The following is a 288358-nucleotide window of genomic DNA, read 5'->3' on the forward strand; positions in this document are numbered from 1 at the left end:
AGTGAGTGGATTGAGAGTAGTAGTGCGTATTCCTCGCAAGTCACACTGCTGGTCCATGTGTAATCCGTATTTTTCTGGCTTCCATAGACTTTCATTGACGTTTTATTTGCGCAATACGGTGACAAACGCAACATGCTGCGATTTTCTACGGCCGTAGAAAGCCGTATAATACTGATCAGTTTAATACGGCAGATAGGAGCAGGGGCATAGAGAATAATTGTGCCGTATGTTTTGCGAGTTTTACGGACGTAGTTTCTGCGCTCTTACGTCCGCAAAACTCGCAAGTGTGACGCCGGCCTAATGGAGGCTCTCTGTAAGAGAATGCAGGTGAAGCATCAGGTATTGAGTGAGTATCACCCACAGACCAATGACTTGTGTGAGCGCTTCAACGGTACCCTCAAACAGATGCTACGCATGCTGGTTGAGACCCAAGGACGCGACTGGGAGCGGTACCTTCCACACCTGCTGTTCGCTTACCGAGAGGTTCCACAGGCCTCAACGGGGTTCTACCCCTTCGAGCTCCTGTACGGCAGGCGAGTCTGGGGACTCCTTGGGTTGGTCAGGGAATCCTGGGAAGAGGAGCCGAACCCTTCTGAAGTGTTCATAGTGGAGTATGTCATGCGCTTCCGTGACAAGATGCAGACCTTGACGCAGTTAGTTGGTGCATGACAACATGATGCAGGCTCAGGCTAACCAGAAGCACTGGCATGACCAGAACGCCCGGGAGCGGACCTACCATGTGGGTCAAAAGGTGTGGGTGCTGGTCCCCGTACCAAAAGATAAACTTCAGGCAGCCTGGGAAGGCCCATACGTCGTCTACTAACAGCTCAACCCGGTCACTACGTGGTCACGCTTGACCACGCACAGGGTAGGCGAAAGACCTTTCACGTCAACATGATGAAGGCCCATCACGAACGTGAACCTTTCCTCCTACCGGTCTGCAACCTGCCCGAAGATGGGGAGGGAGACCCCCTCCTGGATATTATGGCCCAAGCCAAGGCTGGTGGGTCCATTGAGGACGTGGAAGTAAGCGCCTCGCTAACCGAACCCCAGTGGTTGCAGTTGCGGACCAAAGTGGAACCCTTCCGGGCCGTGTTCTCCAACTGACCTGGGAGGACCGAGTTAGCGGTCCACTAGGTGGACACCGGGAATCATGCCCCACTACGGCAACACCCTATCGGATCTCCAACGAGGTGCAGCAGGTTATGCGCCAGGAGATCGATGAGATGTTACAGCTGGGGGTGATTCAACGGTCAAAGAGCGTGTGGGCCTCACCTGTAGTTCTTGTGCCAAAGAAGGATCGGACCACCCGATTCTGCGTAGACTACATGGGGGCTCAACGCCATCACAGCCTCTTACGCGCACCCAATGCCGCTTGCTGCTTGAGAAGTTAGCTGGCGCAAAATACCTGACCATAATGGATCTGAGTCGAGGGTACTGGTAGATTTCCCTGAGCCCTGAGACGCAGGAGAAGTCCGCCTTTATCACACCTTTCGGAGTGTACGAGTCCACGGTCATGCCCTTCGGCATGACAAATGCCCCTGCCACTTTCCAGCAGATGGTCAACCACCTGCTTCAGGGACTGGAGAAGTACGCGGTGGCGTACCTGGATATTGCCATTTTCAGTTCCTTCTGGGACGAACACCTGCAGCATCTCAAGGAGGTGCTGAGGCGACTTCACAGAGCTGGTCTGACCATCAAGCCAGGAACGTGCCAGATGGGCATGAGAGAGGTCCACTACCTGGGGCACCGGGTAGGTGGGAAGTCGATAAAGCCAGAACCTGGGAAAATGGGCGTGATCCTGTCCTGGCTCACCCCCAGGATCAAGAAGCAGGTGATGTCCTTCCTGGCCACTGCAGGGTACTATAGGCGCTTCGTACAGAACTATACTAGCCTGGCAAAACCCTTGATGGACCTCACCAGGAGGGAGCTACCCCACATTGTCAACTGGACCGACGGCTGTGAGGGGGCCTTCCAGGCGTTGAAAACAGCACTGTGCAAAGCCCCTGTGTTGAAAGCAGTCAACAGCAGTTGACCGTTCTTTGTGCAGACCGACGCCAGCAAGTTTGGCCTCGGCGCTGTGCTCAGCCAGGTTGACTCGGAGAACCAAAGCACCCGGTGTTGTACCTGAGCCGGAAGCTTCTGCCGAGGGAAGTAGCCTATTCCACCATTGAGAAGGAGTGCCTGGCCATAGTGTGGGCCCTACAACGGTTGCAACCCTACTTGTATGGTCGCACCTTCACTGTGGTGACTGACCACAACCCTCTGTGCTGGCTACAAGCCACGAGTGGAACAAATGGAAGGTTGCTATGCTGGAGCCTTGCCCTCCAGTAGTACGATTTTACCATCGAGCACAAAAAGGGCAGGGAACATGGCAATGCAGATGGGTTGTCCTGCCAGGGTGAACCTGCTGAGGTGCGCATGGAGGAGTACCGTGAGGTTCTGCCTCCGTAGCGCAGTCCAAAAGGGGAGGAGTCACAATAATGCCATATTATATTGAGTTTAGTTTAAGAAGGACATGGCTTCCTACACCCACACTCACAATGCAGTTGCGACCCCCTTTGTTCTTTCCCCCCTCTGCATTCCTCCATCCACAGGCAAAGCCAAGATCAGAGACACTGTGTAACTTGAAGCTAGTGTGTGAGCAGGGTGTGGCTTTAAACTGCAGTAGACCATTCTGGTAAAGTCACTCGTTATCCCTCCTGTTATGAACAGGTAATTCAGAACCACAATGGACCTTGAAGTTCAGAGCACACAAAGTGACCTGACATTTACCAAAAACATATGACGAGCTCTGAGACGTGGAAACTCTGCTGACCGCAATCCCTAATCCTATCACACCACACTAGAGGTAGCCGTGGATTGCGCCTAACGCTCCCTATGCAACTCGGCACAGCCTGAGAAACTAACTAGCCCTGAAGATAGAAAAATAAGCCTACCTTGCCTCAGAGAAATTCCCCAAAGGAAAAGGCAGCCCCCCACATATAATGACTGTGAGTAAAGAGGAAATACAAACACAGAGATGAAATAGATTTAGCAAAGTGAGGCCCGACTTACTGAATAGACCGAGGATAGGAAAGATAGCTTTGCGGTCAACACAAAAACCTACAAACAACCACGCAGAGGGGCAAAAAGACCCTCCGCACCGACTAACGGTACGGAGGTGCTCCCTCTGCGTCTCAGAGCTTCTAGCAAGCAAGAAAAACCAATATAGCAAGCTGGACAGAAAATATAGCAAACAAAAATAACATAAGCAGAACTTAGCTTATGCAGGAAGACAGGCCACAGGAACGATCCAGGAGGAAGCAAGACCAATACTAGAACATTGACTGGAGGCCAGGATCAAAGCACCAGGTGGAGTTAAATAGAGCAGCACCTAACGACTTAACCTCATCACCTGAGGAAGGAAACTCAGAAGCCGCAGTACCACTCTCATCCACCAAAGGAAGCTTATAGACAGAACCAGCCGCAATACCACTCACGACCACAGGAGGGAGCTTGGCCACAGAATTCACAACAGTACCCCCCCTTGAGGAGGGGTCACCGAACCCTCACCAGAGCCCCCAGGCCGACCAGGATGAGCCACATGAAAGGCACGAACCAGATCGGCAGCATGGACATCAGAGGCAAAGACCCAGGAATTATCTTCCTGACCATAACCCTTCCACTTAACCAAATACTGGAGTTTCCGTCTCGAAACACGAGAATCCAAAATCTTCTCCACAATATACTCCAATTCCCCTTCAACCAAAACCGGAGCAGGAGGATCAATAGATGGAACCACAGGTGCCACGTATCTCCGCAACAATGACCTATGGAACACGTTATGGATGGAAAAAGAAGCTGGAAGAGTCAAACGAAAAGACACAGGATTAAGAACCTCAGAAATCCTATATGGACCAATGAAACGAGGCTTAAATTTAGGAGAGGAAACCTTCATAGGAATATAACGAGATGACAACCAAACCAAATCCCCAACACGAAGTCGGGGACCCACACAGCGCCTGCGGTTAGCGAAACGTTGAGCCTTCTCCTGGGACAAAGTCAGATTGTCCACTACATGAGTCCAAATCTGCTGCAACCTATCCACCACAGTATCCACACCAGGACAGTCCGAAGACTCAACCTGCCCTGAAGAGAAACGAGGGTGGAACCCAGAATTGCAGAAAAACGGCGAAACCAAAGTAGCCGAGCTGGCCCGATTATTAAGGGCGAACTCAGCCAAAGGCAAAAAGGACACCCAATCATCCTGATCAGCAGAAACAAAACATCTCAGATATGTTTCCAAGGTCTGATTGGTTCGTTCAGTCTGGCCATTTGTCTGAGGATGGAAAGCCGATGAAAAAGACAAATCAATGCCCATCCTAGCACAAAAAGCTCGCCAAAACCTCGAAACAAACTGGGAACCTCTGTCAGAAACGATGTTCTCTGGAATGCCATGTAAACGAACCACATGCTGGAAAAACAACGGCACCAAATCAGAGGAGGAAGGCAATTTAGACAAGGGCACCAAATGGACCATCTTAGAGAAGCGATCACAAACCACCCAAATGACCGACATTCTTTGAGAGACGGGGAGATCCGAAATAAAATCCATAGAGATATGTGTCCAAGGCCTCTTCGGGACCGGCAAGGGCAAAAGCAACCCACTGGCACGAGAACAGCAGGGCTTAGCCCGAGCACAAATCCCACAGGACTGCACAAAAGAACGCACATCCCGCGACAGAGACGGCCACCAAAAGGATCTAGCCACCAAATCTCTGGTACCAAAGATTCCAGGATGACCAGCCAACACCGAACAATGAACCTCAGAGATAACTTTATTCGTCCACCTATCAGGGACAAACAGTTTCTCCGCTGGGCAACGGTCAGGTCTATTAGCCTGAAATTTTTGCAGCACCCGCCGCAAATCAGGGGAGATGGCAGACAAAATTACCCCCTCTTTGAGAATACCCGCCGGCTCAGACAAACCCGGAGAATCGGGCACAAAACTCCTAGACAGGGCATCCGCCTTCACATTTTTAGAGCCCGGAAGGTACGAAACCACAAAGTCAAAACGGGAGAAAAACAGCGACCAACGAGCCTGTCTAGGATTCAACCGTTTGGCAGACTCGAGATAAGTCAAGTTTTTGTGATCAGTCAAGACCACCACGCGATGCTTAGCTCCTTCAAGCCAATGACGCCACTCCTCGAATGCCCACTTCATGGCTAGCAACTCTCGATTGCCAACATCATAATTTCGCTCAGCAGGCGAAAATTTCCTGGAAAAGAAGGCGCATGGTTTCATCACCGAGCAATCAGAACTTCTCTGCGACAAAACAGCCCCAGCTCCAATTTCGGAAGAATCAATATTACATAATGCAGGATCTCCTGGCGCAAGGGAAAATGCCAAGTCTTGAGGGTCGCCACGTAATAAAGAAATAATGATTTTAACTTGTTGAACTGGGTCACCAGAGGAGCGGGGTTTCAAAGCCAGAAATAGTTTACAATTATTTTTAAAATTCAAAAACTTAGCTCTATCTCCAGAAAATAACTCAGGAATAGGAATTTTATGTTCTAACATAGGATTCTGAACCACTAAATCTTGAATGTTCTGTACTCTTATAGTGAGATTATCCATCAAAGAGGACAGACCCTGAATGTCCATGTCCACACCTGTGTTCTGAACCACCCTGATGTAAAGGGGAAAAGAAAGACAGAACACAGTGCAAAGAAAAAAAAATGGTCTCAGAACTTCTCTTTTCCCTCTATTGAGAAGCATTAGTACTTTGGGCCTCCAGTACTGTTATGAACAGGTAATTCAGAACCACAATGGACCTTGATGTTCAGAGCACACAAAGTGACCTGACATTTACCAAAAACATATGACGAGCTCTGAGACGTGGAAACTCTGCTGACCGCAATCCCTAATCCTATCACACCACACTAGAGGTAGCCGTGGATTGCGCCTAACGCTCCCTATGCAACTCGGCACAGCCTGAGAAACTAACTAGCCCTGAAGATAGAAAAATAAGCCTACCTTGCCTCAGAGAAATTCCCCAAAGGAAAAGGCAGCCCCCCACATATAATGACTGTGAGTAAAGATGAAATACAAACACAGAGATGAAATAGATTTAGCAAAGTGAGGCCCGACTTACTGAATAGACCGAGGATAGGAAAGATAGCTTTGCGGTCAACACAAAAACCTACAAACAACCACGCAGAGGGGCAAAAAGACCCTCCGCACCGACTAACGGTACGGAGGTGCTCCCTCTGCGTCTCAGAGCTTCTAGCAAGCAAGAAAAACCAATATAGCAAGCTGGACAGAAAATATAGCAAACAAAAATAACATAAGCAGAACTTAGCTTATGCAGGAAGACAGGCCACAGGAACGATCCAGGAGGAAGCAAGACCAATACTAGAACATTGACTGGAGGCCAGGATCAAAGCACCAGGTGGAGTTAAATAGAGCAGCACCTAACGACTTAACCTCATCAGCTGAGGAAGGAAACTCAGAAGCCGCAGTACCACTCTCATCCACCAAAGGAAGCTTATAGACAGAACCAGCCGCAATACCACTCACGACCACAGGAGGGAGCTTGGCCACAGAATTCACAACACCCTCCCTTCTTACTCCGTAATTTCCTTGTCATCTCCAGACTCTAGAAACGTAAATATCTCTCAGATCACAGCATATCATTAACCAGTGCTTTAGTGATGTCACAAGCAGAGAAGTATAAGACCCTATACTCTTAGCCCAGCCTTCAGTCTTGGTCCAGGAAGCCAGCTAGCAACAGCTTTTCAAACTGTTTCCATGCATCTGGATGTATTTATCCTCCTAATCCACAGACCAGCCAAGATGAAACAATTACATAACCTGTAAGTGTTTTCTTTCGTTAATCTTATTTTATTTTGTAAGCTGTAATGTATATACGAATCGTCTCCTTTCCAATATCTTTTTATACTTTGTAAACACTGCCTAATTTTTAATGGCGTAAAATATTTAATTGCTAGCTTGTCCCTTCTGCTCTATACGACTGTGCGTCCTCTGAAGTGAATTACGCTACTGATTTGGGTTGGCTCCGGCCCCGTTAAACCTTTGGTTGAATCGGAGCTGGTGGCAGCATACTTTTTTCGGTGCGTTTGGGAAACTGCATAGCGATGGCGGCGTTGTTATTATTCCCGCCTGAGTGGGAGTAGTTAATCGCCCTCGCTGCAGTGAGCCCAATAGCCAGTACATAGCAGGCAGCCTTTCTGGCGCTAATTACCCTAGGTGCAGTACCTAGTCTGACCTGAGGGTAAGGGGGCGCCAGAGAGCTGCAAGTTCCAAACCGGAACTGGGAAGTGGGATATAGATAAATCCCCTTCAGAAGGAACCAGGGGCAATCAAACAACCCCGGTTCATGACAAATTGGTGTGAGTAGTGGGGACGATAAAGATATCCTCCCCAGGATCCCTGACATAGTGTTGGCAGCACGGTGTGAACCGTGACAACTTCTTTCAACTTTTTTCACCCATTTGGTGGAAAACAAAAACGCTGAAAAAAAGCAGGTAGATGAAGCAGAATCAGATTTATTTTTAGCAATAAACTTTATCAGCTTACAGGAGAGACAAATGTACTCTGAAAAAAAGCAGGAAAAATGCACAAACAACAAACAAAACAGGCTTTTTTCCAGCAAGTTTTTTTTTACTGCCAATAGAGGTTTTGCTGCGAAAAAAAAGCAGAAAAAAAAACCATTGCATGATCATAGCCTTAGGGGGCACTGATTGGGACACTAAGCTGCCTGTTATTGGACAGTTATAATTTCAGTATACATTAGGACAGTATAGACAAGGAGGAGGCTCTTGTATCCTCCAGCAAGCAGTACTCATCAGATAGAAGCTGTACCCAGTCAGCACAGAGACCCCGGAGTTGCCAGCTGTACCCAGTCAGTACAGAGACCCCGGAGCCGCCAGCTGTGCCCAGTCAGTACAGAGACCCTGGAGCCGCCAGCTGTGCTCAGTCAGTACAGAGACCCCGGAGCCGCCAGCTGTTCCCAGGGACGCTTCTTCCATTAGGCGACTTGAGCCCTTTGGCTCAGGCGGCAGAAGAGAGGGGGGGTGGCAGATTCCGTAGTAACTGGATTTGCGCTGCTAGGTTTTTTTTTTATAAAACTCCGCGGTCAAGTGCCCGCCCCCCCCTCCTCCCTGAAGACGTAATACTCACCTTCCTCCAGCGGTGGGTGCAACTGTGTCTCAGCGCCGGCAGCGCATCCTGTCTTCAGCGGTCACATGGTACCGCTCATTTAAGGTCATGAATATGCGCATATTCATTACCTTAATTAGCGCTATCATGTGCGCGCTGAAGACAGGAAGGAAGACGCTGCAGAAGAGATGCCAGGAAGTTCTGTTCTGTGCCGCGCGGTGAGAGGTGAGTATGACAGGGAAAAAGGATGGGGAGCCATGCACGCTGGGTGGGAGGATAGGGGAGGCATGCACGCAGGGGAGAAGGATAGGGGAGCCAAGCACGCAGGGGAGAAGGATGGGGGAGCAATGAACGCAGGGAAGGATGGGGAGCCGTGAACGCAGGGGAGAAGGATGGGGGAGCCGTGAACGCAGGGGAGAAGGATGGGGGAGCCGTGAACGCAGGGGAGAAGGATGGGGGAGCCTTGAACGCAGGAAAGGATGGGGGAGCCGTGAACTCAGGGGAGAAGGATGGGGGAGCCGTGAACTCAGGGGAGAAGGATGGGGGAGCCGTGAACTCAGGGGAGAAGGATGGGGGACCCATGCACGCAGGGGAGAAGGATGGGGAAGCTGTGAACGCAGGGGAGAAGGATGGGGGAGCCGTGAACGCAGGGGAGAAGGATGGGGGAGCCGTAACGCAGGGGAGAAGGATGGGGGAGCCGTAACGCAGGGGAGAAGGATGGGGGAGCCATGAACGCAGGGGAGAAGGATGGGGGAGCCGTAACACAGGGCAGAAGGATGGGGGAGCCGTGAACGCAGGGGAGAAGGATGGGGGAGCCGTGAACGCAGGGGAGGATGGGGGAGCCGCGAACGCAGGGGAGAAGGATGGGGGAGCCATGCACACAGGGTGGGAGGATGGAGTATAAATATGGAGTATAAATACTAGGCCCTATAGGGGGGACACAGTGTGAGAGGACAGTGTGAAGAGGGGGCCGGTATAGAAAGGAGAGGTCAGTGTGAAGAGCATGTACCATAAGAGGGACAGTGTGGGGGTCATATTTTGTGCAGACAATATAGCGAGGGGCAATTTTTTATTCCGGAGCATTATAATGACACTTGTATCTTTAAGGGCGTCTTGTGGAGATTTTCTGCAAAAGAGCGGAAAAGATGGAAGTCTGCAGAGACGGCTGTGGCTGAGAAAACTCATCATGGGGTCTGGACAAGATGAAGAAAAGAAGAACGGCTCCAGAGTCAACGCCATCTATAAGGTACCTGGATGTAAATGTTATTTGTGATACTAATTCTCATGTTTTTATTTATGTTAGGAGCTTTAAAGGGGTTGTCCAGGTTTGTAATGAGTCTGCAGTCATTCTTTGTGACTGCAGACTTCTCACAGTGCGAACTGCACGCTGTCAGGATTCTCTCGTGCTGGTGATTTACATACACGCGGTCACGTGCTGACATGCGTGGCCTCCGTCAATGAAAATGAACTAAGCGAGGCCGGGCACGTCTAGTCGGAATGTGGTCAGAAGTATACAAATCACATGCTTGTGCTGACATGACCGTCCACCGGCAAGGGAGAATCCTAGTAGTGTGCAGTGCATGCGTTGTGAGAATTCAGAAGCTGCGATGTCAGGATTCAGCTCTGCAGGTTCCAGTAGTCGTCACATGGACACTTCACTCATATGCGATTTTCATACTTATGGTCTGGTGACAACGAGCTTCTCTTCTGTTTCTCACTGAACATTGAGGGCATTAGGGAGAGGAGCTCGTGGGTACATGACTAAGTGTACAAACCGCATATGTCCTTGGTGGAGGGGGGGCACCAAAATGAATTCTTGTCCCTGGTGCCAGAAACCCTAGATACACCTCTGCCGGTATGCCACTGCGAGCGGCGATTACCGGGTCCGGTGGAGGGATGTGTGTGCACAGGCAGTGAGGCAGGGACTGTTGGGGGGGCGCCATTTTTCCGTTCGCCTCAGGCAGCAGAGAGGCTAGGTTCACCCCTGGCTGTACCCAGTCAGTACAGAGACCCCGGAGCCGCCAGCTGTGCCCAGTCGGCACAGAGACCCCGGAGCCGCCAGCTGTGCCCAGTCAGTACAGAGACCCAGGAGCCGCAAGCTGTGCCCAGTCAGTACAGAGACCCCAGGGCCGCCAGCTGTACCCAGTCAGTACAGAGACCCCGGAGCCGCCAGCTGTGCCCAGTCAGTACAGAGACCCAGGAGCCGCAAGCTGTGCCCAGTCAGTACAGAGACCCCAGGGCCGCCAGCTGTACCCAGTCAGTACAGAAACCCCGGAGCCGCCAGCTATACCCAGTCAGTACAGAGACCCCGGAGCCGCCAGCTGTACCCAGTCAGTACACAGTCCCCGGAGCCGCCAGCTGTGCCCAGTCAGTACAGAGACCCCGGAGCTGCCAGCTGTGCCCAGTCAGTACACAGTCCCCGAAGCCGCCAGCTGTACCCAGTCAGTACAGAGACCCCGGAGCCGCCAGCTGTGCCCAGTCAGTACACAGTCCCCGGAGCCGCCAGCTGTGCCCAGTCAGTAGAGACCCCGGAGCCGCCAGCTGTGCCCAGTCAGTACAGAGACCCCGGAGCCACCAGCTGTGCCCAGTCAGTACAGAGACCCCGGAGCCGCCAGCTGTGCCCAGTCAGTACAGAGACCCCGGAGCCGCCAGCTGTACCCAGTCAGTACACAGTCCCCGGAGCCGCCAGCTGTGCCCAGTCAGTACAGAGACCCCGGAGCCGCCAGCTGTGCCCAGTCAGTACACAGTCCCCGAAGCCGCCAGCTGTGCCCAGTCAGTACAGAGACCCCGGAGCCGCCAGCTGTGCCCAGTCAGTACAGAGACCCCGGAGCCGCCAGCTGTACCCAGTCAGTACACAGTCCCCGGAGCCGCCAGCTGTGCCCAGTCAGTACACAGTCCCCGGAGCCGCCAGCTGTGCCCAGTCAGTACAGAGACCCCGGAGCCGCCAGCTGTACCCAGTCAGTACACAGTCCCCGGAGCCGCCAGCTGTGCCCAGTCAGTACACAGTCCCCGGAGCCGCCAGCTGTGCCCAGTCAGTACAGAGACCCCGGAGCCGCCAGCTGTACCCAGTCAGTACACAGTCCCCGGAGCCGCCAGCTGTACCCAGTCAGTACACAGTCCCCGGAGCCGCCAGCTGTACCCAGTCAGTACACAGTCCCCGGAGCCGCCAGCTGTGCCCAGTCAGTACAGAGACCCCGGAGCCGCCAGCTGTACCCAGTCAGTACACAGTCCCCGGAGCCGCCAGCTGTACCCAGTCAGTACACAGTCCCCGGAGCCGCCAGCTGTACCCAGTCAGTACAGAGACCCCGGAGCCGCCAGCTGTGCCCAGTCAGTACACAGTCCCCGGAGCCGCCAGCTGTGCCCAGTCAGTACAGAGACGCCGGAGCCGCCAGCTGTACCCAGTCAGTACACAGTCCCCGGAGCCGCCAGCTGTACCCAGTCAGTACACAGTCCCCGGAGCCGCCAGCTGTGCCCAGTCAGTACACAGTCCCCGGAGCCGCCAGCTGTACCCAGTCAGTACACAGTCCCCGGAGCCGCCAGCTGTACCCAGTCAGTACACAGTCCCCGGAGCCGCCAGCTGTGCCCAGTCAGTACACAGTCCCCGGAGCCGCCAGCTGTACCCAGTCAGTACACAGTCCCCGGAGCCGCCAGCTGTACCCAGTCAGTACACAGTCCCCGGAGCCGCCAGCTGTACCCAGTCAGTACAGAGACCCCGGAGCCGCCAGCTGTACCCAGTCAGTACACAGTCCCCGGAGCCGCCAGCTGTGCCCAGTCAGTACACAGTCCCCGGAGCCGCCAGCTGTGCCCAGTCAGTACAGAGACCCCGGAGCCGCCAGCTGTACCCAGTCAGTACACAGTCCCCAGAGCCGCCAGCTGTACCCAGTCAGTACACAGTCCCCGGAGCCGCCAGCTGTACCCAGTCAGTACAGAGACCCCGGAGCCGCCAGCTGTACCCAGTCAGTACAGAGACCCCGGAGCCGCCAGCTGTGCCCAGTCAGTACACAGTCCCCGGAGCCGCCAGCTGTGCCCAGTCAGTACAGAGACCCCGAAGCCGCCAGCTGTACCCAGTCAGTACACAGTCCCCGGAGCCGCCAGCTGTACCCAGTCAGTACACAGTCCCCGGAGCCGCCAGCTGTGCCCAGTCAGTACACAGTCCCCGGAGCCGCCAGCTGTACCCAGTCAGTACACAGTCCCCGGAGCCGCCAGCTGTACCCAGTCAGTACACAGTCCCCGGAGCCGCCAGCTGTGCCCAGTCAGTACACAGTCCCCGGAGCCGCCAGCTGTACCCAGTCAGTACACAGTCCCCGGAGCCGCCAGCTGTACCCAGTCAGTACACAGTCCCCGGAGCCGCCAGCTGTACCCAGTCAGTACAGAGACCCCGGAGCCGCCAGCTGTACCCAGTCAGTACACAGTCCCCGGAGCCGCCAGCTGTACCCAGTCAGTACACAGTCCCCGGAGCCGCCAGCTGTACCCAGTCAGTACACAGTCCCCGGAGCCGCCAGCTGTGCCCAATCAGTACAGAGACCCCGGAGCCGCCAGCTGTACCCAGTCAGTACACAGTCCCCGGAGCCGCCAGCTGTACCCAGTCAGTACACAGTCCCCGGAGCCGCCAGCTGTACCCAGTCAGTACACAGTCCCCGGAGCCGCCAGCTGTACCCAGTCAGTACACAGTCCCCGGAGCCGCCAGCTGTGCCCAGTCAGTACACAGTCCCCGGAGCCGCCAGCTGTACCCAGTCAGTACAGAGACCCCGGAGCCGCCAGCTGTACCCAGTCAGTACACAGTCCCCGGAGCCGCCAGCTGTACCCAGTCAGTACAGAGACCCCGGAGCCGCCAGCTGTGCCCAGTCAGTACAGAGACCCCGGAGCCGCCAGCTGTGCCCAGTCAGTGCAGAGACCCCGGAGCCGCCAGCTGTGCCCAGTCAGTACACAGACCCCGGAGCCGCCAGCTGTACCCAGTCAGTACACAGTCCCCGGAGCCGCCAGCTGTACCCAGTCAGTACACAGTCCCCGGAGCCGCCAGCTGTACCCAGTCAGTACACAGTCCCCGGAGCCGCCAGCTGTGCCCAGTCAGTACACAGTCCCCGGAGCCGCCAGCTGTACCCAGTCAGTACACAGTCCCCGGAGCCGCCAGCTGTGCCCAGTCAGTACACAGTCCCCGGAGCCGCCAGCTGTACCCAGTCAGTACACAGTCCCCGGAGCCGCCAGCTGTACCCAGTCAGTACAGAGACCCCGGAGCCGCCAGCTGTGCCCAGTCAGTACAGAGACCCCGGAGCCGCCAGCTGTGCCCAGTCAGTACAGAGACCCCGGAGCCGCCAGCTGTACCCAGTCAGTGCAGAGACCCCGGAGCCGCCAGCTGTACCCAGTCAGTACACAGTCCCCGGAGCCGCCAGCTGTGCCCAGTCAGTACACAGTCCCCGGAGCCGCCAGCTGTACCCAGTCAGTACACAGTCCCCGGAGCCGCCAGCTGTACCCAGTCAGTACAGAGACCCCGGAGCCGCCAGCTGTGCCCAGTCAGTACAGAGACCCCGGAGCCGCCAGCTGTGCCCAGTCAGTACAGAGACCCCGGAGCCGCCAGCTGTGCCCAGTCAGTGCAGAGACCCCGGACCCGCCAGCTGTACCCAGTCAGTGCAGAGACCCCAGAGCCGCCAGCTGTGCCCAGTCAGTGCAGAGACCCCGGAGCCGCCAGCTGTGCCCAGTCAGTACAGAGACCCCGGAGCCGCCAGCTGTACCCAGTCAGTACACAGTCCCCGGAGCCGCCAGCTGTACCCAGTCAGTACACAGTCCCCGGAGCCGCCAGCTGTGCCCAGTCAGTACACAGTCCCCGGAGCCGCCAGCTGTACCCAGTCAGTACACAGTCCCCGGAGCCGCCAGCTGTACCCAGTCAGTACAGAGACCCCGGAGCCGCCAGCTGTGCCCAGTCAGTACAGAGACCCCGGAGCCGCCAGCTGTACCCAGTCAGTGCAGAGACCCCGGAGCCGCCAGCTGTACCCAGTCAGTACACAGTCCCCGGAGCCGCCAGCTGTGCCCAGTCAGTACACAGTCCCCGGAGCCGCCAGCTGTACCCAGTCAGTACACAGTCCCCGGAGCCGCCAGCTGTACCCAGTCAGTACAGAGACCCCGGAGCCGCCAGCTGTGCCCAGTCAGTACAGAGACCCCGGAGCCGCCAGCTGTGCCCAGTCAGTACAGAGACCCCGGAGCCGCCAGCTGTGCCCAGTCAGTGCAGAGACCCCGGAGCCGCCAGCTGTACCCAGTCAGTGCAGAGACCCCAGAGCCGCCAGCTGTGCCCAGTCAGTGCAGAGACCCCGGAGCCGCCAGCTGTGCCCAGTCAGTACAGAGACCCCGGAGCCGCCAGCTGTGCCCAGTCAGTGCAGAGACCCCGGAGCCGCCAGCTGTACCCAGTCAGTGCAGAGACCCCAGAGCCGCCAGCTGTGCCCAGTCAGTACACAGTCCCCGGAGCCGCCAGCTGTGCCCAGTCAGTACAGAGACCCCGGAGCCGCCAGCTGTGCCCAGTCAGTGCAGAGACCCCGGAGCCGCCAGCTGTACCCAGTCAGTACACAGTCCCCGGAGCCGCCAGCTGTACCCAGTCAGTACACAGTCCCCGGAGCCGCCAGCTGTGCCCAGTCAGTGCAGAGACCCCGGAGCCGCCAGCTGTGCCCAGTCAGTACAGAGACCCCGGAGCCGCCAGCTGTGCCCAGTCAGTACACAGTCCCCGGAGCCGCCAGCTGTGCCCAGTCAGTACACAGTCCCCGGAGCCGCCAGCTGTACCCAGTCAGTACAGAGACCCCGGAGCCGCCAGCTGTGCCCAGTCAGTACAGAGACCCCGGAGCCGCCAGCTGTGCCCAGTCAGTACAGAGACCCCGGAGCCGCCAGCTGTGCCCAGTCAGTACACAGTCCCCGGAGCCGTCAGCTGTGCCCAGTCAGTACAGAGACCCCGGAGCCGCCAGCTGTGCCCAGTCAGTACACAGTCCCCGGAGCCGCCAGCTGTGCCCAGTCAGTACAGAGACCCTGGAGCCGCCAGCTGTGCCCAGTCAGTACACAGTCCCCGGAGCCGCCAGCTGTACCCAGTCAGTACAGAGACCCCGGAGCCGTCAGCTGTGCCCAGTCAGTACAGAGACCCCGGAGCCGCCAGCTGTGCCCAGTCAGTACAGAGACCCCGGAGCCGCCAGCTGTGCCCAGTCAGTACACAGTCCCCGGAGCCGCCAGCTGTGCCCAGTCAGTACAGAGACCCCGGAGCCGCCAGCTGTGCCCAGTCAGTACAGAGACCCCGGAGCCGCCAGCTGTACCCAGTCAGTACACAGTCCCCGGAGCCGCCAGCTGTACCCAGTCAGTACAGAGACCCCGGAGCCGCCAGCTGTGCCCAGTCAGTACAGAGACCCCTGAGCCGCCAGCTGTGCCCAGTCAGTACAGAGACCCCGGAGCCGCCAGCTGTGCCCAGTCAGTGCAGAGACCCCGGAGCCGCCAGCTGTACCCAGTCAGTGCAGAGACCCCGGAGCCGCCAGCTGTGCCCAGTCAGTGCAGAGACCCCGGAGCCGCCAGCTGTGCCCAGTCAGTACAGAGACCCCGGAGCCGCCAGCTGTGCCCAGTCAGTACACAGTCCCCGGAGCCGCCAGCTGTGCCCAGTCAGTACACAGTCCCCGGAGCCGCCAGCTGTACCCAGTCAGTACAGAGACCCCGGAGCCGCCAGCTGTGCCCAGTCAGTACAGAGACCCCGGAGCCGCCAGCTGTGCCCAGTCAGTACAGAGACCCCGGAGCCGCCAGCTGTGCCCAGTCAGTACACAGTCCCCGGAGCCGTCAGCTGTGCCCAGTCAGTACAGAGACCCCGGAGCCGCCAGCTGTGCCCAGTCAGTACACAGTCCCCGGAGCCGCCAGCTGTGCCCAGTCAGTACAGAGACCCTGGAGCCGCCAGCTGTGCCCAGTCAGTACACAGTCCCCGGAGCCGCCAGCTGTACCCAGTCAGTACAGAGACCCCGGAGCCGTCAGCTGTGCCCAGTCAGTACAGAGACCCCGGAGCCGCCAGCTGTGCCCAGTCAGTACAGAGACCCCGGAGCCGCCAGCTGTGCCCAGTCAGTACACAGTCCCCGGAGCCGTCAGCTGTGCCCAGTCAGTACAGAGACCCCGGAGCCGCCAGCTGTGCCCAGTCAGTACAGAGACCCCGGAGCCGCCAGCTGTACCCAGTCAGTACACAGTCCCCGGAGCCGCCAGCTGTACCCAGTCAGTACAGAGACCCCGGAGCCGCCAGCTGTGCCCAGTCAGTACAGAGACCCCTGAGCCGCCAGCTGTGCCCAGTCAGTACAGAGACCCCGGAGCCGCCAGCTGTGCCCAGTCAGTGCAGAGACCCCGGAGCCGCCAGCTGTACCCAGTCAGTGCAGAGACCCCGGAGCCGCCAGCTGTGCCCAGTCAGTGCAGAGACCCCGGAGCCGCCAGCTGTGCCCAGTCAGTACACAGTCCCCGGAGCCGTCAGCTGTGCCCAGTCAGTACAGAGACCCCGGAGCCGCCAGCTGTGCCCAGTCAGTACAGAGACCCCGGAGCCGCCAGCTGTACCCAGTCAGTACACAGTCCCCGGAGCCGCCAGCTGTACCCAGTCAGTACAGAGACCCCGGAGCCGCCAGCTGTGCCCAGTCAGTACAGAGACCCCTGAGCCGCCAGCTGTGCCCAGTCAGTACAGAGACCCCGGAGCCGCCAGCTGTGCCCAGTCAGTGCAGAGACCCCGGAGCCGCCAGCTGTACCCAGTCAGTACAGAGACCCCGAAGCCGCCAGCTGTGCCCAGTCAGTACACAGTCCCCGGAGCCGCCAGCTGTGCCCAGTCAGTACACAGTCCCCGGAGCCGCCAGCTGTGCCCAGTCAGTACAGAGACCCCGGAGCCGCCAGCTGTACCCAGTCAGTACAGAGACCCCTGAGCCGCCAGCTGTGCCCAGTCAGTGCAGAGACCCCGGAGCCGCCAGCTGTGCCCAGTTAGTACACAGTCCCCGGAGCCGCCAGCTGTGCCCAGTCAGTACACAGTCCCCGGAGCCGCCAGCTGTACCCAGTCAGTACAGAGACCCCGGAGCCGCCAGCTGTACCCAGTCAGTACAGAGACCCCTGAGCCGCCAGCTGTGCCCAGTCAGTACAGAGACCCCGGAGCCGCCAGCTATACCCAGTCAGTGCAGAGACCCCGGAGCCGCCAGCTGTACCCAGTCAGTACAGAGACCCCTGAGCCGCCAGCTGTGCCCAGTCAGTACAGAGACCCCAGGGCCGCCAGCTATACCCAGTCAGTACAGAGACCCCGGAGCCGCCAGCTGTGTCAGCACGTCTCCCTCTCCGCTGCTCTAGTGTCTGCCATCCTGCAGCTCCTCCCAGACGCGGTTGATTTGCATACGTGTTGACGCGAGGGGCGGGGCCTCGGAAGCTCTTGGTGCAGACAATGGAAGTCCCGGACCGCTAGCTGGGAAGAATCCATGTGATCGGGCAGCGGGGGCGCCGCGGGTGCTGCCAGTGTGTACGGGCACCTGAAGCAGACGTCATGGAGCCCGTGCAGCCGCCCTCTCCCCCGGTGTTGTGCTCTGTGCTGTCCGTGAAGAGTCACAGCTGTGAGGTGACCCTGGACCCTGGCCGGTGGCTGCTGTCCTGGACAGAAGTCAGGCCCCGGCTGGAAGGACGCAGTGGCCGAGCTGGTGAGTGGCAGGTGCCCGGACTGGGGGGAGGGCTGTTACTGCACCACAGACAGCTGGTATCATATGGGCAATGTGTGCTGCAGAGTCTTCTGGTGTGTGCCAGGCTGGGCTGTGGGCAGAACGGGTAGCCTGTGCCCTCACCGCCCTGTATATGGGTGTAATTACAGACAACACATTGTGAAACCCGCCTGGCACCTGTGGCACCGATGTGCTGCTGCTATACACAACTTGCCAGAACTTTCTGTACTTTTCCATTTGTTTGTGATACCGGACCATTACCTCCTGGGAATGCTGGGCAGAAGTGGCCACAGCACTGTAGTGCGGCCTGACATATGGGTCTTGTGTGCATCAGCCTTTACCCTGCGTGCGACCCCTGTGGGTTCCCTCATCTCACCCCCCCTGCGTGCGACCCCTGTGGGTTCCCTCTTCTCACCCCCCCTGCATGCGACCCCTGTGGGTTCCCTCTCCCCCCCCGACAGCGTGCGACCCCTGTGTGTTCCCTCTTCTCACCCCCCCTGCGTGCGACCCCTGTGGGTTCCCTCTTCTCACCCCCCCTGCGTGCGACCCCTGTGGGTTCCCTCTCCCCCCCCCCCCCGACAGCGTGCGACCCATGTGGGTTCCCTCTTTCCCCCCCTCTGCATGCGACCCCTGTGGGTCCCCTCTTCTCTCCCCCCCTGCGTGCAGCCCCTGTGGGTTCTCTCTTTCCCCTGCGCGCGACCCCCTGTGGGTTCTTCTCCCCCCCATCGTGCGACCCATGTGGGTTCCCTTTTCCCCCCCCTCTAAATGCGACCCCTGTGGGTCCTCTCTTCTCTACCCCCGCATGCGACCCTTGTGGGTTCCCTCTTCTTCTCCCTGCGTGCGACCTCTGTGGATTCCCTCTTCTCCCCGCCGCGTGCGACCTCTGTGGGTTCCCTCTTGCCCCCCCGCATGCTACCCCTTTGAGTTCCCTCTTCTCTCCCGAAGCGTGTGACCCCTGTGGGTTCCCTCTTCTCCCCCCCCTGTGTGCGACCCCTGTGGGTTCCTTTTTCTCCCCCCTTGTGTGCGACCCCTATGGGTTCACTCTTCTCACCCCCCCCCGCGTGCGACTCCTATGGGTTCCTTACTCTTCTGCTTGCGACCCCTGTGGGTTACCTCCTCTTGCCCTTGTGCGTGCGACCCCCTGTGAGTTCTCTACCTCTCCCCACCCTGTATGCGACCCCTGTGGGTTCCCTCTTCTCACCCCCCTTGCATGCAATCCCTGTGGGTTCCCTCTTCCCCCCCTGCGTGCGACCCCCTGTGGGTTCTTCTCCCCCCCCTGTGTGCGACCCATGTGGGTTCCCTCTTTCCCCCCCCCTCTAAATGCGACCCCTGTGGATTCCCTCTTCTCACCCCCCCTGCGTGCGACTCCTATGGGTTCCTTACTCTTCTGCGTGCGACCCCTGTGGGTTACCTCCTCTTGCCCTTGTGCGTGTGACCCCCTGTGAGTTCTCCACCTCTCCCCACCCTGTATGCGACCCCTGTGGGTTCCCCCTTCTCCCGCCCTCCCCGCGTGCGACCCCTGTGGGTTCCCTCTTCTCACCCCCCTTGCATGCGACCCCTGTGGGTTCCCTCTCCCCCCCCCCTGCGTGCGACCCCCTGTGGGTTCCCTCTTTTCCCCCTCTGCATTCGACCTCTGTGGGTCCTCTCTTCTCTACCCCCGCGTGCGACCCTTGTGGGTTCCCTCTTCCCCCTCTGCATGCTACCTCTGTGGATTCCCTCTTCTCCCCGCCGCGTGCGACCTCTGCGGGTGCCCTCTTGCCCCCCCGCATGCTACCCCTTTGAGTTCCCTCTTCTCTCCCGAAGCGTGTGACCCCTGTGGGTTCCCTCTTCTCCCCCCCCCCGTGTGCGACCCCTGTGGGTTCCTTTTTCTCCCCCCCTGTGTGCGACCCCTATGGGTTCCCTCTCCTCACCCCCCCCCCCCCCCCCCGCTGCGTGCGACTCCTATGGGTTCCTTACTCTTCTGCGTGCGACCCCTGTGGGTTACCTCCTCTTGCCCTTGTGCGTGCGACCTTCTGTGAGTTCTTCTCCCCCCCAGCGTACGACCCATGTGGGTTCCCTCTTTCCCCCCCTCTGCATGCGACCCCTGTGGGTCCTCTCTTCTCTACCCCCGCGTGCGACCCTTGTGGGTTCCCTCTTCTTCCCCCTCTGCGTGCGACCTATCTGGATTCCCTCTTCTTCCCGCCGTGTGCGACCTCTGTGGGTTCCCTCTTCCCCCGCCCTCCCCGCGTGCGACCCGTGTGGGTTCCCTCTTCTCACCCCCCTTGCATGCAATCCCTGTGGGTTCACTCTTCCCCCCTGCGTGCGACCCCCTGTGGGTTCTTCTCCCCCCCAGCGTACGACCCATGTGGGTTCCCTCTTTCCCCCCTCTGCATGCTACCCCTTTGAGTTCCCTCTTCTCTCCCCCATCGTGTGACCCCTGTAGGTTCCCTCTTGTCCCCCCCCTGTGTGCGACCCCTGTGGGTTCCTTCTTCTCCCCCCAGTGTGCGACCCCTGTCTGTTCCCTCTTCTCACCCCCCCCGGCGTGCGACTCCAATGGATTCCTTACCCTTCTGCGTGCGACCCCTGTGGGTTACCTCTTCTTACCCTTGTGCTTGCGACCCCCTGTGAGTTCTCTCCCTCTCCCCACCCTGTATGCGACACCTGTGGGTTCCCTCTTCTCCCCCCTGTGTGTTCCCTCTTCTCACCCTCCTGCGTGCGTCCTCTGTGGATTCCCTCTTCTCACCCTTCCTGCATACGACCCCGTGTGTTCCCTCTTCTCCCCCCCCCCCCCACGTGCGACCCCTGTGTGTTCCCTCTTCACCCCCCGCGAGTAACTTCTAGGATTTCCTTCCCCTTCTGGGTGCGACCCCTGTAGGTTACCTCTTGTCCTTGTCCCCTTTGCGGGCGACTCATGCAGCCTCCTCCTTTTCTCCCCTGTGCATGACCAATGTGGCCCCCACCCCTCCGCCCACGTGCGAACCCTGTGGCCCCCTCTCTCCTCTTCCTCTCCTGCTTGTGGACACCTGGGATGTCTGATCAGTACAGGAGTCAGCCGTATAACTGGCCTGTTAATAACCATAATGCTGTCACTGCTTCTGGCTACGGCTCATAACACTGGCAGATGACTTCCATTATATCACACTGACATGTGTTTGGGGATTTTATTTGTTCCTATTAGTAGTTGGTTGGTTGTATATTGCTAATACTGTAAATACAGGTCCTTCTCAAAAAATTAGCATATAGTGTTAAATTTCATTATTTACCATAATGTAATGATTACAATTAAACTTTCATATATTATAGATTCATTATCCACCAACTGAAATTTGTCAGGTCTTTTATTGTTTTAATACTGATGATTTTGGCATACAACTCCTGATAACCCAAAAAACCTGTCTCAATAAATTAGCATATCAAGAAAAGGTTCTCTAAACGACCTATTACCCTAATCTTCTGAATCAACTAATTAACTCTAAACACATGCAAAAGATACCTGAGGCTTTTATGAACTCCCTGCCTGGTTCATTACTCAAAACCCCCATCATGGGTAAGACTAGCGACCTGACAGATGTCAAGAAGGCCATCATTGACACCCTCAAGCAAGAGGGTAAGACCCAGAAAGAAATTTCTCAACAAATAGGCTGTTCCCAGAGTGCTGCATCAAGGCACCTCAATGGTAAGTCTGTTGGAAGGAAACAATGTGGCAGAAAACGCTGTACAACGAGAAGAGGAGACCGGACCCTGAGGAAGATTGTGGAGAAGGACCGATTCCAGACCTTGGGGAACCTGAGGAAGCAGTGGACTGAGTCTGGTGTGGAAACATCCAGAGCCACCGTGCACAGGCGTGTGCAGGAAATGGGCTACAGGTGCCGCATTCCCCAGGTAAAGCCACTTTTGAACCATAAACAGCGGCAGAGGCGCCTGACCTGGGCTACAGAGAAGCAGCACTGGACTGTTGCTAAGTGGTCCCAAGTACTTTTTTCTGATGAAAGCAAATTTTGCATGTCATTCGGAAATCAAGGTGCCAGAGTCTGGAGGAAGACTGGGGAGAAGGAAATGCCAAAATGCCTGAAGTCCAGTGTCAAGTACCCACAGTCAGTGATGGTGTGGGGTGCCATGTCAGCTGCTGGTGTTGGTCCACTGTGTTTCATCAAGGGCAGGGTCAATGCAGCTAGCTATCAGGAGATTTTGGAGCACTTCATGCTTCCATCGGCTGAAATGCTTTATGGAGATGAAGATTTCATTTTTCAGCACGACCTGGCACCTGCTCACAGTGCCAAAACCACTGGTAAATGGTTTACTGACCATGGTATTACTGTGCTCAATTGGCCTGCCAACTCTCCTGACCTGAACCCCATAGAGAATCTGTGGGATATTGTGAAGAGAAAGTTGAGAGACGCAAGACCCAACACTCTGGATGAGCTTAAGGCCACTATTGAAGCATCCTGGGCCTCCATAACATCTCAGCAGTGTCACAGGCTGATTGCCTCCATGCCACGCCGCATTGAAGCAGTCATTTCTGCCAAAGGATTCCCGACCAAGTATTGAGTGCATAACTGAACATTATTATTTGTTGGTTTTTTTGTTTGTTATTAAAAAACACTTTTATTTGATTGGATGGGTGAAATATGCTAATTTATTGAGACAGGTTTTTTGGGTTATCAGGAGTTGTATGCCAAAATCATCAGTATTAAAACAATAAAAGACCTGACAAATTTCAGTTGGTGGATAATGAATCTATAATATATGAAAGTTTAATTGTAATCATTACATTATGGTAAATAATGAAATTTAACACTATATGCTAATTTTTTGAGAAGGACCTGTATGTCATAGCTTTGCCTTCTGCTCTAAGGGTATGTTTCCACGTGCAGTAAACACTGCGTGTTTGACGCTGCATATAGATGCAGCATCAAACACGCAGCGTCCAGATGTTACAGCATAGTGGAGGGGATTTAATGAAATCCCGTCTCCACTATGCGTGGTAACACGCATCCGGCGTCCCTGCGATTCTGTACATGCGGCGCGTCTTTTTAGATCGCAGCATGTCCGTTTACCTTGTGGCGACGCTGCGCCGCCGCAAGGTACAACACAGGGCCCTATGTGTGGGGTGCGATGATTCCAGATGTGTGCAATGAACACATCCGGCATTATCACGTCTCCAGAAGGGGGCGGAGCGAGTTCGCCGCTCCATCAAAAGCGCCAGCCATCCTGAACGTGGACACGTACTCCAAAGGGGTGGCCCGGGACATGGACGTTTCCTATTTTTACACTACTTTTATATGGAGCTATACATAAGGTCAGGTCATGTGACACCCCACAGATCAGCTGTTACTAGTGCTGCCACCAGCCAAGGTGTAAACAGCCTGCAAAGCCGACTCCAACCTGTCACTCTTTACAGTGGCTTTCCTGCTGATCGGTAGTACCGAGTGGCGGTGTTCCAATCTGTTCAGTGTTTGCATTGCATTTCTGTTTGGGACTGTCCTGTAGAATTGAAAAATATTTAGAATTGAGAGTCCTCAGTGGTTGATACCTTAGGCTATGTGCACACGTTGCGGTTTTTACCGCGGAACCGCAGCGATTTTGCAGTTTCCATTGCGTTTACAGTAAACATGTAAACCTATGGAAACCGCAATCCGCTGTGCACATGCTGCGGGAAAAACCGCGCAGAAACGCAGCGGTTTACAATCCGCAGCATGTCACTTCTTTTGTGCAGAATCGCAGCGATTCTGCACACATAGAAATGCATTGATCCGCTTACTTCCCGCATGGCGCTATGCCCACCATGCGGGAAGTAAGCGGATCATGTGCGATTGCTACCCGGGGTGGAGGAGAGGACTCTCCTCCAGGCCCTGGGAACCATATTTGTGTAAAAAAAAAAAAAAGAATTAACCCCTTTACCCCCAAGGGTGGTTTGCACGTTAATGACCGGGCCAATTTTTACAATTCTGACCATTGTCCCTTTATGAGGTTATAACTCTGGAACGCTTCAACGGATCCCAGTGATTCTGACATTGTTTTCTCGTGACATATTGTACTTCTTGATAGTGGTAAAAATTCTTTGATAGTACCTGTGTTTATTTGTGAAAAAAACGGAAATTTGGCGAAAATTATGAAAATTTCACAATTTTTCAACTTTCCCACATGTCTACTTGACATCAGCACAATTTTGGAACCAAATTTTTTTTTTGTTAGGGAGTTATAAGGGTTAAAATTGACCAGCAATTTCTCATTTTTTTTTAGGGACCACATCTCATTTGAAGTCATTTTGAGGGGTCTATATGATAGAAAATACTCAAGTGTGACACCATTCTAAAAACTGCACCCCTCAAGGTGCTCAAAACCATATTAAAGAAGTTTATTAACCCTTCTGGTGCTTCACATGAATTTTTGGAATGTTTAAATAAAAATGAACATTTAACTTTTTTTCACAAAAAATTTACTTCAGCTCCAATTTGTTTTATTTTACCAAGGGTAACAGGAGAAAATGGACCCCAAATGTTGTTGTACAATTTGTCCTGAGTACAACGATGCCCCATATGTGGGGGTAAACCACTGTTTGGGCGCATGGGAGAGCTCGGAAGGGAAGGAGCGCCGTTTGACTTTTCAATGCAAAATTGACAGCAATCGAGATGGGACGCCATGTTGCGTTTGGAGAGCCCCTGATGTGCCTAAACATTGAAACCCCCCACAAGTGACACCATTTTGGAAAGTAGACCCCCTACGGAACTTATCTAGAGGTGTGGTGAGCACTTTGACCCACCAAGTGCTTCACAGAAGTTTATAATGCAGAGCCGTAAAAATAAAACAATTTTTTCCCACAAAAATTATTTTTTAGCCCCCAGTTTTGTATTTTCCCGAGGGTAACAAGAGAAATTGGACCCCAAAATTTGTTGTCCAATTTGTCCTGAGTGCGCTGATACCACATATGTGGGGGGGAACCACTGTTTGGGCGCATGGGAGGGCTCGGAAGGGAAGGAGCTCCATTTGGAATGCAGACTTAGATGGAATGGTCTGCAGGTGTCACATTGCGTTTGCAGAGTCCCTAATGTACCTAAACAGTAGAAACCCCCCACAAGTGACACCATTTTGGAAACTAGACCCCCTAAGGAACTAATCTAGATGTGTTGTGAGAACTTTGAACCCCCAAGTGTTTCACTACAGTTTATAACGCAGAGCCGTGAAAATAAAAAATTTTTTTGTTTTCCCACAAAAATTATTTTTTAGCCCCCAGTTTTGTATTTTCCCAAGGGTAACAGGAGAAATTGGACCCCAAAAGTTGTTGTCCTATTTGTCCTGAGTACGCTGATACTGCATATGTTGGGGTAAACCCCTGTTTGGGCACACGGGAGAGCTCGGAAGGGAAGAAGCACTGTTTTACTTTTTCAACGCAGAATTGGCTGGAATTGAGATCGGACGCCATGTCGCGTTTGGAGAGCCCCTGATGTGCCTAAACAGTGGAAACCCCCCAATTATAACTGAAACCCTAATTCAAACACACCCCTAACCCTAATCCCAACAGTAACCCTAACCACACCTCTAACCCTGACACACCCCTAACCCTAATCCCAACCCTATTCCCAACTGTAAATGTAGTCTAAACCCTAACCGTAACTTTAGCCCTAACTGTAGCCTTAGCCCTAGCCCTAACCCTAGCGCTAACCCTAGTGCTAACCCTAGCCCTAATGGGAAAATTGAAATAAATATATTTTTTAAATTTTTCCCTAACTAAGGGGTTGATGACGGGGGTTCGATTTACTTTTATAGCGGGTTTTTGAGCGGATTTTTATGATTGGCAGCCGTCACACACTGAGAGACGCTTTTTATTGCAAAAAATATTTTTTGCGTTACCACATTTTGAGAGCTATAATTTTTCCATATTTTGGTCCACAGAGTCATGTGAGGTCTTGTTTTTTGCGGGATGAGTTGACGTTTTTATTGGTAACATTTTCGGGCACGTGACATTTTTTGATCGCTTTTTATTCCGATTTTTGTGAGGCAGAATGACTAAAAACCAGCTATTCATGAATTTCTTTTGGGGGAGGCGTTTATACCGTTCCGCGTTTGGTAAAATAGATGAAGCAGTTTTATTCTTCGGGTCAGTACGATTACAGCGATACCTCATTTATATCATTTTTTTTTGTTTTGGCGCTTTTATACGATAAAAACTATTTTATAGAAAAAATAATTATTTTTGCATCACTTTATTCTCAGGACTATAACTTTTTTATTTTTTTGCTGATGATGCTGAATGGCGGCTCGCTTTTTGCACGACAAGATGACGCTTTCAGCGGTACCATGGTTATTTCTATCTGTCTTTTTGATCGCGTGTTATTCCACTTTTTGTTCGGCGGTATGATAATAAAGCGTTGTTTTATGCCTCGTTTTTTTTTTTTTTTTTCTTACGGTGTTTACTGAAGGGGTTAACTAGTGGGCCAGTTTTATAGGGGCCGTTACGGACGCGGCGATACTAAATATGTGTACTTTTATTGTTTTTTTTAATTTAGATAAAGAAATGTATTTATGGGAATAATATATATATATTTTTTCATTATTTAGGAATATATAAATATTTTTTTTACACATTACGTGTGCACATAGCCTTAATGGCTAACTGAAAAGATGGTAACAAATTGCAAGCTTTCGAGACTACACAGGTCTCTTCAACCACTGAGGACTTTCAATTCTAAATATTTTTCTATCTACTGGCTAATACGGTACCAAGATATATTTCTTTCCTGTATCCTGTAGAATTGGTAAGATTTTGTCACTAACTGGCATCATTTCAATGTTTTTGATGTCACGGTCTATGGAGTAGTTATAAATATTAAGGTGATATATATGAACAGTAGATAAATAGAAAGACATTCCCCCTCCCCCCTCTTGCTTTGTATTGTTACTTGTTTGTTCGTCTTTCTATGAGTCATCTGACTATTTTTATATATTTTTCGTATTAATAAAGGACATTTTTAGTCTTAAAGGGAACCTGTCACTCCCAAATTCGGAGATGAGCTAAGCCCACCGGCATCAGGGGCTTATCTACAGCATTCTGTAATGCTGTAGATTAGCCTCGGATGTAACCTGAAAGATGAGAAAAAGAGGTTAGATTATACTCACCCAGGGGGGGTCCCGCTGCGGTTTGGTCCAATGGGTGTCGCGGTCCGGTCCTGGGCCTTACCTTCCTCCCTCCCTGCTCCAGGCCCGGATCCAAGATGGCCGCGGATCCGGGTCCTGCAGGGAGGGAGGTGTCTTCACAGAGCCTGCTCAGAGCAGGCACTGTGAAGCCTTCAGTACTGCATGTCAGATCAGTGATCTGACAGAGTGCTGTGCAAACTGTCAGATCACTGATCTGTGATGTTCCCCTGGGACAAAGTAAAAAAGTAAAAAAAAAAATTTCCAAATGTGTAAAAAAAAAAAATAAAAAAAAATATTCCTAAATAATGAAAAAAAAAAAAAATATTATTCCCATAAATACATTTCTTCATCTAAATAAAAAAACAAAAACAAAAGTACACATATTTAGTATCGTCGCGTCCGTAACGACCCGACCTATAAAACTGGCCCACTAGTTAACCCCTTCAGTAAACACCGTAAGAAAAAAAAAAAAAAAACACGAGGCAAAAAACAACGCTTTATTATCATACCGCCGAACAAAAAGTAGAATAACACGCGATCAAAAAGACAGATATAACTAACCATGGTATCGCTGAAAACGTCATCTTGTCCCACAAAAAACGAGCCGCCATACAGCATCATCAGCAAAAAAATAAAAAAGTTATAGTCCTCAGAATAAAGCGATGCAAAAATAGTTATTTTTTCTGTAAAATAGTTTTTATCGTATAAAAGCGCCAAAACATAAAAAAATGATATAAATGAGGTGTCGCTGTAATCGTACTGACCCGAAAAATAAAACTGATTTATCAATTTTCCCAAACGCGGAACGGTATGAACGCCTCCCCCAAAAGAAATTCATGAATAGCTGGTTTTTGGTCATTCTTCCTCACAAAAATCGGAATAAAAAGCGATCAAAAAATGTCATGTGCCCAAAAATGTTACCAATAAAAACGTCAACTCGTCTTGCAAAAAACAAGACCTCACATGACTCTGTGGACCAAAATATGAAAAAAATTATAGCTCTCAAAATGTGGCAACGCAAAAAATATTTTTTGCAATAAAAAGCGTCTTTCAGTGTGTGACGGCTGCCAATCATAAAAATCCGCTAAAAAACTCGCTATAAAAGTAAATCAAACCCCCCTTCATCACCCCCTTAGTTATGGAAAAATAAAAAAATGTATTTATTTCCATTTTCCCATTAGGGTTAGGATTAGGGCTAGGGTTAGGGATGGGGCTACAGTTAGGGTTGGGGCTAAACTTAGGGTTAGGGTTTAGATTACATTTACAGTTGGGAATAGGGCTAGGGCTAGGGTTAGGGCTAGGGTTAGGGCTAGGGTTAGGGCTAGGGTTAGGGCTAGGTTTAGGGCTAGGGTTATGGTTAGGGCTAGGGTTAGGGTTGGGGCTAAAGTTAGGGTTGGGGCTAAAGTTAGGGTTAGGGTTTAGATTACATTTACAGTTGGGAATAGGGTTGGGATTAGGGTTAGGGGTGTGTCAGGGTTAGAGGTGTGGTTAGGGTTACCGTTGGAATTAGGGTTAGGGGTGTGTTTGGATTAGGGTTTCAGTTATAATTGGAGGGTTTCCAAACATGACATGGCGTCCGATCTCAATTCCAGCCAATTCTGCGTTGAAAAAGTAAAACAGTGCTCCTTCCCCTCCGAGCTCTCCCGTGTGCCCAAACAGGGGTTTACCCCAACATATGCAGTATCAGCGTACTCAGGACAAATAGGACAACAACTTTTGTGGTCCAATTTCTCCTGTTACCCTTGGGAAAATACAAAACTGGGGGCTAAAAAATAATTTTTGTGGGAAAACAAAAAGATTTTTTATTTTCACGGCTCTGCGTTATAAACTGTAGTGAAACACTTGGGGGTTCAAAGTTCTCACAACACATCTAGATTAGTTCCTTAGGGGCTCTAGTTTCCAAAATGGTGTCACTTGTGGGGGGTTTCTACTGTTTAGGTACATTAGGGGCTCTGCAAACGCAATGTGACGCCTGCAGACCATTCCATCTAAGCCTGCATTCCAAATGGCGCTCCTTCCCTTCTGAGCCCTCCCATGCGCCCAAATGGTGGTTCCCCTGCCACATATGGGGTATCAGCGTACTCAGGACAAATTGGACAACAACTTTTGGGGTCCAATTTCTCCTGTTACCCTAGGGAAAATACAAAACTGGGGGCTAAAAAATAATTTTTGTGGGAAAAAACTTTTGTTTTATTTTTATGGCTCTGCATTATAAACTTCTGTGAAGCCCTTGGTGGGTCAAAGTGCTCACCACACCTCTAGATAAGTTCCTTAGGGGGTCTACTTTCCAAAATGGTGTCACTTGTGGGGGGTTTCAATGTTTAGGCACATCAGTGGCTCTCCAAACGCAACATGGCGTCCCATCTCAATTCCTGTCAATTTTGCATTGAAAAGTCAAACGGCGCTCCTTCCTTTCCGAGCTCTCCCATGCGCCCAAACAGTGGTTTACTGCCACATATGGGGTAACAGCGTACTCAGGACAAATTGCACGACAACTTTTGAGGTCCAATTTCTTCTCTTACCCTTGGAAAAATAAAAAATTGGGGGCAAAAATATAATTTTTGTGAAAAAATATGATTTTTTATTTTTACGGTTCTGCATTATAAACTTCTGTGGAGCACTTGGTGGGTCAAAGTGCTCACCACACCTCTAGATAAGTTCCTTAGGGGGTCTACTTTCCAAAATGGTGTCACTTGTGGGGGGTTTCAATGTTTAGGCACATCAGTGGCTCTCCAAACGCAAAATGGCGTCCCATCTCAATTCCTGTCAATTTTGCATTGAAAAGTCAAACGGCGCTCCTTCCCTTCCGAGCTCTCCCATGTGCCCAAACAGTGGTTTACTGTCACATATGGGGTATCAGCGTACTCAGGACAAATTGGACAACAACTTTTGGGGTTCATTTTCTCCTGTTACCCTTGGTAAAATAAAACAAATTGGAGCTGAAGTAAATTTTTTGTGAAAAAAAGTTAAATGTTCATTTTTATTTAAACATTCCAAAAATTCCTATTAAACACCTGAAGGGTTAATAAACTTCTTGAATGTGGTTTTGAGCACCTTGAGGGGTGCAGTTTTTAGAATGGTGTCGCACTTGGGTATTTTCTATCATTTAAACCCCTCAAAATGAGTTCAAATGAGATGTGGTCCCTAAAAAAGAAATGGTGTTGTAAAAATGAGAAATTGCTGGTCAACTTTTAACCCTTATAACTCCCTAACAAAAAAAAAAATTTTGTAACAAAATTATGCTGATGTAAAGTAGACATGTGGGAAATGTTATTTATTAAGTATTTTGTGTGACATATCTCTGTGATTTAATTGCATAAAAATTCAAAGTTTGAAAATTGCGAAATTTTCATAATTTTTGCCAAATTTCCGTTTTTTTCACAAATAAACGCAGGTACTATCAAATAAATTTTACCACTATCATGAAGTACAATATGTCACGAGAAAACAATGTCAGAATCACTGGGATCCGTTGAAGCGTTCCAGAGTTATAACCTCATAAAGGGACAGTGGTCAGAATTGTAAAAATTGGCCTGGTCATTGACGTGCAAACCACCCTTGGGGTTAAGGGGATAATACACTCCTCAGTCCTCCATATAGTATAATACACTCCTCAGTCCTCCATATAGTATAATACACTCCTCAGTCCTCCATATAGTATAATACACTCCTCAGTCCTCCATATAGTATATTACACTCCTCAGTCCTCCATATAGTATAATACACTCCTCAGTCCTCCATATAGTATAATACACTCCTCAGTCCTCCATATACAGGTCCTTCTCAAAAAATTAGCATATAGTGTTAAATTTCATTATTTACCATAATGTAATGATTACAATTAAACTTTCATATATTATAGATTCAATATCCACCAACTGAAATTTGTCAGGTCTTTTGTTGTTTTAATACTGATGATTTTGGCATACAACTCCTGATAACCCAAAAAACCTGTCTCAATAAATTAGCATATCAAGAAAAGGTTCTCTAAACGACCTATTACCCTAATCTTCTGAATCAACTAATTAACTCTAAACACATGCAAAAGATACCTGAGGCTTTTATAAACTCCCTGCCTGGTTCATTACTCAAAACCCCCATCATGGGTAAGACTAGCGACCTGACAGATGTCAAGAAGGCCATCATTGACACCCTCAAGCAAGAGGGTAAGACCCAGAAAGAAATTTCTCAACAAATAGGCTGTTCCCAGAGTGCTGTATCAAGGCACCTCAATGGTAAGTCTGTTGGAAGGAAACAATGTGGCAGAAAACGCTGTACAACGAGAAGAGGAGACCGGACCCTGAGGAAGATTGTGGAGAAGGACCGATTCCAGACCTTGGGGAACCTGAGGAAGCAGTGGACTGAGTCTGGTGTGGAAACATCCAGAGCCACTGTGCACAGGCGTGTGCAGGAAATGGGCTACAGGTGCCGCATTCCCCAGGTAAAGCCACTTTTGAGCTACAGAGAAGCAGCACTGGACTGTTGCTAAGTGGTCCCAAGTACTTTTTTCTGATGAAAGCAAATTTTGCATGTCATTCGGAAATCAAGGTGCCAGAGTCTGGAGGAAGACTGGGGAGAAGGAAATGCCAAAATGCCTGAAGTCCAGTGTCAAGTACCCACAGTCAGTGATGGTGTGGGGTGCCATGTCAGCTGCTGGTGTTGGTCCACTGTGTTTCATCAAGGGCAGGGTCAATGCAGCTAGCTATCAGGAGATTTTGGAGCACTTCATGCTTCCATCGGCTGAAATGCTTTATGGAGATGAAGATTTCATTTTTCAGCACGACCTGGCACCTGCTCACAGTGCCAAAACCACTGGTAAATGGTTTACTGACCATGGTATTACTGTGCTCAATTGGCCTGCCAACTCTCCTGACCTGAACCCCATAGAGAATCTGTGGGATATTGTGAAGAGAAAGTTGAGAGACGCAAGACCCAACACTCTGGATGAGCTTAAGGCCGCTATTGAAGCATCCTGGGCCTCCATAACATCTCAGCAGTGTCACAGGCTGATTGCCTCCATGCCACGCCGCATTGAAGCAGTCATTTCTGCCAAAGGATTCCCGACCAAGTATTGAGTGCATAACTGAACATTATTATTTGTTGGTTTTTTTGTTTGTTATTAAAAAACACTTTTATTTGATTGGATGGGTGAAATATGCTAATTTATTGAGACAGGTTTTTTGGGTTATCAGGAGTTGTATGCCAAAATCATCAGTATTAAAACAATAAAAGACCTGACAAATTTCAGTTGGTGGATAATGAATCTATAATATATGAAAGTTTAATTGTAATCATTACATTATGGTAAATAATGAAATTTAACACTATATGCTAATTTTTTGAGAAGGACCTGTAGTATAATACACTCCTCAGTCCTCCATATAGTATAATACACTCCTCAGTCCTCCATATAGTATAATACACTCCTCAGTCCTCCATATAGTATAATACACTCCTCAGTCCTCCATATAGTATAATACACTCCTCAGTCCTCCATATAGTATAATACACTCCTCAGTCCTCCATATAGTATAATACACTCCTCAGTCCTCCATATAGTATAATACACTCCTCAGTCCTCCATATAGTATAATATACTCCTCAGTCCTCCATATAGTACAATACACTCCTCAGTCCTCCATATAGTATAATACACTCCTCAGTCCTCCATATAGTATAATACACTCCTCAGTCCTCCATATAGTATAATACACTCCTCAGTCCTCCATATAGTATAATACACTCCTCAGTCCTCCATATAGTATAATACACTCCTCAGTCCTCCATATAGTATAATACACTCCTCAGTCCTCCATATAGTATAATACACTCCTCAGTCCTCCATATAGTATAATACACTCCTCAGTCCTCCATATAGTATAATACACTCCTCAGTCCTCCATATAGTATAATACACTCCTCAGTCCTCCATATAGTATAATGCACTCCTCATAGTGCTCCATATAGTATAATGCACCAACATAGTCATCCATATAGTATAATGCACCAACATAGTCATCCATGTAGTACAGTTCACTTCCCATAGTATAATGCACCCCATAGTTCTTCATATAGTATAATGTATTCCCCATAGTCCTCCATACAGTATAATGCAGCCCACATATAGTATAATGCAGCCACCCCACAGTATATATTGTAGCCGCTAGTACAATGTAACCCCCCAGAGAATATAATGCAGCCCCCTCATATAGTATAATGCAGCCCCTGCATATATAATATATGGTAGCCCCCTCATAAAGCATAATGCAGCCCCCCATAGAATATAATGTAGTCTCTCCATAGAATACAATGCAGCCCTCCTCATATAGTATAATACAGTTCCCCATAGAATATAATGTAGCCCCCTCATAGAGTATGATGCAATCACCCCTCATAGAATATAATAAATTTAATACATAGACTACTTTTAATATAGAATATAATACAGCCTACCTCCCCATAGAATATAATGTAGCCCCATAAGAGTATGATGCAATCCTACCTCATAGAATGTAATACAGCCCCCCATAGAATGTAATACAGCCCACCATAGAATGTAATACAGCCTCCCATAGAATGTAATACAGCCCCCACAGAATATAATACAACCCACAATAGAATGTAATACAGCCCCCCATAGAATGTAATACAGCTCCCCATAGAATATAATACAGCCCCCCATAGAATATAATACAGCCCCCATAAAATGTAATAAAGCCCCCCATAGATTATAATACAACCCCCATAAAATGTAATACAGCCCCCATTGATTATAATAGAGCCCCCATAGAATGTAATACAGCCCCATAGAATGTAATACAGCCCCTATAGAATATAATACAGCCCTCCATAGAATGTAATACAGCCCCCATAGAATGTAATACAGCCCCCCATACAATGTAATGCAGCCTCCCCATACAATGTAATGCAGCCTCCCCTTAGAATGTAATACAGCCCCCCTTAGAATGTAATACAGCCCCCCATAGAATGTAATACAGCCCCCCAAAGAATATAATACAGCCCCCCATAGAATGTAATACAGCCCCCATAGAATGTAATACAGCCCCCCCATAGAATGTAATACAGCCTCCCCATAGATTGTAATACAGCCCCCCATAGATTGTAATACAGCCCCCCCATAGAATGTAATACAGCCCCCCATAGATTATAATACAACCCCCATAGAATGTAATACAGCCCCCCCCATAGAATGTAATACAGCCCCCATCTATATACTTAATTGTCTAAGGGGTACTTCCGTCTGTCCTTCTGTCACGGTTATTCGTTCGCTGATTGGTCTCGGCAGGTGCCTGTCATGGCTGTCGCGACCAATCAGCGATGGCCACAGTCCGATTAGTCACTCCCCTACTCCCCTGCACTCACTGCCCGGCACCAGCTCCAGAATCCCCTCCACTCACCGCTCACACAGGGTTAATGGCAGCGGTAACGGCCCGCGGTGTAACGCCCTCCGTTACCGCTGCTATTAACCCTGTGTGTCCCCAACTATTTACTATTGATGCTGCCTATGCAGCATCAATAGTAAAAATATGTCATGTTAAAAATACTAAAAAAATCAAAAAACCTGCTATACTCACCCTCCGCCGCCTTTCTCGCTCCTCTCCACGCTCCCGGGACCGCTCCACTGCCAGCGGCAGCTTCCGCTCCCGTCCCAGGGCTGGTGTGCGACAAGGACCTGCCGTGACGTCACGGTCATGTGACCGCGACGTCATCATAGGTCCTACTCACACCAGCTCTGGGACGGGACCGCAAGCTGTCGCTGGCAATGGAGCGGTCCCGGGAGCGTGGAGAGGAGCGAGAAAGGCGGCGGAGGGTAAGTATAGCAGGACTTCAACGGGCTATAGGTGAGTATATGTTTTTTTTTGTTTTAAGTCAATATACTACGTGGCTCTGTGCAGGGCAATATACTACGTGACTGGGCAATATACTACTTGGCTCTGCTATATACTATGTGGCTGGGCAATATACCGTACTACGTGGGCTGTGCTATATACTGTACTATGTGGCTGGGCAATACGTGACTGGGCAATATACTACGTAGCTGGGCAATATACTACGTGGCTGGGCAATATACTACGTGGCTGGGCAATATACTACGTGGCTGGGCAATATACTACGTGGCTGGGCAATATACTACGTGGCTGGGCAATATACTACGTGGCTGGGCAATATACTACGTGGCTGGGCAATATACTACGTGGCTGGGCAATATACTATGTGGCTGGGCAATATGCTATGTGGCTGGGCAATATACTACGTGGACACGCATATTCTAGAATACCCGATGCGTTAGAATCGGGCCACCATCTAATATATATATAGTCTAAGGGGTACTTCCGTCTGTCTGTCTGCAACTTCCGTAACGGAAATCCTGCATCGCTGATTGGTCTCGCCAGCTGCCTGTCATGGCTGCCGCGACCAATCCGCGACGGGCACTGTCCGATTAGTCCCTCCCTACTCCCGTGCAGTCAGGGCCCGGCGCCCGCATACTCCCCTCCGGTCACCGCTCAAACAGGGTTAATGCCAGCGGTGACGGACCGTGTTATGCCGCGGGTAACGCACTCCGCTACTGCTGCTATTAACCCTGTGTGTCCCCAACTTTTTACTATTGCTGCTTCCTATGCAGCATCAAGAGTAAAAACATGTAATGTTAAAAATAATAAAAAAAACAAAAAACCTGCTATACTCACCATCCGTAGTCCGCCGAGCCGCGCGCGGCCTGCCGCCATCTTCCGTTCCCGGCGATGCATTGCGGAATTACCCAGAAGACTTAGCGGTCTGGCGAGACCGCTAAGTCATCTGGATAATTTCGCAATGCATCCTGGGAACGGAAGATGGCAGCAGCCGCGCGCATCGCCAGCGTTCGCTGGATTGGATCCCGGCGGGTGAGTATATACCGGTAACTATTTTTTTTTTTTAATTATTTTTTTTAACAGGGATATGGTGCCCACACTGCTATATACTACGTGGGCTGTGTAATATACCGTGTGGCTGCTATATACTACCTGGCCAGTGTTAGATGCTATGTGGGCTGTGTTATATACTGCATGGGTTGTGTTATATATTACGTGGCCAGTGTCCTATACTGCGTGGGCTGTGTAATATACCACGTGGCTGCTATATACGACCTGGCCAGTGTTATATACTGCGTGGGCTGTGCTATATATTACATGGGCAGTGTTATATACTGCGTGGTCTGTGTTATATATTATGTGCCCAGTGTTATATACTGCGTGGCTGCTATATTCTGCGTGGCCTGTGTTATATAGTACGTGGGCTGTGTTATATACTAAAGAGAGGAAAAAAAAGGTAAAACCAGCTCACCTGCTAGGCATGTGCTGTGGGGAAGCTCGGATACCGTGCAGTCATCACGTAAATAGTAGAACAGAACAGGAAAAAGAACACACTGTTCGAAACGCGTAGCCTGCTGCTACTCACTCTCTTGTTCACCATGTTTTTGGACTTTGCATTTTACTCTCAATAAATTGGACTATTTTTGGAAGCTGGATTTTTTTCCTGTTTGTGTTATATACTGTTTGGGCTGTGTTATATACTGCGTGGCCACTGTTATATATTGCGTGGCCTGTATTAACGCATCGGGTATTCTACAATATGTATGTATGTTTATATATATAGCAGCCACATAGTATATAGCACAGGCCACGTAGCATTTGTCTGCTATATACTACATGGCTCCTATATACTATGTGGCCTGAGCTATATACTATGTGGCTGCTATATACACATACATACATACATACATACATACATATTCTAGAATACCCGATGCGTTAGAATCGGGCCACCATCTAGTAGATTATAATACAGCCCCCCATATAATGTAATACAGTCCACCATAGAATTTAATACAGCCCCCCCAATAGCCCCACAGTCCAGTTATCACTCATTGATATATAAAAAAAAAAAACCATACAATCCTCACCTACTCAAGACTCGCGCTGCTCCTTGCTCCGGTCTCAGCGGCCGCAGTCCGGCACACAGCAGGTACGCGGTGATATGACGTCATCGCGCACCCGCAGAGTCAGATCGCAGAATGATGGGTGAGGGAGCGTCAGCAGACGCTCTCTCCTCCATCATTGCATTCAACTGTACCGGCGTCTGTGACTGAATGCGGCGGCGCTGGCAGGGGGGGAGGAGCCGGTGCTGGCGGGGGGTGGGGGGAGGGAGCCGGTGCTGGCGGGGGGGGGAGGGGGAGTCGGCCCAGTGGCAGAGCGTGCAACCCATCAACCAACCCACAACTGGCATCGGCTCTTCTGGCATTAGCCAGAAGTGCCTAATGGCCGGTCCGGCCCTGGTTGTGTTTAATCCAGTATAGACTAATGCTAATCGTATCTGACTGGTGGGCGGAGAGGTAATAATCATGATCTTAGTAGTGGAAACCCCCTTTAAGTCCTCTTTCAGTACAGCTGCATCAATGACATCCATTATTTCTTGCCTGTTTTAGCATCTTGTGCAGTAAATACAGCTGTCAGTGGTTGGCTGTAGCAGTAATGTGAATGATGGATGTGATGACATTACTGCAGGAGTGTGGGGCACTTGAGCCCCAGGGTTGTTTAATAAGTGAGTAATGTTTTTATTTTTATTTTCTAATTTTATATCATTTCCTGTTTTTAAAGGGAATCTGACAGCTGATACATACTGCCCATGGATCCCGGGCAGTATGTATCATGCATTGATTGTTTGATTTCAGTCATATCTGTTTATCTCTGAATTGCGCTGGTGTGTCAGAGAAAGGCATAGTTTAAGGCCATGTGCACACGATGCGGATTTGCTGCGGATCCGCAGTGGATTTTTCCGCACAGAAACACTGCAGATCCGCACTGTGATGTACAGTACAGTGTAAATCAATGGGATAAAAAAATAGCTGTGCAGATGGTCAGGAAAAATCAGTGCGGAATTGCTGCGGATTTCAAAGAAGTGCATGTTACTACTTTTGTGCGGATCTGCAGCGGATCTGCACCGCTCCATGTTAAAAATCCGCAGTGGCAAAAACCGCATCAATTCCGCATAAAAACCGCGGCAAATCCGCTGCTGCGGATTCTGCCAGGAGATGCAGATTTTGTGCAGAAAATTCTGCACCTCTTTTCCTACGTGTGCACATAGCTTAAGGACTTATACTTATTTGCGAGAAAAATGGACGAGTTCAATCTGATAAAAAATCTGATTGCACTCGACCCAATGTTATTCAATAGGTGACATCTCATTTGCGATTTTTTTCTCAGCCGAAATCGGACTGAGAACAAAGTCGCAGCATGCTGAGATTTGCTGCGAGTCTGGGACGAGACTCGCCAATGCAAGTCAATGGGTGCGAGAAAAAAAACGCACGGAATACGGACCATCCGTATTCCGTCCGTTTTTTTTACAGGTACCTTACCATTCTGTGGCATAGAACACTGTAAATGGTCCAGTAAATGATTGTAGAAAAATAGTTGCAGAGAAAAAAAACGCATTGCATATGGATGTCATACGGATTTAAAACGGATGGTGCGATTGAAAATCGCATTGAACTCGCATGACAGTCGCATAGTTTGCATCCAATTTTTTCGGTCCAGATTACGGACCGTTTTTTTCCTCGCAAATGAGTAGGAGCCCTTATAGCCAGGCATTGAGCCGCATGAAAGACTAGTCGGACAGGTGGGTCCCTGGCAACTTCTTCTCGCCTGCTCCCCTTCATTGATAGGCCTCCCTCTATGCTCCCATGCTGTATGTAGACCTCTCGATAAAGGCCAGAGGGTGGGGAGAAGCTGCCAGGAAACCGCATTTCAGACTAGTATCTTGTGTGGTTCGGTCACCGGAGGCTATTATATTATGTTTCTCTCTGAAACACCGCAGCATTTCGGGTGGCGCCATCTTGGAGGAGGAAATACCGTATATACTCCAGTAACATAGTAACATAGTAACATAGTAACATAGTTAGTAAGGCCGAAAAAAGACATTTGTCCATCCAGTTCAGCCTATATTCCATCATAATAAATACCCAGATCTACGTCCTTCTACAGAACCTAATAATTGTATGATACAATATTGTTCTGCTCCAGGAAGACATCCAGGCCTCTCTTGAACCCCTCGACTGAGTTCGCCATCACCACCTCCTCAGGCAAGCAATTCCAGATTCTCACTGCCCTAACAGTAAAGAATCCTCTTCTATGTTGGTGGAAAAACCTTCTCTCCTCCAGACGCAAAGAATGCCCCCTTGTGCCCGTCACCTTCCTTGGTATAAACAGATCCTCAGCGAGATATTTGTATTGTCCCCTTATATACTTATACATGGTTATTAGATCGCCCCTCAGTCGTCTTTTTTCTAGACTAAATAATCCTAATTTCGCTAATCTATCTGGGTATTGTAGTTCTCCCATCCCCTTTATTAATTTTGTTGCCCTCCTTTGTACTCTCTCTAGTTCCATTATATCCTTCCTGAGCACCGGTGCCCAAAACTGGACACAGTACTCCATGTGCGGTCTAACTAGGGATTTGTACAGAGGCAGTATAATGCTCTCATCATGTGTATCCAGACCTCTTTTAATGCACCCCATGATCCTGTTTGCCTTGGCAGCTGCTGCCTGGCACTGGCTGCTCCAGGTAAGTTTATCATTAACTAGGATCCCCAAGTCCTTCTCCCTGTCAGATTTACCCAGTGGTTTCCCGTTCAGTGTGTAATGGTGATATTGATTCCCTCTTCCCATGTGTATAACCTTACATTTATCATTGTTAAACCTCATCTGCCACCTTTTAGCCCAAGTTTCCAACTTATCCAGATCCATCTGTAGCAGAATACTATCTTCTCTTGTATTAACTGCTTTACATAGTTTTGTATCATCTGCAAATATCGATATTTTACTGTGTAAACCTTCTACCAGATCATTAATGAATATGTTGAAGAGAACAGGTCCCAATACTGACCCCTGCGGTACCCCACTGGTCACAGCGACCCAGTTAGAGACTATACCATTTATAACCACCCTCTGCTTTCTATCACTAAGCCAGTTACTAACCCATTTACACACATTTTCCCCCAGACCAAGCATTCTCATTTTGTGTACCAACCTCTTGTGCGGCACGGTATCAAACGCTTTGGAAAAATCGAGATATACCACGTCCAATGACTCACCGTGGTCCAGTCTATAGCTTACCTCTTCATAAAAACTGATTAGATTGGTTTGACAGGAGCGATTTCTCATAAACCCATGCTGATATGGAGTTAAACAGTTATTCTCATTGAGATAATCCAGAATAACATCCCTCAGAAACCCTTCAAATATTTTACCAACAATAGAGGTTAGACTTACTGGCCTATAATTTCCAGGTTCACTTTTAGAGCCCTTTTTGAATATTGGCACCACATTTGCTATGCGCCAGTCCTGCGGAACAGACCCTGTCGCTATAGAGTCACTAAAAATAAGAAATAATGGTTTATCTATTACATTACTTAGTTCTCTTAGTACTCGTGGGTGTATGCCATCCGGACCCGGAGATTTATCTATTTTAATCTTATTTAGCCGGTTTCGCACCTCTTCTTGGGTTAGATTGGTGACCCTTAATATAGGGTTTTCATTGTTTCTTGGGATTTCACCTAGCATTTCATTTTCCACCGTGAATACCGTGGAGAAGAAGGTGTTTAATATGTTAGCTTTTTCCTCGTCATTTACAACCATTCTTTCCTCACTATTTTTTAAGGGGCCTACATTTTCAGTTTTTATTCTTTTACTATTGATATAGTTGAAGAACAGTTTGGGATTAGTTTTACTCTCCTTAGCAATGTGCTTCTCTGTTTCCTTTTTGGCAGCTTTAATTAGTTTTTTAGATAAAGTATTTTTCTCCCTATAGTTTTTTAGAGCTTCAATGATGCCATCCTGCTTTAGTAGTGCAAATGCTTTCTTTTTACTGTTAATTGCCTGTCTTACTTCTTTGTTTAGCCACATTGGGTTTTTCCTATTTCTAGTCCTTTTATTCCCACAAGGTATAAACCGCTTACACTGCCTATTTAGGATGTTCTTAAACATTTCCCATTTATTATCTGTATTCTCATTTCTGAGGATATTGTCCCAGTCTACCAGATTAAGGGCATCTCTAAGCTGGTCAAACTTTGCCTTCCTAAAGTTCAGTGTTTTTGTGACTCCCTGACAAGTCCCCCTAGTGAAAGACAGGTGAAACTGTACAATATTGTGGTCGCTATTTCCTAGATGCCCAACCACCTGCAGATTTGTTATTCTGTCAGGTCTATTAGATAGTATTAGGTCTAAAAGTGCTGCTCCTCTGGTTGGATTCTGCACCAATTGTGAAAGATAATTTTTCTTGGTTATTAGCAGAAACCTGTTGCCTTTATGGGTTTCACAGGTTTCTGTTTCCCAGTTAATATCCGAGTATAAGCCGAGATTTTCAGCCCACTTTTTTGGGCTGAAATTAACCCTCTTGGCTTATACTCGAGTCATACCCTGGGGTCTGCAGTGTAGGAGGAGCGGAGCTGTGTAATAATTCTCACCTGCTCCTGGCGCGGTCCCTGCACGTCTGTTCCCCGGCAGCTTCTTCCTGTAGTGAGCGGTCACGTGGTACCGCTCATTACAGTAATGAATATGGACCCGACTCCACTCCCATAGGGGTGTAGCCGCATATTCATTACAGTGATGAGCGGTACCATGTGACCGCTCACAACAAGAAGAAGCTGCCAGCGTCGGGGAACAGACGTGCAGGGACCGCGCCAGGAGCAGGTGAGTATAACGCAGTGTGCGATATTCACCTGGTCCCCGCTCCACCGTCAGCGCCGCTGCGTCTTCCGCGTCCTTTACAGTGACTCTCTGGTCAGAGGGTGCAATGACGCGATTAGTGCGCACCTCCCTCTTCCTGAACGTCGGTGCAGAAGATGGGGACAACACAGCGGTGGATCGGGAAAGGTGAGTATAGCAAGTGCCGGGGGACTGAGAGGTGAGTATGTCATTTTTTATTTTTTTTAATCGCGGCAACAGCATATGGGGCATCTTATGGGGCCATGTGCAGCATTATATGGGGCAAATGTCTGTATGGAGCATCCTATGGGACCATGTGTAGCATTATATGGGGCAATTATCTGTATGGAGCATCTTATGGGGCCATGTGCAGCATTATATGGGGCAAATATTTGTATGGGACCATGTGCAGCATTATATGGTTCAAATATCTGTATGGAGCATTATATGGGGCACATATCTGTATGGGCCATGTGCAGCATTATATGGGGCAAATATCTGTATGGAGCATCATATGGGGTCATAATCCGCATTTGTGCAGCATTGTATGGGGTATATTTTAATATGGAGCATCTTAAGGAGCCCATCATAAACTGTATGGAGCATTATATGGGGCGTATTTTGTATGGAGCATCTTATTGGGACATCATAAACTTTATGGAGCATTATATGGGGCTCCTGATTCAATATGGATATTCAAAAACACTTAAACTACTGATGTCTCAATTAATTTAACTTTTATTGGTATCTATTTTTATTTTTGAAATTTACCAATAGCTGCTGCATTTTCCACCCTAGGCTTATACTCGAGTCATTAAAGGGAACCTGTCACCCCCATAATCGATGGTGAGGTAAGCTCACCGTCATCAGTATCTATCTATCTATCTATCTATCTATCTATCTATCTATCTATCTATCTATCTATCTATCTGTAGAATGTAAGTCCGCAAGGACAGGGTCCTCTCCCTCCCCTCTGTACCGGTCTGTCATTGTAAATTTGTTTACTGTTAGGCTATGTGCACACGTTGCAGATTATTTGCGTTTTTTTAGCGTTTTTGCGCTATAAAAACGCTATAAAACCGCAAATAATCTGCATACATTAAGCATCCTATCATTTTTAATGAAATCCGCAACTTCTGTGCACATGATGTGCGTTTTTCCGCATGAAAAACGCATTGCGGAAAAATATTGAACCTGCTCATTAATTTTGCGTTTTTTTTGCGGTTTTCCCACTGTCTAATGCATAGGGAAATGTCCCCAAAAAACGCGCAAAAAACCTGCAAAAAACGCGCAAAAAAAACGCATGCGGATTTCATGCGGAAATCTGGCAGAAATGTCCGGATTTTCACAGGAATTTTCTGCATGAATTCCTGAACGTGTGCACATAGCCTAAACGTTATCTATAAGGCTATGTGCACAAGTAGAGAATAGGGTGCAGAATTTTCAGCACAAAATCCGCATCTCCTGGCAGAATCCGCAGCTGCAAATTTGCTGCGGATTTTATGCGGATTTGCCGCAGATTTCTATTATGGAGGGGTGCAGAAATGCTGCAGATCCACATAAAAGAAGTGACATGCTCCTTCTTTTAAATCCGCAGCATTTCCGCACTGATTTTTCCACACCGTCTGCACAGCTTTTTTTTTACCCATTGATTTACATTGTACTGTACATCACAGTGCGGATCTGCAGCGTTTCTGCGTGGAAAAATCCGCTGCGGATCCACACTAAATCCGCATCGTGTGCACATAGCCTTACTCTGTACGTAACCCCTTTCTCATATACAGCACCATGGAATTAATGGTGCTATATAAATAAATAATAATATCTATAAGCTTTTTATCTATCTATCTATCTATCTATCTATCTATCTATCTATCTATCTATCTATCTATCAATCCAAAAAATGGAGGCAGCACACCATTCTCAGTGAAAAAGCAGGCGCTACTTTTATTAGCCCATCTCAGCAACGTTTCGGTTCAAATAGATGTCAACCTTTTTCAAGCCTTTTTCACATCTATTTGAACCGAAACGTTGCTCAGATGGGCTAATAAGGCAATTGTGCATACGTTGCGGAGTCGTGTGCGGATTTTTCCGCACAGTTTTTGAAAAATCCTCAGGTAAAACGCACTGCATTTTACCTGCAGATTTTACAGCGGATTTACCGCTGATTTCCTGTGTTTTTTGTGCGGATTCCACCTGCGGTTTTACTCCTACATTTTACATTCCTGTTGAGGAGCAGGTGTAAACCACTGCGGAATCCGCACAAAGAATTGACATGCTGTGGAAAATACAACGCAGCGTTTCCGCGCGATATTTTCCGCACTATGGGCACAGCGAATTTGGTTTTCCATAGGTTTACATGGCACTGTAACCCTGACAGAAAACTGCGAATCTGCAGCAGCCAATCCGCTGAGGATCTGCAGGCAAATCCGCACCGTGTGCACATAGCCTAAAAGTAGCTCCTGCTTTTTCACTGAGAATGGTGTGCTGCCTCCATTTTTTGGATTCCTATAATTGAGGTTCGGTCTATACCTGGGGGGCTCTGCACCCAATTTTTCTTTTGTATTTTTTTGTGCTGCTCTAATTTTTCTCTTTTTTATCTATCTTTCTATCTATCTCTGTTTGTTAGTTAGGGGCACATCTTTAGGGCCACTTTCTACTGTACACTCATTAGCAAGTATGGGGCAGCACAATAATAATAATAATAATCTTTATATAGCGCCAACATATTCCGCAGCGCTTTACAGTTTAACAGTTTCAAACACAAAAGTCATAAGTAACAACGTTAACAATACAATAATTAAAGCAAAATAAGACGACCCTGCTCGTGAGAGCTTACAATCTACAATGGAGATGATGCATTTATTTATATAATTTTCTACAAACTAAGTAGCCTAAAATATACAGGAATGTGTAGCCAATCAGAGATACTCTAGGGCCAACTTTAGATATCCTTTTATATATTAAACTAGATGGCAGCCCGATTCTAAAGAATCGGGAGTCTAGAATCCATATATACTTTATTTATTCAAATGTAAGAATAATACAATTAATAAATAATAGTAAGAAATAACAAAAATAATAGGCAGTATATGGAGAAAACACCAAACAAAAGTTCAAAATTGGTGTGAAAATGTCACTGAACCACTTCACAACTAAATATATATAGTTTTGGTAAATGGTAAGGTATTATCATTTTTTTGACGAAATTCGGCAGGAGCTTGAAGAGCAACGTCACTGGGCCCGCCTCCACGCAGTAGAAACTTGCTGTGAGGTAAAAATTCAAAAATCACACCAAAATGGCGGGCGGAGTGTGTCACAGTACGGCACGTTTCTGATTGGTCGCTCGCAGCAGGCGGCAACCAATCAGACACTGGACACTGTTGACGTCACTTATCTCCGGACATTATCTCCGGACATTAGCTCCGGACAAAGCCACGGAAGTTGGCACAAATTGCAGGAAGTAGTATTCTAGGCAATTAATCTCCGGACATTAGCTCCGGACATTAGCTCCGGACATTAGCTCTGGACATTAGCTCCGGACATTAGCTCCGGACATTAGCTCCGGACATTAGCTCCGCACATTAGCTCCGGACATTAGCTCCGGACATTAGCTCCGGACAAAGCCACGGAAGTTGGCACAAATTGCAGGAAGTAGTATTCTAGGCAATTAATCTCCGGACATTAGCTCCGGACATTAGCTCCGGACATTAGCTCCGGACAAAGCCACGGAAGTTGGCACAAATTGCAGGAAGTAGTATTCTAGGCAATTATATATTAGATAAAAAATTAAAGGGGTTCTTCACTACAATGGATAGGTTATCAATACTATTTTAGTGGAGCACACCGTTAAATTACATATTACCTAGCATTAGTAAATCCATGACTTATGTTGTACTGATTATAAGCAGCGGCCTGTACTCATGAATATTCAATTTACAGCAGATTTGTTTCTGAAGCTGGATGAAGGTTCCATTCACATCTCTGCAGGCCTCAGAGAATAAATCTCCCAGCATTCTTTGCTGAATATCCACACAAACTTGCTCTTGTTTCTTACTTTTTAAGGCTATGTTCATATGTTGCGTTTTTGCTGGTTTTTTTTTTTGCAAGCCAAACCTGCCCTCTTCGCAGTAAAGAAGCTGCTTATAAAAGCAGATTTTACTGGGTTTTTTCCATGATGATACAGTTTACATGCTCTGCCAGGCCTTCACTGCGGTGGTTTTCAGTTGCTGTTTGTTTGTGGGCCTTTCTGTCTGAAGTTTAGTCTTTAAGGCTAGGTTCACATTGCGTTAAGTGCAGTCCGTTCAGCGCATACGCTAACGGACTGCGTTAACGCAAGTGCCGAAAAAGATCGCGTTTATGCGATCGCGCTCAAATGAAAGCTGAAATTCTGAACTTCAACTGCATCTGATTTGTTTTGTTTAAAATTAATTGTGGTAATGTCTATAACCAAAATTAGAAAAATGTCTCTGTCCATATATATATATGGACGTAACTGTAATTTGTCAGCAACATTTGTACTAGGCCATCATAGGTACCGCATGATAGGGCAGTGTAAAACCGTTCCACAGATACCTATATCTTGCCTCTATGGTGCCAGATTGTGCAAAAATACTTTTTTTCACGTGCAAATTAGCATTGCAAGTGCATTGTTGTTGTGCCGATGCACTTTCAGTCCTCGGCTCCTGTAAGTGTCTCCCCATCAGTGCTACCAGTGTCGAACTGGGGTACCAAGGGCCCACCAGTAAGCAACTCCGGGGCCCCACTTTTCAGCTACATGCAAATGTAACATTATCCTCAATCACAAATGTATATAACAGTGCGTGGCGTTCTCATGTGGTGTATGGCTGAGGGTTGTACTCCAGACAGGGTATGATGTATCTTATGGTGGCCAAGCTTTCTGTCAGTAGAAGAGTCTTTCCTTCTCAAATTACACACAGGAAACTTCACAATACAATGTTTGCACAGTAACTGCCTTAAGGGTACCGTCACACAGTGCAATTTTCATCGCTACGACGGTACGATCCGTGACGCTCCAGCATCGTAACAATATCGCTCCAGCGTCGTAGACTGCTGTCACACTTTGCAATCTACGACGCTGGAGCGATAATTTCATGACGTATGTGCGATGTAGAAGCCGTTGGTTACTATGCGCACATCGTATACGATATATGTTACACCATGCGATCATGCCGCCACAGCGGGACACTAGACGACGAAAGAAAGTTTCAAACGATCTGCTACGACGTACGATTCTCAGCGGGGTCCCTGATCGCAGGAGCGTGTCAGACACTGCGATGTCGTAACTATATCGCTCGAACGTCACGAATCGTGCCGTTGTAGCGATGAAAATTGCACTGTGTGACGGTACCCTTAGGCAGAAGATGATGATGGTGGTAGTAGTTGGTGCATTTGAGCCCCAGTCATGAAGCAGCCGTAAGAATTTAAAACAGAAATATATTTCCTGAAGGTAATGGGGCAAATTATTTACAAACAGCCGGAAACTGAGGTACAGGATTACACTCACAGCTGATGATTGCTGTGTACCTGCAGACATGCAGATCTTAGTAACCTCTGGTTTTATTAAGTCTGAATATTTCTTCTTCAGCACTGTGCTCTGTTTCTGCCCTGAGGTAATTCTTTCTTGTGGGTGCAATGGTAGTCTTCCTCATGAAGACTATTAACTCCCCTTACCGTGTCAGTCCCCTTTTTAAGCAAAGCAGGCAGGGAGAAGGTACTGTAGGTACTGTAATTCCTTCACCTACAAAATGGCTTCCTCTTCTCAAAACCGACCACTGCCACTTCAAATTTAAACTGTCTCACAGGACTTGGCTCCTCCCCCTTCTATATGACTGTAGAGCTACAGTCATTGGCTGACTGCCCTGAGGTGTTTTTCCAGAACCTTCTGCATCTTAAAACAGTGCTGGGTCACCTGATCAAGCCTGTGAGGAGAAGATTAAGCCTTTTTGGTGCTGATTCCACCTATACCTATCTTTACATCCCCATTTGCTTCCGCACCGCCTGTCCTGGAGTTTCCTGCTGATCTTTGTTTATCAATGCAGCAATCATGTCCCGTACCAAGAGATGAGCGCTGGATCAATGATCCCCGTATGTATGGAACGGCAATGCTGTGGCCGGTTTCTGCATTGGGGACATCTAGGTGCAGGATATGGTGCTTCACTGTAAATAGAGACTGGCAGGGGACCATAGAAATTTGGGTGCTTTGACTTGCCAGAGAATTAAATAAGGAGACTGTGCTTATTTATTTCCCACCTTGTAATAAAAGACAAAATTCATAATTTTGTATAATAGTTAATTCTGCCACTCAAAAGCGGTAATAAAAAGTGGTAAAAAAAAGTTGTATGTACCTTTTGAAATGAAAGCAATGGAAAAAAAAAAGTGCTTGAAAAGCTATGTTGGCAGAAAAAGAAAATAGATTTTAAAATACGTCAATGTAAAGGGGTTGTCCGGTCCAAATCGATACGTCTGCTGTCACTCTGTGTGACTGCAGATTTATGAATCCCCCAGCGCAAAGAATGTACACTACGGGGATTTGCCAGTTTCAGAGCCGGGACCGGAGGATGTGCATAAGTTATACATAATCCTGGGCAGTGGGCGTGACCTTGCTCCATACACTTCTATGGAGCGAGACTGTGCCCCCTAGGCGGGTTCTGGCTGGAGTATGTATAACTCATACATGCCCTTTGGTCCCGGGTCTAAATCCGCTGCATCCTCACAGCGCACAGTGCGCTGGGGGGATTCATAAGTCTGCAGTCACACAGAGTGACTGCAGACTTATTGATTTGGACTGGACAACCCCTTTAAAAAAAATATACTTTTAAATAATTACGGTAGTTTTATTTTGAAAAAATAGTAAAACATAAAGCTATAAATTAAATTTTCAGGTTTGATGTTATTGATACTGCACGGTGAGTGGCGTGAGAACAAAACTCATATTGCATTAGTGGCAGAGTCCCACAAAAAAAACAGCTGCAATGTGACTGTACCATTTTTTAGGAATTGTAAAATGAAGAGACAAAAAAGGTATCACCCAGGAATTTTATTTTAACCTTCGTCTGGCTGAGTAGGTACAATTGTAACTATTCCGTTTTAAAATTGCAATAATTTTTTTTTCTTTTTCGAAAAGCCGTAAAGGGCTGAAATTTCGTGACATCTCTGCAGTTTTGGTCCTGAGTATATTGGCCAAATTTCAATAATATATATATGAAGGTACAATTGTACCTCTGCAGCCTGTTAACGTTGTAAAATTATGCAGCCTGACGAAGGTTAAAGGAACTTTATGCCCCCCTGAGGAAGGAGTCTTTGCCACTCCGAAGCGCGCGTCGGGATCGGGCTCTTGGCCTCCCACTCCTGCATTTCAGAGGTATGTACCATGAGTCGGTATCCCGCCACCTGTACTGCTATTGCCCTTAATATGTATCGGTACTACTATTTATGAATGCTACTATGTGCCATAATTTGGTGTAGTTCTCTGATTGTGCGGAAGTGTGCGGCCAATGTTGCCCTGTTGTTCTGCCCATGACCACTTTGGGCACTAATCATCTTCCCTATCATGTCATTGTACCTGTTTTATACATTGTTTTAATTGGAATTTAATAAAGTTTATAAGTTTTGTGGGACCTTTTGACTGTTTCTTCTGGAGGTTGTTTGGTATATTTATATTTGCAGTTGGGCCCTATTTGGTCTGTATTTACATGTAGATTAATAATTATATGATATGGAAACCTGCTATTGTGCTAGTTAACCCCTTGTGGGGAATTCTACATATAGTATGCTTGCTACAACTAATTTTTGTTGTTTTAAAGGAACTTGTAGTCCTCCTCATTGGACTATTCTGACACCTTTTATTGATTTTTTTTTTTTTTATGAATGAATAATAATATTTTCAGTGCTTTTTCAAATTTAAGAAAAGTGAACCCCAAATATATCACCACTGCAGCCAATCACTGAGCTCAGCGGCATAGCTGACTTGGATAGTACAATCCGCTCAGCTCAATGATTGGCTGCAGTCATGTTAGGAGCTGTTGACATGTTACCTTCTGCATAAACACTGTGACCCAAGTAGTTGTTGGAAGCTAGCGGTGGAAACGGGGAGGGGCGAGTACCTAATTTGTTATTTTAGGTATGTAAGACTTTGTGGTCCACTTTCAAGGGAAAACTCTTTTTCTTTTAAGAACTTTGTTAAATGTTTAGTTAAGTGGCAACATTTGTGAAAAGGAAACCTTTTTCTTTGGCCATGAATATGCTTTTCAGATTTGAGTATAACCAGGGTATCCAACCACTGAAGACTGAAAAGTGAAAGGGCATATTATTTTGCTGTGTGGACATTGGGGTTTAAAGGTTGTGCTTCCATTTTTCTGGACAAATTACGGGTTGAGCTCTTTATTCTCTGCATTTAGGCTACGTTCACATTAGCGTTGTGCGGGGCATCGTCGGGCGCAGCTGCGGCGACGCATGCGTCATGCGCCCCTATATTTAACATGGGGGGCGCATGGACATGCGTTGTCTTGCGTTTTGTGATGCATGCGTCATTTTGGCGCAACTGTCAGGGCGCAGAGAACGCTGCATGATGCAGTTTTTTCTGCGCCAAAAATCATGCGAAAATGAACGCATGCGTTACAAAAAGCTGCGTTTTGCATGCGTTTTTGTATGCGTTGTCGCCGACGCAGCACCGCACAACGCAAATGTGAACGTAGCCTTACATAGTCTTTATTGTGGAGTAATGAGGCTTCCATATCAGCGTAAAAAATGTTAATGTTTTAGTAGTATGCAGTGTGTACTAATATGCCTATTGAAGACTCTGGAGCGTGTTCACTATTCACATTAATCTAAATTTATGTGCATTTCGATTAGGCTGATTTATGTGTTTCTTGGTTCTCCCTAGAAGATAGTCCATCAGTGTTATGGATCCATAATACGGATAGAACATTGATGTAATAAGTGTATACGATATGTAATGATAAGGGTAATGATGACCTGTATTTAATGTAAAGAGTTATCACGCTGATGAGAAACTTGCTTAACCTTGGGTTTTATGTTGAGAAATTAATAGAGGAGAATTCTGTATGTTCCTATGTATGGGAAGGAAGACCGCTATAAAGACTGATACATCATTTCATGATTGAACAATCCAATTTTTGGTGTAGCAGGCATGCTGTTATGCAGACAAAGACTGTACTTAAAGGGGATCTCCTTATGTCCTGAGTTGTGACGTTTTTTGGAACACATTCTTGGGCTATTTTTATTCAGAGAGCCCCTAAGCTTCTGTACAGGTGTCAGTCATCCACAGTTTCAGTGCCCTTACTGCACTGGCCGATAAGATGTAAACTTTAAAGGGGTTGTCAGGACCAGATCGATAATTCTGCAGTCACTCTGTAACTGCAGACTTATGAATCCCCCATAGCACGCACTGTGCACTGCGGGGATTCGCTGGTTTCCAACCTGGGACTGGAGAGTTTGTATGAGCCTTCAAATTGGACACGACGACTGGCCAACCCCACCAATAGTATTGAGCGAGTCCATGCCCCGACAAGTGTATGGAGCAATGCCACAGCCACTGGTTGGGAGTATGTATAAGGCCAAAGTCATACTAGTGTATAGCATCCGATGCGATATGCTGATGACCCTCGGCTACTGCTCTGCTGTGTGCGAGAACTGAGTCATGCCACTGTGCTCCAACCGTCTCACATGACTGGATCGGAGCACAGCGGTGGAGACGGAGAAAGTAATTTCTTCATCTCCTCTGCTGCCAGTGTCCGCCGGGAATCGCACTGCATTTGGGTGATATCTGAGTGCTGTGTGAGTCCATAAAAAACAAGAAAAAAGCTGAATGGCACTAAGAAAAAGGTAAGTACTCACTGTTTGAGCAGTCTAGCAGAGTCCAGTAGGATGAGCTGAGTCGACAGCCCCACCAAACGGTAATCCACTGGAATAAGGCGTGCTTGCTTGAAAAAACATGAGTGGAAATTCAAACAGGAAGAAAATAGCAGCACCACACAAGTCTTCCAGTAAAAAAAAAAAACCTTTGTCCTTTTTTCTCTTCGCCACGACAGCACCCACTGAGAGAGGGGATCCGCCCCTAGGAACAGGAAAGCCTACGGAGAGATAAAAGGGGCGGTCCCCCTCGCTCCCACAGTTTGGTTTCCTGTTCCTAAGGGAACCCAATGGAGAAGAGGATACCTAGCCTGGATGCCGCCTGTGCGGTTTACCTGAGAGGACGGCAGGGGCTCCAGTGCTGGAAGCAGCGTCGGGGGTCCTGGCTTCAGTTTCCCCCCTCCGCTGGCAGGCTCCGTGAGGCCAGGGCTCCAGGTCGCATGGGTCACGGGCAGGAGGACGCATCGGGCGAGCCTGCGGCAGAAGATTATACCCGAACTGCGGCGCCGCTGCTGGCGGTAATTGCGGGGGTATTGCTGCCATTTTTTCGCTCCCCTGGACGCCGGATACATGCATCCAGTGTGGGAGCAGAGGAGAGATGACGTCGGGCAGTGCGGCACGAGATCCAAGATGGCCGCGACCCGGAAGTGGTGAGTACTTCCGGGTTCAACAGGAAGAACATGGCGGCCCCCATGTAAAAAGGACGCCGGCGCTGCATTCCGGCGTCCAAGATGGATTCACCTAGAGAGCCTGCGGTACCTTCGCTAGAGGTTACCACTGTCGCCCCTCGTAGCCATGCCAGCAGCAGCAGCAGCCGCTCTAGGCAGAGCGGATCGTCCAAAAGAAAGCCACCTGCGCCTGTGTCTCCTCCTCAGCCGGTACCTGATCGGTCAGCTTCTGGGTGAGTGTGCATCTACCCCACTAGCCTGATTATTGTCCCTCTCCCTTTATATAGGCAAAAAGGAAGGAAAAAGCGAAACACAAGCAGTGTGCGTTATGTATCCAGCCCCTTCCGGATAGTTACACTAAAAGGCTATGTGATTCATGTATAAAATCAACGTTACATGAGGAAGCCTCAGTTAAATCAGAGGATATAAGGGCCATGATTAGGGAAGAATTACGAGCCCTACAAAGCATTGACAGAGAGCCACGTATTAAGGAGAAAAGAGGATACGTTTCACCTGTATCCAATCAGGCCTCTGAGTTAGAGGATACAAACTCAGATAGATCGCAGCAGGAGGTATCCTCAGATGAGGATCAGGATACGTGCTTCCCCACAGACAGCATTGACAATCTGGTGAGATCAGTTTGCAATACCATGGGCATAGAAGATCTTAAAGTCCCTAAAACACAGCAAGACATTATGTTTGCTGGCCTATCCGAAAAGAAGAGACCCTCTTTTCCGGTAATAACGGCAGTAAAAAGTTTGATCAAAAAAGAGTGGGAAAGCCAGGGGCAGAGGGGGTTGCCACCATCCTCAAAGAGACGCTACCCCTTTAATGATGAAGAATTCACAACATGGTCAAAAGCCCCAAAAGTAGACGCAGCTGTGGCGTCTACATCAAAGAAATCCTTACTGCCTGTAGAGGATTCAGGCTCGTTACAAGATCCTCTAGATCGCCGATTCGCTCCTTAAAAGAGCATGGGAGACTTCTGCAGGGGCCTTTAAACCGGCAATCTCAGCCACATGCACCGCAAGATCCATGCTTGTTTGGCTGAGTGACTTGGAAGAAGGGCTGAAAGGAGGTCTCTATCTCTCTCGAGAGAAATTATTGTCCTCTATACCCCTGATTAGAGGTGCCACAGCCTTTCTAGCGGACTCATCTGCAGACTCTATACGCCTGGCAGCCAAGTCGGCAGGATTAACCAATGCAGCACGTAGGGCCCTATAGCTTAAGGGCTGGAAAGGTGACCCTCAGACTAAGTCTAAGTTATGCAGCCTCCCATGTCAGGGTGAGTACCTGTTTGGTACCAAACTGGATGAGATCTTAACTAAAGCAGGGGAAAGGAAGAAAGGCTTTCCAAATAGTAATAATTACGTTCCATTTTATAGGAGAGCGTTCCGAAAGGCCGCATTTAATAAAAGGAAGGAGTTTAAGAACCAGGATCGCTGGGCCACAAGAGACACAAAACAAAAGGGTGCGTTCTTTGGGAAGCGCCCTTTCAAGTTTGAAGAAAAACCCCGTTAGGACAGATCTACCTGTGGGAGGCAGATTGTCCTCCTTTGCTAATGAATGGCGGGCCATAACAGCAAATATTTGGGCAAATAACCTTATTGCCTCTGGGTTACAATTAAAATTTTCCCGAGTCCCTCCGGACTCATTTCTATTGACTTCATTAAAATCTCAGTTACAACAAGAGGCATTGGAGCAGGAGGTAATAAATCTCCTAGCTAAGGGAGTCTTGGTGGAGGTTCCATTCCTACAGGAGGGAAAGAAATTCTATTCCCCGTTATTTTTGATTCCAAAACCAGATGGAACATTCCGAACTATTATTAATCTTAAAAAATTAAACATCTACCTAGAAAATCAAGATGGAATCTATCCGGTCCACCATTAAACTCCTGTTTCCCTATTGCTTTATGACAGTTCTCGACCTTAAAGATGCGTATTACCATCTACCTATTTATGCAGAGCATCAACAATATCTACGGGTAGCGATTGTATTGAATGGGTGTGTCCGACACTTTCAGTATACTGTCATATCTAAGACTAAAAGACACTCTCGTAATTCCCTACTTAGATGACATCTTAGTAGTAGGAAATTCTCCTTCGCAATGTCAACAACGGTTGTGTGATATGATAGCATCTCTGCAAAGATTGGGTTGGATAATAAACTGGGAAAAATCTAGACTTATCCCAACAACTCAGCAAATTTTCCTAGGGATTATATTAGATTCTACAAGCCAGAAATGTTTCCTTCCGGAAAATAAACAGATAACGGTCAGGAATAAAGTTCAGTCGGTAATAGATAAACCCCTAATTTCTTTGAGAGAAGGCATGTCCCTTCTTGGCTCCTTCACGTCATGTATCCCAGCGGTTCCATGGGCCCAATTTCACTCGAGGCATTTACAGTATGCAATTTTACATGAAGAAGAAAAATCTCATGGTCATTTAAATATTAAAATTTCCCTTTCTAATAATGTAATCCAATCTCTGATATGGTGGCTAGATCCAAAAAACCTGGTCAGTGGAGTTCCCTGGGTAGTTAAACCCTCAAATATAATATATACTGATGCCAGTTCTACTGGCTGGGGCGCACATTTAAAAGACCATTTAGTCCAAGGATTATGGTCAGTCACGGAGTCAGACGACTCTTCTAATATAAGAGAGCTAAAAGCTATCTATCATGCTCTATGTGAATTCCTTCCGCAGCTACACGGGACACATACCAGAATTCTGTCTGACATCATGACATCAGTCGCCTATATCAATCATCAAGGAGGAACAAGATCAGGAACGCTCATGTCTATAACCGAAGACATTCTAACCATAGCCGAAGAACATCTTCTGTCCCTGTCAGCGCTACATGTCAGAGGAGTGGACAACTCAAGAGCAGACTTCCTCAGTCGTCATACCCTCCACCAAGGAGAGTGGGTCCTAAATCATCAAATTTTCAAAATGATAACCATGAAATGGGGTACACCCGAGATAGATCTCTTCGCCACAAGACAAAACCGACAACTAAAAAGATTCGCTTCAATGTTCCGGGCCGACAATCCCGACATTCTCGATGCCCTTCAGACTCCTTGGACATTTCAGAAAGCATACGCTTTTCCTCCTCTGATTCTTCTACCAACAGTAATCAGGAAGATAAGGGAGGACCGGGCAAATATAATCCTGATTGCCCCATTTTGGCCAAAAAGACCATGGTTTTCCCTGCTCAGAGCCATGTCCATCTCGGATCCGTGGATCCTCCCGGAGGATCAGGATCTTCTTTCCCAGGGGCCCTTCAACCACCCTCATGTGAAGGGACTAAGGTTGACAGCCTGGAATTTGAGAGGCAGCTGTTAAAACTAAGAGGCTTCTCCGATAGTGTAATTAATACCTTGTTGAAAAAGATCCACTACTGACATATGTGAGAGTGTGGAGGAAATTTCTAGATCTCTATCCATCAGCGTTGTCTAGTGAAATTCCCGTCTCCACTATTCTAGAATTTCTTCAAAAAGGACGTGACCTAGGCCTTTCAGTTAATACTCTGAAGGTACAAGTTTCTGCTCTAGGGGCCTTGTATAGTCACAATGTTGCGGGTAATAGATGGATAGCTAGATTTATTTCAGCTTGCCAGAGATCAGAGCCAGTTCAGATTCCCCAGATGCCTCCTTGGGATATTAATTTGGTCCTGGAAGCCTTAACAGATCATCCATTTGAGCCTCTAGACTTAGCTCACATTAAATATATTTCACTTAAGACTGTTCTTCTTGTCGCGCTAGTATCGGCAAGAAGGGTAAGTGACATACAGGCACTATCTGTAGATCCTCCCTTTATGTCAATTTTTCCAGATAGAATTGTCCTGAAGACAGACCCTTCCTACCTTCCTAAAATGTGTACAAAATTTCATAGATCTCAAGAGATCCTTCTTCCTTCTTTCTATAATAATCCTACAAACCAGGAGGAAGAGAAATACCATACTTTAGATGTGAGAAGGGCTATAATAGCTTATCTGGATAGGACTAGCGCCTGGAGGAAGAGCAGGGCTCTCTTTGTTTCCTTCCAGGGTCAAAGGAAAGGATCGGGTATAACAAAAGGCACACTATCCCGATGGATTCGGGAGGCGATATACCTGGCCTATTCATCTAAAGGGGAGAATCCACCTGAGACTGTGAAGGCACATTCCACCCGGGCGATAGCATCATCCTGGGCTGAACGAGCAGAGGTTCCTATAGAACTCATATGTAAGGCCGCAACCTGGTCTTCTCCTTCTACCTTCTATAGTCACTATAGATTAGATTTATCTGCCTCCACTGACTTGTGTTTCGGTAGATCCGTTCTTAATACGATAATCCCCCCCAAATAACTATCTCTGAAAGTCTCTCAGTGGGTGCTGTCGTGGCGAAGAGAAAACACCGGATTACGTACCGGTAATGCTCTTTTATAGAGCCACGACAGCACCCCTTCACTTCCCTCCCATTTATATATATTAGTGTACATATGAGCACTGTTAAGGGTGGTGGATTCTTGTAGTTATACGTAGTTAAATTATAATAAATAATGATAAAGAATTGTCTACTAAAACTGGTGGGCGGTTCCTCGCAATCTCTGTAACCCAAACTGTGGGAGCGAGGGGGACCGCCCCTTTTATCTCTCCGTAGGGTTTCCTGTTCCTAGGGGCGGATCCCCTCTCTGTGGGTGCTGTCGTGGCTCTATAAAAGAGCATTACCGGTATGTAATCCGGTGTTTATTTCAACAACGTGCTGTGGACATGGTTACAGAGGGCAGGATAGTTGCAAGACGAACTGGTTAGGTTAATGGACTACGAACGTTTCGCGTGGTATACTCTTCTGGACCCGTTGAAGCGTATACTACGCAAAACGGCTGTAGTCCATTAACCTAACCAGTTCGTCTTGCAACTATCCTGCCCTCTGTAACCATGTCCACAGCACGCTGTTGAAATAAGGCTACGTTCACATTAGCGTTGCGCGCCGGTGCGTCGGCGACGCAACGCACGACACACAAAAAACGCGCGCAAAACGCACGCAAAAATGCTGCGTTTTGCGACGCGTGCGTCGTTTTTTGACGAAAATCGGACGCACGAAAAATGCAACTTGTTGCATTTTCTTGCGTCCGACGCTAGCGTCGGAAACGACGCACGTGTCGAAAAACGCCACCCAAAAAACGCACGCGTCCCCTATGTTAAACATAGGGGCGCGTCGCCGCTGCGTCGCCGACGCAACAGCGACGCACATTAGCGGAACGCTAATGTGAACGTAGCCTAAAGGACAAAGGTTTTTTTTTTTTTACTGGAAGACTTGTGTGGTGCTGCTATTTTCTTCCTGTTCTGAGTGCTGTGTGATGTTTCCCACACACCCATAGACTTGTATGGGTGTAAGTGAGCCGAGTCTTGCTGCCAATCGCATTATGCTGCGATTGTTCTCTTACTTAATCGGCATGAGAAAATAATCACAGACCTGAGCTTCCCCATAGTAGAACACTGGGCAGAGTGCTGTGACATTTTATCTCCTAGTGCTCGGCTGTGTTATACAGTATTGTGACTCCAACCTAGCTCATACACCCCCTCCGGTCCCGGGGACAGAAACCAGTGAATCCCCACAATATGCTGCGATTGTTCGCTCATACTTAATTGGCTTGAGAAAATACAGTAATTAAAGATCTGAGCTGCCCCATAGTATAACACTGGGCAGAGTGCTATGTGATGATTTATTGCATAGAGCTTGACTGTATTATACAGTAGTGTTACTCTAACTTAATTCATACATACCCTCCAGTACTGGGTCTGAAACCAGTGAATCCCCACAGTGTGTGCTCTCAGTGGATTCATAAGTCTGCAGTCACACAGGGTGACTGCAGACTTACTTACTGATTTGGTCTGACAACTCCCTTAAAGGGACTCTGCCAGGACAGAAAAACTTTTCATACCAAGTACAAGTGCTTGGTGCACAATGGCGTAGCCAAATGTTTAAATGCACCTTCCCACCTGCTTGTTTTCTCTCCATTTCTGCCCTTCTCTGGCTTTGTGAAGCCCGAGCTGTCAATCAAAAGAAGAGGATGGGTGGAGATTGAGAAAATGCAGGCAAGTGAGAAGGAGCACTTGAATGTTTGGCCACACCATGGTTCAGCGTGTGCCTGTACTTGGTTAGAACAATTATTCTTTGCTGACATTATCACTTTAAGAGAACCCGCTCAGCTGTGTATTCTTGTGTGAGCTGTTTCAGACTGATACATGAAGCTGACACATAGGATGCAGAGAATGGAGATATGGAGGTGAGTGGAAGCATAGTGGGGAGAGGAGATGAAGATGACAGCAAAATTGGTGGAAGACAGTAGAGATCGAGGTCACAGCATAGTGGGGAAACGGCAGCATAAATGCTTATAATTGGTGTGCCCCAGTCATGATGGTGCAGGTGAGCTGACTTGCAGAAGTGGAAGACTGCTACTATTACTGTGTGTGGCTAAGGAGAGGAAAGGAGGAGAGAAGTACTGTGCATAGGCCGTGCATGAAGGGAGATCTTCAGCTCTATCCCTCTGTATACAGCAGCTCACAACTAGCAGACGCCAAGTCCTGTCCAACTTACTGTTGTCCATCTGGGAGACACCTAGCAGCCACCACTTTTGGCCATTTTTACAGGGGTAAAGCAACCTTTTCTGTAGCTAATTTACAGATGTTCTATTTGGTTCACTGACTGCCAAATCAAGTTAAAGGGCCACTGTCACCCCCTCCAGCCGTTATAAACTAAAAGAGCCACCTTGTGCAGCAGTAATGCTGCATTCTAACAAGGTGGCTCTTTTAGTTTTAGGTTCAAGTATACCCCAAATAAAGCGTTTTTATACTTCGCCACAATTCCTGTCTCTAGCCAGGGAGGCGGGTCCTCACTCCCCAGCTCTAACGGCTCCTCTGCCGTCACTCCAATCTTCCTGCGCCGCCCCCTCAGCGCTGTGTACGTTTCAAAACCGGCGCCTGCGCAGTGTACTGCAGTGCTGCGCAGACGCAGTAAGCTCTGGCCGTCTGACGTCCCAGCCAGGCTTGCAGACTGCGCCTGCGCGGGCATTGCGGCCAGCCACCTTTGGAATCCCCGCCCCGCACTGTGTTATGCATTATGCATAGTGCGGGGCGGGGATTCCAAAGGTGGCTGGCCGCAATGCCCGCGCAGGCGCAGTCTGCAAGCCTGGCTGGGACGTCAGACGGCCAGAGCTTACTGCGTCTGCGCAGCACAGCAGTACACTGCGCAGGCGCCGGTTTTGAAACGTACACAGCGCTGAGGGAGCGGCGCCGAAAGCGCAGGAAGATTGGAGTGACGGCAGAGGAGCGGTTAGAGCTGGGGAGTGAGGACCCGCCTCCCTGGCTAGAGACAGGAATTGTGGCTAACTATAAAAACACTTTATTTGGGGTATACTTGAACCTAAAACTAAAAGAGCCACCTTGTTAGAATGCAGCATTACTGCTGCACAAGGTGGCTCTTTTAGTTTATAACGGCTGGAGGGGGGCGACAGTGGCCCTTTAAGGTTATTGAAAAGACAGTTGCCATTTCAGATAAGCTATTCTAACATATGTTCAGACATTCAGCTCCTAGATCCTGACAGAATCCGCTAACCTACTGTAGGTAGTGTAACTGAGTAGGGTATTTTATGTAATTGAAAGGATTCTTTGATGTGTGTCTTTAGGCTGACCTTTTTATTACTCTGAGCCATGGTGCGTTCTAAATGCCATAAAAATGATCACAAAAATGTCCATATCTCTGAAACCAACAGTATAAGGCTACGTTCACATTTGCGTTGTGCGCCGCTGCGACGGCGACGCAACGCACAACGCAAACAAAAACGCAACAGAACGCACGCAAAAACGCTGCGTTTTGCGACGCATGTGTCGTTTTTTGCCGAAATTTGGACGCAAGAAAAATGCAACTTGTTGTGTTTTCTTGGCCCGACGCTTGCGGCAAAAGAAAACGCATGCGTTGCACAACGCAGCACAAAAAGACGCATGCGTCCCCCATGTTAAATATAGGGGCGCATGACGCATGTGTCGCCGCTGCGTCGCCCGACACAAACCCGACGCAAACATGCATAACGCTAATGTGAACGTAGCCTAATAGATTAAAAAGCAACAAAACAAAACCTACCTAAATAGCGGAACAGTGACACTAAAATTAGAGCAAAAACTTGCCATTTTTGTCCTGACAGAGCTTCTTTAATCTCTTTCTTTAATTGCATTTTATTTGATAATTTAAGCAAAGAATTAAATACAAATCTTCTATGTGTCTCAGGATCTCAACCATATTTCCCCCTCCTCAATGTCTGGCTACAAGACCACTTGCTGCAGCAGAAGCCTCCATGTCTGCAAAAAGACAAAATATTACTAAGACCAACCGCCATTAGCAATGACGTGTGGGTTAAGTCAGTCATCACCTGATCATGGAACTAATCAGTGGGAGATTAATGATCGTGTTCTCTGCAGGATTTCTACAAAACAGTTGCCATGCAGAAAAATCTGCAGACTTAGGGCTCCTTTCCACTTGCGAGATAAACGTCCATGTCTCGCATTTGAAAACCAAGCTCTGGGGCCGGCACTTGGGAACAGAGCGTGCGGCTCCATGTATTACTATGCAGCCACACTCTCCGCTCCCAAGTGCCTGCGCCAGAGCTTGGTTTTCACATGTGAGACACGGACGTGTTTCTCGCAAATGGAAAGGAGCCCTAAGTCTATATGCACACGTCCAGAATTGCCGTGGAAATTTCCGCGGCAATTCCACAACTGTGCTGCTGGTAAAACGCATGCGGAATTGGCATGCTTTTTCCCTCTAAACACTAGCGTTTTACAAGCAGAATGCAAGCCATCTGTAGCGTCGCTTGGAAAACTGATTGACAGGTTGGTCACACTTGTCAAACATAGTGTTTGACAAGTGTGACCAACTTTTTACTATTGATGCTGCCTATGCAGCATCAATAGTAAACCGATAGAATATTAAAAATAATAAAAATCGTGATATTCTCACTTTCCGATAGCCCTCGCAGCCTTCCCTACTCCTCGCGATGCTCCCAGCAGCTTCTGTTCCCAGTAATGCCTCGCGGCAATGACCCCAGATGACGTAGCGGTCTCCTGAGACCGCTACGTCATCACAGGTCACTGCCGCAAAGCATCCCTGGGAACGGGACATCGCGAGGAGCTGGAAGGCTGCTGGGGACGCCAGAAGGTGAGAATATCACTATTTTTTTATTTTAATTCTTTTTTTTTTTTTACAGGTACAGTGGGGCAAAAAAGTATTTAGTCAGTCAGCAATAGTGCAAGTTCCACCACTTAAAAAGATGAGAGGCGTCTGTAATTTACATCATAGGTAGACCTCAACTATGGGAGACAAACTGAGAAAAAAAAATCCAGAAAATCACATTGTCTGTTTTTTTAACATTTTATTTGCATATTATGGTGGAAAATAAGTATTTGGTCAGAAACAAACAATCAAGATTTCTGGCTCTCACAGACCTGTAACTTCTTCTTTAAGAGTCTCCTCTTTCCTCCACTCATTACCTGTAGTAATGGCACCTGTTTAAACTTGTTATCAGTATAAAAAGACACCTGTGCACACCCTCAAACAGTCTGACTCCAAACTCCACTATGGTGAAGACCAAAGAGCTGTCAAAGGACACCAGAAACAAAATTGTAGCCCTGCACCAGGCTGGGAAGACTGAATCTGCAATAGCCAACCAGCTTAGAGTGAAGAAATCAACAGTGGGAGCAATAATTAGAAAATGGAAGACATACAAGACCACTGATAATCTCCCTCGATCTGGGGCTCCACGCAAAATCCCACCCCGTGGGGTCAGAATGATCACAAGAACGGTGAGCAAAAATCCCAGAACCACGCGGGGGGACCTAGTGAATGAACTGCAGAGAGCTGGGACCAATGTAACAAGGCCTACCATAAGTAACACACTACGCCACCATGGACTCAGATCCTGCAGTGCCAGACGTGTCCCACTGCTTAAGCCAGTACATGTCCGGGCCCATCTGAAGTTTGCTAGAGAGCATTTGGATGATCCAGAGGAGTTTTGGGAGAATGTCCTATGGTCTGAAGAAACCAAACTGGAACTGTTTGGTAGAAACACAACTTGTCGTGTTTGGAGGAAAAAGAATACTGAGTTGCATCCATCAAACACCATACCTACTGTAAAGCATGGTGGTGGAAACATCATGCTTTGGGGCTGTTTCTCTGCAAAGGGGCCAGAACGACTGATCCGGGTACATGAAAGAATGAATGGGGCCATGTATCGTGAGATTTTGAGTGCAAACCTCCTTCCATCAGCAAGGGCATTGAAGATGAAACGTGGCTGGGTCTTTCAACATGACAATGATCCAAAGCACACCGCCAGGGCAACGAAGGAGTGGCTTCGTAAGAAGCATTTCAAGGTCCTGGAGTGGCCTAGCCAGTCTCCAGATCTCAACCCTATAGAAAACCTTTGGAGGGAGTTGAAAGTCCGTGTTGCCAAGCGAAAAGCCAAAATCATCACTGCTCTAGAGGAGATCTGCATGGAGGAATGGGCCAACATACCAACAACAGTGTGTGGCAACCTTGTGAAGACTTACAGAAAACGTTTGACCTCTGTCATTGCCAGCAAAGGATATATTACAAAGTATTGAGATGAAATTTTGTTTCTGACCAAATACTTATTTTCCACCATAATATGCAAATAAAATGTTAAAAAAACAGACAATGTGATTTTCTGGATTTTTTTTTCTCAGTTTGTCTCCCATAGTTGAGGTTTACCTATGATCTAAATTACAGACGCCTCTCATCTTTTTAAGTGGTGGAACTTGACTATTGCTGACTGACTAAATACTTTTTTGCCCCACTGTATATGGTTCCCAGGGCCTGGAGGAGAGTCTCCTCTCCTCCACCCTGGGTACCATCCGCACAGATCCGCTTACTTTGCGCATGGTGGGCATAGCCACATCTGGGAAGTAAGCGGATCAATGCATTCATATGTGTGCGGAATTCCCGCGATTCCGCACAAAGAATGAACATGCTGTGTTTTTTTTCTGGAATGCGATTCTGCCGCATTGCAACAAAAATGCAACATGTGCACAAAAATTGCGGATTGCATTCTAATAATAGGATGCTTAATGTATGCGTTTTTTTCGCGGTTTTATATTGTTTTTATAGCTAAAAACCACAAAAAAATTGGAAAAATCCTGAACGTGTGCACATAGCCTAACAGTGAGGGAAGCTATATTTCTTATTTCACTTATAGGGTTACTATACTTTTACATACATTTTCAGAATAAGCTGTAATGTGTATTTAAGAAATGGCATTATCTCTGGCTTCATCTTACTTGTGTCCTTAATTTTCACCAGTTTTCCTCTTTGCAAGATCTAAAGTTTAATTTTCAGTTGACTCTGAGCTGGTGAAAGGCAAGTAGCTGCTATATTTCCCATGCATAGCACACACAGATAAATTCCTTCTCTTAATTTCTTAGTTAGCAGATGGAGAGAAGCAGCAGATGGAGGAAAATGATACCGCCGTACTGAGCTGTGTAGATGTGAATCCAGCTTTGGGGTGAAACTTGTTAGGATCTCACTGTGTCTCCTTAGTCCGTCCCCTCTCGTTAGAGTATACTATGCTTTGTAACCTGACACCTCATTGTGCTGGCGGTCGATCTGGTGTTGAGCAAGATGGAATTGAATTTGTTTTTTCAGTAGCTTCTGATTTTTTGTAGGGAAGATGGGAGAAGTGGCTGCTAAGTGGGGAAAGAAGCAGAATTATTTGATAAGCTATATGATATTTGCCTCTACAATTGCTACACATGCTTTCTAGGTTTAATATTTGTTAAAAGTACAGTTCCCTTTTTAAATATTGATTTCTAGGTTTATTGTTCCTTTAAACGCATTTAATAAAAGAAACTGACAAAAATATCTAATGTGTTTGCCAGTCTGTTAAAGATGCATGTGGTTTCTGTAGCAGCACAGGCAAATATGTCTCCGGACTAATGTTGTCCTAAATTATGTATATGTCCTCCTGTCTATTCTTGTTTAGAGGAAATCGCTGTTCTCTACACTTGTGCATATAGCGGTGGCGTGATTTCTTCTTCCTGGAAACTCTGAACTTAGCTTGAACCTATATTGATTAGACTGATAGCAGATCGGATGTCTAATTTCCTTACAAGTATTCTGTTAAATCAACTGACTGTCTAGAAAATTCTCAGTAAAATGTCTCCAGTGTCATATGAGCATAAAGGTTCTTGGAGGTCCTTGAGTAATCAATATCCCAGAGGTTGAGCAGAGCTCCATTAATGACAAACCTATTAGCATTTTTTCCCCATTCTATCATATCTCTGAAAAAACAACAAAATGTAGATTTCTGGCATGAGGCCGGCATGGCGGATCTGCTGTGCAGCAGGACAGGACTTGGCCATAATGATTGCAGATGTGAGATTGTTCCATTAGCACATCGTTCATCAGTCCATTCAGACAGGTCCCTGCTAAGTATCTAAATGCTGAATGTTTAGAGTTTTAATTCTTCCTATGCGTTTTGCTTGTTCCCATAGCAACTGCAGTCTCTGAAGATGCTGTAGCACTCTTTGCATGAGCTGCTTTTGGGCCTCCTAGGGTGTCCAAATGTCTATAAATTAGCATTCATGTAGTTCATTGCATTCATTTCTTGAGGAAGTTTGTGGGGGAAAAAAAGACTTGGTTTCTATGAGCTGGGATCAAGAATGAAAGCGTGTGCTGGATTATTCTGCAGCGTAATAAGAATTCCATCTGGTGAAATTCTGCTGATGTCTGTTTAGTGTGAGTCTTTATACTGCTAACTCAGGTGCTACATCATTCCATTTAAAGGGGCTGTTTTGTCAATGAATCCCTTGTGAAAAACACACAATGACCTGCAAATGTGAAATGGAATCAACACATGGAGAACAATGCAGCTCTTGTCATTCTGTTACTCTAACCAGCCAGGCTCATGAGGATGAATTATCTGGAGTTTTCTAGTTAATCTATGCTGCAAATACAAGGCAGTAATCTGTGCCTTCTCACCTTATGTCACCTCCACCACTAAGGTCAGCAGCTCATAGGACTGTTCTCTAAGTCTTTTTGGGCATTCCTTTGGAAACAACAAGTTTTCAAGCAGAAGTAACCCCAGGAAACACTCTTTTTTTGGGGGTGGCTGTGAGCTGTGAGCGTAGTTTTGGGAGGAGATGTTATTTATGTTTAGATCACCATTGCTACCATGGTGCTGTGCATGAGAGAAGGGGTTACATACAAAATACAAATATACATGTCAATGAACAATGACAGACTGGTAGACAGAGGAGGGGACCCTGTTTTTATAGTCTACAGGGTAATGGGGAAAGAGGCAGTAGGGTGGGAAGTTGTGGCAGCTTCGGTGGTGAGGTTGGTTATTGGAGGCTGTAAGCATTCTTGAAGAGATGCATTTTCAAGTTCCTTCTGAAAATTCCAAAACTGGCGGAAAATAGGACGTGCTGGGGCACAGAATTCCAAAGCACGGGGGGATGCTCGGGAGAAATCCTACAGGTGATTGGGTGAGGAACATATAAGTGTGGAGGAGAGGAGAAGGTCTTGATATTACAAGAGATTACCTGTTAGAAGGTAACAGGAGATTAGTTTGGAGATATATAGAGGAGGCAGATTATGGATGACTTTGTAGGTCAATGTTAATAGTCTGAACTGGATATGTTGGGGAATTGGGAGCCAATGAAGGGATTTGCAGAGGGGAGAAGCAGAGGAATGGCAAGGCGAGAGATGGTTTGGTTGTGCAGCAGAGTTAAGGACAGACTGGAGAGGTGCGCGAGTTTTAGCAGTTAGGCCACAAAGGAGTCTATTGCAGTAGTCGAGGCGAGAGATGATGAGGGCATGCACTAACATTTTTGTAGATTCAGGGCTTAGGAAAGGACAGATTGTCCAAATGTTTTTGAGTTGGAAGTGACAGGAGGTTGTAAGAGCTTGGATGTGTGGTTTGAAGGACAGCAGTGTTGAGCATTACTCCGAGGCAGTGGATTGATTTTAAGAGTTTTTTCCTGAATTATTTTTCTAGCTTTTTGATTTGACTGTGCATAGTTTTGAGCAGATTCCAAATAAGTGACTTGCACACTTTTCTTCCACCAGCCATTTTTCAAAACCTCTTAAAGGTGTTGTCCGGATTAAACTGCAAGTCTGCTGTCTCTCTGTGTTAGGATTGTCTCTTGTGTTCCCGTGCGGTCACCGCACACCTCACATCGCCGCATGTGGATGCATCCGCATACATCCGCATGTCCTGCGTACCCAATGTTAAAGATAGGTACGCAGGATGCATGCAGATGTAGGCGGACCTAAACGGCAGAAGTGGGTGGAGCTTCATGGAGGACGTTTGCAGCCACCCGCAAAGCCCCTGTATGCAAGTGTGAACCCGGCCTTAGAGATGATCTGCAAAGAGGAGTGGACCAAAGTTCCTCCTGAGATGTGCACAAACCTCATCATCAACTACAAAAAACACCTGACTGCTGTGCTTGCCAACAAGGGTTTTGCCACCAAGTAAGTCTTGATTGCCAGAGGGATCAATACTTATTTCTCACAGCTATATGCAAATACATTTATATAATTTATACAATGTGATTTTTTGGATTTTATAATTGATATTCTATCTCTCAATGGTAAAATCAACCTACCCTTAAAATTATAGACTGTTCATGTCTTTGTCAGTGGGAACGCTTACAAAATCAGTGAGGGATCAAATGCTAATTTCCCGCACTGTATCATCTCGCGTTGGCTTCTTCAGGGGGCAATATTTTATCATTTATGTGCCTTTATATTCAATAAACCTATACATGTTTGCACTAATTTGTTTGGACTCCCTTCTGGCTCAATGCACTTGGATTGAGCGAGGCCGTGGAAGGAGGAGTGCTTCTTTATAAAATTGATTTTTCTCCAACTACAGATAAAGCGATTATTAGAGGGGTTGATATTTTTTCTGAACTTCTTGCCAGTAATATCAGAACATGGCAGGAAGCCTTTCACCAGCCAGAAATGGTTTATTGTTAAAGTAAATTAATTCATTATACTACCTTATTAGCTGCCTTTTTAAAGGATTTTCAAGGATTATAAAAAAAATAGTCCAAGGCAGGTAATGGCATCAAATAGAAAAGGGAACCATGACTCCCACACTGCTGGCGTGCCACTGGTCTTTTACTTATCCTGAAATGATGTCATGATCACTAGCCTCAGTGGTATAGAATGCATGTATTGCACTAGATCACACAAAAGCCCCATTACATCAGGAGATCCCAGTATTCTAAATGGTACCTAGCTATTTTTTTGCATTAAGCATAGGTATGTCACGTGGAAATTACTTTCTCAGGCTTTTGCTGGAGCCCATCTTCTCTAAACACTCCTTCGTGATTCGATCACCTACTGGTTGCACAAGTGACTCTGATACGACTGTAAAGAGATTCTCCGTTTCTCAAGACTCACTCATCTCGATAGGCTAATGATGAGCCAAGTGCACCCTAAATTCATACCACACTTCTTGCTGCCACCAGATTTGATAGGCCAACAAGACGCTGAGGGTACATAAATTGGCAGATTCATGTATACCCAACAGTCATGACAAGGCGTACCTTTCTCTGGTGGGAGGCTAAAGCTAATATTCATCAGACGTGTTTCTCCTTGGGCTAAAAGCCAACAATTTTAAAGGGGCAGGTACGATTCAGCACTAATGAAAAACAGCTGATGATTGTGATTGGAGTACTCAGTTACGTAAGGCTACAAAAATCAAAATCTGCACCTTCTGCGAGTGTGAATAGGTGCCCACTGCTTTGACTGCACAATATATAAATGTAGAAATATAGCAGCAACCTGTATATGCCGAGATAATTGCAAATTATAAATTTGAGTGGACATATTCTTTCACCAGGGGAGATTAGGGTCCTTCAAAAAGTACTACTGTTTGTTCCTACAACACGTCATAACACTTTCTCATGGGTAAAAGACATTCATTTATTTTGACGTAAACTCAAGTGGAAAAAATTCTTCTCTCAAAATAACAGAGATCGGTGCCTAAAATTGGGGATCAATGAGGAAGATTTGGAAGGGGTTAACAACTTGATAGACTTGTTGGAGGAAAATGAAAGGGACTGTGATTTTAGTCCGCATACAGATGTTAAATTGAATAGCAAGATAGTGCCTCCCCCTGGTGATTATACAAACATTGATATCTTTTTGAAAGTGGTCTAGGATGACCTTAAAAAATTGAGCAGCTATAACTCCAACTTTCCCCCTAACTTAAGTAGGGAAGAACTGGAAGCACAGGAGAGCTTGGAAAATAACCCTGACATTATTAAACCATCTGCAATTTGGTCATCCTCGACCACAAAGGATACACAGAAATGTGTAACTCAATACTTAGTGATGGTGATACATATGGAAGACTAAAGAGTAACCCCACCCATGAATTTGTAAGGTCCCTGATGGCCACCTTGAGTAAATGAGTTAAGTTTATGTCCCCAACCTGTTCCATGATCCCCACTTTCTATACCATCCCTAAAATCCATAAGGGAACCACCCCCCTGAAGAGACACCCTATTGTGTCTGGGTCTCTAAGCCAAAATGCAGGTATATATCTCGACAAGGTTTTACGTCCCTTTGTCACTGCACTACCTTTTTATGTGTGGGACACTTCAGACCTATTGCTTGACCCCTTTACCCCCAAGGGTGGTTTGCACGTTAATGACCGGGCCAATTTTTACAATTCTGACCACTGTCCCTTTATGAGGTTATAACTCTGGAACGCTTCAACGGATCCCAGTGATTCTGACATTGTTTTCTCGTGACATGTTGTACTTCATGATAGTGGTAAAAATTCTTTGATAGTACCTGCGTTTATTTGTGAAAAAAACGGAAATGTGGCGAAAATTATGAAAATTTCGCAATTTTCCAACTTTGAATTTTTATGCAATTAAATCACAGAGATATGTCACACAAAATACTTAAAAAGTAACATTTCCCACATGTCTACTTTACATCAGCACAATTTTGGAACCAACATTTTTTTTTGTTAGGGAGTTATAAGGGTTAAAAGTTGACCAGCAATTTCTCGTTTTTACAACACCATTTTTTTTTTAGGGACCACATCTCATTTGAAGTCATTTTGAGGGGTCTATATGATAGAAAATACCCAAGTGTGACACCATTCTAAAAACTGCACCCCTCAAGGTGCTCAAAACCATATTCAAGAAGTTTATTAACCCTTCTGGTTCTTCACAGGAATTTTTGGAACGTTTAAATAAAAATGAACATTTACCGTATATACTCGAGTATAAGCCGAGATTTTCAGCCGAAATTTTTGGGCTGAAAGTGCCCCTCTCGGCTTATACTCGAGTCAAGGTGGGTGGCAGGGTCGGCGGGTGAGGGCGCTGAGGTATACTTACCTAGTCCCAGCGATCCTCGCGCTGTCCCTGCCGTCCCACGGGCTTCTGTGCTGCAGCTTTCTCCCCTCTTCAGCAGTCATGTGGGACCGCTCATTAAAAAAATGAATAGGCGGCTCCACCTCCCATAGGGGCGGAGCCGCCTATTCATTCCTCTAATCAGCGGTGCCGGTGACCGCTGATAGAGAAAGAAGCTGCGGCACCGAAGACCAGGCAGAGGGACAGCGCGAGGATCGCCAGGACTAGGTAAGTATAGCATATTCACCTGTCCGCGTTCCATCCGCCGGGCGTCGCTCCATCTTCCCGGCCGGCGCCTCCATCTTCCCGGCGTCTGCGCTCTGACTGTTCAGGTCAGAGGGCGCGATGACGCATATAGTGTGCGCGGCGCCCTCTGCCTGATCAGTCAGAGCAGAGACGCCGGGAAGATGGAGGCGCCGGAACGAGACGCCGGGAGCTGCAATCAAGGGAGGTGAGTATGTGTTTTTTTTTTTTTATTGCAGCAGCAGCAGCGGCGGCAGAGATTTATGTGGAGCATCTATGGGGCACAATGAACGGTGCAGAGCACCGTATATGGGCACAGCTATGGGGCACAATGAACGGTGCAGAGCACTGTATATGGGGCACAGCTATGGGGCACAATGAACGGTGCAGAGCACCGTATATGGGCACAGCTATAGGGCACAATGAACGGTGCAGAGCACCGTATATGGGCACAGCTCTGGGGCACAATGAACGGTGCAGAGCACCGTATATGGGCACAGCTATGGGGCACAATGAACGGTGCAGAGCACCGTATATGGGCACAGCTCTGGGACACAATGAACGGTGCAGAGCACCGTATATGGGCACAGCTCTGGGGCACAATGAACGGTGCAGAGCACCGTATATTGGCACAGCTATGGGGCACAATGAACGGTGCAGAGCACCGTATATGGGCACAGCTATGGGGCACAATGAACGGTGCAGAGCACCGTATATGGGCACAGCTATGGGGCACAATGAACGGTGCAGAGCACTGTATATGGGGCACAATGAACGGTGCAGAGCACTATATGGCACAGCTATGGGACAAAATGAACGGTGCAGAGCACAGTATGGGGCACAGATATGGGGCAAAATGAACGGTGCAGAGCACTATATGGCACAGCTATGGGGAAATAATGATCTATTTTTATTTTTGAAATTCACCGGTAAATGCTGCATTTCCACCCTAGGCTTATACTCGAGTCAATAAGTTTTCCCAGTTTTTTGTGGCAAAATTAGGGGGGTCGGCTTATACTCGGGTCGGCTTATACTCGAGTATATACGGTAACTTTTTTTCACCAAAAATTTACTTCAGCTCCAATTTGTTTTATTTTACCAAGGGTAACAGGAGAAAATGGACCCCAAAAGTTGTTGTACAATTTGTCCTGAGTACACCGATACCCCATATGTGGGGGTAAACCACTGTTTGGGCACATGACAGAGCTCGGAAGCGAAGGAGCGCCATTTGACTTTTCAATACAAAATTGACTGGAATTGAGATGGGACACCATGTTGCGTTTGGAGAGCCCCTGATGTGCCTAAACATTGAAACCCCCCACAAGTGACACCATTTTGGAAAGTAGACCCCCTAAGGAACTTATCTAGATGTGTTTTGAGCGCTTTGACCCACCAAGGGCTTCACAGAAGTTTATAATGCAGAACAGTAAAAATAAAAAATCATATTTTTTCACAAAAATTATCTTTTCGCCCCCAATTTTTTATTTTCCCAAGGGTAAGAGAAGAAATTGGATCCCAAAAGTTGTTGTATAATTTGTCCTGAGTACGCTGATACCCCATATTTGGGGGTAAACCACTGTTTGGGCGCATGGGAGAGCTCGGAAGGGAAGGAGCGTCGTTTGACTTTTCAATGCAAAATTGACAGGAATTGAGATGGGACGCCATGTTGCGTTTGGAGAGCCACTGATGTGCCTAAACATTGAAACCCCCCACAAGTGACACCATTTTGGAAAGTAGACCCCCTAAGGAACTTATCTAGATGTGTTTTGAGCGCTTTGACCCACCAAGTGCTTCACAGAAGTTTATAATGCAGAGCCGTAAAAATAAAACAAAAATTTTTTCCCACAAAAATTATATTTTTAGCCCCCAGTTTTGCATTTTCCCGAGGGTAACAGGAGAAATTGGACCCCAAAATTTGTTGCCCAATTTGTCCTGAGTGCGATTATACACAATATGTGGGGGGAACCACTGTTTGGGCGCATGGGAGGGCTCGGAAGGGAAGGAGCGCCATTTGGAATGCAGACTTAGATGGAATGGTCTGCAGGTGTCACATTGCGTTTGCAGAGCCCCTAATGTGCCTAAACAGTAGAAACCCCCACAAGAGACACCATTTTGGAAACTAGACTCCCTAAGGAACTTATCTAGATGTGTTGTGAGAGCTCTGAACCCTCAAGTGTTTCACTACAGTTTGTAACGCAGAGCCGTGAAAATAAAAAAAATAACTTTCCCCCCAAAATTGTTTTTTAGCCCCCAGTTTTGTATTTTCCCGTAGGTAAGAGGAGAAATTCGACAACAAAAGTTGTTGTCCTATTTGTCCTGAGTACGCTGATACTGCATATGTTGGGGTAAACCCCTGTTTGGGCGCACGGGAGAGCTCGGAAGGGAAGAAGCACTGTTTTACTTTTTCAACGCAGAATTGGCTGGAATTGAGATCGGACGCCATGTCGCGTTTGGAGAGCCCCTGATGTGCCTAAACAGTGGAAAACCCCCAATTATAACTGAAACCCTAATCCAAACACACCCCTAACCCTAATCCCAACAGTAACCCTAACCACACCCCTAACCCTAATCCCAACCCTATTCCCAACTGTAAATGTAATCTAAACCCTAACCGTAACTTTAGCCCCAACCCTAATCCTAACTTTAGCCCCAACCCTAACTGTAGCCCTAACCCAAACCCTAGCCCTAACCCTAGCCCTAACCCTAGCCCTAGCCCTAACCCTAACCCTAATGGGAGAATGGAAATAAATACATTTTTTAAATTTTGTAATTTTTCCCTAACTAAGGGGGTGATGAAGGGGGGTTTGATTTACTTTTATAGCAGGTTTTTTAGCGGATTTTTATGATTGGCAGCCGTCACACTCTGAAAGACGCTTTTTATTACAAAAAATATTTTTTGCGTTACCACATTTTGAGAGCTATAATTTTTCCACATTTTGGTCCACAGAGTCATGGTAACATTTTCGGGCACGTGACATTTTTTGATCGCTTTTTATTCCAATTTTTGTGAGGCAGAATGACCAAAAACCAGCTATTCATGAATTTCTTTTGGGGGAGGCGTTTATACCGTTCCGCGTTTGGTAAAATTGATAAAGCAGTTTTATTCCTCGGATCAGTACGATTATAGCGATACCTCATTTATATAATTTTTTTATGTTTTGGCGCTTTTATACAATAAAAACTATTTTATAGAAAAAATAATTATTTTTGCATCGCTTTATTCTCAGGACTATAACTTTTTTTATTTTTTTGCTGATGATGCTGTATGGCGGCTCGTTTTTTTGCGGGACAAGATGACGTTTTCAGCGGTACCATGGTTATTTATATCTGTCTTTTTGATCGCGTGTTATTCCACTTTTTGTTCGGCGGTATGATAATAAAGCGTTGTTTTTTTGCCTCGTTTTTTTTTTTTTTCTTACGGTGTTTACTGAAGGGGTTAACTAGTGGGCCAGTTTTATAGGTCGGGCCGTTACGGACGCGGCTATACTAAATGTGTACTTTTATTGTTTTGTTTTTTTTATTTAGATAAAGAAATGTATTTATGGGAATAATATTTTTTTTTTTCATTATTTAGGAATATTTTTTTTTATACATTTGGAAATTTTTTTAAACTTTTTTACTTTGTCCCAGGTGGGGACATCACAGATCGGTGATCTGACAGTTTGCACAGCACTCTGTCAGATCACCGATCTGTCTCAGAGCCCTGCAGGCTTCACAGTGCCTGCTCTGAGCAGGCTCTGTGACGCCACCTCCCTCCCTGCATGACCCGGATGCCGCGGCCATCTTGGATCCGGGCCTGGAGCAGGGAGGGAGGTACGGAGACCCTCGCAGCAACGCGATCACATCACGTTGCTGCGGGGGGCTCAGGGAAGCCCGCAGGGAGCCCTCTCCCTGTGCGATGCTTCCCTGTACCGCCGGCACCTCGCGATCATGTTTGATCGCGGTGTGCCGGGGGTTAATGTGCCGATAGCGGTCGGTGACCGCTCCTGGCATATAGTGCCGGATGTCAGCTGCGATAGGCAGCTGACACCTGGCCGTGATCGGCCGCGCTCCCCCCGTGAGTGCGGCCGATCGCGTATGACGTACTATCCCGTCGGTGGTCATAGGGGCCCACCCCACCTCAACGGGATAGTACGTCTGATGTCAGAAAGGGGTTAAAATTGATGGTGTCACTGTGGAAAAGGAGGCACTGCTGGGTTCAATAGATGTGGAAGCCCTATACAGCAGTATCCCACATGAAATTAGCCTCAAAGCATTAGATTTCTACCTTAGCTCAAGGGCCACTTATTATCATGGTCACAATGAATTGGTACATGAACTGATGGATTTCATCCTGACCCATAATTATTTTGTTTTTGATGGGAAGTACTTCCATCAGCTCAGGGGGACTGTGATGGGTTGCTCATGTGCGCCCTCGTATGCAAATCTCCTCCTAGGCTGGTGGGAGGAAGCTATGGTTTTCTCCGACTCTGATGATTGGTGGTCAAGCAAGATAGCTGCCTGGTATCGTTATATAGATGACATGTTTGTCATATGGTCGGGGTCAAAAGAGGAATTTGAGAAATTTGTGTAAGAACTTAATGTGATCCCTGTTGGTCTGAGCTTTACATCTGAGAGCAATGAGAATGAACTGGCTTTTCTGGATGTTAGAATAATAAAAAATGCAGAAGATACACTGGGAACCAGGGTCTATCGAAAGCTAACCGCAACAAATTCCCTTTTGAGATGGGACAGTCACCATCCTGGCCTTCTAAAGAGGGGAATCCCATGTGGCCAATACCTTGGCGTATTCAGGACCCGAGCATTTGAATTAAGGGAAAGATTTAGGGAACGTGGCTACCCTGATATGTGTTGGACCCAGCTTTTGAAAATGCACTTGGGTAGGATAGACAGAGTCTGTTGCGGCCTAATACTAAAAAGGAGGATTCAGATGTTGTAAGGATCATAGGTACATATGATAGTCAAACAGATCAGATTTTTAGAATCCTTAATAAACATTGGAGTATCTTACAGGCGGATAAGTCATTATCTGATGGGGTCCCGAAAAAAACATCAGTGACCTTTCGCAAGGGTCGGTCTCTTAAAGACCGATTAGTACACAGTCATTATAAAAGACCAAGACAGGAGGGTACATGGCTGGATAGAAGAGTGTTTGGCATATTTAGATGTGGCAATTGTTCATTTTGCAAATGGGTATCACCGGTAAAGAATTTTAAGAGTGCCTCCAATGGTAGAAAATTCTTCATAAGAGATTTTGCAAACTAAAACCACAGGAGTAGTATATATGGCTACATGTTCATGCCCTAAGAACTATGTTGGCAAGACAAGGAGGGAATTTAGGAAAAGAATAAGTGAACACCTATGTGATGTTAGAAATGAGACACCCGTGTCCTGCCATATATGGGAGGAACACCAGGGCAATGGTGAAGTTCTTTCTTTTTGTGTATTGGAAGTAATAAGGGAAAGTGGAAGACAGGGCGACTGGGATAGACTCATCTTGCAGAAGGAGACTCAGTGGATCTTTAAAATGGAATTGATCACCCCAAGGGGACTTAATGATCGGTTGACGTATGGTTGTTTCATATGAATTTACCTGTTTCTTAAGTTTTTGATTTTATGGATTAATGTGAATCTGTGCCTCTACCCATACACTGCGGAAAAGCTTTGTAGGCCTTACTTAGACCTAGGAGAAGGTTTATGCCATTAATGTGATCTGTTTATAAGTCCATCATTATAGAGACTTACGGTATTTATTCAGCATTTTTTTTTATCTCGCCACAGATATATACAGTAATTATAGGGGTGTCAGTTGGATTAAGGATATGTTCTTAATGAACATCATATATGACTCTATTGAATATCTATACTTTCACCAGTAACAAATTATAGGACATAGTGTTAATGATTAAGCCATAATGATTCTACCATATTTGCGAACACCCATGAAGCAATATACCTAAGCACATGCAAGCATAGGGTTATACCAATATCAAAATATGATTGTTTTGAAGCGATGCATCTATGTATATATAATTTTATTACCATGGCAGTACTAAGGTGCATTGTGCCTGCTCCGGAATATGTACGGGAAGCAGAGTCCCTTCTGGAAGGGGCTTGCGCCACTTAAAATATATGTGGATCATTATCTAGATATGTATATAAACTTATTGCTATGGCAGTACCAAGATATATCATGCTTGCTCCGCAATATGTGGGGCGGGCAGAGCCAAGTGCGTAGGAGCTTGCGCTACTTGAAATATATGTGGACTGTCATTGCATAGTCATTCCCGGGCATGCGCTGTTGGAGACTTTCACAGGCACTCTGGGATCATGGTGCACAGGCACGGCTGCATCTGATTGGTATTGGCAGAGTGTAGGGTGCGGCGCACGTGCTGATGGATGGAGTATTCCAGGACATGCGCTGGTGGAAGGTCCCTTAGACGCTCTGTGAGCGTTGACGCGCAGGTGCAGCTGTGTCTGGGTGACGTGGACAGAGCATTGCCTAGCCGACAAACGGCGCAGTCTATTTGGTGCCTTATTGATATGCGAGGTGGCGCGTCGGTGGATGTTGACCTGGAAATGGTGAGAGACTTGGGTCAAGTCCTCTACTGTCTGCAATAGAACCGCGACATGCGCAGTTCTGTGAATGGAGACAATTCCGCAGCATAGCGCTATGAGAGGTGTCACCCTGTAATTTGGCTTAATATATTGGATGTCCATATAAGGACACCGGGCATCTATTTTCACTTACACCTGCAACCAGGCGTCATCCATGATGATCTGAATGAACACTAAAATTACCATGGGCCTCCTGAGGAACTCTTATCATGGGAGGGAAATGCGTCGAAGCGATGCTGATCTAACATTCAAGCTACCGTAAGTTTTATATTGAAAATTATCAGTTTGCTGATCTGTTTGGGCATAGTGCAATAGGTGCCATTGGTTAACTACGATTTGAGTGGCAATGAAGGAGTAATGAACATTGTATTACTGTATAGCTTGTTTATATTCTATTTAGCCTAACTGCACTTGACCCTATCCTATGTAAAAGATGAATTTATAATGTCATATGAGATTAAGGGGGTTATTGTCTAAACAGCCCAGAAAGAGATATATATTTTGAGCAAACTCTCTTTAACCCCTCTTTTTCCCCTCCTCCTTATTCCATCATTATGGGAAGTATGTAAAGGGAGAGTAATAGGGTAAAAAGGGTGAGTCTTCGGTGAGCGGGGGCGCCACATTTCGTATTATATATGGTGCCAACTTCCGCGGCAAGGTAGTGACTCTGTATATTGGGAATGTGGAGGGTTAATAATCAACCCCCCCTCGCCCTTAAATATTCATCACTAATAAGATATTTGTTTTGGCCTCCAATTTTGGTATCCTTTGGCTTTTTGTACGGTGGCTAATTGGTGTTTAGGCCCATGTTTATATTCCCTGTATTATACAATCAATGATACAAAGGCACAGACATGTTTTTGTGGTTAAGATTTGTATTACGATGTTTGACCTATTGTGAATCTCTCTATTATAGGGATTTCTAGGGAATTTAGGGCGAACCGTTGTTGAGTGGGGGCGCCACTTGCGTTTCAAGAGGGTGCCAACCTCCGCTAACAGGCAGGGGTTCAGTTAGGGTGAATTAGGGTCAAATAGACCTATTAGTACCCCGGCTGGTACTCCAACTGGAGGTTACAGATCAGCAACTAATCTCTGATTGTTTTGATTTTTGTTTGCTCGTTTTTTTTTCACATTTTGTGTTTTTTTTTTTTTTTTAAATATCAAATAAAGAAGTTTTAAAGGTATTAGTCTTTTTTGATGAGCCAATTTTGTAACTAATCCAAACAATTTTGAATTGCTTTTTCTGGGTTTATGAGAAATCGCTCCTCTCAAACCAATCTAATCAGTTTTTATGAAGAGGTAAGCTATAGGCTGGACCACGGTGAGTCATTGGACGTGGTATATCTCGATTTTTCCAAAGCGTTTGATACCGTGCCGCACAAGAGGTTGGTACACAAAATGAGAATGCTTGGTCTGGGGGAAAATGTGTGTAAATGGGTTAGTAACTGGCTTAGTGATAGAAAGCAGAGGGTGGTTATAAATGGTATAGTCTCTAACTGGGTCGCTGTGACCAGTGGGGTACCGCAGGGGTCAGTATTGGGACCTGTTCTCTTCAACATATTCATTAATGATCTGGTAGAAGGTTTACACAGTAAAATATCGATATTTGCAGATGATACAAAACTATGTAAAGCAGTTAATACAAGAGAAGATGGTATTCTGCTACAGATGGATCTGGATAAGTTGGAAACTTGGGCTGAAAGGTGGCAGATGAGGTTTAACAATGATAAATGTAAGGTTATACACATGGGAAGAAGGAATCAATATCACCATTACACACTGAATGGGAAACCACTGGGTAAATCTGACAGGGAGAAGGACTTGGGGATCCTAGTTAATGATAAACTTACCTGGAGCAGCCAGTGCCAGGCAGCAGCTGCCAAGGCAAACAGGATCATGGGGTGCATTAAAAGAGGTCTGGATACACATGATGAGAGCATTATACTGCCTCTGTACAAATCCCTAGTTGGACCGCACATGGAGTACTGTGTCCAGTTTTGGGCACCGGTGCTCAGGAAGGATATAATGGAACTAGAAAGAGTACAAAGGAGGGCAACAAAATTAATAAAGGGGATGGGAGAACTACAATACCCAGATAGATTAGCGAAATTAGGATTATTTAGTCTAGAAAAAAGACGACTGAGGGGCGATCTAATAACCATGTATAAGTATATAAGGGGACAATACAAATATCTCGCTGAGGATCTGTTTATACCAAGGAAGGTGACGGGCACAAGGGGGCATTCTTTGCGTCTGGAGGAGAGAAGGTTTTTCCACCAACATAGAAGAGGATTCTTTACTGTTAGGGCAGTGAGAATCTGGAATTGCTTGCCTGAGGAGGTGGTGATGGCGAACTCAGTCGAGGGGTTCAAGAGAGGCCTGGATGTCTTCCTGGAGCAGAACAATATTGTATCATACAATTATTAGGTTCTGTAGAAGGACGTAGATCTGGGGATTTATTATGATGGAATATAGGCTGAACTGGATGGACAAATGTCTTTTTTCGGCCTTACTAACTATGTTACTATGTTACTATGAATTATAAATTTTTCTCGAGATCTATGCAAACACTGACAGGTCGGCGCTGTTGTACTGATTAAAATGATACTTTGGTTGATGAAATCAGTCCTGTGATTGTTGGTTAATCTTTATTTTCAGATTTGAGTTAATGATATGCTTGTGCTTTGGGGCTCGCCTGTGGGGGCTGTCTTCCTGTGGTGCTCTGCTTAGGTATTCATGTGTATTGCTTCTGACAGGTCACTGATCCCTCAGTTTACCTCTTAGTTTACATAATGAATATTATATATATCTTGGGGGGAAAAAACCCTTCTGCAGGCACGCACCAGCGATGGCACCTGCTCTGCAGCTTAATCGCGTAAGTAATGTGTTTATATTTAAAGGGAACCTGTCACCCCCGTTTTTTGAGATTGAGCTATAAATACTGTTAAATAGGGCCTGCGCTGTGTGTTCCTATAGTGTATGTAGTGTACCCCGATTCCCCATGTATGCTGAGAAATAACTTACCAAAGTCGCCGTTTTCGCCTGTCAATCAGGCTGGTCAGGTTGGGAGGGCGTGGTGACATCGGTGGTTCTTCCTCAGCTTTACGTTGGTGGCGTAGTGGTGAAGACACAGCGCGCGATCTGCGCTGTCATCCCTTTCGTCGGTGGGGGCGGCCATCTTCCTGGGGCCGCGCGTGCGCAGATCGAGTGCTCTGCTGCACGGGGCTTCAGGAAAATGGCCGCGGGATGCCGCGCGTGCGCATTAGAGATCGCGGCGGCCATTTTCCCAAAGCCGAGATGCAAACTCGGCTTTGGGAAAATGGCCGCCGCGATCTCTAATGCGCACGCGCGGCATCCCGCGGCCATTTTCCTGAAGCCCCGTGCAGCAGAGCACTCGATCTGCGCACGCGCGGCCCCAGGAAGATGGCCGCCCCCACCGACGAAAGGGATGACAGCGCAGATCGCGCGCTGTGTCTTCGCCACTACGCCACCAACGTAAAGCTGAGGAAGAACCACCGATGTCACCACGCCCTCCCGACCTGACCAGCCTGATTGACAGGCGAAAACGGCGACTTTGGTAAGTTATTTCTCAGCATACATGGGGAATCGGGGTACACTACATACACTATAGGAACACACAGCGCAGGCCCTATTTAACAGTATTTATAGCTCAATCTCAAAAAACGGGGTGACAGGTTCCCTTTAATTTCTTTGCTGTTCTCCTGATATTCCTAAAACAATAAAAATAAAAAAAAATTTTGTTTGAAAATGCCACCAGCCGCACCTGTGCAGAAGCAGCCATCAGTGATCCGATAGCTTCTAATGCGCTGGCTGCTCCACCTTGCAACAAAAAAAAAAAATCCTCCTCCAAGATGGTGACGCCGGAAAAATAGCCGCTATCAAGAGAACAGCAAAGAAATTAATTACAAACACATTACATATGTGATTATGCTGTAGCGCAGGTGCCATCACTGGTGCCTGCAGAATTTTTTTTTTCCCACCAAGATATATATAATATTCACTAGATGGTGGCCCGATTCTAACGCATCGGGTATTCTAGAATATGTATGTAGTTTATTTATGAAGATTTCAGAATAATGCAATGAATATACAGGATTCGTCCGGCCGTGTGCGATTAATTAGCGAAGCGTAGGTCAAATCCCGCGCCAATTCTCAGCCGGACTGCGTCTGTCGCTGATTGGTCGTGCCCGGCCGCGACCAATCAGTGAAGCCAGGGCGAGCTCCAGGTTTTTGAGGGCCCCGGGCGAAAGAGTCTCACAGCCCTTGTACCATATAACACAGCCCACGTACTATATAGCACCGCCAGGTAGTATATAGCACAACCACGTAGTATATTGCACAGCCACGTAGTATATTGCACAGCCACGTAGTATATAGCACAGCCCACGTAGTATATAGCACAGCCATGTAGTATATAGCACAGCCCGCATAGTACATAGCACAGCCCGTGTAGTACATGGCACAGCCCATGCAATATATAACACAGCCAATGTAGTATATAGCACCTCCCACGCAATATATAACACAGCCTACGTAGTACATAACACAGCCACGTAGTATATTGCACAACCACGTAGTATATAACACAGCCCACGCAGTATATAACACAGCTCACAAAGTATATAGCAATGTGGGCACCATATCCTTGTTTAAAAAAGAATTAAAATAAAAAATAGTTATATACTCACCTTCCGGTGGCCCCCGGGTCCAGCCCAGGCCTTTAGCGATGCTCCTCGTGACGCTCTGTTCCCAATAATGCCTTGTGGCAATAACTTGTTGTCTCAGGAGTGTCGCGAGGAGCTGGAAAGGCTGCCGCGGACGCCGGAAGGTGAGAATATAATGATTTTTTTTTTAATTATTTTTAACATTATATATTTTTACTATTGATGCTGCATATGCAGCATCAATAGTAAAAAGTTGGTCACACTTGCAGGGTTAATGGCAGCGTTAACGGACTGCGTTACACCGCGTTATGCCGCGGTGTAACGCAGTTCGTTTAACGGACTGCTAAAACGCTATGTGGGCGCTGACTGGAGGGGAGTATGGAGAGGCACTAACTGGAGGGGAGTAGGGAGGGGCAAATTCGTGGCCTGACTGTGCCAGCCGGTCGCGACCATTCAGCGACCCGGAATTTCCGTTACAGACCAACAAACAGACGGAAGTAGACCTTAGACAATTATATATATTTACTAGATGGTGGCCCGATTCTAACGCATCGGGTATTCTAGAATATGTATGTATATAGCAGCCACATAGTATATAGCACAGGCCACGTAGTATATAGGAGTACTACGTGGCCTGTGGTATATACCATGTGGTTGCTATATACATACATACCTATTGTAGAATACCCTATGCGTTAATATAGGCCACGCAGTAAATAACACAGCCCACGTAGTATATAACACAGCCCACACAGTATATAGCAGCCACGCAGTATATAACACAGCCCACGTAGTATGTAACACTGGCCACGTAATATATAGCACAGCCCACACAGTATCTAACAGTGGCCACGTAGTATATAGCATGCAGTATAGAACACAGCCACGTTGTATGTAACACTGCCCACGTAGTATATAGCAGCCATGTAGTATATAACGCAGCCCACGCAGTATAGATCACAGCCCACATAGTATCTAACACTGGCCAGGTAGTATATAGCAGCCACGCGGTATCTAACGCAGCCCACGTAGTATTTAGCAGTGTGGGCACCATATCCCTGTTAAAAAAAATAAGTAAAATAAAAAATAGTTATATACTCACCCGCCGGCGGGATCCAGCGAAGATCCAGCGAAACTCTGGCGATGCACGCGCGGCTGCCGCCATCTTGCGTTCCCAGGATGCATTGTGAAATTACCCAGATCACTTAGCGGTCTCGTGAGACCGCGAAGTCTTCTGGGTAATTTCGCAATGCATCTCTGGGAACGGAAGCTGGCGGCAGGCGCGAGCACATCATCGGACTACGGAAGGTGAGAATAGCAGGTTTTTTGTTTTTTTTATTATTTTTATCAATAGTAAAAACTTGGCCACACAGGGTTACTAGCGGCGGTAACAGAGTTACCCGCGGCATAACGTAGTCCGTTACCGCTGGCATTAACCCTGTGTGAGCGGTGACTGGAGGGGAGTATGGAGCGGGCACTGACTGCGGGGAGTATGGAGCGGGCACCGGGCACTGACTGCAGGGGAGTAGGGAGGGATTAATCGGACTGTGGCCGTCGCTGATTGGTCGCGGCAGCCATGACAGGCAGCTGGCGAGACCAATCAGCGACTTGGATTTCCATGACAGACAGAGGCCGCGACCAATGAATATCCGTGACAGACAGAAAGACAGAAGGACAGACGGAAGTGACCCTTAGACAATTATATAGTAGACTAGCTATTGAACCCGTTCTACTCCCGGGTGGCGAGCATTTATATTGGTATATGGTCCCCATCCTGTCATGTGCTGCTCCCATCCTGCGCCCCTGTTTTAATCAGTGATGGCAACAGACGCTGTGGCGGTAATGAGTCGAAAGTGGCTGCCTTGCTCCACAGGCGTCTGTTATATATCTTTTAGAAAGTTACTTGGTAGCTTTGCTGACGTATTGTATAGTGTAGATATTCTTACACATGCTCCTGATATCTGTATCAAAATCATTAATGTGGGCGGAAATGCCACGACATCATGAGAGGGCGGGATTGTCTCTTCAGATGTATGTAAGTAACGTCATGAGGGCGGGATCATGTCCACCGTGTCCTCACGGCCCCTGATTCCAGCTCATAAATGTCCCCCTGCTCCCTGAATCGGCTCCTGCGCAGTCCGCGCTTTCTGGCGCCATTTTCTTGAAGACACACTGCAGTATCCAAGAAAATGGCGCCAGAAAGCATGGACTGCGCAAGCGCCGATATCGGGAGCAGGGGGACATTCATGCCCTGGAATCAGAGGGCCTAAGTAAGTAATTGCTGTGGCATGAACTGCCACAACGTCATGAGGGAGGGATCGTGTCCCCACGCCCCCTGATTCCGGCTCATAAATGTCCCCCTGCTCCCGGAATCGGCACATGCGCAGTCCGCGCTTTCCGGCGCCATTTTCTGAAAGACACACTGTAGTATGTATTCAAGAAAATGGTGCCGGAAAGTGCGGACTGCGCAGGCGCTGATTCCGGGAGCAGGGGACATTCATGCGCCGGAATCAGGGGGCGTAAGTAATTGCTGTTGCATGATCTGCTGCAACGTCATGAAGGCGGGATCGTGTCCACCGTGTCCCCACGCCCCCTGATTCCAGGAGCAGGGGAACATTTATGGGCCGGAATCAGGGGGCGTGGGGACACTGTGGGGGTGTAAAGTAAGTGATATGGGTGGGATTGTGACACAGATTTCGGCGCCATTTCGATGCCATTTTTTCTTGAATACGGACACTGTGTCTATAATCTAATGCTAGGAGCGTCGCGTTTGCGCAGTCTATAAAGGCTTCGGACTAAGTGACGCTCCTACCGTTATATTATAGATAGATTTTGTAAACCAAGGGGCAGGTCAGTGAGGGATCAGTGACCTGTCAGAAGCCATACACATGAATACATAATCAGACCACCCCATGAAGGCCCTCCCCCTCATGGGAAAATCCATGGATATCGTCCCCTACCCAAGCTAATAAGACTAGCCATCAGATGCCCCAGAATCTTTATTTTATTTTTATATAGCGCTAACATATTTCGCAGCGCTTTACAGTTTGCACACATTATCATCGCTGTCCCCGATGGGGCTCACAATCTAAATTCCCTAACAGTATGTTTTTTCGAATGAGGGAGGAAACCGGAGTGCCCAGAGGAAAACCCGGCAAACACGGGGAGAACATACAAACTCCTTGCAGATGTTGTCCTTGGTAGGATTTAAACCCAGGACCCCAGCGCTGCAGTGCTATCCACTGAGCCACCGTGCTGCCCATTTTGGTGCTTAGCCTCTGTTCTTTCCGATTTGCCCTGATGCGTTGGCAATCAAGTTAATGATTTCTGGGTTGATGACAGCGGGTTAGTAATGGAGAGGTGTCTATCAGACACCCCAATTACTTACACCGTAGTCAAAAGAAAGAAACACAAAAGTCCTTTATTTGTAAAAAGCACTCCCTGACAAATGTACCATGAAAAAAAAAGGCAGGAAAAAAAGCGTCAAAAACGAAACAAAAACTAAGCAAATCCTTATTTTTGCAGCAAGTTTCTTACTGCCAGGAGAGTAGGTTTTGCCTGCGGGAAAAAAAAAACGCATCAAAATCGCAACATATGAACATAGTTTTACAATATTTATTCTGTAGACTGCCATAAACTCACAGCAACTTTTCAGATTTAGGGTATGTGCACATGTTGCGGATTTACTGCGGATCAGCAACGTTTTTTTTCCACGCAGAAACGATGCAGATCCGCAAGTGATTTACAGTACATTGTAAATCAATGGAAAAAAAATGGTGTGCTAATGGTGTGGAAAATTCCTCACCATCTGCAGCGTTTATGTACCCATTCCATTATAGAAATCCACAGGGGTAAAAGCGCATGAAATCCACACAAAATCTGCAGTAGATCCGCACAAAATCCACGTAAAAAACGCATCAAATCCGCACCTGTGTTTTCTGCTGAGAGATGCAGAATCCGCACAAAAAATTCCAGAGGCAAATCCGCAACGTGTGCTCATAGCCTTATACATTTCCCTCCTTCTCTGCTCTATTTCTGTAATTTTTCTCTTGGGAGCGGTTTCCTCAATGCATGAAATGAGTTAATTGCAATTGAGCACTTTCTGAATCGTAGCTCCTAGAATTGAGTCGCTAGTTAAGCTCACGGTGATATAGAAGGGTTAGAAGGTGATCCACATATTAAGTGAAAACAATGTCTGGGTTATTTCTGTATGTGCATTTTTTACCTTCATTTTTAAAATAGATTGGAGGGGGAGGAACGGACTCATTAACTATATCTGTCTCTGGAGGACTCTATTGTTATGCAGTATTCATACATTATGGTAATGATTAATGAATAATTTACAGCAGAGACAGTGATAAATCTTACGTTGCATAGCAATTAAAACTTCAGCTTTTACTGTGTGTCAAATATTACCGTACAGTAGTAGTTTTTAATATCCTGTGGGTGTATTATGATCTGTAAAGACAAAAATGCTGTAAATATGTCACATTTGCTAAGTTTAATGCATGCTGTGAATTTTTCCTGGTAAGGGTATGTATACAAAGATGATGGTGCACTACAGGCATTTCACAATATTTTGTAATATTATTTCAGGAAATTGTCATGTTCATGATCTTACAGAAACCCTCAAATTTCATTGCTAAAAAGAAATTTACGGTATCCTCAGTTTTCCTGCGATTGCTAGACGAAGGGGTGCAGTAGCAGCATTTCTACTTCATTTTATGAAAGTGAAGACGACGGTTTTCTCTCCATCCAAGACAATCGATCCGATTATGTTGATCAGATTCTGATCGAACTGGGATCAGATTTTCTCAGAGGTGGAGAGAGAAAAAAAGATTCTCCACCTTTTCCATGTCCATGAAAATTGGACTGCACTCGGATGTCATCCAAGTGCCGTCCAATTTTTATTTTGTTTTCACAGAACCACCAGTGGGCGAGTGCCATCTAATTCTTGAAGGCAAATCGTGCATGCAGCCATTTTTTCCCCCCCTCTGACCACTTGACCCATTTATACAAGCCCTTAGGCCACGTTCACACTAGCAGTATTTGGTCAGTTTTTTTATCTCAGTATGTGTAAGCCAAAACCAGGAGTGGAACAATCAGAGGAACCGTATAATAGAAGCACGTCACGTGTGAACGTGCTCTGAGACTACATGCTATGAGAGGGGTGGATAAGATGCTGAGGGGAGATAGCCAGCTGTCCTGCTCCTAGATACATTCACAGTTCACGATTTTGCCATGGAAAACGCAGTATATTATTGTCCCAGCAAACTAAATGAGAGTTCTGAATACATTTCAATAACCTGACCGGCACATCCAAACATAGACTCAGTGTGAACAGGTGCTGAACCTAGAGTCGCCAACTCGTATATAGTTAAGTAAATAAGGCAGCACACTGCAGCGCTAGAACATAGAAACTTGAAATCCGAAAGTTGAACTGCATTACTGCACTAGAAATATGAAAAATGAGAGCGTTTAGCGCATAAAAATGGCCAATTTTATGTGTACCTGGTAGCCCCTTTACGGCATCTCTCTTATACCAGGTCCTACGCTTGCCTTACCTCGCTGAGAATAAACGCTCTAATTTTTCATATTTCTAGTGCAGTAATGCAGTTCAAACTTCGTATTTCAAGTTTGTATGTTCTAGCGCTGCAGTGTGCTGCCTTATTTACTTAACCATATACGAGTTGGCGACTCTAGGTTCAGCACCTGTTCGCACTGAGTCTATGTTTGGATGTGCAGGTCAGGTTTTTGAAATGTATTCTCTAGCCTTCTGATCGTGCACTCCGCCTCCTAGCCACAGGTGTTTTAATTACAGCAGGTCCAATACCCCTCCATAGAGAGAGAGAATTTTAGCCTAAGAAGAGGTTTCACATGTACCCATTCAGATGGAGACGTTTATTCTCAGCGAGGTACGGCAAGCGTAGGACCTGGTATAAGAGAGATGCCCTAAAGGGGCTACCAGGTACACATAAAATTGGCCATTTTTATGCGCTAAACGCTCTCATTTTTCATATTTCTAGTGCAGTAATGCAGTTCAAATTTCGTATTTCAAGTTTGTATGTTCTAGCGCTGCAGTGTGCTGCCTTATTTACTTAACTAAATGAGAGTTCTGTACATGCTGCTTATTTTGTCCTTACAGATTTGAAGAATGTTCAGATCTGCAGCATGTCTCTTCTTTCAGCGTCTTTGCTGCGTTTATCACCCGTTGTAACGACGGGGAAAAATTCATCAAAAACGCACATTTTATATGTAGCGGTTATCCTGCCATGAGACATGTTTTTGATGCAATGTGCACGTACCCTTACACTCAGCAAGCATGAATAGCATACTGTAAATTAAATGTACAAATACCAGCACAGGGAAGGAAATGATCCAAAATATGCACTTATTTCTAATATACAATGGTTTGCCCCCATTGGTATTTTTCCTGTTTTGCTACCTCCCAACCTGGAATTTCACTTTTTTTTTTTTTTTTTTTGAAGGTTTGCATCCGCTTCTGTTAAGAACATGCCTACAACTGTGAATAGTTGGTTTTCTTTTTATTGTAAAGCAAACAACAAATAGGACAAAATAACTAAAAACTGCAGTGTGCATAACGATTTACCCCCTAATATCAGTACTTTGTAGAGCCTCCTTTTGCAGCAATTAATTTGTAAGCCGCTTTGGATAAGTCTCAATGAGATTTCCATATCTGGCCACTGGGATTTTTGCCCATTCCTCCAGGCAAAACTGTTCCAGCTCTTTCAAGTTAGATGGTTTCCTCTGGTGAACAGCAATCTTCAAGTCTGACCACAGATTGTATTAAGGTCTGGGCTGTGACAGGGCCACTTGAAGACATTTACACATTTCCCCTTAAACCTCTCGGCCGTTGTTTAGCAGTATGCTTTGGGCCATTGCCTTGTTGGAAGGTGAACCTCCATCCCAGACTCAAATCAAGATTATCGCTGTATTTTGCACCATTCAACTCCCCACTCACCTTGCACCATTTCCCTGTCCCTGCTGCCAAAAAACATCCCCACAGCATGATGCTGCCAGCACCATATTTAATTTTGGAGATTGTGTAGTTGGGGTGATGAGCTGTGTTGGTTGGTCGCCAGACATAGTGTTTACCTTGGTGGCCAAAAAATTAAATTTTGGTCTGACCACAGCACCTTATTCAATACACTTTTTGAGTCTCCCACATCTTTTGGCAAACTCAATATGAGCTTTACAGTTTTTGTGTGTAATTAAAGGCTTTTTTCTGCCCACGCTTTCATAAAGGCAACCTTTTTAGAGTGTATGGCTTTTTGTAGTCGTATGGACAGATACTCCAGTCTCTACATAGGAACTCTGCAGCTCATTCAGGGTTACCTTTGGTCTCTGTGCTGCCTCTCTGACCAGTGCCCTCCTTGCCTAGGCTGAGAGTTTTGGCACCATGGTTTCGTGGTACCATGTTCTTTCCATTTGATGATAATTAATTTGATGGTGCTCCTTTGGATCATGAGAGATTGGAATAATTTTTTTATACCCCAACCGTGACTTGTACTTCTTAACAACTTTATCCGTGTCTTGTTTGGAGATCTCCTTGGTCTCTATGGTTTTGTTTGATTAGCGGTGACTCTTGATTAACCCCTTATTGACGGAGCTAATTTTGACCTTTTACAACTCTGGGTAGATGGTCAAAATACATTGCCCCCAGTCCACGAAATCCCCTCCCAGGAGTCCCACTGCCCCTGTACTCCGCGATACTCACGGTCTCCCAACTTTGGTTGGCAACAGATTTCGTATTTCGTATCTCCCATCAGTATAGTCTGTAGTCACAGTCAACGCTCCTTCAGATGACTGATAACACGATCGAAGCCCATATATCCAGCAGGAACAGTTCTTAAGAAAGTTACTTAAATCCAGATGACCGATCCCTCCACTGTATCAGGGGAAACCAGCCCAGCTGGCAACCGATCTCCAAACTTCATAGTCCATCCATCAATGGGCTCCAAGAGCTCAGCCTAGATTCTCGCCCCTCATCATCAATCCAACAACTCTTTGACTACACAGGTGACTTCTTGTTCTCGCTCTTAAGCATTCGCTTTTAGCTCAAACATTGAAGTATGTTCCAGAAGCCCATCACCTTGGACTGTGTGTGTGAGGCCCCCTGTGGTGATGGTTCCATTGGATCTACTATCCCCATCCACACAATGGGACTAGTGCATGGGAGGACAGTGAAATGATTGCATTCCTTGATTACTGTTCTTGGGTCTTGCTTTATTTAAAAATAAGATCCTGCCTGCATGTCTTCCTCTGCTTACTTTCACTGAATGAAAACATTGATTCTTAAGGATGAACTGATGAGCAAGCAAATCTCCTCTAATAAAACACTGCAAGCAAATATCTTGCCGTAAGATTGACTGATGCTCCGTGCTGGAACAACACTGCATCTCTTAGATCTGTGGATTTTGCTCTACATCCCTTGGTCCCATAGTTTTAGAGCAAGGTCAGTTCTTCACAGAAGAGTTCAAAGTTGAACAGCAATTTTCGCAGTTTTCCAACAAAATTTACAAAAACTTTTTGTAAAGGGACACTGTCGCCTGAATTTGGAGGGAACAATCTTCAGCCATGGAGGCGGGGTTTTTGGGTGTTTGATTCACCCTTTCCTTTACCCGCTGGCTGCATGCTGGCTGCAATATTGGATTGAAGTTCATTCTCTGTCCTCCGTAGTACATGCCTGCACAAGGCAATCTTGCCTTGCGCAGGTGTGTACTATGGAGGACAGAGAATGAACTTCAATCCAATATTGCAGCCAGCGGGTAAGGAAAGGGTGAATCAAACACCTGAAAACCCCGCCTCCATGGCTGAAGATTGTTCCCTCCAAATTCAGGTGACAGTGTCCCTTTAATGCAGGATTATATGGGGCATATTTTAATATGGAGCATCTTATGGGGCCAACATAAACTTTATGGAGCATTATATGGGGCTCCTGATTCAATATGGATATTCAAAAACACTTAACCTACTGATGTCTCAATTAATTTTACTTTTATTGGTATCTATTTTTACTTTTGACATTTACCGGGAGCTGCTGTATTTCCCACCCTAGGCTTATACTCGAGTCAATAAGTTTTCCCAGTTTTTTGTGGCAAAATTAGGGGGGTCAGCATATACTCCGGTCGGCTTATACTCTAGTATATACGGTATATGTATGCTTTAACCCCTTAGTGACAGAGCAAATTTACAGCTTAATGTCCAGGCCAATTTTTACAATTCTGACCACTGTCACTTTGAGGTTATAACTCTGGAACGCTTTAACGGATCCCGGGGATTCTGAGACTGTTTTTTCGTGACATACGGTACTGCATGTTACTGGTAAAATTTCTTCGATATGACTTGAGTTTATTTATAAAAAATGGAAATATGGCGAAAATTTTCAGAATTTCACAACTTTCAAACCTTTAATTTTTATGAACTTAAATCAGAGAGATATGTCACACAAAATAGTAATAAAGAACATTTCCACTTTACATCACCACAATTTTAGAAACAACATTTTTATTTGTTAGGAAGTTTTAAGGGTTAAAAGTTGACCAGCAATTTCTCATTTTTACAACAAAATTTACAAAACCATTTTTTTAGGGACAACATCACATTTGAAGTCACTTTGAGGGGTGTACATGACAGAAAGTACCCATGTGTGACACCATTCTAAAAACTGCACCGTCAAGGTGCTCAAAACCACATTCAAGAAGTTAATTAACCCTTTACGCACTTCACAGGAACTGAAGCAATGTGGAAGGAAAAAATGAACATTTAACTTTTTTTCACAAACATTTTATTTCAGAACCATTTTTTTTATTTTCACAAATGTAAAAAGAGAAAATGAACAAAAAAATTTGTTGTACAATTTCTCCTGAACACGCCGATACTACATATGTGGGGGTAAACCACTATTTGGGTGCACTGCAGAGCTCGGAAGGGAAGAAGCATCGTTTGACTTTTTCAATGGAGAATTGACTGGAAATGAGATCGGATACCATGTCGCGTTTGGAGAGCCCCTGATATGCCTAAACAGTGGAAACCCCCAATTCTAACTTCAGCCCTAACCCCAACACACCCCTAATCTCAACCATAACTTTAACCACACCCCTAACCCCAACAAACCTTTAACCCTAATTCCAACCCTAACCACAGACCTAACCCTGACACACCCCACATTGTTTCCCGAACGCCATTTTAAAACCTTCAGCTTGCACCTTTTGAAGTAGTCTATTATGGTTTTTGACGTGTGTTTAGGATCATTCTCCATTTGTTGAAACTATCTTTAATTCAACTGTAGCTTTTTTACAGATGGTGTTATGTTTGCATCAAGAATTTGTTGAAATTTGAATTGAATTTGCTCTACTCGTGAAATGTTCCCGTGCCATTGGCTACAGCACAACCCTAAAGCCTGATTGATCCACCCCCGTGCTTAATCGTTGTCTAGATGTTCTTTTCCTGAAATTCTGTCTCCATTTTTCTCCACACATACCTTTGATTACTGTGACCAAAAAGTTCTATTTTATTCTGTCTACTGGACTTGTTTCCAAAATGCATCAGTCTTGTTTAGATTTTTTTTTGCATACTTCTGACGCTGAATTTTGTGATAAGAATGCAGGAAAGGTTTTCGTCTGATGACTCTTCCATGAAGGCGACATGTATCCAGGTGACTCTGAACAGTAGAACAATGTACAGAGTCTGTTAAATCTTTCTGAAGGTCTTTTCCAGTCAAGCAGGAGTTCTGATTTTTCTCTAGCAATTCTAAGAGCAACTCTCACTGAAGTTTTCCTTGCTGTTCCTGTTAACTGCCATTTATTAATTACATTTAGAACTGATGAAAGGGCAACTTGAAAATGCTTTGCTATCTTCTTACCGTCTTCTCCTGGTTTGTTGACCTCCACCATTTTCAGAGTTCTAGGCAGCTGGTTAGAGGAACCCATTGCTGCTGCTTTTTGGCACAAGGTCATAGGATGCTGGGTTTTTATAAGGCCTGGAAATTTGCAACACCTGGCCTTTCCTAATGATAATAAACAAGCCATAACCGTAAGGGTACCGTCTCACAGTGGCACTTTGGTCGCTACGACGGCACGATCCGTGACGCTCTAGCGTCGGTCCATTATTGCTCCAGCGTTGTAGACTGCGGTCACACTTCGCAATGCATGGCGCTGGAACGATAATTTCATGACTTTTTTCCGATGTAGAATCAGCACACAAGAGGTGGAGAATATCGTGCACACCTTTGTTACACGATGCGATCATGCCGCCACAGCGGGACACTTGACGAAATAAAGTTTCAAACGATCTGCTACGACGTACGATTCTCAGCGGGGTCCCTGATCGCAGTAGCGTGTCAGACACAGCGAGATCGTAAGTATGTCGCTGGAACGTCATGGAACGTGCCGTCGTAGCGACCAAAGTGCCACTGTGAGACGGTACCCTAACACAGGCTAATTAAGGTTATCGGAGTACACAAATCTCCAAGGGTGCCCAAACATTTTCACTAGCCCATTTTCCTAATATTTCTAAAATGCAAAGGAAATGTGTCATCTTTAACCTTAGCCATTTTAGAGAGAATTCCATCTTTGCAATAACTGTTCACAATAACGGTTATTTTGACCAGGGTGCCCAAAATTTTACATACCTCTCTAATAGGCAAGTCATCAATAACAGATCAGTGGAGGTCCGATACCCAGCTGCCCCAATGTTCAGGTGTTTGTACATCCCACGACTGCAATGTAGGAAGCTGAATTGGCACAGCATTTTACACCGTAAAAATCTAAGTACAGCTTTTAGCAAGCATTGGTGCTATCATGGACTGAAGTTTCTGCAAGTTTTCAGAACTGGAGATATGTAATGAATAGCAGTGAACATTGTCATCACACTAGTAAAATCTCTACTCGGCCTAATGCGCATCCTTTCAGGCACCGATAACCTTCAGGACAGTAAATAAAAATAAGATTGAAGAATCTCTCTAAAAGAATTCTGTTGTTTAGCCTAGTGGGGGTCCTATGGGATTTATCTGTGAGGGACTAATATGGCCTGTGCTCTCCCTAATAGACATTCACTTCACACAGAGGAAAGTGGCTCCCTGGGATCACGCAAAATCGATAGGTGCTCATATCTAGACAGAATCTGGTGCTGAAAACTAACTTATAGTGCCTTGCTTTCAAGAGATTTGAAAGGATTTTGCCATGGAATAAATTGATCTATTATTTGTTGTTAATCATTATAAAAAATAAATTTGTAATTTACATTCAATAAGATTCCGTAATCTTTTATCTTTTTATTCCCATATCTGAAGACCAGAATTTTTTTTCCACCATGACACAGGAAACTGATGTGTGTTGGACAGTCGGTACATTACAGCATGTGATTTGACTGATCCGACCCTATAGTTCTCTGTCCACCCTATTTGGCAGCCTTTGCTCTGGGTAGGCAGTTGATTTTTTTTAAACCCTCCTTAGAATTTATAGACCATTTTAAAACCCTTTTAAAGGCAACTTGTTGCTCCCCCCACCTATTAGCAAATAGCTTTGTGTCTGCAGAGATTATTGCAATATTCTTAGTTTTCTGTATCTTCTGCTATTTCCAGTGCCTCTCTGGCATCATGGTAATGCATTTGCGACCTGCCGAATTACGTATTGTGTATGGGGAGTCTTGTTCTGAGTCTCATAAACTTGCATTGATAAAATTCAAAAAGTGACATCCGCTCCTCACAGAAGACAGTGCGAGATTCGTTACAAATGCGATTGTGTTACGACAGAGCACTAGGATGGAGCAGGAGAGGTCAAACAGTGGGAACTGCAATACACTTTCTGCATACTCCTTACTATTTTCCAATGGATAAGAAAACAAAAAAAGTCACCTGCGTGCTCCTTTAATAATAGTTCACTAAATGACTTAACAGGAATATCACTGCCACCTTATTTCTCTTTTGGGCTTAAGGTACCGTCACACTGAGCAACTTTTGAACGATAACGATAGCGATCCGTGACGTTGCAGCGTCCTGGATAGCGATCTCGTTGTGTTTGACACGCAGCAGCGATCAGGATCCTGCTGTGACATCGCTGGTCCGAGCTAGAAGGCCAGAACTTTATTTTGTCGTCAGGTCACCCGCTGTCATCTCTGGATCGGCGTGTGTGACGCCGATCCAGCGATGAGTCCCCGGGTAACCAGGGTAAACATCGGGTTACTAAGCGCAGGGCCGCGCTTAGTAACCCGATGTTTACCCTGGTTACCATTGTAAAAGTAAAAAAAAAACAGTACATATTCACATTCTGGTGTCTGTCACGTCCATCGCCGTCAGCTTCCCGCACTGACTGTGAGCGCCGGCCGTAAAGCACAGCGGTGACGTCACCGCTGTGCTCTGCTTTACGGCCGACGCTCACACATTCAGTGCGAGAAGCTGACGCCGGGGGACGTGACAGACACCAGAATGTGAATATGTACTGTTTTTTTTTTTACTTTTACAATGGTAACCAGGGTAAACATCGGGTTACTAAGCGCGGCCATGCGCTTAGTAACCCGATGTTTACCCTGGTTACCTGGGGACTTCGGCATCGTTGGTCGCTGGAGAGCTGTCTGTGTGACAGCTCCCCAGCGACCACACAAGCACTTTCCAACGATCACGGCCAGGTCGTATCGCTGGTCGTGATCGTTGGAAAGTTGATCAGTGTGAAGGTACCTTTAGCCTTTACATTTGTTTTTTGGTGTGAACTTGTACTCCGCAAGTTGACTGTTGTTTGCACACAGGCTGATGAGGTGTTATTTAGCAGAAAAAAGCAAGGGATTTAGTACCGGTAACTTTTCTTGCCTTCCGGTTCTATTCCTTTATGTTTTTACCTTGTGGAATTTAATATGGAGATGGTGCCCTGCACTAGGCATAATATTCCCCTTTTGCAAAAAAACGTATCAACTAAATACCCTGTTTTTTTTCCATCTTTTGACTAGCACTTGTTTATTACTGTGATTTTTTTTTTCACAACAGAGTATTTTTGACCTCACTGTGCTCTTTTGTGTCTTCAAGTTTCTTGGTGGTGTGTGAACATGTTCCTACAGACTTGTTCAATGTGCAAGTAGCCCATGTGTTCTGGTTCTATAATATTCCCCTTGTATTATTTTTCTTACAGAAATGGCACCATATCTGTTCATGGGATTGGTCCTGTATTTTATCTCTTTTTAAGGCCAGCGGTAGACATGTGTATGAGAAATTGTTTCAATCAGAAATCTCTGAACAATTTTTTTCAAGTTTTCACCCGTGTGCCATCCGTGCGTCTGTTGTTTACGTCTGTGTGATGTCACGTGTGTGCAATCTGTTTTCTTTACTTCTACACTAAAAAATGTACACAATCAAATACAGTTTTTAGGTTTATGATAAAAATGTATATGAAAAAATTGGATGCGATTCAGATGTGCCATGTGGATTCCTTTTTTTATTATTCACCAATTGACTTGAATAGATGAACATCATCCAAGACTCGCAAGAAAGTACTGCAAGCTGCCATTTTTTTTTTCATGGACAGTCAGTTGAGAAAAAAATCGTTCGTCTAAACAGCCATATGGAATAACCTGGGTCCGTGTGCTATCTGATGAGAAATCATACGTCATACATCCAATTTATACGGTCATCTTCATGAGCCGTAGGGCAATATGAATAAGCCAGAAAGAGGCCATGAACAGATGAGGTGTTGTGCAAAAAACAGTCTATATCCATTCTTGTAGAACCCGTCTATTGGATGTTTTGACTTGAAATTAAGCAATGGATGGTTTCTGACTTTGACTCTGTACTTTATATAAGTTGGGCATGTTCTCTCTTAAAGAAAACACATTTTTTTTGCAATTTCTTTAGGCGGAGGCATTTAGTAATCAGGCCATCACTTTATCATGACCATGGCCAAAATGACTTGATCTTTCATCCTTGACTAGCACTTGAAATGTCTGGAAGAAGCAAAAATGCTCTGCGGATGAGTATGCCCTAGTGCAGATGACTAGACCAGAAAAATGAAGCGTAATTAGTGTTCCATACATTAATTTGACAGCCCCGTAATTAGAGTGAGACCAATAATGAACAGTAATTGAGCAGTGTAGCATAAATGTGCCGCGCTCTGGGTGACATATCCAGCATTTCCCGAAACGAAGAGTCCACATTTTTGTTTCTGTGCTATTTATATTCTTCACATTTGCACATTCCATGCTCATTGGGCGACTTTGTCTTTTCAATTAAAATGACAATCTCAATCGGGAAGCGGCTTTACTATAAAATGACTTGTGACCTTTTCAAATGTCTTGTTTTTCTTGTGCTCTTTCACTTTGCATGTAGTCTGTGAGTATTGTGCAGTTTGCTTCCTCTGTACGCTTTTCATGGAATTTGCCTGGCAGTTGAAGAAATTCAGACACTCACATCTCACCGTTTTTGGGATGCCAAGGTTTCAGGGTGGAGTCACAGTGGGTAGACTTCTCAATCTAATGATATGGGAGCAAGCACAATGTATTGTCACGGCTTTGCCTGGATTTTTATTATTATTATTTATATAGCACCATTAATTCCATGGTGCTGTACATGAGAAAGTGGTTACAGACAGGGTTATAGATATCTTTTTACAGTAAACAGGTTTACAGTGACAGACTGGTACAGAGGGGAGAGGACCCTGTCCTTGCGGACTTACATTCTATGGGATAATGGGGAAGAGACAGAAGTTAGGGGTGAGGTGGCGGCTCTGTTGGCGGCGGCTTGGTTATTGTAGGCTGTAGACTTTCCTGAAGAGATGGGTTTTCAGGTTCCGTCTGAAGGATCCGAGGGTGGTGGATAATCGGACGTGTTGAGGCATGGAATTCCAGAGGATGGGGGATATTCAGAAGAAATCTTGGAGGCGGTTCATGGTGCATGTTCTTTAGGTTGTGTTGGAGTTGCCAAAAAACAGATTTAGATGTGCCAACAAAGGAGCTATTGGCAAACAGTCCAAAACTAGAAACTTTGGACTTGATGTGGCCTGCTCTCCAGTGGTGTAATTTTTTTTTTATTATTAGCTTGACAAAATAGTTTAGTAGATTTTGAAATGTGTTTGTCTGAATTAAGTCAATGATTGCATCTTAGGCTCGTCTGACTTAAAGGGACTCTGTCACCTGAATTTGGAGGGAACAATCTTCAGCCATGGAGGCGGGGTTTTCGGGTGTTTGATTCACCCTTTCCTTACCCGCTGGCTGCATGCTGGCTGCAATATTGGATTGAAGTTCATTCTCTGTCCTCCATATTACATGCCTGCACAAGGCAATCTTGCCTTGCCCAGGCGTGTACTATGAAGTGTTGTCAGTCTGCCTAAAGGGTATGTGCCCACGCTGCAGATTTTGCTGCGGATTTTTCCGCAGCGGATTTTGAAAATCCGCAGTGCAAAACCACTGCGGTTTTCACTGCGGATTTTATTGCGGTTTCTTTTGCGGATTCCACTGCGGATTTTCAACTGCAGTTTCCTATTGGTGCAGTTGTAAACCCACTGCGGAATCCGCACAAAGAATGGACATGCTGCGGAAAATAATCCGCAGCGTTTTCCGCGCGGATTTTTTCGCAGCATGTGCACAGCGTTTTTTCCCCATAGGTTTACATGGTACTGTAAACTTAGGGAAAACTGCTGCGGATCCGCAGCGTCAAATCCGCTGCGGATCCACAGCAAAATCCGCAGCGTGTGCACATGCCCAAATAGGCTGTAAGATGAATGACAATCAACTTACATGTGGCCGTTTGGCAATTGTGTATAGCCACAGATCTAAATGCAGCCTTACACCTTATGTTATCAGAGTATATATTTGTATGCCATTGGTAAAATATTATAAGCTTTAACGGGAAACTGTCACTAGGTTTTTGCTACCCCATCTGAGAGCAGCATGATGCTGAGGCAGAGATCCTGATTCCAGCGATATAGCTCTTACTGGTCTGCTTTCTGGCAGCTTTCTGCTTATGCATAGTGGGGGATATACATGGCATATAGAGTAAATGGAAGAATACATGACAGTACGTTTACTGGCACGCTAATGATTATCTCCTGCTGATTATAATGATGATTTTATCAAAACTATGGCAAGCAGCCCAGTAAGTGACACATCGCTGGAATCATGGTCTCTCTGTCTCCACAATTTGCTGCTCTCAGATTAGGTGGTAAAAACATGGTGACAGACTCCATTGAATAGGATTGTTTAAATACATTAAACCTTTAAACTGTGTTCCCACAATGAGTTTTTGATCAGTTTTTGACTGCGTATTATCGCTGCATCAAAATGCAACATTTCACTTAAAATATCATTTTTGGGTGCGAGTCCTGGGAAGCGCTGTTGTGCATGGGCTGAATGTGTTCATTTTGATTTACTTGTCCTGTGTGAGCCTGTGTTTGGCTCTTTCACTTGGATCCACCCGATGCAAGCTGCAAGCCCTGTCCATTGAAAAGTATCCCAGAGTAATTTTTTGAGGCTACTCGATCTAAAGCCATATCAGTCTTCCACCGGGTGAGTGCATGAAGTTGTGCACCCATCAAAGATTTTAACATTGTGTTTTACGCCCTAAGGCTATGTGCACACGTTTCTGCACAAAATCTGCATCTCCTGGCAGAAAATGCAGGTGCAGATTTGATGCGTTTTTCTTGCGGATTTTGTGCATTTTTGTTGCTGATTTTATGCGTTTTTTCACCCCTGCGGATTTCTATAATGGAGGGGTGCAGAAACGCTGCAGATCCGCACAAAAGAAGTGACATGCTTCTTCTTTCAATCCACTGCGTTTCCATTGTGGAACTTTCCGCACCATTAGCACAGCATTTTTATCTCCTATTGATTTACATTGTACTGTAAATCACTTGCGGATCTGCAGCGTTTCTGCGTGAAAGAAAACGCTGCGGATCCGCAGTAAATCCGCATCGTGTGCACATAGCCTTAGGGCTCCGCGATTTGTCTGTTCTTCTCCCAAACAGGGTTCCCGTGAAAGCTCAGTGTGGGAACATAGCCTTAGAAGTGCATAAGATACAATTATTGGCATGTAGAGGCAGAATTCCATCCCGGCATTGGCTTCTTCCCTTCCATCATCTGCGGTGTTTCTGTGTGATCGTTTTTTTCCATCCGCTTATGGAGGAAGTGTGGTACCAATTCCTGACCTTAGAATTACATTGTAAACTGTGTCCATCTTGTAAAACACCTTTATGGTTCTTGCCTGCTAATCTCACGTGTTCCTGAAGCAATCGGCCACATTTAGCGAGACTTGCGTGGCTCATTCCTTTCAGGGTTTTTGGAATATTTATTAGGATTACTTTTAGCAGATTTCTGGATTGGATTTATGTTCCATGGAGCTCTGATTCTTAAGATTGCTATCAAGGGTGCAATTTGGTTTCAGTATATTGGCAAACTATTAAATGGAGTCTATCAGTAAAACAAACCACGCATTCCCCTCCCCCCCAAAAAAGGCATGTGTGGGCACGCAGGTAAATGTATGTCCATGGATACCTTTATTGCTGTATCTCGAGTAATTACTGTTTTTATTTATATGCAAATGAGGCTTTAAGTGCTCTGGGCATGCTATAGCACTTAAAGACCCTCTGCCTCCTGAGGTTCTTTTCCCGCCTAGTACCAGTCTCTTTAGCTTGAATGATAGCTCACTGAATTACGCCATGCGTTAGCCAAGGAAATCAGACAGTGAGCTATTTATCACTCAAGTTAAAGAGGCAGAGCATCATTAAGTGCTCTGACATGCCCAGAGCACTTAACTCATCTTTGCAAACGAATGAAACCACTAATTGCTCGTGAAGGCAACAATAGATAGAAGAAATAAAGGTGTCCATTAATGTCAGTTTCATTGCATGCCCGTATATGTGGTTTACGTGGTGTTTGAGCTCAGTGACAGATTTGCCTTTAAGACCAAATTATTATTGCCAAACATACAGTATTTCTCCGAGGCCTTTGAAAAGCACAACAGGAAGCAACCCAGCCACCTAAGATTTATGGGATTTGACAGAGGGGTTATCATAGTTTGGCAGTGGGTTGACCAAGATTTGTTGGACGGTTGACAGATCTGAAGGAGGGATGAGCAAGATATATAGCAGTGAGCAAGGTTTGTATGAGAAATGACAAGCATTTGGTGAAAACACGACCGGAGGATATTTAGGAATGACATCTGACTGTCAGTGAGGATACATTTTCTATGGCAGAGTACTAGTTTGCAGATGGAGGACGGAGCTGATAAGGTGAATGAGATCTGTGCATGTGACCTCTGTGGAAGGGGAATATATAAGCGGAGTGCGGAGACTGTCCTGGACACATCACTATGCTGCTGGAAATGGCGAAGAAACTTGTGCTAGCGGCTGTGTGCTATTACATGACTGTATGTACTGGGCCAAGTTTACAGTGTATCTCAGAAAAGAATCAATATGGTTGATGTGGTGTCTAATACAATCTGCCTGTTCTGATCATGTTGAGGCTCCTTTTTATGTTATACGTGGTTTTCCTTTTATTATGCCTTATGATATTTTGCTCCTGTCTTGTGTACACATGTACGGAGACTACACACGCTGACCCTACCTGTGTTGTAAGGGCCATAGTGCTTATTACAGGTCAGTGCTGCTGTCTGCATGCCAAGCCGGAAAACGCCTTTCACTTGTCACTCTTTTTCAAAAATATATCTCCTTTCATTTAGCGTCTTTCATCGTCTGGCCCTCACAGAATCTCTGTCACCGCCTGTGCTGCTTCTTAATTCCGATTACATTGTTGATGCTGATTTTCTGCTTCTGGGTGGCATTTATGTTTTTTTCTACATTGGTAGTTTGAATACTTCTGTTACTCTGGAAAAGCAAACATTCATTTTAAAACCATTTATCGGAAAGTTTTGGATGTGTTACGCATTTACTGGACAAAGACCCTCCCTTAATAGGGTATTCCCAAAACGAAATGTTAGCTCCTATCCACAGGATACAGGATACCGTATTTTTCGCTTTACAAGACGTACCTGATTATAAGACGCACCCCCAAATTTGGTGAAAAAAATAATTCTATGTTAAATGGGGGTCTGTCTTAGAATGCCAGTGTCCGCCTTACAAATCATATATATGTCCCTAATCCTGGTTTCTATATAACCCCCATCCTGGCACATGGCCTCCCCCGTGCTAACACATTGCACCCCTGTACTACTGGCACATTGCCCCCTTGTGCTGGCTCCGTGCTCCCAGCTCATCGGTTGCGCTTCCTGCTTCCCAGGCTTCGGATCATGTGACCTGGGCACACAGTGATGACATCACTGTGCTGTGCCGATCACATGGCCGGATGTCGGCACAGACACAGGAAGAGCCACAGGGGGACTGGGAGCACGGAGCCATCATCAGAAGGTGAGTTACGTGTTTATTTTATCATGTGCGTGCCAGCAGGGGGACATATAGTAACTGGGGGGCGATGTGCGTGCCAGCAGGGGGGCATATAAAGAGAGGGGGGCCATGTGCGTGCCAGCAGGGAGGCATATAAAGAGAGGGGGGCCATGTGCGTGCCAGCAGGGGGGATATAGTAACCGGGGGGCCATGTGCGTGCCAGCAGGGGGGGCATATAGTAACTGGGGGGCGATGTGCGTGCCAGCAGGGGGGCATATAAAGAGAGGGGGGCCATGTGCGTGCCAGCAAGGAGGCATATAGTGATGGGGAGGTTCATTTGCGTGCCAGCAGGGGGCATATAGTGACCGAGGGGGCCATGTGCGTGCCAGCAGGGGACATATAGAGTGACCGGGGGGCATATCCATGATGGGAGGGGAGTACAGGCACATGCAATATGCGCCGCTCCCCTGCCAACCAACTCGGCGCGGCTTCAGCACTGAGGTGATGGACAGCGAGTGCAGTGAATATTAGATGAGGCTAATGAGCCTGAGCATGTGACCTCCTGCTGTCTCTGCAGACCGCAGCCAGCCCACCCCAGCCCCCTGACACCACTCCAGAGCCGCCCCCTCCTCTACAGCACAGCACACAGATTTGGATTATAAGACGCACCCCCCCCACACTTTCCCCCAAAATTTGGCGAACAAAAGTGCGTCTAAGTGCCGTATTCTGTTTATTTCCGGCAATGAATAGATCAGATTTTGATCTTGTGTGGTCTTTGCAGATCCCCGCTCCTCAGGTTCCCAACAGTTGAACCCCAGTAATCTGTAAATGATTCCCTATCCCATGGGTAGAGGATAACTTTACGTTCCAGGGTTACCCTTTTAAAAGGTTTTAAATTATCCTGATCATGGGTTGTGCTTGGTTTTCCAGCTCGGCTTCAACCACTTTAACGCTAGAGCTCCATGGCATCATGTGTTTCACAGTGTGGATATCCCTGTGTCGCATTGCGACAATGCATCTAATAATTTCCTACCGCGATTGAAACAAAGTTGCAAGTGTTCCCAAATGTTTTTCAATACGTCTCGTTTTGTCATGGACTTTAATGCCAGTTGCACGTGACTGGTCTTGTATGCAGTTTGTTTGCAATTGTCTGAGTATTGCTGTTGCAGAATACATGTCGACATTTGGCGCCAATGTAAGGGGGCAAAATCCATGGTCAGGGTTGACATGTTTTCTGAAAAGATGCAGCCATGGTCTTGTAATCCTGGTTCCTAATTTTTTACCGAAGATGAGACACCTGCAACGTTTTGGAGCTGGATGAAGCAGTTTCTCTTTTCTTGGCTACTCCTCAATTCGAGCCAGTGACGTTTCGCTTGGGAATCAATCTAATAACACATTAAGCTATTGGGGAATGTGAGAACAGGTTCTAATTTGTAGTATACAGGAAGAAAAATATTTTTTTTCACCACCAGGAGCAAAACCGTAACAATGCAGTGACATGACAAGAATCTGCATAACTAATAGTGAGAGAGCCAAGATGATTGTCTATAAAGTGATGGTAGTGGATGGTGAGATATGGAGCCTGAAAGTCAAAAGTTCAAAACATTGTTACCCTTTTGCTTGTCAGTGTATTTTAACAGAATCCTAATCTTTTTTTTTTTTAAATGTCTCTGAATGCCATTTTCTGCTAGCCTTATTATACTATTCCGAATCACAATGTGAGTCCCTCATTTGGCATCTTCATCAGTAAGGATAGAAGAGCATCTCTTGCTCTGGAGGACTTGGCAGGCTTGCTCACAATATGGGCAGGCCATTGAATTGAATTGGCACCCTGTAATGCTTTATTTTACCGTAGATGGCAGCACTTATAAGCACTAAAGCACTTATTGCCAAGTGCTGTTTTTTTGATGACAGATGATATATACAGTTGAAATGCACCCGCAACAGCCGCAGGTGGTATCGCGATCCACCCACGGAAGTTAACTAGTTACATGCTGCTGTCAATCTCTGATCCAGCTGCATTTAACTTGCGCTTCCGGCAAGCGCGACGGAAATCCCGCACATCGGTGACCCCGTCACCTGATCGCGGGTCACTGATGGGTTTGCATGACAGAGATTTTTCAGCAGACTTCTATGGTTGTCATAGCCAGATTGTATGAGTGCAGCCTGGTGGTCGGCGCTCATAGCAAGTGAGCATTTCTGCTACATACAGGCAATCTGATCATCACATGTATGTAGCAGAACCGATCGGACAAGTGCAATTTCTAGTCTCCCATGAAGACTAATAAAGCATGCAAAATGTAAAAAAAAAAAAAAAAAAGTTTTAAAAATATTAAATTCAAGTCACCCCCCTTTCGCCTCTTTCAAAGTAAAAAATAAATCAAACATGCACATATTTGGTATAGCCGTCTTCAGAATTGCCCGATCTATCAATATAAAAAAAATTATTAACCCGATCTTTAAACTGCATAGCAAGAAAAAGTCAAAACGCCAAAATTACGTTTTTTTTTGTCAACGCAACATTGCATTAAAATGTAATAACGGGCGATCAAAAGATTTTAGCTGCATCAAAATGGTATAATTAAAAACGGCAGCTCGGCACGCAAAAAATAAGCCCTCACCCAACCTGAGATCACGAAAAATGGAGACGCTACGGGTATCAGAAAATGGCACAATGTTTTTTTTTTTTTTTACAAAGTTTGGATTTTGTTTTACCACTTAACCCCTTCCCGACCCATGACGCCACGTAGGCGTCATGAAAGTCGGTGCCAATCCGACCCATGACGCCTATGTGGCGTCATGGAAAGATCGCGTCCCTGCAGGCCGGGTGAAAGGGTTAACTCCCATTTCACCCGATCTGCAGGGACAGGGGGAGTGGTAGTTTAGCCCGGGGGGGTGGCTTCACCCCCTCGTGGCTACGATCGCTCTGATTGGCTGTTGAAAGTGAAACTGCCAATCAGAGCGATTTGTAATATTTCACCTATTATAACGGGTGAAATATTACAATCCAGCCATGGCCGATGCTGAAATATCATCGGCCATGGCTGGAAATACTAATGTGCCCCCACCCCACCGATCGCCCCCCCAGCCACCGATCTGGCCGGTACACTGCTCCGGCTCCCCTCCATCCAGTGCTCCGCTCCCCCCCGTGCTCTTGTCCGCTCCCCCCGTGATCCAATCACCCCCCCGTGCTCCAATCACCCCCCCTGCACTCCGATCCACCCCCCCCCTGTGCTCCGTTCCACCCCCCTGTGCTCCGTTCCAGCCCCCCGTGCTCCGTTCCACGCCCCCGTGCTCCGTTCCACCCCTCCCGCGCTCCGATTCCCCCCCCCTGTGCTCCGATCCCCCCCCCCTTGCCCCCCCCCCACCCCATCATACTTACCGATCCAGCCGGGGTCCCGTCCGTCTTCTCCCTGGGCGCCGCCATCTTCCAAAATGGCGGGCGCATGCGCAGTGCGCCCGCCGAATCTGCCGGCCGGCAGATTCGTTCCAAAGTGCATTTTGATCACTGAGATAGATTATATCTCAGTGATCAAAATAAAAAAAATAATAAATGACCCCCCCCCCTTGTCACCCCCATAGGTAGGGACAATAAAAAAATAAAGAAATTTTTTTTTTTCCCACTAATGTTAGAATAGGGTTAGGGGTAGGGTTAGGGGTAGGGGTAGGGTTAGGGGTAGGGTTAGGGCTAGGGTTAGGGTTAGGGCTAGGGTTAAGGTTTCGGTATGTGCACACGTATTCTGGTCCTCTGCGGATTTTTCCGCTGCGGATTTGATAAATCCGCAGTGCTAAACCGCTGCGGATTTATGGCGCATTTACCGCGTTTTTTTCTGCGCATTTCACTGCGGTTTTACAACTGCGATTTTCTATTGGAGCAGTTGTAAAACCGCTGCGGAATCCGCACAAAGAAGTGACATGCTGCGGAATGTAAACCGCTGCGTTTCCGTGCAGTTTTTCCGCAGCATGTGTACAGCGATTTTTGTTTCCCGTAGGTTTACATTGAACTGTAAACTCATGGGAAACTGCTGCGGATCCGCAGCGTTTTCCGCAGCGTGTGCACATACCTTTAGAATTAGGCTATGTGCACACTGTGCGGATTTGGCTGCGGATTGGCCGCTGCGGATTCGCAGCAGTGTTCCATCAGGTTTACAGTACCATGTAAACATATGAAAAACCAAATCCGCTGTGCCCATGGTGTGGAAAATACCGCACGCAAACGCTGCGTTGTATTTTCCGCAGCATGTCAATTCTTTGTGCGGATTCCACAGCGTTTTACACCTGTTCCTCAATAGGAATCCGCAGGTGAAATCCGCACAAAAAACACTGGAAATCCGCGGAAAATCCGCAGGTAAAATGCAGTGCCTTTTACCCGCGGATTTTTCAAAAATGGTGCGGAAATATCTCACACGAATCCGCAACGTGGGCACATAGCCTTAGGCTATGTTCACACATTGCAGATTTCCCAGCTTTTTTTTCTGCACTAAAATCCGCAGCTCATGGCAGAAAACGCAGGTGCGTTTTTGGTGCGTTTTTGAGTGCGTTTTTTTGTGCGTTTTTCTATGCAGATTGTCTGCGTTTTTTACCTAAATAAAGCTCTGGAAACTTGACAAACTTCAGCTACAAAAAAAAAAAAAATAATGATGTCATTTCCTTGTCCATCCCCTTCTTCTTTCATCCTCCATTTTGTGCAAACATGAGTGGAAGTTACCAAAATATGCCGCAGGTACACGTCCGCAGGCCGCACCGGATACTTATGCTGGGGTTGCTGCTGCAAATCTTGAATATGCATAGACAGCAGGTAAGCTGAAGTGCATTTTTTTTTTTTTTTTCGCTAAACATATTCTACAGCGCTTTACCGACATCTTGATTTTTCTTAATTTTCACAGTGTTGTGTTGTAAAAAAAATGTATTTTTTTTTATTTTAGAGGCAGCAGCAGGAGAGAAGACCGAAAAGACTGTGGGTGCACCCGCTTGTTGCAGAACGTACACAAAAAGGCCACTTTTATGTGCTTTATAATGATTTGCGGAAGTAAGTAGAAATTCATGAAAATACAAAGTAATGTTTTTCCACAAATGTTATGATATGTTATGTAACAATTTTATTATTTTTTTTTTTTTTCATTTTCAGATACCCGGAAAAGTTCGTTTCATTTTGCCGTCTGCCAATCCTGGCGTTCGACCGACTTCTGGCAATAGTTTCCCCCCATCTCACACTGCAAGACACTTTTATGAGGAAGGCCATCTCTGCTGAGGAAAGGCTGCTCATCACCTTGCGGTAAGTAAATAATTTTTGGGTTGAATGTTATTAGGGCTCTTTCACATGTCCGTGTGTCCGGTATGTGTGATGAAAGTTTTCACATGTCTCGGAGACACTGACAAACTAATAAAGGTACCGTCACATTTAGCAACGCTGCATCGATCTAGACAACGATGTCCATCGCTGCAGCGTCGCTGTGTGGTCGTTGGAGAGCTGTCACACAGACAGCTCTCCAGTGACCAATGATGCCGAAGTCCCCGAGTAACCAGGGTAAACATCGGGTTACTAAGCGCAGGGCCATGCTTAGTAACCCGATGTTTACCCTAGTTACCATTGTATAATTGTAAAAAAAAAAAAACAAAACATACTTCCATTCCTGTCGCGTCCCGCAGCGTCAGCTTCCCTGCAGTAAGTGCGCTGGACGGAAAGCAGAGCGGTGACATCACCACTGTGCTCTGCTTTACGGGCAAATACTTTACGGGCAAATGCTTTACCGGAAATATCATGTTTATAACACGCCAGGAAACTGTAAACATTTTTGTGTGCTACCAGATGTGCCCACTGTATTTTATGCCTTATCTACAGAATTCTATAATTTGGGCCCTGGGTCAGTGGAGATACATCATACCCGTGTGTGTGTTTTGTAATGTTATCCCATCTTGCTGTGTCCAGTTTGTGCGCCTCCCTTCTTGCGATACCTCTCTTCTGCGCAGATGTACTTTCTGGTCCTGATGAGGATAGAGCAAAGTGCGCAGATGTGCATGCGCTGGGCCTGTCTCCTTTTCTTGCCTTCGCTCACTGTAGGACTTACTTCTGCCCTCAACAGGCCGGATTAGTGCGTTGAAGGAAGTAGGAGGGTGGTGTCGTTGGCTAAACATTGGAGTGGCTGGACACGGACCTGCAAGTCCCTTCTGATGTGACTGGTGGTTTATTTATTGATACCCTTGTGTTGTGCCGTGTTACTAAGGGCAGCATTATAGAATACTTTAGATAAAACATGAAAGGGGCTGAACACATATAATAGCGCCCATAACTGCTGACATGTTTTATTGTATTTTTGTGTGACATTTCTAATATTCATTTTTGTTTCTTTGCAGATTTTTGGCCACAGGAGAGAGCTATACATCCCTGCACCTCCAATTTAGGGTTGGTAAATCCACCATCTCTAACACTGTGAGGTGCACATGTACCGTCATCTGGCAGAAGTTGCAGCCTGTAGTGATGCCTTCCCCAACCGAGGAGACTTGGCTGCAGGTTGCAGCAGGCTTTCAGTCTGTGGCCAATTTCCCAAACTGCATAGGTGCAGTCGATGGTAAACATGTAAGGGTTCAGCAGCCACCACGATCAGGATCACGCTTCTTTAATTATAAGAAGTATTTTTCAGTGGTCCTGATGGCGGTGGCTGATGCACATTACAAATTTGTTGCCATTGACGTTGGTGCCTATGGTAGTACTGGGGATTCTCGGGTGTTGCGAACGTCACAGATTGGGATGCAAATTCTTCAAGAAGGCGGAACGCTCCCAGCCCCAAGACCTTTGTCGGGTTCCACACATCCAGTACCCTTTGTGATGGTATCGGATGAGGCGTTTCCCTTAACGACAACCCTGCTGCGCCCATACCCACGAAGGGGACTGAATGCCTGGCGAAGGATTTTTAATTATCGGCTGAGTCGTGCACGCAGATATGTGGAATGCACCTTTGGGATCATGACTAGTCAGTGGAGGATCTTTCACACACCCATCCAGTTGGACACAGACACCGTTGACACTGTGATTAAGGCTTGCTGTGTACTCCACAACTATGCTCGTGAGTACAACACTGACGTAGATGTGGAGTACCAGCAGCCAATATTTAATCCAGTGGTCAACGTGGGTCTGGGAAGGCCGTCCAACTCGGGTGTGCGTGTGAGAGAATCCTTCACTGACTACTTCATGAGTCCAGAAGGTGCCGTGCACTGGCAATACTCCTGTGCTGGTGTTGGGCAGCCTGAGCAGCAGAGAAGGATGGAAGAACATTGACTGACCAAGATGGGAAGATCTATACCAAAAGATAGAAGATGTCAAGATCCCTATTACCGTATATACTCGAGTATAAGCCGACCCGAGTATAAGCCGACCCCCCTAATTTTGCCACAAAAAACTGGGAAAACTTATTGACTCGAGTATAAGCCTAGGGTGGAAATGCAGCATTTACCGGTGAATTTCAAAAATAAAAATAGATCATTATTTCCCCATAGCTGTGCCATATAGTGCTCTGCACCGTTCATATTTCCCCATAGGTGTGAACCATATAGTGCTCTGCACCGTTCATTGTGCCCCCTAGCTGTGCCATATACGGTGCTCTGCACCGTTCATTGTGCCCCATAGATGTGCCATATACGGTGCTCTGCACCGTTCACTGTGCCCCATAGCTGTGCCATATACGGTGCTCTGCACCGTTCACTGTGCCCCATAGCTGTGCTGTGCCATATACGGTGCTCTGCACCGTTCACTGTGCCCCATAGCTGTGCCATATACGGTGCTCTGCACCGTTCACTGTGCCCCATAGCTGTGCTGTGCCATATACGGTGCTCTGCACCGTTCACTGTGCCCCATACATAGCTGTGCTGTGCCATATACGGTGCTCTGCACCGTTCACTGTGCCCTATAGCTGTGCTGTGCCATATACGGTGCTCTGCACCGTTCACTGTGCCCCATAGCTGTGCTGTGCCATATACGGTGCTCTGCACCGTTCACTGTGCCCCATAGCTGTGCTGTGCCATATACGGTGCTCTGCACCGTTCACTGTGCCCCATAGCTGTGCTGTGCCATATACGGTGCTCTGCACCGTTCACTGTGCCCCATAGCTGTGCTGTGCCATATACGGTGCTCTGCACCGTTCATTGTGCCCCCTAGCTGTGCCATATACGGTGCTCTGCACCGTTCACTGTACCCCATAGCTGTGCTGTGCCATATACGGTGCTCTGCACCGTTCACTGTGCCCCATAGATGTTCCACATAAATTTGTGCCGCCGCTGCCGCAATAAAGAAAAAAGAACACATACTCACCTCCCTTGATTGCAGCTCCCGGCGTCTCGTTCCGGCGCCTCCATCTTCCCGGCGTCTCTGCTCTGACTGATCAGGCAGAGGGCGCCGCGCACACTGTATGCGTCATCGCGCCCTCTGCCTGAACAGTCAGAGAGCAGAGACGCCGGGAAGATGGAGGCGCCGGCCGGGAAGATGGATCGGCGCCCGGCGGCTGGAACGAGGACAGGTGAATATGCTATACTCACCTAGTCCTGGCGATCCTCGCGCTGTCCCCTCCTGTCTTCGGTGCCGCAGCTTCTTTCTCTATCAGCGGTCACCGGCACCGCTGATTAGAGAAATGAATAAGCGGCTCCGCCCCTATGGGAGGTGGAGCCGCTTATTCATTTCTGTAATGAGCGGTCCCACGTGACCGCTGAAGAGAGGAAGAAACTGCAGCGCCGAAGCCCGTGGGACGGCAGGGACAGCGCGAGGATCGCTGGGACTAGGTTAGTATACCTCAGCGCCCTCACCCCCTCACCCGCCGACCCCACCGCTACCGTGACTCGAGTATAAGCCGAGAGGGGCACTTTCAGCCCAAAAATTTGGGCTGAAAATCTCGGCTTATACTCGAGTATATACGGTAATCAAAATCAACATCGATATTCAAATTTGGTTGTTGTATTTTTTTGGGGAACAAAATAATTTTTATTTATGGTTAATAAAAAATTTTTTATTTTAATTTGGTTGTTTTTGGATTGAATAAGTATTGTATATATAAAATTCTTAACTAATGATTATTCTCCATCCCATTGTCCAGTGCGCATACAGCCATCACACTATGTCCATCCCATAGTCCAGCCCCCATATAGCCATGACACCGTACACCTGTCAGCTAAGTATGTAAAGTATCTAAAAATCAGAGATGACATTTGATCAACATTAATTTATTTAACAAACAACTAAATTTTTCCAAACAGTTTAGAAAAATTTTTTCAATATGAAAAACTGAACTAACTTTTTCAAAAACAATTGCATCTTAATGCAAGTAGGTGTATTCCTGGGAACACCCATATGAGCTACTTGTGTCAGTCATGAAAGATTGACTTGCTGATGGTCCCAGGCTTGTGTTTCCTCCTCCCGAAAAATTCTGTGCCGGTTGGGTGTAGGAAGACGCTCTATAGTGCGGTTCACAGGGTTTCGGTCGTGGGCGAAAGAGTCCGAAAACCCCCGTCAAAACATTCTCATATGACTCAATTGGAGCAGGGTCCTCCAGAGCGGTGAGGGATGTTTGGCACAGAGACATGAAGAGAGACTGCCTATCCGGTGGCAGTGAGCGTGCCTTTCGGGCAATGGTCAATGCAAAAAAGTCACACTGGTCCTCACTTGAGGATTGTTTCAGTAAATCAAGTGTGTCACTGGCCATCTTCTCAGTTTTATCCTCATTTTTTTTTTTAATGGACTCTCCTGCTACCGGATAGGGAGCTCTCTTCTCTGTTACCACAGCTTCTGACGAACCAGATGATCCAACAGCTGCTGCAGTTGATGTGCCTGCAGCAGCTGCTGGACATGCGGCTTCAGCAGAAGCTGTGGTAAGAGATGGAGAAATTGTCCCTCCCGCTCCCGAGGAAGTGCCTGCTCCATCAGTGCCTGCTCCATCTTCGGAGTGGTCATCCACAGGAGGCGGGTTGGAAAGGTTTCCCTCAGTCCTGTGTGACAAAAGGAAAAAAATTATTAATCATGACCGCTGCGGAGGAGCAACATTTTAGGAACAGCATAAAGGCCGATTACTCCTAAACGCAGTTTATTTTTTTGCATGTGTGCTGATAATGCATGTTTTGATTTAACACATGCGTTATCACAACATACTAGCCAAACAATGTGCTAGTTATCTTGCGCAGTCAAAGTGCCAACACAAGATAAATAGACACGGTGTAGTGCCATACCTCTCACAACTCCATCTTTGGAATGATAGCGCAGACAGGATTTTGGAAAATGCTCTCTTCACTATGGTATAAATTCTGGATGCTGTGTATTGAACGCTGCGGCAGGACACAGGGTTCAATACGCAGTCAACTGTGCTACACCACATGGCAACATTGATGAGGCTACATATATATTAGTGGTTTATAACCTACCTCTGCAAAGTCCGGCTTGTGAGCAGGAACTGCAGTTCATCGTAAAAAGGAAACGTTATTCGACTTGGAGAAGATCCACTACGGTCACATGTATTGATGAATTTATTGTACCGGTCACGAACTGACCTCCATCTCTGCTTGACATTTTTTTCTAAGAAAAAAAAAAATATATATATATATTTTCAAAGTAAATGTATCATAAACTCTAATAATAATAATATTAATAATAATCGGTAACAATATAATTACCAATTTCCAATTGGTTTGCAATGGACAGGGAATCCCACTCCGGATAGAGGTCCCTCACAATCTTGGTCCAGCAATGGTCTCGGAAATATTTGTCCTTGTAGGACACATCAGCGGCATCCCATATACAAGGTATATCGCGAACCTACAATGAATAGAATAGTGTCATTACATACTATATCCAAATGATAAGTAATCTAAAAGGGAACCTGTCACCCCCAAAATGGGAACTGTAGATAAGCCCTCGATGTTTCCTCTAAGATGATCAAAAGAGGTTAGATTATAGTGACACAGGGGCGGTAACAGACCGATGGGCGTTGCTGTCCGGTACATCCTCTCCCATCTTGTTGTTATGACGTCCTCTTGTATTCACACTGCGGCTCCTGCGCAGGCGTACTTTGTCTGCCCTGTTGAGGGCATTACGTTGCATTACTGCAGTACGTTGCTGTGCCCTCACCAGGGAGATGAGCCACAGCGTGAATACAAGAGGACGTCATCATAAGAAGATGGGAGGGGCTATACCAGACCGCCACGCTCATTGGACCGGTACCGACCCTGGGTGAGTATAATCTAACCTCTTTTAATCATCTTTGAGGATACATCGGGGGCTTATCTACAGTATACCAGAATGGGTAGATAAGCCCCTGATGACGGTGGGCTTAGCTCAACTTCCATGTTGGAGTTAAGAGATTTCCTTACAGCACAAATGTTTAAAAATTTGACATTGCATTTCACACGTCAGTGGCTCCGGTACGTGAGGTGACAGTTTTATCACGTACCTGAGACACTGACTCACGTAGACACTTTAAAATCAATGTATCTCTACAGATGTCAGCGTGTTTTCAAGGACCGTGTGTCCGTTTTCAAAACCCCTAACCACTAACCCTAAAGGGATCCTAACCCTAACCCTACCCCTACCCCTAACCCTAAAGGGATCCTAACCCTAACCCTAAAGGGATCCTAACCCTACCCCTAACCCTAAAGGGATCCTAACCCTAACCCTACCCCTAACCCTAAAGGGATCCTAACCCTAACCCTAACCCTAAAGGGATCCTAACCCTACCCCTAACCCTAAAGGGATCCTAACCCTAACCCTAAAGGGATCCTAACCCTAACCCTAAAGGGATCCTAACCCTAACCCTACCCCTAAAGGGATCCTAACCCTAACCCTACCCCTAACCCTAAAGGGATCCTAACCCTAAAGGGATCCTAACCCTACCCCTACCCCTAAAGGGATCCTAACCCTAACCCTAAAGGGATCCTAACCCTAACCCTACCCCTAACCCTAAAGGGATCCTAACCCTAACCCTAAAGGGATCCTAGGGTTAATGATAGGGTTGCTATTGTAAGGTGGCATTAAGCACGGTTAATAATGGAGAGGCGTCAATAAGACGCCTATCCATTATTAATCCTATTAAAGGGTTACTATAATATATGTGGACCCCCTAAAAAAAATACATAGGGTCCCCCTATATTTTTAGGCCAGAAAGGCTAGGCAGACAGCCGTGGGCCAATATTTGAGGCCCGGGAAGGGGTTAAAATACCCATGGCTGTTCCCAGGCTATGAATATTAACCCACAGCTGTCTGCGTAGCCTTTCTGGCCCTAAAATATAGGGGGCCCCAAAAAAAAAAAAGTGTTGGGGTCCCCCTATATTTTTAGGCCAGAAAGGCTAGGCAGACAGCCGTGGGCTTATATTCATAGCCTAGGAAAGGGGCCATAGATATTTGCCCCCCCCTGGCTACAAATATAAGCCCGCAGCCGCCCCGGAAAAGGCGCATCAAAAAGATGTGCCAATTCCGGCACTTAGCCCCTCTCTTCCCACTCCCGTGTAGCGGTGGGATATGGGGTAATAAGGGGTAATGCCACCTTGCTATTGTAAGGTGGCATTAAGCCCGGTTAATAATGGAGAGGCGTCAATAAGACGCCTATCCATTATTAAGCCAATGAAAGGGTTAAAAAAAAGACACACACTTTTTGACCATAATTTATTGCACGCTTAAATCCGTCCTGAAGACCCTCGACCTGAAAAAAAGGCAAAACAAAAAAACAAATTCATACTCCCTGGCCCTGTCCGCAGAAATCCATCGAGGGTCCCACGAAGATCTTCCATGGAGAACAGACACATCCAGAGATGTGTCTGCTCTCCATGGCTGCAGCAACACACTGACAGGAGCCATAGTTCCTGTCGGTGTGTTACTGCGCATGCGCGAGCGAGTTTACCGGCGGTCATTGACCCCGGCACTCTCGCTTACCGGCAGTGCTGCGTGGGAAAGTTCAACGCAGCTGTACTGCCGGTAACCGAGACGCCGGCGCCATTGAGCTCCGGGACAGTACGCGATACACTGCTAGGAGCTTCGCTCCTGGCAGTGTATCGCCGGAGAGCAGCCGATCGTCGTGGGACAATCGTTTTATGGATTCTGCGGACAGGGAGTATGGATTTGGTTTATTATTTTTGGATTTTTTTCTATGGACGAGGGCTTCGCCTACAAGTGTGGTGTTGGTGAGTATATACTCTATGTTTTATGTACTGTGTGTCATGTATGTCACGTTTATTGTGTGTGTATTGTGTGTGATGTGTGATGTGTTTTGTTTTACCGTACAATTGTGCTAAAGTCGCCGGACACAGGGACAACTCTCCCATCCTAATATCGGATGGGAGTAGTAGTCCCATACGGTGATTTAACACAATTGGGTGGCACTATCGTCGCATGGGGACACACACACACACACACACACACACACACACACACACTTTACACACATATACACATACATACCAAATCGATCAAGCGACCGACATCGATCCCCATGCGACGATATGCCTCCATCATGACAGCCACACTCCGCCCACGCACTTCCTCCTGCTTCCCCGCACTTCCGGCTGTAGCGGTTTCTGCACCACAAAACCGCAGAAAACCCGCAGATATTTTTTCATCTGCGGGTTTTACTGCGGGTTTGACCCTCACAATGGAGGTCAATGGGTGCAGAACCGCTGCAGTTCCGCAAAAAGAAGTGACATGCTGCGGAATGAAAACCGCTGCGTTTCTGCGCGGTTTTTCCCGCAGCATGTGCACAGCGGTTTGCGGTTTCCATAGGTTTACATGTAAATGTAAACGCTGTGGAAACTGCAGCGGACCCGCAGCGGCAAAATCGCTGCGGTTCCGCGGTAAAAACCGCAACGTGTGAATATAGCCTTAGGGTTAGGGTTGGAATTAGGGTTGTGATTAGGGTTATGGCTACAGTTGGGATTAGGGTTAGGGGTGTGTTGGGGTTAGTGTTGGAGTTAGAATTGAGGGGTTACCACTGTTTAGGCACATCAGGGGTCTCCAAACGCAACATGGCGCCACCATTGATTCCAGCCAATCTCGTATTCAAAAAGTCAAATGGTGCTCCCTCACTTCCGAGCCCTGACGTGTGTCCAAACAGTGGTTTACCCCCACATATGGGGTACCAGCATACTCAGGACAAACTGCGCAACAATTACTGGGGTCCAATTTCTCCTGTTACCCTTGTGAATCTAAAAAAATGCTTGCTAAAACATTATTTTTGAGGAAAGAAAAATGATTTTTTATTTTCACGGCTCTGCGTTGTAAACGTCTGTGAAGCACTTGGGGGTTCAAAGTGCTCACCACATATCTAGATAAGTTCCTTGGGGGGTCTAGTTTCTAAAATGGGGTCACTTGTGGGGGTTTCTACTGTTTAGGCACACCAGGGGCTCTGCAAACGCAACGTGACACCCGCAGACCATTCCATCAAAGTCTGCATTTAAAAAGTCACTACTTCCCTTCTGAGCCCCGACGTGTGCCCAAACAGTGGTTTACCCCCACTCATGGGGTATCAGTGTACTCAGGAGAAACTGGACAACAACTTTTGCGGTCCAATTTCTCCTGTAACCCTTGGGAAAATAAAAAATTCTGGGCTAAATAATTATTTTTGAGGAAAGAAAACGTATTTATTATTTTCACGGCTCTGCATTATAAACTTCTATGAAGCACTTGGGGGTTCAAAGTGCTCACCACACATCTAGATAAGTTCCTTTCGGGGTCTAGTTTCCAAAATGGGGTCACTTGTGGGGGGTTTCTACTGTTTAGGCACATCAGGGGCTCTGCAAACGCAACGTGACGCCCGCAGAGCATTCCATCAAAGTCTGCATTTCAAAACGTCACTACTTCAATTCCGAGCCCCGACATGTGCCCAAACAGTAGTTTACCCCCACATATGGGGTATCACCGTACTCAGGAGAAACTGGACAACAAATATTGGGGTCAAATTTCTCCTGTTACCCTTGGGAAAATTAAAAAATTCTGGGCTAAATACCGTATATACTCGAGTATAAGCCGAGATTTTCAGCCCATTTTTTTGGGCTGAAAGTCCCCCTCTCGGCTTATACTCGAGTCATATACCCGGGTGTCGGCAGGGGAGGGGGAGCGGGGGCTGTGTAATCATACTTACCTGCTCCCAGCGCGGTCCCTGCAGTCCCTGGCTTCTCCGGCGCTGCAGATTCTTCCTGCACTGAGCGGTCACATGGCACCACTCATTACAGAAATGAATAGGCAGCTCCACCCCCATAGGGGAGGAGCCGCATATTCATTGCTGTAAATGATCGGTGCCATGTGACCGCTCAATTACAGGAAGAAGCTGCAGCGCCGGAGAAGCCAGAGACTGCAGGGACCGCGCCGCAGCAGGTAAGGGGAGCGCAGCGCTATAATTACCTGCTCCTCGCTCCGGCTCCGTCTGCAGCGTCCTCTAGCAGTGACGCTCAGGTTAGAGGGCGCTGTGACGTAGTCAGTGCGCGCCCTCTGCTGAGCGTCAGTGCTGGAGACGGAGCCGCAGAGGAGCAGGTAATTATTGAAAGCGCCGGCGTCCTGAGAAGAGAGGTGAGTATGTGATTTTTTTTTTTTTTTATGGCCGCACCAGCAGCATTCTAAGGAGCACCTATGGGGCCATAAAGGTGCAGAGCATATAAGGGGCACAGCATTATAAGGAGCACCTATGGGGCCATAAAGGTGCAGAGTATATATGGGGCACAGCATTTATAAGGAGCACCTATGGGGTCATAAAGGTGCAGAGCATATATGGGGCACAGCATTATAAGGAGCACCTATGGGGCCATAAAGGTGCAGAGCATAAATGGGGCACAGCATTATAAGGAGCACCTATGGGGCCATAAAGGTGCAGAGCATATAAGGGGCACAGCATTATAAGGAGCACCTATGGGGCCATAAAGGTGCAGAGCATATAAGGGGCACAGCATTATAAGGAGCACCTATGGGGCCATAAAGGTGCAGAGCATATAAGGGGCACAGCATTATAAGGAGCATCTATGGGGCCATAAAGGTGCAGAGCATATATGGGGCACAGCATTATAAGGATCATCTATGGGGCCATAAAGGTGCAGAGCATATAAGGGGCACAGCATTATAAGGAGCACCTATGGGGCCATAAAGGTGCAGAGCATATATGGGGCACAGCATTATAAGGAGCACCTATGGGGCCATAAAGGTGCAGAGCATATAAGGGGCACAGCATTATAAGGAGCATCTATGGGGCCATAAAGGTGCAGAGCATATATGGGGCACAGCATTATAAGGAGCATCTATGGGGCCATAAAGGTGCAGAGCATATAAGGGGCACAGCATTATAAGGAGCACCTATGGGGCCATAAAGGTGCAGAGCATATATGGGGCACAGCATTATAAGGAGCACCTATGGGGCCATAAAGGTGCAGAGCATATAAGGGGCACAGCATTATAAGGAGCATCTATGGGGCCATAAAGGTGCAGAGCATATATGGGGCACAGCATTATAAGGAGCACCTATGGGGCCATAAAGGTGCAGAGCATATATGGGGCACAGCATTATAAGGAGCACCTATGGGGCCATAAAGGTGCAGAGCATATATGGGGCACAGCATTATAAGGAGCACCTATGGGGCCATAAAGGTGCAGAGCATATAAGGAGCACCTATGGGGCCATAAAGGTGCAGAGCATATATGGGGCACAGCATTATAAGGAGCACCTATGGGGCCATAAAGGTGCAGAGCATATATGGGGCACAGCATTATAAGGAGCACCTATGGGGCCATAATCAAAGGTGCAGAGCATATATGGCACAGCATTATAAGGAGCATCTATGGGGCCATAATCAACGGTGCAGAGCATTCTATATAGCACAGTTGTATATGGAGCATCTATGGGGCAATAATGAACGGTATGGAGCATCTATTTTTATTTTTGAAATTCACCGGTAAATGCTACCCTAGGCTTATACTCGAGTCAATAAGTTTTCCCAGTTTTTTGTGGCAAAATTAGGGGGGTCGGCTTATACTCGGGTCGGCTTATACTCGAGTATATACGGTAATTATTTTTCAGGAAAGAAAACGTATTTATTATTTTCACGGCTCTACATTATAAACTTCTATGAAGCGCTTGGGGGTTCAAAGTGCTCACCACACATCTAGATAAGTTCCTTTCAGGGTCTAGTTTCCAAAATGGGGTCACTTGTGGGGGGTTTCTACTGTTAAGCCACATCAGGGGCTCTGCAAACGCAACGTGACGCCCACAGAGCATTCCATCAAAGTCTGCATTTCAAAACGTCACTACTTCACTTCCGAGCCCCGGCATGTGCCCAAACAGTGATTTACCCCCACATATGGGGTATCAGCGTACTCAGGACAAACTGGACAACAATATTTGGGGTCCAATTTCTCCTATTATCCTTGGCAAAATAGGAAATTCCAGGCTAAAAAATCATTTTTGAGGAAAGAAAAATTATTTTTTATTTTCATGGCTCTGCGTTATAAACTTCTGTGAAGCACCTGGGGGTTTAAAGTGCTCAATATGCATCTAGATAAGTTTCTTGGGGGGTCTAGTTTCGAAAATGGGGTCACTTGTGGGGGAGCTCCAATGCATAGGCACACAGGGGCTCTCCAAACGCGACATGGTGTCCGCTAACAATTGGAGCTAATTTTCCATTCAAAAAGTCAAATGGCGCTCCTTCCCTTCCGAGCCTTACCATGTGCCCAAACAGTGGTTTACCCCCACATGTGATGTATTGGTGTACTCAGGAGAAATTGCCCAACACATTTTAGGATCCATTTTATCCTGTTGCCCATGTGAAAATGAAAAAATTGAGGCTAAAAGAATTTTTTTGTGAAAAAAAAGTACTTTTTCATTTTTACGGATCAATTTGTGAAGCACCTGGGGGTTCAAAGTGCTCACTATGCATCTAGATAAGTTCCTTGGGGCGTCTAGTTTCCAAAATGGGGTCACTTGTGGGGGAGCTCCAATTTTTAGGCACACGGGGGCTCTCCAAACGTGACATGGTGTCCGCTAAAGAGTGGAGCCAATTTTTGATTCAAAAAGTCAAATGGCGCTCCTTCCCTTCCAAGCCCTGCCGTGCGCCCAAACAGTGGTTTACCCCCACATATGAGGTATCAGCGTACTCAGGACAAATTGCACAACAACTTTCGTGGTTCAGTTTCTCCTTTTACCATTGGGAAAATAAAAAAATTGTTGCTAAAAGATAATTTTTGTGACTAAAAAGTTAAATGTTCATTTTTTCCTTCCATGTTGCTTCTGCTGCTGTGAAGCACCTGAAGGGTTAATAAACTTCTTGAATGTGGTTTTGTGCACCTTGAGGGGTGCAGTTTTTAGAATGGTGTCACTTTTGGGTATTTTCAGCCATATATACCCCTCAAACTGACTTCAAATGTGAGGTGGTCCCTAAAAAAAATGGTTTTGTAAATTTCGTTGTAAAAATGACAAATCGCTGGTCAAATTTTAACCCTTATAACTTCCTAACAAAAAAAAATTTTGTTTCAAAAATTGTGCTGATGTAAAGTAAACATGTGGGAAATGTTATTTATTAACTATTTTGTGTCACATATCTCTCTGGTTTAACAGAATAAAAATTCAAAATGTGAAAATTGCGAAATTTTCAAAATTTTCGCAAAATTTCCATTTTTATCACAAATAAACGCAGAATTTATTGACCTAAATTTACCACTAACATGAAGCCCAATATGTCACGAAAAAACAATCTCAGAACCTCTAGGATCCGTTGAAGCGTTCCTGAGTTATTACCTCATAAAGGGACACTGGTCAGAATTGCAAAAAACGGCAAGGTCTTTAAGGTCAAAATAGGCTGGGTCATGAAGGGGTTAAATAAAAAAGAACCTAGACATGTTTGGTGTCTATGAACTCGTAATGACCTGGAGAATCATAATGGCCGGTCAGTTTTAGCATTTAATGAACATGGTAAAATAAAAACTGTGGGATTTCACATTTTTGAAATTTCACAGCTTTTGGAATTTTCTTTCCAGTTTTCAGTACACTATATGTTAAAACCAATGGTGTTGTTCAAAAGTGCAACTTGTCCTGCAAAAAACAAGCCCTCACATGGCCATTTTGACCAAAAAATAAAAATGTAATGGCTCTGGGAAGAAGGGGAGCAAGAAATTAAAATGCAGTTGGTTTAATATATTAACCCCTTCCCGACCTCCGCCATACTATTACTGCAGAGGTCGGATCCCCTGCTTTGATGTGGGCTCCGGCGCTGAGCCCACATAAAAGCCGGGGCATGTCAGCTGTTTTGAACAGCTGACATGTGCCCGCAATAGCGGTGGATGAAATCGTGATTCAGCCGCCTCTATTAACCAGTTAAATGCCGCTGTCAAACGCTGACAGCGGCATTTAACCGGCGCTTTCAGCCGTGCGGTCGGAAATGATCGCATCGCCGACCCCGTCACATGATCAGTGGTCGGCGATGCGTTAGGAAGGTAACCGTAGAGTCCTTGAGACCTCTATGGTTATTGATCCCCGCTAGCTGTAAGCGCCACCCTGTGGTTGGTGCTCATAGCACACCTGCATTTCTGCTGCATAGCAGCGATCTGATGATCGCTGCTATATAGCTGAGCCGATCCAGTTGTGCCAGCTTCAAGCCTCCCATGGAGGCTATTGAAGCATGGCAAAAGTAAAAAAAAAAATGTTTTAAAAAATATAAAAAATATATAAAAGTTTAACCCCTTAATCCCATATGACGTACAATCCCGTCCAGGTGACCTGGGACTTAATTCCCAGTGACGGGATAGTACGTCATATGCGATCGGCCGCGCTCACGGGGGGAGCGCGGCCGATCGCGGCCGGGTGTCAGCTGCCTATCGCAGCTGACATCTGGCACTATGTGCCAGGAGCGGTCACGGACCACTCCCGGCACATTAACCCCCGGCACACCGCGATCAAAGATGATCGCGGTGTGCCGGCGGTGCAGGGAAGCATCGCGCAGGGAGGGGGCTCCCTGCGGGCTTCCCTGAGACGATCGGTACACGGTGATGTACTCACCGTGTACCGAGCGTCTTCTCCCTGCAGTCCCCGGATCCAAAATGGCCGCGGGGCTGCATCCGGGTCCTGCAGGGAGCACTTCCGGGTCAGGATCAGGCTGCAGCTGCAGCTCTAATCCTGCCCGGCTGTATGTCAGATCACCGATCTGACAGAGTGCTGTGCACACTGTCAGATCGGTGATCTGTGATGTCCCCCCCTGGGACAAAGTGAAAAAGTAAAAAAAAAAATTTCCACACGTGTAAAAAAAAAAAAATCCTAAATAAATAAAGAAGAAAAAAAAAATATATTATTCCCATAAATACATTTCTTTATCTAAAAAAAAAAACAATAAAGGTACACATATTTAGTATCGCCGCGTCCGTAACGACCCGACCTATAAAACTGGCCCACTAGTTAACCCCTTCAGTGAACACCGTAAGAAAAAAAAAACGAGCCAAAAAACAACGCTTTATTATCATAACGCTGAACAAAAAGTGGAATAACACGCGATCAAAAAGACGGATATAAATAACCATGGTACCGCTGAAAACGTCATCTTTTCCCGCAAAAAACGAGCCGCAATATAGCATCATAACCAAAAAAATAAAAAAGTTATAGTCCTCAGAATAAAGCGATGCCAAAATAATTATTTTTTCTATAAAATAGCTTTTATCGTATAAAAGCGCCAAAACATAAAAAAAATGATATAAATGAGGTATCGCTGTAATCGTACTGACCCGAAGAATAAAACTGCTTCATCAATTTTACCAAACGCGGAACGGTATAAACGCCTCCCCCAAAAGAAATTCATGAATAGCTGGTTTTTGGTCATTCTGCCTCACAAAAAATCGTAATAAAAAGCGATCAAAAACTGTCACGTGTCCGAAAATGTTACCGATAAAAACGTCAACTCGTCCCGCAAAAAACAAGACCTCACATGACTCGGTGGACCAAAATATGGAAAAATTATAGGTCTCAAAATGTGGAGACGCAAAAACTTTTTTGCTATAAAAAGCATCTTTTAGTGTGTGACGGCTGCCAATCATAAAAATCCGATATAAAAAACGGCTCTGCGTTATAAACTGTAGTGAAACACTTGGGGGTTCAAAGCTCTCAAAACACATCTAGATAAGTTCCTTAGGGGGTCTAGTTTCCAAAATGGTGTCACTTGTGGGGGGTTTTAATGTTTAGGCACATCAGGGGCTCTCCAAACCAACATGGCGTCCCATCTTAATTCCAGTCAATTTTGCATTGAAAAGTCAAATGGCGCTCCTTCCCTTCCGAGCTCTGCTATGCGCCCAAAAAGTGGTTTACCCCCACATATGGGGTATCGTCGCACTCAGGACAAATTGCACAACAACTTTTGTGGTCTAATTTCTTCTCTTACCCTTGGGAAAATAAAAAATTGGTGGCGAAAAGATCATTTTTGTGAAAAAATATGATTTTTTATTTTTACGGCTCTGCATTATAAACTTCTGTGAAGCAATTGGTGGGTCAAAGTGGTCACCACACATCTAGATAAGTTCCTTAGGGTGTCTACTTTCCAAAATGGTGTCACTTGTGGGGGGTTTCAATGTTTAGGCACATGAGGGGCTCTCCAAACGCAACATGGCGTCCCATCTCAATTCCTGTCAATTTTGCATTGAAAAGTCAAATGGCGCTCCTTTCCTTCCGAGCTCTGCCATGCGCCCAAACAGTGGTTTACCCCCAAATATGGGGTATCAGCGTACTCAGTACAGATTGTACAACAACGTTTGGCATCCATTTTATCCTGTTACCCTTGGTAAAATAAAACAAATTGGAGCTGAAATAAATTTTGTGTGAAAAAAAGTTAAATATTCATCTTTATTTAAACATTCCAAAAATTCCTGTGAAACCCCTGAAGGGTTAATAAACTTCTTGAATGTGGTTTTGAGCACCTTGAGGGGTGCAGTTTTTAGAATGGTGTCACACTTGGGTATTTTCTATCATATAGACCCCTCAAAATGACTTCAAATGAGATGTGGTCCCTAAAAAAAAATGGTGTTGTAAAAATGAGAAATTGCTTGTCAACTTTTAACCCTTATAACTCCCTAACAAAAAAAAATTTTGGTTCCAAAATTGTGCTGATGTAAAGTAGACATGTGGGAAATGTTACTTATTAAGTATTTTGCGTGACATATCTCTGTGATTTAAGGGCATAAAAATTTAAAGTTGGAAAATTGCGAAATTTTCTAAATTTTCGCCAAATTTGCGTTTTTTTCACAAATAAACGCAAGTTATATCGAATAAATGTTACCACTAAAATGAAGTACAATATGTCACGAGAAAACAATGTCAGAATCGCCAAGATCCGTTGAAGCGTTCCAGAGTTATAACCTCATAAAGGGACAGTGGTCAGAATTGTAAAAATTGGCCCGGTCATTAACGTGCAAACCACCCTCGGGGCTTAAAGGGACACTGTCACCTGAATTTGGAGGGAACAATCTTTAGCCATGGAGGCGGGGTTTGGGGTTTTTTGATTCACCCTTTCCTTACCCGCTGGCTGCATGCTGGCTGCAATATTGGATTGAAGTTCATTCTCTGTCCTCCGAAGTACATGCCTGCACAAGGCAATCTTGCCTTGCCGAGGCGTGTACTATGAAGGACAGAGAATGAACTTCAATCCAATATTGCAGCCAGCATGCAGCCAGCGGGTTAGGAAAGGGTGAATCAAAAAACCCCAAACCCCGCCTCCATGGCTGAAGATTGTTCCCTCCAAATTCAGGTGACAGTGTCCCTTTAAGGGGTTAAATCACCCCCCTTTCGCCCCATTCAAAATAAAACAATAAAAAGAATTCAAACCAACACATATTTGGTATCGCCGCGTTCAGAATCTCCCGATCTATCAATAAAAAAAGAATTAACCTGATCGCTAAATGGCGTAGCGACAAAAAAAATTCAAAACACCAGAATTGCGTTTTTTTGGTCGCCGCGACATTGCATTAAAATGTAATAACAGGCGATCAAAAGAACGTATCTGCACCAAAATGGTGCAGTTAAAAACGCCAGCTCGGCACACAAAAAATAAGCCCTCACCCAACCCCAGATCACGAAAAATGGAGACGCTACAGGTAACGGAAAATTGTGCAATTTTTCTTTTTTTTTTAGCAAAGTTTGGAAATTTTTTTTACCACTTAGATAAAACGTAGCCTAGACATGTTTGTTGTCTCTGAACTCGTAATAACCAGGAGAATCAAAATGGCAGGTCAGTTTTAGCATTTAGTGAAGCTAGAAAAAAAGCCAAACAAAAAACAAGTGTGGGATTTCCCCTTTTTTTTTTTTTTTTTTTTTTTGCAATTTCACCACGCTTGGAATTTTTTTCCCGATTTTCCCATGACATACTAAAACCAATGATGTCGTTGAAAAGTGCAACTTGTCCCGCAAAAAAACAAGCCCTCACATGGCCATATTGACAGAAAAATAAAAATGTTATGGCTCTGGGAAGGAGGGGAGCGAAAAACGAGAACGCAAAAACGGAAAAGGGCAAGGTCGTGAAGGGGTTATTAAAGGTGTTTCCCAGCACAGAAGTCAATGACATAGGACTAGGATATGTAGGATATACCATCACTTTCTATTTCTATTCTATTCTGATAGACGGCTAACTGCAGGACCTTCCATAAGTGTAAGGCCGGCTTCACACTTGCGAGTTTTACGGACGTAAGAGCGCAGAAACTACGTCCGTAAAACTCGCAAAAAATACGGCACAATTATTCTCTATGCCCCTGCTCCTATCTGCCGTATTTTACTGATCAGTATTATACGGCTTTCTACGGCCGTACAAAATCGCAGCATGCTGCGTTTGTCACCGTACTGCGCAAGAAATACGCCAATGAAAGTCTATGGAAGCGTGAAAAATACGGATTAGACACGGACAAGCAGTGTGACTTGCGAGAAATACGCAGCGCTGTTAGAGAGAAAAGCCGGTAATTCAGTGCGGTGTACAGTAAAATCACACTGACAGCTTACAATAGAATAGGTAGAATAAATATGTACACATAGAATAGGTATATATATATATATATTTGCGGTGAGGCGCCCTCTGCTGGCTGTTCATAGATCGTGTGAACTTACCTAGAAAGCCTGGGAGCTTTCTAGGAAAGTTCCCACGATCTAGGAACAGCCAGCAGAGGGCGCCTCACCGCAAATGAAGCTAAATATAGATCATTGATCTATATTTAGCCTCATTCCCCGGGGTTTTGCAGCGAGGAGCAGCCTGCATTAGCGGAACTCCTTGCTGCAAAATGTTTTAACCCCTTCAGAAGGATTTACATCGTTGGACGTTACAGATCTGCGGAGGGTAAGGATATTGTTGGTTTATTATGTTTTTTTTGGTACAGAACGAGGGTCTTCAGTGACTGGATTGGGCGTAGAATAAAATACTCCAACAACCATTGTTTTTATTTCATTAAAATAATTTTAAATAATGTGTTTGTGTTTTATTTAACCCTTTACTACAATTGGATTAATAATGGATAGGTGTCATAATTGACGCCTCTCCATTATTAATCTGGCTTAATGTCACCTTACAATAGCAAGGTGACATTAACCCTTCATTACCCCATATCCCACCGCTACACGGGAATGGGAAGAGAGTGGCCAAGTGCCAGAATAGGCGCATCTTCCAGATGTGCCTGTTCTGGGGTGGCTGGGGGCAGGTGTTTTTAGCCAGGGGGGGCCAATAACCATGGACCCTCTCCAGGCTATTAATATCTGCCCTCAGTCACTGGCTTTACTACTCTGGTGGAGAAAATTGCGCGGGAGCCCACGCCAATTTTTTCCGCCATTTAACCCTTTATTTTAAGAGCTAGAACGGCCAAATTTTGCAGATACACACTACTGACAGTAGTGTGGAATCTGCAAAAAAAAAGGAGAAAAAACATGGTTTACTGTATGTAAACCATGTCTCAAATCATGTCGGGTTTTAGGAAGGAGAAAGAAAAAGCCGGTAATTGAATTACCGGCTTTCAAGCTGTATAGCGCTGGAATAAATATTAATATATATACATATATGTGTCTAATGACATATATATATATATATATATATATATATATATATATATATATAGACAGTATATATATATTTTTTTTTCTTTTTGGGACACATGGATCACTTCTATAGCGGTATGTTGGTTTTGCAAGCCTGCGAGAAAACCACGCAGTACGAATGCCATACGGATTACATACGGAGGATGCCATGCGCAAAAAACGCTGACACACCCTGCCTACGGAGGAGCTACGGACCACTATTTTCGGGACTTTTCAGCGTATTACGGCCGTAATATACGGACCGTATTGTTTTACGCTGTGTGTGACGCCGGCCTAAGAGTGCAGGCCCTGGAGTGCTAGTTTAGCAGGACGTGCCATTCAAAGATTCTCCCTTTCCAGTGGCTCTCCTGCCATCAGCTGCACAGAGGAACTGCAGCAGAGCATCATTCACTTAAAGGGAAGGTACCGTGTTTGTAGGTCATTAATAAATCACTGAAATGTAGCATAACATGCTGCTATAAGCAAGTTTGAAATGCATGTGAAACAGATTTCATGTGTTATATGAGTTTAAAGAATGCACTGGGGGCTGACATCTTGGTTTTGCAGCAGTAGCAGGGCACTATCAGTGTCAGATTACGGCACCCCATGGACATAGGGTCAGCGCCGGTCTATTATCTCCTATCTGTAACATTGCAGCAACATTAGCAGTGAGCTGGGCACGCCTCTGTGGGCTGCAGAACTCACTGCTGTAGGTGTGACTAGCTGCCATTTTATTATAGCCCTGTGCTGTCTGCCGAGCTCCACTTACTCTCTATCGCAGGACAGAAGAAGCGCTCACTGGAGCCGGAGGATGGAGAGTGGGGAGTGCAGGTGATTTACCTCCCTGCTCCTCTGTACTCCAGGCAGGCACATCCTGGGCAGACATCCTCTGCTCCTCACACGCTTCTCCTGCTGTCTCCCCCTCCCCCTCACACACAGTCCCTGTGATCTCCAGTAAGCTGCACTCACAGCCTGCAGAGAGGGAGGTGACACCTGGAGAGAGAGAGCAGGGCAGCTGACAGGACAGGGATTAAGGTGGGGGAAGAAGGATGGCAAGAATGTTATTCACAAAAAATGCTGCTGAGCCCACTGTGTTCTGCTCCTCTGTAAACAAGCTGTGCCTCTGATGCAGTAACTGCTGGTGATGGCAGATCACAGGGCAGTCACACACAAAATGGTGCTGCCCTGTGATGCTGCTCTTCATTCTGCCCCAGGGATATTAGACCACCCAAAAGGGGAGGGAAATGGTGATGTCAGCAGTTACTGCCCCAATTTTGCTGCTAACAGTAAAGCTGCTAAATCTTACTATAGCTGCTTGAGGTCTAAAACGGAAAATGCTCCCCCTAGTGGTAAATATGTATATTTGTAGAAAAATATATAATATTTTTCATATAGAAATGTTTGCAAACAGTGCAAACATTGCATTAATACATTTTAATTACTATTTTAAGCTTAATTTCACAAAAAAACAAAATACAAGAAAACTGGTGGCACCTTCCCTTTAAAAAATAACTTACCCTACGGAATGTTATAGAGCAGTGAGGATTTGTGCATATAATGCACAATTTTGTTGGAAAACATTTTATATCATTAGTATTTATTGCTTTAACCCTCCACTCGTTTTGTGCTTAGTAGTCCAGTGAGCGATGCTCTTCAGTGCTTGATAACTAACTGTACATTCATAGAAGGAAAGCTGTCCTGAATGGCATAGTCAATGGTGCTTTTCAGCTCAAAGGTTTATTTAAAAAAACATGTTTTGTTACAGGAGCCAATAGGTCAAATAAATATGCAGCTTTATGCTGGAAACATGCAAAGGCTCTTAACTAGAATTTGCATGTATGCATCAAGAGACTTTTTGATTGATGCTTAATTTTGTATTAATGATTTGTATTTTGTAGTATTCCACATTAATAAATTAATATTCTGTCCTGACATATGAACGTGTATGAGCTATGCAGATTGGCTTCCATGAAGCTTTCCTATAGTACCATGAACATAGTTATCCCTCTGTAAGTGAAAAATTACCCAATGGTTTGTCTTTTTATGCCCTCAATTTGTCTCTTGAACAGCTCACAGCTCTGCAGTCTACTTACATCCTGTTTGCTGGGAGGGCGCTACAGTTCTGGTCTGGTTCCTTCTGCTACTCTAATAATAATTATTATTATAATATTAATATTTATGAAGTCTACATTGTTATCACTATAGTTACATATAGAGATATCAGTGCATTTGAATACTCACACAGCTTAGGAAAGTGAGAGCATTGGTTGAGAACAGCTCGGGAAACTTCCATGTTGCTATTGGTTGTGATTATGCAGGATTGATAAGAGCAGCTCAGTGAGGAACTGAGGGGGAGAGAGAGGAGGTGCTAACTGCTGTAAAGAAATGAAGGGCTGGATACAGCTGACTGGAATGCTAGGGGTTAACTCTCTTGGAACATTCTTGTCCAGGATCTGCTGGCCAATTTAATTGGCAAAAAAAGTACACTATATGAAATAAAACCTCTCACTACAGGATAATGATGACAGATAGAAAAAGTAAGACAATTACAAACCTGCATTTTCATGTAGTTGAGCAAACTAAAGAAATGCAATAACATGAGAATACCGCTTTAGGTAAGATTTTGCCTCAACCCCCCATATACATATTACTGTGGTCATTTGATAACTTGTTTAATAAGTTTATATATATATTTTTTTAGGTGCTTGTTTTACTCGAGTCCTCCACAGAGCACAAGGTCTGACAGGCAGTTTAACGCATCGATTGTATACAGGTAGGAAACTAACAAAATTATATAGGCTCTTAGCACTTTCAATCCCAAGAACTAATTTTCAAATTTGTAATGCATGCCATTTATGTAATAAAGCATTCATATTTTTACTATATTGTGATTCTACACGTACAGGGAAAAGTCTTAACAATTTGAAACCTAATTACCCGCAGAGACCTAATGTTAAACATTCTGTTTTGTGGAGCTTTGTAACCATCTACATGCAAATGGATCTTAGGGTATGTGCACATGATCAGGAATTGGCAACGCTTTGGATGCAGCACATTCTGCGGTCTGGAAAGACGTGCTGCATGTCCATCTCCTCGGGTAAGCTGCGGGCGTCTGGACGCATAGTGGACATGGGATTTCTTGAAAATCCCATCCGCTATGCTGTAACATCTGGATGCTGCACAAGTATGCAGTGTCCAACCCTCAGCGTTTACTGATCATGTACACGTATCCTAATACAATTACTGCCCATGAATATTTGGATGTGATGGGCAGTGTTGAGCAGCCAAAAGAACAAGTACAGGTTGCTTATTCACAAATGTGTTTTGTAAGTGGAAGTTAAAGCACTAAAACACTCTGTAATCCCCTTGTGTCAATGGAGTGCTAGTGAGGATGTGCGACCACCAATCCTATGGCTTTGCCACACATGCTCACTACAACTTTTTATGATTTTGGGATTCCCATTCTATTAAATAGAGGGTATTTATTAATGGGGGTGGGGTGAGGCTTTAAATGAGCTTAAGTAACACACCTAATATACTTTAAGTTACTAAAAATGCCCCAATCTACAAATAGTGTTATTGTCCTGACGGGATCCCCTTTTTGATTTTGTATGACTAAAGGACAGTGTTCCATTTGTTAGGATATCTTCGTTGCTGTGTATGAAGACTGCCGATTGGTAGACTTTTACCGAGTGGTGGTCTTTTGAATGCCTGTTTACAGCGGCAGACCAAACTGAACAATGCCCGCTGAGCTGTCAATACTAGATCAGGAAGTACGCCTAGACTGCCATTGTTCTCAGCAGTGCAAGTTCTTTTTGCACAGGATGATGCAAAGCAGAGAACAATGATCTTTTGTGTGGCATTAAAGAACATTTCACTGGATGAGCAGTTTATCAGGTGATCAGCAGCCTGTTTACATGGCTAGATAATTGTTAAGCAAGAATTTTTAAGAACTTTCGTTCATGACTATGGTGCAGTGTAAATTCCCCTTAAAGGGAATCTGTCACCCCCAAAATCGAAGGTGAACTAAGCTCACCGGCATCAGGGGCTTATCTACAGCATTCTGGAATGCTGTAGATAAGCCCCCAATGTATCCTGAAAGATGAGAAAAAAAGGGTAGATTATACTCACCCAGGGGTGGTCCCGCTGCGGTCCGGTCCGATGGGTGTCGCGGTCCGGTCCAGCGCCTCCCATCTTCTTACGATGACGTCCTCTTGTCTTCACGCTGCGGCTCCGGCGCAGGCGTACTTTGTCTGCCCTTTTGAGGGCAGAGCAAAGTACTGCAGTGCGCAGGCGCCTGGCCTCTCTGACCTTTCTAGGCGCCTGCGCACTGCAGTACTTTGCTCTGCCCTCAACAGGACAGACAAAGTACGCCTGCGCTGGAGCTGCAGCGTGAAGACAAGAAGAGGACGTCATCGTAAGAAGATGGGAGGGACCGGACCGCGATGCTCATCGAATCAGAAAGCCCGCCCTGGTGAGTATAATCTAACCTCTTTTTCTCATCTTTCAGGCTACATCAGGGACTTATCTACAGCATTCCAGAATGCTGTAGATAAGCCCCTGATGCCGGTGGGCTTAGCTCAACTTCGATTTTAGGGGGGACAGGTTCCTTTTATGCCAGCCTCCTTATCTGTCTTTGATAATCCCATGAGAAGGGCTAGATTAGCCCATAAAGAAGCCAGTTAGCCATCCCCATTCACACACAGCAATGATAACGTGATTATGCAAGAAACGCTGAACTCTGTTGAACACAAGCAAGAAATGGAGTAGCTGGGTTACAGAACCATGTTAATATCTTCAGAACATGCAAATTACCTAATCAGAGAGAAGGACTAGAACTCTAGTTCCCCCTATTGGAAGTAGAAATGCTAAAAGTCAATATAGACCCTTTAACCCCTTTCCGACCTGTGACACAGCATATGCGTCATGAAAGTCGGTGCCCATCGGTGTCAGAATGATCGCATCCCTGCAGGTCGGGTGAAAGGATAACACCAATCTCACCCGACCTACAGGGACAGGGGGAGTGGTACTTTAGCCCGGGGGGGGGGGTGGCTTCGCCTCAAACAACACCCCCCCCCCCATGGCTGCGATCGCTCTGGATGGCTGTTTCACTTTCAACAGCCAATCAGAGCAATTTGTAATATTTTACCTATAAAAAGTGCTGAAATATTACAATTCAGCCATGGCCGATGCTGCAATATCATCGGCCATGGCTGGAAACCCTGATCTGCCACCGCCACCGATCTCCTCCCCAGTCCTCTGTCCTGTCCTGTACACTGCTCTACTCCCCTCCGTTCTCCTGTCCGCTCCCCCTGTCCTCCTGTACGCTCCCGCATGCTCTGATCCACCCCCTGTGCTCCGATCCCACCCCCTCATACTTACCGGGCCTCCCGGTGTCCGTCCGTCTTGTCCATGGGTGCCGCTATCTTCCAAAATGGCGGGCACATGTGATCAAAATAAAAAAATTGTAAATTACAATCACTTGTGGGGGGTTTCTACTATTTAAGCACATCAGGGTTTCTGCAAACGTATCATGATGCCCACAGACCATTCCATCTAAGTGTGCATTCCAAAACGTCACTGCTTCCCTTCTGAGCCCCGACGTGTGCCCAAACAGTGGTTCACACCCACATATGGGGTATCAGCGTACTCAGGACAAACTGGACAATAACTTTTGGGGTCCAATTTCTCCTGATACTCTTGTGAAAATAAAAAATTGCTTGCTAAAAAATAATTTTTGAGGAAAGAAAAATGATTTTTTATTTGCATGGCTCTGCGTTATAAACTTCTGTGAAGCACTTGGGGGTTTAAAGTGCTCACCACACATCTAGATTAGTTCCATGAGAGGTCTAGTTTCAAAAATGGGGTCACTTGTGGGGGAGCTCCAATGTTTAGACACACTGGCTCTCCAAACGCGGCATGGTGTCGGCTAACGATTTGAGCTAATTTTTCATTCAAAAAGTCAAATGGTGCTCCTTCCCTTCCAAGCCCTGCCGTGTGCCCAAACAGTGGTTTACCCCCACATGTGAGGTATCAGTGTACTCAGGAGAAATTGCCCAATAAATTTTAGGATCCATTTTATCCTGTTGCCCATGTAGAAATTAACAAATTGAGGCTAAAAGAATTTTTTTGTGAAAAAAAAAAGTACTTTTTCATTTTTACGGATCAATTTGTGAAGCATCTGGGGGTTCAAAGTGCTCACTATGCATCTAGATAAGTTCCTTGAGGGGTCTAGTTTCTAAAATGGGGTCACTTGTGGGGGATCTCCATTGTTTAGGCACACAGGGGCTCTCCAAACGGTACATGGTGTCCGCTAACGATTGGAGCTAATTTTTCAGTCAATTGGCGCTCCTTCCCTTCCGAGCCTTACCATGAGCACAAACAGTGGTTTGTGACCACATATGAGGTATCGGTGTACTCAGGAGAAATTGCCCAACACATTTTAGGATCAATTTTATCCTGTTGCCCATATGAAAATGAAAAAATTGACGCTAAAAGAAATTTGTTGTGAAAAAAATGTACTTTTTCATTTTTACGGATCAATTTGTGAAGCACCTGGGGGTTCAAAGTGCTCACTATGCATCTAGATAAGCTCCTTGGGGGGTCTACTTTCCAATATGGAGTCACTTGTGGGGGAGCTCCAATGTTTAGGCACACAGGGGCTCTCCAAACGCGACATGGTGTCCGCTAAAGATTGGAGACAATTTTTCATTGAAAAATTCAAATGGCGCTCCTCCCTTCCGAGCCCTGTCGTGCGCCCAAACAGTGGTTCCCCCCCACATATGGGGTATCAGTGTACTCAGGACAAATTGTACAATAACGTTTGGGGTCCAGTGTCTCCTTTTACCCTTGGGAAAATAAAAAAAAATGTTGCTAAAGTATAATTTTTGTGACTAAAAAGTTAAATGTTCCTTTTTTCCTTCCATGTTGCTTCTGCTGCTGTGAAGCACCTGAAGGGTTAATAAACTTCTTGAATTTGGTTTTGAGCACCTTGAGAGGTGTCACTTTTGGGTATTTTCAGCCATATAGACCCCTCAAACTGACTTCAAACGTGAGCTGGACCCTATAAAATATGGTTTTGTAAATTTCGTTGTAAAAATGAGTAATCGCTGGTCAAATTTTAGCCCTTATAACTTCCTAGCAAAAAAAAAAAAATTTTGTTTCCAAAATTGTGCTGATGTAAAGTAGACATGTGGGGAATGTTATTTATTAACTATTTTGTGTCACATAACTCTCTCTTGTTTAACAGAATAAAAATTCAAAATTTGAAAATTGCTAAATATTCTACATCTTCGCCAAATTTCCATTTTTTTCACAAATAAACGCAAAAATTATCGACCTAAATTTACCACTAACATGAAGCCCAATATGTCACGAAAAAACTATCTCCGAACCACTAGGATACTTTGAAGCGTTCCTGAGTTTTTACCATATAAAGGGACACTGGTCAGAATTGCAAAAAACTGCCAGGTCATTAAGGTCAAAATAGGCTGGGTCATGAAGGGGTTAATGAGCCTTGTCATATGACTTAAGGCCCCTTCACATTAAGCGACGCTGCAGCGATACCGACAACGATCCGGATCGCTGCAGCGTCGCTGTTTGGTCGCTGGAGAGCTGTCACACAGACCGCTCTCCAGCGACCAACGATGCTGGTAACCAGGGTAAACATCGGGTAACTAAGCGCAGGGCCGCGCTTAGTAACCCGATGTTTACCCTGGTTACCTTCCTAAAAGTAAAAAAAAAAAACAGTACATACTTACCTACCGCTGTCTGTCCTCCAGCGCTGTGCTCTGCACTCCTCCTGTACTGTCTGTGTGAGCACAGCGGCCGGAAAGCAGAGCGGTGACGTCACCGCTCTGCTTTCCGGCTGACCGACGCTCACACAGACAGTACAGGAGGAGTGCAGAGCACAGCGCTGGAGGACAGACAGCGGTAGGTAAGTATGTACTGTTTTTTTTTTTTACTTTTAGGATGGTAACCAGGGTAAACATCGGGTTACTAAGCGCGGCCCTGCGCTTAGTTACCCGATGTTTACCCTGGTTACCAGTGAAGACATCGCTGGATCGGTGTCACACACGCCGATCCAGCGATGTCATCAGGAGTCCAGCGACGAAATAAAGTTCTGGACTTTATTCAGCGACCAATGATCTCCCAGCAGGGGCCTGATCGTTGGTCGCTGTCACACATAACGATTTCATTAACGATATCGTTGCTACATCACAAATAGCAACGATATCGTTAACAATATCGTTATGTGTGAAGGTACCTTTAGGATTAATGCCAAACCAGATGCTCAGTGTGCAGACCTGGTGTTTTGGAGTGATGACCCTTATCAGTACAAAGTGTCAGATCTGATTTAGCTGAGTGAGAGGCGTCTGATCAGGATCTACGGGGTAACGTTTCTCCTAGTAGAGAGTGGCATGCTGATGTGAGGAGACTTTTAAGCCTTGCAGTGCTCCTCTGGCAAATTAAATATGCAGACTGGCTTTTCAGACAGGAAAAGGACTAGAACTCACTTGCCACATTTTGGAAGTAGCAATCCTAAAAGTCAATATTGACCCTTTAGCATTCTTCAGAACTGCTTACTTTTTGCTAACTGAAGTATTCTGGTAGACTGTTCATGGAACTTGCTGATATTTTATTGTGGATAGCTGCTCATAACTTCTGCAGTGGCTGCTACAGATAAAAAATATTACAAATATGCTACATGGATGAGGACTATCAGAGCGTCTTGTTAGCGTCTCTCAATTTGAGTCATGGGGTTTGGTTATATGTGTGTCCCAATTGGACAACCCCTTTTAATTTAACATTTATGATAATAATTTTTTTGACCCAACACTAGGACATGTAGACTGGCTCATTATCACACTGCCTCTTTTTTTAATATGTTCTGTCTTCACTACAACTCAACTGTTGTACTAAAGAATGCAAGAAACAGATATTCTATTTTGATGTTAGCAGGCTATTGGTGAGAGTTTTTTTGTGCATTTTAAGTACCGTAGTCAGCTGCGGCAGTGTACTACTTGGAAGCTTTAATATTTTTTCCCATAATTTGCTCTTTATGTTTGGAATAACCCTAGGACGTTTTCTGCCCAGTGCTTGAAAATTTAGATTTACTTAGCAAACTTAATCACATTGTATGATTTAATTATGAATGCTTATTTCATTTTGTTCTCACAATGGGTGGACTTTTGTCATCCCCAGTAAGAGTAATTGAAATAAGCGTTTTACAGTTAATACATTTTGTTAATAGTGTAAATGGCTAAAAATGAATTAATAGTACTGCTTGGTTATATTCTGGATTCTGTTTGAAACCACGCTGCATGGGGCTCCATACTTTCCATTTATTAGATTTATTTAACTCTGCACTAAAAGTGCTGCCATTTTATATTATTTTCCTAAAGCTGCAATCTCATGGACATTATATTTTCATATGAATTTTTATATTATTACATGTGGGGGATATTGGCATATCTCCTGAGACCGATATGAAAAGTTCTTTATTTTTCACAGTTTTGATTGCACTATGAAAATTGATCGTATCAAAGGAGTAGAACATATTAAGGAATTGCTAAAAACTGTATATTCTGTACTTAAAGAGGACCTGTCACCAGGTCAAAAGTGTCCAGTTTTTGATCTTATTTTATTCCCGCCGTTCCCCTGAGAAATCTGCTTTTCTTTTCTTTTTTATTTCCGGCATATAGTTCCAGAGATATGGACCTTTTAATTCAGCACAAATTTTATGGTCTCTACCTATGGAATAGCGCTTACAAGGTAATACAGCAACCTAAAGATGCGCCCCAATGCTTCCCGCGAGCCACGCCCTCTTGTAAAGACTAGAATTCAGCAAATTTGTTTGGGTTCCCTCTGATAAGCTGCAGAGGTAACCTGGCTTCCTGATTCGTGCTGGCTGATAGCTGATCGGCGCCGCAACTGCATGTGTCGCGGCTGTGTCACAGTCTCCTGTATGTTGGGCTCTCCAGACATGTGTTGTGACTGTCACACAGCCGCGACACATGCAGTTGCAGCGCTGATCGGCTGGGGCGATCCAGGAAGCCAGGTTCCCTCTGCAGCTTATTCGGCGAGCACTATAGCTTGCCGAATAAGAGGGAACCTGAACAAATTCGCTCAACTTCAGTAAAGACCATAAAAATTAGCACCAAATGGAATGACCATATCTCTATGACCATATGGCGGATTTTACAAAAGTAAAAAGCAGGATACTAAAGGGAGCAGATAAAATAAAATAAGATAAAAAAAAACTGCACGCGTTTGACCTTATGACAGATTCTCTTTAATGTTACTGTAACTATAATATTAATTTGTATAGAAAAGAATAGTTGAAGAAAAACTTGTCAGTATGTGTTTTGTTTTCATTGTGAATTTAGTAAAAAAAAAAAAAAAAAAAAGCTATTTTGACTATCATAAGATTTCAGTCGTATTAAGGTATACAGCATCAATTAAAGAAAATCTTTCACATCCAAAAGCACTCTTCACCTGCAGATATAATGCTAACCAGAAGGTAAAGAAAGTTAATGCATGCCTGGCAGGCTTCCTGGAGCAGCGGTTACAGGAGGAAAATTGCATTTTTTTCTCCCTGTAGCCACTCACTCCGAGTCATGGGGGTGTTGCAGGGAGCTGTTACTGTGGCTCCCTGCATTACCCTAAGAACTGGAGGTGAGTGCAGCAGGGAGAATACATAACTCAATTTTCTACTGCTAATCAATGCTCTCTTGAAACAGAACCTGTCACTTCATGGGAGACGTCATAAGGTAAAATAATATTAACCCCTTCACCCCAAAGCCTGTTTTCACCTAAGTGACAGGGCCAATTTTTACAATTCTGACCACTGTCACTTTATGAGGTTATAACTCTGAAACGCTTCAACGGATCCTGGTGATTCTGACACTCTTTTCTCGTGACATATTGTACTTCATGATAGTGGTAAAACTTCTTCGATATGACTTGCATTTATTTGTGAAAAAAACAAAAATTTGTCGGAAATTATGAAAATTTAGCAATTTTCAAACTCTTAGTTTTTATGCCCTTAAATTAGAGAGTTATATCACATAATATAGTTAATAAACAACATTTCCCACATGTCTGCTTTACATCAGCACAATTTTGGAAACATAATTTTTTTTTGTTAGGACGTTATAAGGGTTAAAAGTTGACCAGCGATTTCTCATTTTTGCAACAAAATTTGCAAAACCATTTTTTTACGGACCACCTCACACTTGAAGTGACTTTGAGGGGTCTATATGACAGAAAATGCCCAAAAGTGACACCATTCTAAAAACTGCACCCCTCAAGGTACTCAAAACCACATTCAAAAAGTTTATTAACCCTTCAGGTGCTTCACATGAATTTTTTGAATGTTTAAAAAAATTGAACATTTAACTTTTTTTTCACAAAATTTTTACTTCAGGTCCAATTTGTTTCATTTTACCAAGGGTAACAGGAGAAATTGGACCACAAAAGTCGTTGTACAATTTGTCCTGAGTACGCCGATACCCCATATGTGGGGGTAAACCACTGTTTGGGCACATGGCAGAGCTCGGAAGGGAAGGAGCGCTATTTGACTTTTCAATGCAAGATTTGCTGGAATTGAGATCGGAGCCCATGTCACGATTGGAGAGCCCCTGATGTGCCTAAACAGTGGAAACCCCCACAGGTGACACCATTTTGGAAAGTAGACCCCCTAAGGAACTAATCTAGATGTGTGGTGAGCACTTTGAACCTCCAAGTGCTTCACAGAAGTTTATAATGTAGAGCCGTAAAAAAATTTTTTTTATTAATTTTCACAAAAAATGATCTTTTTGCCCCAAATTTTTTATTTTCCCAAGGGTAAAAGGATAAATTGTACCCCAAAAGTTGTTGTGCAATTTGTCCTGAGTACGTCGATACTTCATATATGGGGATAAACCACTGTTTGAGCGCATGGCAGAGCTCGGAAGGGAAGGAGTGCCATTTGACTTTTCAATGCAAAATTGGCTGGAATTGAGATCGGACGCCATGTCGCATTTGGAGAGCCCCTGACGTGCCTTAACAGTGGAAACCCCCCACAAGTGACCCCATTTTGGAAAGAAGACCCCCTAATGAACTTATCTAGATGTGTGGTGAGCACTTTTAACCCCCAATTGTTTCACTAAAGTTTAGAATGTAGCATTGTGAAAATTAAAAAATCATTTTTTCTTTCCACAAAATGATGTTTTAGCCCGCAATTTTTTTTTTCCCAAGGGTAACAGGAGAAATTGGACCACAAATGTTATTGTCCAATTTGTCCTGAGTACGATGATACCCCACATGTGGGGGGGAACCACCGTTTGAGTGCATGGCAGAGCTCGGAAGGGAAGGAGCACCGTTTGAAATGCAGACTTAGATGGAATGGACTGCAGGTGTCATGTTGCATTTGCAGAGCCCCTGATGTACCTAAACAGTAGAAACCCACCACAAGTAACCCCATATTGGAAACTAGACCCCCCAAGGAACTTATCTAGATGTGTTGTGAGAGCTTTGAACCAACAAGTGCTTCACTACAGTTTATAACGCAGAGCCGTGAAAATAAAAAATATTTTTTTTTCCACGAAAATGATATTTTATCCCCTATGTTTTTATTTTCCCAAGGGTAACAGGACAAATTGGACCCCAAAAGTTGTTGTCCAACTTGTCCTGAGAACGCTGATACCCCATATGTTGGGGGGAACCACTGTTTGGGTGCACGGCAGAGCTCGAAAGGGAAGGAGCGCCATTTGAAATGCAGACTTAGATGGATTGGTCTGCAGGCGTCATGTTGCATTTGCAGAGCCCCTGATGTACCTAAACAGTAGAAACCCCCCACAAGTGACCCCATATTGGAAACTAGACCCCCAAAGGAACTTATCTAGATGTGTTGTGAGAGCTTCGAACCAACAAGTGTTTCACTACAGTTTATAACGCAGAGCCGTGAAAATAAAAAATATATTTTTTTTTCCACGAAAATGATATTTTATCCCCTATGTTTTTATTTTCCCAAGGGTAACAGGACAAATTGGACCCCAAAAGTTGTTGTCCAACTTGTCCTGAGAACGCTGATACCCCATATGTTGGGGGGAACCACTGTTTGGGCACACAGGAGAACTCGGAAGGGAAGGAGCCCTGTTTTACTTTTTCAAAGCAGAATTGGCTGGAATTGAGATCGGACGCCATGTCGCGTTTGGAGAGCCCCTGATGTGCCTAAACAGTGGAAACCCCCAATTATAACTGAAACCCTAACCCCAACCCTAACCCTAACCCTAGCCCTAACCCTAGCCCTAACCCTAGCCCTAACCCTAGCCCTAACCCTAGCACTAACCCTAGCACTAATGGGAAAATGGAAATAAATACATTTTTTTACATTTTATTATTTTTCCCTAACTAAGGGGGTGATGAAGGGGGGTTTGATTTACTTTTATAGCGTTTTTTTGGCGGATTTTTATGATTGGCAGCCGTCACACACTAAAAGACGCTTTTTATTGCAAAAAATAGTTTTTGCATCACCACATTTTGAGAGCTATAATTTATCCATATTTTGGCCCACAGAGTCATGTGAGATCTTGTTTTTTGCGGGATGAGTTGACGTTTTTATTGGTAACATTTTCAGGCAGATGACATTTTTTGATCGCTTTTTATTCCGATTTTTGGGAGGCGGAATGAACAAAAACCAGCAATTCCTGAATTTCTTTTAGGGGGGGCGTTTATACCGTTCCACGTGTGGTAAAATGGATAAAGCAGTTTTATTCTTCGGGTCAGTACGATTACAGCGATACCTCATTTATGTAATTTTTTTTATGTTTTGGCGCTTTTACACAATAAAAACTATTTTATATAAAAAAATAATTGTTTTTTGCATCGCATTATTCTGAGAGCTATAACTTTTTTATTTTTCTGCTGATGATGCTGTATGGCGGCTTTTTTTTTGCGGGACAAGATGACGTTTTCAGCGGTACCATGGTTATTTATATCCGTCGTTTTGATCGCGTGTTATTCCACTTTTTGTTCGCCTGTATGATAATAAAGCGTTGTTTTTTGCCTTGTTTTTTTTTTTTTTTTTTTTTGCGGTGTTCACTGAAGGGGTTAACTAGTGGGATAGTTTTATAGAGCGGGTCGTTACGGACGCGGCGATACCAAATATGTGTACATTTATTGTTTTTTTTTTTTTTTACATAAATAAATGGATTTATTGGGAAATGTTTTTTTTTTTTTATTTGGGGATTTTTTTTTATTTTTTTTTACACATTCTATTTTTTTTTTTTTTTACTTTCTAACATTGTCCCAGGGTGGGACATCTCTGTATTAGATCAGATCGTTGATCTGACACTGTGCATAGCACACTGTCAGATCAACGATCTGACAGGCAGCTTAGCTGGCTTCCAGCGCCTGCTCTCAGCAGGCGCCGGCTAGCCAGGTCACTTCATGACCCGGAAGGAGTCCGGCGGCCATCTTGGATCCGGGGACTCCTTCCGGGTCACCGGAGCAACGCGATCTCATTGCGTTGCTCCGGTGGGAGAGCGCAGGGATCCCCCGTCCCTGCGCGATCCCCCTCTATGCCGCTGTCACTACTGACAGCGGCATCAGAGGGGTTAAATGCCCGCGATCGGCGATAGCGCCGATCGTGGGCATTGCTGCGGGGTGTCAGCTGTCATATACAGCTGACACCCGCACCCGATCACCGCGGCGCTCAGCGCGAGACCGCGGTGATCGATGCGCCGTACTAGTACTGCTGCTGGCACTAATGCAGTGCCGGCAGCGCAGTACTAGTACGGCACATGGCGCGAAGGGGTTAAAATATTACCTTTCTGAAATACTTATAATCTATGGTAATAAGATTTTTCACAAAAAATTTAATTCAGCTCCAATTTGTTTTATTTTACCAAGGGTAACAGGAGAAAATGGACCGCAAAAGTTGTTGAACAATTTGTCCTGAGTACACCGATACTCCATATGTGGGGGTAAACCACTGTTTGGGCGCATGACAGAGCTCGGAAGCGAAGGAGCGCCATTTGACTTTTCAATGCAAAATTGACTGGAATCGAGATGGGACACCATGTTGCGTTTGGAGAGCCCCTGATGTGCCTAAACATTGAAACCCCCCACAAGTGACAACATTTTGGAAAGTAGACCCCCTAAGGAACTTATCTAGAGGTGTGGTGAGCACTTTGACCCACCAAGTGCTTCACAGAAGTTTATAATGGAGAACCGTAAAAATAAAAAATCATATTTTTTCACAAAAATTATCTTTTCGCCCCCAATTGTTTATTTTCCCAAGGGTAAGAGAAGAAATTGGACCCCAAAAGTTGTTGTACAATTTGTCCTGAGTACGCTGATACCCCATATGTGGGGGTAATCCACTGTTTGGGCGCATGGGAGAGCTCGGAAGGGAAGGAGCGCCGTTTGACTTTTCAATGCAAAATTGACAGGAATTGAGATGGGACGCCATGTTGCGTTTAGAGAGCCACTGATGTGCCTAAACATTGAAACCCCCCACAAGTGACACCATTTTGGAAAGTAGACCCCCTAAGGAACTTATCTAGATGTGTGGTGAGCGCTTTGACCCACCAAGGGCTTCACAGAAGTTTATAATGCAGAGCCGTAAAAATAAAACAAACATTTTTTCCCACAAAAATTATTTTTTAGCCCCCAGTTTTTTTTTTTTATTTGGGGATTTTTTTTTATTTTTTTTTTACACATTCTATTTTTTTTTTTTTTTTACTTTCTAACATTGTCCCAGGGTGGGACATCTCTGTATTAGATCAGATCGTTGATCTGACACTGTGCATAGCACACTGTCAGATCAACGATCTGACAGGCAGCTTAGCTGGCTTCCAGCGCCTGCTCTCAGCAGGCGCCGGCTAGCCAGGTCACTTCATGACCCGGAAGGAGTCCGGCGGCCATCTTGGATCCGGGGACTCCTTCCGAGTCACCGGAGCAACGCGATCTCATTGCGTTGCTCCGGTGGGAGAGCGCAGGGAGCCCCCGTCCCTGCGCGATCCCCCTCTATGCCGCTGTCACTACTGACAGCGGCATCAGAGGGGTTAAATGCCCGCGATCGGCGATAGCGCCGATCGTGGGCATTGCTGCGGGGTGTCAGCTGTCATATACAGCTGACACCCGCACCCGATCACCGCGGCGCTCAGCGCGAGACCGCGGTGATCGATGCGCCGTACTAGTACTGCTGCTGGCACTAATGCAGTGCCGGCAGCGCAGTACTAGTACGGCGCATGGCGCGAAGGGGTTAAAATATTACCTTTCTGAAATACTTATAATCTATGGTAATAAGAAAATAATCAATCTACCTTCTGAAAAGAGAGGCTAAATTTGGGCTCTCTACTATCTCACTATCCTGACAACTGTGAGAGGCTTCCTACCTCTGAGCTGGGAGAGGAGACTTTTTGAAGCATGTAAACACATGGGAGATCTGGGCTGCTGACATAATGTATTAAGGTACCTTCACACTGAACAACTTAATAACGATATCGCTAGCGATCCGTGACGTTGCAGCGTCCTGGATAGCGATATCGTTGTGTTTGACACGCAGCAGCGATCTGGATCCTGCTGTGACATCGTTGGTCGGAGCAGAAAGGCCAGAACTTTATTTCGTCGCTGGATCTCCCGCAGACATCGCTGAATCGGCGTGTGTGACGCCGATTCAGCGATGTCTTCACTGGTAACCAGGGTAAACATCAGGTTACTAAGCGCAGGGCCGCGCTAAGTAACCCGATGTTTACCCTGTTTACCATTGTAAATGTAAGAAAAAAAACAGTACATACTTACATTCCGGTGTCTGTCCCCTCGCCGTCAGCTTCCCGCACTGACTGTGAGCACCGGCCGGCCGTAAAGCAGAGCGGTGACATCACCGCTCTGCTTTACGGCCGGCTGGCACTCAGTCAGTGCGGGAAGCTGAGGCCGGGGGACAGACACCGGAATGTAAGTATGTACTGTTTTTTTTTTTTTTTACATTTACAATGGTAACCAGGGTAAACATCGGGTTACTAAGCGCGGCCCTGCGCTTAGTAACCCGATGTTTACCCTGGTTACCAGGGGACTTCGGCATCGTTGGTCACTGGAGAGCTGTCTGTGTGACAGCTCTCCAGCGACCACACAGCGATGAAACAGCGACGCTGCAGCGATCAGCATTGTTGCCTATATCGCTGCAGCGTCGCTTAATGTGACGGTACCTTTAATCCTTTACAAACCGCTATCTACCAGTAGATTATTTCTTCAGAAAGGCAATTTCCTCCTTTTCTCCTTTTGCAGATTAGCAATATAGCGATAACTTTCATCTTCCTCCTGTAGGCTGGTTTTACACGTCCTTTTTTTTGTTCCAGTACCAGAGATTTCAGTGTCCACGTGTGTAATACTTGCGGCACACGTGTGGCCACCATGTGCCGCATCAGTACCACATGCGCTGGCGTCTGAGAAGCAGCGGTATTGTAAGCGCTGTTCCCCAGCGTCGGGTGCTGAAAGACGACTCTCATCATACTACCTTGCTCTGCCAGTGATCAGAATGATGAGAGTTATATTTAACTGATAACAGCGACAGCTGTGGCGGCTGATGGGACTATTACTCCCATCAGTCTACACCTGCTGCCGCTAATAACAGTGAGTGTAGGCAGTGGCTGATGGGATTATTCATCACCAGCCGACTGCCCTATAAATAAATAAATAAATAAATAAAAAATCCAGCATAAGTTCACCTGTATTTTTGATAACCAGCCAGGCAAAAGTGACAGGTGGGGGCCGCAACCCTCAACTGTCAGCATTAACAAGGCTGATTATCAAAATAAGATGGGTCCCTACGCTGTTTTTTTTTTTTTTTTTAACCCCTTTACCCCCAAGGGTGGTTTGCACGTTAATGACCGGGCCAATTTTTACAATTCTGACCACTGTCCCTTTATGAGGTTATAACTCTGGAACGCTTCAATGGATTCCAGTGATTCTGACATTGTTTTCTCGTGACATATTGTACTTCATGACAATGGTAAAAATTCTTTGATAGTACTTGCGTTTATTTGTGAAAAAAACGGAAATTTGCCGAAAATTATGAAAATTTCGCAATTTTCCAACTTTGAATTTTTATGCAATTAAATCACAGATATATGTCCCACAAAATACTTAATAAGTAACATTTCCCACATGTTTACTTTACATCAGCACAATTTTGGAAACAAAATTTTTTTTTGTTAGGGAGTTATAAGGGTTAAAAGTTGGCCAGCAATTTCTCATTTTTACAACACCATTTTTTTTTAGAGACCACATCTCATTTGAAGTCATTTTGAGGGGTCTATATGATAGAAAATACCCAAGTGTGACACCATTTTAAAAACTGCACCCCTCATGGTGCTCAAAACCATATTCAAGAAGTTTATTAACCCTTCTGGTGCTTCACAGGAATTTTTGGAATGTTTAAATAAAAATGAACATTTAACTTTTTTTCACAAAAAATTTAATTCAGCTCCAATTTGTTTTATTTTACCAAGGGTAACAGGAGAAAATGGACCGCAAAAGTTGTTGAACAATTTGTCCTGAGTACACCGATACTCCATATGTGGGGGTAAACCACTGTTTGGGCGCATGACAGAGCTCGGAAGCGAAGGAGCGCCATTTGACTTTTCAATGCAAAATTGACTGGAATCGAGATGGGACACCATGTTGCGTTTGGAGAGCCCCTGATGTGCCTAAACATTGAAACCCCCCACAAGTGACAACATTTTGGAAAGTAGACCCCCTAAGGAACTTATCTAGAGGTGTGGTGAGCACTTTGACCCACCAAGTGCTTCACAGAAGTTTATAATGGAGAACCGTAAAAATAAAAAATCATATTTTTTCACAAAAATTATCTTTTCGCCCCCAATTGTTTATTTTCCCAAGGGTAAGAGAAGAAATTGGACCCCAAAAGTTGTTGTACAATTTGTCCTGAGTACGCTGATACCCCATATGTGGGGGTAATCCACTGTTTGGGCGCATGGGAGAGCTCGGAAGGGAAGGAGCGCCGTTTGACTTTTCAATGCAAAATTGACAGGAATTGAGATGGGACGCCATGTTGCGTTTAGAGAGCCACTGATGTGCCTAAACATTGAAACCCCCCACAAGTGACACCATTTTGGAAAGTAGACCCCCTAAGGAACTTATCTAGATGTGTGGTGAGCGCTTTGACCCACCAAGGGCTTCACAGAAGTTTATAATGCAGAGCCGTAAAAATAAAACAAACATTTTTTCCCACAAAAATTATTTTTTAGCCCCCAGTTTTGTATTTTCCCGAGGGTAACAGGAGAAATTGGACCCCAAAATTTGTTGTCCAATTTGTCGTGAGTGCGCTGATACCCCATAAGTGGGGGGGAACCACTGTTTGGGCGCATGGGAGGGCTCATAAGGGAAGGAGCTCCATTTGGAATGCAGACTTAGATGGAATGGTCTGCAGGTGTCACATTGCGTTTGCAGAGCCCCTAATGTACCTAAACAGTAGAAACCCCCCACAAGTGACACCATTTTGGAAAGTAGACCCCCTAAGGAACTTATCTAGATGTGTGGTGAGCGCTTTGACCCACCAAGGGCTTCACAGAAGTTTATAATGCAGAGCCGTAAAAATAAAACAAAAATTTTTTCCCACAAAAATTATTTTTTAGCCCCCAGTTTTGTATTTTCCCGAGGGTAAGAGGAGAAATTCGACCCCAAAAGTTGTTGTCCAATTTGTCCTGAGTACGCTGATACCCCATATGTGGAGGGAACCACCGTTTGGGCGCATGGGAGGGCTCGGAAGGGAAGGAGTGCCATTTGGAATGCAGACTTAGATGGAATAGTCTGCAGGCGTCACATTGCGTTTGCAGAGCCCCTAATGTACCTAAACAGTAGAAACCCCCCACAAGTGACCCCATATTGGAAACTAGACCCCCCAGGGAACTCATCTAGATGTGTTGGGAGAACTTTGAACCCCCAAGTGTTTCACTACAGTTTATAACGCAGAGCCGTGAAAATAAAAAATCTTTTTTTTTTTCCCACAAAAATTATTTTTTAGCCCCTAGTTTGTTTTTTCCCAAGGGTAACAGGAGAAATTGGACCCCAAAAGTTGTTGTCCTATTTGTCCTGAGTACGCTGATACCCCATATGTTGGGGCACACGGGAGAGCTCGGAAGGGAAGGAGCACTGTTTTACTTTTTCAACGCAGAATTGGCTGGAATTGAGATCGGACGCCATGTCGTGTTTGGAGAGCCCCTGATGTGCCTAAACAGTGGAAACCCTCCAATTATAACTGAAGCCCTAATCCAAACACACCCCTAACCCTAATTCCAACGGTAACCCTAACCACACCCCTATCCCTGACACACCCCTAATCCCAACCCTATTCCCAACTGTAAATGTAATCTAAACCCTAACTTTAGCCCCAACCCTAACTGTAGCCCCAACCCTAACTGTAGCCCTAACCCTAGCCCTAGCCCCAACCCTAACCCTAGCCCTAACCCTAACCCTAGCCCTAACCCTAGCCCTAACCCTAGCCCTAACCCTAGCCCTAACGGGAAAATGGATATAAATACATTTTTTTAATTTTTCCCTAACTAAGGGGGTGATGAAGGGGGGTTTGATTTACTTTTATAGCGGGTTTTTTAGCGGATTTTTATGATTGGCAGCCGTCACACACTGAAAGACGCTTTTTATTGCAAAAAATATTTTTTGCGTTACCACATTTTGAGAGCTATAATTTTTCCATATTTTGGTCCACAGAGTCATGTGAGGTCTTGTTTTTTGCGGGACGAGTTGACGATTTTATTGGTAACATTTTCAGGCACGTGACATTTTTTGATCGCTTTTTATTCCGATTTTTGTGAGGAAGAATGACCAAAAAACAGCTATTCATGAATTTCTTTTGGGGGAGGCGTTTATACCGTTCCGCGTTTGGTAAAATTGATAAAGCAGTTTTATTCTTCGGGTCAGTACGATTACAGCGACACCTCATTTATATCATTTTTTTATGTTTTGGCGCTTTTATACGATAAAAACTATTTTACGGAAAAAATAATTATTTTTGCATCGCTTTATTCTCAGGACTATAACTTTTTTATGTTTTTGCTGATGATGCTGTATGGCGGCTCGTTTTTTGCGGGACAAGATGACGCTTTCATCGGTACCATGGTTATTTATATCCATCTTTTTGATCGCGTGTTATTCCACTTTTTGTTCGGCGGTATGATAATAAAGCGTTGTTTTTTGCCTCGTTTTTTTTTTTTTTTCTTACGGTGTTTACTGAAGGGGTTAACTAGTGGGCCAGTTTTATAGGTCGGGCCGTTACGGACGCGGCGATACTAAATATGTGTACTTTTATTGTTTTGTTTTTTTTATTTAGATAAAGAAATGTATTTATGGGAATAATATTATTTTTTTTTTCTCATTATTTTGGAATATTTTTTTTATTTTTTTTTTACACATTTGAAAATTTTTTTTTTTTACTTTTTTACTTTGTCCCAGGGGGGGACATCACAGATCGGTGATCTGACAGTTTGCACAGCACTCTGTCAGATCACCGATCTGATAGGAGTGCAGGCTGCTTCACAGTGCCTGCTCTGAGCAGGCTCTGTGAAGCCACCTCCCTCCCTGCAGGACCCGGATCCGCGGCCATCTTGGATCCGGGCCTGGAGCAGGGAGGGAGGGAGGTAAGACCCTCGCAGCAACGCGATCACATCGCGTTGCTGCGGGGGGCTCAGGGAAGCCCGCAGGGAGCCCCCTCCCTGCGGGAAGCTTCCCTGCACCGCCGGCACATCGCGATCATCTTTGATCGCGGTGTGCCGGGGGTTAATGTGCCGGGGGCGGTCTTTGACTGCTCCTGGCACATAGTGCCGGATGTCAGCTGCGATAGGCAGCTGACACCCGGCCGCGATCGGCGGCGCTCCCCCCGTGAGCGCTGCCGATCGCATATGACGTACTATTGCGTCCTTGGGAAGTAAAGCCCACCCCACATTGACGCAATAGTACGTCTAATGGCAGAAAGGGGTTAAATTATTTAAATAATTTAAAAAAAACTGCGTGGGGTCCACCCCTCTATTTATGAGAATCAGCCTCTGTGAAGCTAAAATGGGTGCTGTGTTTGTTATTTTTAAATGAAAAATAAAAAGTGTTTTGTTTTGATTTCTAATGAAATACTTTATACTGTGTGTTTATTTACCATAGGATTAGTAATGGGTAAGTGTCTTATAGATGCCTCTCCATTACTAAGCCGTGTATTCCTCCTAATGTCTGTCTGCTGTTATTCCACATTTCAATGATAAATCAAATATATTACTTGGGTATGACCCAAGATATACATATACCTAGAATCAATTTTCAGTTGGAAGTCGGACATTTAAATTTAGAGCATAGATTTGTTCTTTATTCTCTCGAATACAACTTTATATTTCTGGTTGCAGTTGAGTAGACATGGATGGTCTGGTCTGGCGGGTTCAGCCGAACAGTTACAAAAAGTTTGGGTTTGGGTACCAGAGTAGTATCCGAACTCAGACCCCGTTCATTTGAATTGGGGGCCCGAACATCCAGTGTTTGCCACGCTGTTATGTGCGGCAAACACCGCTTCTGATCGACAGTAAAATCATTACCACCGGTGAGACAGCCGTGGTTCCAGTGCTGTCAAATGATCAGAGGTAAAAAGCGTTAGCTGATGGGACTACTGCTCCCATCAGCCTACACCTGCTTACGCTAATAACCGTGAGAGCAGGTGGCGGCTAATGGGAGTATTCATCATCCGGTGCCTGCACTGTAAGTAGGTAATTTAAAAAAAATAATGGTGTGGTTTCCCCCCCGTATTTTTGATAACCAGCCAGGCAAAACTCACAGCTGAATAGAGCGGCCCCCACTCCAATTTTTTAAAATTATTTAAATAAATAAAAATACTGCATGAGTTTTCCCCCATTTTTGGCAACCAGCCAAGCTTAGGCAGATAGCTGAGAGTTTGTATAGATGCTTCTTCATTACTAATCTGTGGGCTTGATGTCACCGGACAATACAAAGGTGACATCAACAGTACAAATATGAACCCCACTTGTCACCGCTACTGGGTAAGAGGGAAGAACCTGGCAAACGCCAGAATTGGCGCATCTAATAGGTGTGTTTTTTTGGGTGGCTGCTGGCTGCTATTTTTAGGCTGGAGGAGCCTATATCAATGGCCCCTTACCAGCCTGAGATTACCAGCTCCCAGCTGTCTGCTTTAGAAAGCATGGTTGTTAAAAATCGGGGAGACTCCATGCCATTTTTTTAAAATTATTTAAATAATTTAAAAAAACAGCGTGGGTACCCCTGTGTTCTTGATAAACAGCCTTGATAATGCTGACTGCTGATGGTTGCAGCCCCCAGCTGTCAGTTTTGCCTGGCTGGCTATAGAAAATACAGGTGAACCCACGCTGGTTTTTTAATTTATTTTTTATAGCGCATGCAGGCGGCTGATGAATACTCCCATCAGCCGCCGTCTGCACTCACTGTTATTAGTGGCATCAGGTGTAGGATGATTGGAGTAACAGTCCCATCAGCTGCCGCCTTCTGTCGCTGTTATCAGTTGAATATAACTTTCATCATTCTCCCTCTGATCGCCAGCAGGGCAGGGGAGAATGATGAGAGCCGTCTTCAGCACCGGGTGTCGGGGAACAGCGCTCACTGTGCAGCTTCTTCTCTGACGCTGCTTGGTGCTTGTCACACGGATGACATCCCAGTCTGTTATTTTTGTGCACATGTGCCGGACTTATTACTGCCCGTGCTGGAAAAAAAAATGGACATGTCAGCGTATTTTGCCCACGGACACATGGTCCGTGGAAACAGACGTTCACAGACTGGTATATGTAAAAACTGGCACCACACTTACTGGATACACGGACGTGTGAAAGAGGCCTTGTATGAGCAGCTTAAAACAGGTGTAGATGAAATGATATTTGAATTATGTTGGACTAGCTATTTGGCGAAACAGCAACAGGCAAATTGATTTATTTTTAATAATTCCAGAACATACATAAAAATGTATGAGTGAGCAAAACTGTTTGTGACCAAAAGCAGAACACACCTTCCCGTCATGCTGTGCTAGGTGACCATCCATACAAGAAGCTTGTACTCTATCATTGTCATGTCTTATAACATCAAGATTTGTTCCATTTCCATTTTGCAGGTGGTCATTTTGTCCCTGTATCGGAGATTGTTTCTGTTGGCGAAGCCGAGATTGATGAGAAATACTATCAAGGCATGCAGTGGAAACACATGTGCAAACCTCATGCATTTACAGGTAGACATATGTTCTGAAAGATTCACAGACTAGGTATAATGGTCTAGATGCTTACAATTTTAATTTACCGATCTTTATATTCAACTGTCACATGCACATACAGTGGGGAAAATAAGTATCTGATACACTGCTGATTTTGAAAGTTTTCCCACCTACAAAGAGTGGAGAGGTCTGTCATTTTTATCACAGTTACGCTTAAACTGTGATGAGAGACAGAATCTAAAATAAAAAGCAGAAAACCACATTGTATGATTTTTAAATAATGAAATTGCATTTTATTGCATGAAATAAGTATTTGATCACCTACCAACCAGCAAGAATTCTGTCTCTCACAGACCTGGTGGTTTTTCTTTAAGAAGCCCTCTATATTACAGACCTCTCTATGCTTTGTGAAAAAGTGTACAAAATCGGCAGTGTATCAAAAACTTATTTTCCCCACTGTACATACATACAGGTGTGTATGTATATATAATATAATTATCATATATACAGTACAGACCAAAAGTTTGGACACACCTTCTCATTTAAAGATTTTTCTGTATTTTCATGACTATGAAAATTGTACACATGTGGAATTATATACTTAACAAAAAAGTGTGAAACAACTGAAAATATGTCTTATATTCTAGATTCTTCAAAGTAGCCACCTTTTGCTTTGATGACTGCTTTGCACACTCTTGGCATTCTCTTGATGAGCTTCAAGAGGTAGTCACCGGGAATGGTCTTTCAACAATCTTTAAGGAGTTCCCAGAGATGCTTAGCACTTGTTGGCCCTTTTGCCTTCACTCTGCAGTCCGGCTCACCCCAAACCATCTCGATTGGGTTCAGGTCTGGTGACTGTGGAGGCCAGGGCATCTGGCATAGCACCCCATCACTCTCCATCTTGGTCAAATAGCCCTTACACAGCCTGGAGGTTTGTTTGGGGTCATTGTCCTTTTGAAAAATAAATGATGGTCCAACTAAACGCAAACCGGATGGAATAGCATGCTGCTTCAGTATGCTGTGATAGCCATGCTGGTTCAGTATGCCTTCAATTTTGAATAAATCCCCAACAGTGCCACCAGCAAAGCACCCCCACACCATCACACCTCCTCCTCCATGCTTCACGGTGGGAACCAGGCATGTAGAGTCCATCCGCTCACCTTTTCTGCGTCGCACAAAGACACGGTGGTTGGAACCAAAGATCTCATATTTGGACTCGTCAGACCAAAGCACAGATTTCCACTGATCTAATGTCCATTCCTTGTGTTCTTTAGCCCAAACAAGTCTTTTCCGCTTGTTGCTAGTCCTTGGCAGTGGTTTCCTAGCAGCTATTTTACCATGAAGGCCTGCTGCACAAAGTCTCCTCCTGTCAGTTGTTGTAGAGATGTGTCTGCTGCTAGAACTCTGTGTGGCATTGACCTGGTCTCTAATCTGAGCTGCTGTTAACCTGCGATTTCTGAGGCTGGTGACTCGGATAAACTTATCCTCAGAAGCAGAGGGGACTCTTGGTCTTCCTTTCCTGGGGCAGTCCTCATGTGAGCCATGTTCTTTGTAGCGCTTGATGGTTTTTGCCACTGCACTTGTGCACTTGGGGACACTTTCAAAGTTTGCCCAATTTTTCGGACTGACTGACCTTTATTTCTTAAAGTAATGATGGCCACTCGTTTTTCTTTACTAAGCTGCTTTTTTCTTGCCATAATACAAATTCTAAAAGTATCTTCAGTAGGACTATCAGCTGTGTATCCACCAGACTTCTGCACAACACAACTGATGGTCCCAACCCCATTTATAAGGCAAGAAATCCGACTTATTAAACCTGACAGGGCACACCTGTGAAGTGAAAACCATTCCCGGTGACTACCTCTTGAAGCTCAACAAGAGAATGCCAAGAGTGTGGAAAGCAGTCATCAAAGCAAAAAGTTGGCTACTTTGAAGAACCTAGAATATAAGACATTTTCAGTTGTTTCATACTTTTTTGTTAAGTATATAATTCCACATGTGTTAATTCATAGTTTTGATGCCTTCAGTGTGAATGTACAATTTTCATAGTCATGAAAATACAGAAAAATCTTTAAATGAGAAGGTGTGTCCAAACTTTTAGTCTGCACTGTATATGTATTCTTTCTGTTATATGTCTATATATTTTTATATTCAACAGTCACATGCGCATACAGTGGGGATTATAAGTATTTGATACACTGCCGATTTTGCAAGAATGGAGAGGTCTGTCATTTTTATCGTAGTTACACTTAAACTGTGATGAGAGTCTAAAAATAAAAAGCAGAAAATCACATTGTATGATTTTTAAATAATTAAATTGCATTTTATTGGATGAAATAAGTATTTGATCACCTACCAACCAGCAAGAATTCTGGCTCTCACAGACCTGTTAGTTTTTCTTTAAGAAGCCCTCTATATTAGAGATCTCTCTATGCTTTGTGAAAAAGCATAGAAAATCGGCATTGTATCAAATACTTATTTTCCCCACTGTATACATCTAAATTCTGTTGAAGTCCAGTCATTTGTATGGAAAATTATTATCAACCTAACAAGCTACAGCTATGGAACGTCTCCGTGGGATCTCCCATCTTTCTGTAGGGGGCTACTCTGTTGTTGTCCGCTACTTGTCCTGTTTTTCAATCACTTGACCAATGTGGCATATGACTAGCTGTTGTAGTCAAATGATTTAGAGTGGCGTACTATCATAGGGATTTAATAAACACCTAATTTTAGTGGCATCACCGTATAAGAAACAAACCATTGAATGGACCTGAACATGTAATTTTATATTTAAAGGGTTTTTCCACTACTATTTGACCACTTTTCAAATGTCCTAGCTCTTCATAACAATCTCTTTTGTAATATACGGTACTTTCATTACATGCGCTCTTCTGTGAGCGCATCTTAGGGTGTGTCACACAATCCTTGCTAAGATGTCCTGTTAATCATTTAATGGCAGCTTCAACCCTATCAAGGGCAGAGTGATTTGCCAATTCTGTCCCTAGATGGGGGCCGGATGTAACACACAGGAAGTTGTGTTTTGCATGTCCACGAAAGATTATTTGAACCTCATAGAGTGGCATTAGTAGAAAAAGCACAAATAATTAAAGTACCGTATATACTCGAGTATAAGCCGACCCGAGTATAAGCCGACCCCCCTAATTTTGCCACAAAAAACTGGGAAAACTTATTGACTCGAGTATAAGCCTAGGGTGGAAATGCAGCAACTACCGGTGAATTTCAAAAATAAAAATAGATCATTATTTCCCCATAGCTGTGCCATATAGTGCTCTACACCATTCATATTTCCCCATAGCTGTGCCCCATATAGTGCTCTGCACCGTTCACTGTGCCCCCTAGCTGTGCCATATACAGTGCTCTGCACCGTTCACTGTGCCCCATAGCTGTGCCATATACAGTGCTCTGCACCGTTCACTGTGCCCCATAGATGTGCCATATACGGTGCTCTGCACCGTTCATTGTGCCCCCTAGCTGTGCCATATACGGTGCTCTGCACCGTTCATTGTGCCCCCTAGCTGTGCCATATACGGTGCTCTGCACCGTTCACTGTGCCCCCTAGCTGTGCCTTATACGGTGCTCTGCACCGTTCATTGTGCCCCCTAGCTGTGCCATATACGGTGCTCTGCACCGTTCATTGTGCCCCCTAGCTGTGCCTTATACGGTGCTCTGCACCGTTCATTGTGCCCCCTAGCTGTGCCATATACAGTGCTCTGCACCGTTCATTGTGCCCCCTAGCTGTGCCTTATACGGTGCTCTGCACCGTTCATTGTGCCCCCTAGCTGTGCCTTATACGGTGCTCTGCACCGTTCATTGTGCCCCCTAGCTGTGCCTTATACGGTGCTCTGCACCGTTCATTGTGCCCCCTAGCTGTGCCTTATACGGTGCTCTGCACCGTTCACTGTGCCCCCTAGCTGTGCCTTATACGGTGCTCTGCACCGTTCACTGTGCCCCCTAGCTGTGCCTTATACGGTGCTCTGCACCGTTCATTGTGCCCCCTAGCTGTGCCTTATACGGTGCTCTGCACCGTTCATTGTGCCCCCTAGCTGTGCCTTATACGGTGCTCTGCACCGTTCATTGTGCCCCCTAGCTGTGCCTTATACGGTGCTCTGCACCGTTCATTGTGCCCCCTAGCTGTGCCTTATACGGTGCTCTGCACCGTTCACTGTGCCCCATAGATGCTCCACATTAATCTGTGCTGCCGCTGCTACTGCTGCAATAAAAAAAAAAAAACACATACTCACCTCCCTTGATTGCAGCTCCCAGCGTCTCGTTCCGGCGCCTCCATCTTCCCGGCGTCTCTGCTCTGACTGATCAGGCAGAGGGCGCCGCGCACACTATATGCGTCATCGCGCCCTCTGCCTGAACAGTCAGAGAGCGCAGACGCCGGGAAGATGGAGGCGCCGGCCGGGAAGATGGATCGGCGCCCGGCGGCTGGAACGAGGACAGGTGAATATAACATACTCACCTAGTCCTGGCGATCCTCGCGCTGTCCCCTCCTGTCTTCGGCGCTGCAGCTTCTTTCTCTATCAGCGGTCACCGGCACCGCTGATTAGAGAAATGAATAAGCGGCTCCGCCCCTATGGGAGGTGGAGCCGCTTATTCATTTCTGTAATGAGCGGTCCCACGTGACTGCTGAAGAGGGGAAGAAGCTGCAGCACAGAAGACCGTGGGACGGCAGGGACAGCGCGAGGATCGCTGGGACTAGGTAAGTATACCCCAGCGCCCTCAGCCCCTCACCTGCCGACCCCACCGCTACCGTGACTCGAGTATAAGCCGAGGGGGGCACTTTCAGCCCTAAAATTTGGGCTGAAAATCTCGGCTTATACTCGAGTATATACGGTATATTCATAATTACAGATTTTTAAGTTGGAAGGTAGACTTGAGTCTATCAAGTTCAATCTATAGCTTTACAAATAGATCCAGAGAAAGGCAAAAACCCAATGTGGCAGACTCTAATGACTCCATATTAGGGGAAGAATTCCTTCCCAATTCCACATACGATGGTCAATGTCCCATCACAGACTCTAGTGCCCATTACCTGTAATATTATATTTTAAAAGGGAAGCATCTAGGCCCCACTTGGACTTTTGTAGTAAATGAACCATTACAACATCATGCGGCAGAGAACTCCATAGTCTCACTGCTCTTACAGTAAAGACTTCGACTGCGTCTGTGATTTTGATTAAACTTTCCTTCCTTAGATGTGGAGGACGTTCCCTTTGTCATGGTTGCTGGCCTTCGTGTAAAAAGATCATGAGAACGATCTCTGCACTTTCCCTTCATATTCATATATTTGTGCATTCTAATAAGATCGCCCCTAGGCCTTCTTTTTTCCAAACTGAATTACCCCAGGTTTGATAACCTGTCTCGCTATTGCAGTCCACCCTTTTCCATAGTAACCTTGGTCACTGTTCCCTACACCCGCTCTGGTTTAGGTATATTTATATATTGGAAAAGCAATTTTTATGAAGAGTTTAAACATTTGAGGGGGTCAGATACTAGTGGAAAACCCCCCTTTTAATTTCCATTGACAGTTGATGTGCAGGAAATCCGCTTATGTCTCATGTCACATGGAAACTTTTCTCCATTAACTCCTTGGGTTAGTAGGGTATAGTTCCCCTCTTCCTTAGGCCGGCTTCACACTCAGCGTATGAAAATACGGTCCGTATATTACGGCCGTAATACGCTGAAATGTCCCGAAAATAGTGGTCCGTAGCTCCTCCGTAGGCAGGGTGTGTCAGCGTTTTTTGCGCATGGCATCCTCCGTATGTAATCCGTATGGCATCCGTACTGCGTGGTTTTCTCGCAGGCTTGCAAAACCAACATACCGCTATAGAAATGATCCATGTGTCCCAAAAAGAAAAAAAAAATATATATATACTGTCTATATATATATATATATATGTCATTAGACACATATATGTATATATATTAATATTTATTCCAGCGCTATACAGCTTGAAAGCCGGTAATTCAATTACCGGCTTTTTCTTTCTCCTTCTTAAAACCCGACATGATTTGAGACATGATTTACATACAGTAAACCATGTCTTCTCTCCATTTTTTTTGCAGATTCCACACTACTAATGTCAGTAGTGTGTATCTGCAAAATTTGGCCGTTCTAGCTCTTAAAATAAAGGGTTAAATGGCGGAAAAAATTGGCGTGGGCTCCCGCGCAATTTTCTCCGCCAGAGTAGTAAAGCCAGTGACTGAGGGCAGATATTAATAGCCTGGAGAGGGTCCATGGTTATTGGCCCCCCCCTGGCTAAAAATATCTGCCCCCAGCCACCCCAGAAAAGGCACATCTGGAAGGTGCGCCTATTCTGGCACTTGGCCACTCTCTTCCCATTCCCGTGTAGCGGTGGGATATGGGGTAATGAAGGGTTAATGCCACCTTGCTATTGTAAGGTGACATTAAGCCTAATTAATAATGGAGAGGCGTCAATTATGACACCTATCCATTATTAATCCAATTGAATGAAAGGGTTAAATAAAACACAAACACATTATTGAAAATTATTTTAATGAAATAAAAACAATGGTTGTTGGAGTATTTTATTCTACGCCCAATCCAATCACTGAAGACCCTCGTTCTGTGAAAGAAAAAACATAATAAACCAACAATATACTTACCCTCCGCAGATCTGTAACGTCCAACGATGTAAATCCTTCTGAAGGGGTTAAAACATTTTGCAGCAAGGAGCTTTGCTAATGCAGGCTGCTCCTCGCTGCAAAACCCCGGGGAATGAGTCTAAATATAGATCAATGAGCTATATTTAGCTTCATTTGCGGTGAGGCGCCCTCTGCTGGATGTTCATAGATCGTGGGAAATTTCCTAGAAAGCTCCCAGGCTTTCTAGGCAAGTTCCCACGATCTATAAACAGCCAGCAGAGGGCGCCTCACCGCAAATGAAGCTAAATATAGCTCATTGATCTATATTTAGACTCATTCCCCGGGGTTTTGCAGCGAGGAGCAGCCTGCATTAGCAAAGCTCCTTGCTGCAAAATGTTTTAACCCCTTCAGAAGGATTTACATCGTTGGTCGTTACAGATCTGCGGAGGGTAAGTATATTGTTGGTTTATTATGTTTTTTCTTTCACAGAACGAGGGTCTTCAGTGATTGGATTGGGCGTAGAATAAAATACTCCAACAACCATTGTTTTTATTTCATTAAAATAATTTTCAATAATGTGTTTGTGTTTTATTTAACCCTTTCATTCAATTGGATTAATAATGGATAGGTGTCATAATTGACGCCTCTCCATTATTAATTAGGCTTAATGTCACCTTACAATAGCAAGGTGGCATTAACCCTTCATTACCCCATATCCCACCGCTACACGGGAATGGGAAGAGAGTGGCCAAGTGCCAGAATAGGCGCATCTTCCAGATGTGCCTGTTCTGGGGTGGCTGGGGGCAGATATTTTTAGCCAGGGGGGGGGCCAATAACCATGGACCCTCTCCAGGCTATTAGTATCTGCCCTCAGTCACTGGCTTTACTACTCTGGCGGAGAAAATTGCGCGGGAGCCCACGCCAATTTTTTCCGCCATTTAACCCTTTATTTTAAGAGCTAGAACGGCCAAATTTTGCAGATACACACTACTGACATTAGTAGTGTGGAATCTGCAAAAAAAAAGGAGAAAAAACATGGTTTACTGTATGTAAACCATGTCTCAAATCATGTCGGGTTTTAGGAAGGAGAAAGAAAAAGCCGGTAATTGAATTACCGGCTTTCAAGCTGTATAGCGCTGGAATAAATATTAATATATATACATATATGTGTCTCACTGACATATATATATATATATATATATATATATATATATATATATACCTATTCTATGTGTACACATTTATTCTACCTATTGGACTGTAAGCTGTCAGTGTGATTTTACTGTACACCGCACTGAATTACCGGCTTTTCTCTCTAACAGCGCTGCGTATTTCTCGCAAGTCACACTGCTTGTCCGTGTGAAATCCGTATTTTTCACGCTTCCATAGACTTTCATTGGCGTATTTCTTGCGCAGTACGGTGACAAACGCAGCATGCTGCGATTTTGTACGGCCGTAGAAAGCCGTATAATACTGATCAGTAAAATACGGCAGATAGGAGCAGAGGCATAGAGAATAATTGTGCCGTATTTTTTGCGAGTTTTACGGACGTAGTTTCTGCGCTCTTACGTCCGTAAAACTCGCAAGTGTGAAGCCGGCCTTAGGCTTTGACCTGATCCTCCTTTTGATCCTAAACGATCGTATTCCAAATGTGATATGCGAAGGCCATTATGTGGGCAAAGTAGTTTACTATTCTGTACTCAGTTATTACGTGTTACTCTGATAAATCATTTGATGTAGATGTGCATTTAACTTTTTTCCCTAGTGCACTATGTGCAGAGAATGAAGAAGCACCGCTGGCGGTGCAAAGCCGTGACGTTCTGGTGCAGTGACGAACTTCTGTGTTGCCACTGGTTACAAGCACTTAATGATGTACTTGAACAACAGAGTAAGTTCTTTTCTTTCCCTAGACTGTCAAAATCTGACTGAAATCTGAATATGTGCATGCTTTTCAATATTTTCAGCAGTAAGCCATCAACCTCAAATTCCAAAGATCCTATTGACCGTGTTCATTCTAGAAAACGACGCGTTGGGTAGAGACTTATAATAGTGCCAGGTTTAATAAATGCTAGAGATGTGTTAAGAAAAATGATGGTAAGTTTAGAGAATACTTTGCCTACATTTCCATTACACAGAAAGAGAGCAGTTTTGCTTCTTACCATCAACATTCTGTCCCTCTTCCTGCATCTCTTGCTGCTCCATCACTCTTATTTGGCATTTTAGGATTTGGAAATGCCAACAGAGGCAACAAATGTAAATAAAGTATGGCACGGATGAGTGTTTCTTCTGTATAAACATACAGTGGACAGAGCACTGTTTTCATGGCCAGGTCTCACTTTGCTGTCATATTTTCAAAGAATGCTTTATTTCCCCTCATTAGTGTGGAGACCAAAGCACTTGCTTGTCTATATAAACCCGTATGGTGGGAAGAAGAAAGGAAAGCAAATATATGACAAAAAAGTAGCTCCTTTGTTCAGTCTTGCCTCCATTTCTACAGAAGTTATAGGTAAGAAAAAAAAATTGTCATTTAATGTTCGTCTGTTTTGGTGGATGGTATGTGTTGCAAAACTTAGTGGCTTTCTGGGATTAACTTTAAAAAAAAAATTAGTTTGCCAAAGCAGCCATGATAATTATTATAATTTTCCCCACAATTTTTCAGTCTTTTTTTTTACAATTTTGGTGATCATAACGAGATTCTGTCTGTTGGCTCCCTATAATTTTGGTGTTGGGTATCCTTGTCTCCACTTCCTTCCCTACGTCCACTGCCCTCTGTTGTGCTCCACATTGCACTTTGCAGTTGCCTGGCATGAATCAGTGACATGATCTCCCTAGGCCCATTTGAGGCACATTAAGAGACACACATGTGTCTTAAGATCAAGACTCTGGGCATCTTGGTGTTGCTGAGTTCCAGTTAATTTATCCTGCTCCTCTTGAGATTCCTGTGTGTATGCCAAGTCTTTGCTGCCCGCGTGACTTCCTTACCGAATGCTTAAAGGATTCACCTCACCTGTTGAGCCTAACATTTGGCCAGCACGGTGGCTCAGTGGGTAGCACTGTTACTAAGGTCTTCTTCTGCAAGGCGTTTGTATGTTCCGCGCGTTTTTGCATATGTTCCTTTCAGATACTCTGATTTCCTACCACACGCCAAAGACATACTGATAAAGAATCTAGCTTATGAGACCCAGAGTGACATTGATGTCTGTGAAGCCTTATGAGATATGTTGGCGCAATATTAGCGAGTATAATGAATATGGCACATTATGGGCTGCATATCCAACTTACTGTCTGCCCTGACCAGATTCCAACCCCAATGTATGTTATAGTCATGGGTGGGACCTAGTGTTGCATGTCTACAGTGTATGCATGGCAAATTCTTACTGCAAAAACATTGCATTTACCCTGCCTGTTTTACGGTTTTCAACCAACATATAGCCTTTAAAAGACTGTTGTGTTTCCCAATAGGTTTAACATGCAAGGACCTTCATGTTTTGAATTCACCATGTATAATACTTAGGTAAATTATATTTATTACGTAACTATTAGTAAGCAAGAGCTTTTATTTTGTATTCATCATAGACAGTAAAGTGCTTCCTCACAGCCCACACTCCTGGGACAGACTTCATCCAGTGCTCTGTCTGATGAGATGCCTGCTCATAGATGTGGAAATAGGATAGTCTAACATTTGTCAGTTGTGCATTGTCATATGCCTGAGCCGAAATACTCATCCCTGCGATGTAAATGCTGTTATGGCAGTCGACTGTTACAGTAGCAATGACAAATGGTTAACTGTTTGCATGAATGTGCATATTAGAAACCAGCCTTGTATCCATTCAATTTTGAGCATACAGTCAAATGCCTAGAGGTTTTCCCAGCATTTAATTTCCGGAGCGTGCTTCTCTCCTGCCTCCGAGTTTTCTTCCAAGGGCCCGTGTGCTCCTGATTTGACAATTTTGACCAGCAGAGGTAGCTTGGCCTCAGCAGTATTGGAATAGCACAATCACCTTCAAGATGGCCTGCTAAAGCCATCTAGCCACCTTCAGAGCATCTCCACAGCAAAAATTTTCCAAGTGCTGCGTTCTTTGACTAGGAGATCTGCCACCAATGATGGAGCAAAGGTGGCCGGTAACATAAGGCAATGAGCATAACACAAATCTATTCTTAAAGGGAATCTGTCACCACATTTGAACTTTCTATACTATTAATATGGGCATACAGGTTATAGAATGCTGAAAAAAATCCTACCTGTGTGTCTCATATCCGATGCCTTGTTGTTGAGAAATCATCTTTTATCACCTTCACCTCAGAGACCTGCAAAAAGTGTTTTGCAAGAAGACAAAGTTAATGTCTCCTGTTCTGTTTTAGTTAGTTACATGTCCCACATTGGCAACTCCCCCTTTTATTTAAAATAATCTCGGGAGGAAGAGTTATCTTGCAGGCTCCATCCTCCCCATAGCCTGGAAGAGGTCATTGACAAATAAGAATAACGTTGATTTCTCTGTAATAAGACATCAGATTACAGAAACCAAGGTATCATTGTACTCAACTTCCTATGACCTGCATGTCCATATACATGGCTTAGGAGGGTCTGATCCCACTGACAAATTCCGTTTAAGAACAACCCTTTAAGAAATGGGAAAGAGCTCCAAAAATTACATTTTACTTTTTACTGTTCTAATTTCTTTAATTGAATCCTGGAAAAAAAATCTTTAAACACAGTGAATTCGTCTTTGCTATATGTTGACTTTGGGCATATTGATATACTAGAATCACAGCCTAGTAACATGCACATGTGCTTACTGCCTGAAGAATGGCACATAATCAGATTGTGATGGTGCTGACACAAACTCGTTAAATGCATATCTATAGATGCCATGACCAACAGCAGAGGGATTACCTGGTGATGAATTATGGAACTAAGGGGAACCAATTATGGCCCCAAGTGGTCAGTCACTTTTTGACTGTATATGTGAAGCAAATTTCAACTCTGACTCACTGTACCAATCAAGGGGAACTTTTTATTCTCCCCCCCCAAAAAAATATTGATAGAATTTTTCATTATGTCAGAAATTGCTATTATTAAAAAAAAAAAAGAGAACAGGAAATTACTATATATATTCATCTATAAGCCGAGTTTTTCAGCCCATTTTTTTGTGCTCAAAATTCCCCCATGGCTTATACACAAGTCATTGTCCTAGAAAGACGGCGTGAGAGGGGGAGCGCAGAGCAGCAGGTCACAGAGGTAGGAGCTGGCGGCTTCGGCTAAAGCCTATGCCCACTGCTAAAGAGAAATGAATATTCACTGCACTGGCAATGAATATTTATTTCTCTTACAGAGTGCACAGTTACAGCTGCAGCCGCTGGCTTCCAGCACACATCCTACTTACCTTCCCTGCACGCCCTCGCTGCATCTCGTTCCAGTGCCAGCATATCTTGTGGCTGAACGATCACTAAGTACTCATTAAGGTAATGAACATTCACCTCCCTCCACTCCCATAGGTGTGGAGTGAATATTCATTACCTTAATGACTGGAGACACATGATCGCTCGGGAGAAGAGCTGCTGGCACTGTTACAAGATGCAGCGAGGCCAGAAGGTAAGTAGGATTTTTTTTTTAATAGGAACTATGCGTACAAGGACAGGGATGTGGAGATATGCATACAAGGACAGGGATGGAGAGCCATGCATACAAAGATAGGGAATAAGGAGCTATCCATACAAGGACGGGGATAAGGAGCCATGCATACAAGGACAGGGAGTCATGCACACAAGGACGGGGATGGGGTGCCATACGTACAAGGACGGGGGAGCCATGCATGCAAGGACAGGGATGGGGAGCCATGCATACCAGGATAGGGATGATCGGACAGTGTATACCTGGCATATACTCGAGTCAATACGTTTCCCCAGTTTTTCGTGGCAAAATTAGGTTTGTCTGCTTATACTCAGGTCGACTTATACACGAGTAATTATTCTACTGTGATAAATATTTTTACATCGCTAATGTTGGGAACGTGGAATAGTAAATCCTCAGTTCTGCACGATCCCATTTGTTTTATATTCCTCCGATTTGTTGAGGTTTATGAGTTTGTAATATAATATTACATGTTTGTGTTTCACTGCAGTGAGGTTATTTTTTGTGAACGCATTGCTGTCTTTTATGGAAGGGATATGTTGCATATACTTTCCCAGTGTACAGCTCTAGGCATTGGTGGAGGCTTGTTGTTCCTCGGCTAATCATTAGTGAAGTGACTATTGGAAGGTGATGACTGAATGCCATTCACAGCTCGGGCACATTCTGTAGTTGTCACCACTAATGATACAGTGTCAGATAAATTGCAGATTGCTACTTTATTTTTATCTTTATAATTGCAGCAACATCCCAGAAATCTGGAACTGTGGTAATTATCAGCTTTGTCAGTATTCCAATATTTCATCTGCTTTCTTTCAATTCACTTTAATTTAAAGGGAATTTTTTGTTTCCTCTGCCTTCTGTGCTGGCACCAGGGGGTTCAGAGTAATTATCATAGCTGCATTAATTGAGAGAATTTTATAAATTGTTGTCTTTCAGGTCACTGTTACTTGGTTTATTTACTTAAAAAGTAGTGTAGATATATTGGACTTGATTATATTGCTTAGTTCTTGATTAGAATTCTTGTATTGAAGTGAACGCATATATACTCAAATCATCTGGTGTGAATTAATACATACCGTATATACTCGAGTATAAGCCGACCCGAGTATAAGCCGACCCCCCTAATTTTGCCACAAAAAACTGGGAAAACTTATTGACTCGAGTATAAGCCTAGGGTGGAAATGCAGCATTTACCGGTGAATTTCAATAATAAAAATAGATCATTATTTCCCCATAGCTGTGCCATATAGTGCTCTGCACCGTTCATTATTTCCCCATAGCTGTGCCATGTAGTGCTCTGCACCGTTCATTATTTCCCCATAGATGTGCCATATAGTGCTCTGCACTGTTCATTATTGCCCCATATAGTGCTCTGCACCGTTCATTATTTCCCCATAGCTGTGCCATATAGTGCTCTGCGCCGTTCATTATTGCCCTATAGCTCTGCCCCATATAGTGCCCTGCGCCGTTCATTATTGCCCTATAGCTGTGCCCCATATAGTGCTCTGCACCGTTCATTATTGCCCTATAGCTGTGCCCCATATAGTGCTCTGCGCCCCATATAGTGCTCTGCGCCATTCATTATTGCCCTATAGCTGTGCCCCATATAGTGCTCTGCACCGCTCATTATTGCCCTATAGCTGTGCCATATAGTGCTCTGCGCCGTTCATTATTGCCCTATAGCTGTGCCCCATATAGTGCTCTGCACCGTTCATTATTGCCCTATAGCTGTGCCCCATATAGTGCTTGCGCTGTTCATTATTGCCCCATAGCTGTGCCCCATATAGTGCTCTGCACCGTTCATATTTCCCCATAGAAAGCTCTGCCATATAGTGCTCTGCACCGTTCATATTTCCCCATAGAAAGCTCTGCCATTGTCGCTGCTGCTGCAGTAAAAAAAAAAAAACACATACTCACCTCTCTTGCTTGCAGCTCCCGGCGTCCGGTCCCGGCGTCTCTGCACTGACTGATCAGGCAGAGGGCGCCGCGCACACTATATGCGTCATCGCGCCCTCTGACCTGAACAGTCAGAGCGCAGAGACGCCAGGAAGATGGAGCGACGCCCGGCGGCTGGAACGTGGACAGGTGACTATGTGATACATACCTGGTCCCGGCGTCCGGCTCCTTCTGCCTGTCACAGCTGTCTTCGGTGCTGCAGTTCTTCCTCTATCAGCGGTCACCGGCACCGCTGATTAGAGAAATGAATAGGCGGCTCCACCCCTATGGGAGTTGGAGCCGCCTATTCATTTCTCTAATGAGCGGTCACACGTGACCGCTGATAGAGGAAGAACTGCAGCACCGAAGACCGTGGGACTGCAGGGGGAGCGCCAGGATCGCTGGAAGCAGGTAAGTATGCCTCAGCGCCCTCACCCGCCGACCCTGCCACCCACCTTGACTCGAGTATAAGCCGAGAGGGGCACTTTCAGCCCAAAAATTTGGGCTGAAATCTCGGCTTATACTCGAGTATATACGGTAAGAGTCCACTTTAGTTGTCGGGATGTGAAAGGATCAATTTAAGAAGAAACATTCTTGGGATAAACTAATCCTCACACAGTGTAGTAGAGATGAGCAGTCCAGTGTCCAGGTCAGTGTTACCTCGCTGCGAGCCAGGCTTTGCGAGCCTCCTCTCCAGCAGCCAGGTAACTCTGACCTGGATGCTGGACCTGAGTCCCGCAAATCGATCTGATCATCTCTAGTTGTCAGGTATTCGTTTTTGTTTTTTTAATCTAGTAAATAATTTTTGAAAATTAGTATTTGCTTGCTATGGGGGACTTCACATGTGGGAAGAAATGCTGACTTAAAACTAATAATAATAAATTTTATTTCTATAGCGCCAACATATTCCGCAGCACTTTACATTTTAGGGGGGAATTGTACTGACAAAAGACATCACAGCATAACAATAGTCACATAAATCAACAGATACCAAGAGGAATGAGGGCCCTGTTCACGAGCTGAAAATCTAAGGAAATAGGGGAGACACAAAAAGTAGATGGTAACAATTGCTTTCATTGTTCGGACCAGCCATAGTGTAAGAATCGGGTCTTCATGTAATGCTGCATGAACCGGTTATCAGCCTAAATATGTAACAGTACAGACATAGAGGGCTATTAAATGCATAAAGCATGTGAGAACGTGATACGAGGAACCTGGTTATGGTGAAAATTTTGAATGGGCAACACAGGGATAGTTAGATTAATGTGTTGAGGCAGTAGGCCAGTCTGAAGAAATGAGTTTTTATGGCACGCTTTAAACTGTGGGTATTGGGGATTAATCGAATTATCCTGGGCAGTGCATTCCAAAAAATTGGCGCAGCACGTGAGATGTCTTGGAGACGGGCGTGAGAGTTTCTGATTATTGACGACGTTAACCTCAGGTTATTAGCAGAACGGAGGGCAGTGGTAGGGTGGTAGATTGAGACGAGGGAGGAGATGTAGGGTGTTGCTGAACCGTGGAGTGCTTTGTGGGTGAGAGTAATAAGTTTAGATTGAATGCTGGAGTGGATGGGTAACCAGTGCAATGACTGGCACAAGATAGAGGCATTGGTCTAATGGTTGGTGAGGAATATGATCCTGGCTGCAGCATTTAAGACAGATTGGAGAGGGGAGAGTTTAGTAAGAGGGAGACAGATTAGAAGAGAGTTACAATAGTTACAATAGTCCAGACGAGAATGAATAAGGGCAACAGTAAGAGTTTTTGCAGAGTTGAAAGTAAGAAAAGTTCGAATTCTAGAGATGTTTTTGAGGTGCAGATAACAAGAGCGAATCAGTGATCGGATGTGGAGCCTGAATGAAAGCTCTGAATCAAGTTTGACCCCAAGACAGCAGGCATGTTGCTGGGGTGTAAAAGTAAAATCACACATAGAAATGGCAATGTTGGGCATAGGTAGGTTAGTAGAGGGAGGACACACAAGGAGTTCAGTTTTGACAGGTTCAGTTTCAGATGGAGGGAGGACATGATGCTGGAGACTGCGGTAAGACAATCACTAGTGTTTTCTAGTAATGCAGGCGTGATGTCAGGAGTAGAGGTGTATACTTGGGTATAATCAGCATAGAGATGATACTGGAAACCAAATCTACTGATTGTTTGTCCAATAGGGGTAGTATACAAGGAGAAGAGGAGGGGGCCTAGGACTGATCCTTGAGGAACCCCAACAGTAAGGGGAAGATGAAAGGGGAAGGAGCCAGCAAAAGATACAGTGAAGGAGCGGTCTGAGAGGTAAGAGGAAGACCAGGAGAGAACGGTGTCCTTGAGGTCGATGGAGCAGAGAATAGTGAGAAGGAACTGATGATCCTGTGTCGAATGCTGCAGGGAGGTCCAGGAGAATTACCATGGAGTAGTGAAGATTAGATTAAGCTGTTAGTAGATCATTAGAGACTTTAGTGAGGGCAGTTTCAGTAGAGTGTAAAGAGCGGAAACCAGATTGAAGAGGGTCGAGAAAAGAGTTATCTGAGAGATAGCGGATAAGACGTGAGTGGACCAGGCGTTCGAGGAGTTTAGAGATGAAGGGAAGATTAGAGACCAGTCTATAATTAGTGGCACAGTTTTGGTCTAGGGATGGTTTTTTAAGTAATGGATGTATGATGGCATGCTTAAATGACGAAGGAAAGACACCGGAAGAGAGAGAAAGGTTGAATATTTTTGTTATGTGAGAGGAGACAGCAGGGGGAATGGACTGGAGAAGATGTGACGGAATGGGGTCAATGGTGCAAGTGGTCGGGCGAGAAGATGCAAGGAGCCTGATCACTTCTTCTTCTGTGACTGGTTCAAAATCAGAGAGTGAGCTAGAAGCAGTGGGGGAGGGAGAACAGTGCATAGTATGAAGGGATTGGGAGAAAATTTCCTGTTGGAAATGGTCAATTTTTTCTTTGAAATAATTGGCCAGATCATCAGGGCGGAAATCCGTAGGTATGTGCCCTTTATATGCATGTGTCTGTATGATGGTGACATGTATGCACACATGTCTGTATGTATGTATATGCCTCCCATCTTCATGCGATGACGTCCTCTTCTTATCTTCCTGCTGCGGCTCCTGCGCAGGCGTAATTCTCTGCTTTGTTGATGGCAGAGCAAAGTACTGCAGTGCACAGGTGCCGGAAAAGGTCAGAGAGGCCCAACACCTCGCACAGCAGTACTTTACGCTGCCCTCAACAGGACAGACAAAGTACGCCTCCGCAGGAGCCGCGGCATGAAGACAAGAAGAGGACGTCATCGTATAAAGATGGGAGTCGCCGGACCCGGACCTGCAACGCCCATCAGACCCGAACCGAACTGGGACCGCCCCTGGGTGAGTATAATCTAAAGGTACCTTCACACTGAACAACATTACAACGATAGCGATCCGTGACGTTGCAGCGTCCTGGATAGCGATATCGTTGTGTTTGACACGCAGCAGCGATCTGGATCCTGCTGTGACATCGCTGGTCGGAGCTAGAAGGCCAGAACTTTATTTCGTTGCTGGATCACCCACTGACATCGCTGAATCGGCGTGTGTGATGCCAATCCAGCGATGTGTTCACTGGTAACCAGGGTAAATATCGGGTTACTAAGCGCAGGGCCGCGCTAAGTAACCCGATGTTTAACCTGGTTACCATTGTAAATGTAAAAAAAAAAAGCACATACTTACATTCCGGTGCCTGTCACGTCCCCGGTGTCCGCTTCCCTGCACTCCTCCTGCATCCTGTGTCAGTGCCGGCCGGCCGTAAAGCAGAGCACAGCGGTGACGTCACCGCTCTGCTTTACGGACGGAGCTTACACAGGATGCAGGAGGAGGAGTGCAGGGAAGCGGACGCCGGGGACGTGACAGGCACCGGAATGTAAGTAGATGTTTTTTTTTTTTTTAAATTTACAATGGTAACCAGGGTAAACATCGGTGTTATGATCTGGTGGCCTAGAAGCAGCATGAGACGGACTCTGGAGAAGGTGGTCCCTGTACTGACCGCAAACCCTGAACCTAGCAGCGCAACTAGAAGTAGCCGTGGGTGGTACCTAACACTCCCTAGACCCCTCGACACAGCCTAAGAACTAACTTCCCCTAAAGACAGAAACAGGAAACCTATCTTGCCTCAGAGAAAATCCCCAAAGGATAGATAGCCCCCCACAAATATTGACTGTGAGAGGAGAGGGAAATAACATACGCAGACATGAAATCAGAATTTAGCATAGGAGGCCATACTAGCTTAAAAGAAAGAATAGAACAGAGTACTATGCGGTCAGTATTAAAACACTAGAAAATATCCACCACAGAAAATACAAATCACCACATCTGACTAAAGACATGTGGAGGGTATATCTGCATCTCCAGAGACACAGCTTGGCTGCAAAAAATCCTTCACAGACAAAGCTGGACAAGACAGAACATGAAAATGCACAGAACTATAAGGTCCACAGCAGGTGGACAGCAAAAACAAAGCCAGGACTTATCTTTGTAGAAAAGCACAGCAAACAGGAGAGACCAGAAGGGAAGTGAATCCTCCAAAAACAATGGACAACTGGCACTGACTAAAGGATCAAGCAGGACTAAATAGCTGAGTCCAAATTGAACACACCTGATGAATGCTGCGATCCACAGACAGCAGCACTACCACTCATAACCACCGGAGGGAGCCCAAAGCAGAATTCACAACAGTACCCCCCCCTTGAGTAGGGGTCACCGAACCCTCACCAGAGCCCCCCGGCCGATCAGGACGAGCCAAATGAAAGGCACGAACCAAATCGTCAGCATGAACATCGGTGGCAACAACCCAAGAATTATCCTCCTGGCCATAACCCTTCAGTTTGACCAGATACTGAAGCTTCCGCCTCGAAAAATGAGAATCCAAAATCTTCTCAACCACATACTCCAACTCCCCATCAATCAACACCGGAGCCGGAGGATCAACAGAGGGAACAACGGGCACCACATACTTCCGCAACAAAGATCTATGGAAAACATTATGGATGGAAAAAGAGGCCGGAAGGGCCAAACAAAAAGACACTGGATTGATAATCTCAGAAATCCTATAGGGACCAATAAACCGAGGCTTGAACTTAGGGGAAGAAACCTTCATAGGAACATGACGGGAAGACAACCAGACCAAATCCCCAACCCGAAGCCGGGAACCAACACACCGACGACGGTTAGCAAAACGCTAAGCCACCTCCTGAGACAACACCAAATTGTCCACCACATGAGCCCAAATCTGCTGCAGCCTGTCAACCACAGAATCCACACCAGGACAATCAGAAGGCTCAACTTGCCCTGAAGAAAAACGAGGATGAAAACCAAAATTACAAAAAAAAGGCGAAACCAAGGTAGCAGAACTAGCCCGATTATTAAGGGCAAACTCGGCCAATGGCAAGAAAGCCACCCAATCATCCTGATCAGCAGACACAAAGCATTTCAAATAAGTTTCCAAAGTCTGATTAGTTCGCTCGGTTTGGCCATTTGTCTGAGGATGAAATGCGGAAGAAAAAGACAAATCAATGCCCAGCCTAGCACAAAAGGCCCGCCAAAACCTAGAAACAAACTGGGAACCTCTATCGGACACAATATTCTCTGGAATGCCATGCAAACGAACCACATGCTGAAAAAACAACGGAACCAAATCAGAAGAGGAAGGCAATTTAGGCAAAGGTACCAAATGAACCATCTTAGAAAACCGGTCACAAACCACCCAGATAACCGACATCCTCTGGGAAACCTGAAGCTCTGAAATAAAATCCATAGAAATATGCGTCCAAGGTCTCTCAGGGACCGGCAAAGGCAGAAGCAACCCACTGGCGCGGGAACAGCAAGGCTTAGCCCGCGCACAAATCCCACAGGACTGCACAAAAGAACGCACATCCCGCGACAAAGAAGGCCACCAAAAGGACCTACCAACCAAATCTCTGGTACCAAAAATCCCAGGATGGCCAGCCAACACAGAACAATGAACCTCAGAAATCACTTTACTAGTCCATCTATCAGGAACAAACAGTTTCCCCACTAGACATCGGTCAGGTTTATTAGCCTGAAATTCCTGAAGAACCCGTCGTAAATCAGGGGAGATGGCAGAAAGAATCACCCCTTCCTTCAGAATGCCGACCGGCTCAAGAACCCCAGGGTAATCAGGAAAAAAACTCCTAGAGAGGGCATCCGCCTTAACATTCTTAGTACCAGGAATGTACGAGACCACAAAATCAAAACGGGAGAAAAACCGGGACCATCGAGCCTGTCTAGGATTCAGCCGTTTGGCAGCCTCGAGGTAAATCAGATTCTTATGATCAGTCAGGACCACAATACGGTGCTTGGCCCCCTCAAGCCAATGTCGCCACTCCTCAAATGCCCACTTCATAGCCAACAACTCCCGATTGCCGACATCATAATTGCGTTCCGCAGGCGAAAACTTCCGAGAAAAGAAGGCACACGGTTTCATCAAGGAACCATCAGAATTCCTCTGAGACAAAACGGCCCTTGCCCCAATCTCAGACGCGTCAACCTCAACCTGAAATGGAAGAGATACATCTGGCTGACGCAACACAGGGGCAGAAGTAAATCGGCGTTTAAGCTCCTGAAAGGCAGAAACAGCCGCGGAGGACCAATTCATCACATCAGCGCCTTTCTTCGTCAAATCGGTCAGAGGTTTAACCACACTGGAGAAGTTGGCAATGAAACGACGATAAAAATTAGCAAAGCCCAAAAATTTCTGAAGGCTCTTCACAGATGTAGGCGGAATCCAATCATGAATGGCCTGAACCTTATCCGGATCCATTTCTATAGATGAGGGAGAAAAAATGAAACCCAAAAAAGAAACCTTCTGCACTCCAAAGAGGCACTTTGACCCCTTCACAAATAAAGCATTATTACGGAGGTTCTGAAATACCATCCTGACCTGTTTCACATGAGACTCCCAATCATTGGAAAAAATCAAAATATCATCCAAATATACAACCATAAATTTATCAAGATAACTCCGAAAGATATCATGCATGAAGGATTGGAACACAGATGGGGCATTAGAGAGTCCGAATGGCATCACAAGGTATTCAAAATGGCCTTCGGGCGTAAATGCAGTTTTCCATTCGTCACCCTGCTTAATACGAATAAGATTATATGCCCCTCGAAGGTCAATCTTAGTAAACCAGCTAGCCCCCTTAATCCTAGCAAACAAATCAGTAAGCAAAGGCAAAGGGTATTGAAATTTGACCGTGTTCTTATTCAAGAGGCGATAATCAATACAGGGTCTCAAGGAGCCATCCTTCTTGGCAACACAAAAAAAACCTGCTCCCAATGGTGAAGAAGATGGCCGAATATGCCCCTTCTCCAAAGACTCCTTAATATAGCTCCGCATGGCGGCATGTTCTGGCACAGACAGGTTGAAAAGTCGGCCCTTAGGGAACTTACAACTTGGAATCAAGTCAATAGCACAATCACAGTCCCTATGCGGTGGAAGGGAACTGGATTTGGGCTCATCGAATACATCCTGGAAATCTGACAAAAACTCAGGAATTTCAGAAGAGGGGGAAGAGGAAATTGACATCAAAGGAACCTGATCATGAACCCCCTGACAACCCCAACTAGTCACAGACATAGATCTCCAATCTAACACCGGATTATGTACCTGTAACCATGGAAAACCCAGCACAATATCATCATGCAAATTATGCAACACCAGAAAACGACAATCTTCCTGATGGGCTGGCGCCATGCGCATGGTCAGCTGTGTCCAAAATTGAGGTTTATTTTTAGCCAACGGTGTAGCATCAATGCCCCTTAAAGGAATAGGGTTCTGCAAAGGCTGCAAGGGGAAACCACAACGTCTGCCAAATTCTAAGTCCATTAAGTTCAGAGCGGCGCCTGAATCCACAAATGCCATGACAGAAAATGATGATAATGAGTAGATCAAGGTCACAGATAACAGAAATTTAGGTTGTATAGTACTGATGGTAACAGGACTAGTGATTCTCTTTGTACGCTTAGGGCAATCAGAAATAACATGAGCAGAATCACCGCAGTAAAAACACAACCTATTCTGACGCCTGAATCTTTGACGTTCAGCTCTAGACAAAATCCTATCACACTGCATAGGCTCAGGGCTCCGCTCAGAGGACAACGCCACGGTGTGCACAACTCTGCGCTCGCGCAAGCGCCGATCAATCAATGGCCAGAGACGTAGAATCACTCAGACCAGCAGGCGTGGGGAACCCCACCATAACATCTTTAATGGATTCACAAAGACTCTTTCTGAAAATTGCCGCCAAGGCATCCTCATTCCATTTAGTCAGTACAGACCATTTTCTAAATTTCTGGCAATACGATTCTGCCGCTTCTTGACCTTGACACAGGGCCAACAAGATTTTCTCAGCCTGATCCACAGAATTAGGCTCATCATACAACAACCCCAATGCCTGAAAGAAAGAATCAACATTAAGCAAAGCAGGATTGCCAGTTTCCAGGGAAAATGCCCAATCCTGTGGGTCACCACGCAGCAGAGATATGATGATTTTAACCTGCTGAATTGGATCACCAGAAGACCGGGGTCTCAATGCAAAAAACAGTTTACAGTTATTTTTGAAACTCAAAAATTTGGATCTATCACCAAAGAATAAATCAGGAGTGGGAATCTTAGGTTCTAAGGCAGGAGTCTGAACAATATAATCTGAAATAACCTGTACCCTAGCAGCAAGCTGATCCACCCGAGAAACTAACTCCTGAACATTCATGTTATTACTAGATTCCGTAGCAACCCAGAGATTAAGAGGGAGGAAAATACAAAACAGGCTAAGGAAAAAAAATGGCTCAAAACCTTCCCTCCCTTCTTCTGAGATGCAATTAACTCATTGTTGGCCAGTTGTACTGTTATGATCTGGTGGCCTAGGAGCAGCATGAGACGGACTCTGGAGAAGGTGGTCCCTATACTGACCGCAAACCCTGAACCTAGCAGCGCAACTAGAAGTAGCCGTGGGGGGTACCTAACACTCCCTAGACCCCTCGACACAGCCTAAGAACTAACTTCCCCTAAAGACAGAAACAGGAAACCTATCTTGCCTCAGAGAAAATCCCCAAAGGATAGATAGCCCCCCACAAATATTGACTGTGAGAGGAGAGGGAAATAACATACGCAGACATGAAATCAGAATTTAGCATAGGAGGCCATACTAGCTTAAAAGAAAGAATAGAACAGAGTACTATGCGGTCAGTATTAAAACACTAGAAAATATCCACCACAGAAAATACAAATCACCACATCTGACTAAAGACATAGAGGGTACATCTGCATCTCCAGAGACACAGCTTGGCTGCAAAAAATTCTTCACAGACAAAGCTGGACAAGACAAAACATGAAAATGCACAGAACTATAAGGTCCACAGCAGGTGGACAGCAAAAACAAAGCCAGAACTTATCTTTGTAGAAAAGCACAGCAAACAGGAGAGACCAGAAGGGAAGTGAATCCTCCAAAAACAATGGACAACTGGCACTGACTAAAGGATCAAGCAGGACTAAATAGCTGAGTCCAAATTGAACACACCTGATGAATGCTGCGATCCACAGACAGCAGCACTACCACTCATAACCACCGGAGGGAGCCCAAGAGCAGAATTCACAACACATCGGGTTACTAAGCGCGGCCCTGCGCTTAGTAACCCGATGTTTACCTTGGTTACCCGGGGACTTCGGCATCGTTGGTCGCTGGAGAGCTGTCTATGTGACAGCTCTCCAGTGACCACACAAGGACTTTCCAACGATCACGGCCAGGTCGTTTCGCTGGTCGTGATCGTTGGAAAGTTGCTGAGTGTGACAGTACCTTAACTTGTTTTTCTTATTGTTCAGGATACATCGGGGGCTTATCTACAGCATTACAGAATGTTGTAGATAAGCCACTATGGCGGTGGCTGCAGCTTATGGCAGAAAATTGAGGTGACAGATTCCCTTCAATGTTTGACTATGATGGTGCAATATGTTAGCATTTAGTGCCCCACTTTAAACTTTTGCCCAGGACCCCACATTGTCTAAAACCGGCCCTGCTTATATCTTGTTTCTAGTCGCTTACCAAATATCTAAATATTAAGGAAGACCTGTCAGCATTCCAAAAGTGACAAAATTTTGTTATTTTATTCCCGCTGTTCTCCTTAGCAATCAATGTTTTTCTCAAATCTGCCATACAGTTTCAGAGATAAAGGCCTATTTATTTAGTGCTAGTTTTTATTGTCTTTCCAATTGGGCAGTGCGTTCAAAGAATCCCGTGAGCCATGCCCCTTTGGTAAAGACCATAGAACTTAGTACTAAATAAAAAGGCTCACATCTCTAGAACTGTATGGCAGATGTAAAAATAAAAAAAACAAAAAGCCGTATATTCAAGGATGCAGAGGGAATAAAAACAGCAATACTTTTTAGCCTTTGACTGGTTCTCTGTAAATATATCATAAATCATTATTACATTAATATTCCCCATTATGTTCTGTACCAATACCGTACCTCCAGTCTCTTCCCTATTATCCCGTAGAATGTAAGTCCGCAAGGACAGGGTCCTCTCCCCTCTGTACCAGTCTGTCATTGTAAAATTATTTTCTGTTAACAATATCTATAGCCCTGTATGTAACCCCTTTTCTCATGTACAGCACCATGGAATTGATGGTGCTATATAAATAAATAATAATATCAGAACTTAAGGCAAAATTACATGTAATTAATGTTGTAAGTGTATCTGCACATGAGTATTTGCAGCAGATTTTTTGCACCAAAAATCAGAATGTTGCCAGGAAAACCACTCCAGAAAATACACTTGTTTGTGACATTTTTAATCTGTTCTTACATGCAGTTTTTATCCCATTCACTTGACTGGGTGAAAAATGCTGCGAAAACACTAAAAGAATTGATAGGCTGCAGATCTGAGAAAAAAATTCTTTGATTGTTCAAATCTGCAAGGAAGTAATAAGCTGTACGTGCATGAGAGTTCACAAATTTCTACCCTTGGAAAAGGATACGCAAAAACAGCACATAAATAACAAGTCCTTTAGCTCTGTTTACATGAATGATTTTGTAATAGCAGCCACACCCACGTTCCACCCTCATAGCAATTTACAGGCCACTAACACCCAGAAACATACAAAGAACTTGCAGTCATCATGGGCCCCAATCTCCTCCCTCTCATGTCCTGACTCTGCACTAATGCATTATAATGAAACATTGCTGAATGAAGCTGCACCTCCTATACATAGAACAACTCGGCGCAGACAGCAACAATCCTGGCAAACACCTTTCTTACAGCGGCGTTCCAGGTGCACGAACGTCTGTGGAGAAAATCCAATCTGCATGAAGATTTCATCCATTATAAGTTTATACTTAAGACATACAACAGTGCCCTTCACCTCTCCAACCAAACCTATTTCAACACCCTCTTCACCTCACTATCCAATAACCCTAAGGCTATGTGCATACGCTCATGTTTTTTCGCGTTTTTCGCTATAAAAATGCTCACATTAAGCATCCTATTTTTAGAATGCATTTAGCATTTTTTGTGCACATGCTGCATTTTTTCCACGGCGGAATTGCATTCTGGAAAAAAAATGCAGCATATTCATTCTTTGTGTGGAATTGCGGGGATTCCGCACACATAGGAATGCATTGATCTGCTTACTTTCTGCATGTGGCTATGCCCACCATGCAGGAAGTTAGCGGATCATGTGCGGATGGTACTCAGGGTGGAGGAGAGGAGACTCTCCTCCAGTCCCTGGGTACCATATAATTGTTAAAAAAAAAAAAAAAAAAGAATTAAAATAAAAAATCATGATATTCTCACCTTCCGGCATCCCCTGGCAGGCTTCCCGCTCCTCACGATGCTCCGGTCCCAGTGATGCATTGCGAAAATGACCTGTGATGACGTGCAGTCTTGCAAGACCGTACGTCATCTGGGGTCATGCCGCAAAGCATTACTGGGGCCGGAGCATCGCGAGGAGCGGGAAGCCTGCCAGGGGATGCCGGAAGGTGAGAATATCATGATTTTTTATTTTTTTAATTATTTTTAACACTCTATCTTTTACTATTGATGCTGCGTAGGCAGCATCAATAGTAAAAAGTTGGTCACACTTGTCAAACACTATGTTTGAGAAGTGTGACAAACCTGTCAATCAGTTTTCCAAGTGGTGCTACAGATCGCTTGGAAAACGCTAGCATTCTGCAAGCTAATTACGCTTGCAAAACGCTAGTGTTTAGCAGGAAAAGGCATGCCAATTCCGCATGCGATATACCCGCGGCAGGAGTTGCCGAATTGCCACGGAAATTTCCACGGCAATTCTGCAATGCGTGCACTTAGCCCAAACGTCTGTGACACATTTCATTCCCTACTCAACCCAAGAGTGCACAAATGTACCTACCAGGAGCCCAAACATAGTGAAGATTTCAGTAAGATATACCACCAGGAAACCATACATCCTAGGCTTAGCTACACACAGATAAACACACACAAGTACACTTACAAAAACACACGCGCACACACCAGTCTATGTCCTCTTTTGTTTTTCCGACTCCTGCAGAGTACAGGACCTGTGACATCATGGTCACATGACCGGCCACATGATCCTGATGTAATTAAAAGTCCTGAAGAAGTCGTCACATCTGATGCTACACTGATAATGCTATCATCAGCGTAGCACCTGCTGTAGATCGTGAGAGCCAAGGGCAATTGCCTATTTTTCTCCTACGCCCTAACAGTGGCCCTTCAGATAAGTGAGAGGGGCTTTTTTATAGGGTAGTTACTTTATAGGCAAATACATAATGATTTTTGTTGGATATGTTTAGCTTTCTAGATTTCTGTTTTCTATTCATGATGTTGAGACCACTATGTTTCACTCCTCTCAGTTCCACATCAACATGTGAGCGGTGCTACCGACTTGGGGATCTTTGGCCATCTGCTGGGTGTTTGCAGGTTTTGTGCACTTGGTGTCTATCAGAATAGGAAACGTCAGTAGAACTTCTCAAGAGTAAAAAATGAGAGGCGCTGAATAATTCTTTAAATTGCAAATAACCTAAAATGGAAGATAATTATTCTGTACTTATGAATTATACTTATTAGGCTGGTTTCACATTTGCATCTATGTACGCAGCGTATCATCCGCAACCGCAAAAGTGCATGCTAACGCAATGTTTTTTATCCGCATCAGCTTACACATGGCGGCAAAAAACTGCTGCGTGTGCATGCGTTTGTATGCGTTTTTTGCCTGCGTTTGTGTTTTTTATGCGCATGCTTTTGATATTTTTAGGAGGGCGTGTCTCAATCGGTTCCTGGACATGCGCAGTCCGAAGTACGCAAAGACATGCGTACGCATGCGTTCCATAGACAGTAATGCGTTTTTTAACGCATGTCTGCGCATATTTGACGAATTTTTGACGCTTCCAAAAGTGCAACATGTTGCGTTTGCCGAACCACTCTGCACATCGAGAAACGACACATGCGTACATATCTGAGACACAGATACCAGCTACCCACATTGTCTAAATACCTTGCATAAAATTATGCAAAACAAAGCCTCAAAAAAGAGTACAGCAAAGGAAACCAACTCCATATACTATCTAGAAAAATTAGGAGGAAAAGAGAGTACATAGGTTAAAAAGAGTATTTTATTGTGAAAATATAATCAAGTGTAGCACACAGTAAAAATTACAGCAGGATGACACGAAAGATCACGAGTGCCACATACCCCACGTAGCTGCTAGTATCACATAAATCAGGAAGGCATGCCATAATGAAAGTGCTAATATAGTGCAATAGTGTGGTCTCATTTCAAGGTTTCCCCCCTTGTCGCTGTTTCCAGCTGTTGAGATCTTTACCAGACTAGTGTCAGAAGATTTTAAAAAACTATTATCTAGACGTCGATTTGATAACTTGACACATCGACAACGGCAGGCTACTAAAGAAGTACAAACCTATAAGGATGTAGTGTACAAACTAGCTGACAAGGGGGGCAATATCGTGATCTGGCCATGTGACAAGTATGAGAAGGAAGCGTTTGGTCAGTTAAAGGACGAAAATACTTACACTAGATTATCATATAATCCAGTAACCTCCTTCTCATCTCGGTTACAACAGATCCTCATTAGAGCCTACGAGGAGGGTATTATTGATAAGAAAATGCTGGATGGGTTAACGGTCAGGACCCCCAAGACACCAACTTTCTATCTTTTACCCAAGGTCCACAAGTACGCCGTCGACCCTCCCGGATGTCCAATAGTGTCTGGTATTGAGGGAGTGACTGACCCAATATGCAAATTTATAGACCACTTTCTGAAACCACTGGTGGAATATTTACCATCTTATGTATGTGACACTACGGACTTCCTTACGAGGGTCGACGGCGTCTCGGTGGACCAGGATGTTCTATTGGTCACTGCGGATATTCAGACCCTCTCTACATGTATTGATCAGACCCACGGTCTGGATGCGGTCCGCTTCTTCTTGGGGACCTCCGACCTGGACAGCTCTCTCTGTGAACTGATCCTCGAGCTGCTGTGCTTCGTCCTTAACTATAATTTCTTTGTGTTTAAAGATATGTTTTATCTACAGAAGCGCAGCACAGCCATGGGTGCGGCCTGTGCGCCCTCGTATGCTAATCTCTTCCTAGGACACTGGGAGAGATTCCTTTTTGGCGATGGGGGTGCGGAGGACGCTGACCATGTGCTGTGCGGGCTGAGATATATCGATAATATTTTTTTCATGTGGAGTGGGACGGCACAGCAGCTCGAGGAATTCATGTTTAAACTTAATTCTAATTCTTATAATATCAGGCTGACTTATCAATACCATCCTACTAGGGTGGACTTTTTGGACGTTACTCTGGAGCTGCGTCCAGACTGACGTCTACAGAAAGCCCACCTCCGTGAATGCTCTAATTCGCGCTGATTCAGCCCATAATCCTTCTACTATTAGAGCTGTCCCGGTTGGACAGTTCCTAAGAATGAGGCGGATCTGCTCATCGGATCAAGTTTTACACCCAGGCGGCTGACTTACAATCCCAGTTTGAATCACGTGGATACAGCCACAGGAGCATCAGATGTGGGTTTGATAGGGCTAGGAGGGTCCAACGCAGTGACCTTCTATATGGAACAAACACTTGTACCAAAAGGGTAACAACGATACTGTTATTTATTAGTACCTTTAACCACGAGTGGCAGAATATTAGGGCAATCTTGAATAAACTCTGGCCCATACTTACATAGTAACATAGTTAGTAAGGCCGAAAAAAGACATTTGTCCATCCAGTTCAGCCTATATTCCATCATAATAAATACCCAGATCTACGTCCTTCTACAGAACCTAATAATTGTATGATACAATATTGTTCTGCTCCAGGAAGACATCCAGGCCTCTCTTGAACCCCTCGACTGAGTTCGCCATCACCACCTCCTCAGGCAAGCAATTCCAGATTCTCACTGCCCTAACAGTAAAGAATCCTCTTCTATGTTGGTGGAAAAACCTTCTCTCCTCCAGACGCAAAGAATGCCCCCTTGTGCCCGTCACCTTCCTTGGTATAAACAGATCCTCAGCGAGATATTTGTATTGTCCCCTTATATACTTATACATGATTATTAGATCGCCCCTCAGTCGTCTTTTTTCTAGACTAAATAATCCTAATTTCGCTAATCTATCTGGGTATTGTAGTTCTCCCATCCCCTTTATTAATTTTGTTGCCCTCCTTTGTACTCTCTCTAGTTCCATTATATCCTTCCTGAGCACCGGTGCCCAAAACTGGACACAGTACTCCATGTGCGGTCTAACTAGGGATTTGTACAGAGGCAGTATAATGCTCTCATCATGTGTATCCAGACCTCTTTTAATGCACCCCATGATCCTGTTTGCCTTGGCAGCTGCTGCCTGGCACTGGCTGCTCCAGGTAAGTTTATCATTAACTAGGATCCCCAAGTCCTTCTCCCTGTCAGATTTACCCAGTGGTTTCCCGTTCAGTGTGTAATGGTGATATTGATTCCCTCTTCCCATGTGTATAACCTTACATTTATCATTGTTAAACCTCATCTGCCACCTTTCAGCCCAAGTTTCCAACTTATCCAGATCCATCTGTAGCAGAATACTATCTTCTCTTGTATTAACTGCTTTACATAGTTTTGTATCATCTGCAAATATCGATATTTTACTGTGTAAACCTTCTACCAGATCATTAATGAATATGTTGAAGAGAACAGGTCCCAATACTGACCCCTGCGGTACCCCACTGGTCACAGCGACCCAGTTAGAGACTATACCATTTATAACCACCCTCTGCTTTCTATCACTAAGCCAGTTACTAACCCATTTACACACATTTTCCCCCAGACCAAGCATTCTCATTTTGTGTACCAACCTCTTGTGCGGCACGGTATCAAACGCTTTGGAAAAATCGAGATATACCACGTCCAATGACTCACCGTGGTCCAGTCTATAGCTTACCTCTTCATAAAAACTGATTAGATTGGTTTGACAGGAGCGATTTCTCATAAACCCATGCTGATATGGAGTTAAACAGTTATTCTCATTGAGATAATCCAGAATAACATCCCTCAGAAACCCTTCAAATATTTTACCAACAATAGAGGTTAGACTTACTGGCCTATAATTTCCAGGTTCACTTTTAGAGCCCTTTTTGAATATTGGCACCACATTTGCTATGCGCCAGTCCTGCGGAACAGACCCTGTCGCTATAGAGTCACTAAAAATAAGAAATAATGGTTTATCTATTACATTACTTAGTTCTCTTAGTACTCGTGGGTGTATGCCATCCGGACCCGGAGATTTATCTATTTTAATCTTATTTAGCCGGTTTCGCACCTCTTCTTGGGTTAGATTGGTGACCCTTAATATAGGGTTTTCATTGTTTCTTGGGATTTCACCTAGCATTTCATTTTCCACCGTGAATACCATGGAGAAGAAGGTGTTTAATATGTTAGCTTTTTCCTCGTCATCTACAACCATTCTTTCCTCACTATTTTTTAAGGGGCCTACATTTTCAGTTTTTATTCTTTTACTATTGATATAGTTGAAGAACAGTTTGGGATTAGTTTTACTCTCCTTAGCAATGTGCTTCTCTGTTTCCTTTTTGGCAGCTTTAATTAGTTTTTTAGATAAAGTATTTTTCTCCCTATAGTTTTTTAGAGCTTCAATGGTGCCATCCTGCTTTAGTAGTGCAAATGCTTTCTTTTTACTGTTAATTGCCTGTCTTACTTCTTTGTTTAGCCACATTGGGTTTTTCCTATTTCTAGTCCTTTTATTCCCACAAGGTATAAACCGCTTACACTGCCTATTTAGGATGTTCTTAAACATTTCCCATTTATTATCTGTATTCTCATTTCTGAGGATATTGTCCCAGTCTACCAGATTAAGGGCATCTCTAAGCTGTTCAAACTTTGCCTTCCTAAAGTTCAATGTTTTTGTGACTCCCTGACAAGTCCCCCTAGTGAAAGACAGGTGAAACTGCACAATATTGTGGTCGCTATTTCCTAAATGCCCAACCACCTGCAGATTTGTTATTCTGTCAGGTCTATTAGATAGTATTAGGTCTAAAAGTGCTGCTCCTCTGGTTGGATTCTGCACCAATTGTGAAAGATAATTTTTCTTGGTTATTAGCAGAAACCTGTTGCCTTTATGGGTTTCACAGGTTTCTGTTTCCCAGTTAATATCCGGGTAGTTAAAGTCCCCCATAACCAGGACCTCATTATGGGTTGCAGCTTCATCTATCTGCTTTAGAAGTAGACTTTCCATGCTTTCTGTTATATTTGGGGGTTTGTAACAGACCCCAATGAGAATTTTGTTACCATTTTTCCCTCCATGAATTTCAACCCATATGGACTCGACATCCTCATTCCCTTCGCTAATATCCTCCCTTAAAGTGGACTTTAGACAAGACTTTACATAGAGACAAACCCCTCCTCCTCTCCGATTTTTACGATCCTTTCTAAACAGACTGTAACCCTGTAAGTTAACTGCCCAGTCGTAGCTTTCATCTAACCATGTCTCGGTTATTCCCACTATGTCAAAGTTACCTGTAGATATTTCTGCTTCTAGTTCTTCCATCTTGTTTGTCAGGCTTCTGGCGTTTGCGAGCATGCAGTTTAGAGGATTTTGTTTTGTTCCAATCTCCTCACTGTGAATTGTTTTAGAAATGTTCTTACCTCCCTTCTGAGTATGTTTTCCTGGGTCGTCTTTGTTCGAGTCTAATGTTTTTCTTCCCGTCCCCTCTTCTTCTAGTTTAACGCCCTCCTGATGAGTGTAGCGAGTCTTCTGGCGAATGTGTTTTTCCCAGGTTTGTTGAGGTGTAGTCCGTCTCTGGCGAGGAGTCCATCATACCAGTAATTCACACCGTGGTCCAGGAATCCAAATCCTTGTTGTCTGCACCATCGTCTTAGCCAGTTGTTTGCATCAAGGATCCTGTTCCATCTCCTGGTGCCATGCCCGTCTACTGGAAGGATAGAAGAAAAAACTACCTGTGCATCCAGTTCCTTTACTTTCTTCCCCAACTCTTCAAAGTCCTTGCAGATTGTCGGTAGGTCCTTCCTTGCCGTGTCATTGGTGCCAACATGTATCAGAAGAAATGGGTGGACGTCCTTGGAGCTGAAGAGCTTTGGTATCCTATCGGTCACATCCTTGATCATCGCACCTGGAAGGCAGCATACTTCTCTTGCAGTTATGTCCGGTCTGCAGATGGCTGCTTCGGTGCCTCTCAGTAGTGAGTCTCCCACCACCACCACTCTTCGTTGCTTCTTGGCTGTACTTTTTGCTGTCACTTGTTGCTGTGTGCCCTTTTCTTTTTTGCTTGCTGGTATTGCTTCATTCTTAGGTGTGCCATCTTCATCCTCTACAAAGATTTGATATCTGTTCTTCAGTTGTGTGGTTGGTGATTTCTCCATGGTCTTCTTGCTTCTTTTGGTCACATGCTTCCACTCATCTGCTTTTGGAGGTTCTCTGACACTTTTTGCACCTTCTGTGACCAGTAGAGATGCTTCTGTTCTGTCTAGAAAGTCTTCATTCTCTTTGATGAGTTTCAAAGTTGCTATTCTTTCTTCCAGACCCCGCACCTTTTCTTCTAAAAGGGCCACTAGTCTACACTTCTGACAGGTGAAATTGGATTCTTCTTCTGGTCGATCTGTGAACATGTAGCACATGCTGCAGCTCACCATGTAGGTTGTCACATCTGCCATGTTGCTCCTAGATCCTGCTGACTTGCTGTGTGTTTTCCTTCTTGTGTAATCTACTCAGCCAAGCTCTCTTGCAATAATGTCCTACAGGCAAAAATTCGCGCGCCGTAAGGCGCGTGGTTTGGTGATGCTTTCGAAGCAGCTGGTCCCGAATACTGAAGACGGAGTCCGCCCTGGGGCCAGCCCTGGGTGATTTTCCAGCTATGACTTCCACGAGAGCACCCAATATTGGGAACCTTTTGGTGGGGAGTCACTACATACCTCCGATTAGAATGTATTTAACACTCAGGGTCCTCTCCTGGGTTGTTTCCAGTGAGGCCACTGTCTGGCATGTGCAAATGTCCAGCGTAGTTCTATATTTGAGTCATCTGACGACCTTAAACAATTTGAGATCCGACAGCACATTACCTGTGGCACGAGTAATGTTATTTACTATGTCACATGTACTTGTCCTTTGGTATATATAGGCCTTACCTCTAGGAAACTTAGAGTTGGGGTACGTGAACACGTCCATGACATTTGCGCTGCCAGAACAGTGGTCGATTGCTCTGAGTTGAAGACGATCCCGCGCCACTTTCGGATACACCATAATTGTGACGCGAGGTCGCTCTGAATTAGGGGTATATAAAGTTTACATATGGGGGTAAGGGGATTGAATAACAAGAAATTGCTGGCACAAAAAGAGGCTAAGTGGATAGTGCAATTAGAGACTATGGTACCCAAAGGATTAAATAAAGCATTAAGCTTCGCTCCCTTTTTATAAATGGGTAATTATATTCTATATCTCCCTGCCCCTTTGTTCCCTTTCTCTCGCTATCGGGTGTTATGCCCTCTTGTTTACCATCTTCTTGCGCCTCCTTGATGATGTTTGAATCCATTTTTTAACTCTTCTTTTTTTTCTTATGTTAGCTATTCTAATTTGGATTATTGTCACATTTACAGTTTTAATCTCTCCGTGCTTGAACCTGCTTATGCCCATTTGCATACGTCTCCAGCTGTGCCGTTTGACCCATCGGAAAAATGTAATATGTCATTGAATTTGGATCCAACCCTTTGCATCAATCGGAAGATTTTACACTCGCATCTACTTTTGTATTAATTATTATATGCTGTATTGTTATGCAAATAGTGTTGTCTGATATTATAGTATGATTAATTCAATTATTTATATGGGGCTGTCCTGCGGTAACTTCTGAGGGGAGTATTTGGTGGTGCGCATGCGCCCTGTCTATCCAGTGGCTCCTCGGCTTCCGCGGCGTCTTGCCAGCCAGCTTTTATGCATGCGTGATTGTGCCTGACGCCGGCGGCCGCTGTAGGACCTGTGGAGTGCAGGGCACATGCGCCAAGATACCAATATTATTGGCCGAGTCACATCATGTGACCGGCATTAGATGAGTCACCAATGGGATAAAAAGGTCCTTGTGTGCAGTAAGAGTTATCCCCTTGAGAAAGCAACAAACAAACAAGCGAAACGTACGTTGGGGGCTCTGTTGGACTCCTCTTGTGCCATCCACCCCATTTTGGTGTTAGCTGCTGGTAAGCGCCATTCTACAGCTATTTGCTTTGATGATTATATGGTTACTTTGGGTTAGCACTTTTTTTTTTTCTTTTGTGCTACTCATTCCTCTTGGTGCTGGCTGCAGGGAAGTGCTATTTTATAAGGATTTATTTAATGAGACCACACTATTGCACTATATTAGCACTTTCATTATGGCATGCCTTCCTGATTTATGTGATACTGGCTGCTACGTGGCGTATGTGGCATTCATGATCTTTCGTGTCATCCTGCTGTAATTTTTACTGTGTGTTACACTTTATTATATTTTCACAATAAAATACTCTTTTTAACCTAAGTACTCCCTTTTCCTCCTAATTTTTCTATGCGTACACATCTGCAGGCGAACGCATGCAAATGCATGTCACTGTGTACACCATATTAAAGATATATACGCAGGATGCATGCGGATCTATGCGGATGAAACGCTGCGTACACAGACGCAAATGTGAAACCAGCCTAAGGCTTGTTTAGTTACAGATAAGAAATAAATCATTCCTTGGTGTGTGAAGGGTTTTCAAGACAGGACCTTAGAGCACAGCAGAACTAGGTTGATCTACACAGCTGAATTGAATATATTGGGAATATTTATTCCATTCTTAAATGTAGACTGTTTAAATCTATCCCGAGCATGTGGAAGATGAGCAAATTCTAAGTTCACGCTGTTTGATAGATTTGACTCCTCCTCATTACATCACATCTTGGTTGTATTTCTTTTGACCCGTATTTTGCGCCAGAGTTTTGGTTTCTGTCATTAATAAAGCTGGGGCATTGTAAGAATCCTTTTAAGGGCTTTCTCAAAAATTCATAAGTGTCTAAAATATATAATGTGGTGGAAATCTTGTACGCTTGTTAAAGTGTAACTAAGCCGCAAACCTCAAAGTAAGGTAATAGCTAGTCCAGGGTCACTTCCTGTGGATTTAAGCTTTTACCAAACTTTAAGCATCACTTTTAGATAATGTCAGGAATTACATAGCTGTGATAGTGGCTGTTGAATAAATGTCATTTCTTTTAGATTCCTCAATGCTCTGAACTTTTACTTTTCACAGTTACAGAATATGCAAACCACGCTAGAGATAACCTGTACGAGGTCAATTTAGAGAAGTACGATGGGTAAGTTTTCACCTTTAAGTATTACAATTCATTGTACAAATACACACAAACATTTAGAGAAAATGGTATCAAGTGAGAGATGACTATTTGTGTATATGCAACATTTTATACCTTTGGGCTTTTTGGCATCCAAAATTCTGATTTTTTTTTTTTAATGTTGTTTTTTTTCCTATTCCTTCAAGTATTTGGCCAGTCTGTCATTGTGAGGATAGCATAAGATCTTAAAAGATGCAATACTTGCCCAATAAATGTGCTGCTACTGCAGAGCTCTAGAGCCCTTCTGAAGGAGATATGCTAAAACAAATAGGTCTCCAAATTTCTCAGGTTTCCTATCGTGCTAGCAAGGAACACCGGAGCTTGTGCATAACTTGGAGTATTACCAATCAGACTGCCCTTTTTATAGCTAGGAAAACAATGGGCACCTGTAGATCGGTGATTTTAGTAGTTCCAAAAAAAAATATTGGCCTTCATGGCCCCCTAAAGGAGTGAAGAGTAACGATCACCTTCTTCTATTTTTTTTTAAAGAAAGCAATCAACAGCAGTAGATTGGTGATTTTAGTAATTAACTTCTATGAAAAATAATGCCAAGATGTGTCCTTAACGGTTCCCTAAAGTACCAACTTTGTAGCAAACGTTGGGTCCGAACGTCGGAGTTGCGGTATACAGAACATGATTCCCTAACTCTCCTCCCTCCATCTTGCAGTGAAGGTGCGAGATCTATCATGCTCGTAGCAATGCTTGTTTTTTTCAAAGCAAGATCTCTTCCTTCATTGAGGGAGCTGCCGCGAGCGATTGTGAGATCCTGCTCTGCATGCCAGGATCCCACAAAGTAGAGTTCGGACCCAACTTTTGCTTGTAGGTCAGGTCCTTTTGGGGGAAAAAAAGCGTTGACGAATTGGGCCCATAGTTTTTTGTCTTTTAAAACATGGGATTTTATAGTATTTTGTATTGGAAGAAGAAAATGAATACAAAAATTATGTATTTCACGTTTAATGTAGACTGGAGAACGAGCGAGCGCTCAGTCACGTTTGATGCAGTTAATTTGCTTTCATGTCACGAAAACTGTAGAGCGTTTGTGTGTCTTCTAATGATCTCTCTCATCACCTGCAGCGTTGTTTGTGTTGGTGGCGATGGTATGTTCAGTGAAGTGCTTCATGGCCTCATAGGCCGGATACAAAAGGATTCCGATGTCGATCATAACAATCCCGGAGTCCCATTATCTCGTTGCAATATGAGGATTGGCATTATTCCTGCTGGTAAGGGGACTAATTATGTTCATGCTGACCTCATATTGTTCTGCTTCGTTTGTGATTTTGTGACATTGACTTTTCTGCTCAGTGATGCAGCTCATTTTAATATTCCATATGTGACCTTGCACTGCTCACAAAGCTATTTTAAGTGTGGTACAGGGCTAGCATATCAAAATGATTATACATTCAAGCATCAATGTGGATTAAACCGAGTGCATATCCCCATTAAAGGTCTCTGCTTCAGAGCAGGGTCACTTATGTCATCTTCTCCATACTTTAGACAATTGTTTTATACATTTATGTAATTTTCCAGTAAAACATTTACTTTGTGTCGCTGAAGGTTTAATAATGTTTACATAAATTGTATCACGTCAAATAAACAATCCATTATTGAATTGTGATTGCTAAGCTAAGAATTAAGGAGCGGTGTAAAGTGAATACAACTCCTCCTATTTCTGCAGTACAGTATTTATCAACACATTAATGCCTTCACTGTTAAATCCTATGACTTAATCTCAAAGCTGCAAAACGTGCTGTGGTTCACGTGAAAAAATATTTCATGTTATGTCCCCTGACTGAACTCTTGGGTCCATGGACTTTTAGACAAATAATCTGTAATGCTGCGTGCCCACGTTGCGTTTTTTTATGCGTTTCTGCAGAATTTTTTTCCGCAGCGGAAACGCATAAAAACGCTTAAAAACGCATTCCCATGCAATCCTATGGGATTCCGCAGTTGCTGTGCCCATGCTCTTTATTTTGTCGCTGCGGAATCACATAGTGGTAAAATCTGCAGCATGTTCATTATTTCTGCGGAATCGCATTGATTCCACCGCCATAGGATTGCATTGAAACGCTCAAATTATGCATGTGGCTATGCCCACCATGCTAAAGAGAGCGCTTCATGTGCAGATGGTAGCCAGGGTCTGCAGGAGAGGAGACTCTCCTTGGGAACCATATTTCTGTAAAAAAAAATAATTAAAATAAAAAATAGGGATATACTTACCTTCTGATGGCCCCCCAGAGTCCTCCCGCCTCTCAGCGGTGCACGCGACGGCTTCCGTTCCCAGGGATGCATTGCGAGAAGGATCTGGGATGACGTCACGGTCACACGACCGTGCAGTCACAAAGGTCCTTCGCACAAGGCATCCCTGGGAACGGAAAGTACCGGGATAGTGATGAGCGAATATACTCGTTACTCGAGATTTCCCGAGCACGCTCAGGTGGCCTCCGAGTATTTTTTAGTGCTCGGAGATTTAGTTTTTAGCGCCGCAGCTGAATGATTTACATCTGTTAGCCAGCATAAGTACATGTGGGGGTTGCCTGGTTGCTAGGAAATCCCTACATGTACTTATGCAGGCTAACAGATGTAAATCATTCAGCTGTGGCGCTAAAAACTAAATCTCCGAGCACTAAAAAATACTTGGACACCCGAGCGTGCTCGGGAAATCTCGAGTAACGAGTATATTGGCTCATCACTACTGGTGGACTGTAGTGTGAGCAGCCTCTTCTTCCCACCTCAGCACCCCTGGTATCTCCAGGATTAGATTAGAAAGACCTGGTTGACTGTAGTCTGAGCAGCCTTTTCTTACCACCTCAGTACCTCTGCTATCTCCGGTATTAGATTAGATTAGAAAGACCTGGTTGACTGTAATGTGAGCAGCCTCTTCTTACCACCTCAGTACCCCTGCTATCTCCAGTATTAAATTAGAAAGACAGGGTGGACAGCAGTGTGAGCAGCCTCTTTTTACCTCCACACCCCTGGTCTCTCCAGTATGAGATTAGAAAGACCTGGTGGACAGCAGTGTGAGCAGCGGCTTCCTACCTTAGCACCTTTGGTATCTCCAATATAAGATCATAAACACAGCAAGGCTAGTAGTTTAAGCAGCCTTTTCTTACCTCAGCTGTCTAGTATTAGATCATAAAGGTATGGTGGACATCAATGTAAGCAGCCTCTTCATACCTGAGCACCTCTGGTATTTACTGTTTTAGATCAGAAAGACATGGAGCACAGCTGCGAGCGGCCTCTTCTTACCTCAGTAGTTTGTCTAGTTCCAGTATTAAATCAGATACAGTCGAATAGCTGTGCGAGTCACCTCGTTTTACCCTGGCATCTCTAGTATTAGATAAGACAGGGTGGACATCATTGTTAGCAGCCTCTTATCAGTCAGCACCCCTGGTAACTCCAGCATTACATCAGAAATACATGGTGGACAGCACTGCGAGCAGCCTCTTCTTGCCTCAGCATCCCTAGTATATCTAGTATTAGATGTGAAAGACCTGATCGACAGAAATGTGAATAGACTTGTAGATCTGCATCCCTGCTATCTGCAATATAATATCAGAAAGACTGAGTGGACATCAGTGTGATCACCCGATTCATATCTTAGCACCCCGGTATCTCAAGTATTGGCTCAAGCACACACAGGATAACAGTTGGCCTCTTCTTACCTCCACACCCTATGTATCTCTTGCATTAAACTGTAAATACATGTTGGAAAGCAGTGTGAGCAGCCATTTCTTACCCCAGTATCCCTAGGATCTCCAGTAACAGAAGAGACAGACAGTGAGGACAGCAATGTGAACAGCTGTTTCTAAGATTAGCATTCCTTGTATCTGCAGTAGAAGATCAGAAAGATTGGACTGATATTAGAGTGATCGTCGTATTCTTACCTCAGAACCCCTGGGGTCTCCAGAATTAGGTCAGAAAGACTAGGTGGAATTCATGGGAAATTCCAGTCATAGAGAAATGTTTGTTCAAGTATGACAAATGCTCTTATGATGGAAAATGTCAAACACTTCTTGATTATTGTTCTGTATTTACATATATTCTTCTCAATTAATAGATTTTATATATAGAAATACTTTAATATAAATGTAAGAGTTTAAAAACTTTATGCTCTAAATCTAGTCTAGGCAAATATTAGTTATAAGGTGTTTTTGTTGTTGGAGATATTTTGGCTCTCCTAGTACAAGTGACAAGAAGAGAACTTCAAGAGAACATTTGTACCTGCCAACGTTACTATTTTTCTCTATGTATACACCTAGACTGCTGACAGTACTACTGAATACGGAAACTCACTATTACTAGACACATTTCAGAGTGAAGGCTGTTGGCTTAATAAAAAGTTTATTTTGAGATCCTAGATTGTGAAGGACATGCATGGTTCTTCAGAATCTGCCAGCAAGCCAAATATTTGCTTTTTTTCCCCTCTCCATTCTAATATCTGTGAATTAAATTCAGTTATGATGATTAGTCAACTTTTCTGTGATCCTGAAAATCTCCATTATTAAAGGGAATCCATGACGAAGTATAAGCTTTCCTATCCGAGAATAAGATAAAGTAGTGACAGACTCCATAATAACAGCGGTGTGTTATTTATGTTTCCTTTGATGGATGGATCAATGGATCAATCCAGGTATTCCAATGACCATTGATTAATTGTTTGCAAGCCTGTATAGACAGACTGACCAGAATACTTTGAGTACAGGACGATTGTTAAGGGCTCGTTTCCATCTCTATATAAATTAGACTAGTGCTGTTCTGCGATTTTTTTTTTCTTATTCATCTGGAATGTGGTTGAGATAAAAATCGCAACATGTGAGTGGCCGCGTATTATATTGGACGAGACTCGTCAATGGGTTTAATAAAATACTCATGGCACATAGACCATGCATGTGCCATTTGATTCTTACTCGCGCATCTCAAAGGAAAACCGACATTTCATCAGCCAAGTACAGTAAATTCACAGCCCAAACTGTCGAAATAGAATAGATAGAATAGAGATATCGAATAGATAGAAATATATTAGTGAGATATATAATCAGTGCTTTGCTTGTATATTCTACTGTGCATGTATTTGGCTAATAAATAAAAAAGAAATAATGAAAAAAAATGGGTGTGGGGTCCCCCTTATTTTTAATAACCAGCTAAGGGAAATCAGGCAGCTGCGAGCTGGTCTTAATAGTGTGGGAAGGGGCCAATAACTATGGAGTTTCCCAGCCTCTTTATATCAGCTCACAGCTGTCTGCTTTGTCTTTCCTGGTTATTAAAAAGGTGGAACGCTAAAAGAATGACTTGGGGTCCCTCCCTATTTTTAGTAACCAGCAAAGGCTAAGCAGACAGCTGCAAACTGTTATTAATAGGCTGGGAAGGGCCATGGATATTGGACCCTTCCCAGCTAAACCGCCCCAGAAATTGTGCATCCATTACAGTGTTTTGGGTGTTGCCTACCTCAGTGCAAAGTATGAGATTAGATTTGGCTGTATGAAAGACTTCTGTCTGGGCTCTAATGGGTATCATTTCTCCTTTTGGAGAGTGACATACCATTATGCCAGTGTGAGGAGGCTTATAATCCATGCAAAATATAAAATAAACCTCCTCACAAATATAAAATAAACCTCACAATGGCATGTCGGGCATTTCACTCTTCCTATGTACTGACATGGGAGAGACCTGTCAATTGACCAGAGCGGTTTGGAAAGTAGCCAGTCGGGGCCAGCGACGGACTAGTCGGGTTTCTTCCTGTGGTTCCCAGCAGGCTCTACAAATGGATTTCTCGGAAACCCAGACTCTTTTTTCAGAGAAAAACTTACCTGGTAACAATCGCGCAGGTAGATTCTGATTCATGCCATGGTTTGGGCAGCCTGGATCTAATGATGGGTTCCCTTTTAAGGGTTTGTGTTGGATTCTCACGGGCTCTTTAATCAGTTGTTGGATTACTTTGGGGTCCTCCACATTTCGTGACAGATTATGAGCAGACTGTATTATCTTGTATTATCTTGGTTCCTGGATGCATACAAGTGTAAAATATGTAGCTGTAAAGTTCAGACCCACATTTTAACCACGCATACTCTACAGCTATACAATCAAGCGTCCTATGATGGAAGCAACAGCAATTTCAATCAAAGTAATATTTGCAGAAACAGATGTACACGATGCAGCAAATTGCTGTCATGGACCCATCGTAAGAGTTTGGTTTCTTTGTTCCTACTTCTTTTTGTGGCTATCCTGCTGCCTTTTTGTAGTGCCTTGACGATAAGTGATTAAATGTGGCCCAAGGCTTGGCAATAAATGAGAGACTTTAGCGGCACTGTCCTCATCCTTGTAATGATGAAGTGTACTCTCTTGTGCATTGCCTCGCTCTTATAAATGTTCTTTGGACCGGTTACACAGCGATCCCTTATTAGTCCGCTTCCCCACCCCCTTTTACTTTTATACACAGCACAATTTCTTTCCCGAGGTCTTGACTTATTGCTACAAAGTGAAAATATAATAAATACCTCTGAAATCCTACTGCTCTGTAAGGCAGAGGTTTTATTAGTAATATGTCAAAGACTGAGATTTATCTGATGTGTTGACTTGAGCGCATAGTTCTATTGAAGCACCATTTTTTTTCTTAAGAGCTGCAAAGACTAATCCTTTCTTGAGAAGCATATGCCCTTGGAATTAGATTAAACTTTTTATGTGGGCAGTGATAGAAATAGGGCCGCTTCTGCGCAGCGGTTTGATCCATCGCGGCTTTTACTACAAGCTTAGTAAAACTGCATTTAACACACAGTACAGTGTCTTGAGCCGGGCAGGGATCCAGCTCTTCTGCACAGAAAAGAAGAAAGAAATGAAAGTTGCCAATTTTCTGTCCATTTCAGGGAAGTAAAACCTAATCTCATAACCAGCTGAACTATCACGTTTTCATTTTGATCTTCAGTGGGCATATTTTACTGCAGTCATTCCGCTTTTCATTTTGTCCTTTATTTACTACAGTACTTAGTTAATGATCTTGGCAGACCACTTTTGCATGCTACTGGTTATATAACAAGTCGGAAAGCTGGGAGTAGACAGGTTAACCATGGACACTTGACTCCATGTACCTTGATAAAAAGAGAAATTTAAGGGTAATATTTTCAATAATATTATTGACCCTTATGAGAGATAAGAGGAGTCCGTCACATTGAATTGTGTACTTACTCAGCATCCAAGAAACAATTAACCAGCATGAAAAGAAAACGGGCTTCCGTTTTATCCTGCTGTTATGTTTGCAGGTTCATTTGATGCTTTTTATTTCAATTTTTACATAATAAAACTAAGTGCATATTTTTCCATTCAGCCAAATGCAAAGTTTGACATCTAGGTGGTGTCGATTAGTTTTTCTCATACTGAAGTGTAAATTGATTGTGTGTTTCTCCAGGATCCACAGACTGTGTGTGCTTTGCTACTGTAGGCATCAGTGATCCAGTGACTTCAGCTCTGCACATCATTTTAGGTATGTACTTTACATCATAAGTGCTTCAGGGCCACGTTATTTGTTATGCTTTTCTTATATAGCAGCACTTTACATACATTACCATTGCTTTCCCCAATGGGGCTCACAGTTTACTAAATTCCCTATCAGTATGTCTTTGGAGTTTGGGAGGAAACCGGAGTACCTGGAGGAAACCCACACAGACACGGGGAGAACATACTAACTCCTTACAGATGTTGTCCTTGGTGGGATTTGAACATAAGACCCCAATGCTGCAATGCTATCCACTAAGCCACCATGCTGCTTCTCTCTTACTTGATACTGTTGCATAAATGTGTTAAAAATACGAGACTTGAGCAGAAGATAGTGCACTATTGTACATTTTATACTGTGATGCCAAAACTATATTGATCCCATACTAAGTCATGTGCACATGTCTTCTTTCCCTTCATTTTGGAGATTAGTGGCATCCTCAGCACTTGGCGTCCCACAGAACCAAACTTTAGACTCGTGTCTTTAACCCCTTCATGAACTTGGGATTTTTCGTTTTTCCGTGTTCGTTTTTCACTCCCCTCCTTCCTAGAGCCATAACTTTTTTATTTTTCAGTCAATTTGGCCATGTGACGGCTTATTTTTTGCGGGACGAGTTGTACTTTTGAACGACATCATTGGTTTTAGCATGTCGTGCACTAGAAAACGGGAAAAAAATTCCAAGTGCTGTGAAATTGCAAAAAAAGTGCAATCCCACACTTGTTTTTTGTTTGGCTTTTTTGCTAGGTTCACTAAATGCTAAAACTGACCTGCCATTATGATTCTCCAGGTCAGTACGAGTTCATAGACACCTAACATGTCTAGGTTATTTTTTATCTAAGTGGTGAAAAAAAATTCCAAACTTTGCTAAAAAAAAAAAAAATTGCGCCATTTTCCGATACTCGTAGCGTCTCCATTTTTCGTGATCTGGGGTCGGTTGAGGGCTTATTTTTTGCGTGCCGAGCTGGCGTTTTTAATGATAGCATTTTGGTGCAGATACGTTCTTTTGATCGCCCGTTATTGCATTTTAATTCAATGTCGCGGCGACCTAAAAAACGTAATTCTGGCGTTTCTAATTTTTTTCTCGCTACGCCGTTTAGCGATCAGGTTAATGCTTTTTTTTAATTGATAGATCGGGCGATTCTGAGCGCGGCCATACCAAATATGTGTAGATTTGATTTTTTTTTTATTGATTTATTTTGATTGGGGCGAAAGGGGGGTGATTTAAACTTTTATATTTTTTTTATTTTTTTCACATTTTTTAACTTTTATTTTTTACTTTTGCCATGCTTCAATAGCCTCCATGGGAGGCTAGAAGCAGGCACAACTCGATCGCCTCTGCTACATAGCAGCGATCTGCTGATCGCTGCTATGTAGCAGAAATGGAGGTGTGCTGTGAGCGCCGACCACAGGGTGGCGCTCACAGCCACCGGCGATCAGTAACCATAGAGGTCTCTAGGACCTCTATGGTTACCATCCTGACGCATCGCCGACCCCCCGATCATGTGACGGGGGTCGGCGATGACATCATTTCCGGCCGCCCGGCCGGAAGTGGTAGTTAAATGCCGCTGTCTGCGTTTGACAGCGGCATTTAACTAGTTAATAGGTGCGGGCAGATCGCGATTCTGCCCGCGCCTATCACGGGCACATGTCAGCTGTTCAAAACAGCTGACATGTCCCGGCTTTGATGCGGGCTCACCGCGGAGCCCTGCATCAAAGCAGGGGATCTGACCTCGGACGTACTATCCCATCCGAGGTCAGATAGGGGTTAAGGCTTCATTCATATCTGTTTTTTTGTGTATGTGTTCTATATTTTTTCACATAACGTAAACCCATTATAATCTGTGTTCACATATAAAAAGTGGGTCACGTATCCAATGTTTTTTTCTTGCATCACACATCAAAATTATTCATACTAATCTATAGATCCGTAAAAATCATGGCTAGCACATAGATTGCATCAGTGTACAATCTGTGTTGTCTCTGATTATCATTGTAATGCATAGGAGAAGCTTTGACATTTATTTAATTCATACGTGAAAATCACTAATAAAACACTGATGGCAACAGGTGAAACCCTGACCAAACACTAATGAATGATCATTTTTGTATACCAAACAGATTAACATCTGAATGAGGCCAAATTCACACATCCTCGAAACGCTGATCATTCTCAGGTCGCATTACCCGACCGCTGGGTCTCTTTGACGTGAGATACCTGCCTCATGGGAAAAAAATGGAGGCAGTGAGGATCATTGCTGGATGTGTGATTTCAACTTAAAAGGGGTTTTCTCATGATCAAAGTTAATTTTGATCAACACTTCAATAACCAATAGATCTTTTGAATAATAATTTCCACAATTCAATGTGTTTAAAATAAAATGTTCCTGTGCCGAGATAATCTTATAAATGTGCCCCTGCTGTGTACTGTGTAATGGCCGTGTCTGACCGTACAGGAGCATGGTCTAATCATACCACAGCTCCTGGGCCGGTGGGGGGGGGGGGGGGAACAAAAGAATATACAGTGGCATCTAAAAGTTTGTGCACCCCTGGTCAAAATTACTGTTATTGTGAATAGTTAAAGCGAACCTGTCATCAGGATTTTTCTAAGTACACTACAGGCAATTGTCAGGTTCACGCTGTTATACTGCTTAAAATGAGAGCTGGGTTGAAGAAATCTGCCTTGTGGTTTTTGTTGAATCTTGGTTTGCAGTTTTGAGTTAATGAGATGCTCGTGCTCTGGGGTTACAAACGCCTGGGGGGGGGGGGGGGTGACAGGTTCCCTTTAAGTGCTGCGCTTGTGCAGGTAGTAGTGTGGTGTTTTAAAAAAAAAAAAAAAACATTTTACTCCAGCAAAATACCAGCGACGCATGCGCAATAGCATCTATTGCTTGCCGATAGATGGTACTGCGCATGCATCAGCTCCATTTTGTTGGAGAAAAAAAATTGACTCTAGCAAAATGGCGGCTCATGCGCAGTAGCATTTATCGGCAAGCTATACTTCTGATACTGAATTTCATGGTGAGGACACAGGAGAGGTTTTCTTCTGATCACTCTTCTATGAAGGCCATATTTGTGCAGGTATCTCTGAACAGTAAAACAATTTACTACAACTCCAGAGTCTGCTAAATATTTCTGAAGGTCTTTTGCAGTCAAGCGGGGGATCTGATTTGCCTTTCTACCAATACTATGATCAGCTCTCACTGAAATGTTGCTTGGTCTTCTAGACCTTATCTTGACCTTCACTGTTCCTGTTAACTGCTATTTCTTAGTTACATTTAAAATTGAGGAAAGAGCAACTTGAAAATGCTTTGCGATTTTCTTATAGCTTTCTCCTGTTATGGCCTCCACCATTTTCATTTTAACAGTGCTAGGCAGCTGCCTAGAAGAACTCCTGACTGCTATTTTTTGGCACAAGGTTAGAGGAGGCATTTTTTGTTTTTATAAAGCTGGGAAAGTAGTATCGCTTGGTCTTTTCTAATGATGATGATGATGATGATGATGATGAACAAGCCTTAACCCTAACAGGCTAATTAAGGCCTGAAACCTTGGTCAAAGTTATCTGAGCCCATAAATCTCCAAGGGTGCCCAAACTTTTGCATCAGACCTTTTTCCTTTTTGTAATTTGTAATATATATATATATATATGTATATATATTTTGCCTACAATGCAAGGAAATGTGTTATCTTTAACTTTAGGCCTTTTAGAGATCATGTATTCTTCACCTTGCTTAAATGTTCACAATAACATTAATTTTCACTTTAATATGCCCCTGTATAGACCATTACAGCAAGTAATCACAGCTGATTCTTTCTTTAAGGTAAAACATGGATTTAAGAACAGTCAGGGGAATATTTGCCTGACAAGAAGAGTCATCTGTGATCCAGGGATGTAATGTCTGTACTCTCTTTTGTTCCTCCCCGGCCCAGGAGCTGTGGTATGATCAGCCCATGTCCCTGTACGGTCAGACACGGCCATTACACAGTACACAGCAGGGGCACATGTATAAGATTATCTCAGCACAGCAACATTTTATTTAATCACATCCAATTGTGGAAATTATTATTATTCCAAGATCTATTGATTATTAGATGTTTGTGGGAAAACCCCTTTAACATGTCTGAAAATTGAACTGCACTGTCGCGAAACATGTGTTTGGAAACCTTTGGCATTACAAACGTGAGTCTGGTTGTTCTTAGTTGGCGTGAATGGTTCTGAGTCAGGGTTGGAGAGACACCCATTCTCACAAATACACTATGAGGGCCAATCTGTCCTTGTTGCATACCCCACCACACGCAATAGGTCTGTTGGCATCTTCCCATACCTTGCTTGCTTTTAGCGCCAATTGTTGTGTCATGTGTAGTCGGAGTATTACACTTGTGCATGGGCTCTACCGGGTATTGCAGCTTAACCCTATTCTGGTGAACGAGACACTGCTGTAATCCGAGGCAAAAACGTACGGACAAACGTGCTCCATTCTATTTAAGTAAATGATCAGACCCTTTCTCCTATAACCTCTAAAGCCATTTTCAAATGATTGACATTCTTTGAGAACTTAACATTTTGCGCTTTTTCAACAGGTGATTGTCAGCCGCTAGATGTGAGCTCAGTTCACTACAAAAAGATGTTTCTGAAGTATTCGGTGTCTTTATTGGGCTACGGTTTCTATGGTGATGTGGTAAAAGGCAGTGAAAAGAACCGCTGGCTGGGTCCAGCTAGATATGACTTTTCAGGTAATATAACCCACGTGTTTTACATAACAGACGTACCGCAGCTCTGGCATATTTCATTAGCGTAACTTGTACGTCCTGGACAGTTGGCGCTGTAGGCCACGGTTGTATAATACCGCCTGAGCATTGGCAGACTGAGCTTAGCCTTAGTGTTGAGCTTCTTTTTTTTTTTCTTACATCCTTTAATCTCCTGTAAAGATTTTGTCACATCTACTGATAAAAGTTTAATCATCCATCACGGGAAGTAATTCCGATCTGTATTCACTTGCCATTTATCAAATCTTTCTTTTTCTAAAGAGTAATGTTTAGAAAGTGATGTCCCAGTAGGAAAATTAAAAATAAATTTGCACAAAAGTCATCTAAGCTGTGATACGCAATTACAAAATTTAAATGTAATTTGCGGATTAAGAATTCTTTCGCTGAGCAACAGTGATCTATCATTTCACTGTGCTAAATCTCTCCGATACTCCTTATTCTTAAATAGAATTATGGAAGTTGTATTTATTGTTGTGTTCAGTGTTTTATGTATCTGTGCATCCTAATGCCATAAATCTTGGCAATTTACTTCTGTAAAATTACCTTTAGTCTTATATCAAAATTAGTCTGAAAGCAGATTACAGCTTGCGACCGTTGATTTTATTGGACGCTTATATTATTACACTTGATTCACTCATCCCAGATTTGATAGTGTCACAAATATATAATTACATATAATGTAAAGCAAAGTTAGTTTAGGTGTGTGAGAGAAGAAACGCCTGATCTTCAGAAACTTACATATACTGTATTTTCCGGTGTATAACACTACCCCGACTTTTCCAGTTAAAATATAGAGTTTTGGATATACGACTTTTTAACCCCTGAAAATCTTCTCAAAAGTCAGGTGTCATTTTACATGCTGGGTGTCATCTTATAGGGCGGGTGCGGAGCAATCTGCGGTCGCCGCATATGGTGGAGGGAGCTGTCCCGATGATACTATCATATGCAGTTTTTCCCTCACGCCATCATAACTACCGTATTTTCCGGCGTATAAGACAACTTTTTAACCCCTGAAAATCTTTCAAAAGTCAGGGGTTGTCTTATACACCGGGTGTCGTCTTATAGGGCGGAGCAATCTGCGGTCACCGCATAAGATGGGGTTAGCGGTCCCGATGACGAGGTGAGGGGGCGCCTCACCCGGAAGGTGTAAGTGAAGCAAGCTGCGGACGTCCAGGACGTGGTGTGTTTTTCTGGGCACAGCACCGCTCTCTCTCTCTTTTTTTCCATACCCAGGGCGTCCCGGACGCCTGCAGCTTGCTTCACTTACACCTTCCCAGTAAGGCGCCCCTTCACCTCGTCATCAGGACCGCTCCCCCTACCATATACGGTGACCGCAGGTTGCTCTTCACCTGCCCTATAAGACAACACCCGGCCTATAAGACGACCCCCGACTTTTGAGAAGATTTTCAGTGGTTAAAAAGTCATCTTATATGCCAGAGAATATGGTAGTTATGATGGCAGGGGGAAAACCTGCATATGATAGCTGTAAAAATACCACTGGGGAGCTATGGGCAGCTTTAGGCTACGTTAACACTGGGTGTTTTTGATGCCTTTTTTTAATGCTTATTTTCATTTGCATTTGACAGTACCATCTATGTCTCTGAGATTTCAGAAATCTCATACACAGAGCTTGTATTTTGTTATCAGTATTTTGTGCTTTGCTTGTTTTTTTTGGACAAAGAACATGTCGCTTCTTTCAGCGTTTTTTTTTTTTTAAGCGTTTTTCACCCATTGAATTAAATGGAAAAAACGCATCAAAAACCCCATGCGGGAAGTAAGTGGATCAGTGCATTCCTATGTGTGCGAAATCACTGCTATTCTGCACATAGAATGAACATGCTGCGTTTTTTTCTGGAATGCGATTCCGCCGAGGGAAAAAACGCAGCATGTGCACAAAAAAAGCAGAAAACGGCCGAAAAAACTCTTAAAAAAAAAAAAAAAAACCGCTAAAAATCCTGAACGTGTGCACATAGCCTTACAACTCAGCACAAATAAATAAGACCTTCACCACCTCTATAGTAATGGTATCCAAAACAATGTTCATAAACATATCAAATATATATGGGGACCTTAAGGTAGAGAAAACATAATCCCCATCACAATCAAAAACATGGGTGCGTTAAAGATATATAAAGCCTAGAAAGTAGATACAAAGTATCCAAAGCAACACCACTCAAAGGAGGTATTAAAAAATAGTAATTGTATTGAAAAGTTTAGTACACATAATTAAAAGACATGAATCAGGGATAATAACAAGAGACATGTAGGAGAAAAAAATCAAATTACTTGAGGACTTTCCTCAATGATTTTTTTTATTTTTGCCTCCTGCTTAGTATGACAGCGCATCAAACACTGCCGGTCAGACAGCCGCGGTTCCCATGCTGTTAAATGACAGCATGAGCCCGCAGTTGTGATCGAAGGTAAAAAGTTTACTGGGGTCGGCTGATGGAACTATCTGCTTTAGCTTGGTTGGTTGTAAAAAAATAATATAATTAAATAATTAAATAATTTAAAACATTGGACTGGGACCCCTCTATTGTTGATAACCTTGCTGAAGCTGACAGCTGAGGGTTGCTACCCCCAGCTGTGAGTTTTGCCTGGCTGGTTATCAAAAATAGGGAGGAACCCATGCCATTATTTTTATAAATTATTTATTTACAGCACAGGCGCCGGCTGATGAATACTCCCATCAGCCGCCGCCTGCTCTCGCTGTTATAAGTGGAAGCAGGCGTAGGCTGATGGGAGCAGTAGTCCCATCAGCCAACACTTTTTTACCTCTGATCATTTTACAGAGTGGGAACCGCATCTGTCTGACCTGTGGTAATGATTTTACCGCTGGTCTGAAGCGGTGTTTGCCGTGCTGTCATGCTCAGAGTAGCAAACACTGGATGTATGGACCCCCCATTCAAGTGAATGGAGCCCAGGTACTATTCTGGTACCCGAACCCAAACTTTCTGTAACTGTTCTGACGGAACCCGCCGGACCTGACTATCCAGGGGTCCGCCCATGTATAGTCAACTGCAACCAGAAATATAAAGTTGTATTCTGGAAAATAAAGAACAAATCTAAGCTCTAAATCTAAATGTCCGACTTCCATCAGAAAATGATTCTAGTTATATGTATATCCTGGGTCATACTCAAGTGATGTATTTGATTTATCAATCATTGAAATGTAGAATAACAGCAGACAGACATTAGGTGGACTATACTTTATGAAAATTTTGAAAATGTATTCTTGGTTTGTTTTTTGGTTCATAACTGCGACTTCAAAAGAGGATATTGTTGATTATAAATTTCCACTGTGATAAGTTTGGCATAAAAACTACTGTATAATTTTTCTTTCCAAGAATGAGGTTTGCCGAAAGAATAACATCTGGTAATGTTTGTGTGAATAGTGCAATGCACAGTTTAAGATCAGAAGAAAAATGAACCTTCAATACAGAATTGAGCCTGAGAATTGAGCAATAGGATCACAGACCCAAAGTAAATGCTAGAAGTCAGTATCTTCCAGATGATATCTGAAATCGGTCAAGAATGGCATAACTCCTGGTCTTCAAAGTTTATAGGGTAAAGGCAGTCTTTCACTACAGTCATATAGGGGACTTGTGTAAGGCAGTCTAAACAGGCTGCCTATCACCTGGGAATGAGCAAAATACTAATTTGTTGAGTGAAATGTTCATTTGTGCTGCAAGAAAGATCATCCTTCTTGGCAGATCATTGTCTTGTGTAAACAGGATCTACGCTGCTGGGAACAAAGTAGCCTATGTGCGCTGACCGACCTATTAGACCACGTGCACAGATTGAGTATTTGGTGAGCTTTTTACCTCAGTAAGTGTAAGCCAAAATCAGGAGTGGAACAGCCAGAGCAAAAGTATAATAGAAACCCGTCACCACTTCTGCATTTATCAGCCACTCCTGGTTTTGACTTAGGCCTCTTTCACACTTCTGTTTGCTGGCGGGCGTCGTAATGCGTTGTTGTGACGTATCGACGGACGTTTTGCAAATAGTGAAAAATGTGTGTAAAACATCTAGTGTTTTGACACACGTTGTTGCCTGAATTTCAATAGAGAAATTTCCGGGACGAGAGAGACTTTTCCCCGGTTTGGAATCTGCTTCCAGGCATGCTCAGAAGTAAAAACTGCATCCGTGCGTTTCACAGTGTGTGCAGGATCCAGTGTCCATAGTGTCCCAAATTTTGTAGAAAGACATATGCCGCACGAGGCGTCAGGGAATGTTTTTGCACTGCGGACAAAAAAAACATCTCATGGAACGTTTTTTGGAAAAGACGGGCCATCAAATTCCACAGGATCCAGTGCACGACGGACGAGACGTGTTGCCATCCGTCGCGATACCTCGCTAATACAAGTCTATGAGAAAATGCAGGATCCTGCAAAAACATTTTTCTCAAAAAACGACGTATCTCGATGGGACTACAAAGACGGAAGTGTGAAAAAGGCCTTACAAATACTGAGGTAAGAAACTCACCAAATTCTCAACATGTGCACGTGACCTTATGGATCCTTCAGTATGCACCTTTGGTGGGGAAAAGGTCTCAGTACCCCATTCTGTCCCCTCAATTATTATTACTCTTGCCTCCCTTTTGCATGATTTACAGCCTGCCTTGGTCACAGTGAGCGCTGACTGAATTGAATCCCCAGCCCTGAGTATACTGACAAAGCCCTTTCCCAGTGAGCGCACACACACACACAGTGTCAGTGGGGCACGCTTTCATTTCTCTGTCAGATTGGATTCAGCCATTTTGTGTAGGAGTATAATGATATACGTATATCCAGTGTGCTTACACTGTGCACACAGAAAAAAACCTTCTTCTATGAGAGTTTGCTAGCCTATCACCTCTACAATTTGTTTCCATGTGGTAGGGTAGGCGACATTCACTCTTTTGGTGTTATTTCTGTCTGTACAAAACAGCCTTTAGAAAGCACCAGTGGAAAACTGACACAGTAAAGTGTCAAAATGAACGGTCAAACAGTCCCTTTTCCTGACAGGACAAAAAGAGAAAAGCTTGCAAGCATCAATTAATAAAAGGTGTAAAAAAAGCAATATTGGACATCCATCTTGTCACTGTGAATCGGGCTGCTTAGAGGCAGTGGTACTTGAAAAACGCCTCAGTGCTAATACGTGGTGATAAGATGGATGCGCCATAAAGCTTTTTGCACCTTTTTCCTAATTGCTTTTGGCAAGCCCTTTCTCATTTTGTCTTTTGTGCTTCTGTGTGTACGGTTTGTGCATATGGGAAATATTATTTCAGGTATATCTTAGAAAAGAAAAAGGAACAAGTATTTCATAAGACAACTCCGCTAACATAACCCACCATACAAATGTGCTGGGTGCTACAAAGAAGAGGGGTGAAAGACACAGGGAAAAGAGGTTGGAACAATGCTCCTCTTCGGATTAGCCGCCCACCTTGCTGGGATATTGTCAGAGTACAACCCAAATCAGTGCCTCGTTAGAGAGCGGTAGCAGCGTCCACCGCTTTTGTAATCCCTACTGGTGCCCAGGAGGGTCAGTGTAGTTGTGCAAAGTATTCCAAATGAAGATGGTACAATCTTATTAGCACTGTGGCCGAGCATAATTCTGAATCGCCAGATAGTTGTGGAATTCTTTTTTTTTTTCAAAAGTCAAAGGTGTAACACAAGGTGATACAGAACCGAAAGAGTCCCTTCCCAAGGATAAAATGCACCATTGTGATTTTGGATCATACTCGACCACAGCAGATTGAATCATCCCATCTTCATTTGGAATACTTTGCATGCGGGAAATATAACATTCCAACCTAATATTGCTTAATCGGATAACAAAATATTCCAAGAAAATCTAAAGGAAGAAGAAAAACAAGCTACATGGTCGCATCATGTTCGAGCGATAAGACTACAGGGATTGTGTACTAAGCCCAACAATACACTTGCTTGGGATTTTACTGTAAAGGTGATTTTTTTTTTTCCAAACCAACTATGCATATGGCCGAACATCGTCAGTAGATTACATTTTGCTTATATATGATAGTTACTGTCCAATAAACATTTCAATATTTGTGAAATTCCATTCTCTTTGTCATCAGCATTAAAGTTCTATCATTGATCCTGATAATGTTATTTCTGGTATGTTGTCAGGTTTCAAGACATTTTTGTCTCATCGTTACTATGAAGGAACGGTCTCCTTCCAACCAGCAAAATGGGCTACGGGATCTCCAAGGGACAAAATCCGCTGCACATCTGGGCAAGTTTCTTTATAAATTTGTAATTGACAAGTACAGTGAAGTGTGAGGTTTCAATAGAATAGTCCTACACCTGTTGGTTTTATGTTTTATTAAGGACTTGTACACTAATACTAAACATTTAAAGAAAATCTGTCACCCTATTATAAGAACAGATCACAGCAGCGGTCTATTCACCTATTAGCCAAATGGCACAAAGAATATTGTCCTATTTATCTAAAGCAAATGATCAGCGGACCATAGGGACCGGGCCCTACTGACTTCCTACTGCGGTCAATCACTGAGGACGGCGAGGGGAGGAAATTTTAATATCCGCAGTATGATATGTTCTGTCTTTGATTTGCTCTCAGTTGTTGCTTTGCTATGGAGTGAAAAACCTCTGTAAGGCTATGTGCACACGTTCAGGATTTCTCGCTGAAAATTCCGGAGAAAAAACGGACATTTTCTGCAAGAAATTCGCAAGAAAACCGCATGCGTTTTTGCCGCGGTTTTGACGCGTTTTTGCTGCGTTTTTTTCCGGACACTTCCCAATGCATTTTGCAGTGGGAAATCCGCAAAAAAACCCGCAAAATTAATGTACATGCTGCGGTTTTTACCGTGATGCGTTTTTTTTTTCGCGGAAAAAAACGCATCATGTGCACAAAACATGCGGAATTCATTCTAAATGATGGGATGCTTATTGTATGCGTTTTTTTGCGGTTTTATAGCGTTTTTATCTGGAAAAATCGTTAAAAAAATGCAACGTGTGCTCACAGCCTAAGGCCCCTTTCACACATCAGGTTTTTGCCATCAGGCACAATCCGGAGAATTTTGGAAAAAATGGATCCTGCAAAAGTTGCCGCCGGATCCGTTTTTTTCTCATAGACTTGTATCAGTGCCGGATTGCGACGGATGGCCTCACGTTTCATTCGTTTTTTGCTGGATCCGTTCAAAATTTGTTTTACAGTGGACGGAGAAAATGTACAGAGGAACATTTTTTCTTTCTGGCGAAAAAGCGCACAGCGACGGATCCGGCGAAAATCGGATGAAACATGAGGTGAAATGATGGAATCCAGTGACTGATTCCTTTTTTTTAAAGAAGAAATAAAACCTAATATTTAATAAAGCTATTAAAATGACATGACACATCATAAAAAGACAATCATGTGTATTAACCAACAGTTAATCAGACAGTATTCTGATTATAAGTCTAGAGACAATATTAATTGCAGACAGACTAGTTCACTACACTCCCATAGCAGTCTTTAAACCAAAGGAACCTTGCTCAGGCACAGCAGGGAAACTAGATGCATAAATCCATAACGATGTTAATGCTACTGTCAAATGCCAACATACATGAAACAATATATCAGTACCACTGATGATCACCCATAATATGCTGACACAAATAAATAGGGGTACATAAATAAATAGAACGGTCTCACCAAACGACCACCTCCACCCTAGGGGAGGTGGTCCTGTAGAAGAATAGTCTATGGAATCGTGAAATGATCCATTGGATTTCTGTCTAATACAATAAGAAACCGTTCTATTTGTTTATGTACCCCTATTTATTTGTGTCAGCATATTATGGATGATCATCAGTGGTACTGATATATTGTTTCACGTATGTTGGCATTTGACAATAGCATTCACATCGTTATGGATTTATGCATCTGGTTTCCCTGCTGTGCCTGAGCAAGGTTCCTTTGGTTTAAAGACTGCTATGGGAGTGTAGTGAACTAGTCTGTCTGCAATTAATATTGTCTCTAGACTTATAATCAGAATACTGTCTGATTAACTGTTGGTTAATACACATGTTTGTCTTTTTATTTTGCGTCATGTCATCTTAATAGGTGCCTTTTTGCTATTTCTTGTTTATAACTTGAGTACCCTCCTTTTTTTTTCTAATTTTGATTGCTAATCAACTCCCTGCTGAGTATTCTTTTTTTAAAGAAATCATGCATTTTCCATTCTGGAAAATCTCTCTTTATTCAGTCACCATGACAGCACCACGAGAGAGGGGATCCACCATTCAGGGACAGGAAACCTACAGACATAAAGGGGCGGCTCTCCCGCATCAGTTGGTTTCCTGTCCCTGGCAAGGGGAACCTCTTCAGGCAGGCCTTGAGAAGAAGGTCGAAGAAAAGAAGATATCCCAGTCCTGGCAGACGGATTCAGGTAGCGGGGGTCCCCTACCTCGGTCTATTTAGGATACTGGAAGCACCACACGGCAGCGGGACTGTTGTGTTGGTGACAGCAGGGGGAAGCAGCCTTGGGTAAAGTGCTTGCTTCTTTGGGGCCCATCGTCACGGTACCTGGTGAGTATGAGGAGCCTCATCCATGGCTGCGCCTGGTGGGGCCTCCCGGGGTCTGTCCGCATCCTAGCGGGCGGTATGCACGTCGGTCCGGGGTGGTGCTGGTGTCCTCGGTCGCGCGTCGGCTCGTGGGCCGCAGCCACGACCGAAAGGGGCGTGTCCGGATGACGCGGCTGATGACGCAGCCGGGCATGCACAGTAGAGCCGTCCGATGACGTCACTCCGGTGCCCGGTAATTGCGGGGGGGTGCGGGCGGGCCTCTGGGGGGCCGAAGACCTCTGGAGCGCGGTCCTGGAGGGGGAAGCACTCCACCATTAAACATGGTACCGGGCAGGTCACCTGGAGAGCCTGCTGACCCCCATCAGGGGGCTGTACCTTGGGGGCATATTTAAGGAGGAGTATGGTGACTGCTGGGCGCTTCTATCCCATTTTTATAATGGAGTCACTGGAGCAGGAAGTACCACAGCCACACAAACAGCAGCAGCTCCAGTCTATGGAGGAGCCTCAGGTGATCTCCCAGTGACGTTCTAGTGGCAGTAGTCGCGCTGGTGGAGTTAAGAATACTCAGAAATCGAGGCTGGACAAGTCCTCATTCGTAGAATATCACCGGTTAGGAAGGACGCCCCGCCAATTACGGTACCACTCACTGCACGTTTGGGTAAGTGATCTATGTGAAAGTTCACTTAGTGATGTTTGTTCCTCCTTAGGCTACTTTCACACTAGCGTCAGACTCGGCCCGTCGCAGAGCGTCGGGCCGACGTACCGACGCTAGCAGTGAATGCACCGCACAACAGGGGCCAGCGGATGCATTTTTCCAGCGCATCCGCTGCCCCATTGTGAGGTGCGGGGAGGTGGGGGCGGAGTCCCGGCCGTGCATGCGCGGTCGGAAATGGCAGACCGTCGGCAGCAAAAAACGTTACATGTAACGTTTTTTGCTCCCGGCGGTCCGCCACAACACGGCGCAACCAGCGCACGACGGTTGCGACGTGTGTCAATGCGTCGCAATGCGTCGCTAATGTTAGTCTATGGGGCAAAAACGCATCCTGCAGACAACTTTGCAGGATGCGTTTTTTCCCATAAACGACGCATTGTGACGTATTGAAAAAAACGCTAGTGTGAAAGTAGCCTTATATTCCTTCTCTCCTTGTCAGGGGAGAAAATGTTCTGCCAAAGCCAAAAATAGGGAGTGTGCCGAGTGTGGTGAACCACTCCCAGATGGTCATGAAAGGAGATTATGTAAACCCTGCATACAATGCTTAATTGAGGAGGAGGCCCCTGACCTTACTTCCACTTTAAGAGATATGGTTAGACAAGAAGTCAGAGGTTCTATTATATCCATGTCTCAGAAAACGGATGTCAAAAAGAGGAAAGACGTTAGATCCCCAGTTTCGGATTTGGATTCGTACTCGGATGAATTGAGCTCAGATTCCTTCCCATCATCCTCCTCGTCTGTAGACACCGAGTCTGGCCACGCCTGTTTCTCGCTGGATAGAGTTAAGGCGGTTAACAACACAATGGGGATTGAGGAGACCTAGTCAGAATGCTCCTTTCAGGACATAATGTTCAAAGGTCTAGATCGTAAATCCCGAAGGTCTTTTCCGGTGGTGGACAAAATAAATACGTTAATTACAAGGGAGGGGAAAAAACCCGAAAGGAAGGGTTCGCTTCCACCGGCATTTAAGAGAAGGTATCCATTCGAGGAGGAAGCATTGTGCTCTTGGGACAAGGCCCCGAAGCTGGATGCAGCAGTAGCCAAGGCATGTAAAAGGACCTCTCTTCCATTTGAAGATTTAGGAAATTTAAAAGATCCACTAGATAGAGGAAGGCTGACGTTTTCCATAAGGGTGCCTGGGAAACATCGACAGGGTTCCTAAGACCAGCAATTGCAGCCACTTGCACAGCACGGTCACTAATGGTGTGGTTTGAGCGGCTAGAGGATCAGCTCAAAAACAAAGCTCCCAGAAATGAGATCCTGTCCTCCATGCCTATAATTAAGGACGCTGCAGCCTTTCTTTCAGATACGTCAGCAGATTCTGTTAAATTGGGCACCAGATCTTCAGCCCTTTCCAACGCAGCCCGTAGGGCTCTATGGATAAAATGTTGGCCAGGGGATTTACAGGCCAGATCAAAACTATGTAGCATTCCCTGTGAAGGGGTGCATTTATTTGGACCGGTTCTTGATGAACTATTGGAAAAGGCGGAGACGATAATTAAAAACGATTCCCTTTCTTAGGAAGACCCTCTTATAGACGGGATTACAATAGAGGATGGTTTAACCACAGAAGGTCAAATAGAGAAAGATCCAGATATGACCATAATAGAAAAAGAGGTAGAGGTTATATGTTTAATACCTCCCGGGACTATAAGAAACCACAATGACTGCCGGACCAGGTAGGAGGTAGGCTTTTTGCCTTCTATCCTGCCTGGTTACAAATCTCCAATAGCCCGTGGATTCTCAATATTATTGAAGCTGATCTAAAGTTCGAGTTCCATCGGGTTCCTCAAGACAAATTTACTTTAACACCCATCCGTTCTTCTTCTGCAGAGCAATTGGTACTGGAGTCGGAAGTTCAGGAACTTCAACAAAAAGGGGTTCTGGTTAAAGTGCCCACGGTACAAAGAGGTAAGGGGTTCTACTCCCCTTTTTTTTCTGGTCAAGAAACCTGACGGATCCTTTTGTACCATCATTAATTTAAAAGGCCTGAATACATTTCTGCTGGTTCCTTCCTTCAAAATGGAGTCTGTAAAAACGGCAATAAAACTTCTCTTTAACAATTGCTTCATGGTTGTCTTAGATCTGAAAGACGCCTATTATCATGTCCCAATACACGTAGATCACCAACGATTCCTTAGGGTGGCAGTTTGACTTGATGGCACAATAGAGCTCTTTCAATATCGAGCATTTCCCTTCGGAGTCGCGGTCGCACCCCGAGTATTTACTAAGATCATGGTAGAAGTTATGGCACACCTTCACGAACAGGACATATTAATAATTCCCTACCTGGATGACTTACTGATTGTGGGACATTCAGAGTCACATTGCAAGGACCAATTTGGGAAGGTGACATCGGCAATGCACAGATTGCGGTAAATCATTAATCTCAAAAAATCTCGTTTACAGCCCCTAAAAATGCAGGAGTTTCTGGGTCTTGTCATAGACTCTAGTCGGCAGGAATGTCGCCTGCCAGATTCAAAAGTAGATAGTATCTAACGGCTGGCGACCAGAATAATTAATAATCCCATCAGTCTCTGTAAGACGGGCAATGTCGCTATTGGGTTCTCTCACGTCATGTATTCCGGCGGTTCTCTGGGCTCAATATCACACCAGAACGTTACAGTGCGACGTTGTACATAATTTCGGTCACCTAAAAGCCCATCTTGACAGTAAATTCTCACTATCCATTGAATCTATTCAATCATTACATTGGTGGACACACATTCCAAATTTATGTAGAGGAGTTCCCTGGACAAATCATGTAACTCGGGTAATAACTACAGATTCTAGCTCCAGAGGATGGGGGGGCACACTTGGAGAGTAGTTGGGTCCAGGGACTGTGGTTTCAGTCTGAACAAAATTCATCTTCCAATCTAAAAGAATTATTAGCGGTAGAACGCGCTTTAAGTAGGTTTCTTATACCCCTAAAGGGTCGGCACATCAGGCTTTTCTCCGACAACCAGGTAACCGTAGCCTACATTAACCATCAAGGAGGTACTCGGTCCGGTTCATTAATGGAGGTTGCGGATCGTATTTTTCAGATGGCCGAAAATCATCTACTATCTTTTACAGCTCTTCACATAAAGGGGAAGCTCAATACCATGGCCGACTATCTAAGCCGCAACAGTCTCAGACAGGGAGATTGGACACTAAATCCGACCATCTTCAACCAGATCGTACAATTATGGGGATGCACAGACATAGATCTTTTTGACAATCGAGAAAACAGAAAGCTACATCAATTCTGCTTTTTAAACCCCAGAGACAATCCATATGCAGTGGACGCTCTCCTAATCTCATGGCACTTCAGTCTTGCTTATGTCTTTCACCCTCTAAACTTAATCCCAATAGTTCTGCGGAAAATACAGGAAGACGGGGCCCGGGAAATCCTGATAGCCCTGTTCTGGCCCAGAAGATCATGGTTTCCTTGGCTGAGGAAGATGTCCATTACCCAGCCATGGATTCTCCCAGAAAATACCAGATCTCCTCTCCCAGGGCCCAATTCTCCATCCACAAGTGACCAATTTACATCTAGCGGCTTGGAATTTGAAAGGGGTTTTTCTCAGCACCTTGTAAATACATTACTAAAGAGTAGGAAAATCTCTACAACAAACATTTGTCAGGATTTGGAAAAAATTCTTAGCAGTTTCAGGAGCACGGGTCGATCAGAAAGCCTGTATTAATCAAATTTTAGAATTCTTTCAGGAAGGTCTAGAAATGGGCCTAGCAACAAGCACTCTCAGGGTCCAGGTGTCAGCTCTGGGGGTGCTATACAGTAGTAATTTGGCGAGCAATCATTGGATAGTCAGGATCTTCAAGGCAGTTACTAGATCTAGACCAATCATTAAACAAAAACTAGTTTCATGGGACCTAAATCTTGTGCTGTCAGCTATAACGCAAGCCCCGTTTGAACCTATTGATACTATCCCAATAAAAATCCTGTGATTAAAAACGGCCCTCTTAAGGTACCGTCACACTAAGCGACGCTGCAGCGATACCGACAACGATCGGGATCGCTGCAGCGTCGCTGTTTGGTCGCTGGAGAGCTGTCACACAGACAGCTCTCCAGCGACCAACGATCCCGAGGTCCCCGGTAACCAGGGTAAACATCGGGTTACTAAGCGCAGGCCCGCTCTTAGTAACCCGATGTTTACCCTGGTTACCATCGTTAAAGTAAAAAAAACAACCACTACATACTTACCTACCACTGTCTGTCCCCGGCGCTGTGCTTCTCTGCTCTGGCTGTGAGCGCCGGGCAGCCGGAAAGCAGAGCGGTGACGTCACCGCTCTGCTTTCCGGCCGCTGTGCTCTCAGCCAGAGCAGAGAAGCAGAGCGCCGAGGACAGACAGCGGTAGGTAAGTATGTAGTGGTTGTTTTTTTTACTTTAACGATGGTAACCAGGGTAAACATCGGGTTACTAAGCGCGGCCCTGCGCTTAGTAACCCGATGTTTACCCTGGTTACCAGCGAAGACATCGCTGAATCGGCGTCACACACGCCGATTCAGCGATGTCAGCAGGAGATCCAGCGACGAAACAAAGTGCTGGACTTTCTTCCCCGACCAACGACATCACAGCAGGGGCCTGATCGCTGCTGCCTGTCACACTGGACGATATCGCTAGCGAGGACGCTGCAACGTCACGGATCGCTAGCGATATCGTCTAGTGTGACGGTACCTTTAGTTGCGCTCACATCCACGAGAAGGATTAGTAATCTACAAGCTTTATCTAGACAACCTCCGTACATGCAGTTTAGGGAGGATAGAGTTATTATAAAACCTGATCCTCTTTATCTTCCAAAAGTAGCTTCAAAATTTCATAGGTTACAAGAAGTTGTTCTGCCTTCATTCTGTCCTAATCCCACTAATGATAAGGAACGTAATTTTCATTCTTTAGATGTAAGAAGGTGTCTTCTTAAGTATACAGTATTTCAGCTTTAAACACCTGGAAAAAAGATAATTCCTTATTTGTATCATTTCAGGGAGTTAGGAAGGGACTTAGGGTATCAAAGAACACACTAGCTAGATGGATCAGGGAGGCGATTTCTCTAGCTTATTCGGCAGCAGGCATGGAAATCCCGGAAGGTATAAAAGCTCACTCCACTCGAGCCGTGGCTACATCCTGGGCGGAGAGATCAGAGGTGTCGGTTGAAGACATTTGTAAGGCAGCCACATGGTCTTCTCCATCTACTTTCTTTTGACACTATAGAGTGGATCTGGGTAGCTCCTCTGACCTCACATTTGGGAGAAGGGTGCTTGAAGCAGTTATCCCTCCCTAGTCTCTTTTTACTTCTCTGAAAGTCTCTCGTGGTACTGTCATGGCAACTGAATAAATACGTAAGCTACTAACCGGTAGCGGTGTTTTTTCAGGAGCCCAAGACAGCACCCTTATATTCCCTACCCTTTTGTCGTATGGGTCAACACTTTCTTTATCTTCAAGCCCTAAGTTTACTAACAGGGTGAATTGTACCATATTTTAAGTTGATTATATGCTACTAACCAGGAAGGCCCTCTTATGCTCTATAAACCAACTGATGCGGGAGAGAGTTGCCGCCCTTTTATGTCAGTAGGTTTCCTGTCCCTGAAGGGCGGATCCCCCCTCTCGTGGTGCTGTCATGGGCTCCTGAAAAAACACCGCTACCGGTAAGTAGCTTACGTATTTCTCTCTCTCTCTCTCTCCTTCTCTCTCTCCCTCCTTCCCTCTCTCCCTCCCTCTCTCCCTCCCTTTCTCCCTCCCTCTCTCTCCCTCTCTCTCCCTCTCTCTCCCTCTCCCTGGAACAGGAAGTCCAAACTCTATCCCCAGTTTAAAAAAAAACAAAAACGGATCCAGCGGAAAAATGGTTCAGTCGCATCAGTTTTTCACAATTTGCAACGGATCTGTTTTTTTCAAAAATGGCCGAATTGTGCCCGTCGGCTAAAAACTGATGTGTGAAAGAGGCCTAATATCTACATGTTAATAAATATGAAATTGCCTCATTTTTTTTTTCCAGAGGTCCTAGTCTAAGGTGTCCAGATTATGTAGAGATGTGGAGAGGTGGATTTTCTGCACTCCTGGCGTCTCAACAGATATAGATGTCAGAAAACACTTGAGATAGTGGTTCTCCTAATGAATAAGTGGGTACACTTCGAAACCCGTTGAGAATAAAGTTGCATAATCTACTCCACTATCTCAAGTGTTTTCTGACATCTTTATCTGCTGAAGCACCAGCAGAGCAGCAAATCAGCTTCTCCACATCTCATATCTAAGTCTACGTTCACACGTTTTTGCGCGCGTTTTGCGACGCGTGCGTCGTTTTTTGCCGAAATCGGACGCAAGAAAAATGCAACTTGTAGCGTTTTCTTGCGTCCGACGCTAGCGTCTAAAACGACGCACGTGTCGGAAAACGCGTGCAAAAAGACGCACGCGTCCCCTATGTTAAACATAGGGGCGCGTCGCCGCTGCGTCGCCGACGCAACAGCGACGCGACGCTAATGTGAACGTAGCCTAAGTTGGCTCTACCAACCTGCAGAGCAGCAGCTGGACCTTTTATTTCTGAGCTGAGTATTGTGCTTCCTCGCAATACCACCATGTGATCAGTTTCCACATAGTTAAATGCTTGTTGTCTGGATAACACCCTATGTGTGATCCTTTGTCCCTCCAGTTTTTATTCATACGGACTATGTAACTTTCAGTCGACAGCTATTTCGCCTGATTGCCCCATTAAAATGATGCTATCCCCAGTCAAACATTCTTCATGCTGTATTGGTAAAGAACGATCAGATTAAAGTAGTTCCATCCTAAAAGCCATCTGCTCATAGTGCTTTATTCTTGTTAAGCATTGGTGTGCAATTCCTTTAAGAGAAATAGTTGTAGTCTTTTCTAACAAGATGTTTTGCTGTTCCAGGTGCTACATTTGCAGGCAAAGTAGTAAGCAGCTGGAGGAGCAGCAGAGAGCGAAGACCTGTGGGTTAGAAAACAATGGTGAGGGCATGTTAATGAAATTGCCGCCTTATTGTTGTACAGAGTATTTTAACTCCTTTGTAAAAACTTTCTTTTCCAACCTGTGATTAGACTGGATGTACTTCATACATATGAAACAGTCAGAAGGCAAAATACAAATGTTTAGTATAGAAAGAAATGACAGCTCTTGGCAAAATGAAATAATACGGCATTGCCATTATAGCAATTGAACCTAAACTTGTTTGTGAATCGTGACAACAGGTGAAAATAATTGAGACTTTTGACAATGGTAACCTATTCAATTGCATAAAGTAAGACAATTTGTTGAAATAACATTTTCTTATATTGCAGCTTTTTTTTCTCATTATGGTTAGAAAAAGAAAAAAGTCTAGGCAAAATTTAAATTGTTCCAGTGACTAGTTATACTGAAAAATAAAAAAGTGGGCTATACTCTCCTACTAGCACTTACTTGTTTAGAGAACAGACCGCTATGTGATCTTCATTTACATCAGAAGGAAGATGTCACCATTTAAAGGGGTTCTTCAAGAATGAGATAAAATGTTCACTTATCTAATTCAAACTGCAGCCTGTCCTAGTCAAGTATCGGTACGGCAGTAAACTGAAGACGAACAGCTCCCGAGACCTGTACAAGAGACTGACAAGAGCTGTAACACATACCTTAGTTGGCAGCTGGGAGCATGGCTGTGACATGTGAAAAAATGTCTAAATAAACGTGTGCACAGCAGTATCGTGGTGCCAAGGTAGGTTCCCAAACCGTAGTGATATATAAAAAGAACTTGGCACTCAACTTAAAAACTTGCAAGTGATTTATTCAATCCCAGGCAGTGGTAAGATAAGGTACGACAAACGTTTTTGTCACATACGACGACAGTCATCAGTTATTGTGGGAATATATGATATTACAAAATATAACACTCAAAAACAAGGGAAAAATAATGCAAATAAAGTATATACAGATCTTACATGGCAACATAGTGAAAAATGGACATGTGCAAGAAGAAGAGATGAATCATATGACATACCGTACTTCGAGTTATAGTGGGGTGAACAGCTATAACCAAAAGGTTGAATGATATTGTTGGGGTTAATACCTAAAATATAATGAGGATAAGAGCATGTGATAAGCAGGTAGCTATAGGTCATGGGCGCGGTACAAAGAGGGTTAAAGACATACCCGTAGGTGATAAGTCTGAAGCAAGTTCAGTCTTGGGCAAAAAGATCTTATACAGACTCAGCCTAAGGAAAAATGTATAGATATGGTACTATCTATTTATTAGGAGAGATATCCGTTGTGAATACAGTAGAGGGGGGGGGGGGGGGGTTTCTTTACCTGAAAGGTGATGCTGCAGACGAAGTGTCCACCGCTGGTCTGGGGCGTACAGCAAAAGTGCCCAGTTATAACAAGGAGGAAGGGGGCGGGTGATCTAATCGCTGCTCTAAGCAGCGTATCTGGCCTGTAAGCTGGATATGTCGTGGGCGGAAGTTGTCCTGCGTTGTTGAAACGCATAACCATTTTTATTAAATCATGTCCGGTACCAGAATGCAGCGGTGGAACACAAGGCTGTCCAATAAAACACAGGACGACTTCCGCCCACCCAACATAATTATATTTGCATTATTTTCCCCTTGTTTTTGAGTGTTATATTTTGTAATATCATATATTCCCACAGTAACTGATGAAGGTCGTCGTATGTGACTGAAACGTTTGTCGTACCTTATCTTACCACTGCCTGGGATTGAATAAATCACTTGCATATTTCTAAGTTGAGTGCCAGGTTCTTTTTATATGTGAAGAAATGTGTCTTAACCCACATTGTGCTCGACAAGGAGATCTCTAACATCATCATCCTTCTCCGTCAGTCTGACAGCTTTATAGCAATGCATAGAGACTGACTGCGTCCAACTGGCAAGTAATCGAAGAGCATAATGTTTGAGATAAACTCTTTTGCTCCGCAAGGAATAGATATATTTCTTCGCATATCACAGACCTGTTTCCAGCCAACTGAGGCAAATGTGCTATAGCTCTGGTCAGTTGAGACACAAGTCTCAGGAGCTCTATGTCTTCAGTCTGCAGCCCGTCTTGATACATGACGAGAAGGGGAGGCAATTTGAATTGTATCAGGGATGACATTTCATTTCTAGCTCGGCAAACCCCTTTAGGCGGCAGCAGGAAGTGGTTGGCCGCTGTTGCTAGTTGACTTGCACAACGCATTATGTGTGATGTTACCCATGGCAATCAATCACAGGATGCGTAAGTCTTGCTGCCTCTTGAACAGTGATTTCTTCCTTTCATTGTAAATGCAGACCATGTAGTGGCATGCGCTCTATCTAGGTAAGTGGTGGTAGGGGAGCAAAGTCTCATTTGTTATTTTTTTTATTTACCATTTCATTTTGCCCAGACAACCCCTTTTATATGTTGGCATTTTGTATGTATGATATGTCAAGATATCTTAGGAAAAAAACATGTTACCTAACCATCTCTTATAATTAAAATGCGTATTTCCTATCTTTTTTGGCCATGTAAAAAGCATCCTAGTGGGTTGATCAGACTGGTTTTGGCTGTTCATTGTGGCGACCAGTTTCTACCGCCTATGCTCGGGGGCCTTGTAATACAATGATGGTGAATCGTGTCCATAATTAGGCTGGCAATAGCAGACCTTTTGTTAGAAAGAGTGTGAAATCTGGAGTATTGAAGGTGGTGTGTCGATTTTATAGAATAGGTGATTTAATTTTACAATAATTACAATACTCATTTTAATTTCACGATGTTTTTAACTGGACTAAAACCAAAAACCCATCTGTGTTTCTATGAAATACAGGGCAGGAAGGAGAGTGATCAAGCTGCTGTGTGATTGGGAACAGCGAGTGTCGGCCTTTTTGTATAACAGATGGACAGTAAATGACTTGTATTATTGTCTGAAATCTCTTATTACAGCACAGGTGGAAGTCACATAATTAGCTCATCTGGAAGCAAGGACAAAATATTGCTTTCAGCGTGTTTATTCACCTTTGTGATGTCATGCTATCAACCGGTGGCGTACGTTGTAACCGTTTATCTAGAAATGCTGGGCGATTGTTAACCCCATCTGCTGCTGCCGCTGACAAGGTTAATGTGAACAAAGACTAATGGGTTTATCGTATTTGGCGCATTTGTTCGATTGATTTCTCCAGATGTCTTGGGAAGCAAAAAACAATTATGGGATTGGCAGATAGTCCTGTTTCTCAGTGTTTGGCATGAGTGACATTCAGGCTTCTTGCCCACAGGAACTTCAATGTGAACTAATTGCCAGAGTCAACATATAGGAGAGTTTTCTATATGCTGTGTGCTCATTGTAGATTGTGTGACTTCTTGATTGCCCTGTCACACTGCGATGAGGGAAGCGTCCATGTTTCCTATTTATCTGCATATTATTGACTCAGGTGCTGTGAACAGAGCTGTCTCCTGCTTCATTTTCCTCTCATTTCCTCTTACCGACTGATGAATGGAGAGAAATGGCTGAGGCACTTTCTGTGGGCTAAGTAGCTAGATTTCACAGAGCTTTCTTGTAGTCCTTCAGAAGCCTAACCTTGTATACTGTGAATAACTGCACAAATGCGCTACTAAAGTAAGATAAACCACCATCGGGTCAGGCATGACCAGTCAGAATACATACTAAAGGGCATTTCTACTTGTGTATTCTCATTCTTTTACTGAATGTCTGCCCTCAAAATATCCTTTTTCCCTTTTTTTAGTTTTCAATTTATTCATAATTCTATAATGCTTGAGTTCTTGATTTCTCAGTCACAGGGCTCCAATTCAAACCTTGCAGCATGACTAAGGAAAAAGAAGAGACACTAACTGTCCAGTATTCTAAAGCCCCCATACACATTGTCACGTCCGTATCGGCGGGTTCAGCCGACAGTCTTATATTTATGGGCCCACATACAGATGATTTTCCAGGGAGTTAAGGATCTGTCAAATTTGATTTGTAGACTGTATATCCTTTGTTTTCCCTGAGATAAGCCACCGCCAGAGATGTCTGGCAGTGGTTCTCATGCAGAACACGAGAGTTTTTGGCAGAGCGTGCGTGTGTGTGTGTGAAAGATGTCCGAGATGGCCAATCGATGGTTCGGCGGGCAGCTGACAGCCATCTATGGTGTATTGGGTGGCTTCAAACATACGGCAAGGCTTGTTAACAAGTCAGACATGATAGGGTGGCTACTTCCAATAAGTTGCACTTAAGGGACAGCCTTCTTTCTTCAGAAGGAGAGTTAATTTGCCTACCTCTTTTCCCAGGGAGCATTGCCTGGACTATTGACTCCTTAAGACCACTGGCGGGCTTCACAATTAGAAGCAATTCTCCCTAGACCTCGTACTGTGCTCCTAGGACAGAAAAGCTCCATACATGTGGCATCTGATGGAGCACTCAATTTGAAGAAAAAAAACACATGAAAGTTCACGACTAGGCTTGAGCGAAACGGATCGGACAAATTCAAAAGTCGCCGACTTTTGGCAAAGTCGGGTTTCATGAAACCCGACCCGATCCTAGTGTGGGATCGGCCATGCGGTCGGAGATCTTCGCGCCAAAGTCGCGCTTCGTATGACGCGTTTGGCGCCATTTTTTCAGCCAATGAAGGAGCGTGGGCAGAGTGATGACATAGGTCTTAGGGGCGTGGACGCCTATCGCCATCTTGTCGCTTGTGCGCTGTAGCGATTTGCAATGTGTAACACCAGCTTTCTGTTCAGAGAGAGAGAGAGAAAAAAAAAAAAGTTAGATTTCCCATTGACTTTGCATTGGGTTTCGTGTTTCGGTCGATCCCCGACTTTTCGCTATAATCGGCCGATTTCACTCGACTCGACTTTTGAGATAGTCGGGTTTCGCAAAACCCGACTCAACCCTAAAAAAGTAAAAGTCGCTCAACCCTATTTACGACTATAGAAAGTCGAGAATTACGTATATTATTACTAAAACCTTACCTTGGCGTAACAACAATTACATGTCTTTGTATTAGTTATCGACTGTGTATAAATAATGGTTTCATTATTTTGTCTGTACCTTTCTATTCTTGTCGTGGATCATGCAGTGAGTGTCTCTAGAGGCATGGCCTGCGAGCCAAATAGTTTTTCTCGTGTTTGTACTTCCCAGTGATTTTCAGCATTACAGAGCCTGTAAACACATGTAGAACAATGACAAGTTTCCAGTGACCTCTGGGTAGACATGAATGTAGTAGCTTTGACTGGACATGGATCTGTACTCTTTCAGCCCACCAAATCAGCTGTGAACAGGATTCAATCAGCTGTGAATGTCATTCTTTTGCCTGACTGACTATTTTTTTCCTTGTCATTATCTTTTTGTTTTAGGTAAGCAGAAAACAACCAGAAACCTATTTTTTTTTACTGTAGTAATTACTTTGAGTCAGTGCCTCAATAACGGAGTTAATTAGCTCCCAGGCAGTCTAGATGGCAGTGGCATGCTTGGTGGTTCTGAAATTGATTTGCTTAGAAACTATATCCAAAAATAAGCCTGACTGTACTGGGACTTATGTATTTGCCTTACAAATGGAGTTAGAGAGTAGCACTATGTGAACTCTAGTGAACGAAACTGGCCTGCATGCAAACTAATGAAAGACCATAGGGTGATTAAGTCGAAAAGGATTTGTCATGTGAGATCCAGACAGGCCCGTGTGTGCACATTATTGACCTTTACATGTACATCAATGATCTCTATTTAAAGGGAATCCTTCAGCGGGTTTTGCTTTGTAATCTGACAGCAGCATGAGGTAGTGACCCCGATTCCAGCATTGTACCCCTTGGTTTACTGGATGCAGCAGTTGTGATAAGAGTTAGTTTTTTCGGCTGCAGATCTATCATAGCTCAGATGCTGAGCTCTGTCTAACCCCACCCACATCACAGCTTTTTGTGTACATTGTATAGTGACAGAGAGCTGGTAATCAATCCTGTAGGTGTGGCTAGACTAGGAGGCACCTGGCAGCTTGTCCTGTACTGATAATCTGCTGATATAAAACTGATTGTATTGAATGAGCAACACATAGCCCAGTAAGTGACACATCCCTGTAATCAAGGTTTCTGCTCCTACATCATGGTGCTCTCAGATTTCACAGGAAAAATCTGGTGACAGATTCCCTTTAAGAAGCCAAGAAGCTGAGACACCTCTTATTTGAAGAGAAGATTTCCCAATCATGTCCTATTTGCCATTCGTGTAAATTAATTGCTGTTTCTGTAACTTTAATGGACTTCAATGGACCTGCGTACATCACGGTTTTCATATTGAACCCCATTTTTAACATATTCATTGATACCTGCATCATAATTTATAAATTAGATGAGAATATAAGTGATTGTGAACATGAGAATATACAAGTAGTTATGTCTGCATTGTTGCAAAAAAAAAATTGCAATTTTTTCATAACTTGACTGGCAATACATGAGTTTTGATTTTTAGTGGAGTGAATTCATTGTCTGTTGATTAAATATAAAATTGTTGCTGTTTTAGAACAAGAAGATTGGACAACAATCAAAGGAAAATTCATGGCTATTAACGCGGCCAGCATGAGTTGTGCCTGTCCGCGCAGTCCGAGAGGCCTGTCACCAGCAGCTCACTTGGCAGATGGAACGGCTGATCTGATTTTAGTTCGCAAATGCTCAAGATTAAATTTTCTTCTGCACCTTATCAGACATACAACCAGCAATAGCGATCAGGTAATTCATTATAGAAAAGGAAAAATCTAGTTGGCACCTACATACTATAGGCTGAGCCACTGAGATTGGACAGCGAGAGAGCACAAAATGAAGCAGGTGGTTCTCATTCATTTAGCGTATTAATATATTCTATAGGGGGAACAGCCTTTAAATATGTTTGATTTGGTAGTCGTCTTGTTTTTTCTTCCCGTCTCGACTACCTCTTATGTGAAAACAGTCACCACAATCATTCTCTTGACTTATCAATGCAAAAAAAAAAAAACTTTCCAGTTCTATTTTTCACCCCTTTTAGTATCATTATTCAGTCCTTTGCAATTTTGTTTTCTTCTTTTCTTGGGAACAAGAGTAGGTTGTCCCATGTGACTGAGGAGTAGCAGAATTTCCTTGTAGTGCAAACTCCTATACTACTAACTGTCTTCCTCCCTAGATTGTCAGAGATAATGGCCCCAGGAAATCCCATTTTTCAACCGCCAATATCCTATCTAATTCACTGTCTCAGGTAGCCAATAGGCATCATTCACACAGGCAATCCGGTTTGGTCCAAAGGTGCCGTTTTATTGTTTTCATAAAACTCCAAGGGATTCAAAACCAAAAACAGCCATTTCTGCACACAAAAGTATTACAGCAAATATACAGTTAATTTAGCAGGACACAAACATGTCAGTGCGGGCTCAGCCAAACAGATTACAGTCCTTTCTCCTTCATACACAGAAGAGGCACAATCCCACTATTCTCGATATCCCCTTCAACCTGAGCTCCAGCATCTTCTCATGCCAAACAGAAGTATTCTGCAGCTTCTGCACGTTCTCTGCAGCTCCAACACACAGACTGCTCAGCTTTTCCAGCTGACCCATGCAGTCTCCATTCAGAGAGAGACTCTGGCATGTCTCTCACACAGCTACAGCTCACATTTTTGCTGGACAATCGCCAGTTTCAGCACACTCCACTTCATTCAGCAGACTGACACACCAAGGTGAACACAGGTACTGTTTTTTTTTTTTGTTAAAGCTAGTGAGGGGCATCTAATTAAATGGACTCTGTCAGCACAGAATGACTCTTCAAGCCAAGTACAGGCGCTCGGTGCACCATGGCATGGCCATTTAAATCCACCTTCCTACATGTTAGTTTTTCATCCATCCTCACCCTTCTCTGGCTCTAGGAACCCAGAGCTGTCAATCGGAGAAGAGTGGAGGTGGAGATTGAGGGAAAACAAGCAAATGGGGAGGTGTCATTAAATGATTGGCCCCGCCGTGAAGCACTGAGTGGTAGGACTTTGTCAGCACAATATGACTGTTCAAACTGAGTCCCTTGAAGACCTGCAGTGCTAAAATTTAACCCAGGTCTTCCTGTCTTTGCTACATACCCCACCTTCCTCTGCCCAATGCTGGGTCTGGGTACCATCTGCCAACACACAGAGCCTGCAGGGCTCATCTACTTACAGATTCCATTAAATGTTCCGCTACCTGCACATTATGCACACAGGCTTTGCCGCTTGCACATCACGCACACGGGCTCTGCTGCCTACACGTTACGCACACGGGCTCTGCTGCCTGCACGTCACGCACACAGGCTCTGCTGCCTGCACATCACGCACACAGGCTCTGCTGCCTGCACGTCACGTACACAGGCTCTGCTGCTTGCATGTCACGCACACGGGCTCTGCTGCCTGCACGTCACGCACACGGGCTTTGCTGCCTGCACGTCACGCACATGGGCTCTGCTGCCTGCACGTCACGCACAAGGGCTCTGCTGCCTGCACGTCACGCACACAGGCTCTGCCGCCTGCACGTCACACCCACGGGCTCTGCCACCTGCACGTCACGCCCACGGGCTCTGCCACCTGCACGTCACGCCCACGGGCTCTGCCGCCTGCATGTCACGCCCACGTGCTCTGCCGCCTGCACGTCATGCACACGGGCTTTGCCGCCTGCACATTACCAAGATACTCACTGCCTACAACATGCAGTCAGTCTAGTACTACAAGCAAACATACAACATACACAACTCTTGCACCAGTACCATATGGCTCTGCAGACATACGGCCTCACATTTGGAAGGGTCTAATGGGATTTGCCACACCTCATCCTGCCCCCAACACAGCTGCACTTAAAGGTGTTTTATGCCAGAAACTAGGTGAGAATACTTTCCTGAGTTGGGCCCACAGTATGTGAATGTGACAGTGTTTGGAAGACGCCTCCTTAGGTCAGGTTTATTCTTCCCGCTTATAAAACCACCCTAGGCATCCATTAAATAACATGTAGCTGATGCCGTTGATTTACAGCAGAAAATGTCTCTATCACTTGTACACAATAAGCAATATTTGAAACAGGTCAATCTGTTTATTACATAACCCTGAAAATGTACCTGCATATGGCACAGGGACACAAGTCATGATCCTGGGTTTGATTTCTGCCATTTGCGTCACATACCTCTAACAACATGTTACTCCTTTGTTTATTTTTATAGTTTGATTTTCCATTTGTGGATGTTTATCGAATAAAGAGTTTTCAGTTTACTCCAAAACACTTCGAAGAGGAAGATGCTGAAAGCACAGATTTGGAGATTATAGGCAAAAAGAACTTTGCTCAGATTTGCACAGACCACCCCTCTTGTGGGTGCAACCATCTGAACAGCGTGTGGAATTGTGATGGGGAGACTTTGGAACAAACTGCCCTTGAAATGAGGTACATCTCCCTGTTTTTGTCTATGGAACCTGTCTGATCTGTCTTCCTGTTGGATATGTATTGACTCAAACGTGAATTGTACAGTTGGCCATTAAAAATGACAGTACAAATCTATTAAATATCTCTACATATTATGCTTCACGGTGGGCAAAATACAGTCATGGCTGAAAGTGTTGGCACCCTTGAAATTTTTCCAGAAAATGAAGTACCGTATATACACGAGTATAAGCCGACCCGAGTATAAGCTGACCCCCTTAATTTTGCCATAAAAAACTGGGAAAACTTATTGACTCGAGTATAAGCCTAGGCTGGAAATGCAGCAGCTACTGGTAAATTTCAAAAATAAAAATAGATGCTCCATACCGTTCATTATTGCCCCATAAGATGCTCCATATAAAGCTGTGCCATATATAATGCTCCATACTGTTCATTATTGCCCCATAGATGTGCCATAGAAAGCTCTGCCATATAGTGCTCTGCACCGTTCATTATTGCCCCATAGCTGCCATATAGTGCTGTGTGCCGTTCAGTACTGCCCCATAGCTGCCATATAGTGCTGTGTGCCGTTCAGTACTGCCCCATAGCTGCCATATAGTGCTGTGTGCCATTCAGTACTGCCCCATAGCTGCCATATACTGCTGTGTGCCGTTCAGTACTGCCCCATAGCTGCCATATAGTGCTGTGTGCCGTTCAGTACTGCCCCATAGCTGCCATATAGTGCTGTGTGCCATTCAGTACTGCCCCATAGCTGCCATATAGTGCTGTGTGCCGTTCAGTACTGCCCCATAGCTGCCATATAGTGCTGTGTGCCGTTCAGTACTGCCCCATAGCTGTGCCATAGAAAGCTCTGCCATTGCTGCTGCTGCAATAAAAAAAAAAAAATGCCATACTTACCTCTCTTGCTTGCAGCTCCCAGCGTCCGGTCCCGGCGTCTCTGCGCACTGACTGATCAGGCAGAGGGCGCCGCGCACACTATATGCGTCATCGCGCCCTCTGACCTGAACAGTCAGAGCGGAGCGACGCCGGGAAGATGGAGCGGCGCCCGGCGGCTGGAACGCGGACAGGTGAATATTACATACTTACCTAGTCCCAGCGATCCTGACGCTCCCTCTGCCTGTCACAGCTGGTCTTCGGTGCCGCAGCCTCTTTCTCTATCAGCGGTCACCGGCACCGCTGATTAGAGAAATGAATACGCGGCTCCACCCCTATGGGAGGTGGAGCCGCCTATTCATTTTTCTAATGAGCGGTCCCACGTGACCGCTGAAGAGGGGAAGAAGCTGCAGCACCGAAGACCGTGGGACGGCAGGTTGAGCGTCAGGATCGCCAGGACTAGGTAAGTACCTCAGCGCCCTCTCCCCCTCACCCGCCGACCCCACCACTACCGTGACTCGAGTATAAGCCGAGAGGGGCACTTTCAGCCCAAAATTTTGGGCTGAAAATCTCGGCTTATACTCCAGTATATACGGTATTTCTCCCAGAGAATTATTGCAATTACACATATGTTGTTATAGTTATGCTTAGTTCCTTTTGTGTATTGGAACAACACAAAAAAAAACAGAGAAAAAAGGCAAATTGGACATCATTTCACACAAAGCCCCTAAAATGGACCAGACAAAATTGTTGGCACCCTCAACTTAATATTTGGTTGCACACCCTTTGGAATAAATAACTGCAGTCAATCGCTTCTTATAACCATCAACAAGCTCCTTACACCTCTCAACTGGAGTTTTGAGCCACTATTCTTTTGCAAACTGCTCCAGGCCTCTCATATTTGAGGAATGCCTTCTCCGGACAGCAATTCTAAGATCTCTCCACAGGTGTTCAATGGGATTTAGATCCAGACTCGACTCATTGCTGGCCACTTCAGAACTCTCCAGCTCTTTGTTTCCATCTATTTCTGGGTGCTTCGTGAAGTGTGTTAGTGGACATTGTCCTCCTGGAAGACCCATGACCTAGTATGCAAACCCAGCTTTCTGACACTGGGCACTACATTGCTGCAGAAAATCCTTTGGTAGCCTTCAAATTTCACGTTGCCTTACAATTTTGTCCTGCCTATTTTGGGGGGTTTGTGTGAAATTATGTGCAATTTTTCTTTTATTCCTCTCTTTTTGTGGTGTTCTAATAAACACAAAGGAAATAAATATTTGTATAATAAAACATATATACCGGTAACTGAAATTATTTCCTGGGAGAAATACTTCCTTTTCTGGAACAATTTCAAGGGTGCCAATACTTCCGGCCATGACTGTATTATTTATGCCTATGTTATGCATAGCATAAATCCAGAGGTGGCCATTATCCATGACCTTATGATTCCAAGACTGGCTCAGAGAGGATCCTTATGCCATGTACTGTCTTCTCAGGCACTGTAGTAGGCATAACACAGTGTATTTTGTTTTATGAGAATGGTTCCTGGAACCTGTCACCTCTAGAAATCCTATTTTCCAACAGATAGGGATATCGTAACTGCAGTAAAGTAGTGGTAAATTATGTATAGCCAGCTTTCAGGAGCAGCTGCTACAGTGAACTTGCTGTTATCACTCCCTGTCACTTTGCCTGACAGCCTGCAGGCTGTCAGTCAGTGTGCTGGGGAGTGATAACAGCCCCCTTTTCAGTGGACAGTGACTTTAACAGCTCTCTGCACCACCCTGCTGACTGGAAGCAAGTGGGGATATTACATAACTATTTCCCCATAGTTGCTCCTGCTCCAGTAAGTCAGAGGACCTGCCATTAAGTCAAAAGTGTCTCCATGTCTTCCCTGAGTATTCCACTAATTAGCATTTCTGGAGTGGTTCCCTTTAAGTAAATATCTCCCCTGTACACTCTTATCAGGAAGATTCTATGATCTATACTTTTCACAGAAAATAGTGTAACCATGTAGTGAGACGTATTATAGGCTTACTGTGGTATATGCCTATTTTAAGGTCCCATTGTAAATAGATGTTTACTACACCTTTAATGACCTTCTGACAGCAAAACGTAATGGTGACCACTCTCTGCTCATTCTTCTCGACCTTTCTGCAGCTTTTGACACTGTTGACCACCCTCTCCTGCTCTCTAGGCTCCAGTCACTAGGCATTAAGGACACTGCTCTCTCCTGGTTCTCCTCCTATCTTTCCGACCGCTCCTTCAGTGTTCTGTTCTCTGGCTCCACTTCATCTCCTCTTCCTCTCACTGTTGGGGTACCTCAGGGCTCAGTCCTTGGCCCCCTTCTGTTCTCTCTCTACACGGCCCCAATTGGACAGACCATCAGCAGATTTGGCTTTCAGTACCATCTTTATGCCGACGACACACAACTATATACGTCATCCCCTGACCTTACCCCCGCTGTACTACAGAATGCCACTGACTGTCTGTCCGCAGTCTCCAACATCATGTCCGCTCTCTATCTGAAACTCAACCTCTCCAAAACTGAACTTCTTCTGCTCCCACCATCTACTAACCTCCCTAAATCTGACATTTCCCTCTCCGTGGGTGACACCATAATAACACCCCGGCAGCAGGCGCGCTGTCTGGGTGTTATGTTTGACTCCGATCTCTCCTTCACCTCCCATATACAATCTCTTGCCTGCTCGTGCCGCTTACACCTAAAGAACATCTCTAGAATTCGCCCTTTTCTCACCATGGAGACAGCTAAAACCCTCACGGTCGCCCTGATCCACTCCCGCCTGGACTACTGTAACGCTCTATTAATTGGCCTCCCCCTCACTCGACTTTCCCCTCTCCAGTCCATCCTTAATGCAGCAGCCAGGGTCGTCCATCTGGCTAATCGTTACTCGGACGCGTCCGCTCTTCGCCAGTCGTTACACTGGCTACCCATTCATTACAGGATACAATTCAAAGTACTTGTTCTCACCCACAAAGCTCTCCACAGTGCGGCACCTCCTTACATCTCCTCCCTCATTTCTGTCTATCAGCCTAACAGACCACTGCGCTCTGCAAATGACTTTCGATTAACCTCTGCACTAATCCGTACCTCCCACTCCCGACTCCAAGACTTCTCCCGTGCTGCGCCAATCCTCTGGAATGCTCTACCCCAAGATATTAGGACCATCCATAATTTGCATAGTTTTAGGCGCTCGCTCAAAACACATTTGTTCAGAGCGGCCTATCACGTTCACTAATCAAAGTTATGTTATGTTTGTGTGTGTGTAGCCCATTCACTATCCCCATCTGTTCCCCAACCCCTGAAGATGGCTGGACCATGATTGTAAATACATCATTGTAAATACACACCTGTACTTTGTATCTCCCCCACCTCATTGTAGATTGTAAGCTCTCACGAGCAGGGTCGTCTTATTTTGCTTTAATTATTGTATTGTTAACGTTGTTACTTATGACTTTTGTGTTTGAAACTGTTAAACTGTAAAGCGCTGCGGAATATGTTGGCGCTATATAAATAAAGATTATTATTATTATTACTACACGGTTTAATTTATTCTGCAAAGGCCTACCTAAGTATACTAGCCCGACAGAGGTCTCCTAAGGATACATTGCAGGGTGCAATCACCTTAAATTATACGACTACATTTGACCTAAATCCCAGCTTTTATGTTTTCTTGACTATGATAGTAAGGGTATGTTCACACGTTCAGGATTTCCATCCTTTTTTTTTCAGGACAGTTTTTTTAAAAAACTGCAGCTCTTGGCAGAAAACGCAGGTCCTTTTTTTGTCCGTTTTTGATGCGTTTTTGATGCGTTTTTTGATGCGTTTTTTGATGCGTTTTTTTATCCTTTTTTTACTGTGTGTTTCCTAGGAAGCTTTTTAGGGCTAAAATGGCTGAAAATACCTAACCCTACCCCTAACCCTACCCCTAACCCTACCCCTAACCCTAACCCTACCCCTAACCCTAACCCTAACCCTAACCCTAACCCTAACCCTATTCTAACCTTAGTGAAAAAAAAAAAAAAAAAATTCTTAATTTTTTTTATTGTCCCTACCAATGGGGGTGACAAAGTGGGGGGTTGTCATTTACTATTTTTTTATTTTGATCACTGAGATAGGTTATATCTCAGTGATCAAAATGCACTTTGGAGCGAATCTGCCGGCCGGCAGATTCGGCGGGCGCACTGCGCATGCGCCCGCCATTTTGCAAGATGGCGGCGCCCAGGGAGAAGACGGCCGGACGGACACCGGGACGCCGGGTAAGTATAAGGGGGGGAGATTAGGGCACGGGGGGGGCATCGGAGCACTGGGGGGGGGCATCGGAGCACGGGGGGGGGCATCGGAGCATGGGGGGGCGGGATCGGAGCACGGGGGGGCAGCCACACTCCGCCCACGCACTTCCGCCCGCTCCCCCGCACTTCCTGCTGCAGCGGTTCTGCACATCAAATCGCAGTAAAACCCGCAGATATATTTTTGATCTGCGGGTTTTACTGCGATTTTGACCTCACAATGGAGGTCTATGGGTGCAGAACCGCTGCGGTTCAGGAAGAAGAATTGACATGCTCCTTCTTTTTTCCGGGAGCTATTCAGCGCGTCTTTTTTTTTACAATTTCCGGACCATGTGCACAGTGTGTCCTGTTTTCCATAGGGTACAGTGTACTGTACCCTGCATGGAAAACAGCTGCGGAACCGCAGCGGCAAAACCGCCGCGGTTCCGCGGTAAAAAACGCACTGTGTGAACATGGCCTTATAAGGCAAAGTTGCAGTGGAAGATTTGCTATCTGAATAGGGAAAAATCCTTTTCAAAATGTTACTTAGTAGCAATTACAATTTTACAATGATATATGGTTGACAAGTGATGACAATTTTTTCTAAGAATTTCTCTACTTCTGATTACTTATCTTGTACTCATCTTGTGTTAACTTCATTTTCTCCTTTCTCATCTGACACGACCATTAAAGATTGTACAATTTATATCGATATACCGTATTTTCTGGTGTGTAAGACGACTGGTAGTATAAGACGACCCCCAACTTTTCCATATAAAATATGGAGTTTGGGATATACTCGCCGTATAAGACAGGGGTCATCTTATACACCCAGTCATCTTATATGGCGTGTGCGGTGCGGATGGTTCCCAGGGTCTGGAGGAGAGGAGACTCTCCTTCAGGCCCTGGGATCCATATTCATGTAAAAAAATAATAAAAATAAAAATAATGGGATATACTTACCCTCCGACGGCCCCCGGCTCTCAGCGGTGCAAGCGGCAGCCTCCGTTCCTAAGGATGCATTGAGCGAAGGACCTTTGATGACGTTGCGTGACCGTGACATCATCAAAGGTCCTTCGCTCAATGCATCCTTAGGAACGGAAGCCTCCGCTTGCACCGCTGAGAGCCGGGGGCCATCGGAGGGTAAGTATATCCCATTTTTTTTTTTTTTTTACATGAATATGGATCCCAGGGCCTGAAGGAGAGACTCCTCTCCTCCAGATCCAGGGAACCATACAGGACAGCTCCCTGCACACGCTGTACCTGGCGTATAAGACGACCCCCAACTTTTGAGATGATTTTCAGGGGTTAAAAAGTCGTCTTATACGCCGGAAAATACGGTAACTACAATTTAGAGCAGGGGTTGGTCACTTAATTTTCCCAAGTGGCCACATGAGAAACTGGCACTGCTGTGGAGAGCCGAACCAATAAGCTGAGCTTAAAGGGGAGGTCTGAAACCGAAGGTGGATTTCATACTAAATGTATATCTATTTAGTATATCTAATCTCATTTTCTAATATACTTTAATGAAAAAAATCCTAAGGCTAGGGTCACATTGCGTTAGTGCAACCCGTTTAGCGCTAACGCAATGTTTTTAATGGGGCCGCGTCCTGGGGTCGCGGTAACGTCCCCGCTCTCGCAGATCCCCGATCTGTGAGAGCGGGGAACGGACCGCGGCGCGCCAGGAAACACCGGCGCGTCGCTAGCGCGTGCCGAACTTGGCACGCGCTAGTGCTGCGCGTTCCCATTGCCGTGAATGAGCGCGCTAACGGACGCGTTGCATGGCGTTAATTTCGCCGTGCAACGCTGTCCGTTAAGCGCGTTCCCATAACACAATGGGAACCCAGCCTAACATACCCTCTACGTTCTGATTTCCTGTCTTTTTTTTTTTTTTTTAAACTTCCAACGACATTTTATTTTAGATTCACCAGTGCATGCTGGGATACTCGAATGAGCTGTCATCAGAGGCAGAGGCTGTGGTCACCCTCTCTGAAATGAGTGATGTCTGTTTCAGGGGTTGGGTTAGTCCTGCTCACCTGATAATGCGTTGGTTGTAAATTCTGACATATACTCAGTATGAGCTCCCTTTTCTATATTCCTTTGAAGGCACAGTGACAGTGCGCTCCCTTGCCGGCTCTAAAGAGAAGTGTTGACCCGGCAGGGACTAGTTCAGTCTCTGAAACAGATTATGGTGATCGCAGCCTCTGCCACCTGCTGGTGTCCCGTGTGAGTACCCCAAAATGTACTGGGATTCTCAAATGTCACTAGAAGTTAAAAAAGACACAAGCAGACTGTAAGTTAGAGTAGAGCTGGAATCATAGAAAATTTTTATTTGAAGTATATTACAATAGTGATTAAATTATTGAAAGAAATAGACATTTAGTGTGAAATTCACCTTCGGTTTCTGATCACCCTTTAATTCTGGATAATATTCATTTTAGATCTTTATAAAAAGCAGTTGATTATATGGTTAAGCTTACATGAGCGTATGAAAAAAAATCACGATTTTCATCCAGTAAACAGACTACTTTCCATCTGTATTCTCATCTGTATAGCATCCATTTTTATACATCAGAAGTGAATAAAATTTACAAGAATAAATACAGTGTCCTATGTTAGTAATGGAAATATATTCGTAAAAAATCGGATGCTATATGGATGATTCATATGGGATCAATTTTTATTTTTTTTGCACACCCATAGAATTCAACAAGCGAGTCTCATCTGAAATACAGAAGAGACCGGTGCGTGCGGAGATATTTCTCACACAGACATTTTCAAACTGTAATCTAATAGAAAATGACGTAACATTTCTCCTAGTGCTTTGTGTGAGGTCGGCTTTATTTTCTTTCGCAGACAGCAGTTGGACCAAAAATCCAGCCGTGTGAGCGTAGCCTGATAATACTTGATGCCATAACACTTATCGTAACTTGTATTAGCAGTTGATCAAGCAATAAATTGGGAGCATTGGAAAAATGTTGTTTGCCCACATCTGTTCCACATGCATAGATCCAAATCACATAGGGGGCATTAGGTGACAGGGAATGGGGGAATCATGGGGGCAGTCTATGGAGCGGATGTGATAAGCCACAGATCACGGGGGGGGGGGGGGGGGGGGGCGCACTGTGGGGGATTTAACCCTTACCTCTCCTGTACAGGATATACAACAGCACAAGCTGGGTGCAAAGGGGGAAGTAAGGGTTAACCCTAACATACAAAGGTGAGGAGGCAGCAGAGTACATGGTGGGGCAGAAGAGTAGTTTGGGGAGCACATAGAATATTCTATCTAAAGGCTTCATGCAGTGGAGATGAGGGGGCATTTCACTGCTGGACCCTGTATTCAGTAGGAATACTCAGCCCCAGAGTTCTCTCCCGTCAGCTGCCAGAGAGAAGCAGTGGCTATTAATTAGCTGCTCTCCAGGCTTATGCTGCACAGTTAGTGTAACTGGAACAGTCAGAGAGGGCCTGATGTGGCCCCCAGGCAATATATTATTGGAACAAAAGCTAAAAAATCTTTTGGAAAAATTGGTTATCACATTGTAGATTACGTTGGTGTATGGTCATTTATTCTTATGCTGTAAGACCATGCAGAATGATTATTTTAAAAATTAAAACATTTTTTTTTGTAATTTCTTCCAGGGTTCACTGTCAGTTGATTAAATTATTTGCACGTGGCATTGAGGAATCTGAGAATGGAGAAGACAGAAATCCAAGCAGGGTTTAGTCGGACATTTGGTCTCCTCTGCCGATTTAATTATGTGTTGCCGTTTTTTTTTTTTTGTTGTTGTTTTTTTTTTTTCGGATTATTTATTTTACATTTAGAAGTAATCCACTTTGAATGAAATTATGTGGAATCTAATTTAAAATAGGAAAAAAAAAATCTGTAATGTATTTTAAGTTTAAATTTGATATAATTTATAGTGCTTTATTAACTAATTGGCGTTTTGTGGCATAGTTACAGCACTCATTGTGTAGCCTTACAATGCGCTCTTAGTAACTTTGTGAAGTGTTTCTTAAACTGTTACTGTTCTTCTAGGTTTTGGCAGATTACATATATTTTATGTACTCGGCTAAAATATGAGCATAGGCAGTTTTGATGACGGCTATTTATTAAAAATCTAAATCTGCTAATAGACATAGTTTATTATGTTCTACTTAGAATTTGCTGAGGTGCAATATTTTCATAACGATTGAGAATTAAACATATTTGGAACACTGTCAAAAAGTGCATTTTTTATTGGTCCTTTTGCCCTAGAACCAGGAAACATTCATTTTTATCTTATTATTATGGACTTTTATGGTGGTTTATCAACTGATTGGCATGCCTTGACAGGTCGGTAGTTTAACTAGCCTTATTGTTTGTGTATTTAAACTCTACCATCATTTGTTTCATCTAGGCTAAGGATGAAGATCTCGCAGAATGTTGAGTGGCTGTCCACATGAATCTGAAGTGCAGTGACAGCGAGCCTTGCTCATGCTTTTATTGTGTTCTATACAAAGCTCTTCTAGTCTTTGGTCGGAGCTGTTTTTTTCTTATAAGTATCAACAAATTGTTGTGTGCCAGTCCGATTCACCAGCAAACTCAAGTGCTTTCATCCACTACTTTTCATCTGAAATAGTTTGGTTAGCGTATCATTTGTGGGCTTTTAAAACTTGTTTACCAGAACTTTGAATGGATAATACTTTCACTAATGGTATTTCAGTCAGGTAGAATTTAAAGCATATAAAGATAAAAGTAATAAACATGTCAGATGAGAAAATAAAATCATTTCTGATGTTACCTAAGTAAAGCATTACATATTGAGGGTGTATGCTTTTCTGAGTCCAAAATTACTGCAGTATTTGTTCATGGCCACATTTCTGTTAATGTAACTAACAGATTGTCCTCTTCTGGACAGCCATTACTAATGATCCCATGGAGATGGCAGCAATAAAAAAAAGAAAATACTTCCCAGATCGGGGGTCCCTCTTCTGTCCTCAGCTCTGCGACCCCTGATGGTCCTCTGGCATGTACATCTGGAGGGAGGTGTCATATGAGCGCTGCAGCCAGTCTGTGACCACAGATAACCTACAGCTTTGATAGGGTTTCTTTCTGCTCAGATAAAATGTGAAAGCTGCAGCCGATGATTGGCCGCAGCGCTCATGTGATGCTCCTGCCGAAGATAACTGTGCTCAGAATGGAGAAACAGTGCTATTCTGAGAGTTGAATATCTGTTTTTTAAGGGTTTGTACAATAGTTATGAGAAGAATTTTGTTTTATTAATTGTCTTAATAAGTTTTTGAAACAATAACATGGTTTACCCTGACAAAACGTATAGGTCAAGCAAAATACAATTGCAAGGAAAACAAACAAAACCTTCACCCATCATCTAACCATAAAATCATTCTCATCTAACCATTTTGTAAATGTACATATTGCTAATAGCAACATTTACATCTGGTATTGCTGTATTTCAATGGCTTGGGTGAGAACCATTGCTAGATCACAAAGGCTTTCCTCTCCCCACCGGAAGAAAACTACTGAGGAATGTATATTTCTGCAAGCAATTTCAGCAAGTTAGGTCACTATTTGCAATGAAAAAAAATGTTTTAATTTTTCATGATGATGATCCAAATTTGAAGACCACGAGTTCGGTCCCGGAGACCAACAAAGATATTGGTTTTCACACTGTGTTGACCATAGTGTTCTTCAGTCAGCCATCACTGCCTTGTCATGCAGATTTAATCAGAGCTACTGTTAGAGAGTGAGGTAGGCTAGTGTGTTTTCATGTGATTTGCAGTAAATGGTAATGAATCACTGATTGGATTTCATTAAGGTCCAAATCATGCCCTCCACCTAGTGCTGTTTTACGTGATGTTGACCATGGCAAATGAACTATAAAGCTATATACAACCAGCTGTGGAGGTCTCATTGTCAGTTTCTCCAAGATTCATAAACCTGCTGTAATGTAAGAATGTATTTGATGTATAAATGCATGCTTCTTGACATTTCCGTTTTACTGTGCAACTCCGCAATGCAAACAAATAAACATTCCTGCTATTTTTGAATCATGAAATAAATATTTTAGTATGCAAAAAATGGTCTGTCTTATTCTTTGACCAAAATAAGCAAGAAAAAAATTGCGGCAGCACTCACCAGTCCTTGAGTGGTATAAATCCTTTATTCAAGCGTGTAAAAACGAGGAATCGCTACCGTTAGCGCGAAATGGCCATTGTCGACCCCTGCACACCCTTGTTTCATCTACACACCCCTGAGCCGTGAAGATGATGTTTTTATACGCTTGAATAAAGGATTTATACCACTCAAGGACTGGTGAGTGATGCCGCAATTTTTTTCTTGCTTATATTGGCCGAGCATTTTTTTTCATGCGAGCACCCCTGATCTGCTGTCAGGCTCTCCTCTGCACCGCATAGAGACTACGGTCAGCTCTGGGTCTTTAAGCTGTGTTGCTCAACATTTTTTCTTTGGATTGTCTTATTCTTTGGCTTATTCATTACACTGACCAAACTGCCTTAAATGTTAGACCTGTATTTTGGTAGATTAGACCTGCTGATTTTAAAAATGGAACCAGCTTTTCCTATCTGCTCTAATTTTTGAGGTACCAAACATATACCATTCTTCACTCTGCTTGTCCATAAAAAACGTGATAAAATTAATTTCGTATTTAAATGAATTTTTTACGCATGAAAGAAACATTAAAAATGTTTGTTTATATCCACTAACCAGCAGCAAAGTACGACCCCTAATTGGTAAACTTTTACCAATCGACAGTCGTTTACATGGACTCACGAAAGTAAACCATGTATACTAGACTGCTCAGTGCACACAGACCGCCATTAGTCTCAACAGTGCAAGTCCTGTTTATACATGACACTGCACCACCACATAAATTATATTTTGTGCTTCACAAAATACCTCTTCACCCTGTGAACAAGCGTTTTGCTCATTCATCGGATGACCGGCAGCCTATTTACACAAGATTAGCAAGAAACAAGCTTTTTCAACAGCATTCACAATTATTTTACAGTGTAAGTTTCCCTTGAAGGGATTCTGTCACCACATTTGACGTATCTAAACAATTAATATGGGCATACAGGTTATTTTCTGCTGAAAAATGAATCACTGTATGCCCCATATCAGATGCCTTTGTTGAGAAACCCGCTTTTATCACTTTATATATGAATGACCTATTCCAGGCTATGGCCTGGAAGATATCTCTGCATCCAGAGCTAATTTAAATAGGAGAAAGGAGTTACCGATGTGATATTTAATGGCCACTCTCTGCTCTCCTGATCTCACTGCAGAGCTGTGTGTGATTATAACTGATACATCTGCAGGTTCCCCTCAGCTTCAGCCTCCCTCTTACAGGCTGCCAGGGTTATAATATTGCTACAATACAGCAGAATTCAGAGAGAAGCAAAAACTTTGTTTGCAAGAAGGCAACATTCAGTTCTCCTGTTCTGTTATTTACTTGTCTCACACTGGCAAGTCCCCCAGTGGCTTACAAAAGTATTCAACCCCATGGTATTTTTCTTGTTTTTTTACCTCACAACCTGAAACTCCAGTGTTGTTTTTTTGTTTTTTTTGAGTTTGCATTGTGAACATTAGTTTTTTTATTTTATTGTGAAGCAAACAACAAATAGAACAACATAACTGAAAACTTTAGTGTGCATAACTATTCACCCCCTAAAGTCAGTACTTTGTAAACCTTCCCTTTGCAGAAATTACAACTGCAAGTCACTTTGGATAAGTCTCTATGAGCTTTTTATATCTTGCCACTGGTATTTTTGCTCATTCCTCAAGTCAAAATTGCTCCACCTCCTTCAAGTTAGATGGTTTCCTCTGGTGAACACCAATATGACCACAGATTCTCAATTGGATTAATGTCTGGTCTGTGACTAGGCCACTTCAAACATTTACACTTTTCCCCTCAAACCACTCGTGTTGCTTTAGCAGTATGCTTTGGTCATTGTTTTGTTGGAAGACGAACCTCTGCCCCAGTCTCAGATCACTGACAGACTAACATAGTAACATAGTTAGCAAGGCTGAAAAAAAGACATTTGTCCATCCACCTCAGCCTATATCACATGTTTTGCTCAAGATTATCCCTGTATTTCGCACCATACATCTTCCCCTCCACTCAGACCATTTCCCCCATCCCTGCTGCTGTAAAACATCTCACATCATGAGGCTGTCACTGGTATGTTTTACTGTGGAGATGGTGTTCTTGGGGTGATGAGCGGTGTTGGTTTTATGCCAGACACGACGCTTACCTTGGTGGCCAACAAGTTAAATTTTGGTCTCATCTCACCATAGCATCCTCTTCCATACAATTGAGGAGTCTCCAACGTGTCTTTTGGCAAACTCAAAATGAGCCTTACTATTTTTTCTTGTAAATAAGTGTTTTTTCTGCCCAGTTTTCCATAAAGGCCACCTCTATGGGGTGTACGGCTTATTGTCGTCTTATGGACACATACTCCAGTCTCTACTTGGGAAGTCTGCAGCTCCTTCAGGGTTACCTTTGATCCCTGTGCTGCCTTTCTGATTAATGCCCTCCTTGTCTGGGGTGAGAGTCTTGGTGAGCGCAACTCTCTTGACAGGTTTGTTGTTGTACCATGTCCTTTACACAGAGGCATAGCTAGGGTATTGGTTCAGGGGGGCGAAGCTTCTGAGTGGGCCCCTAACCAGGTATCCTTGATTACAGCTGGGTGATGCGCCCTAATAGTGGAGAAGAACCTCGGCAGATGACCGTGATGTTACTGAAGATAATCTCTATACAAAGACCTACATAGATATTACCGTCATATGGTCAGTGGTAGATACCAGCCCTACAGAACATAGATCACAGCACAGTTACAGATAATGTCTTACCGCTGATGTTCTTTATGATGGAGTCGTCACTAGGGTTGAGCGACCTTGACCTTTTTAGAGTCGAACCGTGTTTCGCGAAACCCGACTATCTTAGAAGTCGAGTCGAGTGGAATCGGCCGATTATTGCGAAAAGTCGGGTATCGACCGAAGCACGAAACCCAATGCAAGTCAATGGGGGAGCATAGTCGGCAGTGAGTGGAGGCCAGGAAAACACCTACACTGCCCATTTTAATGGCAAAAACATCCATCCTTGTTACAGAAGCTTGTCAATCGTAATTTAGCTTATAATAATTGGAAGGCATTTGAAATTGGGGGTCATTTGGCTAAAGTTGTGGGGGGTAGGGCTGGTTCAAGTAATTAGTGGGCCCATTAAATCTGGACGACGTCACGGCAGTGGAGCAGGGAGAGGTAAGTATTTCAACTTTGCAAGTGCTGTGATCCTGAGCAAGCAGGGGGGGGGCCACTCGTTGGCATTGGCACTGGCACAGGGCCCCTCAAAGTACAGCGGTGTGTTTGCACGGCGGGGGCGCCTCCCACCGGCAGCAACACTTTTGCGTACTATGAGAGGCCCTGTGCCAGTGACGTCGCCAACTAGTATTCCTCCCCCCACCTGATGAAGGAACCTGCACTTTCATCTGCACCTTCCTCTTTGTCCCCGTGTAAGGTGGTATGGTATGCGGGAAGAGGAACCTGACTTTCAGCAGGGTCACAATCTTGTTGTGTAGCGTGCACGGGGAATGTTGCGTTATGGGTCAATGTACCAGCAGACTCATCTATCACTGGCTGGGCAATGGGCAGGATGAGGAGGAAACACAGATATAGGCCCAAAGAATAAAGTTGGCTAAATGCAGTTCAAAATTGGTAACACAGGACTAACCAGGGGGCATTGCAGTGGAGGACAACTGGAATGAGAGGCTGACACAGAGAGTAGGCCCAAATCAGTAAGTAGTCGAAATGCAGTTCAAAATTGGCAACAGTAGTAAACAGGCGGCACAGCTTTGTTCAGTGGAGGAGAACAGCAAGGAGTGGCAGACACCGATAGTAGGCCCCAACCCAACTAGTCGGCCAAATGCAGTCTAACATTAACAACTACTTAACGAGAGCCTGAAAATGGAATTTCAGGACAGGAAACCAGGAGAACAGCAAGGAGCGGCAGACACTGTTAGTAGGCCCTAAACCAACTAGTACGCCAAATGCAGTTATTCCATTTAACCACTATTTAACAAGAGCCTGAAGATAGAAGCTCAGGAAAGGCAACTTGGAGAACACCTTGGAGTGGAAGACACCGTCTCTACACCCCATACCCAATTTTTAGGCCTAATGCAGTGTAGTTTCCAACAACTACTAAACGAGAGTTGGAAGACCGAAGCAATGGCGAGGAAACCTGGGGAACACCTTGGAGTGGAACACACCGTCTCTACACCCCATACCCAATTTGTAGGCCTAATGCAGTGTAGTTTTCACCAACTACTAAACGAGAGTAGGAAGATCGAAGCAATGTGGACGAAACCTGGGGCACACCTTGGGGCGGCAGACACTGTTAGTAGGCCCTACCAAAGTTGTAGCCCCAATGCAGTTTTAAAATTCCTAGAGGCTGAAAACAAGACTATTGACGCTCAGCTTTTTTCAAAGGAACACAGCTGTATTGAGTGGCGCAGAGAGACACAGGTAGTAGGCCTTAAACCAAAAATGTGGCTCACTGCAGCTTAAAAAAGGTTACAGGGGTACACAGGCAGCATTGCTCTGGGCAGTGGAGGACAATTTCAATAATGGACCGCAGACAGACTTTGTACGCCTACTATTAAAAAAAGGATGCTCTATGCAATTAAAAATAGGTTCCAGGGGTACACGGGCAGCAGTGGTCTGGTCAGTGTAGGAGTAGTAGAAAGAACGGGCCGCAGACAGGCTTCGAAGGCCTAACATAAAAAAAATTGGTCTGTAGGCACTTTTAAATAGGTTCCAGGGGTACACGGGCAGCAGTAGACTGGTCAGTGTAGGAGTAGTAGAAAGAACGAGCCGCAGACAGGCTTCAAAGGCCTAACATAAAAAAATATTGGGCTGTAGGCACTTTTAAATAGGTTCCAGGGGTACACGGGCAGCAGTGGTCTGGTCAGTGTAGGAGTAGTAGAAAGAACGGGCCGCAGACAGGCTTCGAAGGCCTAACATAAAAAAATATTGGGCTGTAGGCACTTTTAAATAGGTTCCAGGGGTACACGGGCAGCAGTGGTCTGGTCAGTGTAGGAGTAGTAGAAAGAACAGGCCGCAGACAGGCTTCGAAGGCCTAACATAAAAAAATATTGGGCTGTAGGCACTTTTAAATAGGTTCCAGGGGTACACGGGCAGCAGTGGTCTGGTCAGTGTAGGAGTAGTAGAAAGAACAGGCCGCAGACAGGCTTCGAAGGCCTAACATAAAAAAATATTGGGCTGTAGGCACTTTTAAATAGGTTCCAGGGGTACACGGGCAGCAGTGGTCTGGTCAGTGTAGGAGTAGTAGAAAGAACAGGCCGCAGACAGGATTCGAAGACCTAACATAAAAAAATATTGGGCTGTAGGCACTTTTAAATAGGTTCCAGGGGTACACGGGCAGCAGTGGTCTGGTCAGTGTAGGAGTAGTAGAAAGAACGGGCCGCAGACAGGCTTCGAAGGCCTAACATAAAAAAATATTGGGCTGTAGGCACTTTAACATTGGTTCCAGGGGTACACGAGCAGCAGTAGACTGGTCAGTGGAGGCCTAGTGGAAGGAGGGACCGCAAACAGGCTTCTAAGGCCTAACATAATAAAATTTGGCTGTTGGCAATTTAACATTTTTTTCCAGGGGAACACGGGCAGCGGAAGCCTAGTGGAAGGAGGGACCGCAGACAGGCTTCTAAGGCCTAACATAATAAATTTTGGCTGTAGGCAATTTAACATTGGTTCCAGGGGGACACGGGCAGCAGTAGACTGGTCAGTGGAGGCCTAGTGGAAGGAGGGACTGCAGACAGGCTTCGAAGGCCTAACATAATAAAATTTGGCTGTTGGCAATTTAACATTTTTTTCCAGGGGAACACGGGCAGCAGTAAACAGGTCAGTGGAGGCCTAGTGGAAGGAGGGACCGCAGACAGGCTTCTACGTAATAAATTTGGGCTGTAGGCACTTTGAATTCTCTTGCAGGGGTACACAGGCAGTGGGCACCATTGGTGTTGTCAGCGGCGGCCGATTGTAATGAGTGTCTGCCAGTTAGTAGTCCCAAAAAAAAAATACATGTTAATGTCTCGCACTACAAGAAAAAGAAAAACCAAAAGGGTGCAATCAGTAGGTACAGGGGTGGGCTCCTCTGCGTAGTTTCAGACCTAGTAATTTGGCACAAAGTATTTACTTGGGTAAATATAGGACACTGCCCCTGACTATGTTAAGTGCCATCATACATGTCAACACAATGGTATTGTCAGTGGCAGGAATTTACGGATGTCAGCGCATAGACTAAACATAGGTGGAACTGTGAGAGATAATTGTGCAAGTGGTAGAGCAATGTTTGAGCTGGGGGTAGGGGAACTCTCTTGTGGCCGGCGGTACATGCCCAGGGCCCCTCATGTTACAACAGTGTGTCTGACGGGTGCGCATCACCACCGCCAGAGACACTTTATTGTACTATGAGGGACCCAGTGGCAGTGCCGTCGACCAAAAGCGAGCACACCCACCTCTTCAGACAAACAGCACTCTCACGGGTGCTTGCGCCGTGTGGGGAGTTTGGCCATTTAGGGAGGTGTAAACATGTCGTATGCTGGACAATTAGCTGCTGCAAATTACGAGATTGGTAAAGTCATTCAGAGTAGTCCACAGGCAATACCTTTTCATAGGAAAGCTAGGTGTCGGCCGGGCAAGGTGGGGCAAAAGAATTCGAAATCCAGTTGTGGTTCATTTTAATGAAGGTTAGATCATCAACATTTTGGGTAGCCAGACGAGTCCTTTTTTCGGTTAATATTGAACCTGCAGCACTGAATACTCTTTCTGATAGGACACTAGCTGCTGGGCAAGCAAGCTCCTGCAATGCATATTCTGCCAATTCTGGCCAGGTGTCTAATTTGGATGCCCAGTAATCAAATGGGAATGACGGTTGAGGTAGAACATCGATAAGGGATGAAAAATAGTTAGTAACCATACTGGACAAATGTTGTCTCCTGTCACTTTGAATTGATGCAGCAGTACCTGTCCTGTCTGCGGTCATAGCAAAATCACTCCACAACCTGGTCAGAAAACCCCTCTGTCCAACGCCACTTCGGATTTCTGCACCTCTAACACTTCTGTTCTGCTGCCCCCTGCTGCTCGTGTGAGAACGATCACGGGCGCTGTGTGCTGGGAATGCCTGAAGCAAACGGTCAACAAGAGTTGATTGTTTGGTTGCTAATATTAGTTCCAAGTTCTCATGTGGCATAATATTTTGCAATTTGCCTTTATAGCGAGGATCAAGGAGGCAGGCCAACCAGTAATCGTCATCGTTCATCATTTTAGTAATGCGTGTGTCCCTTTTGAGGATACGTAAGGCATAATCCGCCATGTGGGCCAAAGTTCCAGTTGTCAAATCTGCGGTTGTGATTGGTTGAGGGGCAGTTTCAGGCAAATCTATGTCACTTGTGTCCCTCACAAAACCAGAACCCGTCCTTGCCACGCCACCAATTTCCAGTGCCCCCGGGAAAGCTTCCTCATTAAAAATATACTCATCCCCATCATCCTCTTCGTCCTCCACCTCCTCTTCGCCCGCTACCTCGTCCTGTACACTGCCCTGACCAGACAATGGCTGACTGTCAACAAGGCTTTCCTCTTCCTCTGGTGCAGACGCCTGATCCTTTATGTGCGTCAAACTTTGCGTCAGCAGACACATTAGGGGGATGCTCATGCTTATTATGGCGTTGTCTGCACTAACCAGCCGTGTGCATTCCTCAAAACACTGAAGGACTTGACACGTCTTGTATCTTCGACCACTGCACACCTGACAACTCCATGTCTGCCATCCTACTGCCTGCCCGTGTATGCGTATCCTCCCACAAAAACATAACAGCCCGCCTCTGTTCGCACAGTTTCTGAAGCATGTGCAGTGTTGAGTTCCACCTTGTTGCAACGTCTATGATTAGGCGATGCTGGGGAAGGTTCAAAGACCACTGATAGGTCTGCATACGGCTGGAGTGTACAGGCGAACGGCGGATATGTGAGCAAAGTCCACGCACTTTGAGGAGCAGGTCGGAGAACCCAGGATAAGTTTTCAATAAGCACTGCACCACCAGGTTTAAGGTGAGAGCCAGACAAGGAATGTGTTTCAGTTGAGAAAGGGAGATGGCAGCCATGAAATTCCTTCCGTTATCACTCACTACCTTGCCTGCCTCAAGATCTACTGTGCCCAGCCACGACTGCGTTTCTTTCTGCAAGAACTCGGACAGAACTTCCGCGGTGTGTCTGTTGTCGCCCAAACACTTCATAGCCAATACAGCCTGCTGACACTTGCCAGTAGCTGGGCCATAATGGGACAACTGGTGTACAACAGTGACAGCTGCCGATGGAGTGGTTGGGCGACTGCGGTCTGTGGAAGAGCTCTCCCTTCTGCAGGAGGAGGGGGTGCAAACGCCTACAGCCAACTGTTTCCTAGACCGTGGGCTAGGCACAACTGTCCCGAAATTGATGTCCTCTGTGGACCCTGCATCCACCACATTCACCCAGTGTGCCGTGATGGACACGTAACGTCCCTGGCCATGCCTACTGGTCCATGCATCTGTAGTCAGGTGCACCTTTGTACTCACAGATTGCCTGAGTGCATGGACGATGCGCTCTTTAACATGCTGGTGCAGGGCTAGGATGGCTTTTCTCGAAAAGAAGTGTCGACTGGGTAGCTCGTAGCGTGGTTCAGCGTACTCCATCAGGGCTTTGAAAGCTTCGCTTTCAACTAACCGGTAGGGCATCATCTCTAACGAGATTAGTCTAGCTATGTGGGCGTTAAAACCCTGTGTACGCGGATGCGAGGATAAGTACTTCCTTTTTCTAACCATCGTCTCATGTAGGGTGAGCTGGACTGGAGAGCTGGAGATCGTGGAACTAGCGGATGTGCCGGTGGACATGGCAGACTGAGAGACGGTTGGAGACGGTATTGTTTCCGCCGGTGCCCTAGATGCAGTATTTCCTCCTACGAAACTGGTGATTCCCTGACCCTGACTGCTTTGGGCTGGCAAAGAAACCTGCACAGATACTGCTGGTGGTGCGGAAAATGGTGGCCTTACAGTGACGGAAGGGATGTAGCGTTGCTGACTAGCTTCATTGGCCGAGGGTGCTACAACCTTAAGGGACGTTTGGTAGTTAGTCCAGGCTTGCAAATGCATGGTGGTTAAATGTCTATGCATGCAACTTGTATTGAGACTTTTCAGATTCTGACCTCTGCTTAAGGTAGTTGAACATTTTTGACAGATGACTTTGTGCGGATCAATTGGATGTTTAAAAAAAATGCCAGACTCCACTCTTTCGAGCCTCGGATCCCTTTTCAGCCATTGCAGACTGAGCTTTAACCGGATGGACACGCTGTCCTCCAACAGTTTTTGGCTTTGCCACGCGTTTTGGGCCAGATACTGGCCCGGCAGATGGAACCTGTTGCGATGTTGATGCCTGCTGCGGCCCCTCCTCCTCCGCTTCAGAACTACTGCTGCCTGCACCCTGTTCCCCAATGGCTGCCAATCGGGGTCAACAACTGGGTCATCTATAACCTCCTCTTCTAGCTCGTGCGCAACTTCGTCTGTGTCACCGTGTAAGTCGGTGGTAGAGCGTTCGTGATGGGGCAACATAGTCTCATCAGGGTCTGATTCTGGATCAGTACCCTGCGAGGGCAATGTTGTGGTCTGAGTCAAAGGACCAGCATAGTAGTGTGGCTGTGCATCAGTGCACTCCATGTCAGATTCAACTTGTAATGGGCATGGCCTGTTAACTGCTTCACTTTCTAAGCCAGGGACGGTATGTGTAAAAAGCTCCATGGAGTAACCCGTTGTGTCGCCTGCTGCATCCTTCTCTGTTGTTTTTGCTGAAGAGGACAAGGAAGCGACTTGTCCCTGACCGTGAACATCCACTAACGACGCGCTGCTTTTACATTTACCAGTTTCAAAAGAGGAGGCAAAAGAGCTAGAGGCTGAGTCTGCAAGGTAAGCCCAAACTTGCTCTTGCTGCTCCGGCTTTAAAAGCGGTTTTCCTACTGCCAGAAAAGGGAGCGTTCGAGGCCTTCTGTAGCCAGACGACGAACCTGGCTCCACAGCTCCAGACTTAGGTGCAATATTTCTTTTCCCACGACCACCTGATGCTCCACTACCACTACCATCATTACCAGCTGACAATGAACGCCCACGGCCACGACCTCTTCCACCAGACTTCCTCATTGTTTTAAAAACTTAACCAAAGTAACGGAGACTTTAGAAACAAAATAAAATAAAATGATTTTTTAAGGAAGAGTTTAGAAACCAAAAAAAAGTAAAATTATTTTTTCCTGGAGAATTTAGAAACCAAATTAAAAAAAAATGCCTTTCTATGGCCCAGTGCCCACTATTTGAGAGAGAGATGGCACACCCAGGAGTCAAGACTGGCACACAAGCAGAAAGGGCAATATTAATCTCCCATTTTTATTTTTTTTTTCAGGGAGACTTTAGAAACAAAATAAAATAAAATGATTTTTTCAGGAAGAATTTAGAAACCAAATAAAATAAAAGGATTTTTTCCGGGAGAATTTAGAAAAAAAAATAGGCTTTCTATGGCCCACTGAGTGAGAGATGGCACACATAGGAGTCAGAAGTGGCACACAAGCCCAGAGGCCAATATTTATCTCCCACTGACTGATTTATTGATTTTTTCAGGTAGAATTTAGAAACCAAATCAACAAAAAAAAAATAGGCTTTCTATGGCCCACTATGTGAGAGAGATGGCACACACAGGGATGGCACTCTAGCAGAAATGCCAATCTTAATCTCCCACAACTTATTTTTTGTAGGGAGAATTAAATAAATAAATAAATAAAAGGGACTGTCCTACAATTACTATCTCCCTGCAGTAATCTCAGCCAGGTATGGCAGGCAGCAATAAGGAGTGGACTGATGCACAAATTAAATAAAAAGTGTGGACAAACAAAAAAGATAGCTGTGCAGAAAGGAAGGAACAAGAGGATTTGTGCTTTGAAAAAAGCAGTTGGTTTGCACAGCGGCGTACACACAGCAATGCAGCTATCAGGGAGCCTTCTAGGGCAGCCCAATGAGCTACAGCGCTGAGAAAAAAAAAATGTAGCTTCCACTATCCCTGCACACCGAAGGTGGTGTTGGACAGTGGAAATCGCTACAGCACAAGCGGTTTGGTGGTTAATGGACCCTGCCTAACGCTATCCCTGCTTCTGACGAAGCGGCAGCAACCTCTCCCTAAGCTCAGATCAGCAGCAGTAAGATGGCGGTCAGCGGGAACGCCTCTTTATAGCCCCTGTGACGCCGCAGACAGCAAGCCAATCACTGCAATGCCCTTCTCTAAGATGGTGGGGACCAGGACCTATGTCATCACGCTGCCCACACTCTGCGTTCACCTTCATTGGCTGAGAAATAGCGCTTTTTGCGTCATTGAAACGCGACTTTGGCGCGAAAGTCGCGTACCGCATGGCTGACCCCGCACAGGGGTCGGGTCGGGTTTCATGAAACCCGACTTTGCCAAAAGTTGGCGACTTTGGAAAATGAACGACCCATTTCGCTAAACCCTATTCGTCACTTTTCCTGTCTTTTCCATCTGGCCCAGACCGACATGACAACTTCTTCCAGCAACAACTCGGCTGCAGAGAATACAACAAAGACACATTTCACTTCTCACATTCCAGCCCCATCATCATCTATTGCCAATGATGAGAGCATTATACTGCCTCTGTACAAATCCCTAGTTAGACCGCATATGGAGTACTGTGTCCAGTTTTGGGCACCGGTGCTCAGGAAGGATATAATGGAACTAGAGAGAGTACAGAGGAGGGCAACAAAATTAATAAAGGGGATGGGAGAACTACAATACCTAGATAGATTAGCGAAATTAGGATTATTTAGTCTAGAAAAAAGACGACTGAGGGGCGATCTAATAACCATGTATAAGTATATAAGGGGACAATACAAATATCTCGCTGAGGATTTGTTTATACCAAGGAAGGTGACGGGCACAAGGGGGCATTCTTTGCATCTGGAGGAGAGAAGGTTTTTCCACCAACATAGAAGAGGATTCTTTACTGTTAGGGCAGTGAGAATCTGGAATTGCTTGCCTGAGGAGGTGGTGATGGCGAACTCAGTCGAGGGGTTCAAGAGAGGCCTGGATGTCTTCCTGGAGCAGAACAATGTTGTATCATACAATTATTAGGTTCTGTAGAAGGACGTAAATCTGGGGATTTATTATAGTGGAATACAGGCTGAACTGGATGGACAAATGTCTTTTTTCGGCCTTACTAACTATGTTACTATGTTAATCTAAACAAACTCCTCTTCCTGCTGATACCCCAATACTGAGCCACTGCTGCCATATGTGACCCTATTACTGCCCCTGCTGTGTGGTTCTGTGTGCCCTCTAAATTCGAAAGCACACCTCTATAACATAGTAATGCCAGGTGCAAATGTCCTAGAAAACAGTACCCATATTTTGCCCCCTAGAAAGTAATAATGCCCTCTGTGTGCTCTTTTGATAGTCACAGTAACCTGAGTTCCCCTATAACAATAAGTGCCCACTTTACATTTAATAATGTCCAGAGTCTGCCCCCTGTACAGCTCCCCTATACACAGTATGATGCTCTCTTATGCACAGTATACTGACCCCTTAGTCGCCTCCAAACTGTTTGATGGCTCCAACACTGTAATCCCCACACTGTATGATGCCCCTCTAGATAGCCTCCATATAGTATAATGCACCAGATAGTCCTCAATATAGTATAATGCACCAGATAGTCCTCAATATAGTGTAATGCACTCCCTATAGGCCTAATCTATATTGTATAATGCACCCCCCATAGTCAGACTCTATAGTATAAGGCAGCACCCCATAGGCAGACCCTGTAGTATTAGGCAGACCCCCCACAGGCAGACCCTGTAGTATTAGGCAGACCTCCCATAGACAGACCCTGTAGTATAAGGCCGACGCCCCATAGGCAGACGCCCCACAGCCAGACTGTAGTGTAAGCCAGACCCCCCCATAGGCAGACCCTGTAGTATAAGGCCGACGCCCCATAGGCAGACCCTGTAGTATTAGGCAGACCCCCCACAGGCAGACCCTGTAGTATTAGGCATACCTCCCATAAACAGACCCTGTAGTATTAGGCAGACCTCCCATAGGCAGACCCTGTAGTATTAGGCAGACCCCCCCATTGGCAGACCCTGTAGTATAAGGCAGACCCTGTAGTATAAGACAGCACCCCCCATAGGCAGATTCTGTATTAGGCAGCACCCCTTAAAAAATACCTCTTCCTGGTTCATGCGCTGCTCTGAGCTACCGCTCGTCTCGGTGCCAGGCAGTGACTCATGGCGCCCTCTGTCAGCGTCACTGACGTCAGACGCTGACAAGGGGATGATGGGGGAAGGAGCTCAGTGCTCCTTCCCTCATCATTGCGGTCAGCTGTATCGACTAAATGCCGGTACAGCTGACCCTACGATGACAGGTGGGGGGCGCACTGCTGGCGCCGGGCCCCCCGCCTGCTCAGGTGCCCCATAGTGACCGGCGGCAGAGCAGGGAGATCGATTCTCCCTGCTCTGCTGCAGAAGGTAACTATCGGCGCACACAGCGTGCCGATACAGTTACAGTAGCATAGCTCGGGGTGGGCCCCCTCTGAGCCCTCACCCTCTGCCCCCCAGTAGCTATGCTACTGCCTTTACATTTGATGATAATGGATTTGATGGTGCTCCGGAGATCATCAGAGATTGGGATAAATTTTTTTAGAATCCAACCATGACTTATATTTCTCAACAACTTTGTCCCTGCCTTGTTTGGAGATCTCTTTGGCCTTCATGGTGTTGTTTGGTTATTGGTGCCTCTTGCTTAATGGTATTGCAGTCTTTGTGACCTTTCAGAAAAGGACTGTATATACTGACAGACATGTGACATTTAGGCTACTTTCACACTAGTCCGTCGGTACGGGCCGTCGCAAACCGTCGGCCCGATGTACCGACGGACAGTGTGATTGATTAGCACAACGTGGGCAGGGGATGCAGTTTTAGAAAGCATCCGCTGCCCATTGTGAGTTCCAGGGAGTAGGGGGCGGAGTTTTGGCTGCGCATGCGCTGTCGAAAATGGCGGACCCGATGCACAAAAAATCGTTACATTGAATGTTTTTTGTGCATCGCGGCCGCCAAAAACAACACATCCGTCGCACAACGGATGCGACGTGTGGCAATATGTCTCAATGCGTCACTAATGCAAGTCTATGGAGAAAAAACGCATCCTGCGGGCAACTTTGCAGGATGCGTTTTTTCTCCAAAACGACGCATTGCGACGTCCGTCACACGACGCTAGTGTGAAAGTAGCCTTAGATTGCACACAGTGGACTTCCTGTCAGTAAGCATAAAACCTATAAAGTATTTGCTTGCACCAGAAATATTATTTGACCCATAAATTTAATGTATGCCTATATTTTTTTCACTTCACCACCTAAGACTTTTTAATGCTGATGCATCACACACAAGTCAGCTTACAAAAACATTTAAAACACAAGTTGTAACAAAATAGGTAAAAGGCAAGGGAGTGAATATTTTCGCAAGCCACTGTAAAATAAGCAGTGGAGGCAGTTCTCTACCAGACAACATCCTCCTCATAGCCTCCTGGATAAGGTAATTTACATAAAGTGATAAAAGATGATTTATCCCCAACCAGGGGGCTGATGTGAGACATACAGGCATGCATTTTTTCAGCAGTCTATAACCTGTATGCCCTGACTTAATATTTTCGATAGGTCAAATGTGGTGACAGATTCCCTTTACAACTTCCAAGAGTGGGATCTGCCATAACAATCCCACATAGGATGCCAACAATTTTCCATCAAGTGTGCATCCAATCTTGCATTATTTTGATCTCTTCGTGAAATCTTTCACTTTGCATTTCGACGCCAAGGTTTTCTAGAAAGTAGAGATGAGCGAATTTGATTGGGTCCTTGCTTATTCGGCAAACTATAGCGCTTACCGAATAAGCTGCAGAGAGAACCCAGATACATGGAGCGCATCGGCTGATCAGCTGTTCGGCTCCGCAGCTGTATGTGTCACGGCAATGTGACAGTTACGACACATGCATGGAGAGCCCAATGCTATAGCTTGCCAAATAAAGAAGGACCCGATCAAATTCGCTCATCTCTACTAGCAAGAGAGCTAAGTGACTGTGCAGATAATGGACTTTCATAATACTCTGCCTGTTGAAATGAAAGTGCTACTAATTGTGTTACGGTTTCCTTGTTGTCAATAAAGTTTTTTACAATAAGAACAAATGAAGACCAGTCCTGAGCTGATATCAAAAATAGCATAAAAGCCATCCCGCCATCGACAAGGTGAACCCGATTGTGACGGTCCTACACTGTCTAATATTAAAAACCTTACCATGTGTCAGAGTTGACCTCCGTGTGTGAATAAGGGCAGACAAAAGGACCAGGTCCCGACCTGTGGACACCAGCCTAGGGAAGCTTTTAAATGTAATTTCCAGATCAAGGGAGGGAGGCCACACCCCGGCCTGCACAAAAAGCAAAAATTGAGCTTGGTTTAGGGTCACCTTGTCGACAATGGAATGACTTTTGTGCTATTTTTGATCAAAACAATATTACTAAGAACCCTGTGTTATTTAAATGCATGCTTGCTTTTTACTTAGTCACAGCAGGGTTTGTTTTTTACTTGTAGGTTTTTTATGCTTTATGGCCAAAGTGAACATGCGTTTATGTTCTGCATGTATACCAACTTAAACCAAGCTCAGTTTTTGTGTGTTTTCTAAAACCTCTACATTGTACCATTCCTCACTTATCCCTTCTACAAATGTGTTTCAAAAGGACAATGACACCACAAAGTATTGCTACTAAATTTGCCCAAAAATTATTTCATGAAGAACATAGGAATTTACTAAACCTGACATGTCAGAGGAGAAGATGTCCTCTAGCAATGCAGTTAAAAAATTAAATCCTTAAAATATTGGGAGAAGATGCCATGTATACATAAGGGATAACAATGTGATAATTAAGCCTTCTATCCTTCATTTCTTTGTTTTCTTCCCTGCAGACATCTATTAGTGTTATAGTTACATGTGGGACAATGAATCTGTTAGTGTATACTTACATTTCGCTTATAGAAAAATTACCTAAGGGTTATATCATGTTTTTGAATTGAATTTTATTTTGGCACTGTTTTTTCTGTATTACAATCTATTAGATATGACAATTAGAAGGCTTGCAATTTTTACACTGGCCACTGGGGCTTTGTTAAACTCAACTTCCTGTTATTTCAGGAAGCAACACATGAATTTCGGCAATACGTTTCTTTCTGATGATAGCTACGCTTTAAAGTGGTTGGTTGGGAATGGAACAAAAATGATAAATTCCTAAATACCGTACTTTAAATTTGAAAACTACTTTTGTTTTGCCTAGGGCGGTAATCGCTATACTTTATTTTTTTTTAAATGGACACCTCCTTGTTGCACTCATAGAAACCTGTCCTGAAATGTTGATATGCCAGGTATCTGTCTCTGTGAGCGCAGTCAGACACTTGGGCATAATACTAATTAAGGAGCCAAACAGCCTCCCACACACACAGTATGACATTTTCCCACAAACTGCCATTCAGTATGATGCTCCCACAGAGAATAATGCCCCCACTGTCACCTACAAAGCTGCCTATTGCAGTACATGTTCACATAGTCCCCCAACACAGTATCCTGTTCCCACACAGACCCCCCACGGTATGGTGTTTCCATATAGCCCACCCCCCCACACACACAGTATGATGACCCTCCCAGCCCCCTACAAGTACTGACCATTTTAAAAAAAATGCACACCTAACCCTTTTTCCCACCAGTGCCTTGCCCCCATTTGTGCAGTGTTTGAGCTCTGCACAGCAGGCAAGATGTAATAGTGCAGCAGGCGCATTAACATCATATGCACACACATATGTTTGCATCGTGGACAGAGGTTGGCCACGTGGTGCAGGACACTGCTGCTTCCAGCCTTTTGGCTGTCTTGGCCAGCGGGCTGAATAGGAACAGCCAAAGGGCCACGCTTTGTCCAAGTCTGTACAGTAGTGATTATCTCCCTTTACAAAATGCTAATTTGCTCTGTATATATGTGTTTTCCTATTCCTATTGATCAATATCCTGAACCTGTTCTATTTAGCTATGCACATATTTGTCCAAAATGAATAAAGATGTGAATTTTCTTCCTTGTCAATAGGAAGAATGTATCATCTGCAGCTCTGCTTCTAACCTTGGTTTCTAAATTTATATGGAAGTACACACACAAATGTTTTTTTAAACTTTTTAATTACCAGCAGACATTCGATGTAAAAATATTTGTAACTAAATTTGTCAATAATTTTGTTGGGTAGAAGTAGTTATGTTATTACATTGATGCAACAGAGCATTTGCCGTGGGTATAGTCTGGCCTTGCAATAGTGCTTCTCTACAAACTTGGACACAAAGTTTTGTGCAAGCTCTGCATTTTATCATTCTTTTTAATAAATGTGAATAGCAGTTTATCTGTAATTTTGTAAATTTGCATATAGACTAGCAAGTCTGCAAGAAATCGAGAGTTCAACTTATTTAGTTCTCTATTGTCAGATGTTGAACTTGATAGGAGGGATTTATTACACGTCCCATCTGCTATTGTGGAGGGAGCATGAAAGAAAATTCTTATATATATTATTTACACACTTTGGATTGCTTACGGCACATTAATCACTAGCCAACTGGATGATCATTATTAGGGTATGCTCACACTGGTGTCGACTCTCTTGTGTTAGAATCCTAATGACACTCGGCTCAACCTCTGTCAGAGTTTGATCCGAGTGTTATAATAATAAATAAATAAATAATCTTTATTTTTATATAGCGCTAACATATTACGCAGCGCTTTACAGTTTGCACACATTATCATCGCTGTCCCCGATGGGGCTCACAATCTAAATTCCCTATCAGTATGTCTTTATCTGAGTGTGATCGTATTCTCACATGAATCGCAGCATATGTGTGGAGAAGATTGAGAACTTAATTTCTCCATTGACTCTGCAGGCCGATGTTTCACATTTACCCATAGACTTGTATGGGTGCGCGTGATCTGAATATCGGAGCCACACAGCTTGCTGCAATTGTTTTCTCATGCTGAATTGGCAGATCTGAGCTTGCCCATAGTATAACATTGGACCAAGACACTGGTGCGATCAAACATCGGATGGCACTCGGCTGTGGTATTCTCTCGTGTGAGCGTACCCTTACTGGGGCACTCCACTGTTTTACAGCCTTGTCACTCCTTACTAGGTGAACAGTAGTAAATGACCTGTTGGTTTTGGAGAGAGACTTATCACTGATTACTCTAGAACATATTGCCTTGTTGGGCTTCTTATGTTGCTCGTGGAGCCCGATATTTTGTTTACTGCACTACTTATGAGATGGATTTTTTATGTGATGCTTGCTTCCATTTTATTGATAAAATCTTTATACTGGTATTTTAAAAAAATTACTTGCAACACTGCTCATTGTATCTATTTTCTATAGCAAATATAACGTATCTTAACCCCTTAATGACCTATTATGTGTATATCCTCTTTCGTGCGGGCTCCAGCGCTGAGCCCACACCTTTTAGGGCACATGACAGCTGTGGGTGGAATCGCGAATTCAAAATAAACATATTTGGTATTGCCATGTTCAGAAACGCCCAATCTTTCAATATATAAAAATAATTAATCTGATCGGTAAACGGTGTAATGAGAAAAATCAAAACTCCAGAATTACATTTTTTTGGTTGGTGCAATAAAATGCACTAACAAGCGATCAAAAGATTATATCTACACCAAAATGATATCAATAAAAATGTCAGCTCGGCGGGCAAAAAATATTGACCAATAACAATAGCATGCAACAAGTCCTTGACCATTCCCACTTGGAGTAACGCTGAACCACAGTCTATGCGTATGTCCTGCTGGGCCATGGGATAGGTCTTGGTGTCACCATGGATACACCTTACCCCTATCACCGCTTTCCCAAGGATTAAGACATACAGAAGTATGGCTCTTTTCAGGGTCACCAAACTCCCCAAGTCCCTTCACTTGAATAATGTTCAATGTTCTCTGCTGGATGACAGACTGTATGGTCGCATCATGCAGCCTGCCATCTAGATATAATAGAGCTAGACCTGTCGTGGGACAAATAGATTAGCAGCATCTCTGCAGAAAAGTGAGGAATATTGTTGTTTTTTATTTTCAACTCTTGCAGATGACAAGGACTTTGGTGGAATGGGCAAGGTCGTAAGTATGGTTTAACTAAGATTTATTAAAGGAGTCAGGGTCATTCTGTCAATTAAAGTACTTTATTATGGGTATCTGAGATTTCATACAATGTGACTATGGGGTTAGCAATGGGGGCGTCTTACTGATGTCTCTCCATTATTAACCTCGGGGCTTGATGTCACCTGAGAATAATAAGGTAACATCAACCCCCCCCCCCAAACTATCACCCCACTTGCCACTGCTACAGGGCAAGTGGGAATAGGGAGGCTAAGTGCCAGAATTGGCACATCTTAGAGGCAGCTGAGAGCTGATATTTTTAGCCTAGGGGGGCAGTATCCATGGCCCTTTCCCATGCTATTAATATCAGCCCGCAGCTGTCTGCATAGGCTTTGCTGGTGGTTAATTTGAGGTGGACCCTACATCATTTTTTTTTTAGGGTCCCCCAGTTTAATAGCCAGGAAAGGCTAAGTATACAGTTCTGAGCTTATATTAATAGCCTGGGAAGCTCCATGGGTATTACCCCTTTCCCAGGCAAAAAAAAAACAGCTGCTGGTTGCGAAAATTACACGGGAGCCCAAGCCATTTTTTTTCAGAAAAAGTATCGGTCATTAATTAAATACATGTACAGTAAGCTGCACACACTGTACTAATTGTATTTGTCATTGACATCTATATATCTACCTATTCAATTTGTATTTACTGTATGTAATCCATCGCTTCTATCCTGTCGGCAACTGCTGTGATTTTACACTACGGCTGCATATATCCATTCTATCTTTTCTATTCTAACCTGTATCTCTGTGATCTTACTGTATGCGGCACATGAATTACAGGCTTTTAATTTATCTAATATATATATATATATATATATATACACAGTAAAGACCAAAAGTTTGGACACACCTTCTCATTTAAAGATTTTTCTGTATTTTCATGACTATGAAAATTGTACATTCACACTGAAGGCATCAAAACTATGAATTAACACATGTGGAATTATATACTTAACAAAAAAGTATGAAAAAACTGAAAATGTCTTATATTCTAGGTTCTTCAAAGTAGCCAACTTTTTGCTTTGATGACTGCTTTCCACACTCTTGGCATTCTCTTGTTGAGCTTCAAGAGGTAGTCACCGGAAATGGTCTTCCAACAATCTTGAAGGAGTTCCCAGAGATGCTTAGCACTTGTTGGCCCTTTTGCCTTCACTCTGCAGTCCAGCTCACCACAAACCATCTGGAATGGGTTCAGGTCTGTGTTATGAAAGGCAATTCAGTATCACAATGGACATGGAGGTCAGAGCACATACAGTGATCTGACAATAACCCAAAATAATAGAACGAGCTCTGAGACGTGGGAACTCCGCAGACCGCAATCCCTGATCCTCTCCAAACACAACTAGAGGCAGCCGTGGATTGCGCCTAACGCTCCCTATGCAACTCGGCACAGCCTGAGAAACTAACTAGCCTGAAGATAGAAAAAATAAGCCTACCTTGCCTCAGAGAAATACCCCAAAGGAAAAGGCAGCCCCCCACATATTATGACTGTGAGTAAGATGAAAAGACAAACGTAGGGATGAAATAGATTCAGCAAAGTGAGGCCCGATATTCTAGACAGAACGAGGATAGGAAAGATAACTTTGCGGTCTACACAAAACCCTAAAGAAAACCACGCAAAGGGGCAAAAAGACCCTTCGTACCGAACTAACGGCACGGAGGTACACCCTTTGCGTCCCAGAGCTTCCAGCAAAACAAGTAGACAAGCTGGACAGAAAAAATAGCAACAAATAGCAAAGAAGCACTTAGCTATGCAGAGCAGCAGGCCACAGGAATGATCCAGAGAAACACAAGTCCAACACTGGAACATTGACAGGAAGCATGAATCAAAGCATTAGGTGGGGTTAAGTAGAGAAGCACCTAACGACCTCACCAGATCACCTGAGGGAGGAAACTCAGAAGCAGCAGTACCAGTTTCCTCCACAAACGGAAGCTCCCAGAGAGAATCAGCCGAAGTACCACTTGTGACCACAGGAGGGAGCTCTGCCACAGAATTCACAACAGTACCCCCCCCCTTGAGGAGGGGTCACCGAACCCTCACCAGAGCCCCCAGGCCGACCAGGATGAGCCACATGAAAGGCACGAACAAGATCGGGAGCATGGACATCAGAGGCAAAAACCCAGGAATTATCCTCCTGAGCATAACCCTTCCATTTAACCAGATACTGGAGTTTCCGTCTTGAAACACGAGAATCCAAAATCTTCTCCACAATATACTCCAATTCCCCCTCCACCAAAACCGGGGCAGGAGGGTCAACAGATGGAACCATAGGTGCCACGTATCTCTGCAACAATGACCTATGGAAGACGTTATGTATGAAAAAAGAATCTGGGAGGGTCAGACGAAAAGACACAGGATTAATAACCTCAGAAATCCTATAAGGACCAATGAAACGAGGTTTAAACTTCGGAGAGGAAACCTTCATAGGAATATGACAAGAAGATAACAAAACCAGATCCCCAACACGAAGTCGGGGACCCACACGGCATCTGCGATTAGCGAAACGTTGAGCCTTCTCCTGGGACAAGGTCAAATTGTCCTCTACATGAGTCCAAATCTGCTGCAACCTGTCCACCACAGTATCCACACCAGGACAGTCCGAAAACTCAACCTGTCCTGAAGAGAAACGAGGATGGAACCCAGAATTGCAGAAAAATGGCGAAACCAAGGTAGCCGAGCTGGCCCGATTATTAAGGGCGAACTCAGCCAAAGGCAAAAAGGACACCCAGTCATCCTGATCGGCAGAAACAAAGCATCTCAGATAGGTTTCCAAGGTCTGATTGGTTCATTCGGTCTGGCCATTAGTCTGAGGATGAAAAGCCGAGGAAAAAGACAAGTCAATGCCCATCCTACCACAAAAGGCTCGCCAAAACCTCGAAACAAACTGGGAACCTCTGTCAGAAACGATATTCTCTGGAATGCCATGCAAACGAACCACATGCTGGAAGAACAATGGCACCAAATCAGAGGAGGAAGGCAACTTGGACAAGGGTACCAGATGGACCATCTTAGAAAAGCGATCACAGACCACCCAAATGACTGACATCTTTTGAGAGACGGGAAGATCTGAAATAAAATCCATAGAGATATGTGTCCAAGGTCTCTTCGGGACCGGCAAGGGCAAAAGCAACCCACTGGCACGAGAACAGCAGGGCTTAGCCCGAGCACAAATCCCACAGGACTGCACAAAAGAATGCACATCCCGCGACAGAGACGGCCACCAAAAGGATCTAGCCACTAACTCTCTGGTACCAAAGATTCCAGGATGACCAGCCAACACCGAACAATGAACCTCAGAGATCACTTTATTTGTCCACCTATCCGGGACAAACAGTCTCTCCGCTGGACAACGATCAGGTCTATTAGCCTGAAATTTTTGCAGCACCCGCCGCAAATCAGGGGAGATGGCAGACACAATTACTCCTTCCTTGAGGATACCCGCCGGCTCAGATAAACCCGGAGAGTCGGGCACAAAACTCCTAGACAGAGCATCCGCCTTCACATTTTTAGAGCCCGGAAGGTACGAAATCACAAAGTCAAAACGGGTGAAAAATAGCGACCAACGAGCCTGTCTAGGATTCAAACGCTTAGCAGACTCGAGATAAGTCAGGTTCTTATGATCAGTCAATACCACCACGCGATGCTTAGCTCCTTCAAGCCAATGACGCCACTCCTCGAATGCCCACTTCATGGCCAGCAACTCTCGGTTGCCCACATCATAATTCCGCTCAGCAGGCGAAAACTTCCTGGAAAAAAAAGCGCATGGTTTCATCACTGAACAATCAGAACCTCTCTGCGACAAAACAGCCCCTGCTCCAATCTCAGAAGCATCAACCTCGACCTGGAACGGAAGAGAAACATCAGGTTGACACAACACAGGGGCAGAAGAAAAACGACGCTTCAACTCTTGAAAAGCTTCCACAGCAGCAGAAGACCAATTGACCAAATCAGCACCCTTCTTGGTCAAATCGGTCAATGGTTTGGCAATACTAGAAAAATTGCAGATGAAGCGACGATAAAAATTAGCAAAGCCCAGGAACTTTTGCAGACTTTTCAGAGATGTCGGCTGAGTCCAATCATGGATGGCTTGGACCTTAACAGGATCCATCTCGATAGTAGAAGGGGAAAAGATGAACCCCAAAAATGAAACCTTCTGCACACCAAAGAGACACTTTGATCCCTTCACAAACAATGAGTTAGCACGCAGGACCTGAAAAACCGTTCTGACCTGTTTCACATGAGACTCCCAATCATCCGAGAAGATCAAAATGTCATCCAAGTACACAATCAGGAATTTATCCAGGTACTCTCGGAAGATGTCATGCATAAAGGACTGAAACACTGATGGAGCATTGGCAAGTCCGAATGGCATCACTAGATACTCAAAATGACCCTCGGGCGTATTAAATGCAGTTTTCCATTCATCGCCTCGCCTGATTCACACCAGATTATACGCACCACGAAGATCAATCTTGGTGAACCAACTAGCCCCCTTAATCCGAGCAAACAAATCAGATAACAAAGGCAAGGGGTACTGAAATTTAACAGTGATCTTATTAAGAAGGCGATAATCTATACAAGGTCTCAGCGAACCATCCTTTTTGGCTACAAAAAAGAACCCTGCTCCTAATGGCGACGATGACGGGCGAATATGCCCCTTCTCCAGGGATTCCTTCACATAACTGCGCATAGCGGTGTGCTCAGGCACGGATAAATGAAACAGTCGACCTTTTGGGAATTTACCACCAGGAATCAAATTGATAGCACAATCACAATCCCTATGCGGAGGTAGGGCATCGGACTTGGGCTCATCAAATACATCCCGGTAATCAAACAAGAACTCTGGAACCTCAGAAGGGGTGGATGACGAAATTGACAAAAATGGAACATCACCATGTACCCCCTGACAACCCCAGCTGGACACCGACATGGATTTCCAATCCAATACTGGATTATGGGCTTGTAGCCATGGCAACCCCAACACGACCACATCATGCAGATTATGCAACACCAGAAAGCGAATATCCTCCTGATGTGCAGGAGCCATGCACATGGTCAGCTGGGTCCAGTATTGAGGCTTATTCTTGGCCAAAGGCGTAGCATCAATACCTCTCAATGGAATAGGACACTGCAAGGGCTCCAAGAAAAACCCACAACGCTTAGCATATTCCAAGTCCATCAAATTCAGAGCAGCGCCTGAATCCACAAACGCCATGACAGAATATGATGACAAAGAGCAGATCAAGGTAACGGACAGAAGAAATTTTGACTGTACCGTACCAATGGTGGCAGACCTAGCGAACCGCTTAGTGCGCTTAGGACAATCAGAGATAGCATGAGTGGAATCACCACAGTAGAAACACAGCCCATTCAGACGTCTGTGTTCTTGCCGTTCAACTCTGGTCAAAGTCCTATCGCACTGCATAGGCTCAGGTTTAAGCTCAGGTAATACCGCCAAATGGTGCACAGATTTACGCTCACGCAAGCGTCGACCGATCTGAATAGCCAAAGACATAGACTCATTCAAACTAGCAGGCATAGGAAATCCCACCATGACATCCTTAAGGGCTTCAGAGAGATCCTTTCTGAACATAGCTGCCAGCGCAGATTCATTCCATTGAGTGAGCACTGACCATTTTCTAAATTTCTGGCAATATACCTCTATCTCATCCTGACCCTGACAAAGAGCCAGCAAATTCTTTTCTGCCTGATCCACTGAATTAGGCTCATCGTACAGCAATCCGAGCGCCAAGAAAAACGCATTGATATTACTCAATGCAGGATCTCCTGGCGCAAGAGAAAATGCCCAGTCCTGAGGGTCGCCGCGCAAAAAAGAAATAATAATCAAAACCTGTTGAACTGGATCACCAGAGGAACGAGGTTTCAAGGCCAGAAATAACTTACAATTATTTTTGAAACTCAGAAACTTAGTTCTATCTCCAAAAAACAAATCAGGAATAGGAATTCTTGGTTCTAACATAGATTTCTGATCAATAGTGTCTTGAATCTTTTGTACTCTTGCCGAGAGCTGATCCGCAAATGAAGACAGACTTCTAATGTCCATCGCTACACCTGTGTACTGAACAACCCAAATGTCTAGGGGAAAAAAAAGACAAAACACAAAGCCAAGAAAAAAAAATGGTCTCAGAACTTCTTTTTTCCCTCTATTGAGAATCATTAGTACTTTTGGCTTCCTGTACTGTTATGAAAGGCAATTCAGTATCACAATGGACATGGAGGTCAGAGCACATACAGTGATCTGACAATAACCCAAAATAATAGAACGAGCTCTGAGACGTGGGAACTCTGCAGACCGCAATCCCTGATCCTCTCCAAACACAACTAGAGGCAGCCGTGGATTGCGCCTAACGCTCCCTATGCAACTCGGCACAGCCTGAGAAACTAACTAGCCTGAAGATAGAAAAAATAAGCCTACCTTGCCTCAGAGAAATACCCCAAAGGAAAAGGCAGCCCCCCACATATAATGACTGTGAGTAAGATGAAAAGACAAACGTAGGGATGAAATAGATTCAGCAAAGTGAGGCCCGATATTCTAGACAGAACGAGGATAGGAAAGATAACTTTGCGGTCTACACAAAACCCTAAAGAAAACCACGCAAAGGGGCAAAAAGACCCTCCGTACCGAACTAACGGCACGGAGGTACACCCTTTGCATCCCAGAGCTTCCAGCAAAACAAGTAGACAAGCTGGACAGAAAAAATAGCAACAAATAGCAAAGAAGCACTTAGCTATGCAGAGCAGCAGGCCACAGGAATGATCCAGAGAAACACAAGTCCAACACTGGAACATTGACAGGAAGCATGAATCAAAGCATTAGGTGGGGTTAAGTAGAGAAGCACCTAACGACCTCACCAGATCACCTGAGGGAGGAAACTCAGAAGCAGCAGTACCAGTTTCCTCCACAAACAGAAGATCCCAGAGAGAATCAGCCGAAGTACCACTTGTGACCACAGGAGGGAGCTCTGCCACAGAATTCACAACAGGTCTGGTGACTGTGGAGGCCAGGTCATCTGGCGTAGCACCCCATCACTCTCCTTCTTGGTCAAATAGCCTTTACACAGCCTGGAGGTGTGTTTGGGGTCATTGTCCTGTTGAAAAATAAATGATGGTCCAACTAAACATAAACCGGATGGAATTGCATGCCGCTGCAAGATGCTGTGGTAGCTATGCTGGTTCAGTATGCCTTCAGTTTTGAATAAATCCCCAACAGTGTCACCATCAAAGCACCCCTACACCATCACACCTCCTCTATGCTTCACAGTGGGAACCAGGCATGTATAGTCCATCTGTTCACCTTTTCTGCATCGCACAAAGAAACGATGGTTGGAACCAAAGACCTCAAATTTGGACCAAAGCACAGATTTCCACTGGTCTAATGTCTATTCCTTGTGTTCTTTAGCCCAAACAAGTCTCTTCTGCTTGTTGCCTATCCTTAGCAGTGGTTTCCTACCAGCTATTTTACCATGAAGGCCTACTGCACAAAGTCTCCTTTTAACAGTTGTTGTAGTGATGTTTCTGCTGCTAGAACTCTGTGTGGCATTGATCTGGTCTCTAATCTGAGCTGCTGTTAATCTGCGATTTCTGAGGCTGGTGACTCGGATGAACTTATCCTCAGAAGCAGAGGTGACTCTTGGTCTTCCTTTCCTGGGGCGGTCCTCATGTGAGCCAGTTTCTTTGTAGCGCTTGATGGTTTTGCAACTGCACTTGGGGACACCTTCAAAGTTTTCCCAATTTTTCAGACTGACTGACCTTCATTTCTTAACCCCTTAGTGACAGAGCCAATTTGGTACTTAATGACCGAGCCAATTTTTGCAATTCTGACCACTGTCACTTTATGAGATTATAACTCTGGAACGCTTCAACGGATCCCGCTGATTCTGAGATTGTTTTTTCGTGACATATTGTACTTCATGTTAGTGGTAACATTTCTTCGATATTACTTGCGATTATTTATGAAAAAAATGGAAATATGGCGAAAATTTTTAAAATTTTGCAATTTTCAAACTTTGTATTTTTATGCCCTTAAATCAGAGAGATATGTCACGAAAAATAGTTAATAAATAACATTTCCCACATGTCTACTTTACATCAGCACAATTTTGGAAACAAAATTTTTTTTGTTAGGGAGTTATAAGGGTTAAAAGTTGACCAGCAATTTCTCATTTTTACAACACCATTTTTTTTTAGGGACCACGTCACATTTGAAGTCATTTTGAGGGGTCTATATGATAGAAAATAATGAAGTGTGACACCATTCTAAAAACTACACCCCTCACGGTTCTCAAAACCACATTCAAGAAGTTTATTAACCCTTTACGTGCTTCACAGGAACTGAAACAATGTGGAAGGAAAAAATGAACATTTAACTTTTTTTTGCAAACATCTTAATTCAGGACCATTTTTTTTATTTTCACAAGTGTAAAAACAGAAATGTAACCATAAATTTTGTTATGCAATTTCTCCTGAATACGCCAATACCCCATATGTGGGGGTAAACCACTGTTAGGGCGCACCGCAGAACTTAGAAGTGAAGGAGCGCCGTTTGACTTTTTCAATGCAGAATTGGCTGGAATTGAGATCGGACGCCATGTCACGTTTAGAGAGCCCCTGATGTGCCTAAACAGTGGAAACTCCCCACAAGTGACACCATTTTGGAAACTAGACCCCTTAAGGAACTTATCTAGATGTGTGGTGAGCACTTTGAACCCCAAAGTGCTTCACAGAAGTTTATAACGTAGAGCCGTGAAAATAAAAAATCGCTTTTGTTTACACAAAAATGATCTTTTCGCCCACAAATTCTTATTTTCACAAGGGTAACAGGAGAAATTAGACCACAAAAGTTGTTGTGCGATTTCTCCTGAATACGTCGATACCCCATATGTGAGGGTAAACCACTGTTTGGGCGCACCGCAGAGCTTGGAAGTGAAGGAGCGCCGTTTTACTTTTTCAATGTAGAATTGGCTGGAATTGAGATCGGACGCCATGTCGCGTTTGGAGAGCCCCTGATGTGCCTAAACAGTAGAAATCCCCCACAAGTGACCCCATTTTGGAAACTAGACCCCCCATGGAACTTATCTAGATGTGTGGTGAGAACCTTGAATGCCCAAGTGCTTCTCAGAAGTTTATAATGCAGAGCCGTGAAAATAAAAAATATTTTTTTTTCCACAAAAAAGATTTTTTTAGCCCCCAAGTTTTTATTTTCACAAGGGTAACAAGAGAAATTGGACCCCAAAAGTTGTTGTCCAATTTGTCCTGAGTATGCTGGTACCCCATATGTGGGGGTAAACCACTGTTTGGGCGCACGGCAGAGCTCGGAAGGAAGGAGCGCCGTTTTGGAATGCAGACTTTGATAGAATGGTCTGCGGGTATTATGTTGCGTTTGCAGAGCCCCTGATGTACCTAACCAGTAGAAACCCTCCACAAGTGACCCCATTTTGGAAACTAGACCCCCCAAGAAACTTATCTAGATGTGTGGTGAGAACTTTGAATGCCCAAGTGCTTCACAGAAGTTTAGAATGCAGAGTCGTGAAAATAAAAAATATTTTTTTTTCCACAAAAAAGATATTGTAGCCCCCAAGTTTTTATTTTCACAAGGGTAACAGGAGAAATTGGACTGCAATAGTTGTTGTCCAATTTATCCCGAGTACGCTGATGCGCCATATGTGGGGGTAAACCACTGTTTGGGCGCACGGCAGAGCTCGGAAGGGAAGGAGCGCCTTTTTGGAATGCAGACTTTGATAGAATGGTCTGTGGGCATTATGTTGCGATTGCAGAGCCCCTGAGGTACCTAAACTGTAGTAACCCCCCACAAGTGACCCCATTTTGGAAACTAGACCCCCCAAGGAACTTATCTAGATGTGTGGTGAGAACTATGAATGCCCAAGTGCTTCACAGAAGTTTAGAATGCAGAGTCGTGAAAATAAAAAATATTTTTTTTTCCACAAAAAAGATATTGTAGCCCCCAAGTTTTTATTTTCACAAGGGTAACAGGAGAAATTGGACTGCAATAGTTGTTGTCCAATTTATCCCGAGTACGCTGATGCACCATATGTAGGGGTAAACCACTGTTTGGGCGCACGGCAGAGCTCTGAAGGGAAGGAGCGCCTTTTTGGAATGCAGACTTTGATAGAATGGTCTGTGGGCATTATGTTGCGATTGCAGAGCCCCTGATAAACCTTAACTGTAGTAACCCCCCACAAGTGACCCCATTTTGGAAACTAGACCCCCCAAGGAACTTATATAGATGTGTGGTGAGAACTTTGAATGCCCAAGTGCTTCACAGAAGTTTAGAATGCAGAGTCGTGAAAATAAAAAATATTTTTTTTTTCACAAAAAAGATTTTGTAGCCCCCAAGTTTTTATTTTCACAAGAGTATCAAGAGAAATTGGACCCCAGAAGTTGTTGTCCAATTTATCCCGAGTACGCTGATGCCCCATATGTGGGGGTAACCCACTGTTTGGGCGCACGGCAGAGCTCAGAAGGGAGGGAGCACCATTTGACTTTTTGAGCGCAAAATTGGCTGTCGTGTTTGGAGACCCCCTGATGTACCTAAACAGTGGAAACCCCCCAATTCTAGCTCCAACCCTAACCCCAACACACCCCTAACCCTAATCCCAACCTGATCCATAATCCTAATCACTAACCATAAACATAATCACAACCCTTACCCCAAAACAACCCTAATGTCAACCCTAACCATAACCCTAATCAAAACCCTAAATCCAACACACCCCTAATCCTAATCTCAACCCTAGCCTCAAACCTAACCCTAATCCCAATACACCCCTAATCACAACCCTAATCCCAAACCTAACCCTAATCCCAAGCGTAACCCTAATGCCAACCCTAACCCTAATACCAACCCTAATCCAAACCCTAACGCTAATCCCAGCTCTAACCCTAACTTTAGCCCCAACCCTAGGCCTAACTTTAGCCCCAACCCTAACCCTAAGGCTACTTTCACACTTGCGTCGTTTGGCATTCCGTCGCAATCCGTCGTTTTGGACAAGAAACGGATCCTGCAAATGTGCCCGCAGGATGCGTTTTTTGCCCATAGACTTGTATTGCCGACGGATCGTGACGGATGGCCACACGTCGCGTCCGTCGTGCACTGGATCAGTTGTGTTTTGGCGGAGCGTCGGCACAAAAAAAGTTCAATGAAACGTTTTTTTGTACGTCGCATCCGCCATTTCTGACCGCGCATGCGTGGCCGTAACTCCGCCCCCTCCTCCCCAGGACATAGATTGGGCAGCGGATGCGTTGAAAAACTACAGCTGCTGCCCACGTTGTGCACAATTTTCACAACGTGCGTCGGTATGTCGGGCCGACGCATTGCGACGGCCCCGTACCGACGTAAGTGTGAAAGAAGCCTAACCCTAAATTTAGCCCCAACCCTAACCCTAAATTTAGCCCCAACCCTAGCCCTAACCCTACCCATAACCCTAGCCCTACCCCTAACCCTACCCCTAACCCTACCCCTAACCCTAACCCTAATTTTAGCCCCAACTGCTGTTCTCCTGCCGGCCGGCAGATGGAGACAGATGGCGGGCGCACTGGGCATGCGTCCGCCATGTTCTTCTGCCGGCGGCCAGGAGGAGCAGCAAGAGGATCCAGGGACCTAGGTGAGTATGCTAGGGTCCCCGAATCCCCCTATTTCTCTGTCCTCTGATGTGCGATCACATCAGAGGACAGAGAATTACACTTTACTTTTTTTTTTTTTTTTTTTTGCGGTCGCCGGTAAACAGTTAATTACCGGCGATCGCAAAACAGGGGTCGGTAATACCGACCCCGATCATGCTCTTTGGGGTCTCGGCTACCCCCGGCAGCCAAGACCCCAAAGATTCTCCCGGTGCCGGCCGGCGGGCGCACTGCGCATGCGCCCGCCATTTTGAAGATGGCGGCGCCCACCGGGAGACACGAGGAGCATCGGGGGAGCTAGGTGAGTATTGGGGGGCCACCTAGGACCCCTTCTCTCTGTCCTCCGATGTGCGATCACATCGTAGGACAGAGAAATTAAAAAGAGATCGCTTTTTTTTTTTTTTTTTGCGATCGTCGGTAAACGGTTAATTACCGGCGATCGCAAATGCGGGGTGGGTTAAAACCCCCCCCGAATCATGTTCTCTGGGGTCTCGGCTACCCCCGGCAGCTGAGACCCCGGAGAAAATCGGCCTCTGGGGGGCGCTATGGACTTTTTCCACAGCGCCGTTAATTAACGGCGCTGTGGTTTAAGTACCCTTAGCGGCCGCCGTTAAAAGGCGTATCGGCGGTCGCTAAGGGGTTAAAATAATGATGGCCAATCGTTTTTCTTTACTTAGCTGCTTTTTTTCTTGCCATAATACAAATTCTAAAAGTATCTTCAGTAGGACTATCAGCTGTGTATCCACCAGACTTCTGCACAACACAACTGATGGTCCCAACCCCATTTATAAGGCAAGAAATCAGACTTATTAAACCTGATAGGGCACACATGTGAAGTGAAAACCATTCCCGGTGACTACCTCTTGAAGCTCATCAAGAGAATGTCAAGAGCGTGCAAAGCAGTCATCAAAGCACAAGGTCGCTACTTTGAAGAACCTAGAATGTAAGACATATTTTCAGTTGTTTTGCACTTTTTTGTTAAGCATATAATTAAGTATATAATTCCACATGTGTTAATTCATAGTTTTGATGCCTTCAGTGTGAATGTACAATTTTCATAGTCCTGAAAATACAGAAAAATCTTTAAATGAGGTGTGTCCAAACTTTTGGTCTGTACTGTGTGTATGTATATATATATACACTACTGTTCTAAAGTTTAGGGTCACTTAGGAATTTCCTTATTTTTTAAGGAAAAAGCACAGTTTTTTCCAATGAAGCTAACATTAAATGATTCAGAAATACACTCTATACATTGCTAAAGTGGTAAATGACTATTCTAACTGCAAATGTCTGGTTTGTAATGCAATATCTTCACAAGTATATAGAGGCCTATTTCCAACAACCATCACTCCAGTGTCCTTATGGTACTTTGTGTTTGCAAAACTGTGTAAGAAGGCTAATGGATAGTTAGAATACCCTTGAAAGCCCTTGTGCAAGTATGCTAGCACAGCTGAAAACAGTTTGACTGATTAGAGAACATAAACTACTCAAAAAAATAAAATAAAGGGAACACTTAAACAACAGAATATAACTCCAAGTAAATCAAACTTCTGTGAAATCAAACTGTCCACTTAGGAAGCAACACTGTTTGACAATCAATTTCACATGCTGTTGTGCAAATGGAATAGACAACAGATGGAAATTATTGGCAATTATCCCTACACAATAAAGGAATGGTTCTGTAGGTGGGGCCACGACCATATCTCAGTACCAATGCTTTCTGGCTGATATTTTAGTCACTTTTGAATGTTGGTTGTGCTTTCACACTCGTGGTAGCATGAGACAGACTACAACCCACACAAGTGGCTCAGGTAGTACAGCTCATCCAGGATGGCACATCAATGCGATCTGTGGCAAGTAGGTTTGCTGTGTCAAGAGGCTGGAGGTGCTACCAGGAGACACGCCAGTACACCAGGAGATATGTAGGAGGGCAACAACCCGGCAGCTGGACCGCTACCTCAGCCTTTGTGCAAGGAAAAACAGGAGGAGCACTGCCAGAGCCCTGCAAAATGACCTCCAGCAGGCCAAAAATGTGCATGTGTCTGCACAAACCTTTAGAAAACGACTCCATGAGGATGGTCTGAATGCCCGATGTCCATAGATGGGGGTTGTGCTCATAGCCCAACACTGTGCAGGACGCTCGGCATTTGCCACAGAACACCATGATTGGAAAATTTGACACGGGCGCCCTGTGCTCTTCACAGATGAAAGCAGGTTCATACTGAGCTCATGTGACAGACGTGACAGAGTCTGGAAACCCATTGAGAGCGATCTGCCTGCAAAATCCATCAGCATGACCGGTTTGGCAGTGGGTCAGTAATGGTGTGGGGTAGCATTTCTTTGAAGGGCGGCAGAGCCCTCCATGTGCTCACCAGAGGTAGCTTGACTGCCATTACTTACCGAGATGAGATCCTCAGACCCCATGTGAGACCATATGCTGGTGCAGTTGGCACTGGGTTCCTCCTAATGCAGGACAATTCCAGACCTCTTGTGGCTGGAGTGTGTCAGCAATTCCTGTAAGATGAAGGCATTGAAGCTGTGGACTGGCCCGCCCGTTCCCCAGACCTGAATCCGATTGAACACATCTGGGACATCATGTCTCGCACCATCCACCACCGTCAAGTTGCACCACAGACTGTCCAGGAGTTGGAGGATGCTTTAGACCAGTTCTGGGAGGAGATCCCTCAGGAGACTATCCGCCACCTCATCAGGAGCATGTCCAGGCGTTGTAGGGAGGTCATACAGGCACGTGGAGGCCACACATGCTGCTGAGCATCATTTCCTTGTCTTGTGGCATTTCTAATGAAGTTGGATCAGCCTGTAACTTCATTTTCCACTTTGATTTTGAGCATCATTCCAACTCCAGACCTCTGTGGGATATCAGTTGTGATTTACGTTGAACGTTTTTAGGTTTTATTGTTCTCAACACATTCCACTATGTAATGAATACAGATTTACAACTGGAATATTTCATTCAGTAATATCTAGGATGTGGGATTTTAATGTTCCCTTTATTTTTTTGAGCAGTGTATAAACCTGACCTTCATTTGAGCTAGTTGAGAATCTGGAGTATTACATTTGTTGGTCCAATTAAACTCTGAATATGGCCAGAAAAAAAAAAACTTTCATGTGAAACTCCACAGTCTACTCTTGTTCTTAGAAATGAAGGCTATTTCATGCGAGAAATTGCAAAGACATTGAACATAGTAACATAGTAACATAGTTAGTAAGGCCGAAAAAAGACATTTGTCCATCCAGTTCAGCCTATATTCCATCATAATAAATCCCCAGATCTACGTCGTTCTACAGAACCTAATAATTGTATGATACAATATTGTTCTGCTCCAGGAAGACATCCAGGCCTCTCTTGAACCCCTCGACTGAGTTCGCCATCACCACCTCCTCAGGCAAGCAATTCCAGATTCTCACTGCCCTAACAGTAAAGAATCCTCTTCTATGTTGGTGGAAAAACCTTCTCTCCTCCAGACGCAAAGAATGCCCCCTTGTGCCCGTCACCTTCCTTGGTATAAACAGATCCTCAGCGAGATATTTGTATTGTCCCCTTATATACTTATACATGGTTATTAGATCGCCCCTCAGTCGTCTTTTTTCTAGACTAAATAATCCTAATTTCGCTAATCTATCTGGGTATTGTAGTTCTCCCATCCCCTTTATTAATTTTGTTGCCCTCCTTTGTACTCTCTCTAGTTCCATTATATCCTTCCTGAGCACCGGTGCCCAAAACTGGACACAGTACTCCATGTGCGGTCTAACTAGGGATTTGTACAGAGGCAATATAATGCTCTCATCATGTGTATCCAGACCTCTTTTAATGCACCCCATGATCCTGTTTGCCTTGGCATTGAAGATTTCCTACAATGTCGTGTACTACTCCCTTCAGAGGAGAGCACAAACAGGCTCTAACCAGAGTAGAAAGAGAAGTGGGAGGTCCCGCTGCACAACTGAGCCACAAGACAAGTACAATAGAGTCAAAAAAATGGCCAAAATAGTAATAGCAAAACACATTTATTGAAAAATTAATTTTCACTTAAAAGTCATACATGTCATATAAAGTAGAGAACAATAAATTGAAGTTCAAATGTGACTACATCCGTGGATACAACCAATGATCCAGGTGCAACAGGCCGGGACACAAATAGAATCAATTGTCATAACACAAAAGTGATCATTATATACACATGAGTGCTCATAAGCCAGATGCATAGCAATTGAACCGAGTGTTACATGTGCATAGTAGCACTAACCATACTGATACAATCGCCACACATCAAGAGTGAACAGATCGCAACATGTGAAATACAGTAAGTAAGGGGTTAATTACCCATAGGTCACAGAATGTCCCGTCTGGCTCCTGGTCACAGACCCCAACGCGCGTTTCGTGTTTGTGTATTGCCGCTTCCTCAGGGGGCGTTGCTAGCTAGGGATCTCTGTCCCGTATAAATAGTACGCAGATCCGGTCATGTGACGTGGTAGAACTAAACAGTGCGCATGAGTGAAACGAAGGAGAGCGTCACCGCCGCGTCTCAAGCCTCGATCCCGACGGACAGGTCCCGGTCATGTGAGTGGGTCGGCGCCATGCCCACACCACACAACAACTGGACCGCCACCAGAAAAACAGGCAAGCAGCGGCGGATAGCGAGCCCCAGCGTATAAGGTGACAGTGCGTCTAAGGTGCATAGATAATGAGTGATAACCACAGTAAGTGGCACAGACATAGATACTCATACTAAAATGAGGTAATGCGCATGCATGAAACCCGAACACGAGTGTCGACTCAGATCCACCACATTTCCCCTCTTGTCTCTGTGCCCAGCAGTGGAAATCTTTACCAAGATGGTTGTTCAAGATTTTCAAAAAATATCTACCAAACGTAAATATGATAATTTAACAGCCAATCAGAGATTAGCCCTTGAACAGCTTAGGAGCTATGATGATATAGTAATAAAGCCAGCAGACAAGGGGGGGAATGTGGTTCTTTGGCCCACTACCCTGTATGAGAGGGAGGCATCTAAACATCTTAGAGATAAAGAGACATACAAAAAATTGGACTTTAACCCAATCAAAAGTTTTCCTATGAATTGGAAAGCATGTTGAATGGTGCTCATGATAGGGGCATTATTCCCAAACGTGTGCTGGATGGTCTGCTTACCAAATCCCCTAAGGTTCCAACGCTCTACTTTATCCCGAAGATTCACAAAAATCCCATTAACCCACCGGGTCGTCCGATTGTCTCTGGCATGGGAGGCTTGAGTGACCTCATATGTAAATTTGTGGACTATTATTTGAAACCTTTGGTCGAGTCGCTCCCCTCCTATGCCAGGGACACATCGGACGTCCTTCGTCGGATCAATGGGATACAGCTGGAGGATATGTGTCTTGTTACTGCTGACATACAATCCCTGTATACCTGCATTGGCCATAATGATGGCTTGGAAGCGGTCCGCTTTTTCCTGGATGCCAGCAACTGGGATGGCGCCATCTGTTATTTGGTCATGGAACGAGGCTTGAGACGCGGTGGTGACGCTCTCCTGCGTTTCACTCATGCGCACTGTTTAGTTCTACCACGTCACATGCCCGGATCTGCGTACTATTTATACGGGACTGAGATCCCTAGCTAGCAATGCCCCCTGAGGAAGCGGCAATACACAAACGTGAAACGCGCGTTGGGGTCTGTGACCAGGAGCCAGACGGGACATTCTGTGACCTATGGGTAATTAACCCCTTACTTACTGTATTTCACATGTTGCGATCTGTTCACTCTTAATGTGTGGCGATTCTATCAGTATGGTTAGTGCTACTATGCACATGTAACACTCGGTTCAATTGCTATGCATCTGGCTTATGAGCACTCATGTGTATATAATGATCACTTTTGTGTTATGACAATTGATTCTATTTGTGTCCCGGCCTGTTGCACCTGGATCATTGGTTGTATCCACGGATGTAGTCACATTTGAACTTCAATTTATTGTTCTCTACTTTATATGACATGTATGACTTTTAAGTGAAAATTAATTTTTCAATAAATGTGTTTTGCTATTACTATTTTGGCCATTTTTTTGACTCTTGTATCTCCGGTGTAGTATAGCTATTATTGAGTCGCCTTATGTATATAATTAACTGACGCTTATTTCTATACAAGTACAATAGAGTCTGTAGTTTGAGAAATCGACGCCTGACAGGTCCTCAACTGGCAGCTTCATTAAATAGTACACACAAAACGCCAGTGTCAACGTCTACAGTGAAGAGGTGACTCCGGGATGCTGGCCTTCAGGTCAGAGTGGCAAAGAAAAAGCCATATCTCAGACTGGCTAATAAAAGTAAAAGATTAATATGGGCAAAGGAACACAGACATTGGACAGGAAGATTGGAAAAAAGTGTTATGGACAGACTAATCAAAGTATGAGGTGTTTGGATCACACAGAAGAACATTTGTGAGATGCAGAACAACTGAAAAGATGCTGGAATAGTGCCTGACGCCATCTGTCAAGCATGGTGGGGGTAATGTGATGGTCTGGGGTTGCTTTGATTCTGGTAAAGTGGGAGATTTTTACAAGGTAAAAGGGATAAAGAAGGCTATCACTCCATTTTGCAACGCCATGCCATACGCTGTGGACAGTGCTTGATTGGAGCCAATTTCATCCTATAACAAGACAATAACCCAAAGCACACCTCCAAATTATGCAAGAACTATTTAGGGAAGCTGGTATTTTATCTGTAATGGTGTGGCCAGCGCTGTCACCAGATCTCAACCCCATTGAGCTGTTGTGGGAGCAGCTTGACCATATGGTGCGCAAAAAGTGCCTACCAAGCCAAACCAACTTGTGGGAAGGGCTTCTGGAAGCACGGGGTGAAATTTCTCTAGATTACCTCAGCAAATTGACTGCTAGAATGCCAAAGGTCTGCAATGCTGTAATTGTTGCAAAGGGAGGATTCTTTGACGAAAGCAAAGTTTGAAGGAGAAAATTATTATTTCAAATAAAATTCTTTTTTCTTAACCTTGTCAATGTCTGGACTAGATTTTCAATTCATTTGGCAACTCATTTGATTAATTAAAGTATGAGTTTTCATGGAAAACACAAAATGAATATTTTCTTTGAAAATGATGTGTAAATGACAGAACTATTCTCTATATGTAACAGCTTGTGTTAAAATCACATTGCAATCAGATAGCAATAGCACTGCATTCGGATGTAAATCGAATGCTAGGTGTGAAAAATCGGATTGTACTCGCATGACACTTGCATTACACCCTTGCAACTCTCAGCAGGGAGACTTGGACTGATTTTTCATACATTTAGTGTGACTCCGGCCTTAGAGTTGAAATATTGCAAGATTCAGCGATGTGTATTTTTTTCTGAAATACTCCGGAATTTCAGGGAAAATATAATTAAAAGGTGTGGTCAGGGACCATTGCCAGAGACTAGATTAATCTGCTCTTTACAAAGTAGCTGCAGGTGATTGACATGCCTCTCCCATATACATATGGAGAGACCTGTCAATCAGCTTCAGCAGCACAAGGAACAGCAGGCGAGGGTGGTGTCTGACTGGACTGGTCTCAAGCTATGGTCACTGGCCAGACCATATTAAATTTTCTTTGAAATGCCGAGCACCAATCATGCAACCAGGTTCCCTTTAGGTTCTGTCTGAATTTGCTTCCTGCTAATGGAATATGTGCTTCAGTGTGTCAATAGACATGGACTTTATTCATGGTTTCCAGTTTAGTCAAGGAACGCAAATCCCGCAGGTCAGGGTGGACACATATACCCAGTTCATTGCCACATCAAGCTCCAATGCAAATGGAACAGAAAGGACATAGACAACAGGATATGCTCAATGGCAGACAAGCAAGCGAGACAGGAGATACTGGAAGCAACAGAACACGGAGGGAAGATGAAGAGGAAAATGGCAGGTCTAAAGCAGCCTACAGATGTAGGTAGCAGAAACCATGTCAGATAATAGCTTAATGTGAACAGTCTCTAATAGAGTTGAGCGACTTTTACTTTTTTCGGATCGAGTCGGGTTTTGCGAAACCCGACTTTGTCAAAAGTCGGGTCGGGTGAAATCGGCCGATTATTGCGAAAAGTCAGGGGCCGACTGAAACACGAAACCCAATGCAAGTCAATGGGGAATCAAAGTCGGCAGTGAGTGGAGGACAGGAAAACACCTACAGTGCCCATTTTAATGCCAAAAACATAAATTCTTATTACTTAAGCTTGTCAATCTTAATTTACTTTATAATAATAGTTAGGCATTGAAAACTGGAGGTCATTTGGCTAAAGTTGTGGGGGGGGGTAGGGCTGGCTCAAGATTTTTGTGGGCCCATGAAACGCGGAATTCATCACGGCGGTGGAGCAGGGAGAGGTAAGTATTTCAACTTTGTAAGTGCTGTGATCCTGAGCAAGCAGGGGGGGGCACTTGTTGGCACTGGCACAGCGCCCCTCAAAGTACGACGGTATGTTTGACGGCGGGTGGCGCCTCCCACTGGCAGAGACACTTTTGCATACTATGAGGGGCCCTGTGCCAGTGACGTTGCCAACGAGTATGCCCCCCCACCTGATGAAGGAACCTGCACTTTCATCTGCACCTTCCTCTTTGTCCCCGTGTAAGGTGGTATAGTATGCGGGAAGGGAAACGTGACTTTCAGCAGGGTCAGATTCTGGCTGTGTAGAGTGCAATGGGAATGTAGCGGTCTGGGTCAATGTACCAGCAGACTCATCTAGCAGTGGCTGGGCAATGGGTAGGATGAGGAGGAAACACAGATATAGGCCCAAATAATAAAGTAGGCTAAATGCAGTTCAAAATTGGTAACAGGACTAAACAGGCGGCATTGCTTTGTTCAGTGGAGAAAAACTGTAATGAGTGGCAGACACAGTTAGTAGGCCCAAATAATAAAGTAGGCTAAATGTCTGCCAAATAATTGTTCATAAATAAACAGGTGGCATAGCTAGGTTCAGGGGTGGGCTCCTCTGCTGAGTAGCAGACAGTCGTAGTAGGCACAAAGTATTAACTGGTCTAAATGGAGGCCAGAGCCCCTGTATATTTTAACTATCATCTATCATTTCAACAAATTTGTATTGGCAGTGCCTTTGAAGGATTTAACTGCACAGACTACACAGTGGTGGAGCAGGGAGAGGTAAGAATTGCAAGTGGTAGAGCACTGTTCGAGCTGGGGGAAACACTCTCGTTTGCGGCGGTACTGGCACAGGGCCCCTCTTATTACGACGGTGTGACTGACGTTGGTTGTGCACCGCCACCGTAAGAGACACTTCATTGTACTATGAGGGACCCAGTGCCAGTGCTGTCGCCCAAGAGTCGACCCACCCACCTGTCCAGGCAAATGGCACTCGCACGGGTGCTTGCGCCAGGTGGTGACCATGGCCCTGTGGGGGGAGTCAGCCCATTTAGGGAGGTATAAAAATGGCCTATGGTGGACATTCAGCAGCTGCAAATGGAGGAATTGGAGAAGTCAGTAAGAGGAGGCCAAAAGCAAGACATTTTTCAGGCAAGCTACGTGTCAGCAGGGGAAGGTGGGGCAAAATAATTTGAAAACCATGATTGGTTCATTTTAATGAAGGTTAGATCATCAACATTTTGGGTAGCCAGACGTGTCCTTTTTTCTGTCAGTATTGAACCAGCAGCATAATAATCTAGCTGTGGCTGTGCATCAGTGCACTCCATGTCCGATTCATCTTGTAATGGGCAGTTAACAATTTCCCGTTCTAACCCAGGCACGGTATGTGTAAAGAGCTCCATGGAGTAACCTGTAGTGTCGCCTGACGCATCCTTCACTTTTGGTTTGAGTGAAGGACACAAGGAAACGTCTTGTTCCTGACCAAGAGCATCCACTGACGACTCGCTGCTTTTATATTTGGAACTTTCTGAAGAGGAGGCGAAAGCTAGAGGCTGAGTCAGCAAGGAAAGCCAAAACTTTTTCCTGCTGCTCCAGCTTTAAAAGCTGTTTTCCTACTCCCAGACAAGGGAGCCTTTGAGGCCTTGTGTAGCCAGACAATGACGCTGGCTCAACACCTCCAGGCTTAGGTGCTATTGTGCTTTTGCCATTACCACCAGATGCACCACCACCACCATCAGTACCAGCTGGCAACCACCGCCCACGGGCTCTTCTACCAGACTTCCTCATTTTTTGGAAAATCTAAACAAAATAACAACTGTTATATGGTACTGTAAAACAAGGTAGAAGGTGTATATAAACTTGTTGAGAATTTAAATCTCCATTTTTTTGGGGAGACTGAACAAAAACTCAGGCCCTGTGCAGAAAACAACACAATCTAAGTGGCAGAAAGTGGCTGGCTGATAACAGGACTGAAGTATATCCACTTTGTGAGAATTTGAATCTCCCTTTTTTGGGGGGAGACTGAACCAAAACTCAGGCCCAGTGTATATAACAACACAATCTAAGTGGCAGAAAGTGGCTGGAAAATATATGAAAAAATACTAGGACTGTAGTACAATTTCAATCTCCCTACAATGATCTCAGGAAAGGTATGGCAGCAATAAAAAGGACTGCTGCACACAAAGTGTGGACAAATAAACAAGATAACTGTTCAGAAAGGAGCAACAGGATTTTTGCTTTTAAAAAAGCAGTTGGTTTGCACAGCAGCATGCAAACAGCAATGCAGCTATCAGGGAGCCTTATAAGGCAGCCTAATAAGCTACAGAGCTGATGCACAAAAATATAGCCTCCACTGTCCCTGCAAAAAAATGTTGGTGTTGGACAGTGGAAATCGCTACAGCACAAGCAGTTTGGGGGTTAATCTTCCCTCCCTAACTATATCCCTTCTACTGATGAAGCTACGATCGGCAGAAGTAAGATGGCAGTTGGCATGCAAGCCCCTTTATAGCCCCTGTGATGCCGCAGAAAGCAAGCCATTTACTGTCATGCCCTTCTCTAAGATGGTGGGGACCGAGACCTATGTCATCACGCTGCCCACACTCTGCGTCCTCCTTCATTGGCTGAAAAATGGCGCTAAAAGCGTCATATGAAACGCGACTTTTGCGCGCAGATCGACGATCTCATGGTCGATCCCACACTAGGATCGGGTCGGGTTTCATGAAACCCAACTTTGCCGAAAGTCGGCGATTTTTGAATTTGTCCGATCCGTTTCGCTCAACCCTAGTATCTAATAATAGGTTGTCATGCTATAGCAAACAGTGGGTTAACCAGCTTGTTGGAGGGTAAGCAAAGATGTGAAAGCAGAATAGTGAATACTTCTCTACATATCAGTTCACAATGCTTACTGGAAATTATGGATTAACTAACATTTCTTGAGGAGATGTAGTTTCTAATCATGAAAATTACAGTAGTCTGAGCACTAGATTATAGTAATCTACAAACCGCAGCAGATCTCATTAGAGTCTTAATTATCATACACGGGTGGGTCCAAGTGGGCCTTAAAAGGTCTTTGGAGATGATGTCACTGATGCCCCTTGTAAGACCTAAAGTACAGCATAGCAAAGGATAGCAGCCATTGATGAATGGAGCAGAGCTCAGTGCTGCAAATGAGACAGGTTCTTAACAATATTGTTTCAAAATGTTGATAAGTAGCAAAGCATGCATAAGGGAGTAAGGGGTAAGATCACACATTCTCTGATTGAGTATTGATAAAAAGGAGAGAACACACTTCAAACTGTGCAGATGAAGAGAAAATCATGCACTCCTCAGAAATCGGTGTTTGTCAGCACAAGATAAAAGATTTCTTATGGGCTGTTGATTAAGAAATAAGTACAGGAATGAGTTTAGTGAAAGCAGCAACATGCTGGCTGTCCACATTTTGCATTGAGCATGTATTACTGGGATTTATTGGCAGACTTTAACCCCGTCACGACCTTTGATGTATATTTACATAAAAAGTCATGTACTTCCTTTGATGTGGGCTCCGACATTAAGCCCACATCTTTACCCACACTTGATGGCTGATTTAATCAGTGCTTCACCGCAGCTGTTATCCTGTGAATTACTGAGAGCGGGATTCAACATGCGCTAGCTGGAAGCGCTTCAAAAATCCCACCCATTAGTCCCCCTATCACATGATTGTGGGGTGCCGAAGAGTTGTCATGACAGCCGGGGGTCTGCAGAATACCCCCGTGCCTGTCATCACGATACTCCTGTGAATGCCAGCTTGTGGCTGGTGTTCATAGGAGATAGCAATGCTGCTTTGTATAGCAAAAATCCAAGTGTCCTAAGGGGACTATTGAAGTCAGTAAGAGTTGTGAAAAAATGTTTTTAAAAATGAGAAAAAAATAAAAACCAACAACATTTCAAATCACACCCCTTTTTCTCCATTGAAGATAAAACAATAAAAAATACACATATTTGGCATTGCTGCGATCAGAAATGTCTGATATCTCAAAATCTAAAAATAATCCATTTGGTAAATGAGAAAAAGAATAAAAGTTCCAGAATTAAGTTTTTTTGTCCTCTTCAAAATTGCAATAAAATGCAATAAAAGGCGATCAAAAGATCGTATCTATGCCAAAACGGTAACGATGAAAATATCTGCTTGGCGCACAAAACAATAAGCCCTCACATAGCACTGTATCCCCCAAAAATGAACATGCTAAAAAGACTAAAAAATTTTGGATTTTTTTTTCACCACTTAAATGAAAAAAACTATACATATTTGGTATCTGTATACTCATACTGACCTGGGAAATCATATTGCCAGGTCAATTTTACCATACAGTTAACATGGTAAATAAAAAAAACAATTATGGAATTGCAGTTTTTTTGCAACTTCACTGCATTATATGGTAAATTCAATTACGTCATTCAAAAGAGCAACTTATTCCGCAAAAAAAACCCTCCTACGACTATATTGACTGAAAAATAAAAAAGTTACGGTTCCTGGAAGAATTGAAGGAAAAAACGTAAGTGTAAAAAACAGAAAATCGCAAGGTCATGAAGGGGTTAAAAGATCTGAAACTAGGAGAAAATTGTAAACTGCATATCAGTGAGTTTGAAAAGCATTAAATGAATGAAGATGGCGTTGTCATACCTAGTCGATACCTTCAGTTTAGAAAGAGGTACTAACATGTAATATTTTGGAAAGACAAGCATTTTTTTTCTCATTTTTCATCATTTCATTCTAAGAGCCATAATGGTTTTTTTTTTATTTTTATGCTCCAACACTGATGAGGGGTCATTGTGTGATTCCATGGCATCAAATTTGTTATAAAAAGAATTTATTGATGAACTTTCATTAGTGTTTTGTAAGGATTGGGACAAATAACACCAAGTTTGCAATTGTTTATCAAGTTCATTTTAAAGGAATCTGTCAGCAAAATCCACCGCCCCAAACTATTTATACAGTCATGTTGCTCGCCTTAAGCATTCAGATTCATTCGCATATGAATTTAAACAACGCTTTCTATCAGAAAAAAACAGATTGCATAAATAAAGACATGGATGACATTATCTTTCAGACAGCAACATGACCATACAAACAGTTTGGAATAATGGATAGTACTGACACATTACTTTTAAGTGCTTGTTTTTTCAGGCTAATTTCTGACTTTTATTAATACCATTTTAAGGTATGTTTAATTTATTATTTTTTTGTATTATTTGGGGGGGATAATGAATATTGCTTTATAAAGACAGTAAAAAGCTACTCATTCTTCCCTGTGACAATGCAGTCTTTTATTGTACGGTCACAAGTTTGGATCCACAAAATTATAGATTTATCTTAAAATATGTTCAACCTCTAAATATTTAGGTAGGTTTTTTTACATTCTCTTGGACATGATTTTCCAAGTGAAAAATAAAAATAAAAGCGTGAATATATCTGACAGTGATGTGATAAGTAAGGCCTCCTCAAAAGTTGTCATACACAGCAAGTAGGTGAAACGAGTAGTTGGAAATAATTAATTAGTAACTAAATTATTTTCATAAATCAACACTAGAACTGATAAGAAACTTTGCAATATAATCCTAAAAGATAAATATTATTTTCCCCCACTTATCAGTCACTTTTAGGCCGGCTTCACACTCAGCGTATGAAAATACGGTCCGTATGTTACGGCCGTAATACGCTGAAAAGTCCCGAAAATAGTGGTCCGTAGCTCCTCCGTAGGCAGGGTGTGTCAGCGTTTTTTGCGCATGGCATCCTCCGTATGTAATCCGTATGGCATCCGTACTGCGTGGTTTTCTCGCAGGCTTGCAAAACCAACATACCGCTATAGAAGTGATCCATGTGTCCCAAAAAGAAAAAAAATATATATATATACTGTCTATATACAGTGGGGCAAAAAAGTATTTAGTCAGTCAGCAATAGTGCAAGTTCCACCACTTAAAAAGATGAGAGGCGTCTGTAATTTACATCATAGGTAGACCTCAACTATGGGAGACAAACTGAGAAAAAAAAATCCAGAAAATCACATTGTCTGTTTTTTTAACATTTTATTTGCATATTATGGTGGAAAATAAGTATTTGGTCAGAAACAAACAATCAAGATTTCTGGCTCTCACAGACCTGTAACTTCTTCTTTAAGAGTCTCCTCTTTCCTCCACTCATTACCTGTAGTAATGGCACCTGTTTAAACTTGTTATCAGTATAAAAAGACACCTGTGCACACCCTCAAACAGTCTGACTCCAAACTCCACTATGGTGAAGACCAAATAGCCAGTGACTGAGGGCAGATATTAATAGCCTGGAGAGGGTCCACGGTTATTGGCCCCCCCTGGCTAAAAATATCTGCCCCCAGCCACCCCAGAAAAGGCACATCTGTAAGATGCGCCTATTCTGGCACTTGGCCACTCTCTTACCGGCTTTCAAGCTGTATAGCGCTGGAATAAATATTAATATATATACATATATGTGTCTTACTGACATATATATATATATATACCTATTCTATGTGTACACATTTATTCTACCTATTGGACTGTAAGCTGTCAGTGTGATTTTACTGTACACCGCACTGAATTACCGGCTTTTCTCTCTAACAGCGCTGCGTATTTCTCGCAAGTCACACTGCTTGTCCGTGTGTAATCCGTATTTTTCACGCTTCCATAGACTTTCATTGGCGTATTTCTTGCGCAGTACGGTGACAAACGCAGCATGCTGCGATTTTGTACGGCCGTAGAAAGCCGTATAATACTGATCAGTAAAATACGGCAGATAGGAGCAGGGGCATAGAGAATAATTGTGCCGTATTTTTTGTGAGTTTTACGGACGTAGTTTCTGCGCTCTTACGTCCGTAAAACTCGCAAGTGTGAAGCCGGCCTTAGTCTCCAGCACTGATAATTCATTGCTAAAAACTGCTCATATTTGTGTACAATATTTGGTGATGCCCTTCGGCTTATGTAATGCTCCTGCAGTTTTTCAAGAGTTGGTGAATGATGTTTTTTGAGACCTTCTTTACACCTGTGTAGTGGTGTATTTGGACGACATCCTTGTGTTTTCACCGGATCTGCTATCTCATAGGAGACATGTGCGGCAAGTTCTTCTTCGTCTGAGGGAGAATCGCCTGTATGCAAAACTTGAGAAGTGTAACCTTTGAACAGTCGTCCCTGCCGTTCTTGGGTTTCATCATCTCCGATTCTGGTCTGTGTATGGATCCGGGTAAAGTTTCTGCCGTACTCAACTGTCCACGTCCCCTTGGGGTTAAGGCGATTCAGCGTTTCCTGGGATTCGCGAATTACTATCGGCAGTTTATTCCTCACTTCTCCTCCTTGTCAGCTTCCATCTCCTCCTTGATAAAGAAGGGCGCCAATCCTCATCTTTGGCCAGCCGAGGCTGAAAAGGCTTTCCAGTCTCTCAAAGAAGCATTCGCCTCCGCTCCTTTACTCCATCGCCCTGAAGCTAATAAACCCTTCTTCCTAGAGGTTGACGCCTCTGCTATCGGAGCCGGAGCTATGCTTTGTCAGAAGTCCTCTACTGGTCATCTTGTGCCTTGTGGTTTCTTCTCCAAGAGTTTCTCGTCTTCTGAAAGAAATTATTCCATTGGTGGCAGAGAACTTTTGGCCATCATATTGGCATTGGAGGAGTGGAGGTATCTGGTGGAAGGAGCCTTACATCCCTTTGTCATCTTTACGGATCATAAGAATTTGGCATACATCCTGTTATGACCTGGTGGTAAGGACAATAATGGACCTAGTAGTTAAGAGCACACGGAATGACCTGATAGTTACTAATAATATAGGACGAGCTCTGAGACGTGGGAACTCTGCTGACCGCAATCCCTAATCCTATCACACACACACTAGAAATAGCCGTGGATTGCTCCTAACACTCCCTATGCAACTCGACACAGCCTAAGAAACTAGCTAGCCCTAGAGATAGAAAAATAAAGCCTACCTTGCCTCAGAGAAATTCCCCAAAGGAAAAGGCAGCCCCCCACATATAATGACTGTGAGTAAAGATGAAAATTACAAACACAGAGATGAAATAGATTTAGCACAGTGTGGCCCGACTTACTGAACAGACAGAGGATAGGAAAGGTAACTTTGCGGTCAGCACAAAAACCTACAAAAAGACCACGCAGAGGGCGCAAAAAGACCCTCCGCACCGACTCACGGTGCGGAGGCGCTCCCTCTGCGTCCCAGAGCTTCCAGCAAGCAAGACAAAAATCAAAATAGCAAGCTGGACAGAAAAATAGCAAACCAGAGAAAAACAAGCAGGAACTTAGCTTCAGCTGGGAAGACAGGTCACAAGAACGATCCAGGAGAGAACTAGACAAATACTGGAACATTGACAGGTGGCATGGAGCAATGATCTAAGTGGAGTTAAATAGAGCAGCCAGCTAACGAATTAACCTCGTCACCTGTAGAAGGAAACTCAGAAGCCGCAGCTCCACTCACAACCACCAGAGGAAGCCCATGGACAGAACCAGCCGAAGTACCATTCATGACCACAGGAGGGAGCTTGACAACAGAATTCACAACAGTACCCCCCCTTGAGGAGGGGTCACCGAACCCTCACCAGAGCCCCCAGGCCGACCAGGACGAGCCAAATGAAAGGCACGAACCAGATCGGCAGCATGAACATCGGAGGCAAAGACCCAGGAATTATCTTCCTGACCATAACCCTTCCACTTGACCAGGTACTGGAGTTTCCGTCTCGAAATACGAGAATCCAAAATCTTCTCCACCACATACTCCAACTCCCCCTCAACCAACACCGGGTCAGGAGGATCAACGGATGGAACCACAGGCGCCACGTATCTCCGCAACAATGACCTATGGAATACATTATGGATGGCAAAAGAAGCTGGAAGAGTCAAACGAAACGACACAGGATTGAGAATCTTAGAAATCTTATACGGACCAATGAAACGAGGCTTAAACTTAGGAGAGGAAACCTTCATAGGAACATAACGAGACGACAACCAAACCAAATCCCCAACACGAAGTCGGGGACCCACACAGCGCCGGCGGTTAGCGAAACGTTGAGCCTTCTCCTGGGACAATGTCAAATTGTCCACCACATGAGTCCAAATCTGCTGCAACCTATCCACCACAGTATCTACACCAGGACAGTCCGAAGACTCAACCTGCCCTGAAGAGAAACGAGGATGGAAACCAGAATTGCAGAAAAACGGCGAAACCAAAGTAGCCAAGCTGGCCCGATTATTAAGGGCGAACTCAGCCAAAGGCAAAAAGGACACCCAATCATCCTGATCAGCAGAAACAAAGCATCTCAGATATGTTTCCAAAGTCTGATTAGTTCGTTCGGTTTGGCCATTTGTCTGAGGATGGAAAGCCAAGGAAAAAGACAAATCAATGCCCATCCTAGCACAAAAGGCTCGCCAAAACCTCGAAACAAACTGGGAACCTCTGTCCGAAACGATGTTCTCCGGAATGCCATGTAAACGAACCACATGCTGGAAAAACAATGGCACCAAATCAGAGGAGGAAGGCAATTTAGGGTACCAAATGGACCATCTTAGAGAAGCGATCACAAACCACCCAAATGACCGACATCTTTTGAGAGACAGGGAGATCCTAAATAAAATCCATAGAGATATGCATCCAGGGCCTCTTCGGGACCGGCAAGGGCAAAAGCAACCCACTGGCATGAGAACAGCAGGGCTTAGCCCGAGCACAAGTCCCACAGGACTGCACAAAAGAACGCACATCCCGCGACAAAGACGGCCACCAAAAGGATATAGCCACCAAATCTCTGGTACCAAAGATTCCAGGATGACCAGCCAACACCGAACAATGAACCTCAGAGATAACTCTACTAGTCCATTTATCAGGGACAAACAGTTTCTCCGCTGGGCAACGGTCAGGTCTATCAGCCTGAAATTTTTGCAGCACCCGCCGCAAATCAGGGGAGATGGCAGACAAAATTACCCTCTCTTTGAGAATACCCGCCGGCTCAGGAACACCCGGAGAGTCGGGCACAAAACTCCTTGACAGGGCATCAGCCTTCACATTCTTAGAGCCTGGAAGGTACAAAACCACAAAATCAAAACGGGAGAAAAACAGCGACCAACGAGCCTGTCTAGGATTCAACCGTTTGGCAGACTCGAGATAAGTCAAATTCTTGTGATCCGTCAAGACCACCACGCGATGCTTGGCTCCTTCAAGCCAATGACGCCACTCCTCGAATGCCCACTTCATGGCCAACAACTCTCGATTGCCAACATCATAATTGCGCTCAGCAGGCGAAAACTTTCTAGAAAAGAAGGCACATGGTTTCATCACCGAGCCATCAGAACTTCTTTGCGACAAAACAGCCCCTGCTCCAATCTCAGAAGCATCAACCTCGACCTGAAATGGAAGCGAAACATCTGGCTGGCACAACACAGGGGCAGAAGAAAAACGACGCTTTAACTCCTGAAAAGCTTCCACAGCCGCAGAAGACCAATTGACCACATCAGCAACCTTCTTGGTCAAATCAGTCAACGGTTTAGCAACACTAGAAAAATTACTGAAGAAGCGACGATAAAAATTAGCAAAGCCCAGGAACTTTTGCAGACTCTTCACAGATGTCGGCTGAGTCCAATCATAAATGGCCTGGACTTTAACAGGGTCCATCTCGATAGTAGAAGGGGAAAAAATGAAACCCAAAAATGAAACCTTCTGAACTCCAAAGAGACACTTTGACCCCTTCACAAACAAAGAATTCGCACGAAGGACCTGGAACACCATTCTGACCTGCTTCACGTGAGACTCCCAATCATCCGAGAAGACCAAAATATCATCCAAATATACAATCAGGAATTTATCCAGGTACTCTCGGAAGATGTCATGCATAAAGGACTGAAATACTGATGGAGCATTGGAAAGCCCGAATGGCATAACCAGGTACTCAAAATGGCCCTCGGGCGTATTAAATGCTGTTTTACATTCATCGCCCTGTTTAATACGCACAAGATTATACGCACCACGAAGATCTATCTTGGTGAACCAACTAGCCCCCTTAATCCAAGCAAATAAATCCGACAGCAGCGGCAAAGGGTACTGAAATTTGACTGTGATCTTATTAAGAAGGCGGTAATCAATACAAGGTCTCAAAGAACCATCCTTCTTGGCCACAAAAAAGAACCCTGCTCCCAATGGTGACGACGACGGGCGAATATGACCCTTCTGCAAGGATTCCTTTACATAACTCCGCATAGCGGCGTGCTCTGGCACAGATAAATTGAACAGTCGGCCCTAAGGAAACTTACTACCAGGAATCAAATTGATAGCACAATCGCAATCCCTATGAGGAGGTAGGGCACTGGATTTGGGCTCATCAAATACATCTCGGTAATCCGACAAAAACTCCGGGACTTCAGAAGGGGTGGATGACGAAATAGACAAAAATGGAACATCACCATGTACCCCCTGACAACCCCAGCTGGACACAGAAATAGATTTCCAATCCAATACTGGATTATGGACCTGTAGCCATGGCAACCCCAAAACGACCACATCATGCAGATTATGCAACACCAAAAAGCGAATATCCTCCTGATGTGCAGGAGCCATGCACATGGTTAATTGGGTCCAGTACTGAGGCTTATTCTTGGCCAAAGGCGTAGCATCAATTCCTCTCAATGGAATAGGATACTGCAAGGGCTCCAAGAAAAAACCACAGCGCCTGGCAAACTCCAGATCCATCAAATTCAGGGCAGCGCCTGAATCCACAAATGCCATTACAGAATAGGACGACAAAGAGCAAATCAGAGTAACGGACAAAAGAAATTTCGACTGTACCGTACCAATGGTAGCAGACCTAGCGAAACGCTTAGTGCACTTAGGACAATCGGAGATAGCATGAGTGGATTCACCACAGTAAAAACACAGCCCATTCCGACGTCTGTGTTCTTGCCGTTCAGCTCTGGTCAAAGTCCTATCACATTGCATAGGCTCAGGTCTATGCTCAGATAATACCGCCAAATGGTGCACAGCTTTACGCTCACGCAAGCGTCGATCGTTCTGAATGGCCAAAGACATAGACTCATTCAGACCAGCAGGCATGGGAAATCCCACCATGACATCCTTAAGGGCTTCAGAGAGACCCTTTCTGAAAATTGCTGCCAGGGCGCATTCATTCCACTGAGTGAGTACAGACCACTTCCTAAACTTCTGACAATATATTTCTACCTCATCCTGACCCTGACACAGAGCCAGCAAGATTTTCTCTGCCTGATCCACTGAATTAGGTTCATCATAAAGCAATCCGAGCGCCAGAAAAAAACGCATCAACATCACGCAATGCCGGATGTCCTGGCGCAAGGGAAAATGCCCAGTCTTGAGGGTCGCCACATAACAAAGAAATAATGATTTTCACTTGTTGAACAGGGTCACCTGAGGAGCGAGGTTTCAAAGCAAGAAACAATTTACAATTATTTTTGAAATTCAGAAACTTAGATCTATTCCCAAAAAACAAATCAGGAATTGGAATCCTAGGCTCTAACATCGGATTCTGAACCACAAAATCTTGAATGTTTTGTACCCTTGCAGTGAGATTATTCATACAAGAGGACAGACCTTGAATGTCCATATCTACACCTGTATCCTGAACCACCCAGAGGTAAAGGGGAAAAGAGAGACAAAACACACTGCAAAGAAAAAAAAATGGTCTCAGAACTTCTCTTATCCCTCTATTGAGATGCATTAATACTTTGGGCCACCTGTACTGTTATGACCTGGTGGTAAGGACAATAATGGACCTAGTGGTTAAGAGCACACGGAATGACCTGATAGTTACTAATAATATAGGACGAGCTCTGAGACGTGGGAACTCTGCTGACCGCAATCCCTAATCCTATCACACACACTAGAAATAGCCGTGGATTGCTCCTAACGCTCCCTATGCAACTCGACACAGCCTAAGAAACTAGCTAGCCCTAGAGATAGAAAAATAAAGCCTACCTTGCCTCAGAGAAATTCCCCAAAGG

General features: G+C 44.7%; 1 protein-coding gene across 2 annotated transcripts; it reads left to right on the top strand.

Annotated features, from left to right (window-relative positions):
• The first annotated feature begins 17498 nt into the window (after nucleotides 1-17498).
• CERK (ceramide kinase) lies at nucleotides 17499-236021 on the top strand. 2 transcript variants are annotated; one of them, XM_069764981.1, is made up of 14 exons: nucleotides 17499-17814; nucleotides 129295-129366; nucleotides 150745-150858; nucleotides 159239-159361; nucleotides 159854-159979; nucleotides 186850-186913; nucleotides 188024-188169; nucleotides 194349-194423; nucleotides 199014-199166; nucleotides 205331-205436; nucleotides 215328-215404; nucleotides 221899-222104; nucleotides 224571-224788; nucleotides 233582-236021. In XM_069764981.1, the coding sequence occupies exons 1-14, from the start codon at nucleotides 17664-17666 to the stop codon at nucleotides 233664-233666; spliced, it is 1716 nt and encodes a 571-aa protein (XP_069621082.1). In that variant the 5' UTR covers nucleotides 17499-17663; the 3' UTR covers nucleotides 233667-236021. The 2 variants fall into 2 exon arrangements, with proteins under 2 accessions (XP_069621082.1, XP_069621083.1); XM_069764982.1 differs by lacking the exon at nucleotides 129295-129366 and having other exon boundaries at nucleotides 17509-17814.
• The last annotated feature ends 52337 nt before the right edge of the window (nucleotides 236022-288358 follow it).

This window comes from Ranitomeya imitator, chromosome 4, assembly GCF_032444005.1.
Source record: "Ranitomeya imitator isolate aRanImi1 chromosome 4, aRanImi1.pri, whole genome shotgun sequence".
Taxonomy (NCBI): Eukaryota; Metazoa; Chordata; class Amphibia; order Anura; family Dendrobatidae; genus Ranitomeya; species Ranitomeya imitator.

Excerpts from the sequence above, each read along its gene's own strand:
- CERK (XM_069764981.1), top strand. The coding sequence starts at position 17,664 with ATGGAGCCCGTGCAGCCGCCCTCTCCCCCGGTGTTGTGCTCTGTGCTG. Across the intron at positions 159,362-159,853 it reads TGATGTACTTGAACAACAGA|TGTGGAGACCAAAGCACTTG; the intron begins GTAAGTTCTTTT and ends TCCCCTCATTAG. Across the intron at positions 199,167-205,330 it reads AGCTAGATATGACTTTTCAG|GTTTCAAGACATTTTTGTCT; the intron begins GTAATATAACCC and ends GTATGTTGTCAG.